This window comes from Pleurodeles waltl, chromosome 2_1 (genome assembly GCF_031143425.1).
Source record: "Pleurodeles waltl isolate 20211129_DDA chromosome 2_1, aPleWal1.hap1.20221129, whole genome shotgun sequence".
NCBI classification, from domain to species: domain Eukaryota; kingdom Metazoa; phylum Chordata; class Amphibia; order Caudata; family Salamandridae; genus Pleurodeles; species Pleurodeles waltl.
Window position 1 is genome coordinate 433,023,722 of NC_090438.1, and position 288,358 is coordinate 433,312,079.

The following is a 288,358-nucleotide window of genomic DNA, read 5'->3' on the forward strand; positions in this document are numbered from 1 at the left end:
TTTTATCGGGAGCCGTGGGGGAACGCTGGGTGGAAGGAAATTTGTGGCTCCTCTCTGATTCCAGAACTTTCTGCCACAGAAATGTTAGGAACATGTGTTTTTTTAGCCAAATTTTGAGGTTTGCAAAGGATTCTGGGTAACAGAACCTGGTCCCGATAAAAATAGTACCTCACTTATGTGGTAGGCCTAGTGCCCGTGACAGGAATGGATCGCACAATGGTCAATGACAGTCCTTACATGAGGGCAACTGTTGACTCTGGGGTCATCCATTCCTGACGCAGGCGCTAAGTACAGACACTCAGGTGGGGTAGTGTTTTTATCAGGACAGGTGTGGTAACACTGGGTAGTAGGAACTGTGTGGATCCCAGATTACTCCTGTATTCTGTTTGACAGAAATGCAAGAAAAAGAGTTTAATTTAACATTTCACATTTGCATGGTATTCTGGGTAAGAAAGCTTTGGGGAATCCACACAAGTCACACCTCCGTTAAATCCACCTGGTGTCGAGATATTAGAAATGTCTGGGTTTGGTAGGTTTCCCTGTATGGCCGCCGAGCCCAGGACCAAAAACTCAGGGTTCTTTCGTTGACAGTCTGGTTATCCCCTGTTCAAGCAAGGACACTCACTCTAGTCAGGGTAAAAGAGAATCACCATCAGCTAACCCCTGCTTACCGCCTTGGTAGCTTGGCAGAGCAGTAGGCTTAACTTCAGAGTGCTAGGTGTAAAGTGTTTGTACCAACACACACAGTAACTTAATGAAAACACTAAAAAATGACACAACGCAGGTTTAGAAAAATAGGAAATATTTATCTAAACAAAACAAGACCAAAACAACAAAAATCCACAATACACAAGTCAAGTTCTCAATTAAAAATCCAAAAGAGTCTTTAAGTAGTTTTAAACACAAGCAAGTGCTGCTAGCGTGAAAATGTACCTGGTGCGCAGAAATATAACCTGCATGGGTGGGTGTGCAAAAAAAGGGCTTGTGATGCGTCGATATCACTCACGAGCGAGACCTTGCATTGTTTCCCCCTTCTGTCGAGTCGTAGTGCATCGGTTCTTCTCTCCACAGGAGAGCGATGTGTCGATTCGGTCCGCACACGGGTCCAGGCAGGCCTTGTGTTGTATTTGCACGCACAACGATGGTTCGCGTCAGAAATCCAGTCGCACAATGATCCGAAAACCATGCAGCATGTGGTGTGATCTCCCAGCATCCATCAGCAATGCTGTGTATCGTTTATCCTGCTCCATGCGTCGATTCTTCGGTTGCGTTTCGTGTGAGTGTCGATTCTCAGTCGCGGAGCTGGCGGCCCGTTGTTTCTTCAGCCGCAGATCGGAGTTGCGATGATCTTTTCCCCGCACAGCGCTCTATGTGTGAATTTCTTCCACTTAGGCTGCCAGCTTCTCCTTTCAGGGTCCCAGGAACTGGATGGGCACCACAGGGCAGAGTAGGAGTCTCTCCAGAGACTTTAGGTGTTGGCAGAGAGAAGTCTTTGCTATCCCTGAGACTTCAAACAACAGGAGGCAAGCTCTAAATCAAGCCCTTGGAGATTTCTTCTCAGGATGGAAGACACACAAAGTCCAGTCTTTGCCCTCTTACTCTGGAAAAAGCAGCAACTACCTGATGGCTCCACAAAGCACAGTCACAGGCAGGGCAGCTCTTCTTCCTCAGCTCTTCAGCTCTTCTCCAGGCAGAGGTTCCTCTTGTTTCCAGAAGTGTTCTAAAGTCTGTGGTTTTGGGTGCCCTTCTTTTACCCAATTTCTCCTTTGAAGTAGGCCTACTTCAAAGGAAAGTCTCTTTTTAATGTGAAATCCTGCCTTGCAGAGGCCAGGCCCCAGACACTCACCAGGGGGTTGGAGACTGCATTGTGTGAGAATAGGAACAGACCTTTCAGGTGTGAGTGACCACTCCTCCCCTCCCTCCTAGCACAGATGGCTCATCAGGATATGACGACTACACCCCAGCTCCCTTTCTGTCACTGTCCAGTGTGAGGTGCAAACAGCCCAACTATCAAACTGACCCAGACAGGAAATCCACAAACAGACAGAGTCACAGAAATGGTATGAGCAAGAAAATGCGCACTTTCTAAAAGTGGCATTTTCAAACACACAATCTCAAAATCACCTTTACTAAAAGATGTATTTTTAAATTGTGAGCTCAGATACCCCAAACTCCACATGTCCATCCACTCCCAAAGGGAATCTATACTTTAATCAGATTTAAAGGTAGCCCCCATGTTAACCAACGAGAGGGACAGGCCTTGCAACAGTGAAAAATGAATTTAGCAATATTTCACTGTCAGGACATATAAAACACATTAGTATATGTCCTACCTTAACCATACACTGCCGCCTGCCCTTGGGGCTACCTAGGGCCTACCTTAGGGGTGTCTGACATGTAAGAAAAGGGAAGGTTTAGGCCTGGCAAGTGGGAACACTTGGCAAGTCAAATTTGCAGTTAAAACTGCACACACAGACACTGCAGTGGCAGGTCTGAGACATGATTACAGAGCTACTTATGTGGGTGGCACAACCAGTGCTGCAGGCCCACTAGCAGCATTTGATTTACAGGCCTTGGCACTTTCTAGTAAATCAAATATGCCTATCATGGATAAGCCAATTACATACACATTTGGTAAAGGAGCACTTGCACGTTAGCACTGGTTAGCGGTGGTAAAGTGCCAGGAGTAACAAAAACAGTAAAATCAGAGTCCAGCACACATCAACAACCTGGGGAACAGAGGCAAAAAGTTAAAGGAGACCACGCCATAGATGAAAACTCTAACACCAGCCTTACAAAACCAGGTTGTTTTGTGAAAGATCATTTTGATGTCTCTACAATAGGATTTGGGCTGGGGAATTTTTGTGACTGAACTAAATTGGGGAGCTCCCAATAGAGCACTCTCTCTGTGCTTACCGCTGCATGCACCTGCTCTCTGGGTTGCGCTAACCCGCTATTGTCCTGCTGCATAGACTGTGCTTGCGAAGGGACAGCAGGAATGTCCTCATCACCTCTCTCAGAATCACTATAAGAGGTGCTGTCAGATGGGACTCCTTAGACTCCTCAGACTGAAAAATCACTCCCAGAGTCTGCTCCCCTGTCCTATCCCTCAGAGGCTGCCCCAGTATCTGCTGTCTCAGTCTCTGAGCTATCCTCCATAACCCAAGTTAGGGCTTGAGCAACAGTCATCCAGCGAGACGCCATCTCTGCTATTGACTAAACTGTCCCTCTAAAATACTAGCCTACTTAGTTGGTCACAAAATTGCTGGACGGTGTGTGTGTGATGTGTGCAACAGTAAAGGTCAGTCACCTTACCTTCGCTTCTTCACTCAATCAGCACGTTCTCTCAAGTCTCAAAAACAAAAAAGATACTCTATTACTTCACCTTGTCACATACCCATTGTCACTACCACCCAGCAAAATTTCCCCCCTTGCAAATACATTTAATTTGTATTATAGTGCTGGTAACCGCTGGCTTTACTAATCCACTCGGCTAGTCACATAAAATACAGATTTGATCTTTGCAGCAGGCATATAAACCTTCTGTGCTACTTTATGGCATCAAAACTGCCACTAAACAAAAGTCAGACCATTCTCTAGCAGAAAAATAATCACAAGAGTTAGCTTTACTTTTTTATTGCTCCCTAAAAGCCATAGTTGAAACGCTTTGGTTGTAGGATTGACATTGCTTTGAAGATGCATGCTGCAAGAAAACTAGGGACTTATAGGTTTCTATATAAAAAGTGCTTTTTTACCTGCCTATATTTTTGACACTGCTCGATGAATCTTCACAGAGCTTTCCAAAAGAATTTGTCAGTTCCGTCAGCTGCTGCCTGGAAAGTTTTGGGGTGATGTGTCTGGGGGGTTGGTGGGGGGGGGGTGCTGGGGGAGAAAAAAAGGAGGTCCCGAAACACATTTTCCCCATTAATTTTTCCCTAGCGCAAAAACTACTGAACGGAAGTACACCAAATTTCGCAGGAAGGTAGGTCCTGGCACTGGAAAGAGTGCTTTTCTTGGTGTGATTCCGTTCAGTAGTTTTCGAGAAATTAAGGGGAAAACAAATTTGTATATCCAGGGTCATGAAGGATTTGCGACCCCCTAATGATCTCATGCTTAGATCTGATTGACTGATAACACTTCAACAACAGAAGCTGTTGTAGTGTCGTCAGCCATCTAGGAACTCGGTTTCAGCCGAGTCCCAAAAAAAAAAAACAAGAAGAGACAGGTCTGACCCCTTAGGTCTGGTGCTGGTGTCCCAAAGGGACCCCTGCAGGGCTAAAAAGCAGTTTTTTTTGTGTTGATTTTACAAGTGGAGATTGGTTAGATTGGCAAATTCAGTCATAAAATCACCAAAAAAATGAATTGTAGGCTCCTGCACTTTGTTAGTCTAATCCCCCCGGGTGGGCAAAGTCCTGCCACTTTTTCAAAACAATAGCAAAGGGGCACTCCTGGCCCCGTCCCACTGCCCCAGGGACCACCAACTCCCTGGGGCGATCTTGTAATTAAAGCGAGAGTCCCTGTGCCCCCCTGCTGCCCTGGGGACCACCACCTCCCTGGGGCGATCTTGTGATTAAAGCAGGGGGTCCTGTGGCCCCTGCTGCCCCGGGACCACTACCTGCCGGGGCAAATGTTTTTAAAAATAAAGAGGTCCCTATGGGACCCCCGCACCTGAGGGACCACCACTCCTGTGGCTAAGATCTAGTTGGAGGGGGGCCACGTAGCCCCCCTCGAGGATGCTCTGATGGTCTTGGGAACCGCTACCCCCTGGACTGCCTTCTGCTATGTCCCAGGGGTGCCAATCCCCCAGACATAGCTTTTTGCTGTGGCTAGACTGCAGCACTGCAGCCAAGCCATAACAAACACTTTGGGCTTTGACAGCAGGAACTTTAAATCGTGGCTGCGATCCACGGCCAGGACACCATTTCAGGAAGGCCTTGTTTGAAAGGGGAGAACCTCCCCTTTCAAACAAGGTCTTCCTGAAGGCTGGTGAGACCCTTTGGGGCCCGTTCTCCCCAGTATAGCAGACATCAGCCTTACCTCCACTTCCTGCTCCGGTGGGGAAAACAAATTATGATGTCAGCGATGATTGTGGTGCGCTGACGTCACAGAGGGCGGGTGGGGAGGCAGGGAGAGACATGGAAGCTCTTCTGTATCTCCTGAGGGACTTTTAAATGTAAAAACAAATCCTCTGGTGCAAGGTACTGAAGGATTTTTAAAAACCCTCTCTGGCGTCAGCCACTGGTCATGACCCGCACCAGGGAGGAGGTGCATGTGTTGGCCAATGGCTGACGCATGCACCAAAGAGAATAACTTGTACCTTTGATCTTGCTGACTTGATCATTTTGTTGCAGGTACCTGTGCTGCTTTAGGGAGTGTTAGCCGTAAAAAGAGAGTCGCTAGGTAAGTGTCTTTGTTCTTGGTTCTTTTCCACAGTTGTCAGCACGTCTCCATGAGGCTTTTTTAAATGCACATAAAACACCGTCTGCAATGTAGATCAGAAGAGCGTCTCCGGGAGTCTCACTGAGCCTTGGCTGGGGCGCGCTTTAAATAACCTAATGCTGACTCATTCTAGTAATACACGGCTCTCAGCTGGAGAGCTCCGCATATGTTTGGAGTGCAGCACACGGCTTAAACCTCTGTTTAGCTTGACTGCTGGAGCTATCAGAAAGCTGCATGAGAGAAGCACACGGTCAAATCATGTGTCTCATTCCTCGTGTTGACAACATCACAGAGTTTAAAACTGAAAACAGAGTTTTAAAATGAAAATAGCATTTAGTAAACTATGTAAATACATTCTTAATTCACAATTAAATCCCCAGTTCTTCAGATAAACTTACAAATTAACCAGAACTATTCAGACACATATACGCTCATGTATGCATAAAAGCGCACAAGATCCCAGGGTGGGAAATGACTGTGTGCAATTCTTTTCTTTTGAAGCCTAAATGTAAGGACATCTCTTGTGCAGTGGGTGCAGATGTGTTGTGATTGTTGTTGTTGTGTGTTGGGGGTAATAAGTGCAGGCCCCTTACACTTACATGTAGCTGTAATCTGTGGTATGTAGGCAGCATAGTGCTGCATGTCCATAAACGTACATTACAGCATATGCATGCAATTACCAATGTTGACCAGACAAACCCAGTGGCCAGGCACTGTGCTGAATTTCATTGCAGCAATGTGATGCAGATGAGATATTTTGTGATTGATTCTGTCCCCTCATTAAATGTGGGGGAGTTCATCATGTGTCAGCACTGAGGAGGCTTGAGACCAAATATATTCTCAATCTTAATTACGAGCTCCCAAATGGGCTCAATATGAGTGAGTGGCTTCATACTTGGTTGTAATATAGCAGCTCATTGGGAGTAGATTGCATATAATTAGCGTAATTTGATTGTTTCCTTTAGTTGGATCTGTATAGTTGTGTTGTGGTTTTCCATATTAGTTTATATGCATGTGGCAGAGATAATGGCTGCCATGAATACAAAATGGATTCCGCGAAATGTTCACAATAGTTGCTAAATACAAGATGTCTTCTGCTGATGCTTAATCTAATCGCTACTAAATTACAAAACAGGAGGAGGTCATCTCACCTTAAAGTTTGCATATTTTTGAATGCATGATGTGGTGTAGATCCTCTCATAAGCATGCTGTAGTTCATGATAGTGATACTGGTAAATTGTGAAAACGTTAAACATGTAAATTATGATAGTTGACCATGCATGCCCACTTGGGCCTAATTGTGTGGTTTAATTAGAAATGTATCATAATTAAGTATTTCATTCATGAGTGCATAATTGTGTTGAGTATACAGTGTACCATCTGTGACATAACCAGTTGATTATGCATGTGATACTTCACTTAGTGGCAAAGAATAGAACAGCAATGAATTTTTCCACTTGGATTCAATTGTGCAGTTATAATTGTGAATGCCATGGAAGGAATGATTGTACTCATGGATCTACATTTATGTTAAAGTACATGAAGTGTACAGTCTCAATGAGCTAGGTAACTGTCCAGTTGCAGTTAAGTGAGAAGGGTAATTTGGAGTATATCTCAAGCGCACTGAATACCGTCAAATTCATGATTAGGTTATTATTTTATAATGTCAAAATTAGTTCACAGATGAATTTTTATAAATGTTTGGTGAAATGGTGCACATTTTTTCTGTTTCCGTGATGATGTATTATGTTTAAATTGGCAAAATGCTGTTGCAAATGTTGTATAATCAAAACAGTCAATGGTGGCTGAAACACATTATGATGAACTTGTGTGGCAATACTCTGAGTCTGCATCAATCCTGTGGGAGGAATCATGACACAGTTAGGGATTATATATATATAAATACATATAGGTGTTTTGCACTACATCTCCCAGAATGTTGGATAATGGCAGAGGGTGGGAGTATATCTATACCGGCAAAACAAAAGATGCACTTACCGTGATCATGACTGTGATAGTCGAAACGTGCTGGCGGTGATGATGGGTTGTTTTGGAACACATTAAAGAATTAGACAAAGTCTTTTGGAGTGCTGCGTTTTGTTTTTGGAAGACAAAAAAAATATAGATAGATAGATAGATAGATAGATAGATAGATAGATAGATAGATAGATAGATAGATAGATAGATAGATAGATAGACAGATATGGTAAATTAATTCACAAGTTAAAAGATCTATCTATCTAGTAGTTGAGGTAGGCAAAAAAACACAATCCAGATAATATTTCATGATTTCACTGACCAAAAATGTAGATACCGGTGGAAACATCATTCTTTGGGTGAGTGATGAACATCTAGAACCATATACACATTTAAATAATTATTCATGCTATCAAGAATCTCCAGCAACATCATATCTACTATAAAGAGTGACTGTATCGCTCATACAAAGACACCGATTCTATATCTCATTTTAAAAATCCATAAAAACAAATTTAATTCACCACAGTACCCAATAATTTCAGCATGGAATGTATGTTTGAAAATTTAAATATGCAGATTACTTTGTTAGATCTTTGTTATAAATCTTGCTTCCCATATGCAGGACACAGAGATTTCCTTATTTAACTTGGGACAGTGACTACACTTTAATGGCTATAGCTGTTGTGATGTTATACACAGGCATAAAGAATGACAGTGGTTTGAAAGCTAGTTTTTTTAGTTCAGGAGGATTTGAATTGTAGTAGCATGCAAAAATGTTCTTAGGAATATTTTGGAAATGTTTGAGAACACTTATTTCTGTTTAACAATGATCTTTTCTGTTAGATTAGAGGTATAGCCAATGGCACCTGCTTGGGCTCAAGCTATGATACTTTGCATGTGGGCTACTGGGACGAGCAGGAACTCCAAAATAAATATCAGACAGAAAGGTCAGCATGTAGAATACTGTGCTATTGATACATCAATTATCTTTTTGTCATATGTAAGGGCTCAATTGAAAGTGCTGAAATGTATGTTGAACAAAATCAACACCAGCTGTTTGAGCTTACAATTGCATCGGGACTCGTAGGCTCTGAATCAAAATGCCCCATCTACACCCAAGCCACACTTGTTGTGATGCTCTGGTTGCGCAATGCACTCCAACATATACACGACGGTGACATAACCCACATACTATGGCTGTACACCACCATGTAAAAATGCAGCACATTGCCTGGAAGAGATGTACAATTAGTGTGGCTGTGACTGTGCCACAACAACGCCCACTGCATATTGTCATTGTCCCAGATCCAACACAATATGTTCATCAGAGACTGGGATTGAAATCAATACCACCTGAGGGGTGGTGTCAGGATGGTGTAACAAGGCAAAATCCTTTCCTTCCTTCTTGTGTCTTTACCTTTCTCATGTGTGCTGCATCCTGCAGCACATATTGAAATGCCACCTTGCCATAATAGTTTGTACATGTGCAAGAAGGGACCCCTCACTGCACATAAACAATCTATCCCCTCAGCACTGGTACCGCCTCAGGATGCAACAATGCCTGCGTTGGTGCAGGGAGTACAAATCTGCACAGGTACAGGAGGAACTGCAGGTTGTGCCATATTCCAGTAAACATGGTGCATCCCTGCATTTCAAAACTGGTGCAGCACTGTGGAACACATACTGCTGCCACACTGAGCTGTGCCACTTGATAAAAAATCAGGCATTAAGGGGGTCATTCCGACCCTGGCGGTCATAGACCGCCAGGGCCGGGGACCGCGGATGCACCGCCAACAGGCTGGCGGTGCATCCAGGCCAATTCTGACCGCAGCGGTAAAGCCGCGGTCAGAAAAGGGAAACCGGCGGTTTCCCGCCGGTTTTCCCCTGGCCTGAGGAATCCTCCATGGCGGCGCTGCAGGCAGCGCCGCCATGGGGATTCCGACCCCCTTCCGGCGGTTTTGACGGCCAGTACCTTGCTGGCGGGAACTGGTGTCGTGGGGCCCCTGGGGGGCCCTGCAGTGCCCATGCCAAAGGCATGGGCCCCCTAACAGGGCCCCACAAAGATTTTCAGTGTCTGCATAGCAGACACTGAAAATCGCGACGGGTGCAACTGCACCCGTCGCACCCTTTCCACTCCGCCGGCTCCATTCGGAGCCGGCATCCTTGTGGAAGGGGGTTTCCCGCTGGGCGGGCGGGCGGCCTTCTGGCGGTCGCCCGCCGGCCCAGCGGGAAACTCAGAATTACCGCGGCGGTCTTTTGACCGCGCTGCGGTATTCTGTCGGGGGAACTTTGGCGGGCGGCCTTCGCCGCCCGCCGAAGTCAGAATGACCCCCTAAGTGTGCAACCTGTCGAATGCAAACCGCACAGGATGGACCAACAACAACTCTTACACACCTCCATCTGCCATTTGGGAATAGCCATCAAAGTTAACTCATACAACACATGTAACATGTCTGTGAACATCATTTGTGCAGCTGTACAAATAGCTGTTATCTCGCCATCTCACAAGATTGAGGGCCTAATTATGAGCCCAACTTGTAAGGTCAGAAGACCAGCAGTTCTGTCTTCCATCTGCTGGCCCTATAATGAGTTTCCTGCTGGGCCAGTGGGTGTGAAACTACCTACAACATTGACCCCAGCACGTAAACGAGCCAGCGGAAATGTTGCAGTGCATCTGGTGAGACAGCACCCATTGCGCTTTTGACTGCCTTCAATTCAGGCAGTGAAAAGTGCAACAGAGCTGCCCATGGGGGACCAAGCACCCTGTAGCCACCAGCCTTTGCACGGCAGTGGAGCCACCATGCAAAAGCTGGTGGACACTGGAGTTGTAATCCCTGCCAGGTGGCTGGCCGGTGAAAAAGTGGCAGTGCCGACGGCCGGACCGTGGGGCTTTTGCCACGGTCACAATGTGGCTGTTGGAGTGCCACTGCGAGTCTGGCAGTCCTAGGACTGACATACTATTAATGAGGGCCTGAGTGTGTTGTGTGAATGGTTGGTGTGCTGCTTAATGGGATATTCAACATGCGTAAGAACTGGCACCAGTGGCATCAATGTCGCCCTACCGACACATGTCACTAGCCCGTACTGCAACTGTACCATCATAAAAAATAGTTGCCCATGTGGATCATAGCTGCGCATTTCCCTTGTACCACATCAAAAAGTCTCAACATGCATGCATTGATCCACATTCTGCATCCTCCCACCAACATATACCTGTAGCAGAAATGCTGTATGCAAAGAAATGGCTCAAATGTAGGGAGGTACAAACTAATGGAGCAGACAATCCAAAATGTTTGCACTGTCCCTTGCAATTAGCACATTTGTGGGGTCTTCTACATGCAGATGACAATGTAACAAATACATTGTATGAAATAGACCTACCTGTGATATGCTGCACTAGTGCCATCATGGTGCCAATGCATTATAGCACCAAATGAGTGACATCACACATTACTGTTGGAATGTCCATCATGGTAATTACAATGGCAAATTACATGCCACCATCACGTCAGTTGCAGGGAGAAGGTGCCTGCAAGGAAGTAGGTGGTAGGGGATCAAAGCACAAAATAATGTGTAGGTTCCCTCCAGACACCATCTCCAGTTGCAGGGAGGACCAACACATTGTAATGCATGTGATATCCAGGGCAAATCGTACTCTGGAGGTGCAGTGGACAACTCCTGAGTTGATTTCACATTACACCTGGCAAAGTGAGTGCATGTGTGTCCACTGGTGCTGTTAGGCTCAGGTTTCATGATGCTCTGCAGCATTTGTGACATATAGTTCACCATGCATCTATGATGTAGGAGATGGTCTACTCACATGTGTCAATGAAGGTTGGTATGTGCTTTATGGGTTGGAAGACATGTGTAGTGTCAAATGTACCACAGCGGTGTGTTCATGGGATATGAAACCTCACATATCTACCTGCATAGTCACATGTTGGACTTTGTTAAATGGCTGTGTAGTCAAATCAGTCTCACCTATGTTTCCATATGTTGGAACACATCTGATGGTCATTTAAGTATGTCAATGATCCTGCAATACAAACCGTTTTTCATTAGTGGAAAGTTGACTAATGTGCAGACTCCAACACAAAATACCAGGCCTGTGCCATTTAAGTGGTACATGTGCTGAGATATCATACATATGTGTGCGTGCCACAAACTAGGTACTTACAATAAACCACAACATGTTTGTTATGACTGTCTCATACAATGGCTTACAACTGTGTAGCAGTGTTGTAGTCAGGCACTGAAGGCACCCTAGTGATCTTTTGTACTGTGTGACTATTTTACGTCCACACAGACACATGGTTGCATGTTTTGGCATAGCTTTACAATGCTCCACTCAGCTCAGTCCTCTGGGCACATGCATCAGGCCCCTGATTGTGTCAAGTGTCATTGTAGCTTCAACAATTGGGTTAAGGGAAGTTGAGCGGGGATCTAGCCTCCTCATGATAGCTCTTCAGCAGAGCAATGAACGGTCCCATGCAGACTTACACATGTACATTTGTGATCAAATGCCTTAGTATTTTCAGTTTCTTTTGGGGTACTTGATGTCAGGCTTGCCCTATCATGTACAGAGGACTGGCTACTTGTTCATGTAGGACATCTCATCATTTGGCATTGTCTGACAGACATGGTAATACATGCTTAGTACGTTCCATTTGCAGCTTGGTTAGGGCTAGTATCTCTAGTGTAACTTGTAATTTTTGTATGACCCAGGGGATAGATGATGTCATCTGTCATTGCCTTCTTTCAGAATAGTATGCAATGGGCAACTACAACTTTGTTGTTGTAGCAAACATGAGTGGGTTATGAACTGACCTAGCCATCCTCTCTAAATTTATGTTGGGTGATCACATGGTGACATTGCTGTGTTGCAGTCAGTATTGGTCTATGTGTGTACCTTCCCCATTATTTATGCCATATCTTGTTTAGAATAGATTAGGCTTCTTCACTTTTTTCACATCTTCTACTTCAACATTGTCCAGTCATATATGGACAGGATGCAACATATGACTTCTGTGATCTGGATATCCACACATCTACTACTGGGCACATGATAATTTCCCTCCCATTACATGCTTTGCGAGATCACATGACTTCCACACACATATGACAGTACACCTGCCACAGCACTTGTGTAGTCCCCAAGTGACATCTCCAAGTGTCTGTGGCATTCTCTCAGCTGCCCTTTCACATTCCTTGGTGTATATGGGTTTTCACTAAATTCAGCATTCCATAACCTATGTCACTTTCACCATGAGTGTATTTTGTTAGAGAGTGAAATCATCTTAGCACTGAATTATTTTTGGGCACATGCAATATATCTGTCTCCTTCTGACATACATTTTAGTATGGGCCTGTGACATGTTTGGACATTGCTAGACATACCTGCACATCCCACACATAAATGCAATGTTGGAGACCTAGATATTTTAGGAAATTTGTCACTGTTGGTAACTCTCTCTTGGTCAGACATGTGAGTGTCAATGAGAGGTGTGTTTTCATATGTGGTGTGTGATGCAGAACATACTGGGTAACTTTGCTGACCCATGTCAACCTTTCCTACCTAGGCCATACACCGGTACAACGGTCTTCACATGTGTATCCAGATTGGCATGTGTGAAGACAGCATATTTGTGTGAGAAATGTGTTAGAATGTATATAGGGAGTGGGACAGACTCTGCCTACATTTCACCCAGACATTAATTTGGTGGTACATTCTCCCATTTTATAGTTAAACTCTGGCTATGGGCCATATGTATGGAGAGTGGATCTGTACCTATTGCTGCTTCACTTGACTAGCAACCCTTAGCGCACTGCACAGCCAACATGTGTGTGCTATATATGAGGGACAGCACACCATGTGGCAGGGTTGGGCCCAATGGCGGTGCCGTATCGTAACACCATTGATATATGGTGCAGGCTTATGCTCAATCTTTGGTTCCTAACCTTGAACAGTCAAGGAAGGTCCATTGATACCAATGGTCTCCCCCCTCATCACACGTGTTCAGTGCTGACATAGCAGCGATCCGCCTGTGTTTAATGTGACACAGTTCAGTACCTATTTTTCTAATGCACCATTTGGAACCAGCCCTTGCTGTGTCTATGCCCTCTGCTGCATACATCTTGCCAGGCGTGGGGATGATGTAGGGAAAGGGGTAGGAATTTGCACAATGGCCACTTAACGCCACATATTTTTTGTGGTGCGTGGATCTAGGTCTACGAGAGCCACATGGCCTTTTGATATGTGACACTGTTGTGTGTCATGGAGGCGCTATACCCTCTGACATCACAACCTATGTTCCTACCATCTTTGTTACTGTTGTGCTTCTTTCTTGCTCTTTGAGGTATGAGAAACATTCCAAAGGTGTATGTATTGGAGAATGAGTAGACCATGGACATTCTGGTGCAAAATGATTTATTGGTGATAACTACAAAGTGATCTTATTTGTACATTGTCTAGGTGTAGCAGTTCTGTACAATTTGTTGTCTCTTGTGAACTCCAGCAGCAGTGTTATATTGGTTCCCCTCCACCTGTGCTGCACCATTGTCCTCCTCCTCCTCATTGGGGCATCAACCAGTTCATCCCAGGGAACATTGGTTGGTATACATATGTTTGCACATAAAAGTATCATCTTGCATACTAGGGATGGTACATACAACAGGCTTCCTGCTTTCAGGGCCAGGTATCTGTACCTTGACTTCAGGAGGCCAAATGTTCTCTCTACCACATTTTGGGGGTGATTCTAACCCTGGCGGTCGGTGTTAAAGCGGCGGCCAACCCGCCAACAGGCTGGCGGTAAAAAATATGGGATTCTGACCCTGGCGGGAACCGCCAACACAGACAGCCACTTTAACACTCCGACCGCCACGGCGGTACAAACAAACAGCGCGGCGGTCACCGCCAACAGACAGGCGGCAGACAATGTACCGCCCACACTATTCCAACTCACCAATCCGCCACCTTTTCCGGGGCGGGAGCACCGCCGATAAAAACACGGCGGAAACAGACTACGGACAGGAAAACGCTCACCACTACGCACTCCAGGAGGAAGGAGGACAGCATGGAACCCGAATTAAACATCCTACCTGCTCTCGTCTACCTTCTCATCTACCACGAGTACGAAGTCCGGCGCAGACGACAACGGTGAGTACTGCACCTACGACACACGGGAGGGGGAGGACGAAAGGTTACGGGCACACACATATGCGACCCCCCCCCCCCAACTATGTACTCACCAATACAGCGCACCAAGTCACAGTGACACCACCCAAACACCCCTGAAAAATGCTAGGACATAATCATATTTTGAATAAATATTTATGTACCAAAAAGCTCCAGAAAATTAGCGTACAACCATGAAAGATATCCACAACAAAACTAATGACACACACATCAGTGTATAACTGAAGTACCAAGTCCTGCACAACCTACGATTTCAGCATGTCCGTGGGCCAAAGTCTTGAGAAACAAGGGCAAAGCCCACACAGGAGACCTGAGTCCTTTGGAGAGAACACTGCAGGGGCATCAGATGTAAAAACTACAGGCACCTCAGGGGGAAGGGAAGGGGGGGGCACCACAGCCACATGAGTCCACGACGCCAGATCCACGAGGAGCCACCATGCCCACTGGACCATCCTGGGGAGTGCAAAGCCACAGTCTCTCAATGTCTCTACAGTGGGTGGCCTGCCCACTGGGCCATCCTGGGGAGTGCAAAGCCACAGTCTCTCAAGTCTCTGCAGTGGGTGGATTGCCCACTGGACCATCCTGGGGAGTGCAAAGCCACAGTCTCTCAATGTCTCTACAGTGCGTGGGCTGCCCACTGGGCCATCCTGGGGAGTGCAAAGCCACAGTCTCTCAAGTCTCTGCAGTGGGTGGATTGCCCACTGGACCATCCTGGGGAGTGCAAAGCCACAGTCTCTCAATGTCTCTACAGTGGGTGGGCTGCCCACTGGGCCATCCTGGGGAGTGCAAAGCCACAGTCTCTCAAGTCTCTGCAGTGGGTGGATTGCCCACTGGACCATCCTGGGGAGTGCAAAGCCACAGTCTCTCAATGTCTCTACAGTGGGTGGGCTGCCCACTGGACCATCCTGGGGAGTGCAAAGCCACAGTCTCTCAATGTCTCTACAGTGGGTGGGCTGCCCACTGGACCATCCTGGGGAGTGCAAAGCCACAGTCCGTCAGGTGGATGACAGTCTCCACTGGTCAAGGAGGAGGCATGGTGGGCACAGTGAACCATAAACGGTGCTTGCGACGGCGGTGCCCAGCGGAGCGGTGCTTGAGAGGAAGGGCCCAGCGGAGCGGTGCTTGAGAAGAAGGGCCCAGCGGAGCGGTGCTTGAGAAGAAGGGCCCAGCGGAGCAGTGCTTGAGAAGAAGGGCCCAGCGGAGCGGTGCTTGAGACGGCGGGGCCCAGCGGAGCGGTGCTTGAGAAGAAGGGCCCAGCGGAGCGGTGCTTGAGAGGAAGGGCCCAGCGGAGCGGTGCTAGAGAGGAAGGGCCCAGCGGAGCGGTGCTTGAGAAGAAGGGCCCAGCGGAGCGGTGCTTGAGAAGAAGGGCCCAGCGGAGCGGTGCTTGAGACGGCGGGGCCCAGCGGAGCGGTGCTTGAGAAGAAGGGCCCAGCGGAGCGGTGCATGAGAAGAAGGGCCAAGCGGAGCGGTGCTTGAGAAGAAGGGCCCAGCGGAGCGGTGCTTGAGACGGCGGTGCCCAGCGGAGCGGTGCTTGAGACGGCGGGCCCAGCGGAGCGGTGCTTGAGAAGAAGGGCCCAGCGGAGCGGTGCTTGAGAAGACGGGCCCAGCGGAGCGGTGCTTGAGAAGAAGGGCCCAGCGGAGCGGTGCTTGAGAAGAAGGGCCCAGCGGAGCGGTGCTTGAGACGGCGGGGCCCTGTTCAGCAGTGCTCTTCTGCACCGCGGGCCCTGTTCAGCGGTGCCTATCTCCACGGCGGGGCCCTGTTCAGCGGTGCTCTTCTGCACCGCGGGCCCTGTTCAGCGGTGCTCTTCTCCACGGCGGGCCCTGTTCAGCGGTGCTCTTCTCCACGGCGGGGCCCTGTTCAGCGGTGCTCTTCTGCACCGCGGGCCCTGTTCAGCGGTGCTCTTCTCCACGGCGGGCCCTGTTCAGCGGTGCTCTTCTGCACCGCGGGCCCTGTTCAGCGGTGCTCTTCTCCACGACGGGGCCCTGTTCAGCGGTGCTCTTCTCCACGGCGGGGCCCTGTTCAGCGGTGCTCTTCTGCACCGCGGGCCCTGTTCAGCGGGTCTCTTCTCCACGGCGGGGCCCTGTTCAGCGGTGCTCTTCTCCACGGCGGGCCCTGTTCAGCGGTGCTCTTCTGCACCGCGGGCCCTGTTCAGCGGTGCTCTTCTCCACGGCGGGGCCCTGTTCAGCGGTGCTCTTCTCCACGGCGGGGCCCTGTTCAGCGGTGCTCTTCTGCACCGCGGGCCCTGTTCAGCGGTGCTCTTCTCCACGGCGGGGCCCTGTTCAGCAGTGCTCTTCTCCACGGCGGGGCCCTGTTCAGCGGTGCTCTTCTGCACCGCGGGCCCTGTTCAGCGGTGCCTATCTCCACGGCGGGGCCCTGTTCAGCGGTGCTCTTCTGCACCGCGGGCCCTGTTCAGCGGTGCTCATCCAGCAGGTCAAGGGAGCCAGACCTGGCCTCGACTCCCTGCTCAGTCGCCCTCGGACCGTGACGTTTCTGGACCCTTCGGGGACGGACTCCTGGCCTCCTTAGTGTCCTCCTTCCCAGCTGGGATGTGGCATGTGGGGTCCACCTTCTCCGCGCTCCTGCTGCCCTTCCGCTCCTTTGATGGGGCTCTCGGGCCCTTGCCTCCCCCAGATGGTGTGGGTGGTGAAGTGGCCGCACATTGCTCCTTGGGGGCAGCCCTGTCGGTCCTCGCACGGCGGTCCTTGGTTTTGCGGGTCCTCTTGCCGGGGGGGGGCTGGACGTGTCCTTGCTGCTGATCGATGTGTCACTGCTGGCAAAGGGTGGGCTCCAGAACCCAGGCACAACAGTGACACCCGAAGCTGGGCTGGTGGTGGCTGCGGTGCTCTTGGGACTCTTTGAAGATGGATGGGGGAGGTCATCGGGGGGAAAGAGGTTAAGGTTAGCCAGGAAAAGTTTTTTAGGGCCAAGGTAAAGGGTAGGAGAAGTGGAGATGGAAGTGGAGGTAGAGGAGGTGGTTGTAGGAGAGTCAGGTGTGCTGTCATTGGGTGAAGGTGCTGGTGCTGTAGGCTGTCGTGAGGTGGATGGCTGTTGGGTGGGTGGCTGCCTGCGTTTGTGTGTCTTGGAAGAGGGGGTGACAGACACAGTGGGAGAGGACACAGGGGACATGTACATGGCAGTGGGGGTGGTGACTGCACGAGTGTGGACTGTACTGGAGGGTGAGGTGGTGATGGAAGCACTGGCTGATGTTGGGGTGCATGCAGGTGTGAGTGTAGACGTCACAGGGAGGGAGGAGGGAGACGAGGAGGAGGGGGACACAGGGGTGGCAGTGGCTGTTGGCATGTCTGCATCTGGGTGTTGCTCGGGTGAGTGTTTGCGGGATCTGTGGTGCTTGTGTTTGGATGAGCTGCTCTTGGGTGTTGAGGTGTGTGCAGGCTGGTCTGATGGTGTGGATGGGATAGGCTGAGGAACAGGAGACAGAGACAGGCTGGAGGCAGTCAGAAGAGGGAGGCTGGAAACAGGGACAATGGCTGCCGTCAGTGCTGAGGCCAGAGCAGTGAACGCTCGTTGATGGGCAGCCTGACCCGAATGAATGCCCTCCAGGTACGCATTGCTCTGTTGCACCTCCCTTTGCACACCCTGGATGGCATTCAAAAGGGTCGTCTGCCCAACAATGAGCGTCCTTACCAGGTCAATGAGCTCCGCACTGAGGGCAGCAGGGGCAACAGGGGCAGGGGCTGAGGTTCCTGGGGCGAAGGGGACGCGCGCCTTCCTGGGCGAACCGGCACGGAGCGAAGACTGAGGGGCTGCTGGGAGGGCGGGGCTGGTGCGCTGGGTGGCGGCTGTACCTGTAGAGGCGGGGGGCACGGATGTTGCCGCCACCCCTAGGGAGCTCCCATCCGAGGACGTGTCGCTTTCGCTGCTCTCACCAGCGGTCCCCGTCGTGGTGCTCCCCTCGCCCTCCGGATCACTGGTGCCCTCGGTGTCTGTTCCTGGGCCCACCGGGGCCTTGTGTCCTGCAGCTCCCTCATGCTCCGATGCCATATCTCCTCCGCCTGATGATGCTAATGCACACATGCACAAGAAGATGAAGAGAAAGGGTGGGGGGAGAAAAAAGAAGACCAGGTTGAGTGCATGCAATGTCAACACCGTTGGCGGAGAGGACAGACACAGGTGCCTAATGCACTAAGCCGCGCATTCGGGGTACACTACTCAGTACTACTGACTAAGACAACAGGCCAAGAGACGTCCAACGCGCACATGGGAGATGCTGGACCTTCAATGGCTGTACTTGTCACCCTACCGAGGTGGGGGCCGGGGGCACAGGGCAATGCCTAAGGGAGAGGACTACACTACAGAAAGCGCCCTGGCCTAATGTCACCCACAGCCCTCCTCCCCCACCCAGACGCCTCCACTGCGCAGAAAGATAGGAGAATGTGCTGATACTCACCCCCTTGTGTCTGCTGTGATGTCTTAAAGCGCCCATCCAATTCACGGTAGGCCACCGCCAGGATCCGGGACATCAGGGGGGTCATGGTGCGATTGGCACCCCTCCTAGGTTGGGAGGCCATCCCCAGCAGTGTTTCTGCGGTCTTCCTTGTTCCGCGGCGGATGTCCTCCCACCTCTTGCGGCAGTGGGTGCCCCGTCTGTTGTGGACCCCCAAGGTCTGGACTTCCTTGGCGATGGCACGCCAAATGTCGATCTTCTGATGGGCGCTGACCTATTAGACATGTACAGGGTGGAAAGGAGGAAATCATCAATGACCTGCATGTTAGATGTAATTGGCCCCCCCCCACCCACTTTGCCATATGGCACATGCTCTCATCTGTCGGGCGTTGCACTCCTCATTCGCCCCCCACCCCACCAACTTACATCCACCCCAATCCACACAGGCATAGCCCATTCCATTAGCACCCGGTGTACTCACTTGTTGGTCTGGAGGACCGTACAGTAGCGCATACTGGGGGAGGACCCCATCCACGAGCTTCTCCAACTCTTCAGACGTGAAGGCAGGGGCCCTTTCCCCAGTCGCAGCAGCCATTGTATCTTCCAGACCGAGGTCACAGCAGCACTTGCAGTATAGGTCCTCTCCTGTGGATGATCAGGTCTCGAGTGATTAAGCAGATAGAAAATGGCGGTCACGTCCGCGGCGGTGCGTACCGCGGCGGTGCGTACCACGACCGCCGGCGCACTTCGTTATTGGCTCCTGAAACCCATAGGCTTCAATGTTAACCAATGCGGCTTTGCGCCGCGGTCTGCCACCGCCTACCGCCATGGTGTGCCCCGCCAGCGCATTGACCTCACTTCCCATTGTCCCACTTCACAGGTCAGGCAGCCGCCATTTCAAGGGCCCACATGGCTTAATTTTGACTGCGACACACAGGCCTAGGCCTTGCATTGCCACACATACACGCCTTTCAACCCATTGCCATTCTTTAATTGTGCAAGCTGTCTGTACGTACCTGTGGTTTGGCTGACTCTGTGCTCCATGTTGTCCTTCCTAGGCACCGTCCGCTGGGACTTGCGATGAGAAGGAGGAATCCTCGCGTGTACCAACCGCTGGTGGACCTGTCGACAATGGAAGAACGCCATATAATACTTCGATATAGACTTGACTGTGCCACTATCCATGAACTGTGTGCCCAGCTGGAGCCAGCCCTGATGTCCCCCATCCGCCAACCCACAGGGATTCCCCCTCTGGTGCAGGTTTTGTCAGTCCTCCATTTTTTGGCCAGTGGGTCATTCCAGACCACAGTGGCCATGTCATCTGGAATGTCTCAGCCTATGTTTTCTAAGATTTTGAGCAGAGTGTTGTCTGCCCTGATGAAACTCATGCGGAGCTACATCATTTTCTACGAGGAGGGTGACTTGCCTACAGTGAAGGGTGATTTCTATGCCCTTGGACATATCCCCAACATCATTGGTGCCATTGATGGGACCCATGTGGCTTTGGTACCCCCAAAAGACGATGAGCAGGTGTACCGAAACAGAAAAAATTATCATTCGATGAATGTCCAGGTGGTCTGTTTGGCTGACCAGTACATCTCCCATGTAAATGCCAAGTTCCCAGGGTCAGTGCATGACGCGTATGTGATGCGAAATAGCAGCATCCCCTATGTGATGGAGCAGCTACAGAGACAACGTGTGTGGCTAATAGGTGACTCTGGTTACCCCAACCTGCTGTGGCTACTGACCCCAGTAAGGAATCCCCGGACAAGGGCAGAGGAACGCTACAATGAGGCCCATGGGCATACTAGGAGGGTGATTGAGCGAACCTTTGGACTCCTGAAGGCCAGGTTTAGGTGCCTGCATATGACTGGTGGATCCCTAATGTACTCACCAAAGAAGGTGTGCCATATCATCGTGGCCTGCTGTATGCTTCACAACCTGGCTTTGCGACGCCAGGTGCCTTTCCTGCAGGAGGATGGTCCAGATGGTGGTGTTGTAGAAGCCGTGGAGCCTGTGGAGAGTGAAGAGGAGGAAGACTCAGAGGACGACACAGACAATAGGGATAGAGTGATACAACAGTATTTCCAGTGACACCCAGGTAAGAGTCACCCACGCCATTTCCCAATTGCTTCTAGCCTCCTGCATCTGTACTTTCTGTAGTTCCCCACAGATGTTTTTCAGTAATTTTTGCCTTTCCCTTCCCTTCTCAGTGCTGTCTGACTCAGTACCTGACTTCTGCTTGGTTCGCCCATGAAATACAGCGTATTGACATTGGTATGTTGTCATGACTAATTGACAGAACAGAAATTGAACAGTAATATGTAATACATTTGTTAATAAGACAGCATGACTCAAAACAGATTATTGTGCAAAATTTGATTTATTTACAGTGCTAGATATCGGTACATGTGATTCTAAGGGTGATGGGTGGGGGTGGAGGAATATCCATGGCAGAGTCCAGTTCTCAGTCTCACAGGTGCATTGTTCTTTTGCCTGTGGAAGGATGGAGCATAGGCAGTTCATGGTTGGACAGGGTGGCAATGTGGGACAGTGGGAAGAGTTCAGGGGGTATGTCCTGCTGGCGGGGGTCTTGACATCCTACTCTGTCTTTTTCTTTGGTCTCAGGCTCCTCTTACGGGGTGGTTGTTCTTCAGCAGGAGGTGGGGTTCTGGGGGGCTGTCGAGGTGTTGGGACCTCCTGTCCACTAGCGCCGGCGGAGGTGGTAGGCTGTTCCTGGTCCGGCCTAGTGACAGGGGCCCTGTGTGGTGCACCATGGTCCCGCAACGCGTCCTCTATCCTGTGGAGGGCCAGGACGATGGTCCCCATTGCGGTCCCGATGATTCTCAGCTCCTCCCTGAACCCCATGTAGCGTTCTTCCTGCTGTGCCTGGATCTCAGTGAACCTGGCCAGTACCGTCGCCATCGTTTCTTGGGAGTGGTGGTAGGCTGCCATGATGGTGGTGAGGGCCTCTTGGAGAGTGGGTTCCCTGGGCCTCTCCTCCCCCCCCTGTCGCACAGCAGCCCTCCGAGCTGCCCGGTTTCCCCCGGCCTCTGTCCCCTGGCCGGTGTGCCCGCTCCCACTGCCCCCAGGTCCCTGTTGTTGTTGGGGTGTTGGGTTAGCCTGGGTGCCCTGTAGTGGCGGACACACCGCTGATTGAGCTGTCCTAGAGACAGAGGCATGGGCCCGCTGGGTGGGAGCTGTGCTGGTGTCGGCAGAGGGGGTCGGGTCTGGTGTGGCCTGTGGCTGCCTGAGGGGAACCGACTGCCCAGAGGTCCCCGATGGTCCGGGCTGGTCATCAGGTTCACTGTCGACAGAGCTGCTATCCTCAGTGTGGGCCTGTTCCGGTGGTGGGATGGACACTTCTGGACCCTCCTGGCTGGTGTGTTGTCGTTCGGGTCCTGCATGGGGTAAGAGAGTTTGGTTATTGTTTCTGTGTGTGCAATAGCGTGCGTGTTATGGGTGCCCTTGTTCCCCAGTGCAGGCATTCCCTTGAGAGGGGTGTTGTGAGGGTATTTAGTGGGGGGGAGGGGTTAGTGCAGTGGTCATGCATAGGTGATGGGTGCCCATGATTTGTGTTGGCATGCAGGAGTTGGTGTTGGGATGGGTGGGTTGTGCTGGTGAGACATTGTCAGGGAGGATATGTGCTGGGGGGTTGGGGGTGAGGGTGGGGGTGTGGGTTGGCATGCTGGTGGGGTGGGGGGGATATAGTAGTTGACATGGGACTTACCAGAGTCCATTCCTCCGGCTACTCCTGCGAGGCCCTGAGGATGCAGGATGGTCAAGACCTCTTGCTCCCACGATGTAAATTCGGGAGGGGTGGGTGGGGGTCCGCCGCCAGTCTTCTGGACCGCGATGTTGTGCCTGGAGACCATCGATCGGACCTTCCCCCGTAGGTCGTTCCATCTTTTGCGGATGTCCTCCCTATTCCTGGGATGCTGTCCCACCGCGTTGACCCTGTCCACGATCCGCTGCCATAGCTCCGCCTTCCTGGCTATACTGGTGTGCTGCACCTGCGAGCCGAAGAGCTGGGGTTCCACTCTTAGGATTTCCTCCACCATGACCCGGAGTTCTTGGTCCGAAAAGCGTGGGTGCCTTTGGGGTGCCATGGGGTGGTGTGGGTGAGGTGTGGGGTGGTGTATGTGATGATGAGTATGTTGGTGTGTGGTCCTTTGTGCTACTATGTGGTGTGTGTGATGGTGTAGTGTGCCTCAGTGTGTCTTGCTATGGATTGTCTGCTGTGTCTCTCTCTCCTTCTCTCTGTAATTATGGTCGCAGGGGTTTGTGGGTGATGTGGGTGTGTGTTTTATAGTTGGTTGATTGTGTGGGAGTGGTGTGTGTATGTGTATCAGGTGTGTGTATTTCAAATTGTCCAATGTGGCTGTGTTTTGGTGATGTGTGTGTATTCTGACCGTGGCGGTGTGTACCGCCAATGGAATACCGCGTTTGAATGACCGCCGTGTGGATTCGTGGGTCGTAATGGCATGGGCGTATTTCTGTTGGCGTGACGGTGGAGGTTTGGTCATCTCCAGTTTATCGCTGCCCGCCGATGTGGCGGGCTGCAGTGGAGGACGGATTTTTGGAGGTTTGGCTGTTGTGGGTCAGAATGACCGTGGTGGTTGACCGCGGCCGCGGCGGTGTTATGGCGGTCTTATGACCGGCGGTAAGGGCATTTTACCGCCGAGGTCAGAATCACCCCCTTTATGTCCTTCTGTACCATTCATTGTATGCTCACTCTTACAACATGGTCAGGTTGCCAAAAGGAGTCATTATTTATGGTTGCATGCCGTAACTTTGGTCGGCGATGAGAGAACATGTGTTCGTCATACATGTTTGTGATTTTGTATGTTCCATGACAGGTGTTAGTTTTAGGTGGAGTGGTGATTCTAACTTGCTTCTGCTATTGTGTGTGTTCCTTTTTTATAGTATGGTTCCATTGGTTTGTGTTGATGGACATTACTATCATGGGTTGTGGCTCACGGACCTGGTGATTGTCAAATTAATCCAAACTGACAGGTCAACCATGCCAATCATGAGTTGTGTTGTCCAAATTTGAAGTTGTGTTCTATTGTTAGTGGGACCTACGACCTCATAGCACCACAATAGTGTCATTTGTATTGACTCCATGGTAGCCCTACAACGCCAGACTGAGCTGTGAGAGAACAGGGCTGATTGCAGAGGCCCCCTCACTTTTTACCCCCATTTTCACTTTTTGCTGGTGTTTTCCTGACTCTGATGGTGCCCTGGGTACTGCTAACCAATCCCAGGGCCTGTGCTCTGTGTAAAATCAGTATGCAAATTAGGCTAATTATAATTGGCTAAGTCAACCTACCTGTAAGTCCCTAGTATGTGGTAGGGCATGTAGGTTTAGGGACCCCAGCATAGGTAGTGCCCCCATAGGTGCACTGCTGAAGCGCCCAGTGTAATTTTAAAGGCAGGGTTGCCTTGCTGGCTGCTTTTAAATTAAAGTTATATGCAAATTCGACTTTGGTATTAAAAGTAGTTCCAAAGTCTTAAACTACCTTATTGTTACATATAAGTCACCCCTAAGGTGTACCCTATGAGCCCCTAGGGCTGGGTGCCATGTAACTATAAGCAGGGACCTTGTAAAAATAGTTTTATAAGCCCTGGTGAGGTAAAACAGCCACATTTGTTTTTTCGTCATAAAAGTGTAGTAAGTGGCCTCCATAGGCTAGAATGGGGAGACTTTATTTTAATTTTTAAAAAGTCCCCTTAAGTAACAGATACCAGAGGTTTGGTATCAAATTAATTGTTATAATAAATCCCACAACTTCCAGTTGTGGTATTTAATATAACTTGTTCAGGTAAAGAGTTTTAAACTTTACCTGAAAAGTTGCCAACTTCAGCCCTGCAGTATTTTTGCTGCTATGCTCTAATTCACCAGCCTCTGTTAGCCTGGCCTGGCTGTCTTGATGAGGTGTGAAGTTGTCTGGCTCCACACAAAGAGATGTGCCTGGGGGAGAAGATCTCCCCTCAGCAGATGGTGAAGCAGGAAAGGGGAGGGTTGCCAAACTAGTCTTCAAAGGCAGGGGAGGGCATTTGGAGCAAGCTAGCAACACCCTCACATCCTGCGAACCCAGACAATTAGGTGCCCCCTTGATTAGATTAGGAGAGGGCAGGAGAGGGTTGTGTTTAGGATTTTTAACCACACCAGTGGGTGGGCTCAGCCAGATGTAACCTCAAAAATCACTTCCGCCATGAACAGCCACTGATGGCTCTGTTCATGGGCCTGGGGGCCAGCTCATGCTGTGTTCTGGGGTGCAAAAACCCTGGAATATAGCAGTTTGCTGTGGCTTGGCTGCAGCTTTGCAGCTGTAGCCAAGGCACAGCAAGTGTACAGGAATATGTGCAGGGGACTGGGATGAAAGGTTTGCTTTAGCAAGCAGGGAGCTGCTGCTTAAAGCAGCTCTTTGCTTGCTGAAGCAGTGGGACTTCTGGGGAGGCCTTTTCTGGGCTTCAGATGAGTCCCAAGGTGGCTGCCAACACTTCAACAGCTTCGTTGTTGAAGTATTGTCAGCCAATCTGATGTGAGCAGGAGATCGGGAGGGGTCCATAATCGTTTGCATCACAATATATACAAATTCGGATATTCTTTAAATTCTCTAAGACTAAACAGATGTACACTAAAACAAAAGAAGTCACTTTCTGGACTAGGACCTACTTTTCTGCCAAAGTTGGTGTAGTACTTTCAAGTAGTTTCAGCACTATCGCTGTTCAAATTCCTTTGGAAAAATGCCCCCCGGATGGATCACCAAAAATCTTCTAGGCAGCAGCTGACATGACTATAATTTTTGGGGGAAAGTTTTGTGAATATTGTTTAAGTGGCACCAAAGGTAAACAAGAGAGAGAGAGAGAGAGAGGCAGAGAGAGAGCAAGAGAGAGAGAGACGGTCCCCTACACATTCAAGGCCCTAGGGATCCTATTCCTTAGGGTCAGGTATACATAAGGATAAGGGATGTGTGGCCTCCCTCCCCAACTGGATGGTGCCCCTGGGATCCTCTCCCCCAGGGCTAAGTCTGTAAAATTGGGAGATGCACAGCCCCCTCCCTGTGAAGGCCCTGGTGACCCCATTCCCTGGGACCACTCTTTCCCCCCCCGCCTCCCTGAGCCTACTGAGGCCTCTGGAACCTCATTCACAAGGGCATAAAGGTGAAAAATAGAGGAGGGTGGCTGTGTGGTCCCCTTCCTAAGCTCTAAGAAAACCCAGGCAACCCCATCCTTCAAGGCCATAATTAAACTGAAAGGGATGTGTTGCTCGTGCCTCCTCCCTGAGCCTTTAAAGGTCCTTGAGACAGGGGAATGTCTTCATTCTAGTACTTCACATAAGAACCATTCACATGGGGGCTTCCAATTGCATGAGACTTTTTAAAATAATTTGGACAGTTTCCTAATATGAATATATTATCTGATTCAAATATAGTAGCCAAAGTATTTGTGTCTTTGATCTACATAACCTGTGTGGCTGGCATTTTTACTAGAAGCTAGTTCATGTCTATTGTCTTTTTTTATTAGCTTTATCGAAACGGGTCACTTAATATTTGCAATCACAGTGCTTACACAACAATCACATTTTACGTCTATTACATATACTCTAGTACAGTATATCCAGTACTATTTAACTCAAAGCCAATATAAAGGCACAACACAGAGTGGTCAACTATACATGATTAGTCCTCAGTCACTGTCAACAGGTGATATGTTGTAAATGGTACCCAAATATTTTGAGGTCTCGATGCCATAGGCAATTCTTCTGCATATACCTTTAATTGGTCTTTGCAATATGCTACATCACTCAACCATTGGTCAAATTAAGGCAACACTTTTTTCGCTAAGGGCAGGGACACCCTCCTTTTTGCAGTAAAGTTACTGCTATCAGGTTACAATTAGTTGGTTGTATACATTTGACAAGTCCCTAAAGACAGATGTATGGGGGCAGTCTGTTTGAAAGTAGATTATTGGTAAGGGCAGGTAAGTACCTACACTTAGCAATAGGCCACTATCCCCCACTAGGTCTAATCAGGTCTCAATAAATTAATCCCTGCTCAACCCCGGATAGCTTGGCAACGAGCGACAAGGCCTAACTGTTTAAAGCATTTAAAAATCACAAAACAGTAAATAAGTAAAACACAACACACAATAAAAAAATAAAAATCCAACACCAATTTATAAAAGATTATGGTGGTCATTACAACCCGGGCGGACGGTGTTAAAGCGGTGGTAAAAAATTAGCAATTACAACCGTGGCGGAAACCGCCAACAAAGACAGCCACTATAACACTCCGACTGCCACAACGGTACAAACAAACAGCACGGCGGTCACCGCCAACAGACAGGCTTGAGACAATGTACCGCCTACACTATTACAACCCACCAATCCGCCACCTTTTCCGGGGCGGATTCACCGCGGATAAAAACACGGTGCAAACATGATTCCGGAAGGGAAAACGCTCACCTCTACACACCCCACAAGGAACGAGGACACCATGGACCCGGAACTCCAAATTCTCCCTGCAATAGTCTTCCTGCTCCTCTACCAGGAGCACGAACGCCGGTGGCGAAGACCACGTTGAGTACTGCACCTACGACACAGGGGAGGGGGGAGGGAAAAAATAGGGACACACACACGCAACACCCCCAACCCCACCCTCACCCACTACAACACGCACACTAATGCATATTGATACATCACAGTTACACCCCCCAACCCCCCGGAAGAATGCAAAGACAATAGAAAATGAGTGTAACCATTCTAATATATTAAAATCAAGTAGGCAAAAATATATATATACACCATGTACAAAATATATACCAAGCAGAGTAGTCCAGGTAGTGCTCCAATTAAGTGCGTGGAACACTGGGCCCACACGGTATGGGCGAGGCCCAAACAAGATCCCCGACCATGACGGAGAGAACACTGCAGGGGCATCGGAGAGCCCCTCAGCCCCCTCAGGGGGAGGGAAAGGGGGGCACCTCAGCCGGTTGAGTGCACAATGCCAAATCCACGAGGGGGCCACATGCCCACTGTTCAATCCTGGGGAGTGCAAAGCCACAGTCTCTCTAGTCTCTACAGTGGGTGCGTTGCCCACTGTTCAATCCTGGGGAGTGCAAAGCCACAGTCTCTCATGTCTCTACAGTTGGTAGGTTGCCCACTGTTCCATCCTGGGGAGTGCAAAGCCACAGTCTCTCAAGTGGATAACAGTCTCCACTGGTTCTGGAGGGGGCAGGGTGCCCATAGTGCTTCATCCTGCTAAGGACAGAGGTAGTGGATGGATCTCTCCACTGGTTCTGGAGGGGGCATGCTGCCCAGAGCGCTTCATCCTGCTAAGGACAAAGGTAGTGGATGGATCTCTCCACTTGTTCTGGAGGGGGCATGGTGCCCAGAGTGTTTCATTCTGCCCGTGATGGACTCAGTAGCGTCAGTGCCCTTGGCGCTCATGGGCCAGCGGTGCTTGAGGCGGTGGTGCCCTGTTCAGCGGTTCTTGAGGCGGCGGTGCCCTGTTCAGCGGTTCTTGATTCGGCGGAGCCCTGTTCAGAGGTTCTTGAGGCGGCGGTGCCCTGTTCAGCAGTGCATGAGATGGCGGTGCCTGTTCAGCGGTTCTTGAGGCGGCGGTGCCCTGTTCAGCGGTTCTTGAGGCGGCGGTGCCCTGTTCAGCGGTGCATGAGACAGCGGTGCCCTGTTCAGCGTGCATGAGACGGCGGTGCCCTCTTCAGCGGTTCTTGAGGTGGCGGTGCCCTGCTCAGCGGTGCTTGGAGCGGCGGTCTCCATTGCAGTGAATCAGCTGCTGGCGGTCTTCATGGCCCAGCAGGGCTTTTGCTGGCGGTGGCCTCCTGGGCAGCTGAGCCCGGGTCTTGGCGGTGACCTCCTGGGCAGCTGGGCTGGTGCTGGCGGTGGCCTCCTGGGCAGCTGGTGATGGCGGTGGCCTCCTGGGCAGCTGGGATGATTGTAGGAGGCTGGACTGGCTTGTAGTGAGTACCAAGGGGTACTTGCACCTTGCACCAGGCCCAGTTATCCCTTATTAGTGTATAGGGTGTCTAGCAGCTTAGGCTGATAGATAATGGTAGCTTAGCAGAGCAGCTTAGGCTGAACTAGGAGACGTGTGAAGCTACTACAGTACCACCTAGTGTCATATGCACAATATCATAAGAAAACACAATACACAGTTATACTAAAAATAAAGGTACTTTATTTTTATGACAATATGCCAAAGTATCTTAGAGTGTACCCTCAGTGAGAGGATAGGAAATATACACAAGATATATATACACAATAGCAAAAATATGCAGTATAGTCTTAGAAAACAGTGCAAACAATGTATAGTTACAATAGGATGCAATGGGGAAACATAGGGATAGGGGCAACACAAACCATATACTCCAAAAGTGGAATGCGAACCACGAATGGACCCCAAACCTAGGTGACCTTGTAGAGGGTCGCTGGGACTATTAGAAAATAGTGAGAGTTAGAAAAATAACCCTCCCCAAGACCCTGAAAAGTGAGTGCAAAGTGCACTAAAGTTCCCCTAAGGACAAAGAAGTCGTGTTAGAGGAATAATGCAGGAAAGACACAAACCAGCAATGCAACAACTGTGGATTTCCAATCTAGGGTACCTGTGGAACAAGAGGACCAAGTCCAAAAGTCACAAGCAAGTCGGAGATGGGCAGATGCCCAGGAAATGCCAGCTGCGGGTGCAAAGAAGCTTCTACTGGACAGAAGAAGCTGAGGTTTCTGCAGGAACAAAAAGGGCTAGAGACTTCCCCTTTGGTGGACGGATCCCTCTCGCCGTGGAGAGTCGTGCAGAAGTGTTTTCTCGCTGAAAGGATGCCAACAAGCCTTGCTAGTTGCAAATCGTGCGTTTGGCGTTTTTAGACGCTGCTGGGGACCAGGAGGTCGCAAATTGGACCTGAAGAGAGAAGGGACGTCGGGCAAGACAAAGAGCCCTCACTGAAGCAGGTAGCACCCGGAGAAGTGCCAGAAACAGGCACTACGAGGATGCGTGAAACGGTGCTCGCCGAAGTTGCACAAAGGAGTCCCACGTCGCCGGAGACCAACTTAGAAAGTCGTGCAATGCAGGTTAGAGTGCCGTGGACCCAGGCTTGGCTGTGCACAAAGGATTTCCGCCGGAAGTGCACAGGGGCCGGAGTAGCTGCAAAGTCGCGGTTCCCAGCAATGCAGCCCAGCGAGGTGAGGCAAGGACTTACCTCCACCAAACTTGGACTGAAGAGTCACTGGACTGTGGGGGTCACTTGGACAGAGTCGCTGGATTCGAGGGACCTCGCTCGTCGTGCTGAGAGGAGACCCAAGGGACCGGTAATGCAGCTTTTTGGTGCCTGCGGTTGCAGGGGGAAGATTCCGTCGACCCACGGGAGATTTCTTCGGAGCTTCTGGGGCAGAGAGGAGGCAGGCTACCCCCACAGCATGCACAAGCAGGAAAACAGTCGAGAAGGTGGCAGGATCAGCGTTACAGAGTTGCAGTAGTCGTCTTTGCTACTATGTTGCAGGTTTGCAGGCTTCCAGCGCGGTCAGCAGTCGATTCCTTATCAGAAGGTGAAGAGGGAGATGCAGAGGAACTCGGATGAGCTCTTGCATTCGTTATCTAAAGTTTCCCCAGAGACAGAGACTCTAAATAGCCAGAAAAGAGGGTTTGGCTACCTAGGAGAGAGGATAGGCTAGCAACACCTGAAGGAGCCTATCACAAGGAGTCTCTGACGTCACCTGGTGGCACTGGCCACTCAGAGCAGTCCAGTGTGCCAGCAGCACCTCTGTTTCCAAGATGGCAGAGGTCTGGAGCACACTGGAGGAGCTCTGGACACCTCCCAGGGGAGGTGCAGGTCAGGGGAGTGGTCACTCCCCTTTCCTTTGTCCAGTTTCACGCCAGAGCAGGGCTAAGGAGTCCCCTGAACCGGTGTAGACTGGCTTATGCAGAATTGGGCACCTCTGTGCCCAACAAAGCATTTCCAGAGGCTGGGGGAGGCTACTCCTCCCCTGCCTTCACACAATTTTCCAAAGGGAGAGGGTGTCACACCCTCTCTCAGAGGAAATTCTTTGTTCTGCCATCTTGGGCCAGGCCTGGCTGGACCCCAGGAGGGCAGATGCCTGTCTGAGGGGTTGGCAGCAGCAGCAGCTGCAGTGAAACCCCAGGAAGGGCAGTTTGGCAGTACCAGGGTCTGTGCTACAGACCACTGGGATCATGGGATTGTGCCAACTATGCCAGGATGGCATAGAGGGGGCAATTCCATGATCATAGACATGTTACATGGCCATATTCGGAGTTACCATTGTGAAGCTACATATAGGTAGTGACCTATATGTAGTGCACGCGTGTAATGGTGTCCCCGCACTCACAAAGTTCAGGGAATTGGCTCTGAACAATGTGGGGGCACCTTGGCTAGTGCCAGGGTGCCCTCACACTAAGTAACTTTGCACCTAACCTTTACCAGGTAAAGGTTAGACATATAGGTGACTTATAAGTTACTTAAGTGCAGTGTAAAATGGCTGTGAAATAACGTGGACGATATTTCACTCAGGCTGCAGTGGCAGGCCTGTGTAAGAATTGTCAGAGCTCCCTATGGGTGGCAAAAGAAATGCTGCAGCCCATAGGGATCTCCTGGAACCCCAATACCCTGGGTACCTCAGTACCATATACTAGGGAATTATAAGGGTGTTCCAGTAAGCCAATGTAAATTGGTAAAAATGGTCACTAGCCTGTTAGTGACAATTTGGAAAGAAATGAGAGAGCATAACCACTGAGGTTCTGGTTAGCAGAGCCTCAGTGAGACAGTTAGGCACTACACAGGGAACACATACATATAGGCCACAAACTTATGAGCACTGGGGTCCTGACTAGCAGGGTCCCAGTGAGACAGTGAAAACACCCTGACATACACTCACAAACAGGCCAAAAGTGGGGGTAACAAGGCTAGAAAGAGGCTACTTTCTCACAATGATGGTGGTCTTCTCTGCCGTGCTGCTCTTCCCAGACTTGCTGACTTTCTTGTGGCCTTTCCCCACCTTGGAAGGTGTTGCAGCTGACTCCACACTCCCACCTGTACCCCTGGGAGTGGCTTTGGTGGCTGGAGTCTTCCCCCTTTCTCGCCGGACACTGGCCAACTTCTGATGCTTCACAGGTGGGTGACTGTCTGTGCTAGGGGTCCGTGCCACACTGGCTACCCTGGTGGCCGGTGCACTCCAGATTCCGGTGACTACAGGCACCACTGGTCCCGGAGATGTTGTGGCTGAGGTGCTAGTTTGGGACCTAGGAGACGGACGGGGTGGGGGAGGTGTGGGAAAGCGGTCAAGGGTGGACAGGAAAAGTTTTTGGGACACACTGGGATGGGTAGCTGGAGGGGGTTTGGGAGTGGAGGAAGAGGTTGTGGTTGTAGGAGGTGTTCGTTTGCTGACTTTTGGTGAAGGTGCATGCGCTGGAGGCTGTCGTGAAGTGGATGGCTGTTGGGTGGGTGTGTGCCTGCGTTTGTGTATCTTCGGAGGGGCATCACAGACACACTGGGAGAGGACACATGGGACGTGTGAATGGTAGTGGGGGTGGTGACTGCACGTGAGCGGGGTGTGGTTGTGGGTGTGCTGGTGATGGTAGTAGTGGCTGTAGAGGTAGTGCATGCAGGTGTGAGTGTAGACAAGACAGGGAGGGAGGAGGGAGACGAGGAGGAGGGGGACACAGTGGAGGCAGTGGATGTTGGTGTGTCTGCATGTGTGTGATGCTTGCATGAGTGCCTGTGGGATGTGTGGTGCTTATGTTTGCCTGAGCTTCCCTTGTGTGTTGAAGTGTGTGCATGCTGGTCTGTAGGTGTGCTTGGGATAGGCTGAGGTACAGGGGATTGGGTCTGGGTGGAGGAAGTTGGAGGGGGGAGGCTAGAAACAGGGACAATGGCTGCCATCAGTGCTGAGGCCAGAGTCTGAAAACCTCGCTGAAGGGCCGTCTGACCAGAATGAATGCCCTCCTGGAATGCATTTGTTTGTTGCAACTGCCTTTCTACACGCTGGATGGCATTCAAAATGGTAGACTGCACAACAGTGAGGGACCTGAGGAGGTCAATGGCCTCCTCACTGAGGGCAGCAGGAGTGACTGGGTCAGGGCCTGAGGTGGCTGGGGCGAAGGTGATGCCCACCCTCCCGGGTGAGCGGGCATGGGGCGAAGGCTGAGGGGCTGCCTGGAGGGCGGTGCTGGAAGGGGGTGGCGGCTGTACCTGTAGATGGGGGGCACAGATGTTGCCGCCACCACAAGGGAGCTCCCATCAGAGGATGAGTCCGTGTCACTGGTCTCAGCTCCTGTCCCTGCCGTGGAGCTCCCCTCACCCTCCGTCCTACTGGTGAAGTCCGATTCCATAGTGTGGCCCTCCATGGCCATGTGGGATGCAGCCCCCTTCGTGCTCTGGTGCCACTGCTCCTCCGCCTGATGATTCTAATGCACACAAGAACAGGGAGACCACAAAAAGGGGGGGAGGGGGCGACAGAAGAAAGACATGTTGAGTGCATGCATTACCCCTACCATTGGTGGACATGACAGACACACAAGCCCCCTGCACTATGCTGCGCTCTTGGGCTCCACTGTTTCTATTCCTGGGAAATGGCCTACTAGGCTATGGACGACATCTGCACACATGGATGACACAGGGGCATGACTAGGTGTAGTTGGCACTCTACTGAGGTGCGGTGGGGTGCCACATGGCCTGCCTTAAGGAGGGACCTTGCCTACGGAACTCGCCATAGCCTAGGGAAACCCACAGCCCACCTCCCCCACCCAGACACCTCCACTGCGCGCAAAATCAGAAGAATGAGATTGTACTCACCCCCCTGTGGCTGCTGTGATGCCCTCAAGCGCCCATCCAACTCTGGGTACGCCACCGCTAGGATCCTAAACATCAGGGGGGTCATGGTGCAACGGGCATCCCTCCCACATTGGGAGGCCATCCCCAGCTGAGCCTCCGCCGTCTTCTTGCTCCAGCGGCAAATGTCCTCCCATCTTTTCCAGCAGTGGGTGCTCCGTCTGTGGTAGACCCCCAGGGTCCGGACATCCTTGGCGATGGCACGCCAAATATGTTTTTTCTGGTGTGCGCTGACCTACATGATTTGTACAAGGGGAAGAGAAAGTTATTAGCGAAAAGATAGAGAGGGGACCCTCCTATTACTGATATCCCGAGGGGGACAGGGCACTGTAACACAGTGAAATCATAAAATTCCCCCATGGGAAAACCACACCGATCACTTCACACTCACACAATCAATTAATCTCTCTATTGATCAGCCTAAAGACAAAGGAATCAAAGGTATATATTTAATATAATCCCAAACAAAAACCCAAGATCTCACAATAACAAGACAAACACATCAAATACTAAAACCATCAATGAAACCAGATAAAATTCAATAAAAGGGAGACAAGAAAAAGACATATACAATAGTCCATAAAATGAAACTGTCCCAATTTCTGGTAGGTATAGGCCTAACGATAATTGTCAGCAGTCCTTGTTCGATAGGACCCTCCTCCTCTGGGTCCAGTGAGAGTAAAGCGTCAACGCGTTTTGGTGGACTTCCAGACCTTTTTCACCACCTTCTTCAGGACTAAATATTATACTCCCCAAAGTTGTTCATTCAAACCTACATACAACAACACAAAAGACTGTATGTATATATATATATATATATATATATATATATATATATATGTATATATATATATATATATATATACCATGATATGTCATTACATATGCTTCCACATTTCTCAAAACCCCATGCTCGACATGCATCCACCCCATTGGGACCAATTCATTATCCAAGTTCCACCAAGATTCCTTTAATATTCATCATCACAAATAGAGATTTCATTGCCCACCTACAACACCTATCCAAAGATAAAAATGTATGATTAATTAATCCACGTACATATACATATATATATACATGCATATATAAATAACATATGTATACATCCAAGATTACTTTATTCATGGAGTATACCCCATATTCATTAATAGAAAGTCTTTTTTATAAACCTCTCTCTTTTTATTAAAATTAAGAAAACTAGCTATTAAATGAATCCACAGTCACTCACCTCCATAAATGCCAATTCAAAACATCCACACTGATCCTCATATAAATATAGATACTTTCCTCGACATCTGCAGTCTTTAGAAAGTATATTTCTACATAGGTGAGGTAAAGAACTATTAATCAATTATCCTTCATCTCGCAGAGGCCCAAACACCATGTAGTGATCCGTATGGTGATAGGAACTCATCCATGCTTTTTTTTTCCCATATGTGCATAAAAGTGTGAAGAAATATCGCAGTAGAAACAGGAAAGCAACCACGTTTATATATATTTATCTCATGCAATCCCAAGGTATCTTTAATTTCATGACATGCATTAATCATATTCCTGGGACTTACCATGGAATCCAAATATATTCGAATAAACTAAGCCAGAACCAACTATTGTTCATGTGGTTCAAGCCTTAATTCTACAATAATTCAAACATTTAAAATTACAAAATTGCACAATCCTCTAAAAATTGTTAAACAATAAATCAAGGGCCCCCCTACTGCCTCACTAAAACATACTCTGATTTAAAGGAGCCCCTTTTATCCCCCTAATCCCTTTTGTCACATTTTTCATAGATAAGGCTGACACTTTTCATAATTCCATAGTGCTACTACATACCTCAACTGCAACATAACAAAGTGCCCCCTGCAATCTAAATAGTTCCCTTGGCTTACCGCATAGTCGGCGTTGTTATCTTTAATCATACGCTTTGCATTCTGTCGGCAAAAGACCCGACTAACCTGCCATCAGTCTATTTATACTGAAAACACGCTCCGTCTGGCATAGACCAGGAAGTAAAGTCACTTCCTGTTCTCTCCAATACACTTTCTGTGTAGGTGGAGTGAGACACTAGACTGTAGCTATTGGCACAATGCGGCGCCATCCTGAAATCCCATGTTTGATAACCGATTGACCCGACCTCCAGGAAAACTAAAATAATTTCAGTGAAGTAAAATAGAACCCCCGATCTCCTCCCAATTAAGCTCTTTACCAAAAATTTCAAAAATTGCAAAGAATCTACTATCATCTATTTAAACCTATCACTATCACAAACAACCAACTAAATACTTCATTTCTATGGTCCAAAAAAGAATACTATGCACTGGGCTAATTACCATCTGATAAAGTTATCTAAAGTTCTAAAACCATAATCATTAACTATAAAAATTATAAAATTACCCATAGCATAATAGTGGGCAGCAGTCTCCTTATATGTTGACACGAGGAATTGAGGAATAAGTGACCATCCAGGTCAATCTTAAACAACCCATCCACGATCAGAACCCTTCCTCCTTACAGTTTAAACCATCCTCAATGGTGTCTAACCTAGTGATATACCACCACTCACGTTTTCTCCTCAGTAGCTCACAATTCCCGCCTCTCTTCCTCTGGAATATTTTCTCTAGAATGAACCACTTAAAGTCCGTTTCTGAATGTTCACTATTAATAAAATGTTCCACCAAGGGTACATTGACCTTTCTAGTTCGAATGGCTGATCTGTGTTCACATAAGCGAATACGCAATTCACGCCCCGTCTCCCCCACATATCCTAATCCACAGTGGCAAAGAATCAAGTACACCACATTCTTACTCCGGCAGTTGTTTAGCGTTTTAGAAGTAATGCTTACTCCCTTATATTTAATAGCTTTCATCTCTAAACATTGATCACAACACCTGCAATTTTCACATCTATAGTTACCTCTGATTATGTTACCAGTTAGCCCCAGCTGTCCCGCTGGACGAACCTCCCTATATGTATGAACCAGTCTGTTCCTCAGATTTTGGTTACTTCTGAATGCAAAAAGGGGCTTTTTCAACCTAGTCTCATCTGCAGCATTCAATAAGTGCCAATTCCTATTTATCACATTTTTTATTTTATTACTGATCCCACTAAACTGACTGACAAAAACAATCCGTTAATTTTCATTCCTTCTTCGATCCTGATTAAACATACTGTCCCTATCATAGAATCGAGCTCTCTTAAAGGAGTGACTAATAAGCTTTTTCGGATACCCCCTGTTCTTCAATTTTTGTTTCAGGGCACAGGGCATTTGAATGTTTATAAAAATCTTCCAGGGATGTACAGTTTCTCCTCAATCTCAAAAATTGTCCAAAAGGGATACAATCCCTCTGGGCTTTAGGGTGAAAACTCTTATAATGAAGCAGGGTATTTTCATCAGTAGGTTTTGTAAATAACTCTACCCCCAAACATCCATTATCATCCTTGAAAGAAATATCAAGGAAATCCACCACCCTCTTACTGATATGAGCTGTGAAACGTAACTTAATGTCTCCCAGATTCAGCCACTGGAGAAACTCTTGTAACGTCTCTTCTGGTCCTTCCCATATGAAGACTATGGGCCTCATTATGACCCTGGCGGGCGGCGGAGGCCGCCCGCCAGGATGCCGCCCTCCATAATACCGCTCCGCGGTCAGAAGACCGCGGAGGGTATTATGAGTTTTTCCCTGGGCTGGCGGGCGGTCTCCAAAAGACCGCCCGCCAGCCCAGGGAAAAACTCCCTTCCCACGAGGATGCCGGCTCGTAATCGAGCCGGCGGAGTGGGAAGGTGCGACGGGTGCTACTGCACCCGTCGCGTATTTCACTGTCTGCTACGCAGACAGTGAAATACTAGCGGGGCCCTCTTACGGGGGCCCCTGCAGTGCCCATGCCATTGGCATGGGCACTGCAGGGGCCCCCAGGGGCCCCACGACAATCCTTACCGCCATCCTGTTCCTGGCGGGCGAGCCGCCAGGAACAGGATGGCGGTAAGGATTGTCAGAATCCCCTCGGCGGCGCAGCGAGCTGCGCCGCCTTGGAGGATTCTTAGGGGCAGTGGAAAACCGGCGGGAGACCGCCGGTTTTCCCGTTCTGACCGCGGCCAAAGCGCCGCGTCAGAATGCCCAAGGGAGCACCGCCGGCCTGTCGGCGGTGCTCCCGCCCCCGTTGGCCCTGGCGGTTCTCTACCGCCAGGGTCATAATGAGGCCCTATATCGTCAATAAATCGGAACCAGGCGGTGACATTTTCAAAAAAAGGCGCAGTGACATAATAAATGTGCTTGTTCTCAAAGTCACCAACATAAAGGCAAGCCAAACTGGGGGCACAAGTTGCTCCCATGCTCGTCCCTTTAAGTTGGAGATACAGATCATTCTTAAACAAAAAAAGATTATTTTTAAGAACCAGAGAAACACTGCTAATGATGAACTCACTACTTGCACCTCTAAGATCCGTCACCTCTATACAATTTCTTATTACTTCGATGGTATGATCCTGTGGGATATTAGTATACAGGGCTTCTATGTCTAACGTCACTAAAATTTGTGTACCGCTATCGAAGGGTCTACCCTCTACCCTCGATATCATATCGGTAGAGTCCCTAATATATGACTTCTGTCGTAAAACTAAGGGTTTTAAAAAACTATCAACGTATTTACTAAGGGGTTCAAGCAAGGACCCAATACATGAAATAATAGGTCTCAAGGGAGGATCTGAGGCATTTTTATGGATCTTAGGCAATCCATAAAATGCCGGAGTAATTGGGCACTCATTCAGAAGAAAACGTCCCTCTTCTTCACAAATCCAACCCTCCATTAATCCCTTATCCACAGCTTTTCTCACTTCCTTCTTCAATATCTCTAGTTGATTCATTGGTACTTTTTGATAGTGGTCTTGAACTGACAAGAGGTCTACAGATCTCCTCTCATAGTCCCACGTATCAAGGATTACCACACCACCCCCTTTGTCTGCAGGTTTTATAGTAATACTAACATCCCCCTGTAAAGCACAGAGAGCGTTATATTGTTCCTTAGACAGATTGTTCTTTGGTTTAAGGGGATTACGCACGATTCTCTGAATCTCTTTATCCACCAGTATCTCAAACAATTCCACTTCTTTTCCCACTTGTGAGAGCGAGGGAGTAAAAGTAGCTTTGGGTTTCAAACCAGAGATATTATTGGTCTCCCTAGTATCTTGACATCCCATAAAATATTTTTGAAGCCTAACTTTTTGAAAAAAAGCCCTCAAGCCCTACTGTAAATCTACCCTATTAATATTAGTTGTAGGGGCAAAACTGAGGACCTTCTCTAACACCTCAACCTCGATGTTAGTGAGGGTCCTCAATGATAATTTAATTATAGGGGCCTTATCTACCTCCAGTACCGTTGGTTCCTTGTTCTGATCTATTCCTGTTGAGGTTGATTTCTTTGTGGCATAGACCTTTCTCCTATGCCCCTCCCTCTCCGATTCAATCTCAGACAAGATTCTGAAAAACCACTGCTACTCTGTTCTCCCAATTCCGCACTATTGTGTGTATATACCTCATCTTCACTGCCTGAACCTGATGACTCGGAAAAAGTAACATACTTTTTCCCTCCCATTTTGGGTGCCACCCATCTCCATCCTGGGTTCATATCCCGACCCTTATCTTTTTTGTTTTGATAAAAATCCTTTTGTAGGTACAGATAACCTAGTTCATAACTAAACCTATTAATATCTTTTCTCAATTTCACAGACTTCTTATTCATCAAATAATCTCTATATCCATCAACATCCTGATTTCTAAGTACTTTTTTGCATTTTCTAAGGCCATACTCTCTTTTAGGGCTTTTTCTAGCTCTTCGATCTCCTGTTTCTCTATTAATACCACACCCTGCGCTGTTTCGATAATAAGCAGCATCCAATCCCGACTGCACCGATTGGCAATAAGGGTCCAAGTCTCTAAAAAATATATATTATCTACAAATAGGCCAGGTTCATTTCTTACCTGTAATCCAATCGGAATAACTCCTGACTTTACATATTCTATAAGAAAGTCCGCATGTAATTCAGTCCTAATCATTTTTTTCTTTAAATTTAAAATCGTATTCTTTTTCTCATTACTGTCTGAGGTAACTATTGTTACTCTCCCACCATTGTTCCAAACTGTTCCAATGATCTTATTGAATTGATCATCACTAAAACCAAATGTTTTAAAGGAATCCATGGTAAGGTCCACAGGACCACAAACCTCTCCAACCAACTGGTTGTGCTGTAAATAGCGAAAAGATAGAGAGGGGACCCTCCTATTACCGATATCCAGAGGGGGACAGGGCACCGTAATACAGTGAAATCATAAAATTCCCCCACGGGAAAACCACACTGATCACTTCACACTCACACAATCAATGAATCTCTCTATTGATCAGCCTAAACACAAAGGAATCAAAGGTATATATTTAATAAAATCCGATATAAAAACCCAAGATCTCACAATAACAAGACAAACACATCAAATACTAATACCATCAATGAAACCAGATAAAATTCAATAAAAGGGAGAAAAGAAAAAGATATATATAATAGTCTATAAAATGAAACTGTCCCAATTTCTGGTAGGTATAGGCCTATCGAGAAAGTTATTACCAACTGCACCGTCAAAGTGATTGGCCCTCATCCCTACCCTTGCCATGTGGCACATGCGCTCACTGTTGTTTCATGCACACCGCACTCTCCCCCCTTCCTTCTTACATCCACCCCTCTCCACACAGGCATAGCCCATACAGCATGCTACCAGTGTACTTCCCTGTTTGTCTGGAGGACAGTAGAGTACGTGTACTGGAGGAGGACCCCGTCCACGAGTTTCTCCAACTCCTCCGATGTGAAGGCACGGGCCCTTTCCCCAGACACTCAAGCCATTGTCTCTTCCAGAACGAGGTCACAGCAGCACTTGCAGTGTAGGTCCTCTCCTGTCGAAGATCAGGTATTGAGTGATTGAACAGATAGAAAATGGCGGTCACGTCCGCGGCGGTGCATACCGTCACCGCCGGCGTACATCGTCATTGGCTCCTGGGACCCACAGGGTCCAATGTTAACCAATGCAGCATTGCGCCGCTGTCTTCGACCGCCTACCGTAACGGTGTACTACGCCATCGCAGTTACCTCACATCCCATTGTCCCAATTTACAGGTCAGGCAGCCGCCATTTCAGGGGCCCACATGCCTACAATTTCAACTGCTTCACACATACCTAGGCCTAGACTCAACACACATACAGGCCACTTTTTAAATTATGAATGGTGTTCTGTGTAAGCTGTGGGTACGTACCTCTGAGTTGTTTGACTCTGTGCTCGCTGTTGTCCTTCATAGGCACCGTCCGCTGGGACATGTGAGGAGATGGCGGCATCCTCCGGTGTACCGACCGTTGGTGGACCTGTCGACAATGGAGGAAAGACATGTGACAATCACATACACGCTTGACCGTGCCACAATCCAGGAAGTGTGTACACAGTTGGAGCCAGACCTGATGTCAGCTATCCACCATCCCACAGGAATCCCCACTCAAGTCCAGGTGCTGTCAGTGCTCCATTTCCTTGCAAGTGGGTCATTTCAAACAACAGTGGCCATAGCATCAGGGATGTCCCAGCCTATGTTTTCCAGCGTGTTGTTCAGAGTGTTGCCTGCCCTGCTGAAACACATGCGGAGCTACATCGTTTTCCCTCAGGTGGAGGATTTGCCTACAGTGAAAGGTGATTTCTATGCCCTGGGACATAGCCCCAACATCATAGGTGCCATTGATGGGACACATGTGGCTTTGGTATCCCCCCACAGGAGTGAACAGGTGTACAGAAATCAGAAGAGTTATCATTCGATGAATGTACAGATGGTATGTTTGGCAGACCAGTACATCTCCCATGTGAATGCCATGTTCCCTGGCTCAGTGCATGACGCCTACATCCTGCAGAATAGCAGCATCCCTTATGTGATGGGTCAACTCCAGAGGCACCGTGTGTGGCTATTAGGTGAGCACCTGGAAGCTAGTCAGTGGGAATGGTTGTGTGGGTCTGTGGATATCCCTCCAGGTTAGTGTGTGTCTAACAGTTGTCCCTCACCATTTGCAGGTGACTCTGGTTACCCCAACCTGTCATGGCTACTGACCCCAGTGGGGAATCCCAGGACAAGGGCAGAGGAACGCTACAATGAGGCCCATGGGCGAACTAGTAGGGTGATCGAGCGGACCTTCGGCCTCCTAGAGGCCAGGTTCAGGTGCCTCCATATGACAGGTGGATCCCTATTCTACTCACCAAAGAAGGTGTGCCAGATCATCGTGGCCTGCTGTATGCTTCACAACTTGGCTTTACGACAACAGGTGCCTTTTCTGCAGGAGGATGGTCCAGATGGCGGTGTAGTGGCAGCTGTGGAGCATGTGGACAGTGAAGACGAGGAAGCAGAGGAAGAATACATGGACAACAGGGACTCAGTGATCCAGCAATATTTCCAGTGAGACACAGGTAAGAATACAAAACTGCCTACTACATGTACTTAAACACTACTGCCTATCTACTGTCTGTCGTTTTCAGCCAGTGTATGGTCACTGAGTTGTCATTTTCCCTTACGATTTCACAGATGTGGGTCCCACTGTGTGACATCTTCTTTGATTACTCATGGACTAGAGCTGTGTGACATAGGTATGTTGACATTACCAATGAAAAAGCTTTTTGCCACAGTTATTGCTAATACAGTATTCCGAAATCACAGACAGACTCCAGATTGTTTTGTGCTTTAAGGGTGTATATTTAAGTGCTCAATATTGGAGGGGGTTGTAAAATGGTGAGGGGTGATGGTGGAGGAATGTCCATGGCAGAGTCCAGTCTATTAGTCTCACAGGTGCATTGCCCATATGGGCATGGGAAGTGGAGCTGGGCAGTTTAAAGATGGACAGGGTGACAAAGTGGGACAGTAGGATGACAATCAGGGTGGTCTCATTTCTTGGCGGGGGTCTTGGCATCGTGCTCTGTCTTTGTCCTGGATCTCAGGGACTGTTTGCGGGGTGGTTCTCCCTCTGCAAGGGGTGGGGAGCTGGTGTGGTGGTCCTGTGGCGGGGCGTCCTGTCCACTAGCACCGGCGGAGTTGGTGGGCAGTTCTTCGTCCATGCTAGTGTCAGGGGCCCCTGTAGTGCCACAGTGTCTCTCCTGGTGTTCACGAGTTCCTTCAGCACCCCTACAATGGTGCCCAGGGTGGAGCTGATGGTTCTGAGTTCCTCCCTGAAGCCCACATACTGTTCCTCCTGCAGGCGCTGGGTCTCCTGAAACTTGGCCAGTACCGTTGCCATTGTCTCCTGGGAGTGGTGGTAGGCTCCCATGATGGAGGAGAGGGCCTCGTGGAGAGTGGGTTCCTTGGCCCTGTTCGCCCCCTGTCGCACAGCAGCCATCCCAGTTCCCCTGTGTTCCTGGGCCTCCGTCCCCTGGACCGTGTGCCCACTGCCACTGCCCCCAGGTCCCCCAGTATCACACTGCCCCCCCCCTTGTGTGATAATGGTTTAGGGGGTTGTATGGGTATGTGCAGTGGGCATGCTTTGGTGATGGGTGTCTATGCTTTGTTTTTGCATGCAGGGCTTGGTGTTAGGATGTGTTGGTTTGTGATGTCTTATGGTCACACAAGTTTGTCTGAAAGTGAATTTAGACATCATATATAGCTACGGGTACATGTATGAATCATAAAACATTTTAGTTGTTGATCAGCATGAATGTCTGATTATGCCTGAAGTCTTTCACTCTAAAATCATTTTGGTAGTGAGGTTAAATGTATTCTGCATGTATGAGCATATTATGATACTAAACAACAAAAGTATATGTTTTATTTTAAAAACAATTTTTCCTGTATATTATTTCATGACATTACAATGTTGACTATTATTAATGCTGTCTGGTATATGTGTTACACCTCACTAGCACCTGCCTCATGCTCCATAGGCAGGCTTTCTCTGTCCAGAGAAGCACAACCTAGCTCATTCCCCTTTGCTGCAGCATTTGTTGAAACACAGTTTGTTATGTTTGTGCCATGGTAGGGTGTAAGACTATAGAACTATAGACTATCTGTAGATTTAGTGCCAGGTGATGGAACATGTGTGTTGTAGTTTAGCAGCAATTAGATTAAGCATTAGCAGAAGACATCTTGTATTTAGTAACTATTGTGAACATTTCGCGGAATCCATTTTGTATTCATGGCAGCCATTTTCTCTGCCACATGCTGCCATGTGCTCACCATGTGCCCTGTCCTACCTTTCTGTTAACTACTCTTGAAAATCTGCCTAGTGACAAGTTATATTTAGCATCTCCCACTTTCGCACATGCCCAGTAAGGTCTGCAGCTGTTAGTCCTTGAAAACTGTTAGCCCCTCCTACCTGTCGACTGTGTATTTCCACATGGCCTTACATGTATGCAAGTCTTGCTTCTATAATTGTACCACCTCTTTTTAGCCCCTGCGTGAGTATAAAAGGACCATGCTCTCTCAGTTCAGTGTGCTACTTCAAACATTACCGAAGGGTGCTGTTTGAACTGTAGTACCACCTCATGAGGTTTAATAAACTTTGGGGGTTATTCTAACTTTGGAGGAGTGTTAATCCGTCCCAAAAGTTACGGTAAAGTGACGGATATACAACCAGCCGTATTACGAGTTCCATAGGATATAATGGACTCGTAATACGGCTGGTGGTAAATCCGTCACTTTTCCGTCACTTTTGGGACGGATTAACACCTCCTCCAAAGTTAGAATAACCCCCTTTGTCTTTTATTTCAGTTTCTGTGCCAACTTCTTCCTATATGGTCTGAGGACTTTGTGCAGAGAAGGGTGAACCCCTTGCACTAGTAGGCCTTGCTGAGGCTTACTTCAACATGTGCCATAACCATCCAAATAGTAGGTGGGCTAACATAATTACAGTAGGTAAAGAAGCATGAATCCTGTGTGCCCATATAGATAACCCCTCCCTACACGTAGATTGACCTATGTCCTTATCCATTTAACATTTTACTGTGTGCAACATCAGTTGTGCTTTTACATGTACTGTTAATTGGTTACTGGTGAATGATGCTACCCCAGACACATCACAATGTTACGACTATCTTAGGTCACACACAATCCTTACAGAACTAAAACATTAATTATTTACACTCAATGGTAGCATTGGGATGCCTGAAGGTCTCTACCAGATGTATGGTGCAGGATCACCTACAAGACATGATCTGTGAAGGTATGTGGTAAAACATTGCCTAATGTAAAGTGCTGTCATTCAGCATGCTAACGCATTGGTCAGATGCACTACATAGAGTGGCTTGTCTCGGTTATGAAGATATTGTTTGTGATAGACCTGACAGCCTTAGAGTGGTACTTTTTGCCTGCGTCCCTCTACTTTTTAACACTGTTTTTGCTAGTTTTAGGACTATGTGCTCTTTACCACTGCTAAGAAGTGCTAAAGTGCATATGCCTTCCCCCTTAAATCATGCGAACCTTGGTTTATACTCAATTGGCATTTTTGGTCTCCTGGTAAGTCCCTAGAAAAGTGCACTCCATGCGTCCAGGGCCTGTAGATTTAATGCTATTAGTGGGCCTGCAGCACTGGCTGTGCCACCCACATAAGTAGCCCCTTAACCATGTCTCAGGCCTGCCATTGCAAGGCCTGTGTGTGCAGTTTCACTGCCACTTTGACATGGCATTTAAAAGTACTTGCAAAGCATTAAACCTCCCCTTTTTCTACATATAAGTTACCCCTAAAGTAGACCCTCAGTAACTCAGAGGGCAGGGTGCTGTGTGGGTAAAAGGCAGGACATATATCTGTTTGTTTTATATGTCCTGGTAGTGGAAAACTCCTAAATTCATTTTCCGTTACTGCGAGGCCCGCTCCTTTCAAATGCTAACATTAAGGCTACCCTCATAAACTGTTTGAGTTCTATGTTCTGATTAGAAAGGTTTAGTATGGCCAGAATGGTAATACAAAATTCTGCTGACTGGTGAAGTTAGATTATAAATTACTATTTCAGAAATGACACTTTTAGAAAGTGAGCATTTCTCTGTACTCAAATCCTTCTGTGCCTTACAATCCACGTCTTGGCTGGGTTGATTGACAGCTCCCTTGTGCATCTCACCTGGACAACCACAAACACAGGATACTCAGTCACACCTACACACATCTGCATACTGAATGGGGCTTCCTGGGCTGGAAGGGTGGAGGGCTTGACACTAACATTTCAAAGGACAGTGGCCTGCCCTCACACAATGGACTGCCAAACCCCCTACTGGGACCCTGGCAGACAGGAGTGTACTGAAAGGGGACCTTGTGCACTTCTAAGCCACTCTTTGAAGTAGCCTCCACTTCAAAGGCACAATTGAGTATGTAAACTGGGTCCCTGACCCTACCAACTCAGAAACTTGCTGGGAAAGAAACTCTGAACCAGAACCTGCAACCTGCCAAGAGAAGCTGCCTGGCTGCCCAAAGGACTCACTTGGACTGCTGTGTTATAAAGGACTGCTGCCTTGCTGTTGTCCTGCTGACTTGCTGGCCTCTGGCTGTGCTGAGAAGTGCTCTCCAAGGGCTTGGATTGAGTTTGCCTCCTGTTTCCTGAAGTCTCAGGTCTAAAAAGCCCTCATTATGACATTGGGGGTAAATCCCTCTTACCACTGCGGTGACGCCTGCCAACATACTGTTGCGCTGGCAAATATCCATTCGTCATATTATAACACACACACACACCAATCCGACAGAATACAGCGACATACGCAAATTCGCCAGCTCAAAGATCAGTGATAAAGTGGCGGTCCCAACACCCACGTATCACTGATGTTCTGTTGTCCACATTCTCATCCTCTCCCTCCTCACCCTCACTGTCCTCAGGGTCCACTGCTGCCACAGGGACATCTCCATTCTCCTCCTCCTGCAGAAAAAGTACATTCCATCTGAGACCTTAGGACAGAGGCATCTTGCTCCGACCCTGGATACGTAGCATTGACGTAGGAGATGTACTGGTCCGCCAAGCACACCATCTGCACATTCCTTGAGTGGAAAAGCTTACGATTTCTGAACACCTGTTCATTCTGGCTGGAGGGGACAAATGCAACGTGTTCTGTCAATTGCCCCAATTATACTGGGGAAATGTCCCATTGCATAAAACCCGGCCTTCACAATGGCCAAATCCTCAACCTGCGGGAAAGCAATGTAGCTGCACAAGCGTTTTATCGGAGTAGACAAGACTCTTGTTAGCACAACTGAGAATATTGGCTGTGACATTCCTGCTGCCAAGCTAACTGTCACTTGGAAAGAACCAGTTGTCAGGAGACGGAGCACTGATAGCACTTGCACATGAGGGGGCATCCCAGTGGGATGACGGATAGCAGATATCAGGTCAGGTTCCAAATGGGCACACAGCTCTGTGATTGTGGACCTGTAAGTCTATAGGTGAGTATTATTTGCCTCTCCTTCAGTGTAGCCAAGTCCACTAGGGGTCTGTACACGCGGATATGTCTCCATCTCCTATTCTGCTGCAGGTAGGTATCTAAGGCACACAAGAGGGAATAGGCTGTCACAAACTGAACAATGGAGACACAGCAGCAGTCCACAATGTGCAAACATGTTATGGGACAGTGTAATTTATGAAGTATGTGCCTATTTATTCTCGTGTAAGGAGCAATTATTGATAGGCCTGAAATGGCGACTGCCTGTCCTGTGTGGAGGGACAGGTGCAATTAAGGTAAATCCGCTGACGTTGTGTGCTGTGCAATTCCTCATTGTTTAATATTGGGCCCTATGGGGTACAGTGGCGAATGGGGATCTACACCAGTGGTGACGGTATGCACCGCCGCAGATGTGACCGCCATTTTCTATTTGATTCCTCACTTTTTCCTGACCTTCCATAGGAGAGAACCTACACTGCATGTCCTGCTGTGACCTTTGTCTGGAACATACCATGGCCTGTGTGACCGGGGAAAGGGCCCCAGCCTTCACTTCAGAGGAGTTGGAGCAACTGGTGGATGGGGTCCTACCCCAGTACGGACTGCTGTATGGGCCTCCAGACCAACAGGTGAGTACACTGTGGACACAATGCATGTGGCATGAAGGCATAGAGTTGTGTGTGAAGGCCACGTGTGAGGGGGGTGTGTGGATGTCCTCTTGGTGGTATACATGTTGTGGGCTTGGCTATGTGCGTGCCAATGGTGATGCAAATGGGTATGGTGGGCCATCTGTGTGACAGGCTGAACTGTTTGTCTAATGGTGTTCTCATGTCTGTATTGTATCTGCAGGTCAGCGTCTATCAAAAGAAGGCTATATGGCGTGCCATCGCCAAGGTGGTGTGCACTCTGGGGGTCTGTGGCAGGCGAAGCACCCACTGTCGCAAACATTGGGAGGGCCTGAGATACTGGGCATGGAAGACTGCGGAGGCCCAGCTGGGGATGGTCTCCCAACGAGGAAGGGGTGCTTATTGGACCCTGACCCCCCTGATGGCCCACATACTGGCGGTGGCCTACCCTGGGCTGGATGGGCGCTTGAGGGAATTACAGGAGCCACAGGGGGGTGAGTACAGTGACTATCATTACAACTTACGGCTGGTGGGGTGGTATCTGGGTGGTGTTTGTGTGTCTGTGGGTGCCCCTAGGCCAAGCCAGACATGGCAGCAAAGGTCATCTGGTGGCTAAGGGTTTGAATGTGAAATTCTGCTTGCCTAGCTTGTTAGTATTCACTTCTGGGCAGGGCTTCATGGGTTCCAGGTGTGCTGCAGTTGGCAGTGTGTGCCCCTCCTCATTCCTTGGTGAATAGCCATTTCACTGGTAGTGTCATGCATAGTGCGTAGGGCTGTTCCCTATGTGTGAGGGTGCTGTGTACTCCAACAGTGTTGTTGGTGAAGTCATTGACCCAGTGTATCATTTGTCTCTCTCCCCCCTTTCTTGTTTTGTCATCCTATCCTTAGGTACAGTAGCATCATCTGGCAAAGGAGCAGAGGGAGCTGCATCCCACAGGATCCAGGAGGCAGAGTCCACTGACGCTGAGGGAACCAGTGGGACAGAGGGTGAGGGGAGCACCACAGCAAAGACAGGAGGTAACAACACCTCCTCCTATGGGAGCTCCCTGGTGGTGGCAGACTCCTCTGTGACCAACCCACCTGCAGGTACAGCCACCACCCCATACCAGCACCTCCCTCCCGGTAGCCCCTCAGCGAGTTGCCCATGCCCACTCACCAAGGAGGGTGGGCATGTCCTTGGCCCAGGCACCAAAGGCTCTGCCCCAGTTAGCCCTGCTGCCCTCAGTGAGGAGGTTATTGACTTCCTGAGATCCGTCTCTTTAAGGCAGTCAACCATTGTGAATGCTATCCAGGGGCTGGCATCCCAGATGCAGCAATGCAATGCATTCCTAGAGGGCATGGTGAAATGGTGGCCCAACAGAGATCGATTCAGGCTCTGGCCTTCTCTTTGATAGAAGCTATTGTCCCAGTTTAAACTGCCCCCCCTCCAACTAACACTTCCCAGTCCTATTTTCTTCAACCCCAACCCATCCCACGCACACATACAGATGAGCATGCACATAAGGCAGCATCCTGGAGTGGCACAGGCAAACACAGGCACCCCACTTCACCCCACAAGCACTCATGCAAACACCAGACAGTTTCACAACCACATCCACTGCCTAATGGTCTCCCCCTCCTCATCTTCCTCCTCCACCTCCATCCTAGTCACGTCCACACTCACACCTACATGCACTGCATCAACATCTACCACCGTCATCACCACAGCAAGCAGCACACACAACTCACTAGCAGACACCTCCACAACATCCATGCATGCTTCCCCAGTGTCCTCTCCCACCCTGTCTGTCCCCCCTCCTAAAGGACACAAACACAAACACTCAAACACCCAACAGCCATCCACCGCACATCAGCATACTGCCCATGCACCTGCAACCAAATCCAGCAGACATACACCTCCTACAACCTCTCCTTCAACCTCCACTCCCATTCCTTCTCCTGCCCCACCGCCCCAAAAAAACTTTTCCCTGCCCAACTTGACCTCTTCCCTCCCACTCCCCCATCCTGTCCGTGGGAGCAGGGTCCCAATGACCCAGCCCAGCACCTTAGCCAAACAGTCCACGCGGACAGTGGTGGCACCACCTAGCTATGGTGGCAAGTCAGTGAAGGATCCTACTCCACCAGCCAAGAAGGGGAAGGATCCCACACCTCCTGCTTTGAAGGGGAAGAAGCCCTCGACTCCTGCCTGGAATGCTAAGTAATGCATACAAACTTCCATAAAGGGGAAGAAGCCCTCAACCCCTGCCAGGAAGGGTAAGGATTCTACACCTCATGCCAGGAAGAGGAAGAAGGCCTCGACTACAGAGGAGGCTGTCAGGGTGACACCTCCACCACTACCAGTGGTCACGGGCCCCCACTGCCAGCTGAGGAAGTTCATCACTCACCACCAGCAAAGGCAATCAAGGAGTCAGCTCCATCTGCCACCACAGTGCAGCCATCACCAGCAACAGAGGCTGCCCAGGAGGCACCTCCATCTGCTACCACAGTGTAGCCATCACCACCAGCAGAAGCTATGTAGGGCACCCTATTGGGGCTGCTGTACAAGGGGCCCCCTCCAGAACCAGTGGGAATGTAACCTACCTGAGAGACTGTGACTGTGCACTCCCCAGGACAGAGAAATGAGCATGGATCCCCCTCCAGAACCAGTGGGAAAGTCATCCACCTGAGAGACTGTGGCCTTGCACGCCCCAGAACAGAGAAACGGGCATGGAGTCCATTCCAGAACCAGTGGACTTTTTCACGTATTCAGCTGAGGTGCCCCCCAACCCTCATCCTCCTGAGGTGCTTGCCCACTTGCAAACTGATGCCCCTGCAGAGTTCTATCCGGATGAAGTCAGGATTCGAGTTGGGCCTTGGACTGTGCCCTGTGGCCATGTCGGCCCTTAGTACATTGGACTGGGCAGTGGCCCTCTGTGTACATTTGGACATATCTGTTTCACGTACATGTGGATTATTTATTAGCTGTTAATCCATTCTCCTTAGTGCATTCTTGTTGATCTTTGAATTATTCTGCCGTTTATCTTGTGCCATTGTTTTTCATGTGCAGCTGTTTGTGTGTATGGTGTGTGTGTGTCAGGTGAGGGTCGTGCGTGTGTGAGTCTTTTCTCATCTGTGATGCGTTTCCGCCAGGGTTTTGATGACGTTGGTACCACCCCGGAAATCATGGCAGAATGATGTGTCAAAATATGTTGGGAGGTACTTTGTCTTCCGCCGGGCTGAAGGTGGCTACCGCCATGGTGAGTGTTGTTTTCGCCCTGGCAGTTGATGTGGGAAATTGGCTGTCTATGGGAGTTAATACCACCATGGTATTACTGCCACTTTATCACTCACTGCCAGGGTCATAATGAGGACCATCTCCTCAGGAAACTCCTTGTGTGCTGAAAATTGTTGCACAGCTGCCAGAAACAAAGCACAGCCATTTTGCGACCAAGAAATTACAGTACATCAGAGCTGGAACAAAGCAGCCTGACTTCCCAAGTGAAAATTCAAGGCATCGCCTGTTATGCAACCAGAAATTTGAATAACAGCACTACAGGATCGACCCTCAGCTGAAGCGGAACAACACAGGCGAACATTGGAAGGGTGATTATAAGTCCCAGACTGCTCTAGGCCCCAGGAGGTGGCCACCTCACTGCACCAGCTGCCCCTAATCATCTTGCCAGCAATGCTATAAAGCTCCAGGGGGACAACACAGCGTGAGACATGCTGAACATTGGAAGGGGGACTAAGGGGGTGATTCTAACCCTGGCGGTCGGTGATAAAGCGGCGGCCAACCCGCCAACAGGCTGGCGGTCCAAAAAATGGAATTCTGACCCTGGCGGGAACCGCCAACACAGCCCGCCACATTAACACTCCGAACGCCACGGCGGGACAAACAAACAGCGCGGCGGTCACCGCCAACAGCCAGGCGGCAGACAATGTACCGCCCACACCATCACGACCCACCAATCCGCCACCTTTTCCGGGGCGGGAGCCCCGCCGATAAAAACACGGCGGAAATAGACTACGAATGTGAAAACGCTCACCTCTACGAATTCCACGAGTACGGAGGACAGCATGGAACCCGAATTGAACATCATACCTGCTCTCGTCTACCTGCTCATCTACCACGAGTACGAACTCCGGCGCAGACGTCAACGGTGAGTACAGCACCTATGACACATGGGAGGTGGGAGGACGAAAGGTTACGGGCACACACATATGCAACCCCCCCACCCCCCAATATGTACACACCAATGCAGAGCAACAAGTCACAGTGACACCAACCAAACCCCCGTAAAAAATGCAATGACATTTCAAAATGGACAATAAATATTTATGTCCAAAATAGCCTCCGATAAGTATTGGTCAACTAGCCAGAATATTTACATTTAAAAAGTCTATATACACAGCAGTGGACAACTGAAGAAATCAGTCCTGCACATTTTACGTATTAACGATTTGTCCGTGGGCCAAAGTGTAGCAACACAAGAGCAAAGCCCACACACGAGACCTGAGTCCTTTGGAGAGAACACTGCAGGGGCATCTGATGACAAAACTACAGGCACCTCAGGGGGAAGGGGGGGCACCACAGCCACATGAGTCCACGACGCCAGACCCACGAAGGGGCCACCATGCCCACTGCCATATCCTGGGGAGTGCAAAGCCACAGTCTCTCAATGTCTCTACAGTGGTTGGATTGCCCACTGCCATATCCTGGGGAGTGCAAAGCCACAGTCTCTCAATGTCTCTACAGTGGTTGGATTGCCCACTGCCATATCCTGGGGAGTGCAAAGCCACAGTCCATCAGGTGGAGGAATTGCTCCACTGGTCAAGGAGGATGCATGATGGCCACAGTGAACCGTGAACTGTGTTTGCAGGAAGGGCCCAGCGGAGCGGTACTTGAGACGGCGGGGCCCAGCGGAGCGGTGCTTGACAGGAAGGGCCCAGCGGAGCGGTGCTTGAGACGGCGGGGCCCAGCGGAGCGGTGCTTGACAGGAAGGGCCCAGCGCAGCGGTGCTTGACAGGAAGGCCCCAGCGGAGCGGTGCTTGACAAGAAGGGCCCAGCGGAGCGGTGCTTGACAGGAAGGGCCCAGCGGAGCGGTGCTTGAGACGGCGGGGCCCAGCGGAGCGGTGCTTGACAGGAAGGGCCCAGCGGAGCAGTGCTTGACAGGAAGGGCCCAGCGGAGCAGTACTTGAGACGGCGGGGCCCAGCGGAGCGGTGCTTGACAGGAAGGGCCCAGCGGAGCGGTGCTTGAGACGGCGGGGCCCAGCGGAGCGGTGCTTGACAGGAAGGGCCCAGCGGAGCGGTGCTTCACAGGAAGGGCCCAGCGGAGTGGTGCTTGAGACGGCGGGGCCCTGTTCAGCGGTGCCTGTCTTCACGGCGGGGCCCTGTTCAGCGGTGCCTGTCTTCACGGCGGGGCCCTCTTCAGCAGTGCTCTTCTGCACGGCGGGGCCCTGTTCAGCGGTGCTTTTCTGCACGGCGGGGCCCTGTTCAGCGGTGCCTGTCTTCACGGCGGGGCCCTCTTCAGCGGTGCTCTTCTGCACGGCGGGGCCCTGTTCAACGGTGCCTGTCTTCACGGCGGGGCCCTGTTCAGCGGTGCCTGTCTTCACGGCGGGGCCCTCTTCAGCGGTGCTCTTATGCACGGCGGGGCCCTGTTCAGTGGTGCTCTTCTGCACGGCGGGGCCCTGTTCAGCGGTGCCTGTCTTCACGGCGGGGCCCTCTTCAGCGGTGCTCTTCTGCACGGCGGGGCCCTGTTCAGCGGTGCTCTTCTGCACGGCGGGGCCCTCTTCAGCGGTGCCTGTCTTCACGTCGGGGCCCTCTTCAGCGGTGCTCTTCTGCACGGCGGGGCCCTGTTCAGCGGTTCCTGTCTTCATGGCGGGGCCCTCTTCAGCGGTGCTCTTCTGCACGGCGGGGTCCTGTTCAGCGGTGCCTGTCTTCACGGCGGGGCCCTCTTCAGCGGTGCTCTTCTGCACGGCGGGGCCCTGTTCAGCGGTGCCTGTCTTCACGGCGGGGCCCTCTTCAGCGGTGCCTGTCTTCACGGCGGGGCCCTCTTCAGCGGTGCTCTTCCAGGAAGTCTAGGGAGCCAGACCTGGGCTGGACACCCTGCTCACTCGCCCTCCGACTGTGCAGTGGCAGGCCCCTTCGGGGACGGAGTCCTGGGCCCTTTGCTGTCGTCCCTTGCAGGCGGGATGGGGCTTGCGGGGCCCTCCAGCTCCGCGCTCCTGATGGATGACCTCTCCGCCCTGCTGCCCTTTCGCTCCTTAGATGGGGCTCTCGGGCCCTTGCCTCCCCTGGCTGTTGTGGCAGGTGAAGTGGCCGTTGTTGGCTCCTTGGGGGCAGCCGTCTCAGTCCTCTCACGGCGGCCCTTCAGTTTACGTGTCCTCTTGCCTGGGGGTGGGCTGGATGTCCCCTTGCTGCTCAGTGAAGTGTCACTGCCGCCAAAGGGTGGACTCCAGAAGCCATGCACCACTTGGACACTCGAAGCTGGACTGGTGGTGGCTGAGGTGCTCTTGGGACTCTTAACCGATGGAGGGGGTGGGTCAGGGGAGGGAAAGAGGTTAAGATTAGAGAGGTAATATTTCTTAGGACCAAGGTAAAGGGTAGGAGTAGTGGTGATGGAAGTGGAGGAAGAGGATGTGGTTGTAGGAGAGTCAGGTGTGCTGTCTTTGGGTGCAGGTGACTGAGGCGTAGGCTGTCGTGAGGTGGTTGGCTGTTGTTTGGGTGTCTGCCTGCGTTTATGTGTCTTGGAAGAGGGGGTGACAGACACAGTGGGAGAGGACACAGGGGACGTGTAGATGGCAGTGGGGGTGGTGACTGCACGTGTGAGGACTGTAGTGGAGGGTGTGCTGGTGATGGAAGCACTGGCTGATGGTGGTGTGCATGCAGGTGTGAGTGTAGACGTCACAGGGAGGGAGGAGGGAGACGAGGAGGAGGGGGACACAGAGGTGGTAGTGACTGTTGGAATGTCTGCATCTGGGTGTTGCTGGGGTGAATACTTGTGTGTCCTGTGGTGCTTGTGTCTGGATGATCTGGCCTTGGGTGTTGAGGTGTGTGCAGGCTGGTCTGATGGTGTGGATGGGATAGGCTGAGGAACAGGAGACAGAGAAAGGGTGGAGGCAGTTAGAAGAGGGAGGCTGGAGACAGGGACAATGGCTGCCGTCAGTGCTGAGGCCAGAGCAGTGAACGATCGTTGATGGGCAGCCTGACCCGAATGAATGCCCTCCAGGTAGGCATTGCTCCGATGCACCTCCCTTTCCACCCCCTGGATGGCATTCAAAAGGGTAGTCTGCCCAACAATGAGCGTCCTCACGAGGTCAATGAGCTCCGCACTGAGGGCAGCAGGGGTAACTGGGGCAGGGGCTGAGGTGCCTGGGGCGAACGAGACGCCCGCCTTCCTGGGCGAGCAGGCACGGAGTGAAGGCTGAGGGGCTGCTGGGAGGGCGGAGCTGGAGCGCTGGGTGGCGGCTGTTCCTGTGGAGGCGGGGGGCCCGGATGTTGCCGCCACCGCTAGGGAGCTCCCAAACGAGGACGTGTCCGTGTCGCTGGTGTCTTCACCGGTCCCCGTTGTGGTGCTCCCCTCGCCCTCCGGATCACTGGTGCCCTCGGTGTCTGTTCCAGTGCCCACCGGGACCTTGTGACTTGCAGCTCCCTCGTGCTCCGACGCCAATTCTCCTCCGCCTGATGATGCTAATGCACAAGAAGACAAAGAATAAGGGTGGGGGGAGAAATAAAACAAAGTTGAGTGTATGCCTTGTCAATACCGTTGGCGGAGAGGACAGACACAGGTGCCTCATGCACTAAGCCGCGAAATTGGGGTACACTACTCAGTACTTCTGACTAGGCCAACAGGTCTAGGGACAACAGACGCGCACATGGGTGATGCAGGACCATGGATAGCTGTACTTGGCACCCTACGGAGGTGGGGGGCGGGGGCACAGGGCCATGTCTAAGGGAGGGGACTACACTACAGAAAGCGCCCTGGCCTAGTGTCACCCACGGCCCTCCTCCCCCACCCAGACGCCTCAACTGCGCTTAAGGATAGCAGAATGTGCAGGTACTCACCCCCTTGTGTCTGCTGTGATGTCCTCAAGCGCCCATCCAAATCAGGGTAGGCCACCGCCAGGATCCGGGACATCAGGGGTGTCAGGGTACGACTGGCACCCCTCCTAGGTCGGGAGGCCATCCCCAGCAGTGACTCGGCGGTCTTTCGGGTTCCGCGGCAGATGTCCTCCCACCTCTTGCGGCAGTGGGTGCCCCGTCTGGTGTAGACCCCCAGGGCCCGGACTTCCTTGGCGATGGCACGCCAAATGTCGATTTTCTGATGGGCGCTCACCTGTTAGACATGTACAGGGTGGGAAAGAGAAAACGTGAAATTTCGGCATGTTTGGAGTACATGCCCCCCCTCCCCAACCTTGCCATGTGGCCCATTCTCTCATCTGTCGTGCGTTGCACTCCTCATTTTCTCCCCACCCCAACAACTTACATCCACCCCACTCCACACAGGCATAACCCATTCAATGTGCACTCAGTGTACTCACCTGTTGGTCTGGAGGACCGTAGAGTAGCGCATACTGGGGGAAGACCCCATCCACTAGTTTCTCCAACTCTTCAGACGTGAAGGCAGGGGCCCTTTCCCCAGTCGCAGCAGCCATTGTCACTTCCAGACCGAGGTCACAGCAGCACTTGCAGTATAGGTCCTCTCCTGTGGATGATCAGGTCTCGAGTGATTAGGCAGATAGAAAATGTCGGTCACGGCCGCGGCGGGGCGTACCGCGGCGGTGCGTACCGCAACCGCCGGCGCACATCGTCATTGGCTCCTGAATCCCATAGGGTTCAATGTTAACCAATGCGGCTTCGTATAGCGGTCTTCGACCGCCTACCGCCACGGTGTGCCACGCCAGCGCATTGACCTCACATCCCATTGTCCCACTTCACCGGTCAGGCAGCCGCCATTTCAAGGGCCCACATAGCTTAATTTCAACTGCGTCACACAGGCCTAGGCCTTGCATTGCCACACATCCAAACATAGCCATCCATACCTTTTCGTGTACTGTGCATGCAGTGGTGAACGTACCTGTGACTTGCTTGACTCTGTGCTCCATGTTGTCCTTCCTAGGCACCGTCCGCTGGGACTTGCGAGGAGAAGGATGAATCCTCGCGTGTACCGCCCGCTGGTGGACCTGTCGACAATGGAAGAACGCCACATCATACTACGATACCGACTTGACCGAGCCACTATACATGAACTGTGTGCCCAGCTGGAGCCAGCCCTGATGTCCCCCATCCGCCAACCCACAGGAATTCCCCCTCTAGTGCAGGTTCTGTCAGTCCTCCATTTTCTGGCAAGTGGCTCATTCCAGACAACAGTGGCCATGTCATCTGGAATGTCTCAGCCTATGTTTTCAAAGATCTTGTCTAGAGTGTTGTCTGCCCTGGCGAAACACATGCGGCGCTACATTGTATTCCCTGAGGAGGTCGATTTGGCCACTGTGAAGGGTGATTTTTATGCCCTTGGACATATTCCCAACATAATTGGTGCAATTGATGGGACCCATGTGGCTTTAGTACCCCCAAAAGACGATGACCAGGTGTACAGAAACAGGAAAAGTTACCATTTGATGAACGTTCAGGTGGTCTGTTTGGCTGACCAGTACATCTCCCATGTGAATGCCATGTTCCCTGGGTCAGTGCATGACGAGTATGTGATGCGAAATAGCAGCATCCCTTATGTGATGGAACAGCTACAGAGACAACGTGTGTGGCTAATTGGTGACTCTGGTTACCCCAACCTGCCTTGGCTATTCACCCCAGTGAGGAATCCCCGGACCAGGGCAGAGGAACGGTACAAGGAGGGCCATGGGCGAACTAGGAGGGTCATTGAAAGAACCTTTGGCCTCCTGAAGGCCAGGTTTAGGTGCCTACATATGACAGGGGGATCCCTGATGTACTCACCAAAGAAGGTGTGCCAGATCATCGTGGCCTGCTGCATGCTTCACAATCTGGCATTGCGACGTCAGGTGCCCTTCCTGCAGGAGGATGGTCCAGATGGTGGTGTTGAAGCAGCTGTGGAGCCTGCGGAGAGTGAAGAGGAGGAAGACGAAGAGGACGACCCAGACAACAGGGACAGAGTTATCCATCAGTATTTTCAGTAGCACACAGGTAGGAATCACCCACGCCATTTACCATTTACTGAATGCCCCCTGCATCTTTACTTTGTGTATTTCCCCCCAGTTCTTTTAAACTGAAGTTTACTTTTCCCTTCCCTTTTCAGTGCTGTATGACCCACTGCGTGACTTCTGCTTGGTTAGCCCATGGACTAATGCTTATTGACTTCGGTATGTTGTCCACACATAAATAACAGAACATTATTGATAAGTAATGTGTTATACATTTGTAAATAATACAGGCTGACTCCAGAATGATTTATGTGCAATGAGTGATTTATTTTTAGTGCTATATTTTGGTACATGATATTAAAACGGTGAAGGGTGAGGGTGGAGTTATGTCCATGGCAGAGTCCAGTTCTCGGTCGCACAGGTGCATTGTTCATATGGCTGTGGAAGGATGGAGCAGGGGCAGTTCAAGGTTGGACAGGGTGACACTGTGGGAGAGTGGAATGACATCCGGGGGGATATTAGACTGGCGGGGGTCTTGGCATCCTACTCTGTCTTCCTTTGAGATCTCAGGTTCCTCTTGCGGGGTGGTTGTTCTTCAGCAGGAGGTGGGGTTCTGGTGGCCCGTCGTTCTGTGGGGGCCTCCTGACCACTATCGCCGGCGGAGGTTGTAGGCTGTTCCTGGCTAGTGACAGGGGCCCTTTGCGGTGGCGCATGGTCCCGCCATGTGGTTTCTATCCGGTTGAGGGCCTGGACTATGGTCCCAATTGCGGTAGCGATGTCCCGGAGTTCATTGCTGAACCCCATGTACCGTTCCTCCTGCTGTGCCTGGATCTCGGTGAACCTGGCCAGTACCGTCGCCATCGTCTCCTGGGAGTGATGGTATGCTCCCATGATGGTGGTGAGGGCCTCTTGGAGAGTGGGTTCCCTGGGCCTGTCCTCCCCCCCCCTGTCGCACAGCAGCCCTCCCAGTTGCCCTGTTTCCCCGGGCCTCTGTCCCCTGGACGGTGTGCCCACTACCACTGCCCCCAGGTCCCTGTTGTTGTTGGGGTGTTGGGTCAGCCTGGGTGCCCTGTAGTGGCAGACACACCGCTGATTGACGCGTCCGCGGGACAGAGGCATGGGCCCGCTGGGTGGGAGCTGTGCTGGTGTTCCCAGAGGGGTTTGGGTCTGCTGTGGCCTGTGTCTGTGTGTGGGGAACCGACTGTCCAGAGGTCCCCGATGGTCCGGGCTGGTCGTCAGGTTCTAGGTCGACAGAGCTGCTGTCCTCGCTGGGGGCCTGTTCTGGGGGTGGGATGGACATCTCTGGACCCTCCGTGGCGGTGTGTTGGCGTTCGGGCCCTGCAGGGGTGAAGGAGTATGGTTATTGTTTCTGTGTGTGCCATGGCGTGCATTTTGGGTGCCCTTGTCCCCCAGTGCTGGCATTCCCTTGTGGGAGGTGTTGTGAGGGTTTGTGGGGGGGTGTATGGGTATGTGCAATGGTCATGCTTTGGTGGTGGCTGTCTATGGTTTGTGTTGGCATTCAGGGGTTGGTGTTGTTTAGGGTGGGTTGTGCTGGTGAGACATTGGCAGGGAGGTTATGTGCTAGGGGGTGATATTCGGGGGGGGGTTGGCATGCTGGTGGTTGGGGGGGGTGAAGTAGCTGAGATTCGACTTACCAGAGTCCATTCCTCCGTGTACTCCAGCGAGGCCATCAGGATGCAGGATGTTTACCACCTCTTGCTCCCATGCTGTGAATTGGGGTGGGGTGGGTGGGGGTCCGCCGCCAGTCTTCTGCACAGCGATGTTGTGCCTGGAGATCATCGAGCGCACCTTCCCCCGTAGGTCGTTCCATCGCTTTCTGATATCTTCCCGATTTCTGGGATGCTGTCCCACAGCGTTGACCCTGTCTACGATCCTTTGCCATAGCTCAGCCTTCCTTGCTATGGTGGTGTGCTGCACCTGTGTGCCGAAGAGCTGGGGCTCAACCCTCATGATTTCCTCCACCATGACCCGGAGTTCTTGGTCCGAAAACCGTGGGTGTCTTTGGGGTGCCATGGGGTGGTGTGGATGAGGTGTGGGATGGTGTTTGTGGTGATGTGCGTGGTGATATGTGGTGATGTGTGCGTAGATGTGGTGTGGGTGATGAAGTTGGGTTCCTGTGTGTGTTGGGGTTTTCTAATGCTGTGCTCGCTATCTCTATCTCTCTCGCTCTCGCCTTCGCTCCGATTTCCAACTAGTGGGGGTTTGTCGGTGATATGGGTGTGTGTTTTATAGTTGATTGGATGTGTGGGAGCGTTGTTTGTATGTGTCTCAGGTGTGCGTATTTCAAAATGTCCAATGTGGCAGTGTTTTGGTGCTGTGTGTGTATTTTGACCGCGGCGGTGTGTACCGCCAATGGAATACCGCGGTTGAAAGACCGCCGCGTGGATTCGTGGGTCAGAATGGCATGGGCGTTTGTGTTGGCGTGACGGTGGAGGTTTGGTCATCTCCAGTTTTCCGCTGCCCGCTGATGTGGCGGCCTTCCTTGGATGTCGGATTTTTGGCGGTTTCACAGTTGGTGGTCAGAATGACCGTGGCGGTCTACCGCGGCCGCGGCGGTAGTATGGCGGACTTCTGACCGGCGGTAAGGGCCTTTTACCGCCGAGGTCAGAATGACCCCCAAAGAGTCCGAGGCTGCTCTAGGCCCCAGGAGGCAGCCATCTCACTGCACCAGATGCCCCTAATCACCTTGCCAGCAGTACTATAAAGCACCAGGGGGACAACGCAGCATGGGACGTGCGCAGCTGGCACCCGGGCCAAGCCTGGGCCAAGGGTGGGCCCGTCCACACCCATCAGAGCCAGAAGGAGGCTTGGCTGGACCACCCCTTTAAAATCCATCATTGAGAACTTGGTAAATCGATGGGGGGTCCACACTATATCCCACAGCAACAGCGGGGGAAGCTGCATGCTGCCTCCTGCAGTGACTGGAGGTGCACTGAATGATCTCTGCTTCTGGCAGCTGGGGGCCACAGAAGGGGCTAGGCTCACTTATTCGATTCTTATTTGCAATCTCATGAGCAGTGGGAAGTTTGCTAGGAGATACGTGCTTGACCTTCTGGTTGGTGCTTGCTGGGGCCCATCACTATATTCTCCCAGCATGCCTAGAGCTAAGACATCTTGTTGTAAGACAACTAGCAAGGCTGCCCCCGGACCTACAAACTCTATAGGTCAAGTAGGTCCCTGCAAGTCGTGTATGAACAAATTTATAGTAAGGGCTGTGGGGAAAATCGATAAGGAAATTGAGCTGGCAGAGCATCAGCTTTCTGTATCCTCCCTACGTTCCCCACCCCTGGGGTCCTGGGGGCCTCATTAATAGGAGCATCTAATGATGAAAAGGTGGTTAGGATGGGAGGTAATAGTTAGTTGATGCCCTGTGATGATCCTGTGGCAGTTGGGATTCAGAGGGATGTGGACGAGCCAGATCAGGCTCAGAGGCAGGAGTATGATCCCCTTGAGTTTGGAGCCCTGGATGTAGTTCCCACAAATAATACAGGTGATGAGCTGGTAACAAGAGAGAAGAGGACACAACCAGATCCTGAAAGGAATGATAATCGCTTAAGTTGCGGTAGTATCCAGTTGGCAACCCAATGCCCTATTCCTTCCAAAAAAGAGGGGGCAGCCCAACGCTCCATCCATTCTAAAAAAGCGGGGGCAGGTAATGGGAAAGGGGCAGGGATGAGGGCAGACTCAGGGGGTGATGTTTGCGCAGATGGAAGAAAAATTATGTAGCATCCTTGACTTAAAATTGCAGCCTCTAGTCAAGCGTCTCAACTCGATAGAGGCTATTATTAAATGATTTGAGTTTAGCCCTGACAACAGAGATCCTTTTACCAAGCCTAGGGAGGGAGGTTATGGCAGGACCCATAAGCCAAGTGGAATCCCTGACTACCAGAGAGCACACCTGAGAAGGAACGGAGAGGAATTGTTGATCCTCCAAACGTAAAGGAAGAGGTTCACCTGCATTTAATGAACCCCATAAGGGACTTTTCCAGCACCCAAGTATTGGACACCAAGTGGGTGATAAGGCAGGGGTAGGAGACCATGGCACTGGATCTGAGGAATCTGGTTCTGTGTATTTGCGTACTGACACCTTTGATATGCGACCTACCATTTCTCTGGAGTGTACCCCCACATTATTATCCTATAGAATGTTCCTCGGTTACCTAGAGAAACAATTGAGTCGCATAACTCATTACTAAATAAAGTTGCACACTGGTTACAGAAACAGTCGGCTGGTCACAGGTCCTCTGTGGGGAAATTCTGACTACCCAAAGGGTGGCGTGGGTGGGTCGTACACCAAGAGCTTCACATGGGGACTGTATAATTGTGAAATTCAAGTCCCCTAGCAGTGTGCAATCCCTGTTAAATATGATTGGTGCTAAAAATGGGGGTATTAGAGTGTTACCACTGCGGTTTTTTATCCCCCAGTAGCAAGGGTTTTTGTTGAATATACTGTCTGACTAACATCGATCACTACAAACCGGGTGTATACAACAAACTACCTTTAAGGTACTTATTTGGAAACTGTTACTACCCACTATCCACACTAGACCAGTTAGACTGACTAGGTCCTTTGTGGTCACGGAAGGACAGGGGAACTCTTAATCCCCAAGGACCAGCTGTCATGGAATCAACCCTAGAGGCTCCCGTAGGGGGGTATCTTGTATATCTATGGGTGATGGACAAAGGGGTGATCCTCCCGAAAAGGTGGTTGAATACAGGACAAACGTATCACTAATATCCTGGAATGTGGCAGGGGTGCACCCTAACGTAGCTGACAAAGCATGGAACTCCCTTGTAGGGAAATATGATGTCTGTGTGTTCCAAGAAACATGGGCTGTTAACAAGGTCTTTGTTAGAGGATTTATCACTTACAGCGTTGAAGCCTTTCTACCAAGGAAAAGGGGCCGGGCATGGGAAGGCTTGTGATCTTGGTCAAAAATGACATAGGGGGTCATTCCGACCCTGGCGGTCCAAGACCGCCAGGGCCGGGGACCACAGAAGCACCGCCAACAGGCTGGCGGTGCTTCCCAGCCCATTCTGACCGTGGCAGTAAAGCCGCGGTCAGAAAAGGGAATCCAGCAGTTTCCCGCCGGATTTCCCCTGCATGGGCTGAATCTCCATGGCGATTCCGACCCCCTTCCCGCCATCCTGTTCCTGGCGGTTTTTACTGCCAGGAACAGGATGGCGGGAACGGGTGTCTTGGGGCCCCTGGGGGCCCCTGCACTGCCCATGCCACTGGCATGGGCAGTGCAGGGGCCCCCTAACAGGGCCCCATAAAGATTTTTGCGATGGGTGCAACTGCACCCGTCGCACCCCTGCAATTCCGGAGCCGGCTTCATTGTTGCAGGGCCTTTCCCGCTGGACCGGCGGGCGCTCCTTTGGCGGGCGCCCGCCGGCCCAGCGCGAAAGCCAGAATGGCCTCCGCGGTCTTTTGACCGCGGAGCGGCCAAGTGGCGGTTTCCGCTTGGAGGGCGGTGCCCGCCGCCCGCCAAGCTCAGAATGAGGCCCATAGTCTGTAGGAATGAATTACTGAGGATAGACTCCCCCAACCTAATGGGCATTAGCTTACGATTCCCAAGGGGATTAACCTTGGTTATATTAAATGTGTACGCACATACTTTGCCAGTACACAAAGAGTCCTCAGTTTTGGCAATGCTTGAAACGCTAATGGAAACTTATAAAAGTTAGTCCAGCTGTAGGAGGCTGGCCTGGCTTATATTGGGTACCTAGTGGTACTTACACTTTGTGCCAGGTCCAGTTATCCCTTATTAGTAGATTAGAAGTGTTCTAGCAGCTTAGGCTGATAGAGGTAGCTATAGCAGAGCAGCTTAGGCTGAACTAGGAGACATGCAAAGCTCCTACTATACCATGTATATCACTTAGCACTATATCATAAGAAAACACAATACTCAGAGTTACTCAAAATAACTTATTTAAGTGACAATATGCCAAAAATATCTCAGAGGATATACTCCCTTAGGAGGTAAGTAATATACACAAAATATACACACACAAACCAACTCAGGTAAGTAAACAGTTAGAAAAGTAGTGCAAACACTGTAGAACACAATAGAATTTACGAGGGAGAAATAGGCCTAGGGGCAACACAAACTATATACTCCAAAAGTGGAATGCGAATCACAAATTGACCCCAGGCCTAGTGTAGTGTGTAGAGGGTCGTTGGGAGTGTGAGAACACACTAAGGGTGTCCAAGATACCCCACCCCAAGACCCTGAAAAGTAGGAGTTAAGTTACCTCACTACCCCAGAAAGACAGTAAAGTCGAGATAGGGGATTCTGCAAGGACAACAACTGACTGCAAAGCACTGAAGATGGATTCCTTGACCTGAGGATGTGTAAAGGAAGGGGACCAAGTCGAAGAGTCACGCAAGTGTCCGGGGGGCAGGAGCCTACTAAACCCCAGATGAAGGTGCAAAAGGGATGCCTCTGGGTGGAAGAAGTCGAAGATTCTGCAACAACGGAAGGAGCCAGGAACTTCTCCTTTGGTCAGAAGATGTCCCACGGCGTGCTGGAGGAAGCAGAGTTATTTCCATGCAGAAAGACTGCAAACAAGCCTTGCTAGCTGCAAGAGTCACGGTTGAGGATTTTGGGTGCTGCCAAGGCCCAGGAAGGACCAGGAGGTTGTCCCTTGGAGGAGGAGACAGAGGGGACACTCAGCAACACAGAGAGCCCATGCAGAAGCAGGCAGCACCCGCAGAGGCACCTGAACAGGCGTTCAGAAGATCTGAGCTCGACGGTCGACTCAGCACAACAAAGTAGGGTCCCACAAAGTCGGAGTCCAACTCAGCGAGTTGGGCAATGCAGGATGGAGTGCTGGGACCTGGGCTAGGCTGTGCATGAAGAAAGTCTTGCAAGAGTGCACAGATGCCCTAGCAGCTGCAGTTCACACAGTACACAGGATTACTGTCTGGCATGGGGAGACAAGGACTTACCTCCACCAAATTTGGACAGATGGGCCACTGGAATGTCGGGGACACCTGGATCCAGCTCCTGTGTTCTAGGGACCACGCTCGTCAAGATGAGAGGGGAACCAGAGGACTGGTGATGCAGAAGTTTGGTGCATGCGTTGGCAGGGGGTAGATTCCGTCAACCCACAGGAGATTTCTTCTTGGCTTCCAGTGCAGGGTGAAGGCATGCACCACCAGGAAACAATCAAGAAAGCCGGCAGGATGAGGCGCTACAATGTTGCTGGTAGTCTTCTTGCTACTTTGTTGTGGTTTTGCAGGCGTCCTGGAGAAGTCAGCAGTCAATCCTTGGCAGAGGTCGAAGAGGGAAGTGCAGAGGAACTCTGGTGAGCTCTTGCATTCGTTATCTGGTGAGATACCCACATGAGAGACCTTAAATAGCCCTCAGAGGAGGATTGGCTACAGAGAAAGATGTATCAGGAGGGGTCTCTTAAGTCACCTGCTGGCACTGGCCACTCAGAGCTGTCCATTGTGCCCTCACACCTCTGCATCCCAGATGGCAGAGGTCTGGGACACACTGGAGGAGCACTGGGCACCTCCCCTGGGAGGTGCTGGTCAGGGAAGGGGTCACTCCCCTTACCTTTGTCCAGTTTTGCGCCAGAGCAGGGCTGCAGGGATCCCTGAACCAGTGTAGACTGGCTTATGCAAGGAGGGCACCATCTGTGCCCTTCAAAGCATTTCCAGAGGCCAGGAGAGGCTACTCCTCCCAGGCCCTTCACAACTATTTCCAAAGGGAGAGGGTGTAACACCCTCTCTCAGAGAAAATCCTTTGTCCTGCTTTCCTGGGACTGGGCTGCCCAGGCCCCAGGGTTGCAGGAACCTGTCTGAGGGTTGGCAGCAGCAGTAGCTGCAGAGAAAACCCCGGAAAGTTAGTTTGGCAGTAACAGGGCTCTATGCTGGAGACCCAGGGATGCATTGAATTGTCCCCCCAATACCAGACTGGTATTGGGGTGACAATTCCATGATCCTAGACATGTTACATGGCCATGTTCGGAGTTACCATTGTGACGCTACACATAGGTGTTGACCTATATGTAGTGCATGCGTGTAATGGTGTCCCCGCACTCACAAAGTCCGGGGATGGGTGTTACACCCTCTCCCTTTGGAAAAAGGTGTTAAGGCAGGGGAGGAGTAGCCTCCCCCAGCCTCTGGAAATGCTTTCATGGGCACAGATGGCGCCCATGAAAGCATAAGCCAGTCTACACCGGTTCAGAGACCCCTCAGACCTGCTCTGGCGCGAAACTGGAAAAAAGGAAAGGGGAGTGACCACTCCCCTGACCTGCATCTCCCCTGGGAGGTGCCCAGAGCTCCTCCAGTGTGCTCCAGACCTCTGCCATCTTGGAAACAGAGGTGCTGCTGGCACACTGGACTGCTCTGAGTGGCCAGGGCCAGCAGGTGACGTCAGAAACTCCTTCTGATAGGCTCCTTCAGGTGTTGCTAGCCTATCTTCTCTCCTAAGTAGCCAAACCCTCTTTTCTGGCTATTTAGGGTCTTTGCTTTGGGGATTTCCTTAGATAACGAATGCAAGAGCTCATCCGAGTTCCTCTACATCTCTCTCTTCACCTTCTGCCAAGGAATCGACTGCTGACCGCGCTGGAAGCCTGCAAAACTGCAACAAAGTAGCGAAGACGACTACTGCAACTCTGTAACGCTGATCCTGCCACCTTCTCAACTGTTTTCCTGGTGGTGCATGCTGTGGGGGTAGTCTGCCTCCTCTCTGCACTAGAAGCTCTGAAGAAATCTCCTGTGGGTCGACGGAATCGTCCCCCTGCAACCGCAGGCACCAAAGAACTGCATCACCGGTCCCCTGGGTCTTTTCTCAGCACGACGAGCGAGGTCCCTTGAATCCAGCAACTCTGCCCAAGTGACTCCCACAGTCCAGTGACCCTTCAGTCCAAGTTTGGTGGAGGTAAGTCCTTGCCTCCCCACGCCAGACTGCATTGCTGGGAACCGCGTCTTTTGCAGCTACTCCGGCTCCTGTGCACTTTCCGAGGGAATCCTTTGTGCACAGCCAAGCCTGGGTCCACGGCACTCTAACCTGCATTGCACGACCTCCTGAGTTGTCCTCCGGCGGCAAGGGACTCCTTTGTGCAACTTCGGGTGAGCACTGTTTCACTCCTCTTCATAGTGCCTGTTCTAGAACTTCTGCAGGTGCTGCCTGCTTCTGAGGGGGCTACTTGTCTTGCTGGGCGCCCCCTCTGTCCCCTGACGCAATTGGCGACATCCTGGTCCCTCCTGGGCCACAGCAGCATCCAAAAACCTTAACTGCACGACTTGCAGCTAGCAAGACTTGTTTGCGGTCTTTCTTCAGTAAAACACTTCTGCACAACTCTCCACAGCGTGGGACATCCATCCTCCAAAGGGGAAGTTTCTAGCCCTGGTCCTTCCTGTAGAATCCTCAGCTTCTACTGTCCAGTAGCAGCTTCTTTGCACCCACAGCTGGCATTTCCTGGGCATCTGCCCACTCTCGACTTGGTCGTGACTTTTGGACTTGGTCCCCTTGTTCCACAGCTACCCTCGTCTGGAAATCCATCGTTATTGCATTGCTGGTTTTGGTCTTTCCTGCAGAATTCCCCTATCACGACTTCTGTGTTCTTTGGGGAACTTTAGTGCACTTTGCACTCACTTTTCAGGGTCTTGGGGTGGGCTATTTTTCTAACCCTCACTGTTTTCTTACAGTCCCAGCGACCCTCTACAAGGTCACATAGGTTTGGGGTCCATTCGTGGTTCGCATTCCTCTTTTGGAGTATATGGTTTGTGTTGCCCCTATCCCTATGTGTCCCCATTGCATCCTATTGTAACTATATATTGTTTGCACTGTTTTCGAATACTATACTGCATATTTTTGGTATTGTGTACATATATCTTGTGTATATTTGCTATCCTCATACTGAGGGTACTCACTGAAATACTTTTGGCATATTGTCATAAAAATAAAGTACCTTTATTTTTAGTATATCTGTGTATTGTGTTTTCTTATGATATTGTGCATATGACACTAGTGGTACTGTAGGAGCTTCACTCGTCTCCTAGTTCAGCCTAAGCTGCTCTGCTAAGCTACCATTATCTATCAGCCTAAGCTGCTAGACACCCTATACACTAATAAGGGATACCTGGGCCTGGTGCAAGGTGTAAGTACCCCTTGGTACTCACTACAAGCCAGTCCAGCCTCCTACACAGTGTGCCAATAAGAATTGGTAAAAATAGTCACTAGCCTGCAGTGACAATTTTATAAACAGAGAGAGCATACACACTGAGGTTCTGATTAGCAGAGCCTCAGTGATACAGTTAGGCACCACACGGGGAACACATACAGGGCATACTTTATGAGCACTGGGATCCTGGCTAGCAGGATCCCAGTGACACAGGCAAAAACAAACATACATACAGTTAAAATGGGGGTACCATGCCAGGCAAGATGGTACTTTCCTACACTAGCCTAATAGTGGCTGGAGTCTTCAATACCTCATTTGAACAGTGTCTTGTCCTCAACATGGTAATCAGGGAAGAGGATGAGCAATGGGGTGTTCCACAGCTGGTAGGTAGGCCAATAAGTCATTTTTCCCACATGGTCCTGCAAATAGTGGCAATGGTGGTGGCCCATGGGGTACGTGCCTGTAATGGGAGAACAAACTTGAATCAAGCCTGTGCACCCATTTTTAGAAGGGGGCAGCAGAAGAGTGTGATTGATTATATCTCTTTGGATGTGCAATTATGGCCGGATCTGGAAGATATGGGGGTACTTAGCACCACTGTGAGTGACCATCGCCCTCTAGCTGTATGGCTAAATGGAGGGAAATTGGTTAAGTCTCCCAACTGGGGAATTTTAGACCTGCCAGATCCCAGTATCTCTAATAATCAGCAACGAGTAACGTGGCCCAGAGTTCTGGCTGATCGGGAAGCGCATGCTGAGATCTATCAATGGTTCGTACAGTTTTTATATGAATTTGAGGATCTGCATATTGCTAAAATGGGGTCTTTGGTTGACAGTCAGGTGACCCCCTGTTCAAGCAAGGACCCTCACTCTAGTCAAGGTGAAAGAGAATCACTCTCAGCTAACCTCTACTTACCCCCTCAGTTGCTTGGCAGAGCAGTAGGCTTAACTTCAGAGTGCTAGGTGTAAAGTATTTGTACCAACACACACAGTAAAGTAATGAAAACAGTACAAAATGACACAACACCATTTTAGAAAAATAGGAAATATTTATCTAAACGAAACAAGACCAAAACGAAGAAAAAAAAGCACAATACAGAAGTCAAGTTATCACTTAAAAATCAAAAAGAGTCTTTAAGTAGTTTTAAACACACACTAACGTAGTCAGCATGACAAAGTACCCTGGGTGCGTCAAAAATAACCCCGCACAGGCGAGTGCGCGTCAAAAAGGGCTTGCGATGCGTTGATTCCACTCACAAGCGGGACCGTGCATCGTTTCTCCTTTCACCAAGTCAGGCGCGTTGTTTCTTCTCTCCGCAGGAGAGAGGTGCACCGATCCGGTCAGCACTCTCGGGTCTGAGAAGGCCTTGCGTTGTTTTTCCACACACACCGGTACTTGAGTCGGAAATCCAGCCACATGATGATCCAAAAACTCTGCAGCACGGGTTGTGATCTCCCAGCCTCCATCAGCAATGCTGCGCGTCATTTTTCCTGCTCCATGCGTCGATTCTTCGGTCATGTTTACTGCGAGCGTCGTTTCTCAGCTGCGGATCAGGCGGCACGTCATTTCTTCAGCCGCAGACCGGAGTCGCATCAATCTTTTTCCCGAACGGAGCTCTGTGCATGGATTTCCTTGTTTTTAGGCTGCCAGCTTCTCCTTTCAGGGTCCCAGGAACAGGATGGGCACCACAGGGCAGAGTAGGAGTCTCTCCAGAGACTCCAGGTGCTGACAGAGAGAAGTTTTTGCTGTCCCTGAGACTTCATACAACAGGAGGCAACCTCTAAATCAAGCCCTTGGAGATTTCTTCTCAAGATGGAAGGCACACAAAGTCCAGTCTTTGCCCTCTTACTCTGGCAGAAGCAGCAACTGCAGGATAGCTCCACAAAGCACAGTCACAGGCAGGGCAGCTCTTCTTCCTCAGCTCTTTAGCTCTTCTCCAGGCAGAGGTTCCTCTTGTTTCCAGAAGTGTTTCTAAAGTCTGTGGTTTTGGGTGCCCTTAGTATACCCAATTTTTCCTTTGACTGAAATCAGAAGTGAGTCCCAAACAAGTAGGGTCTTAGGCCTACTTCAAAGTAAAGTCTCTTTTGAATGTGAAATCCTGCCTTGCCCAGGCTAGGGCCCAGACACTCACCAGGGGGTTGGAGACTGCATTGTGTGAGGGCAGGCACAGCCCTTACAGGTGTGAGTGACCACTCCTACCCTCCCTCCTAGCACAGATGGGTCATCAGGATATGCAGACTGTACCCCAGCTCCCTGTGTGTCACTGTCTAGCGTGAGGCGCAACCAGCCCAACTGTCAAACTGACCCAGACAGGGAATCCTCAAACAGGCAGAGTCACAGAAATGGTACAACAAAGTGGCATTTTCAAACACAGAATCTCAAAATCAACTTTACTAAAAGATGTATTTTTGAAATGTGAGCTCAGAGACCCCAAACTCAACATGTCTATCCACTCCCAAAGGGAATCTACACTTTAAACATATTTAAAGGTAGCCACCATGTTGACCCATGAGAGGGACAGGCCTTGCAACAGTGAAAAATGAATTTAGCAATATTTCACTGCAAGGAACGATAAAACACATTACTGTATGTCCTACCTTAACCATACACTGCACCCTGCCCTTGGGGCTACCTAGGGCCTTCCTTAGGGGTGTCTGACATGTACGAAAAGGGAAGGTTTAGGCCTGGCAAGAAGGTACACTTGCCAAGTCGAATTTACAGTTACAACTGCACACACAGACACTGTAGTGGCAGGTCTGAGACATGATTACAGAGCTACTTATTTGGGTGACACAACCAGTGCTGCAAGCCCACTAGTAGCATTTGATTTACAGGCCCTGGCACCTCTAGTGCACTTTACTAGGGACTTACTCAGAAACCAAATATGCCAATCGTGGATAAGCCAATTACATACACATTTTAGAAAGGAGCACTTGCACTTTGGCACTGGCTAGCAGTGGTAAAGTGCCCAGAGTAACACAAACAGTAAACAGTAAAATCAGAGTCCAGCACACATCAACATCAACAACCTGGGGTATATAGGCAAAAGGTTAAGGGAGACCACGCCAAGGATGAACAGTCTAACACGTGTCCCCCCAGCTGGAAGTGGGGAGCAACTACCCAACCTCTTGGGAGCTCTCATCACTAAGGTGGAAGAACCTGGACAGACCATCAGCATTGGCGTGCTCTGTACCAGGACTGTGTTCCACCGTAAAGTCCATCCCCTGTAGGGAAATGGACCATCTCAACAGTTTTGGATTCTCACCCCTCATCTGCATTAACCATCTGAGGGGCCTGTGGTCGGTCTGAAATCGAAAGTGAGTCCCAAACAAGTAGGGTCTTAGCTTCTTCAGTGCCCAGACCACAGCAAATGCTTCACTTTCTATGGCACTCCACCTACGTTCCCTGGGTAGTAACCTCCTGCTAATGAAGGCTACGGGTTGATCTAGGCCCTCTTCATTAAGCTGTGAGAGTACTTCTCCAATACCATGCTCTGAGGCGTCTGTTTGGAATACAAACTCCTTGGAGTAGTCAGGTGCCTTCAGCACAGATGATGTGCACATGGCAGCCTTCAGGGCATCAAAAGCTTTCTGGCAAGCCTCTCTCCAGATCACTTTTCTAGGTTGCTTCTTAGAAGTCAACTCAGTTAAGGGGGTAACAATGGTACCATACCCCTTAACAAACCTCCTGTAATATCATGTGAAACCTAAAAAGGCTCTCACTTCAGTCTGGGTCTTGAGAGGTTCCTAAGCCAGAATGGTATTGATCTTAAGCTGTAGGGGTGCCACTTGCCCAATCCCCACCTGGTGTCCTAAATGAACCAGAGAACCCTGCCCTATTTGGCACCTTCTCACCTTAATAGTGAGGCCTGCCTTCTGCAGGGCCTCTAACACGCTCCATAGGTGTTGTAGGTGTTCCTCCCATGTGGAACTAAACACAGCAATGTCATACAGGTAGGCGGCACTGAACTCATCCAGTCCTGCCAACACCTGGTTGACCAACCTCTGAAAGGTGGCAGGGCATTCTTCATCCCAAATGCTGACCTCTCCTTGGCCCCCACAGTTAAGGCTATCTGCCAGTACCCAGATGTTATATCAAATGTACTGAGGTACTTGGCAGCTCCCAACCGGTCAATGAGCACATCAGCTCGGGGGATGGGGTGTACGTCAGTCTTGCTGACCGCATTGAGTCCCCGGTAGTCCACACAGAACCTGAGTTCTGGAGTGGCACCAGGTGCAGCAGCCTTTGGGACCAATACCACTGGGCTGGCCCAAGGACTGCTGGAGTGCTCAATAACTCCTTAGGGTAAGCATTTTGGATACCTCATCCTTAATGCATGCCCTGACCCTGTCAGTCACCCTGTAAACCTTCTGTTTAGTAGGTGTACTGTCCCCAGTGTCCACATCATGTGTTCACAAGTGTGTGACTCCTGGGATCAGGGGAAACAGTGAGAAAAACTGTCCCAACACGTGGCGACAGTCACCTTTCCGCTCCTAAGTCAGGGAGGGGGAGAGGATCATTCCCTCCACTGACCCATCTTTTTCTCCTGCAGACAGGAGGTCTCCTCCTCTACCCCATCATCTGTCGCAAGGAGCATTGACAGTTCAGTCCGCTCAAAGTACGGTTTGAGGTGGTTGACATGCAGGACCCTAAAGGGTTCCTTGAAGACCGCAAGTCCACCAGGTAAGTGACTTCACTCTTGCGCTCCACCACCTCAAATGGCCCAGTCCACTTATCCTGGAGCGCCCTAGGCTCCACTGGTGCCATCACCCACACTTTCTGTCCAGGTTGAAACTCGACCAGAGTGGCATTCTGGTCATAGCAGCGTTTCATGTCCTCCTGGCTTGCTTCCAGTTTCTCTTGAGCGAAACTCCTGAAGCAGGCAGTCTGGTTTCTCAAAGTCAGCATGTAACTGAATACATCCTGGGGGGGGTTTACTAGGAGCTTTCTCCAAAGCTTCCTTAACCAGATTCAAAGGTCCTTTCACAGGGTGGCCATAAATCAGCTCCAAGGGACTCAACCGAAGTCCCATTTGAGGCACCTCCCTGTAGGCGAACAAAAGGCATGGCAAGAGGACGTCCCACTTCTGCCTTAAGGGCTCTGACAGGCCCATGATCATGCCTTTTAAGGTGCGGTTGAATCTCTCAACCAGACCATTACTTTGGGGGTGGTAAGGGGTGGTAAACTTGTAGGTTACCCCACACTCCTTCCACAGAGACGTCATATACGTGGATATGAAGTTGGTACCCCTATCAGATACCACTTCCTTGGGGCACCCCATGAGGGTAAAAACTCCCATCAAAGCACAATCCACCACAGGGAAGTGATTGATCTCAACGGAATGGCTCCTGGGTACCTGGTGGCATGGTCCAGCAAGACGAGGATAAACCTGTTGCCCATGGCTGTCTTGGGATCCAGAGGCTCCACAATGTCAATGCCTACCCTCTCAAAGGGAGTACTGACAACAGGCAAAGGCTGGAGGGGAGCTTTACATTTCCTCCCACTCTTGCCACTTGCCTGACAAGTCTGACAAGACCTACAATGTGCATCTGAGTGCCTACGCATTAGGGGGCAGTAAAAGTGGGTGACAAGCCTCTCAAATGTCTTGTCCTGCCCCAAATGTCCAGCTAAAGGCACATCATGAGCCAACCCCAGTAGAAAGACCCTGAAGCACTGGGGTACCACCAACACACGGGCTGACCCAGGCTCAGGAACCTTAGGCTCGCTATACAGGAGGTCATCCTCCCAATATATCAAATGTGATCCTGGCTCCTTGCCAGCCGCCTGGTCTGCAGCCTGCTGCCTCAAACCCTCCAAAGTAGGGCATGACTTCTGTGCTGCACAGAATGCTTCCCTGGTGGGCCCCCCTTCCTGCTGCCACTGCAACAGCTCAGGGACCTCTCCCAGTTCATCCACCTGTTCCCCTGTAGGCTCCAGGGTGTCACCCTCAGGCTCCGCCTCCTCCTGGACCTCGGAAACTTCTGGGGGCAGTTTCCTGTGCCTTTTGCCCTTCCTCTTCTTGGCGGTCCCCTGAGCCACTGTTTCAGGCTCCAGGGGCTCTTGATTACCCTGACGGCTGCCATTGACCAGGTGGATACGCATGACCACCCAGGCAGACCCAACATCTCCAAGTGAGCTGTGTTCCACCTCCTTCCAAGGGGAATCCTCCAGGTCATTGCCTAGCAAACAATCAACAGGCACGGTTGGACTCACAGCTACCTTCAAGGAACCTGAGACCCCCCCATTCAGAGGGAACCTGCGCCACTCTGCACAGGCCCTCTGAGTTGTCCACTGTAACTACTTGGTGAAGTACCCGGGGATCAATCTTCTCTTCAGACACCAGGTAACTCCTCACTGTAGTAATGCTGGCTCCTTTGTCTCTCAGAGCCTCCACCCTCTGTCCATTAATTGTCACCCACTGCCTGTACTTCTTAGTGGTTTCAGGCACTAGACATCTCACTGTCCCCTAGTGAGACAATGGTCATCTCAGCTGGTTCCCACCCACCTGAAACCAACTCCTCCCCAAGCGCTACACTGGCCAAACCCTGGGACGGTGCACCAGTGGGTGCTGGTGTAATTTTGGGGCATTTGGGGTCCCCCCTCACATGACCCACCTGGTCACATGTATAACACTTACGTGGGGGACCATCTGCCACTGGCTTTAATTTGGAGAACCATGGCTTCTTCTCACTGGAGGGTGGGGAATCCTTATCCTGGGAATCTGTTTGGGCCCTTTAGAGAACTCCCCCTTTTTACCCTTACAACCCTTTCTTCTGAGAGGGACCCTGCCCACCCTTGGCGTGTTCTCCCCCATACCTCTTCTGTACCCTGGTGCTCTCCCAGCGGTCCGCTTCCTGCACAAGCTTCCTGGGGTCAGACAGCTTGCTGTCAATCAGGTGCTGGTGCAGCTCTGAAAAACATAAACTGTACAAGTGCTCCCAAGCAATCAGATTGTAAAGCCCCTCATACGTAGTTACCTTACTACCCTTCACCCAATAATCCAGTGACTTGCAATAAGAATCAACACATTCCAACCATGCTTGGGATTCCTTCTTCTTGTAAGATCTAAACGCATCCTTGTACTGCTCAGGGGTAAGACCATACCATGTAAGCAAGGCATTCTTCATGCTAGAGTAGGTGAGATTCTGAGCATTCCCTAAGGCTGTCAGTGTATCGCTCCCCTCTACCTCAAAGTGTTTCCACAGACCCGCCCCCCAATGAGCTTCAAGGACCAGATTCATATGGAGAGCAGACTCATACCCCTTGAACCACAAATATATGACATCCTCCCTTTTATAGTCCTTCACAAGATCTTTAGGAATGTGCACCCTTCTTTCAGTCTGCACTGTGATGTGGCTGCCACCATCCCTACTAGACTGCCTCCTCTGATCCAGCTCTCTCAAGCTACGCTCATGAGCCAACAAAATCTTTTTCTCTTCTAGTGCCATCCTCATTCTCTCCAACTCCCTCTGGTGCTCCCTCTCAGCCTGTCTGTCCTGCAACTCTTCAGGGGTCAGACCCTTAGATGAGCCACTGCTACCTGCACTGGAGACCTTCTCCCTGGACATAACAGGGCCATCCACAATACCATTGTTTATGGACTGTACTTCCTAATCCTCATCTTCCTCATCCTCAGTGTCCCATCCAGTGTTCTTGGCTGTCACCCAGGCCCTAAGCGCCTTTTGCAGCTCCTCCTCCTTGGATGAGCTCTTAATGGGACAGTTAAAGCTTTTACAGAACTATTATGACTGGGCCTTGGTATAGCTTTCCAATTTCTCCAGGTCAAAAGCAGCTCCAACTGATGCATCTCCGGATTGAGACATGAAGAAATGTCAACAAAAGTGCAAAGTTCCAAAAAGCAGAAAGTTCCCAAATGAAGTTCAGAGGTCAATCAAAGATTACCACAAAAATGGATGTAGGGAAAAATCCAAGAAAAAGAGAAAAATCAAAGATCACCAAACAAGTAGTATGTGGTCTCAAAGGTGTAGGCCTGGCAAGTGGGTACACTTGTCAAGTTGAATTTACAGTTAAAACTGCACACACAGACACTGCAGTGGCAGGTCTGAGACATAATTACAGAGCTACTTATGTGGGTGGCACAACCAGTGCTGCAGGCCCACTAGTAGCATTTGATTTACAGGCCCTGGCACCTCTAGTGCACTTTACTAGGGACTTACTAGGAAACCAAATATGCCAATCATGGACAAGTCAATTACATACACATTTTGTAAAGGAGCACTTGCACTTTGGCACTGGTTAGCAGTGGTAAAGTGACCAGAATAACAAAAACAGTAAAATCAGAGTCCAGCATACATCAACAACCTGGAGAACAGAGGTAAAAAGTTAAGGGAGACCACGCCAAGGATGAAAAGTCTAACACATATAGATCCCAATCTGTTTGATAAACGTAAATTGATTTTCTCTAGTGAATACCGAGGCAGCCATAGGTCGGGAGCAAAACATCCACATTTGAACAATCAGGATTGTGGGATGGCTAAGCGGGAGCTAGTAACTGCCATAAGGGAGTGTAATCGAGGAGATATTAAGTACGCACGAGCAATGTACAAAAGGGCTCAACGGGTGGCAAGGAAAGAAAGAGATGATAAAAGCTGGCAAAAGCTACTTAAGGCATTGAAGCTAAGAGATAATCATGCCTTCTGGGCCATAATATCTGATGGAACTAATTAAGTGGGTACTTTGAGGTGCTGTAACATTGCACCAGATAAGTGGGAGGAACACTTTGATACTTTATATTCAGTGAGTGTAAATGATAAGGGGGAGGTCTCTGGTGGTACCCCACATCAACACACAGGGAGCCCCTTAGTAGACCTTAATATAGCATTAGGGGTGGAGAACCCTTGAATAGCTTTGGGTGAGGCAGGTGAAGCAGATATTCCTCTAATATTTTTTTCAATGGAAGACACGCTGACAGCTATCGATGGTCTGAAACCTCTTAAAGCTCCAGGCTTGGATGCAATTCCCAGAGAACTATACAAGTCCGGACCACGGGTGTGGGAAGCGTATGTAAATCTTCTTTCTAATGCAATAGTAAGTTGGGGCAGAATTCCGGATACCTGGAAAGGGGCTGAAATTATTCCTGTGTTTAAAAAAGGAAATGCCAGCTGCCCTGCGAACTATCGCCCTATTAGCCTGTTGGATAATCTCTAAAAAATATTTGCTAGGCAGGTTCTTGACAAAATGTTGGTCTGGGTGGATAGCGTAGAGATATTCTTGCCCTTGCAGGCAGGATTTAAGCACAAGACAAGTACCATCGATCAGGTATTTAGGTTTTTATTATTGTACTGGAAACTGGTCCTCCTCCAACATCAGAGGTTATCTGTAGCCTTTGTTGATCTGCGAGCTGCTTTTGACTTAATCCCACATGAGAAACTGTGGCAAGTTCTAAGGAAGATGTGAGTCCCTAGTAGTCTAGTGGACATCTTGATTAAACTACATAGTAGAAACTACACCCAGGTCTACTGGGGTGGACAAGGAGAAGTGACATCTAGAATTCCAACAGGCCGCGGGGGGTTCAACAAGGTTGTGTGGTGGCCCCATACGTTTTTTTCTGTACACATGAATGACATCACTGAATATCTTGGACAGTTTATAAATGATACTCCCACCATTTGTGATGGGAAAATCCCATCCTTCTGTTTGCCGATGACTCAGTGCTAATTTCCAAGTCTCCAATGGGACTGCAAAATCTGGTGTTAAAATTGTAGTCCTTTTGTAGAGAAAGGGGGATGGAGATAAACTGCTCGAGGACCAAGTTTATGGTCTTTGAAAATTCTATAGTCAGAATGAGGGACATAAAAGTGGGTGATTCCAACCTTGAAAGGGTGTCAAAATTTGGTTATCTAGGTATCACCTTGTCCCCCAAATTAAAACGGGACCCCCAAGTAGTAAACAGTTCCCTAATTCTAGTACATAGATCTAACGCATTTCTTCGATTCTTCAGAGACACAAGCACTCGCTTTAGCTCAGCAGCTCTTGAGGCTTATCGAGCTAAGGCCCTCAATACAGCAAACTATGGAGCAGAAATATGGGGGTATGCTAACTCACATAGGATAGAGATATCTGAAAACAATTTTATTAGGGCGTTAGCGGGCGTACCACCTAGTACCCTGCTTATACCCTTGAGATATGATATGGGTTTTAATTGGGTTATTTATCAACTACAGCTAAAACCCCTACTCTATTGGGTACAGGTTTGGTCTACCCCTGAGTTGGCAAGGTATAGTGCATGTCTAAGACACTAGGTGAGGCTACACCTAGCTAGGAAAAGTCCCTTGGCTGGGCTTTGTCTTCGCATGGATTAAAAAGTTGAAACTTGAGGCACTTTGGGAACAGCCGCACCAAATCTGCTGTGAAGACTAAAAGGTAGTTAAGGTAGCTTACTGGCATTATATTAGGGAGCACCAACAGTATAGGGTTAACCTGGGGCATCTCACAGAAACATATCTGGAATTCAAAGTTGTGCCCAAATCTGAAGATTTCCTGGACTATGCTACGCCACCTAGGGCAAAAAGTGTGTATCTGCGATTTAGATATGGCTGCTTGCCCGTAAACACTTTCTGTAGTTTGTGGTGAGGAGCCTTCTGTCTTATGTCCCCTGAATAAATCTAAGCCTGGAATGGTCAATCATATTGTTATTGTCTGCCCTGGGCATCGAGCCGCAAGGCGGCGGTGGCTTAGGCCAGTTTGCTAATCCCTGGGGATTGGGGATTATCGAGGGGCGATGCGCCTGTTTAAGACAAGTACAGACAAGACTTTAGTCTATCCTCGAGCCGTTTTCTCATGGGTGTGTGGATCATAAGAGATAGGGCTCTGGCTCGGGAGGGGGATGTGGGAGTTATTCCACATGAACATTAAGGACCCTGGCAAAGTAAGGCCGTTGATAGGCTCATTGTTGCACTGCCACTTTACGAGGATCGATAGTGGGCTAGTTCTATAGTTAACATGGAAGCCATGCTCTGAATGAGCATTGGTGGTAGTGTAGGAGGGGCATAATTGTTTTAAACTGGTGTTTTTAATTGCCGAAAAGTTTTAAGGATTTATAAGCTGATTATGTGGAGCTAACAAAACCCTCACAGAGATGGACATAGTAATATATTGTGACAAGCAATATAGGGTATATAAGAATTGGAGCACCTTAGAAGACTAGAGATTGATTAGTCTTTACTGTCTTTCAAGAGAATTTCATTTTTACTGTATTTGTGTTAGTAATATATAATTCTATATTTATTAATGGAATGTTTTGTATAACATATTTTTTTATGCATGCTTTTAGGGCAAACCGCTGAAATAAAATATTTCAATCAATCATAAAAAAAACCACATCCGATTCCATTAGTGGAAAATCGATGCTGCCCCTGTTGTGTGACATACAGTTTCCCACACCAGATCGACGTAATGCCTGTGACTTCTTCTCTCACACTCAGGATTTACCAGCATTGTTCCTGGGCATCAAAAAGATCCCTGCATCACAGTGAGTTACCAAGACTGTGCGCCAAAGAACAACACAAAGCCCCTTGTAGCGTGGAAAGAAACAAAGCATTGTCTGTGCTGCACCAGAAATTCCCACGCACACCCTATTAATACACGCATCTCCTCCTCTGAGGTCTCCTTGCATGTTATTGTTTATGCAAACCAGGTACTTTGTGTAAACAAGTGACAACTGTTGATTTCTAAAAAATTAAAACACTGTTTTTTAAACGTCCAAAAGTGATATTCCAAATTGTGCTTATTGCATATTTGTCATTGTTACCTTAATTTAACCAGATAAATATCCTATTTTGTTCCAAACGTGTGTGGCGTATTCTTGTGGTATTTTCACTTTGTTACTGTATGATTTATTGCACAAATACTTTACACATTGCCTTCTAAGTTAAGCCTGACTGCTCAATGCCAAACTACCAGAGGAAGGGTACAGGATAATTTGGATTGTGTGTGACTTACCCTGATTAGGATTCTGTGCCCTATTTAGACAAGGGTGTAAACCTCTGCCAACTAGAGACCTCATTTCTAACAGTTAGTTTGCACTCTAAACAAGGACCCTCAACCTAGTCAGGGTAATGGAGATACACACTTTAGATACCCCTGCTCACTCCCTTGTTAGCTTGGCACAAGCAGTTAGGCTTATCTCAAAGGCAATGTGTATAGTATGTGTACCAACATACAAGTAATACAGTTAAAAAACGACAAAATGGACACCACACTAGTTTGGAAAAATAGGGAATATTTCTCTAAACCAAACAAGACTAAAGTGACAAAAATCCAACAAACTCAAGTCAAGATATGAATTTTCAAAAGAATAAGACATATAAAACAATGGAAAGGTTGATTTTACACAAAGTACCTGGTTTGTGTAAAATAAAAACCAGCACCGGCGAGTGTGCATCAGAAAAGTCAACAATGCGTCAATTCCTTATTCGCAAATGAGGCCATGCGTCGTCTCTTCTCCAGTCAGGAAGGTGATGCCTCATTTTTCTCCCCCCGCAAGCAAGATTGATGAGTCAATTTCCAGACAGGGGACCTCAGATCCGGGCAGTTTCACAATGTGTCAGGGAGACCAGATCCTCGGGCCTGCGCATGTTCCCAACATGTCCACCATCAGACAGCTCCAAAGCTCCGATAGAAATATTACAGAGCCTGAGAGAATCCAAGTGGGGGAAAAGGGGATTAGGAAGGGAACAGCTGGGAAGGAGACCTGTAGGAAGCAAATGGCTAAACCACACAATATCAAGATATAATCACATTGACTTTCAATAGATTATGGTTGTAAGAGTTCTCATACTTTAACCATGGATAGCCTGAGAAGTGACTATAACTAGACCTCAAGGAATACAGGTACCTGGAAAAAATCAAGAATGGGTTAATACAATGTTTCATCTGAGCTTTTCATGAAATATCACATACTGTCTAGAAATACAAGAACCTTCTAGAATAATGTTTCAGAACAAATGTTGCATTTTTACATGAGGACAAAAGGTTATCTGAAACATTCCCTGGAAAACAATAGGAATTGTACTAGGGACTTAATATGCACAAAGAATGTCACATTTTAAATTAAGCATCTTCACAGGAAATCCAAAAGCTTGGGATAAATGTGTGCACCTCAACAAACACAACACACCAAAGTTTTAATTGCCATGAAATGAATGTGCACACTGTTGCAGATCTAAACATCAAGTTTTACATGCTGGAAGTGAATCGCGCACAATGCCAATTTGAACAAGATTATGCAAATGCCATGAAATGATCGCGCACACCGTTGCCGATCAGAACATCAAGTTTTAAATGCGGGAAATGAATCGCGCACACTGCCGATTCGAACAAGGCTATGCAAATGCCATGAAATGATCGTGCACACTGTTGCCGATCTGAACATCAAGTTTTAAATGTGGGAAATGAATTGTGCACACTGCCGATTAGAACAAGATAATGCAAATAACATGAAATGATCGTGCAAGCTGTTGCCGATCTGAACATCACGTTTTAAATGCGGGAAATGAATTGCGCACACTGCCGATTCAAACAAGAATATGCAAATACCATGAAATGATTGCACAAGCTGTTGCCTACCTGAATGCCAGGGGTTGCATGAGAGCAATGAATTGCGCACTCTGAATGTTTCACCAGTAGGCCCAAAAACTCAAGAGTCTTTGAGAATGGGTTCGGGGGCCCATCCCGACCTCCTCCTTACCACCCTGCTCAAGGATCACCAATATAATGCGGGGCAGGCCTGGAACATCGAGGTAGGCCTCTGGAACAGGAGCTCAGGAAGTTACTGCTGCTCTGCACCGGGATCTCTGAATAGTGAGCACGTGGAGCTGGGCTGGCTCTATATAGAGTCTGGCCCAGCCTACAAACCACACCCAGTCATGCTGCAGGGAAACCTTCTAGAAGGTCCTAGAAAGGGACCGCACCCGAACACAATCAGTAAGCCTGCAGCAATACCTTGCAAATGAACAGTTATCAAAAAAAACACCATTAATAATGTTTTTCAAGATTAAACTCTGCAATGCAAAAGGTTAACATACTGCATATAAACACAATGCATGAATTATGCTCTTGTATAACGGCTGGGTTTTTGCATTTTTGTCGCCCGTAGAGCGCGTACTGTCCTGATGTTGACACAATGTATTTGAAGCCCATCGATGATGCTTGAGAAATCTGTCCACAAGGGGTTTGCGTTGTTATCAGCAACTGCAAGTGGGTGTTGCATTGTTTCTCCAATCGTGATGCGTTGATCTCCCAGCCGTGAGGCAGGTGGAGTGGTGATTTTAGCTGCAAAGCAGGTGGCGAGTCGTTTTTCAGCAACGTTGCAGGTGGTGCGTCAAAATTTCCCTTCACAGTGTTCTCTACATGGATTTGAGCCCTTGTTCTGCCAACTTCACGTCTCAAGGGTCAAGGTAGTGGATAGGGTACCACTTGGCACGGCAGAGAGTCCAGATGCCTGCAGAAGAAGTCTTTGATGGCTTTGAGACTTCAAAACAGGAGGGTAGTTCAGTTCAAGCCATTGGAGAGTCTTGATGTTGGAAAAATAATTATTGGTGAGGGCAGGTAAGTACCTACACTTAACAATAGGCCACTAACCTCCACTTAGATCCAGTTAGGTCTCAATAAATTAAACCCAGCTCAACCCTTGGTAGCTTGGCAATGAGTGACAAGGCTTAACTTAAGAGACTAGTGTGTAAAGCATTTAACAATCACAAAACAGTAAATAAGTAAAATATAAAACAGAATAAAAATCCAAAAACTATTTATACAAATAGATTATATTTTTATCTCTTATATGATATCAAAATGATTAAAATAAGATAAGGGGAACTGGAGATATGATTTTTTAGGGAATTCATGTTTTCTTATGCATAGAAGCAACCAGCGTTCAAAGGGTTAAAAAAAAAAAAAGCCACACTGGAAAGGGAAAAAGTCCAGAGTTCAGACCACCCACTAGGTAACACTGTGTCACACTTACTTTCAGAAGTGTTTCTTGATTCAAAAGTTGTCCACAGCACCAGCCAAGGGTTCAGAGGCTCTGGTTTGCCACTGGTTTGCCTCATGGGGTCTGGGACTACAACTCCCACAGTTGCTCCAAATGTCTCTAAACTTCTGGATCTTCATCCAGAGGTCCTTTTTGGGTCCTTGACGTGTCCACAACTTGATTCAAGATTCCAGAAGCTCTGAGTTGCTCCTTGGGAGTTGGGAATACAATTCAGAGAATGCACCTGGTCAGAATCCTCAAATGGCCACTGAGCGCTGACAAGCTGGGCTCTGCTTGCAGGAATTGATGCAGGGGACTCTGGGTAGCTCCTTTGTACCTGTAGTAAACAGGGAGTCCCTTCTTGAAGCAGTAGAAGACAGGCAAAGTCCTTTTAGTGGTGAAGCCCAAGAGTGCAGCTGGTGCAGTCCTTCAGAGTGAGGTGTCCAGGTGCAGGTCAGAGGTCCAGCAGGGCAGTCCTTCTTCTTCTGATGTTCTTCCTTGTTGGGATCTGGTAGGGAACTGAGGCATGGGTGCAGCTCTGCCATATGTATCCTTGCTCCTGGGTGAAAAACAGGGAGGTCCTGGTTATCCTATCAGGTGCAGGGTCCTTCCCCCTGTGATGACCACTTCCTGGAAAGTGTGGCAAATATAAATCCCAACGAGCAACATTCCTCAAAAATCCATCATGGCTGAAACTGATTTGTGGAAGTTACATCTGGCTAAGCCCACCCACTGGTGTGGCAAAAAATCTTAAACACACCCTTCTTCTGCCCTCTCCTCAACTAATCAGGGGGGAACCTAATTGTTTGAGTTTGCAGGATGTGAGGGATGTGCTGGGTTTCTCCAAATGTCCTTCTCTGCCTTTGAATACCAGTTTGGCATCCCTCCCACTTCCTAGTTCTCCATCTTCTGAGAGACAATCTCCCTCCCAGGCACATCTCTTTGTGTTGAATCCAGGCTATTTCACACCTGGCCAGGCTGTGAGAGGCTGGCCAATCAGAGCAAAGCACTTCATGGCTGAAGTTGGCAACTTGTTAGGTAAAGTTTAAAACTCTTTACCTGAAGAAGTTATATTAAATCCAACAATTGTAAGTTGTGGGATTTTTTTTTTTTTAAAGTGATACCAAACTTGAGGTATCTGAAACTTAAGGGGACTTTATAAATGAAAGTAAAGTCTCCCCATTCTACCCTATGGAGGCCATTCACTACAATGAGGTGAAAACTAATTTGGCTGTTTTACCTCACCAGGGCTTTTAAAACTATTGTTATAAGGTCCCTGCTTATAGTTACATGGCAAAAAGACCTAAGCCACATTGGACACACCTTAGGGGTGACGTATATGTAGAAATAAGGTAGTTTAAGACTTTGGAACTACATTTAATTCCAAAGTCAAATTTGCATATAACTTTAATTTAAAAGCAGCCAGCAAGACAGGTCTGCTTTTAAAATGAACCTGGACACCTCAGCAGTGCCTATGGGTGCACTACCTATGCTGAGGTCCCTAAACCTACATGCCCTATCATATACTAGGGACTTATAGGTAGGTTGACTTAGCCAATTATAATTAGCCTAATTTGCATGCTGATGTTACACACAGCACAGGCCCTGGGACTGGTAAGCAGTACCCAGGGGTCCATCAGAGTCAGGAAAACACCAGCAAAAAGTGAAAAATGGGAGCAAGAAGTCAGGTGGCCTCTGCAATCAGCCCTGTTTCCTCACACCTCACAGCAGGTATATACCCAAAAGTCCTGTCTTTGTGCTCTTTCAGGCAGAAGCAGCAACCTCAGGAGGACCCAGCACAGCACAGCCACGGGCAAAGGGGAGGTACTCCTCCTCCAGCTCTTCAGCTCTTCTCTTTGACAGTCAGAGACACCTATATGTTGTTGAGATCTAGCATATACTATGTATAGCATTGTTACGGTACGATATGGATGTCATCATTGGTAATGTGTACTGCTGATGTTGGGGAATGTGTGGTACATTGGATTGCACTGATAGTCCTAGCAGTGTTCCATTTCCTCCTCTGGCTGTGCAGGTGTATTTCTGTAACCAGTTACATGTGTTCTCCCCCTCAATTCTGTTGTCTGAGTAGTATGACATTTGGGATGTTGCATGGTGTCATTGTAGCTATTGGGAACCAGGCACAGGGTGGACCCTGACATATGCAGCATGGGTATGGCATTAGTGCTGTGTACCTCCTAATGTTTATGACGATGGCTGAGGTTTGTAGCAACTTTGGACAATCACATTTGACAGGATAGGAACATTTGTTTTTATTTCAGGGTTTCAGGGGATTGATAATGTTGTCATCCTGAACCCTCTAATTTGGGTGCATTTGATCCATGGGGACGTTACTGCCATTAGCTACTTGACCAGCACACACAGCAGAGGTGGTAGTGGCAACTGTTGTCAATGTTACATTCCACTTGCCTTGTGTGACAGGCTTCCAGTTATACATTGTACCCTGCCCTCCTGGCCTGACTTTACCGTTGCAACATCCTTGGCATGGCAGCATACCCCCATGCAAAGGTTGTTGGTGTTGTGTAGTACTGTGCCCCAGGTTTCCTCTGAATGGGCCATGCCCCCGTGCCGTGCCCCTTTACCCATTCCACTCCCTGAATATCATGACTTACATGCATTGTGTAGTAGGTATGTCCACCCCCCTGCTTACAGTTAAAATGTGTGCATTTTAATTCCCTATGCGACTTACTCGATGTGTGTTGTCTCCTGTTAGTCTGCGCTGTCCTGTCCTTGAATCCCTGTGACGATCGCCTCAGGGATGATGGCTGCCACTATCTCCTCCATGTGGTCCAGGGCCTCCTGCAGTGCTTGACTCCCACCACCAGTCTGCAGTGCTGCCTTCCTGTTCATGGCCATCTTTTCCTTGGTCCTGCGCTTGCAGTCATGCCAGTGTTTCTTGCACTCGATGACTGTTCTCCGTACTTCTGCCACACTGTTGATCTTGTCAACAATTTGGTACCATAAATCCTCTCTCCTACTGATTGGCAACTTGAGGCGACAAACAGTTGGTGCTGGTGTTCTGTCACCTCTTTAACCAGAATTTCCTGCTCCTCTGCACTGAAGAGCCACTTTCTTTTCTTCTTCTCCCTGTCCTGGGCCTTGTGTGGGTCCTCCTGGCTGATTCCTCGTCTATTGTCATCTTCCTGGGGTGTGTGCAAGCATCTGGGATCCATTTTGGATCTCCTTAGCACATTGTGCAGTGTTTGCGCCACTTTATGATGCAATTGCGTCAAAAACGGTGCATATCTGGTTTCCGACGTCGTAAACCAGCTCACAGTAATTTTCGCTGCATTAACGTCATTTTCCTTTATGGCGTGACGCATTGGTTTGAGTACCAAAAAAATGAATCACACATGTGGTTTGCACCGCTGTGCGTCAAAGTATAAATTTGACGCATGCACGGCACAAAGAAATGGCATTACCCGCCGGTAATATTTTTGTCGCAAAACTACGTTGGCGCAGTTTTGCATCAAAAAGTATAAATATGGGCCTAAATGCTTTATTTTTTGGCTGAATGTGTCAATATCTACATCAGTATGTGCCTGGGTGTGCTAGTGAATGCATCATTGTGATCCTGGTTGTGTTACTGGATGCATTAGTGCTTGGCTGGGTGTGTCACTGTCTGTGTTGGTATGTGTCTTGTTGTGTCAGTGTATGAATCAGTGTGTGCTTGGGTGTGTTATCGAATGCATTTTTGATTGGGTAAGTGTGTTAATGTTTGTATTGGTATATGCCTGAGTGTAAGCATTAGGGTGTGCCTGGGTGTGTTATTAGATACATTAGTGTGTAACTGGATTTGCCAGTATCTGCATCAGAGGGTTCCTGGGAATGTCAGTGTATATAGTGGTCACTGTATGGGTATGGTAGTTTCTGTATCAGTGTCTGCTGGTTGTATAATAGGTTTGCATGAACGGGTGTCATTGTGTATGCATGAGAGTGTGCCTGGGTGTGCCAGTGTCGTCAATAGCATTTGGCTCGGTGTGTCAGTGTGTGCATTGGTGTATGGCTGAATATATTAGTGTATGCATCAGTGTGTGCCTGGATGTGTGACGTCTGCATTTGTGTTTGGCTTGGTGTGACAGTGTCTGCACACTGCATGTGTCAGTGTGTGATTGTGCATATTTTTGTATGTTTGGCTTGGTGTGTCAGTGTCTGCACTAGTATATGCCTGGGTGTCTCAGTGTTTGCATGAGTATATGTCTTTGTGTCCCAGTGTATGCATGAGTGCATGCCTGGGTGTATTAGTAGCTTCAATAGTGGTTGCTTGGAAGTGTTAATTTGTTTATCAGTGTGTGCCTTGGTGTGTCAGTGGCTGCATTAGTGTTTGACTAGGTGTGTCAATGTCTGTATTGGTTTGTGCCTGGGTGTGCTAGTGTATGCATCAGTGCTTGCCTGGGTGTGTTATTGGAAGCATTTGTGTTTGGCTGGGTATATCAGTGGCTGCATTGGTATGTGTTTGAGTGTGTCAATGTATGCACCAGAGTGTGCCTGGGTGTGTAATGGATGCATTAGTGTTTGGCTGAGTGTGTCAGTGTATGTATTGGTATGTGCCTGGGTGTGTCAGTGTATGCATCAATGTGTGTCTGGGTGTATTATTAAATGCATTAGTGAGTGGGTGGGTGTGTCAGTGTCTGCACTGGAGAATGCCTGGGGCCTCATTGTATACACAATTGTGTCCCTGGGCGTGTTAATCAATAAATGAGTGTTTGGCCGGGTGTGTCATTGTCTACACTGGTGTATGCCTGGGTGTCTCAGTGTATGCATAATTGTGTGCCTGGGTATGCCAGTGCCAGCATGAGTGTCTGCATTGAAGTATTCCTGGGTGTGTCAGTGTCTACATCAATGTATGCCTGGGTGTGCCAGTTTATGCACCAGTGTTGCCTGGGTGTGTCATTGGATGCATTATTATTTGGCTGTGTCTATCAGTGTCTTCAATGGGATGTGCTTTGGTGTGTCAGTGTATGCATTGATGTGTGTCTCTGTGTTCTATTGAATGCATTAGTGATTGGGTGTGAGTGTCAGTGTCTGTATTGGTGTATGTCTGGGAGTCTCAGTATATGCATGAGTGTGTTCCTGGGTGCTTTGTAGAATGCATTACTGTTTAGCTAGGTGTGCCACTGTTTGTATTGAGGAATACCTGGCTGTCTCAGTGTATGTGTGAGAGTGTGTCTGGGTTATGCCAGTGCCTGTATCAATGTATGGCTGAGTGTGTCAGTGACTGCATCACTGTATTCCTGGATGTATCAGTGTCTACATTAGTGTAAGCATCAGTGTGTCAGGGTATACACCAGTGTCTTCCTGGATGAGTCATTCAATGCATTATTGTTTGGCTGGGTGTGTCACTGAGGACATCGGTGTGTGCCTGGGTTTATAAGTGTATGCATCAATGTGTGCAGGACCAGGATGTATTAGTGTTTGGCTGGGTGACTCTGTGTTTTCATCTCTGTGGGGGTCATTCCGACCTTGGCGGGCGGCTACCGCCGCCCGCCAGGCGGAAACCGCCATGCGGCCGCCTATGCGGCCGCACTCAGGCGGCCCCCATTCCGACATTCCCGCTGGGCCGGCGGGAATGAGGCCGCAACACAGGAGCCGGCTCCTAATGGAGCCGGCGGTGTTGCGGCCGTGCGACGGGTGCAGTTGCACCCGCCGCGCTTTTCACTGTCTGCTATGCAGACAGTGAAAAGCTGGCCGGGGCCCTGTTAGGGGGCCCCTGCACTGCCCATGCCAGTGGCCCCAGGACACCCCTTACCGCCAGCCTCTTCCTGGCGGTGCAAACCACCAGAAACAGGCTGGCGGTAAGGGGGTCATAATCCCCAGGGCAGCGCTGCTTGCAGCGCTGCCCTGGCGGATTATCACCGCCGGGGCATAAACGGCAGGAAACCGCCAGCCCCGGCGGTGTACCGCCGCGGTCAGAATAGGGAAGAAAGCACCTCCAGCCTGTTGGCGGTGCTTTCGTCATTTTTGCCCTGGCGGTCTCGGACCGCCAGGGTGAGAATGACCCCCTGTGTGTCTTGGTGTATCAGTGCATACATTAGGTTGTTCCTGGGTTTGTCAGTGGATGCATCAAGGTGTGCCTCAGTAGATTACTTGTTATATCAGTGTGTGCTGGGTGCATCAGTGTCTGTATTGGTGTATACATGGGTGTGTCACTGTCTGCCTCTGTGTGTACCTTGCAAATGTAACTTTGCTGAACAACAGTGAAAGAACTAATTAGTAAACTACATTACTCCAAGAGATGGTTCCATTGATCTGTATTAGAAGAAACAAAATGTAAGTATAACTTAATATCACATTTTAAAGAAATGCGCAATAAATGTTTAACCTCTGCAGTGTACAAGTCCATAGTATTAACAACACAGTACACATTTATTATGCTGTGATGCAACCTAACATCAAATGTAAGCACTTTGTTACCCTTCTTTTGCTGTTCTAGATTTATATACCATAAATGATGTTCTGTTTAAAAAAATCATCTTTGAACAGTGGGGAAAAACAATCATATGGATTGCAGAAAATAAAACAAGAACTGCACAGTATGTCACTGTAAATAAGCAAAACTACAACACTATGCATTGCATTCACAACAATTATTTAACTGATTGTTTGGCCTATACTTACTAAATGAATCTAAAGTAACTGCTTTTTTATTAAGAGTGCTACAAAACAACTAGTATATATAAAGGATTCTGGGATATGGAGAGCGTTACAAAGACATCATCCCATGCAGACTGTATGATGTCATAAAATGTGATAATACAAGAACTGAAACTATACTATTTCACTTTTCTAATTGTAATCCACCTCAGAACTTAGTAGGTTATTATGCAATATTTGTTTGATTCTGTTGTTGCTCTCATTACATTGTGTCCATCCAGGTTTAGTTTTTAAATACAGATTATAGTGTCCAGATGTAACACTAACTCTTTCATGGTATTTGTTTTTCCAGAAGTAATTGTTTGTCCAGCTCTATAGTTTGTAATGTCTGCTTTCAAATTACTGCCATGCATTAACTGAATACCAACATTTTATGCAGACATCGCCCCTGGCAGGCATATGATGTGTATGATATGATAAATACACATACTACAACTACTACAACTATACGATTTCACTTTTTGAGCTGTAATCCTCTTTAGAACTTCAGAGGTTCAAGGAATACAAGATAAGAATTTTGTAGCTTACAAGACAGTCTTTGCTTGAATTTGAGGTGGCTGTCCTTCCATTATGTCCATCCAATTTCACTTTTTATATAGGTAGTACTGTGTCCAGATGTAACACTACCTCCTTCATGAAATGTAATAGACATAATGGTATATGTTTTTTCCAGAAATAGATATTTGTCCTGCTTTAAAATTAGTAATCTTTGTTGTCAATTTCATGCCAACTGCTCTGCATCACTGCAGCATTCAAATAATATACTTGCCACTTCTTCACATACGTAAAGTTGACATAAGATCTGATCAACAATTTCTACAAGTACTGCTTTGTGTAGCTTGTTTAACATGTAAAAAAAACTCTGAGTTTTCCAGTCCAGTTCTATAAATAAATTGCTCTGAATCTATTTCTGTGTTTGATGTCAATCTTACCACTCATGGTTTCATAAGTAAATAGGTCCAAATAAGTCATCAAAAGGTACTTTATCTAAAGCACCAAACATCACGATCAGAAATTTCTGTGCATCTTCTCAGTGTATTGTGAAAACGGTAGTGATCAATTACATATATCTATAAAGTCTCAAATGTATGACGTGCAATGTGTTTTATTTCTATCACTGCAGAGAGATGTTGGAACAAAGTAAACAGTGCAGACCATAATATCTTTTGTTTTCTCTGTTCAATTGCATGAACAACATGAGGTAATGTAAACAGTACATTGAGAACCACATTGGCATAACATGTGACACCAGACGGAGTTGACAACTGATAACCAACAATATCTCTGTCATTGTCAATGTTTGTTCCTTAAAAACTTCCTTTTTCTCTTTCTTACTTTCCCTTCACTACAATGCTTTGAATGTTTTCACTTCCGACAGATGGTCCATTTTTCATAAACAGGATACTGTCTTAAATGAGGAGCATGATACTTCTTAATCTGTTGTACTCTTTCACACAACTTGGATCGGCATTTACTCTACTGTCATCAAACTCAACAAGATACAAATCAGACAATGCTCCAACTTGAGATAAGGCTTCATTTGACATACCTTCCTTAAACACAGTGCTACCACTAGTAATAAATGCTGCATTTACACTTAAAGCTTGAGATTTATGAATAGTTATGGCGTATGCTAGAGAAACTGGAAGCTGCTTCCGCTGAACATACACGCCTTTGCAAGCAAAACATGTGCAGTGGACCTTTCAATCTGCTTTACACCATTAACTTGACCAAATTTTATCGCTCGGTATTCTAACTCATTTCCATTAGTAAAGCAAATGTAATCAATCACTTTTCCCTTAGCACCATTAAATAATCCTTCCTGACCATTCAGATGCAAAATTACTCTACAGTTCTTAAAAAACAATAAAGATATGTTTCTAACCCCACAGTCCTGGAAACAGATTTTTTCAATGAATCCAATTTCACTTGTAGTTTTTCATTTAGGAGTAATGTCACACCCTGGTATTCCATTTTTTCTATTGCTTTAAGTTGCAAAATGTCCTGTTTGTCAAATTTTAGTAGTTCTTCATAGAAACAGGAGCATTCCTCAAGTATAGGCATTAGGCACACAATGGATTTTTCTTCTTGAATAACAGTGAGCATTAGCTTGGCTGCTCTCTTGATCATAGGAAATAGTTTCTTAACAAGTCTACTTTCTAAGTGATGTTTCCCCTCTTTTATGAAAACATCTGCTCTAATATCCTTGAAAGTGTTTATGCATTCAATGTCAGATGCTTATTGCATATTCCTATATTGTTCTTTGAATTGTAAGTTTAACCAAATACTTACATTTTCAATACTTCCCCCAAAATTCCAAGTTTCATCACAAAGAAGGTTTGTGAACACAGGCTGTCCTTTGACCGGTGTAAGTTGTAATAGATTGACAAATAAAATAAAGGGTTTTCCTCCATATAGCATATCATAGTCTGTACTCAGATTCTGTTGCATTCTTAAGTGTACAAAGGCAAGCATTACGTTTGAGACCATGCTTACCTCAATAATGATTAAAACTTTAAATTTCTTCAGTACTCTTGAGGGTTTATTACAATCTTCAAAGAATAACTTTTGGTACTCCAGTTTGTTGCCATGTTCCAGTGGCAGTCGATGTAAAGTAATTCCTCTAATTCATGTTGTGTGCAGTTAATCAAGTGGGTGCTCTTACTATACACAACAAATTGCACTATGTAGCCTTCTGTAGGAAAGCAGTGAGAACTTGAATTAAAAAAACATTTACCGCTGCCAGGTTGACAGCTGAAATGTAATAGTGTTGGTTTAAATTATGTGAATGTACACTGTTCGTCTCATGAAGGAATCAATGCTCAATTCTGTCTTTTGCCTCCATATATATAAATATATATATATATATATAAATATATTTTATATTTCTTTTTGTTCACCATTTAGTTATCAAACACTCAAAGGTATCTGGTGCAGCATAGAAAGAGTCTTCGCAGCAGTCAAAGTCTATGAGTAATTTCAATTTAGAATGCCAAGGCTTAAATAGTTGTAGAAGTGGCAAATAAAAAAAACTTTCTTTTTTGGGAGTTTGGCAACTAAGGCCCTCATTACAACCCTGGCGGACGGTGTTAAAGCGGCCGCCATTCAATTAATGTGCAGATGGTGTGTTTGGCAGACCAGAACATCTCTCATGTGAAAGCAATGTTTCCTAGCTCAGTGCATGACACTTACATTCTGAGGAATAAAAACATCCCTTATGTGATGGGGCAATTCCAGAAGCACTGTATGTGGCTAATAGGTGAGGACAAGGACCCTATGCCCTGTGAATAGTTGTCTGGGTCTGGGGTTGTCCCTATGGGTTAGTGTGTGTCTAACAGTTGTCCCTCGACATTTGCAGGTGACTCTGGTTACCCCAACCTGTCATGGCTACTGACCCCAGTGAGAAGTCCCAGGACAAGGGCAGAAGAATGAGGCACATGGGCGAACTAGGAGGATTTTAGAAATAACCTTCTGCCTCCTGAATGCCAGGTTCCAGTGCCTCCATATGACAGGTGGTTCTCTCTACTACTCACCAAAGAAGGTGTGCCAGATCATCGTGGCCTTCTGTATGCTGCACAACCTGGTTTTGCGATGACAGGTGCCTATTTTGCAGGAGGATGGTCCAGATGGAGGTCTTGTGGCAGCTGTGGAGCCTGTGGACAGTGAAGAAGAGGAGGCAGAAGAAGAGGATATCGACAACAGAAACAACGTTATCCAGCAATACTTCCAGTGAGACACAGGTAAGAAGATATCACTGCCTCACACATAAGTCTGTCATTTTCACTCAGTGTATGGGCCCTGACTTGTCACTTTGCCTTTCCATTTAACAGATGTGGGTCCCACTGTGTGACCTCTGCTATATTTCCTCATGGACTAGAGCTGTGTTACATTGGTATGTTGACAATAAATTTGACATTGTTATATTCCATAGTTACTGCAAATACACTTTTGTGAAAACACAGACTGACTACAGATTGTTTTGTGATTCAAGGGTGTTTATTTCTGCGCAAATAAGTGGAGGGGGTTGTAAAATGGTCAGGGGTGATGGTAGAGGAATGTCTGTGGCAGAGTCCAGTCTATTTGGTTCACAAGTGCATTGTCCAAAGGGGCATAGGAAGTGGAGCTAGGGCAGTTTAAGGATGGACAGGGTGACAAAGTGGGACACAAGGATGACATTCGGGGGGGTCTCATTTCCTGGCGGAGGGCTGTTCATCATCCAGGCTAGTGTCAGGGGCCCCTTGTTGTGCCACAGTGTCACTCCTGGTGTTGGCAAGGCCCTTCAGCACCCTTAGAATGGTGACCAGGGTGGTGTTGATGGACTTGAGTTCCTTCCTGATCCCCAGATAGTAATCCTCCTGCAGTCGCTCGGTCTCCTGAAACTTGGCCAGTACCGTTGCCATCGTCTCCTGGGAATGATGATATGCTCCCATGATGTTGGAGAGGGCCTCGTGGAGAGTGGGTTCCCTCTGCCTGTCCTCCCCCTGTCGCAAAGCTGTCCTCCCAGTTCCCCTGTTTTCCTGTGCCTCGGTCCCCTGAACTGTGTGCCCACTGCCACTGCCCCCAGGTCCCTGATGTTCTTGGGGTGGTGGGTTTGCCTGGGTTCCCTGTAGTGGTGGTCACACTGCTGCTTGAAGTGTCCTGGGTACAGAGGGATGGGCCCGCTGGGTGGGTGCTGTGCTAGTGTTTCCTGAGGGGGGAGGCTCTGTGGTGGCATGTGCCAGTGTCAGGGGAACCGATTGTCCTGAGGTCCCAGATGGGCCGGGCTGGTCATCTTGATCCAGTTGGACAGAGCTGCTGTCATCACTGTGGGCCTCTTCTGTGGTTTGGAGCGGACATGTCTGGCACCTCCTATCCGGTAAAGTTGGGTAGGGGTCCTGCAGGGGTGTAAAAGCATGATTATTGCACCTGTGTGTGCCATCGTGTGCAATGGGTGAGTGAACCTGTACTCCAGTGCTTGCATTCTTGTCTAGGACCTTGTATGATAATTGGTTTGGGGTATCTGTTGGTGACATGCTTTCATGATAGGTGTCCATGTTTTGATGTTGCATGCAGGGCTTGGTGTTGGGATGGGTGGGTTGTGATAGTTGGACATTTGTGAGGTGTTGGAGTGATGGGGGTGAGGGTGGGGGTATGTGATAGCATGCAGGTAGGGTGGGGGATGTAATAGTTACGAGTTGACTTACCAGAGTCCATTCCTCCTGCTACTCCTGCGAGGCCCTCAGGATGCAGTATATCAAAGACTTGCTCCTCCCATGTTGTTAGTTGTGGGGGAGGAGGTGGGGATCCACCTCCAGTCCTCTGTACTGCAATCTGGTGTCTTGAGACCACAGAATGCACCTTGCACTGTAGGTCGTTCCACCTCTTCTTGTTGTCATCCCGTGTTCTTGGATGCTGTCCCACTGTGTTGACCCTGTTGATGATTCTGCGCCATAGCTCCATCTTCCTAGCAATGGAGGTGTGCTACACCTGTAATCCGAATAGCTGTGGCTCTACCCAGATGATTTCCTCCACCATGACCCTGAGCTCCTCCTCAGAGAACCTGGGGTGTCATTGAGGTGCCATGATGTGGTGTGGGTGATGTGTGATGTGGTGTCGGTTGTGATGTGTGAGGGGATGTGTTTGTGTGTGTTGTCTGAGGTGCGTGGATGGTGTGTAAGTGATGGTGTTGTGTGCCTGTGGATGCTAGTGTTTTTTCTGGTGGTGTCTCTCTCTGGCCTTCTTTCTCAATTTTGGTAGTAAGGGTTTGTTGGTGATGTGGGTGTGTGTTTTATATTGAATTGGGTGTGTGGGAGTGGTGTGTGTATGTGTATCAGGTGTGTGTATTTCGATTTGTCCAATGTGGTAGTGTTTTGTAAATGTGTGTGTATTTTGAGCGCAGCAGTGTGTACCGCCAATGGAATACCGCGGTTAGAAGACCGCCGCGTGGATTTGTGGGTCATGATAGTGTGTGCGTATTCCTGTTGCCGTGACGGTGGAGGTTTTGTTATTGCCAGTTTATCACTGACCTTTGGTGTGGCGGACTTGTGTGGGTGTCTGGATTTTGGCAGAATCCGAGCTGTGGGTCGTAATAGCTGTAGCAGAATGCCGCCGCCGCAGCAGTGTGTTGGCGGTCTTCTGCATGGCGGTACGTGGGATTTACTGCCAATGTTGTAATGAGGGCCTAAGTTTTCTGAGATTAATTAGACTGCCTTCCAGATGTAACAAACAACTAAATCCTGCAAATTTATCTTCATCTATATTTTCTGTTACATTATTGCTATTTCTATAGTGTTGAAGTACTTCTTAAAGATGTAGACTTCTTTTCAGATGGTATGTGCCCACACATTTGTTTGGACAATATACGTACTTTAAGGGTCAAACTCTGCAAAGTACTGAATATCTGGAAAACCCTTCAACCCTCTATTTAATGTGCATGCCAGATCTAGACTTACCCAATCAATTTCTCTCCATTTTGAGTCCCGACTAGCAGAGCTTATCAGTCACAGCACTCCTAGGATCACATTTTTTGCTGTGAAAGCATCTTCAAACTGAAGCTGTACAATTTCTTGGTTAGACACTTTTAAACAGAAATGCCCAGCGACATCTCCTTCCTCTCTGTGTCCTCTGATTTTGTTATGTAGAAAGTCATGTAATGAGCAATAGCTGTAGAAATGTCTGCCACAAATTGACTATTCATATTGGCATGCCACACTTTAAGAATAATAGAATTATAGTAATTAATATATTTGGAGGCCTCTGTTCTCCTCAGGTTGTGTGTGTTTTTCAGTGATTGTTTAGCATGTTTATGTTTCAGAGCAGATAAAACAACTGTACACTCTTCCTTTGGAAATAACAGGTCTATGAAATCCAAAATGACATTTTGTGAACATTTTTTTTTTTAGCTCTGTATTTTTGCTTACAGTATTTACCTCATTTGTGCATTTGAAAGCATAGAGCCTTTCTCATCACTGTCTTTTGGCATGCCACATATCACATAATGTTCTGTGAAAGAGAGTACAAACTGATCAGTGTCTGTTCCAAATTTTGGTGCATCTTGTATCCATAACAACATATGAACATGAGGAGCACCTGATGCTTGGTACTATTTATTTTAAAGGAAATCAGTAACTTCTCAGAGAAGAGGATATTTTTTGTTGCAGATGAAGGACAGAATGGCTTGAAAAATGTGTTTGAAATATCTACACACATTAGCAGGAATAAAAGATCAAAGTTCTCCTGGTATATTCAAATTGTCCAAGATGTCCTTAATGTTTGCTTCTCTCAAAAAGTCATGTAAGTTCTCCCATGCATACTTTGCACAACTGAGGGTAAAAAGCCAAGTAGATGCACCTAAATGTTGCAACATACATTTCTGAGAACAATACCAATATTTGTTTGTCCCATGTTGATCACATTTATCAAAATATGTTTCAACTTTTCATCATTTCCTAAATTTTGTCAACAAATTCTTTCACAGAGTTTGGCAGCTGGACTGCTAGCCAGCTGCAGCTATGGTCCAAGTACACCATCAAAATTGTACTCTATTGCACACACTATTACAATTGATGCAGTCTGAACTGATGCCAGCAAAGCAGCGAACTGCAATGTTTGCAATATATAGTCCATCACCATCAGGGCAGTGTGTTTCCACCAAGCCAAATACTAAAAACACAGTGGCCCTGGTAGTGGTCGCTGACTGCGGTGGACTGCTGCGGTACGTGCTTAGCATAGCACCATAACAGTGGCCTATGGATGGAGACAAACACAATACACCTGATGTATATCTGCAAAGTGAATAAACCTGCAAATCACACTAGAAAACACAAATTCCAGACCATGATCTTTTGCCACTCCACTGCAGCAAAGCCGTTTGGACACAGCATTTTGGTGAGAGAAGGCAGGTATATTTTTATTACCCATCCCTATTACTACTTTCCACATAGCTTGCCAGCATTCTTTTTCCCATCTCTTTGTGTAGTTTTTTGTTACAATGTCACTGACTTTTAATTTGGGGATCTGTCACAGCCCAAAAACCCATGCTTTTCAGAAGAAAAAGATAGATGAAATCATAAGAGTAGAGCCACATTTTGTTTGGAACCTAAGTCCAAAATACCACTTTTAGTAAGAAAAGGGAAATGTGTACCAGAATATTAGTCAAGGTGAATGCAGTAGGCACCACCTTGCGCACACAGGAGGAAATTAGGAAGAGGTGGAATGACCTAAGGGGGAAGGACCTGGAGTTCAAAAGGACTGGTGTTTGTCCTCCCAGCAGCCCAATAAGATGATTCTCATGGGAGGAGGTCTTGGCCTGGAATACGTGGAGGAGTAGACTCTGGTAACATGCATCTCAATCTCCTATCTGCCCCCAATCCAGATTTTGCTATTGTGTTTCTGCCTAGTTTCCTATCATGCAATCCACAAAGTAGCAGAGAGGTTGCCTTATCATTGTTAGTGTGTGTTGCTGCAAATAGGATCAAATGTATCAATTACCATCACATGCCACTTGTTGCAATGGAGTCTGTAAGTATAGTCCCACTGAAAATCTCATTGTGGGACCACTTTTATGTGTAAATTGGTAACTAGATGGTTCATCCCTCATGCAGCTTGTGAACAGGTATGTTACACCAACCACTTTGTATGTGTTGGAAAGGATATATTGAATGAATACAACTACCATGAGGACTTGTTGTAGCAAATCAGAACATAACAAAAATGGGATTTTGACCATTCTCATTTGTCTGACTTATTACAGCTGATGTCCCTTTCATATGGAGTGAGCAATCAACACAATGCTCTGCTTGGAAACATTTCTGCATTTCTTGCTTTATGTTTTCCTTGCCTCCCCAACTGAAACAATTGATGAAATGAGTTACCTCATACCAAGTGTATGTGCCAAAGTTTTGCAAGGCATGAAATCAGCTCAGCTGCCTAGAAATTGCTGGTGAAGCATTGTCTTTACACCGGTCACATGATGACTAATGTGACATTTTCAACTAAGTTGTGTGATTGACTGCTTTGTACGCAGCTAGGCCTTTGGAATGGTCATATATACTTGTCAACTCTCCACTGTATTTGCCAGTAAAGATCACGGAAATATATATCACACTAATAACCTCCATCTATTTTTTCTTCTCATAGGTGTCTACTTACTGTATCACAAATGTTTAGGAGGTAGATAACACACTTACATGAATAACATTACTGTATTTTACAACAGGTCCATCTGAAAAACACCTGTCCTAAGCCTGCAGACAGAGGAGATGCCCACACCACCCTAGGACCATGCTTCAGGGATGATAACACTCCTGGTGATTTGAATGAGGAGTACCGTGCTGGTCTATCTGGTCAGCCTGGGCAGACACCAACTGTGAGTGTCAATGGCCCCACAACAACACCATCCACCCCAGCCACAACACATCAGCAAATGTTATCCATAACCCGTGCACCTAGCACAGTAACCACCATCTTGTATCCCTGAGTCCTGGATCTTGATCTGACAATCACCACCCCCATTTCAGAGGAGCAGTGGGAGTGAGGCCACTGGGGACACTCACATCCAGAACAACAGCAGTCAATTTTGGGGAGTCTACCAGGAGTCCTAAGGCATGATGGGCCAGGTACTCATCAAACTGAAGGAGACGAAGGAGCTGCATAGAGACATACACAATCAGTTGGAGGCCCATAACTCCAACATGGGTTCCCAAATAGTAGTGCGGATGAACATCCACGCAAATTACCAGGAGGTGAGGATTGTAAGATCTCCACCACCAAGAAACCTCAAACCTAATCTCCTCCAGTGTGTGTTACACATTTCACCCTTTGGACTATTTCTGGTCACATCTACCTTTCTGTCAGCAGCAGTATTTTGGACTTTGGACTCTGTAGCCGGTAGACTGCGGCAGGAGGAGACGTGCATGGCGCCAGAGAGGAAGGGTCACCTACACAGTTCCCCCCGGGTAGTGCAGAAAGAACAACACCCGGAAGTCTTTACAACTTCCATGTTAAAGACGGCAAGGATGAGGACATTGAGGAGAGCGAGAGGACAGATGAGAGAGCGTAGATAAGGGATGAGGATGGCAGGAGAGCAGAGATGAGGGACGAGGATGGCAGGAGAGTGGAGGAAAACAGAGAGGCCTGCAGGAGTGTGGAGGAGAGGAGCAAGGCCTGCCAGAAAGTAGAGACCTGAGTGAGAGGAACAAACAGCAGTGGGACAACAGGTACACAATCCCAGCCACGTTCCAGAAGGAACATGGCTGAACAAGGTACAGTCCCTCCTAGTTGGAGTAAAGGGGGAGAAAAAGGGTGGGGGAAAAGAGGGGAAGAGCCAGAACCACATAAGAGTGCATGAACATTTCACTTCCAAAAAAACACTGGAGATTGTGTCAAGCATGGGGATCACCAAGCAGTGTTTAAACACTATGAAGGTCCCTTCCTAAACTTCCCGCATTAGCACTACCCCTTATCCAGTAATAATCCCCAAGAGCACTTACCTGACTCCTTATGCCCTTTTCCTGTTCCACCGAGGTAACGTACTCCGCTGAAACCACCAAGGTTTAGATCAGGACAATAACCATTGCTCAACCCCACATACATACAAGTGCATACTCATATAGCAGCTTAAGTAAATTGCAGCACCAATAGCCAGACATCATAACACCTATAAACATACACATGGCAGTACTACATTGTCTGATCACAGGATCATTCCAAACCAGATGCCCAGTATAGGGTGGAATGTCAACAACAAATATCTATGTTGTGCTACAAGAACCTTTCCCTGTAATAATGAGACACATCAACAGATGCATATGCAATACACACAATAAAGAATTAGCCATTCTGGATGAAGAATAGCATTTTTTGCTTCCACCACAACATTTTGTTGTAGCACATATATTGTATTAGGATGACCACATGACAAGCAACAAGTCCAATGATTTTATGAAGACGTCTACCCTGTCACTATGCAAGCTTACCTGGTACATGATATGTACACCAAAAGTCGGTCTATGCTGTACCTTGGAACAACCATTGTCCCCATTGTACATCCAAAGAGCACATTATACTGACAAATGGCACAACTCTGAAATGTCCAAAAGATGATGCCATGGTGAAGGTAGCTGAAACAGACAAGAAATGAAAAAGAGTTGTGAACCCATACAGGTGAGGCAATTCAGATAGTCTACTACTGGTGTACACAGCCCATGACAAAATATTAGAGCACAACAAAGCAACACAAACATCATCACCATGCGTCATAACATTGTTCAACAAACACATTGCTCCTGGATTAACCAGTGCTTGTCCTCAACGATTTTTCTGTAACATACTCCTCATATCATCACAACAATAGTTGTTGTAAAAGTACAAGTCATGAGATTTTCCCAAAAATACTTATACTCATGAGGAGCTGCTGATGAGATCTTGCCGCAAGTCACCACTTCCTTACCACTATAATCATCATTCGGCATTTCAGCATCCTCACCCGATGGCACTTCATGGTCACCATCCTCTGCGACCTAAGGGATGTTCCGTTCCAGGGCTAGGTTGTGGAACATGTATCAGGCCACAGTGATCTGACACACCTTCCCGTGTGAGACGAGGAGACTCCTCCAGTTTTGTCCAGACAGTGGAATCTGGCCTTTAGGAGTCCAAAAGCCCACTCTTCTGGCCACCTTATCCTTCCATGGGCCTCATTGAAGCGGATTCCCCTGGCACTGCAGGATTCCTCACTGAGGCCAACAACCATGGATAGTTGGGATAGGCTGAGTCTCCTAAATGGAAGACAGAGGTGCAACAATAAGTTACATGGTTCCTGTTTATGCTATTCGACATCCCCCCCAAAGTTAGCTCAGATCATACTTCCCAAAAAGCCAGGCCCCTTCCAGATGGAGGTATGATATCAGTTGGGGTACTGTTCCACATGACAAAGGAATCATGAGCAGATCACCGTAATTGGGCACAGACTTGGGAAATGTGCAAATCTGCTAAGCGGACAACTTGGAAATTGATAGAATGAAAGTTTTTCCTGTTTCTGGAAACATGTTACCTGTTATGTGGTGGTACTAAGGCAATTTGCATGCCATCCATGGCTCCAACAATGCAGGTATCCTAGCAACTCCATAAAATTCCAGCCTTCATATTGGCTAAATCCTCTCATCACTACTTGACAGCACATCTCTTAGTACATGCCAGACCATTAGTTGAGACATACCACCACATATTGGCACTGTGTATTGAAATGAACCTGTTGCCATAAAATGCAATACTGTCATCACTTTCACTTTTGGTATTAAAAATGTGATATTGGTGTTTTGAGGTAGAAGGTCAGGCTCCAACTGATGACATAGATCCAGTATGGTTTGCACAATCAATTGAAACTTGTTGATGATGATGTCCCTTTTTTCCATTGTGTGTAGGTCTGGAAATGGGAGGTACACAGGAGTCTGTCATTTTCTCCCTCTCCCAAGGTACCTATGTGAGAACTGAAAACAGTGTATGACCGTTGATCACAATGTCCACAGTAACATATGTGAAAAGTAAGCCAAAACACATGGAACAGTACATAACGGTTTCACTTTTCAAAATAGACATTTCCATCTGAATTGTCTATTGTGAAATATCCATCAAAAATCTATGTTACCTTGACATGCCATTTGTCCACTGATGAGTAAATTACTCATCACCAATATATTATTTGAATCTTTTCATAATTATAACAATTCGCTCCCTCCCTCACTGTCAGCCACCACATATATCAGTCATCACTTACAAATTCGCAATCAATATATCACCACTAATTTGTGCAATAGTTACTTATTAGTTCCTTCTTCCAATGCAAGCACAGTGGTTGAACAAAATATCTCATCCTTGATGGTATTAACACATTGCAATTAGGTATTGGCACTAGTAGTCTTTTTATCTTCTAGGGAAACCCTGCTAGGTGATGTAAACAAATTAGGATAGGCAATGGCATGTGAGGGAGGTAGGAATCATCTCCAATATCCTGAAGGTTATGTAGGGGCTTCTTTACTGCACATGGTCCATCTCCAATCTGGGCTTATATGTGACTATAAAATCAGTGGTGAGGCAGCATAAATCTGACAAAAACATATGGTTGTACTAGCATATTTTTCTTCTTTTTGCAAAAAAAGAAAGAGAAAAAGATGCTGAATTAGTAATAATTAAAATGTTATATGGTGGTACTGGCATACTCAATCTGGTAAGTAGAGTTTTTCCTGAAACTCTGGTAGTTCTCCCAGAAGTTGGTCAGCTAACACACTTGACTCTGACCAATCATCGTCTTCCTCCTCCTGTTGTGTTTTGGGAGCGATGTAATCAGGTAAAATGCTGGTTCATTTTGATCATGGTCTATCTCTCCATGTTTTGAGGCAAGAGACTGCTCCTTCTCACTGTAGCAACTGCACCAGCTGCAGTGAACACACATTCAGCAAACACACTGGATACAGAACAAGCCAGAAACTTTATTGCCAGCCTGCTGAGCTCTGGCCATTGGCGCATCTTCCCATACCAATACTCCAATTCTATCTGATCCACATACACCTCTTTCGAGTCATTCTGATACTCCTGGAACATCCTCTGAATGGTCATTGGTGCTGCCACCTGCTAGACCACTTATCCTTTGCCTGTTCACTGGACTTAAGACCTGCCATTTGAAACCAAGCCAACGCAGAGGTTGGGTCAGATTTTTCTGTTGTTGTTGCCACCGGTTTTCTTGTTGGTGGGGCTGGCGGATGTAACACAAGACTACCTTCTATGAAAGTTGAAGGTACACCCCAGAGCTGCAGAATGAGACTCTAAGTTCATGCTATTCTTCTTTCAGTTCTCCTGTTTGCTCAACAATCAACCTCTTGTATTGTGAAACATCCTCTTCAGAAAAAGGAATGAAAGAGGAAAGATTTGTTTTGTAACATGGATCAAATAGGCTATCAAAAATGTACTCTTTGGAAGAAATAATGTCATTTTGCAGCCTTGCATTACAAGTCAAGCGATAGCTTAGTCTAATAACCAAGGCATGTGTTTTGGGGTTTTCGTTCGCACCCCCAAATGCAAACCTTTCAGACACCTTCTTTACCTGCTCCTGTAGCAGATGCAATAATGGGATAGCTTGGCCCATTATACTGTCCTCCTTGCTAGCTTCTAGCATGAAAACCTCAAAAGGGAACAGCACCTTTGTGAGGCATTTGACTAGGCCTCATTTGTCCACATCCATGGCCATTGCTTTCCCAATTCCATCAGGTCCTCTTTGAATGACATAGTCATTGATCTGTTCGTACTACTCAAACAGACATTGCAACATGTGATAGAGTTTCAATGTGTTGGCACCGCCTGTATCAGGACTTTAATGGGTACTCCATAACTGTTTCCAGGCTTTAAAAGAATGGCTGAAATGAGTGCAGATGCATCTGCAAGTGCTCAGTATGTTGTTGACTTTGTCTTCTTTTTTAAGAAATTCTTGCACAACCAGGTTGATGCAGTGCAACAAGCACAGGACTCTGAAATGCCCACCATCTGCTATGGCCTTGACTATGTTACTGCCAATGTCCATGGCAACAAATCCAACTCAAAGACCTCTGGGTCACAGCCATTCAGACACCTTGCTATTAAATTCCTTCAAGATTTTTTCAACTGTGTGTGATTTCTACATGGCAAACATGGCTACTGTTGTATCCCAAAAAATGCTCTTAAAACTTTCTTCAGGGTAAAGACCTGTAGATAGCTTTTGCATTACCCCCAGAAAAGAGATCCAGTGTACAGTGATGCACATGTAAACAGTTGCCTGACAACTAGTCCACATATCTGTTGTCAGGTGGCTAGTGTGGACAACACTTTGCTGAAACGTTTTTACAAGCAATTGCAGGACATCCTGATGCAGTGCTGGAGCAGCAAGTCTGGCAAAATAGGTCCTGCTTGGAACCTTCCATTTTGGGTAGAGGACTGCTACAAACTCTAAGAATCCCACTCATTCTACAAAAGAAAAAGGGAGGAGGTCCAGCGCTAACATTTTACCAGCTTCCCATTGTATGAACGTGTCATTGGGTGGTTGCGGTCATAGGGCCCCTCCTGCCTGAACATTCCCATAATTGCAGCTTGGATTTTCTTCATTTGTGGGGCCAATGACAGGACACTTTGAGATGTAGGTGGTGGTAGACTCAATGCGCATCGTGGTACAGTCACGGTATGCCGTGGTGTTTCCTTCTGACTCTGCATTTTCTTGTGCCATTGTGAGGTCCCTGAGGTGGGTGATTCTGGCACCCTGCTGGGTACAGGGCTCCAGTACCATAATGTGAACCTGGTTTACCTCGACGAACACTCACATGACAAATGGAACATTTGGCAATGTTCTCCTCCTGTTTGCTAATCCTTAAAAAGTCCTAAATGGGGGGGGAGTACTTTCGTACTGGGCCACTTTCAATGCCTGAGGAAGAATTATATGTAAGTGGGTATGTTGATTGCCTTTCTGCAGTGCAAACTTCTACTGAGGTACAGGTTGGTACAGATCTCTTCTGTGGCCTTACAAATATGGGAGCTAGCAGTGCTGCTTCTGCCACATTCCATGGAGCAGGTTGGATATTAATGTTGGGCTCTTCATTGCCAGCTTCCACAATGACTGGCTCATCATCATCCTCCTCATCATCATTATCCCATTCCATGATTCTAAGGCTTTCTGGAACTTTTCTTTTCCCTTGCCTCTACTGGTGTCTCCCAGACTCTGCCAGGGTACACTCTATGTCCCTATCATCATCATCATCATCATCATCATCATCATCATCATCATCATCATCATCATCATCATCACCCTCATCATCATCATCATCATCAGAAGTGGTGTTTGCAGAAGATGGTGGAGTAGTACCTTCCTTTTTCTTGCTGGAGATCTGGGAGCCATTGATTCTAAAACAAGAGGTTCTTGCTCTAGAGGAAGAGTGATCTCCTGTTCTGTTTCAACTTTGGGAAGATCTGTCTGTGGCTGCTGTCCACTTTGCTCTGTTTCCTGAAACAATTGGGTACTTCTTTGTTAAAGGGAAAATTCAATTTCATGTCACTGCTTGTCAGCGTTGTCATGATTGCAGCACTTGCCTCAAATACATCATGGTCTTAGGTTGGGGTGGTGCTGTTGATTCAGGAGTGCTGCTCCCAGGCTCCTCCCTGGAGGCCGGTGTGGCAGGCACACTTCTCCCAAAAAAGGTTGTAGTTGGTACACCACTGCCAGAAAACCTCTTCTTCTCACTGGCCACTTTCTTGGGGGTGACTTTCATTGGGGCCTTCCTAAGGTCTAGTTTGTCAGGGGCACTAAGATGCACAAGCGAAAGAGTTTGGTGCTGTGGACCAAATTAAATTTAAGGCCTTCTCTTTGGCAACACTGCAGGTGATGTGGAGTCTCTTCTCAGCCGAGCAAGAAAAACTTGTAGTTAGTAAACATGGCATTGTTGCAGGCTGAAAATAGTACAGAGAAATGCAATCTTAGTTTGGTTGGTTACTTATGTAATATACCTGTTTAATCAAATATTGTAAAGGCAAACCACACCAAAAAAATACATTTCAAACCAGACAGCACAACAGGAAGAAGCAGCCCTTTTCTTTATCTCCATTTGTTTTAAAGGAAAATCTGACGTAGTCAGAGATAGGAGCATGGGTAAATGGAATAATCCTTTAAATAACCAATGGCGGAAAGGTGGCCCAGGGGAAATGGAATAATCATTAACAAAATGAATAATGCTTTTGATTTGTCTGCCATGTTCCTCAGCCAATGTGTCCTGGAGGAAATGGAATTACACTTAAGAAACCGAATGCTGTATGGATGGATGGATCAGATGGATGTGGATGGATGGATCAAGCCAAAATGCAGAATTAAAAAACAAAAACAAAAAAAATAATTAAAAATAAAAAACAGAAAATGTAAGAATTAAAATTAAAATAAATTAAAATTAAAATTAATAATTAAAAAATAAAACCAAGAAATAAAAAAGTGAAAAAAATAAAACATTATAAAAAATGTAATCAAAATATAAAAATAAAATAATGAAATTAAAAATGGCATAAAAACAAAAAAATAAATGAAACTAGAGAAAAAAAATAGAAACTTAAAAAACAAATGATCAGTAATTAACAATGCGTGTAGGCCTTAATCAAAGACACACTGGCTGCATGCACAAAATGGGTGCCAACCAGCCAAATGATCAAACAACAACAAGGAACAAGGAGAAGGCATTCAGTACAAAGAACACATGCACGCCTATGGCAAGGGACACTGGCTGGATGGACAAAATGGCTGCCAGCCACGTAGTCAAACAACACCAACAAGGAGGCAAGACAAACAAAGACCACATGCACACCTATGCAAAGGAACACTGGCTGACTGGACAATCAAACAACAACAAGGAACAAGGAGGCATGGCTCACACATAACACATGCAAACCTAGGGCAAAGGAACACTGGCTTCATGCACAAAATGGTTGCCAGCCACATGGTCATAGTCAAACAGCAACTGGAAACAAGAAGGCATGGAGAACAAAGAACATAAGCAAGCCTATGACAAGGGACACTGGCTGGATGGACAAAATGACTGTCAGCTAGCCACATGGTCAAACAACATGGAGCAAGGAGGCATTGCAAACAAAGAGCACATGTAAGCCGATGCAAAGGCACACTGGCTACATGCACAGAACTGCAGCTAGCCACATGGTCAAACAACATGGAGCAAGGAGGCATTGCAAACAAAGAGCACATGTAAGCCAATGCAAAGGCACACTGGCTACATGCACAAAACTGCAGCAAGCCACAAGATCAAACAACAACAACAAGAAGCAAGGAGGCACGGCAAACAAAGAGCACATACAAACCTATAGCAAATTGACACTGGCTGCATGCACAAAATGGCTTCCAGCCACATGATCAGACAACAACAACCAGGAGCAAGGATAACAAAAATTAACACATTGAAGCCTAAGGCATATACAAAATGGTCAAACAGCATCCTGAAATGCCTTCAAATATTACTACCCCATAATATATACACTTTTTTACATAAAACATATACAACTAAAACATTTATTTCATGCACTGATGAATACTAGTACAGGGCCTACTGGCTAAATGGCCCTTTGGAAGTCTAGGCCACATACTAACATAATATTGCAAAAGTTACAAACCTATAAAAAAGGTACTGAGCTGTACAACAATTTTTCTTCACAAAAGGTGAAAAATCAATGATATGCTAAATAAATAACAACCAGGTCCATGCTTAACCTCCAGCCCGCCCAACACTGTACAATGTTAAAATCAAACATCAAATTAAAGTACAAAGAAATACTGGTGTCTGCCCAAGCAAAAAGCACAACACTTTTATATAGTAGTTTTTTAACTTACTTGTATGGTTTAACAAAAACAAAGTCCTTATCCAAAGGTATATCCTGGAGACAAAGAGAATAATAATTCCTCCTTGAAATCCAAGTGAAAAGTGAACAGGAGATGAACAAAGCACTGGGTGGAGCCTGCTGGACAGGAACAGGAAGTTGGAGTATCTGACATGTCTTGCTCCTGTTTGGAAAAAAAGGTTTCTCAATCTGAAAAACAAATTGCAGGTTCCATTGGAGAAGAAAATCTAGTCCAAAAAATACATTATTTAATTACTGGCTCTGGAAGAAAACATCCACTTCAGAAGTGAGTTCACGCTCACAAGCGGCCCACTTTTGACTTCCAGGGTCAGCTCAAAGCAAAGCGAGCAAACACAAAGTCTCAAGTGCTTGCTAGTGGCCAGGAGTATCATTGCACCTGTAAGAGAGTGCCAAAACCCAATTTTGTGAGTGCAAACAAACAATGCTCTAGGTCAGAGTGTGTAATTCAGGAACTCCATGCCACTCTGCATAGTGCGAAGTGCCCGAATCACACAAACTTTACCAGCGGAGCAGAGTTCTACACCCAGGCCTAATTTATTCATACCTGGAGGGTCATTGATTGACCTGGCTTTTTGTCTCCTTTTTGTGACACTTGTCCATTGTTTTCTGTGTAGCTTACATCCACTTTAGTTGAATGTGAGGAATGCAGTTACTGGTAGCGATGCTACTGGTTGTCAATGCTATACTTTAAGCTAGGGGGCCTGTGCACAGATATATTATGGGGCATTAGCAAAGTGCTCTGTGGCCCAGGGACCCAAACTTTCAGAGTGCCCCCTTTTTGAGACAACCCTGTTCTGCAGAGGGTGTTTCCATGGTGGGCTTGCATTACTTCTTAGGTGTATTATTTAGGATTGCTTTTTACAAAAGGGATTTTTTAATGTACCTTATGTGTCAAAGACTATTGCAGTAATGTAGCATAGAAGGTGTTTTTCGGTTTCATGCAACATCCCTACTTAAGTTTCTTGTCTATCAATACTGGAGCTAGCCTGTGAGAAGTTGGAGGGTTTCACAGTGATTATTTGCTGTGACGTTAGTGTGGGCCTGCTGTTGTGTTACTGTATTGTGGAGATACATTACTATCACCGTAATTTTGGGGGGCACGCATTTAAATTTTGAAGGAGTTTCCCTGTGCAGTGTCAGTGAGCTGGCTAAACAGAGCATCAGAGAAGTGACTTGGGAGCATTCATTATTGTCTGTTCGGGACAGGGACACACAAAATAGGCCCCCTGAACCTTATTTTGTACCTGTCTGTGCAACTGTTAACTGGAAATTAAATGGAAACGGGTGAGATGAGTCCGTACAGTCAGTTGCATCAAAAATTAAATGGGTTTTGGCCGTCATCAGTCAGCAACAGCAGCGGCAGGATGTGTACAATTGACTCCATGATGGCAGAGGACATGTGCAGGTGAGTGAAAGTGAGTGTCTGCCTTTTATCCCTCCTATTCTGCCAGCTGAGTTGTGGAGGTTTGGCCACCAAAGTCACAGGTGGTCCACCCTCAGACATATGCACTAACCTTGACTGCTGCAGTGGCATCTGAATTTCATGGTAGTGACAACAGTCCTGCAAGTGTATTTCGTATTTTCATCCTTTTAACTCATAATTGGGTGGGTGGACCGCCAAATTGGTGGTCAGGGAAAACCATGCCATTTCCACTGCAATTACCTTACTGACAAACTCGTAATCAGGCCCTAAGTCCTGCCTTGAGTAGGTGGTTAACAGCAATGAAAGTCCAGAAAAATCACTCTCAAGTAACATATGTATATCTATGGAATACATTGATGCAATTACCACATTTTGCCCACCTACTCCAGTTGGAAGTAGTTGTGGAAAACAACAAGCTTCTAAACGTTTCTCCCACACACTCATGTGAGCCCCTTTTGCTTGTCTCATCTGATGCATCACCCATAACTTATTTTAAATGTAGTGGATGGACACTGCAGTGCTCATATATGTTTTCTGATTTAGCTTTATCCACTTTTTCTGTCTACTTAATGGCAACATTTCCTCCTCCATACTAGTTTCATCTGCAACAAAATCTACATCTTTGCAATAAACATTATTTTGCTTCAGGTACAATTAAGCTTTTTTTAACTTTATTAACATTCACTAGCTCTTGCCACATTTTTTGTTTTTAATCAGCACACCATTTACTAGAATAGATGGTTCATCTATATCTCTCTCTACACCTGCAGTATCAATATTTAGATTAAAATCTAAAGGTAAGTAGATAACTCTACCTCTAAGGCCTCTTTGTAGATCTGTCAGTGGTAGTTTTCCATTTTATTTCTTCCATACAAACTATTGCTTGAAAAGGGTGTACAGAGTGGCTATATTAGTGTTTTGCTGGGTGTGTCAGTGTCTGCACTGGCTTGTTCCTGGTGTGCCAACAGCTGTATTAGTGTTTTACAAGGTGTGTCTGCAGCTGTATCAGTGTGTACCTGGGTGTGTCAGTGTCTGTAGCAATGTTTTCCTGGGTGTGTAGATGTCTACATCGGTGTATAGCTGGGTGAGTCAGTGACTGCATCAGTGTGTGCCTGCATGTGTCAGTATCTGCATTAGTGTAAATGAGCATGTTAGTGGATGTATAAGTGATTAAATGAGTGTGTGAATAGTTTTAATAGTTTCTTTCTCAGTATGTCATTTACTGTCTAGCTGTACCACTTTTGTGTTCATAAGCACTTTTCTGAGACAATACCTTGGTGTATAGGTGCCTCTGCTATGCAGTGTGTAACTGTAAGTCTATCACTTTGTATTTATAGAGGCATTTATGAGTAACTCTATGTATTAGTGACTAGGTGTATCAGTACTTGAGCACATATCTGCGTGACTATCTAAGTGACTCTGTGGCTATGTCACTGGATTTGTAAGTATCTATGTTAGTGTAGAACTGCTTGTCTTAGTAACTCTATGGGTCTCTAGATAGGTGTATAAATGTCTTTATGCATTGTTTACTGTACTATGTTAGTGAGTGTTGGTGTATGTAAATGTGTGCAAAAATGGCTCTGTTTACTTTGGGTACATAACTATTTTTTAGATGTATGAGTAAATGAGCGAATACCTCTGTCACAGTCTGACTGTTTGTGTAAGGGGCCCTATGGTTTTGAAAATAGGTATATTAGTAGCTAAATCAGTCAGTGACTAGTTTTATACCTGGATGTATAGTTGTCTACATCTGTCTGTAACAGAGTTTCTTTCTGGATTCGGAAATGGCTCAATATCTCTGTGAGTGAATCACACAATATCTGCATGTGAGTATAAAACACTAAGGGCCTGAGTTATACTTTTTTAGCGCCACATTTGCGTAATTTTTTGACACAAAAGTGGTGCAGACTTACAAAATATGTTAGAATTTTGTAAGTTTGCGCCGCTTTTGCGTCAAAAAATGATGAAAATGCAGCACTAAAAAAGTTGAAATCAGGCCCTAATTTACTTGAGTGTGTCAGTTACTCGCTGGCTATGCTGGTATGGTGACTATAGTGACTTATTAAGATCTGAAACTTTTGTGTATAAGTACCTGCTTGTGGTTCTGAATGGGTACAAAATGTACTACTCATTTATTTGGTGCAATCAATCATCTGCACCTACTTCTAAACTTAATTTTTAGCAGCTTGATAAAATAAGTGTTGTTACTCCTTACAGATATTTCTTCCTCCTTAGCTGTGCACTGTACTTTTCCTTACTATCATAACATATCCTACCTTTAGAAGTCCCTTTTACTCTTGTGTACATCCCGCACAATTTCTTCCACCTTATACGGGCACATGTTTTTTCAATTACATTTTCTTTTTAAAAGTAAACTCTAATTTGCATACCTGTTAAATGTCTTTTTTGGTCTATACATTTTTTGTCAGTATCATTTAGAATCTCTTCTCATTGAAAATGTGAACTCACAAGCACAAGAATGGAATACCGCTCTTAGTACAAAGGAACTATTCATGACAACCTTTTCAACTTTGCTTTTAGTGATATTCAAGTAGAAACCAAATCACAACTTTCCTTTCATATTTGACTTTTGTTATGCAACATCGGAATGGTCAGTCTTTTTAGCCCTTTCTAAGATTGCTGTAAAGAAGCTAATAGGGTAGGAGTTTTAGATGGATCCACAGCTGCACTCAACATAGCCCACCATGTAAATTCAAGGCAGAACAACGGATCCACATGGGAGGCAGTAAATCTATTTGATAATAAGCTGCTAAACAATGTCATTTATACTCCACTTGGTATAAATGACTCTATTTGAACCCAAGCACACCTTATGCAGCATTTCTTTTAATACCACTCTCTTTCCACATTACGTGTCTAATATTTTTGTTCCCTTTCCCCCGTGCTCCTGTGGCACCATTTCTAAAGTGACTAAGGCCCTAATTTCAACCTCGTTGGTCTTTTTTCAAGACCGCCGAGGTACCGGCGTGCTGAAGACCGCCAGTGCAGGCGGTTTTCCGTGTGGCGTATTATGACTGCTGGCAGCCCTCTGCCCTTTTTCGGACAGAGAGCCGCCAGCAGCCATACTGGCGGTCGGCGGGTAAGTGGAGAATGCTCCACCTCCTCCGCCCTGTCATCAGAACACCGCCCACCGAATCACGTCCCATGATTTGGTGTGGTGGTGTTCTGGTGACGGGGTGCTGGCGGCAGAGCAGCCCCCATGGATCCCGTCCCCTCCCGGAGGATCAACGGACAAGGTAAGTTGATCGTCCACTAGGGGAGGGGGTGGGGGCTGTTGTGTGCGTGCATGGGTGTGTGCGTGTGAGTATGTAGAGGAGGTGTGTGAGTGCGTGTATGCATGCGGGGAGTGAATTGTGTGTATGGGAAATGTGTGCGGGTTGGTCTGTGTGTATGTCTGTATGTGTGCGGATATGTGTTGTTGCTGTGTATGTGTGCGTGTAGGGGTGTGTGTATGTACATGTTGGGGGGTGGGGAGGGGGTGTGTGTATGTGCATGTTGGGGTGGGGAGGGGGTGGGGGATTTAGGGGGAGGACTCAGGGTGGGGGAGGAGGGTGCCCGAGACCCCTATCAGTGGCAGGGAAGGGATTCCCTGGCACTGATAGTGCCTACCGCCATGGTTTTCATGGCGGTTCCAAACCACCCGAAATCCATGGCGGTATGCAGGGTCCTAATACTGCCGGTGGTCTGGTGACAGCCGCAGGGCTGGAGACCAAAGTCTCCAGCCGAGCGGTGGTCACCGCCCTGGCGGTCGGAGTGGAGAAGTGGCAGAACCGCCATGGTCATGATTCAATTTTTTTCCGCCGGCCTGTTGGCGGTATTACCGCCACTTCTCCCCCATCCGCCAGTGTTGTAATGAGGGCCTAAGTTTGAAACATTCTCTGCGAGCACTCAGTCAAAAGTTCAGAACACTTTCTCAGAGCAGGATACTAGCTTCAAAATCAACTGTAGCAGGTGAGGTTGAGTGTTTGGAATTATAAGCAAATCCCAAACACCATTACGTTTTTATAATTTCTGCAAAGCCAATCACATGTATACTTACTTTGGTTTTATTATCATTGCCTAGTTCTAGCCACCAGCATATTTACACCATCCAAATAAAAAATGATCTTGTAAATTCTAGGTGCTATCCTCCATTTTAACAGCCTTTCATCTTAAATCTGTCTCATTCAACAGCAGCCTCTTCCTCTCTGCTACTCCAGCTTCCATCCAAAGTGCTCAGAGTGTGGAGTGTGAGTCCTAGTTTTGTGTTTTGGGCCAGATGGAGTGCTAGAAAGAGTGGCAGTGACAGGAGCATGGGATTACCTAATGTGGATATTACCTGAGTTGGCCAGAAAAGGTAACAGTGGCATCAACTGCAATCCAGGAAACATGAAAAAAAATGTTTCTACATTCCTCAGAGATCTCACCATGGACTCTATAAAGTACGACATTTTACTCTTTGATATGGACAGCATATACAAAAAAGATGGAGCTCAATTGACAACGAAGGGCAAGAGGGTGTTCCTCAACAACCTAAAAGACTGTATCCTGTTTTATGTGTAGTTATAATCTACACATCATAGACACAGAGCTCCTTTCAGAGGCAATCCTTTTACCAAGGACATATTTCTTTATTTTTCAATTTCCTATTTTGTAAAACTCATCCTGATCTGTGGATCCATTGTAGGTTCACAGACTAAAAAGACTCAATCAATGCACACCGTCAACACTTGAGGATGTGTCAGTATGTGTGAGTGGTTTCATCAGTGTGTGAGTGGGAGTGTCAGTGGATTTGTGGGTCTGTCAATGTGTGTGTGAGTATCTGTGTGGGTCTGTGAGTCAGTGTATGAGTGTCTCTGAGGGGGCATGTAGGTGACTGTAGGTCTGTGAGTGGGTGTATGAGTGTCTAAGTAGGGCAGGTCTGTGAGTAGATGTAGGAGTTTCTATATGGGTCTGTGAGTGTCTGTGTAGGACTCTGCTGGGATATGTGAATGTCTGAGTGGGTCTGTGTCTGAGTGGGTCATGAACAGGGTGTGTGAGTGTCTGGGTGGGTCTGTCAGTAGGTGTGTGAGTGTATGAGTAGGTCTGTGAGTGGGCATGCAAGTTTCTGAGTGGCTCTGCAAGTGGGTATGTGAGTGTCTGAGTGGGTATATGGGTGTCTGAGTAGGTATGTTAGTGGGTGTGTGAGTGTCTGTGTGTGTGTGTATGTGGCTGTGGGTCTGTGTGTATCTGAGACCTCATGTCTGAGTGTCTGAGTGGGTCTGTGAGGAGATGTGTTTATATCTGTCTGGGTCTATGAGTGGGTGTGTTAGTGTCTGCATGAGTCTATAAGAGATGTGAGAGTGTCTGAGTGGGTCTGTGAGAGGATGTGTGATTGTGTGAGTGTGTGAGTTGGTCTGTGAGTAGGGTGTGAGTGTCTGAGTGGGTCTATTACTGGGGGTGTGAGTTTTTGAGTAGGTCTGTGAGTGGTGTGTGAGTATCTGAGTAGGTCTGTGAGTGGATGTGTAAGTGTCTAAGTGGGTGTGTGAGTGCCTGAGTGGGTCAGGGAGTGGGTATGTAAGTTTCTAGGCCATTTCTGTGAATGAATGAGTTAATGTCTGCATGGGTCTGTGAGGGTGTGTGTGAGTGATTAAGTGGGCCTGTTGAGTGTCTGGGTGGGTCTGTGAATAGGTGTGTGAGTGCCTTTATGGGTCTGTGGGTAGATGTGTGAGTGAATGTGTGGGTCTGTGAAGGGTGTGTGTGTGTCTGAGTAGGTCTGTGAGTGGTGTGTGAGTGGCTGAGTGATTCTGTGAGTGGAGAGTCTGAGTGAGTGTGTGAATGGGTAGTGTCTGAGTCTCTGAGTGAGTGCGTGAGTACCTGAGTGGGTCTGTAAATGGATGTGTGTATATCTGCATGGGACTCTGAGGGGATGTGTGAGTGATTAAGTGAGTCTGTGAGTGGGTGTGTGAGTGTCTGAGTGAGTATGTGAGTGTCTATGTGTCTCCCTGGCCCCTGCAATAGAAAACCAGCTGGTATCTAGGGGTCCCTAACCCACTTTGACCGCTAAACTCCAAAGGGACCCAGCAGGATTAACATTACATGCATCTGTTCAGTGTGTTTCCAAGTGGTCATCTTCTCTGTTCTGAACCAGCTCCACCTGGCGGAAAAACCTGTTCCACCTGGAAAAGGTCCTTCAGGACCTGCAAAAGGCAAACCTTATTATCAAGGCCAGTAATTGCCAGATAGGGCAGACAAATGTTGTATACGTAGGCCACCTGTTAGGTGGAGGCCAGGTTCAGCCGCTAGAGCCCAAAATCCAAACAATTTTGGCTTGGGAAGCTCCAACCATCCACACTTAAATCAGGGCATTCCTTGGCTTGACTGGGTAATATAGGAGTTTTGTGAAGGATTATGGCACCGCAGTGCCCCCCTCCAAGAACATACCTCCAAGAAAATGCCCAAAAATATCAACTGTATAGTGAGGTGTCAAAATGCTTTTGGCACTCTGAAGGATGCAATGTACTCTGCCCCGTTCCAGATAGCTCCAACCTACTCCAGGTGGTTTGTAGTCCAAACATACACCTCAGAATTTGGGATGGGGCAGTCCTAGGACAGAGCAATGATGAGGGAGATGACCATCCAGTTGCTTTAACAAGCAGACACCTACTCCCTAGGGGACACAAATTGAGTACCATAGAGAGGGAAGCCCTTGCTGTTGTCTGGGCCTTGAATAAGCTGAGGCCATAGTTATTTGGCTCTCACTTCAAACTTCAGACAGAGCATAGGTCTCTCAGGTGGCTTCGAAAGATAAAATGTGAAAACCACAAACTACTTAGGTGGTTCATATCCCTACAGGGAATGGACTTTAAAGTGGAGCACAGACCTGGGACTGCCCAGGCCAATGCAGGTGGCCTTTTCAGGTTCTTCCACTGAGAGGATGAAGACTCCTCAGAGGAAGGGTAGTTTCATCCCCCGTCATTTGGGGGGAGTAGTGCGAGAAACGGTCTCTTTTGACATGGTAGCCCCCACATTTTGACCAGAAAATGAAGTAGCTTCAAACTATAAGTGCCCTTGGCCCCTGATAAAAAGGTTCCCAGGACCAGATCTCTTTCTCCAAAACTACTATGTTTGGCACATCAGTCACCATTATGAGTCACTAGAGAATAGTAGCTCTGGTACCTATGACATGGGTACTGAAGATGGACACCCAGAGTTGCAGCACCAATTGTGCCACTCTGAGAGTCCCCACACGAGTCTGACTGCCATTGCAAGTGTATGACAAGATGTTTTTGAAAGCTACAAACTCAACATGGCACTCACTAAGAGTGTCATGTCCACTAACACTGCATGCACTATAGGTAAGTCACTTTTGTGGCAGGCCTGACACCCCTAAGGCAGGGTGTACTAAAGTACATGTGAGGGCATATGTGTGCATGAACAAATATGCCCTTACTGAGTCTTTACAAAACATTAAAGCATAGTAAGTGTACAGTGAATCCAAAGAAAATACATGTGCTGGACACTGGTCATTTTGAATTCCCTAGCTACATGATGGCCTCTCTGCATACTGAATTGTTTGGTATCAAACAACTCAGGAAAATAAACCCACACTGATGCCAGTGTTGCATTTATTATAAAATGCAAAACCTAACAGTCCTGGAGGTTCTTACCAGCCTGTCACTACCAGACAGAAGCCTGTACTCCTGGGGTGAGAGCTCTGGTCCAAGGAGCCAGAACAAAACACCTTTTCTGGGGAAGGTATTGCACCTCCTCCCCCAGGAAGGCACCATGCACCAGCAGTCAGCTTCAAAGGTTTATCACCTTTGAAATCTAACCTCTGACTGTGCTGCTAGCAGCAGATGACCACCCACTGGTCCCCCCACTTTGAGTGGAAAAACAGCAGAAAAACATAGCCAGAGTAGCAGGAGTGGTCACCCCCAGCCTGCACCACCACTCAGGTGTTGCAAGCAAGGTGGCCCAGAAAGAAAGTCACTCTGCACTCCTCGAAGACCATAAGCAAGCACCAGTCGATGGACTTCAGGACACCTAAGAACCAACCCAAGTGGCCCTGCTGACCTGCCCTCCATGTGACCTGCACCTGGCTTCAAGGACTCCCTGATGGGTGATCCTTGGCTGACCTATGTGCACTGCGCCGGGCCTTCCTGGACCCTGCATCAGAAAACCAGCTGTGCTCTAGGGGTCCCTAAGCCATTGTGACCTCTATACTCCAAGGGGAGCCACCGGACATACCGTTAAGTCCATCTGCACAGTGTGTTTCCTAGTGGCCCCCTTTTTCATTCTGCACCAGCTCCAAGACACTCAGCCACAGCCCATTCATTTCAATGGTGCGTAATTATGCGCAAAAAGACTATGGCCCTCATTCTGACCCTGGCGGTCGGTGATAAAGCGGCGGCCAAGCCGCCAACAGGCCAGCGGTCTAAAATATGCAATTCTGACCCTGGCGGGAACCGCCAACACAGCCCGCCGTATTAACACTCGGCCCGCCACGGCGGTACAAACAAACAGCGCGGCGGTTCCCGCCAACAGCCAGGCGGCAGACAATGTACCGCCCACCCTATTACGACCCACCAATCCGCCACCTTTTCCGGGGCGGGAGCACCGCCGATAAGAACACGGCGGAAACAGGCTACGAACGGGAAAACGCTCACCTCTACGCACTCCACGCGAGATTCCGGCAGTATGGAACCAGAGTTGCAGGTCATCCCCGCACTCCTATACCTGCTCATATACCAGGAGCATGCCCGGCGGCGCGGAAGACATCGGTGAGTACTGCACCTATGACACAGGGGAGGGAAAAGATTACCGGCACACACCCACCCACCCACACCCACTACAACACACACATCAATGCATTCCCACAGATCACTGTCACAACCCACAAACCACCCCCCTCCGAAATAATGCAAAGACCAAAAGAAGAGATCATAAACGGGCAGATATATTGAAATATGTACACCAGTAATCCCAATAAATAAATAAACTATGTACAAAATATATACAGCTACTAAATGTAGTCCAACCACTGTCCGTGGATCACAGGGGTCCTGTGCAAAGGGGCAAGGCCCAGTCCCACGACAAGAACTCCACGGAGAGAACACTGCAGGGGCATCAGAAAGAAAATAGGACAGGCACCTCAGGGGGAAGGGAAGGGGGGGCACCTCAGCCACTTGAGTACACGACGCCAGATCCACGAGGGGACTCCATGACCACTGGCCCATCCTGGGGAGAGCAAAGCCACAGTCCAAACAGTCCATACAGTGGGTGGCCTGCCCACTGGGCCATCCTGGGGAGAGCAAAGCCACAGTCCAAACAGTCCATACAGTGGGTGGCCTGCCCACTGGGCCATCCTGGGGAGAGCAAAGCCACAGTCCAAACAGTCCATACAGTGGGTGGCCTGCCCACTGGCCCATCCTGGGGAGAGCAAAGCCACAGTCCAAACAGTCCATACAGTGGGTGGCCTGCCCACTGGCCCATCCTGGGGAGAGCAAAGCCACAGTCCAAACAGTCCATACAGTGGGTGGCCTGCCCACTGGGCCATCCTTGGGAGAGCAAAGCCACAGTCCAAACAGTCCATACAGTGGGTGGCCTGCCCACTGGCCCATCCTGGGGAGAGCAAAGCCACAGTCCATACAGTCCATACAGTGGGTGGCCTGCCCACTGGGCCATCCTGGGGAGAGCAAAGCCACAGTCCAAACAGTCCATACAGTGGGTGGCCTGCCCACTGGGCCATCCTGGGGAGAGCAAAGCCACAGTCCAAACAGTCCATACAGTGGGTGGCCTGCCCACTGGGCCATCCTGGGGAGAGCAAAGCCACAGTCCAAACAGTCCATACAGTGGGTGGCCTGCCCACTGGCCCATCCTGGGGAGAGCAAAGTCACAGTCCATACAGTCCATACAGTGGGTGGCCTGCCCACTGGGCCATCCTGGGGAGAGCAAAGCCACAGTCCATACAGTCCATAACAGACCCCACTGCCACTGGAGGAGGCAAGTTGGCCAGAGGACATCCTGCAGCCCTGCCCCAGATAGATCCTGCCCTGCCACGTCTGCCAAATGGCCAGCGGTTCTTGCCTTGAAGGGCCCAGTTCAGCGCTCCTTGCCTTGAAGGGCCCAGTTCAGCGGTTCTTGAGACGGCGGGGCCCAACGGAGCGGTTCTTGAGACGGCGGGGCCCAGTTCTGCGGTTCTTGAGACGGCGGGGCCCAGTTCAGCGGTTCTGGAGACGGCGGGGCCCAGTTCAGCGCTCCTTGCCTTGAAGGGCCCAGTTCAGCGGTTCTTGAGACGGCGGGGCCCAGCGGAGCGGTTCTTGAGACGGCGGGGCCCAGTTCAGCGGTTCTTGAGACGGCGGGGCCCAGTTCAGCGGTTCTTGAGACGGCGGGGCCCAGCGGAGCGGTTCTTGAGACGGCGGGGCCCAGTTCAGCGGTTCTTGAGACGGCGGGGCCCAGTTCAGTGGTTCTTGAGACGGCGGGGCCCAGCGGAGCGGTTCTTGAGACGGCGGGGCCCAATTCAGCGGTTCTTGAGACGGCGGGGCCCAGCGGAGCGGTTCTTGAGACGGCGGGGCCCAGTTCAGCGGTTCTTGAGACGGCGGGGCCCAGTTCAGCGGTTCTTGAGACGGCGGGGCCCAGCGGAGCGGTTCTTGAGACGGCGGGGCCCAGTTCAGCGGTTCTTGAGACGGCGGGGCCCAGTTCAGCGGTTCTTGAGACGGCGGGGCCCAGCGGAGCGGTTCTTGAGACGGCGGGGCCCAGTTCAGCGGTTCTTGAGACGGCGGGGCCCAGTTCAGCGGTTCTTGAGACGGCGGGGCCCAGCGGAGCGGTTCTTGAGACGGCGGGGCCCAGTTCAGCGGTTCTGGAGACGGCGGCCGGTCTATGGCCAACTGCTAATTGCCTGGTGGTGCCCTCCTGGGCAGCGGGGATGGTGCTCCCTGGGCAGCGGCTATGGGGGTGGTGGGCTCTCCCGGGGCAGCTGTGCCGGTTCCTCCCGGGGCAGCGGCTATGGGGGTTGTGGGCTCCTCCTGGACAGCAGGCCTGCTGCCTGACCTCTCCGACTTGCTGCCCTTGCCCTCCTTAGTCGTGGGCCTGTGGCCCTTTCCTCCCTTTGGAGCTGTGGCTGGTGACTGTCTCTGGGTGGTGTCCGGGGGGGATGTAGAAGGCGGGCTCCTGCGGCGCCCCTTCCGCCTTCTGCTCCTCTTCCCAGGGGGTGGGCTGGCTGTCCCCTTGCTGCTGGGCGAAGATCCAGACATGCGGGCTGGCGGGCTCCAATACCCCTGCACCCTTGTCAAGGGGGCTGCAGGGCTGGTGGTGGCTGAGGTGCTCTTCTTACCCCGACGAGAAGGAGGGGGGGGCTCAGGGTCAGGAAAGAAGTTAGTAGTGGCGAGAAGAGCTTCTTGGGACAATGGAGAGTGGTAGGTACAGTGGGAATGGGAGTGGAGGGAGAGGATGTGGTTGTAGGTGAGTCACGTTTGCTGTCTTTGGGTGCAGGTGCAGGAGGGATAGGCTGTCGTGAGGTGGATGGCTGTTGGGTGGGTGGGTGGCTGCGTTTGTGTGGTGTGGAAGAGGGGGTGACAGACACAGTGGGAGAGGACACAGGGGACGTGTAAATGGCAGTGGGGGTGGTGACTGCACGTGTGCGGACTGGAGTGGAGGGTGTGCTGGTGATGGAAACACTGGCTGATGGTGAGGTGAATGGAGGTGTGAGTGTAGACGTCACAGGGAGGGAGGAGGGAGACGAGGAGGTGGGGGTCACAGAGGTGGTAGTGACTGTTGGCATGTCTGCATCGGAATGTTGCGTGTGTGAATGTCTGCGTGATCTGTGGTGCTTATGTTTGGATGAGCTTCTCTTGGGTGTTGAGGTGTGTGCAGGCTGGTCTGATGGTGTGGGTGGGACAGGCAGAGGAACAGGAGACTGGGAGGAGGGAGTTAGTAGAGGCAGGCAGGAGACAGGGACAATGGCTGCCGTCAGTGCTGAGGCCAGAGCCTGGAACGATCGCTGATGGGCAGCCTGACCCGAATGAATGCCCTCCAGGTACGCATTGCTGCGATGAACCTCCCTCTCCACCCCCTGGATGGCATTCAAAAGGGTAGTCTGCCCAACAATGAGCGTTCGGAGGAGGTCAATGACCTCCTCACTGAGGGCAGCGGGGGTAACAGGGGCAGGGCCTGAGGTGCCTGGGGCGAAGGAGATGCCCGGCTTCCTGGCAGAGCGGGCACGGGGCGAACGCTGAGGGGCTGCTGGGAGGGCGGAGATGGTGCGCTGGGTGGCGGCTGTACCTGTAATGGCGGGGGGCACGGATGGTGCCACCCCCGCAAGGGAGCCCCCTTCCGAGGACGTGTCCGTGTCGCTGCAGGGTCCAGTCGTCCCCGTCGTGGAGCTCCCCTCGCCCTCCGTCTCACTGGTCCAGTCTGACTCTGTGGCATGGCCCTCCTGGGCCATGTGAGATGCAGCTCCCTCCTGCCCCGATGCCACTTCTCCTCCGCCTGATGATGCTGATGCACACAAGCACAGAAAGACAAACAAAAAGGGGGGGGGAGAGAGAAATAAAGGGATATTGAGTACATGGATCTCCGGTACAGTTAGCGGACATGACAGACACAGATGCCCCCTGCACTAAGTTGCGCACTAGGGGTCCGCTACGCATTCCGTGGAACATGCCCTACACGCCTAGAGTTGACAACTGCACCCATGGATGACACGGCCCAGGGATGGCTGTACTGACAAACTACTGAGGGTGGTGGCTGGGGACACAGGGGCTTACGGGGGTGCCCAGCCTACAGATATCGCCCTGGCCTAGGGGGACCCACAGCCCTCCTCCCCCACCCAGACACCTCCACTGCGCGACAACAGAGTAGATAATGCTTGGACTCACCCCCTTGTGTCTGCTGTGCTGCCCTCACGCGCCCATCCAAATCAGGGTAGGCCACCGCCAGGATCCGGAACATCAGGGGGCTCAGTTGACGGCAGGCACCCCGCCTACGTTGGGAGGCCATCCCCAGCAGAGACTCGGCGGTCTTCTTGGTCCCGCGGCGGATGTCCTCCCACCTCTTGCGGCAGTGGGTGCCCCGTCGATGGTGGACCCCCAGGGTCCGGACTTCCTTGGCGATGGCACGCCAAATCCCGATCTTCTCATGGGCGCGGACCTATGTGACACGTACAGGGAGGGAGAAATACCACGTTCAAGTTTGTCAGCATTTTCCTTGCCAGAGGCCCAACGCCCCCCATCCCCGCCAGGCCCCCCGCCATGCCTCCCGCCAGGCCCAACATGCCCCCCATCCCCGCCAGGCCCCCCGCCATGCCCCCCGCCAGGCCCAACATGCCCCCCATCCCCGCCATGCCCCCCGCCATGCCCAACATGCCCCCCATCCCCGCCAGGACCCCCGCCATGCCCCCCGCCAGGCCCAACATGCCCCCCATCCCCGCCATGCCCCCCGCCATGTCCAACATGCCCCCCATCCCCATCATGCCCCCCGCCAGGCCCAACATGCCCCCCATCCCCGCCAGGCCCCCCGCCAGGCCCCCAAGCCAGCCAGTGACCCCAAATCCAGATTGAATTAAACTCACTTGTTGGTCTGGAGGACCGTAGAGTAGCGCATACTGGGGGAGGACCCCATCCACAAGTTTCTCCAACTCCTCTCCAGTGAAGGCAGGGGCCCTTTCCCCAGGTGCAGCAGCCATTGTCCCTTCCAGACCGAGGTCACAGCAACACTTGCAGTATAGGTCCTCTCCTGTGAAAGTTCAAGTCGCAAGTGGATAAGTAGATAGAAAATGGCGGTCACGTCCGCGGCGGTGCGTACCGCGGCGGTGCGTCCCGCCACCGCCGGCGCCCTTCGCCATTGGCTCCTGAAACCCATAGGCTTCAATGTTAACCAATGCGGCTTGGCGCCGCGGTCTTCGCCCGCCACCCGCCGCGGTGTGCCACGCCAGCGCATTGACCTCACATCCCATTGTCACACTTCACAGGTCAGGCAGCTGCCATTTCCAGGGCCCACATGGCTCAATTTCAACTGCGTCACACAGGCCTAGGCCTTGCATAGCCACTCAGACACGCCATTCACTGCATAGAGAATCGTTTACTGTGCTAGCTGTGAGTACGTACCTGTGGGTTGCTTGACTGTGTGCTCCATGTTGTCCTTCCTAGGCACCGTCCGCTGGGTTGGGCGAGGAGACGGATGAATCCTCCCGTGTACCGACCGCTGGTGGACCTGTCGACAATGGAAGAACGCCACATTATCCTGACCTACCGTCTTAACCGTGCCACTATCCATGAACTGTGTGCCCAGCTGGAGCCCGACCTGATGTCCCCCATCCGCCAACCCACAGGGATTCCCCCTCTGGTGCAGGTCATGTCAGTACTCCATTTCTTGGCAAGTGGGTCATTTCAGACAACTGTGGGAATTGCTTCTGGGATGTCTCAGCCCATGTTTTCGAAGGTGTTATCCAGAGTGTTGTCTGCCCTGATGAAATCCGTGAGGAGCTACATCATTTTCCCTGAGGTGGGCGAATTGGCTACAGTGAAGGGTGATTTCTACGCCCTTGGACATATTCCCAACGTAATTGGTGCCATTGATGGGACCCATGTGGCTTTGGTTCCCCCAAGAGACAGGGAGCAGGTGTACAGGAACAGAAAAAATTACCATTCAATGAACATCCAGGTGGTGTGTTTGGCTGACCAGTACATCTCGCATGTAAATGCCAAATTCCCAGGGTCAGTGCATGACGCCTACATCCTCAGGAATAGCAGCATCCCTTACGTGATGGAACAGCTACAGAGACACCGTGTATGGCTAGTGGGGGACTCTGGGTACCCCAACCTGTCGTGGCTACTGACCCCAGTAAGGAATCCCCGGACCAGGGCAGAGGAACGGTACAATGAGGCCCATGGGCGTACTAGGAGGGTGATCAAACGCACCTTTGGCCTCCTAAAGGCCAGGTTTAGGTGCCTGCATATGACAGGTGGATCCCTAATGTACTCACCTAAGAAGGTGTGTCACATCATCGTGGCCTGCTGCATGCTTCACAACCTGGCTTTGCGCCGCCAGGTGCCTTTCCTGCAGGAGGATGGTCGAGACGGTGGTGTTGTGGCAGCGGTGGAACCTGAGGAGAGTGACGAGGAGGAAGACGACGGGGCTGAAACAGACAACAGGGACAGAATCATTGAACAGTACTTCCAATAGGACACAGGTAACATTTCAAAGATAATTTAGTAAATGTTAACTACTCTCCTGCATCTCTGCTGCCTGTCTATTTGCCCCAGTGTATGATGACTGAGTTTTGGCTTTTCCCTCCCTATTTCAGATCTGGGGTCCCCACTACGAGTCCTGTGCTTCGTTTCCCCATGGACTACAGCTTTGTGGCAGCTGTTTGTTGACTTCACCATGTACAAGGACATATTTGCACTGTCATGTCAATTACAATATATTGAAATCACAGCCAGACTCCAGATATTTTGGTGCAAAATAGGTGTTTATTTAAGTGCTCAAAATGGGATGGGTGGTTTCAAGTGGGTGGGGGCTATGGTGAAGGAATGTCCATGGCAGAGTCCAGAGTAACAGTCACACAGGTGCATTGTCCAGAGGCCTGTGGAGAGATGGAGCATGGGCAGTTCAAGGATGGACAGGGTGACAATGTGGGACAGTGGGATGACATCAGGTGGTATCCATTGCTGGCGGGGGTCTTGACATCCTACTCTGTCTTCTTGCGAGATCTCAGGGCCCTCTTGCGGGGTGGTTCTTCTCCTGCAGGAGGTGGGGGTCTGGTGGGCTGCTGCTGTGCGGGGGCCTCCTGTCCACTAGCGCCGGCGGAGGTGGTTGGCTGTTCTTGGTCCAGGCTAGTGGCAGGGGCCCTTGGGTGTTGTTGAGTGTCCGCCCTGGTGTTGACGAGGTCCTGCAGCAGCCCTACCATGGTAACCAGGGTGGTGTTGATGGCTCTGATGTCCTCCCTGTACCCCCGATAGTGTTCCTCCTGCAGTACCTATATCTCCTGGAACCGGGCCAGTACCGTCGCCATCGTCTCCTGGGAGCGGTTGTATGCTCCCATGATGGTGGTGAGGACCTCGTGGAGAGTGGGTTCCCTGGGCCTCTCCTCCCCCCCCTGTCGCACAGCTGCCCTCCGAGTTGCCCTGTTTCCCTGGGCCTCTGCCCCCTGGCCGGTGTGCCCACTACCACTGCCCCCAGGTCCCTGTTGTTGTTGGGGTGGTGGGTTATCCTGGGTGCCCTGTAGTGGTAGACACACCGCAGATTGACGTGCCCTGGAGACAGAGGCATGGGCCCGCTGGGTGGGAGCTGTGCTGGTGTTCCCAGAGGGGTTTGGGTCTGTAGTGGCCTGGGCCTGTGTGAGGGGAACCGACTGTCCAGAGGTCCCCGATGGTCCGGGCTGGTCATCGGTGTCCAGGTCGACAGAGCTGCTGTCATCGCTGACGGCCTCTTGGGTGGGGGGTGTGGAGAATTCTGGCCCCTCCGCCGCGGTGTGTTGACGGTCGGGTCCTGCAGGGGTATAGAGGTATGGTTATAGTTTCAATGTGTGGCATATGGGTGTATCTATGGGTTCTCGTGTCCCCAAGTGCTGGCATTCGTGTGTGGGGGCTTTGGTGAGGGTGGCTTGTGGGGGGGATGTGTATATGCATTGGGCATGCTTTGGTGATGGGTGTCCATGCTTAGTGGACGCATGCAGGCCTAGGTTTTGGGATGTGTGGGTTGTGATGGTGAGACATTGGCGGAGAATAGGTGTGCTGGGGGTGGGGGTGAGGATGGTGGTGGGGGTGAGGATGGTGATGGGGGTGAGGGTGGGGGTGAGGATGGGGGTGGGGGTGAGGGTGGGGTTCGAGGATGGGGGTGAGGGTTGGGGTATGATTTGGCATGCAGGTGGGGGGGAAGCAGTATTGAAGCTTCAACTTACCAGTATCCATTCCTCCGCCGACTCCTGCGAGGCCGTCAGGATGCAGGATGTTCAAGACTTCCTCCTCCCATGATGTGAATTGTGGGGGTTGAGGTGGGGGTCCTCCGCCAGTCTTCTGCACGGCGATGTTGTGCCTGGATACCATGGAACGCACCTTCCCCCGTAGGTCGTTCCATCGCTTCCTGATGTCTTCCCGATTTCTGGGGTGCTGTCCCACTGCGTTGACCCTGTCGACAATCCTCTGCCATAGCTCCGTCCTCCGGGCAATGCTGGTGTATTGTATCTGTGTGCCGAACAGCTGGGGCTCTACCCGAACGATTTCCTCCACCATGACCCTGAGTTCTTCGTCTGTGAAGCGGGGTTGTCTTTGGGGTGCCATGGGGTGGTGTGTATGATGTGTGGGGTGGAGTATGTGTATTTAAGTGAGTTGAGTGTGGTGGTGTGTGTTGTTTTGTGTGTGGATAGTGTGTGGGTGATGGTGTTGAGTGGCTGTGGCTGTTAGTTTGTGGATGCTGGTGTCTCGCTCTGGCCTTCTTTCAGAATTTTTTAGCGTAGGGGTTTGTGGGTGATGTGGGTGGGTGTTTTATATTGTATTGTGTGTGTGGGAGTGGTGTGTGTATGTGTATCAGGTGTGTGGGATTCAAATCGTCCAATGTGGCTGAGTTTTGTTCGTTTGTGTGTATTCTGACCGCGGCGGTGTGTCCCGCCAATGGAATACCGCGTTTGAATGACCGCCGCGTGGATTCGTGGGTCGTAATGGCATGGGCGTATTTCTGTTGGCGTGACGGTGGAGGTTTTGTCACCTCCACTTTTCCGCCGACCGCTGGTCTGGCGGTCTGTTGTGGCGGTCGGATTTTCGGAGGTTTGCCTTCTGCGGTTCAGAATGACCGTGGCGGGTTTCCGCGACCGCGGCGGGATTATGGAGGATTTCTGACCGGCGGTAGGCGCCTTTTACCGCCGAGGTCAGAATGACCACCTATTTCTGCTAAATTGTGAAAAATCATAACTTAAAAAGTACTTACCTGATTTTGATGAACTTGGTCTGAAAAATTGTAATAGAATCTGAAGTACTTTTGTAAATTATTCTTTTGAGTGTGTGTCAACATTTACAGATTCTGGCCCTCATTACGACCCTGGCGGTTTGTAACCGCCAGGGCCGCGGCACGCGGGAGCACCGCCGACAGGCCGGCGGTGCCCCGCGGGACATTCTGACCGCGGCGGCTTAGCCGCGGTCAGAGAAGGGAAACCAGCGGTCTCCCGCCGGTTTCCCGATGCCCCCAAGGAATCCTCCAAGCAAGCTGCGCCGGCTTGGGGATTCCGACTCCCCCTCCCACCATCCAGTTCCTGGCGGTTCTCCCGCCGGGAACCGGATGGCGGGAGGGGGAGTCGCGGGCCCCCGTAAGAGGGCCCCAAAATGTATTTCACTGTCTGCCTTGCAGACAGTGAAATACGCGACGGGTGCAGTAGCACCCGTCGCACCTTCCCACTCCGCCGGCTCGATTACGAGCCGGCATCCTCGTGGGAAGGGAGTTTTTCCCTGGGCTAGCGGGCGGTCTTTTGGAGACCGCCCGCCAGCCCAGGGAAAAACTCATAATACCCTCCGCGGTCTTCTGACCGCGGAGCGGTATTATGGAGGGCGGCATCCTGGCGGGCGGCCTCCGCCGCCCGCCAGGGTCGTAATGAGGCCCTCTGTGAGTACAACACATGCTTAGCACATATCGAAGATAAGCCTAACTGGTTGCCCACACTACCACAAAAACAGAGCATTAGGTGGTTTTCTTTTTACCTCTAGATGCCAAAGTGGGGTTGCATGGACTCTCTGTACAGTGCATGTCTTTTTCATGCAGTATATACAGAGATAGGGCCTGATTCTAACTTTGGAGGACGGTGTTAAACCGTCCCAAAAGTGGCGGATATACCACCTACCGTATTACGAGTTCCATGGGATATAATGGACTCGTAATACGGTAGGTGGTATATCCGCCACTTTTGGGACGGTTTAACACCATCCTCCAAAGTTAGAATCAGGCCCATAGGCCCTCATTCTGACCTTGGCGGGCGGCGGAGGCCGCCCGCCAAAGTCCCGCCGTCAGGTTACCGTTCCGCGGTCGAAAGACCGCGGCGGTAATTCTGACTTTCCCGCTGGGCTGGCGGGCGGTCGCCTTCAGACCGCCAGCCAGCCCAGCGGGAAAGAGGCTTCCACGATGAAGCCGGCTCGGAATCGAGCCGGCGGAGTGGAAGCTGTGCGACGGGTGCAGTTGCACCCGTCGCGTATTTCACTGTCTGCGCAGCAGACAGTGAAATACATGTAGGGGCCCTCTTACGGGGGCCCCTGCAATGCCCATGCCAGTGGCATGGGCACTGCAGGGGCCCCCAGGGGCCCCGCGACCCCCCCTACCGCCATCCGGATCCCGGCGGTCCGACCGCCGGGATCTGGATGGCGGTAGGGGGGGTCGGAATCCCCGCGGCGGTGCAGCAAGCTGTGCCGCCGCAGAGGATTCAATGGGGCGGCGGTACACTGGCGGGACCCCGCCAGTGGTGCCGGTCCAACCGCGGCTTTACCGCCGCGGTCGGAATCCCCATTGGAGCACCGCCGGCCTGTCGGCGGTGCTCCCGCGGTCCTCCGCCCTGGCGGTCAAAGACCGCCAGGGTCAGAATGACCACCATAGTGTCCTACATGAATGGGTCTGTGAGTGGTTGTGAAAGTATCTCAGTAGTTCTGTGAGTGGGTGTGGGAGTAGCTTGGAGGGTCTGTGAGTGGGTGCATGACTGTGTGAGTGGCTCTGTTAGTGGGTGTTTGAGTGTCTGAGTTGGTCTGTGAGTAGGTGTGTGAGTGTCTGGGTGGGTCTTTGGGTGTGTGAGTGTCTGAGAGGGTCTGTCAGTGGGTGAGTGAGTCAATGCGTCAGTGTCTCAGTGAGTCTGTGAGTAGGTGCATGAGTGTCTGAGTGGGTCTGTGATTGGGTGTTTGAGTGTCTGAGAAGGTGTGAGTAGGTGTGTGAATGTCTGAGTGGGTCTGTGAGTGGATATATGAATACCTGTATGGGAGTGTGACTGGTTGTGGAGTATATGAGTGGGTCTGTGAGTGTCTGTGTGTATGTCTCCATGGGTGTATGAGTGGCTGTGTAAGTGTCTAAATGGGTGTATGAGTGACTGTGTGACTGTCTGAGTGGATCTGTGAGTGGGTCTCAGTGTCTCAGTGGATGTGAAAGTGTATGAGTGGGTCTTTGAGTTGGTGTGTGAGTGTCTGAAGCGTTGGGGTATCATGAGCCTTAGACTCACTATACAGGAGACCATTTACCCAATCAATTAGCTGCTTGTTCTGTTTTTGAGCATAATTATGCACCATAGAAATCAACTGGAATATCTCCAGAAATGCATATAAAATCAGGCAGCGCTCTCACAAGTGTCACCTTCTGGTTGTTTGGTCGAGGTTGTTGAGAAGCCCTATGGACCACACTGGGAAGTTCAGGCAGCTCCCAGTTCAAGTGGGAGCAACGGCTGAAGGTATTGGATCTGACAGAGAAAAAAGGGGCCCCTTGGAAGCACAGTGGAACTTAAATATATATACGTTTGGTGTGTCCCCTTAGAGGGTGTAGATCACAAGAGGTTTGCGAACCCTTGAGCGCAGTTGGTTCATCAGTGCAGGGATCAGGGAGGCCGGGTGCAGTGTAGGTATGTCAGCCAGGCATTGTGCACCTTGGAGTCCTTACAGTCAGAAGCAGGCAACTTGGAGGGTAAGATGTAAGTCAGCAGGGACACTCTGTGGGGTAGTTCCTGGGTGTCCCAAAGTCCCTCGACTGGTGCTTGCTTCTGGGCTTTTGGGAGTCTAGATTGGACTTTGCTGCTGGGGTTCCTGATGTTGGGGGTCTGGTACCCTGGGTAGTGGTATGCCACAGCCTTAGAAAGTACTAGAATAACCAATCTTGGCATAGTTGTAGGTCTTGTCCCCAAGGGATGTTGTTTGCATTTTGCCTGGGCTGCTGGGTCCATGTATTTGGTCAGCAGCTGGTCACTTAACCAGACTTTGCAGGTTCCTGGCCTGCAGGGTACCGGAGAGTGATACCTTCACTCAAAGGAAGTTTCATTGCAATTTTTAAAAGGCTGGAGGTGCTCTGGGGCTTTGTAGAGACCTTCAGGTTTGCAGGTGACAGCTCAGCGGCGATTGCCAAGTCCTTGGAGCAGCAGGTAGTGTTTGACACCTTTTTCTTTCTGCAGCAGGGTTTCTGTTCTTGTGACTTGGGTCTTCTTTTTTCAGTTTTGTTTTGTGTCTGTTGAATCTAAGGTCTTGGCCTAGGGATGCTCTCTAAATCCTGCATTTAGGTGGCATTAGGGGGAGTACAGGGAAGTGGCTGATGGGCCACCTACCTTAGGGTGGCTACACCCACTAAGTGACCACTCCTTGTCAAAGGGGGCGCATCCCTGAACCAGATTGTCTATTTTCCTATCATCCAAAATTGAGGAAAATCAAATGGAGGGGTCATCTTGCCTGCCACACCTGAGGGATGGTGCAGGCTAACTGTGGCCACTTCACCTATTCTTTGTAGGTTTCCTGACATTTTTTCTGCCTAAAGTGGGGATAAAACCATTGGGCAGCAATCTGCTGCTAAAAACAGAGGTGAGGGTCAGATTTCAAAGGTGGCAAAGCCATTGAAGCTGACCGCTGGTGCAGGATGTCTTCTTGGGAGAGGAGGTGTGAGACCTCTGTCCAGGAAAGGCTTTGTATTTTGGATCCTGAGAGCAAAAGAATTTCAACCCAGGAGTCCGGAACAATGTTTGTTGGTGGTAGGCTGGTAAGAACCAGTCAGCAACCATGCCAGTGATTTTAGGTTTTGCAGGGGACACCTTTAAGGTGCCCTCTTGGTACATTTTGTAATAAATCCCACACAAGCTCAGTGTGGATGTGTTATTCTGAGTTGTTTGATACCAAACAACCCAGGATTCAGAGAGGACATCATGTTGCTAGGGAACTTGTAGTAACCATTGTCCAGCACATGCATTTTCTAAGGCTTGTACACTTGCTATGTCTAAGAATTAGCAAATACACAGTAGGGGCATATTTGTTCATGCACACATATGCCATCATATGCATTATAGTGCACCCTGCCTGAGGGCTGCCAGGCCTGCCAGAGGGGTGACTGACCTATATTGCATGGAGTGTTAGTGGACATTACACCCAGGGTGAGTGCCATGTTTGAGGTTGCAATTTAGGGGACACCTTGTCATGCAACCTACAATGGCAGTTTGCATGAGGCTGGTGTGAGGCCTCTCAGAATGCCACAATTGGTGCGGCAGCTCTGGGGCACACGCTTCAGTACCCAAGCCTTACGTATCAGGGGTACCATTACCAGGGACTTACAAGGGTGGCTGCAGTGCCAATCATAGTACAGTTTTTTGGGAAAGAGATATGACCATTGTAACCTTTTCAGCAGTGGCCCAGTTCTAAACCACATTATGTTCCAGGCAAAAAGTGAGGGGATTACAATGTCAAAAGAGGCACTTTCTCACACCCATTATCATGCCTTACAGGGTACGGGCAAATCTCTCAAGCAACCCATTGGTCTGAGGGTGGTAAGGCTGGGGGAACTTGTAAGTTACCCTGCAAGCCTTCTAGATGGCCTTCAGGTACAAGGACATGAATTGGTACTGCACCCAGTACTGCACCAAGAAACCACCTCCTTGGGGAAATCATCACGGGAACCACTGTTCTCAGAGGGATAGCCTCCATGTAACTTGTGTCATGGTCCACCAAGCCCAGGATAAACCTGTTGCCCATGGCTATCTTGGTATCCAGATGCCCCACAATTTCAATGCTCACCCGCTCAAAACGGTTGCTCATGACAGGAAAAGGTTGAATGGGAGACTTTCATTTCCCTCCTTCTTGCCACTCATTAGGGAGGTAAGACAAGACCTGCTGAACACATCTGAGGTCTTTCTCATTTGAGGCTAGTAAAAGCAGGTGATAAACCTGTCAGAGGTCTTGTCCTATCCCAAATGACCTGCCTGTGGCACATCTTGAACCCAAGCAAGCAGGAAGGCTCTGAAGCTCTGGGGTACCACAAGGACAAGGGATGCCGCAAGTTCAAGGGCCTTAGGCTCACTATACAGGAGACCATTCTCCCAATAAATCAGGTACTCCTTGGAGTAGAACTGCTTCCAAAGGCCGACAAGAATATGGCACTCCCTCTGTGCTGCACAGAACTCTTTCCTAGAGTGATCTCCTCCCTGCTGCCCATTGGTCTGCTCAGTTAGGTTCCCCAGTTCAGCCATGTCTTCCACTTGTAGGTCCTGGGGAATCACCCTCACGGCCAGCCTCCTACCAAATCATGGGAATTTCAGGAGTGGGTTTCAGATGCCCCTTGCCCTTCCTTTTCTTGGCTGACACCTGGGCCACTCTTTTAGGCTCCATGTCCTTCCAACCACCCACACGTGCTGCCATGGATTATGTGTTCAGGCACACCCAATCAGGCAATCCCAACATCTCCAAGTGTGACCTAAGCTCCACCTCCTGCCAGGTTGAATGCTCCAGGTCATTGACAAGCAGACAATCCACAGGCTTGGATGAACTCACCGCTACCCTCAAGGAACCTGAGACCTCCCCAATTAAAGGGAACCTGAGCCACCAAACATTGGCTCTCACAGTTGTTTACAAAAACAACTTGCTGAACCATATTAAGGAATACCTGCTTTGAAAACACCAGATGACACCAAGTAGTCGTCATACTGGTTTCTATGCCTCTCAGAGCTTCCACTATATACCCATCAATGGTAACTCACTGCCTATAGGTCAATACTTCTTAGTATTGTCAGACATGAGGGCTCTCTATACCATTTCACTGCGACCCATGAACAGTAGGGTAATCTCAGCTGTCTCCCTACCACTAGCTGGAGCCAACTCCTCCTCAAGCACCTCACTCGCCAACCCCTTGTGACTGCCCACCATTGAGGGGCTCTGTCCACTTAGGATACGCAGGAGCCCCTCTGAAGCACCCTTTCTGACCACAGTCACAGCTCTCCTGGGGTCCCATCCCTACAGTTTTACCTGACGGGAACCATTTCTTCTTCTAAGCAGGGGATTGGGAATCCCAATTCTGGGAACTAGTTTGGGGCCTCTTTGAGAACACCTTACTCTTGTTTTTGTCCTTCTCCGTTTTTTTGTTCAGAACCCTACTACCCTTTCTGGATCTCCCCCAATCATTCTTGTGGACCCTTGTGCTGACCCAACGGTCTGCCTCCTTGCAATCTCACTGGGGTTAGAAAACATACTTTCAATCAACTGCTAGAGCAGCTCTGTAAAACAAGGACTAAACATGTGCTCTTGTGTAATCACATTGTACAGCCCTGATAGCATGTCACACTACTGCCCTTCACCCAACTATCCAGTGCCTTCACAGAAAGAATCTACACAATCTACCTAGGTAAGAGGAAGAAGCTCAACATTTCCCCCATACTTCTGCCTTTACATTTCTGGGGTCAATTCATATTTCCAGATAAGGGGCTCCTTCAGGGCAAAATACTTCATCTTATGTTTCCCCTACATAGTTAATAAGGTGTGCCTCTCCTCCATGGGAAACTAGTTCCTCAAACTGGCCCGCCAATCCTCCTTAGGGATCCTGTACAATTGTAAAGCAACCTCGTAGGCTTCAAACCAGTGATCTATGTCGTCCCCCACCCTGTAGTCAGCTATCAGACTCTTGGGTATATTCCTGTCAGAGGACACTGAAGATATGCTGCCACCATCTGCACTGAACTCAGCCTTCTGGGCTTTCAGGTCACCTCCTCCATGCTTAGCTCATGGGCCAAAAGAATGTTCCTTTCCTCAATGGCAAATCTCTTCCTCCATAGCTTTCAGATGGCCATTCTCCATTTTGAGCTTTGCCAGCCTCAACTTGAGCCTCCTCCCTTCCCTCTAGCTCCTCTGGGGACAGTCTTCTGGAGCGAACACTGCTTCCTGCTTTAGAGGAGACTGTTTTTCCATTTATGGTGGCCCCTCCCCCACAGGCAGGTCTGGGCTGTCCAACAACTCTAGATTCATATCCTCTTCACCATTCACAAGACTATCCTCCTCTGATCATGCGGCTGTTTACTCTGACTGACAGCCAGGCCCTCAGCACCTATTCCAACTCCTCCTTTTTCATAAGGTGTTTAAAAGAACACTTAAAAAAGCTTCATAAACCTTTGAGTTAAGACACTCAAGCAGCTGCACCTGGTAGCTCTCCAGATTGAGGTATGGAAGTAATATAAGTAGTATACACCAATAACTGTATGAAATGCACAAATACAAGTCCTAACCCACCACTGCTACCAATGTTAGAAGTTGGGTCTCTAGTTGGCAGAGGTTTGCTCTCTGTTCAAGTAGGGAACACAATCCTAATCAGGGCAAGTAATACCCTTAAAATTTTTACTTGTGCCCACAGTCTGGTAGCTATGCACAGAGCAGTCAGGCTACACTGAAGAGGCAATGTATAAAGTATATATGCACACACCTAATAACACAGTGAAAACACCACAAAGGGATTTCCAACCAGTTTAGAAGAATATCCAATATGTATCTGAGTCAAACAAGGCAAAAACAACAAAAATCCAATATACCCAAGTAAAGTTATGAATTTTCAAAGATTAAATGAAAATGCAGTGCTTAGAAAACAATGGCTCCGACTGGATCTTTGTGCTTGTGCTGGACTGGGGCAAATTCAAAAGTGCAGTCTGACCGCGATGGAGCGTGGGCCGAGTACAGGAGTCATGAAGAACGACTGACGGAGCCTTTGTTGCATCGATGCCCGGTGATGATGCATTGATCCAGAGGATGGAATGCATTGTGCTTGCAGACAATGAGTTGTTTCCTGATTGGGCAACGTTGTGGATGTGTCGAGGCCCAGAAGTGGTGAGTACTGGGTCTGGTGCATCAGTGATGTTTCTACCAAGCCAAGACTGCATTGTTAGTCGAGATCATTGCGTCACACAGTTGGTAAGTGCTGTTAGTGGCTTCAGTGCAGACAGTATCTAATCAGCATTTCTACTGTGAGGTGCATTGGTTCCAAGTTATGTTCTGGTGTTTTTCCATCAGTTCTTGTGTTGCAGCACCGCACTCATCTCCAAAGTCCCAGTACTGTATTTGGCACCACTTGGCAGAGCAGGACTCACATCAGAGGATCCAAAGTGCTGGTAGCAAGATGCAGGTGATGTTTTTGATATCCATGACACTTCAGGAACAGGAGGCAACCTCATTAAGGCTCTTGGAGAAACTTTCTATTTCAGGATGTAGAGGGTTAGATCCAGTCTTCTCACTCTCACGCAACAAGTAGCAGGCAGCAGGCAGCTTGTCCATGCTCGATCAGCTATTTCTGACATCAAAAGACACCCTTGCACCCAGACCCCTGGGCCTTTGGGAGCCAGACCACTGGTGTCCTTATAACCCCCTGTATCTCTAATTACCTGTGCAACTGTGTTTGTCCTTGCCTGGCTTCCTGGCCAGAGCATGCAGCCTGTTTCTGAAACTGATCTCCTCCATTAAATAACTTTGGCCACTGGGAACTGTGTTGGTGCTCTGCAATTGGCCCGCCTGCGTAGCTGAGGGTGTAAGTTTGGTGCTGCCTTGTGCCCCCGTGCTTATCTCAACCACAGGAGACCAACTTCTGACACCACCATTACTCATCTGTGAACAGTGCAAATCTGTGCACCCCCAGTCTCCAATGGTTAACATTGAGCACCAGACTCTGACATCTACCTCTGCAACTGGCCGCCACTGTGCCATTTCAGGTGCATTCTGGGTGCTGATTTGAACCTTGGCCAGTGTTGACCTAAAACTCTAAATACTGAATCTGCAAGTCACGTACTTACCTGCCAAGCTGAATTCCTTTTGAGCAATAACCATAATTTCTATGGGAGTAAGATGCTCTCATTTTTATAATTTCTAAAGAAATTTCTTTAGGTATTACAGGTTTGATTACATCAAGATGATGTCAGGTGTGCCACACTTTTGAAATGAATATAGTTGTTCTTTAGAATACTGTAGGGAGGCAGATGTCAGGGGCATGGACAGATAATTGAGGGCAGGGAGGATGGTGCAGAGGAAACAAGTTGACCACGCTGGGCAGGCACAAGGGGCAGTGACAGCACAACAGACCATGGCGGGCGGGTGAAAGGGTGCAGGGGCAACAAACTAACCATGCAGAAAAGGCAAGAAAGGCTGTGGCACTATAAAGGATAATTGAGAGCAGAAGGAAGAGGCAGTAGCAGTGCAACCACACATGCCAAAAAACCTGATTCAGGCAGGAGACTCCTGATGTTTTTAAGCCCAAGAGATCTTTATTTTATCTGCCTCCCGACTAAAATATGTTATTGTTCAATATAAGTCAACGGAAAATCAATTCCCCAGGTTTTTTAAAAAATGTCCCTCTTACCAAGTTCAGAATGTTGTGCAAGTACGGTACATTGGATCACTGAGGGCAGGAGGAATGGGGTAGGGACACGTTCTGAGACAACAGAATGTAGGATGAAGATGGGCAGGGAAACCAAATTGACCTTATAGGACAGGTAGCAGGGGTTGCAGCAGCACAATACACCACACAGTCCAAAACAACAGGCCATGGAAAGTAATAGGGAGAGGACAGGGCCATGCACATGGACAACAGAGAGCAGAGGGGAAAGAGGCAAGGGCAGAAAGCTTGCCATACTGGACAGACAGGAGGAACAGTTGTAGTATAATGGACCATGAATGGCAGAAGGGATAGGGCAGAAGCACAACAACAGACCAGACAAGGCTGGAGGTAATGGATAGGGGCCTGCACGTGGAAAACAGAGGGCAGGGGACAAGGGAGCAGTGCTGGAGGAACACACTGACTATGGAGGGCAGGTACGATGGGCACTGGAAGCACAACACACAATGGAGGGCAACCATGAGACTATAATGGCATACACACAAACAACAGAGGTTAGGTGGGAGTGGCTATGGCAGCACAGAAGGCCATGCATGGCAAGGAGGATACTTAGTGGCAGCACAACTGCAATGGTGGGCAAAAAGGAGGGAGCAGGGGCAAACACACAGACACTGGAGGGCAGGGTGACAAAGGGTAGGCACAGCAAACTAAGTTTAACGGCTAAGCAGGAGGTCAATGATGTGACACAGAGGGCCTGATTATGACCCTGGCGGACGGCGGAGGCCGTTCCCCAAGGTACCGCCGCTGAATGACCGCACCGCGGTCAAAAGACCGCGGCGGCCATTTAGACATTTCCTCTGGGCCGGCGGGCGCTCTCCAAAAGAGCGCCCGCCGGCCCAGAGGAAATGCCCCTGCAACGAGGACGCCGGCTCAGAATTGAGCCGGCGGAGTTGCAGGGGTGCGACGGGTGCAGTTTGCACCCGTTGCGTATTTCAGTGTCTGCTTAGCAGACACTGAAATACTTTGCGGGGCCCTCTTACGGGGGCCCCTGCCGTGCCCATGCCATTGGCATGGGCACGGCAGGGGCCCCCAGGGGCCCCGCGGCACCCCCTACCACCATCCTGTTCCTGGCGAGCGAACCGCCAGGAACAGGATGGCGGTAGGGGGTGTCAGAATCCCCCATGGCGGCGCAGCAAGCTGCGCCGCCATGGGGGATTCTAAGGGCAGCGGTAAACCGCCGGGGTCAGAATGAGGCCCATAATTGGGACACAGATGACAAGGACATCAAGCACTTTCTTTGAGACCACACAGTGCTCCCCTGGACTGCTGCCTGCTACCCAAGATTGTTTTTTTCCAAATTCTCAAAGGGTAAGTGACTTCAAGGGGATCCATTAATTTATGTGATCATATTTCAGTTGCAAAACACTGATACATACCATAACAAATCGGTATTTAGAAGAGTGCCCTAAACAGATCCCTTCAAAATAGCCATTTGTTATGCCTTTTAAACCTATGTTTTGAATTGGTTATCTATTACTAAATTGTAAAACTGGTTTTGTGCATCGCAAAAACGCTTTGTGGTCGAAAACTCTGATTAGAAGCATTTGCGACCTCCAAAATTGGGTTCTGCATCTTGCCCTACTTTTTACTAATTATGAAGTATTTACAACTTTTCTGTGTACAGTATGTGCAAACTGTTCTGTTATCAGGTATTGAGCTGGCAAATCACAATACAAATAGCCTAAAGAAACCTAATGATCTCTTTCAGATTCGGCTTCTGTTAAAGAACTTGCCAATTTACACCTGCCCTGGGAAATCACACTCACATCGCAGATTTAAATGTACATTCACAGTTCCAATGCAACAGCTGGCTGCATGCATATGATAATGACGTTGTCTTTTTTATGCACAGAATGAAGCACTAGCTGGTGTCTGGAATACAGATTGAATGTATTTTTGGTGGTCTATGATTTCTGCTTGAAATACACTACTGTTATATATTGGCTTTGTTTTCTATTAAACTAAAACACATGTTTTTACTTAGCAAGGGAATGGAAGCATTATATTACTCTGTCCTGAGCATTACAAATGAAGGCCACTGAATCCGAAAACCACAGTGAGACAATTAATCATTCGAAATGGAGCAGAATGGGACACCTGCCCTCTTAAGGTTCCTCCATCTCAATTTGAGTTAGTACAAAAGCTAAAATGCCCCAGATGTGTAGTGAGAAAAAATGTGGGGTTTGTTTCTGAATAAAAATTTTGAGCAAACACTGATTACTAAGAAGTCCTCTCTATTACACGTATTTGAAAGCACTCATGCTGTGTTAGGGGAAGCACTTCAGACAAAAACACAAATTGCAGATCTCCTAATCTTTTGGACCGGCGACTAATGACTCTCTTTGGAGTAGAGCCGATTTCAACTTTTTACAAGATATTGATTTGTCTCTCGTAATCACAAAACATTAACAACTAAGGGCCACATGTACAAGATTTAGGAATTGCAAGATCCTAACTGAGCGTCTTAGTGAATCACAAATAGGAAATCACGAATCCTGATGGAAGAAAACGTATGTCTTTTAAATAACGACTCCTGGTGGGTCGTACATTGACCAGACTCATGAATATTAATGAGTCAGGCCACAAGTTGCGACCCATAAGGAATCACAGCCATTAGAGTGGTGGTGACCTCCTTAAAGGAAAATGGGTTACATTTAAAAATTAAAACTTTAACTTTGAAGTTTCATTTTTTTTAAAGTAGACAGTGATCCTATTGACCACTTACTGCTTGTGAAAAATACATTTTTTACCATCATCAAAGGAAAAGGAGTCACTTTGGGCCCTCCTCCTATTTGTAAATGAGTTACCACCTCCTTTGAGGAGCAGTAAAAAATGGTCACGCAACATCCATACATAACACTGCAAGTTGGTAATTCGAAGGGATGTCTTAAACACACCCCTTTCAAATACTCAATCAATCTCTCTGTGTTCTTGTATAGTGTGGCTAATCACCCTTTAGGGTCTAAAGGCACTTAGGCACTCATTATGACATTGGTGGTAAATGCCGCCTACCACCACGCTGACGGCCGTCAACATACTGCCACAGTGGTGAATATCAGTTCGCCATATTATGACACACACACCAATCCGACAGAATACAGCCACATACACAAATCCGACAGCCCAAAGGTCAGTGCAAAAGTGGTGGTCCCAAAAGCCATACCGTTACACCAAAAAAACAACGTCCATCACATTATGACCCACGAATCACCACGGTGGACATTTAACATTGGTAAACCATTGGTGGTACATACTGCCGCTCTCAGAATGGACACCCACATACAAAACAACACTACATTGGCCAATACTAAAAACATACCTGACACTCATACACACATCACACACACCCACCCACAGCACTATAAAATATGCACCTCCATCACCCACAACCCTTTATGGTTACAAATCATTACCACCAGACATACACCAAGACCACTTAGACAACTAGGCACCCGTACATCCTTCATGCACCCCACATTACATACCCCAACACATCACTCAACGCACTCTCACCAGCACACACCACACAACACCCATGTCTCCACAAAGGCACCCCTGTTTCACTGAGGAGGAGTTAAGGGTCATGGCGGAGGAAATGGGATAGCGGCACAGCTGTTTGGAGCACAGATGCAGGAAATATCCTTCGCATGGAAGATGGAGCTATGGCAGACAATCGTGGACAGGGTGAACGCCGTGGGACAGCATCCAAGAACAAGGGACGACATTAGGAAGAGGTAGAATGACCTACAGGAGAAGGTAAATTCCATAGCTCACAGCATGGGAGGAGCAAGTCTTGGCAATACTGCATCCTGAGGGACTCGCTAGAGTAGTCGGAAGACTGGACACTAGTAAGTCAAAATTTACTACTTATCACCCCCCATACCTGTGTGCCATCTCACCCCTCACTACCATCACTCCACTCCATCCCACACACTGCACCTACAAATATGAGTAACCCCAATGCCAAGCCCTGCATGCCGTACCAATTCATAGACAGCCCTCCCAGCCCTGCAAGGACACCATCACCAAAGAATGCACAGCATAGGGAAACTAACAATCACACAATACATCAACATACACAATCAAAGGTGGCAGGGCAACAGCAACCATCGATATCAACAGCAACCATCGATATCAATATGTCACAGGCATGAAGCATAATACATCTCTTACATACCCACAGGTGGCCTGGCCAATCTCAGTGGAGAGGAGGTGCCACAAATATCCAGTCCCCAACAAAAGATTCCCCCAGTGTTGACAGTAACTCTGGACTTCAGGATCTAAACCAACAACCTGGTCCATCAGGGACCACTGGACAGTCGGTCACCCTAGCCCACTCACAGACCACCACAGAGCCTCCTTCATCAGTATGCAACACCACAGCACCCACCCAGCGTACCAACACCTCTGTCCCCAGGACACGTCATTCAGCAGTGTACCCACCTGTACAGGGACGCCAGGCCACACCTCAGACCCAAGACAATCAGGGACCACGGTTCAGTGGCAGTGGGCACACTATTCAGGGGAGAGATGCACAGGCCAACAGGGACACTGGGCGGACCGCTGTGCACCAGGGGGAAGACAGGACCAGGGAACTGACTCTCTAGGAGGCCCTCTACGAGATCCTGGAAGCCAACCAATATTCCCCAGGACATGATGGGCTAGATCTTTGACAACATGCAGGAGAACAGGCTGGTGCAGGAGGAACAGTATCAGGGGATCAGGGAGGACTTGCAGGCCATTAACACCACCTTGATCTAAATATCAGGGGTGCTGGCAGACATGGCCAACATCATGAGGTAGGCAACAGCACACCAGCGGGCCCCTACCACTAGCTAGTCCATTAAAGAGCCCTCCACGTCCGCTGTCAATAGTGGGCAGGAGGCCCTGCCACAGGACCCACAGGCCACCAGCAGCCCTCCCCTGCAGAAGGTGAACCACCCCGCAAACGTTCCAAGTGACCCAGACAGAAGCCAGAGACACTTGCCAAGACCCCGACAGGAAATGAGACTCTCCTGATTGTCCCCCTTGTGTTCCACTCAGTCACCTTGTCCACTTTGAACTGCCATTGCTCCCCTTCCTATGGCCCCTTGGACACTGGACCTGTGCTACAAACAGATAGGAACAATACCCTGTACCTTCCCCCATCATCACCCCATTCTATTGCACTTTACCCTCAATTTCATAGCACTTCAATAATCACACTTGAACACAACATGACTTCTAGTATTTTATGTGTTGAAAATGTGTATTTATGGAAACAGTTACATCCATGGCAAATACATTGTACATTGTGAGAGCATAGAAATAATGACCTGTAGCTGGCTGTAGTCAGCACATCAGTACAAAGTTGTCATATCACCAACATCTGTAAACTGACAAACCATAGGTGACTGTAAGTAGAGGTAAAATTAAGTTAATGCCATCATGCCAAAGCCACACAGAATACACCAATAGTAATAGAACCTGTTCATTCTGGCAGAGGGGGACAAACAAAATATATGTACCATCAATCACCCAAGTAATATTGGGTATTTGTCCCATTGCATAGAATCCAACTTTCACGGTGGCCAAATCTTCCACCTCAGGGAAAGCAATGTAGCTGCACATGTGTTTTATCAGGGCAGACATCACTCTTGCCAGCCCGATTGAGAACATTGGCGTTGACATTCCTGTTGCCCACTGTCACTTGGAAAGAACCTGCTGCAAGGAAATGGAGCACTGATAGCACTTGCACAAGATGGGGAATCCCAGTGTGATGATGGATGAGATCAGGTCGGGCTCCAACTGGGCACACAGCTCTGTGATTGTGGCCCTGTCCAGTCTATATGTGAGTATAATGTGCATGTCCTCCAGTGTAGCTAAGTCCACCAGGGGTCTGTACATGGGGGTATGTCTCCACTTCCTATTCATCCACAGTGAGTAGGCTGTCACAATTGGAACAACAAAACCACTACTGCAGTCCACATGGTGCACTTATGTATTAGGACAGCTATAATGGCAAAGTATGTGCCAATCTAATCTGTGACGTGATAATTGTCGATATGCCTGTTCCCCCCCTGAAATGGCGACTGGCTGTCCTGTATGTAGGGACGGGTAGAAGTGAGGTAATTCCGCTGACATTGGACATCATGGTGGAAGGCGGTCTTGCTCCACCATGCAATTCTTCATTGGATAATATGGGGCTCTATGAAGTACAGTGGCCAATGGGGATCTGCACCAGTGGCGAAAGTGTACACCATTGTGGACGTGACTGCCTCACTTGTTTCCTGACCCTCAACAGGAGAACACCTTCACTACGTGTGCTGCTTTGACCTGTGTCTGGAACCTACCATGGCCTGTGTAACCAGGGAAAGGGCCCCTTTCTTCACTTCGGAGTTGTTGGAGTGGCTGGTGGATGGGGTCCTACCCCAGTAGAGACAGCTGTATGGGCCTCCAGACCAACAGGTGTGTATAATTTGGGCACAATGCATGTGGGAAGGATGCATGGAGATGTGTGTGCAAGCATCATGTAAGGGGGGTGGGATAGTGGGGGGAATGTCTTGTGGCAGTGTACATGGTGTGCGCTGGGCTATGTGTCTGCCAATGGTGATGGAAACGGGTATGGTGAGCCATTTGTGTGACAGGCTGGATTGTTTGGTTAATGGTGTTCTTCTGCCTGTACTGCCTCTGCAGGTCAGTGCCCATCAAAAGAAGGGAATATGGCGTGCCATCGCCAAGGACTTGCGGACCCTGGTGGTCTATGGCAGGCAGAGCACACACTGTCGGAAACAGTAGGAGGACCTGAGACGCTGGGAAAAAAGGACAGCGGAGGCCCACCTGGGGATGGCCTCCAAAGGAGGAAGGTTTCCCATTGGACACTGACCCCTCTGATGGCCCGCATACTGATGGTGGCCTACCCTGAGCTGGATGGGCAATTAAGGGAATCACAGCAGCCACAAGGGGGTGAGTACAGTGGCTATCATTACACATTTTGGCTGATGGGGAGGTATTCAGTTGGTGGATGTGTGTTAGTGGGTGCCCCTAAGGTCAGAGCAGACATTGAAGCATTGGTCGTATGAAAGGTAAGGGGTGTATGGCAAATACAGGTAACCTAGCTTGTTGGCAGTCCATTTCAGCCAGAGCATAATGGGTCCCAGGAGTGCTGCAGTTGGTGGTGTGTGCTTCTCATCTTGCCTTAGTGACTAGCCATATCACTGGTAGTGCAATGCATAGTGCTAGACCTGTTCCCTGTGTATGACAGTGATGTGTATGCCAATAGTGTTGTTGGTGCAGTCATTGACCCAGTGTATCCTTTGTCTCTCTCCCCCACTTTCTTGTTTTGTCATCATGTCCTTGTGTGCATTAGCATCATCTGGTGAAGGAGCAGGGGCACCGGAGACAGAGGAAGCTACATCCCACAGGACCCAGGAGGCAGAGTCCATCAACGCCAAGGGAACCGTGAGATGGAGGGCGGTGAGAGGACCATTATGGAGACTGGAGGAGGCAACACAGACTCAGATACCTCCTCTGATAGGAGCTCCCTGGTCGGACACCTCTATGACCACCCCAGTTGTAGGTACAGCCACGACCCCCATATCAGCACCACCCTCCCAGCAGCCCCTAAGCGAGTTGCCCGTACCCGCTCACCCAGAAGGTGGGCATCTCCTTCACCCCAGGCACTTCAGGCTCTGCCCCAGTGAGCCCTGCTGCACTGAGTGAGGAGACTATTGACCTCCTGAGATCCATCTCTGTAGGGCAACCAACCATTGTGAATGCCATCCAGGGGCTGGCATCCCAGATGCAGCAATGCAATGCATTCCTCTAGGGCATTCACAGTGGATTGGCAGAACAATAGAGATCGATTCAGGCCCTGGCCTCCTCGCTGATGGTGTTGCATCAGCTCTCATTATTCTCATGAAACTACTGGATTTGAGTGGCAGAATCACCTGCGGTGTGGGAGACTGAGTCTAACCCACAACATGTGACACATGTCGCTCTAATCCGGGTTTTGATCCAGCTAACTAGCAGTGCCTCATCTCTACCCAAGAGCAAGGATGATTGGGCAACCAAGAGCATGACACAATTGACTTCTCAGGGAAATCGTGGTCACTCAGATCTCATCCGTTTCTCTCAGTTACATTGGTCTCACACATACAAGGACAAGCAGAGGCAGTATATGTTTCATAAAGGTTTTAATGAAGCAACTGCATCTTAGACAATAAAGCATGTATTGCACTAACCAGGATGAAACCATAGAAATAATGCTACCATGTTGTCACTAGAATCAGTAGACTAATTCCTACCTAGGCTATACTAGAGGACTGCCCTTCAGGATCCCCTGCGAAGACATCATCCCCACTACCTGAGCAAAGGTCTGAAGTCTGCATGAGCAGCTGTAGTGAAGCGTTCAGCAATCAGCATATAGTCGTGGTCATCTGGCTGGAATCTCCCTCTAATGTGTATGGGACTGGGAAGTGTCTTTTATAATAAAACAGATGATGTTTTGCGAAAATGTCCCTACGTAAGGATGGCCATGTTTCTATGAATACCAGAGACAAAATGTTACCACGTTTACCGGCAACCTATCTTACTGCTGCCTTGAGAGAAGCACAGAGTGAACGAAATGTCTTGTTTAAGAATGCAGTGCTGGCCTAGGCAAAGAACAGCTAGATAGAGACAAATAAAACAAGACTGCAAATGTGGCTATTGTTAAAATAATAAATGTAGCTGAATAAAATATATCTAGGGTAAAGTGCACAGCGGCAGGACTAGTGTGCTAAAATAATGTGCATGGAGCTATGACTAAAATGGCTACACAATAATGGCAGCCATTGTCCTGGTTTCTACCGTCCCACCTCCACCTTCCACTTCCTAGTCCCATTCTCCTCAACCCCAACCCATCCCAGGCACACATACAGACGAGCATGCACACAAGAAAACACACAAGAGTGACACAGGCAAACACAAGCACCACACTCCATCACACAAGCACTCACAAAAACACCATACAGTTCCAGGCACAACATCCACTGCCTCCACTGTCTCCCCGTCCTCCTCCTCCCCCTCCTCCACCTACTTCCCAGCCATGTCCACACTCACACCTGCATGCACTACATCAACATTCACCACCAACATCACCACACCAAGCAGAACACACACCTCACTGGCAGAAACCTGCACAACAGCCATGCACGTGTCCCCTCTGTCCTCTCCCACCCAGTCTGTTCCCACCTCCTAAAGGACATAAATGCAGGCACTCACACACCCAACAGCTATCCACCTAACATCAGCATACAGCCCATGCACCTAAATCCAGTAGACATACACCTCCTGCAACCACTCCCTCAACCTCCACTCCCATCACTCCTTCAGCCAAAACGTCTCTAAAAAGCTTTTCCATTCCCAACTTGACCTCTTCCCTCTCCTTGCCCCCCCACCCTGCCCGTATGAGCAGGGTACTGAAGACCCAGCCCAGCACCTTAGCCAAACAGTCCACGGGGACAGTTGTAGCGCCACCTACTTGTGGTGGAAAGGATACCACACCTCCATCAAAGAAGGGGAGGAGGCTGCACCTCAATGCAAGAAGTGGAAGGAGCCTGCACCTCCATGCAAAAAAAGGAAAGGATCCAGCACCAACATGCAAGAGGGTGACACCTCCATAGCCACAAGCTATCACGGGCCTTCACCGCCATCTGATGAATTGCAGCCATCAGCTACTGTAGAGGCTGCCCAGGAGTCACCTATTTCCACCACGATACTGCAGCTATCACCATCTGCAGAGGCTGCCCAGGAGCCACCTCCATCCACCACAACACTGCAGCCATCACCAGCTGGAGAGGCTGCCCAGGAGGCACCTCCATCTACCGCAACACTGCAGCCATTACCACCTGCAGAGGCTGCCCAGGAGTCACATCCATCCGCCAACACACTGCAGCCATCACCGCCAGCGGACACCATGTAGGCCACCCTCCAGGGGATTCTGTAAGAGTGGCCCCCTCCAGAGCCAGTGGGAGAGTCACCTACTCCAGGGACTGTGGCCTTGCACTCCCCAGGACAGAGCAATGGGCATGTTGCCCCCTCCAGAACCAATGGGAAAAGTCACCCACTCCAGAGACTGTGGCCTTGCACTCCCAGGACAGAGCAATGGGGAAGTTTCCCCCTCCAGAACCAGGGGGCTTGTTCTTGCATCTGGCTGAAGTGTCCCCTCTCCCCCTGAAGTGCCTGCCCATTTGCGAACTGATGCCCCTGCAGTGTACTATCCGGATGAAGTTAGGATTCGAGTAGGGCCTTAGACTGTGCCCTGTGGCCATGTCGGCCCTTTGAACATTGGACTGGGCAGTGTCCCTTTGTGTACATGTGTGCATACCTGTTTCATTGACAAATCGATTAAGTTATTTACATGTTGATTTAATTACAATCACTTTCATCCATTCTTATTGTACCTGCATTATTCTGACGTGTTTCGGAGACAAATTGTTTTTCATGTGCAGCTGGTTGTGTGTATGGTGTGTGTGTGTCTGGTGTGTGTCATGCGTGTGTGTGTTACTCTCATTTTTTTTCCCTCCCTCCCTTGTGTGCTAGGTGGCTGTACTCACCGTCGTAGTCTTCGTCGGTGCTGGTGTTCCAGGTAGAGCATAACATAGAAGATCATCGGGAAAACTTGCAGTTCAGGTTCCATGGCGGCATTGTTCTTCCCTGTGTCTCCGATGGCGAGTCCTTTCTCTTCTGAGATATGTTCAGAGGTGGCAGATTACAGGGTCAAAATATAGTGGGCAGTACTTTGTTTTCTGCCTTGCTGTTGGCGGCTACTGCCGTGGTGAGTGTTGTTTCCGTCCTGGCGGTTGGTCTTGTACATTGCCTGTCTATGGGAGTTATCACCGCCATGGTCATAATTTGGCTGTACTTACCGCCAGCCTGTTGCTGGTATTACTGCCACTTTATCACTCACCACCAATGTCATAATGAGGGCCTAAATACTTAATTGCGAAACCAAATTGTGATTAGTTACAAGTTACAGAATCACAATTTGGTATATGTGCATTAGAAATGTGGTTGTGGTAGAAAGTGAGCAGATTCTGGAAATTGCCCAATATCTGCCCTTATAAAGATTTTCCACATATGCCCTTCAATAGTCAATTGTAATGTATACAACACCACTACATGGTGCATAGCTGGTTTCCTAGCAGTGTGTAATATAGAAATGGGGCACACAATGGATTTGACCTTCCTTATAAATCACAAGGAAATGTGTCTAACTGAATCAGTTTCTTCACATTAGCACATTAAAGTCATAAAAGATCCCTTTCTCAAGTGGAGTCCCCCCGGATTCCATTCTGTCTCCTGTCACTTTTTTAATTTAACCAGTTGTTACTCTAATCACAGATAACAGCATCAAAGTTCACCAATATTCTATTGATATGCAACTCTACTTGAAAGTTTCTTCTAATTCAGAAATACAACTTCTTAAACAATGTTTGCTCATCATCCAGATCGGGATGTTCCGAAGCTGAACCCATCCAACAAATAAGTCTTATTATTTGTGACGAACAACAAACAAGCTACAGTAGAAACCTACCTCAATGACATGAACCTTGATGGCTTTGAACCCCAACTCTAACTAAATGACAAATCACTTGAAGTTACTGTGGTTACCAACCTCATCCTCAAGGCACACAACACAACCTAAATAATGTTAAATAGTTTCTTCCAGTATGCAACTGCTGCTTGAGGCTTGTACTCTCACATCTGGATGGTAGTGATGCTCTGCTGCTCCATGGCCTTCTACACTCCACACTAGCACCCATTGGCGGGATACTACACACTGTAGCACCTCTCATCCATGGCCTGAAAAAATATGAACACATCACACCAACCCTAGTGGAACTCCATTGGCTCCACTTGCCAGCCTGCTCCATCCTCAAAATCAATGGCATCATTTATAGTCAAAACCAATCCTCACGCCCGCTTATCTTGAAGACAACCTCTCCGTCTCTGGTGGCTCTCAGCACACCCTCAGCATGGACACCATCTTCTGGCAAACTGAGACGTATCAAATAGAAATGCAAGACAACACACCTTTTCTATCTGTGCACCCATGATCTGGAACAATATCCCCATATCCATCAGAACTGACTCAATGCTGTGCTAATTAAGGAAAGAGTGTAAGACTCACCTATCTGAGGAACACCACATTTACTGTTCATGACCCCGCTTTCTCTGATATTACTCACTGACTTTAACTTTTCTTTAATCATATACAACATGCTGTTGCCTTTTAGCTACATTTGTACCACTGAACACCTGAAACGTGGTGGTATCTATGCACAAAGTGAGAGCTGTCCATGACAAACAGCTCACGCTTTTTGAACATTACGTTCCTGCATTTCCTTTTGCATTTGGTAAATTTTTAAGCTTTTTAGCACTTGACCATTTAAGAAACTTGTGGTTCAAAGAATGAGATGCTAGAGTTCTATGGTTTCCCTAGGTTCCACTCCTGGATTAGCAAGACGGTCAATAATTCTCAGATAGAATCCTTTCCTCATTAACATTAATGAATCTGGGATTTTTTTATGGATTAGTAGATCTTTTAAATCACAAACACATCCTCTGATTGCATCATGATTTCTGAACAAAAAGCAGCACTGTAATGCAACCTAAGAACAGCAAATAATCTCTCAAACTGCTTTCCCAGAGACAAAGAAAGGGCAATCTTAATGAGCACATTTGATGCCAGGTTTTTAAGGAACCTACATTTCTGCTTACCAAACTCCTTATTGATCAAAAATGTATTTCGGCTCTGACTCACAAAATCAGTTCTAAACTACAGAATGCTTACCTCCTGCCTATACATGTGCATACATCATAATTGTTTCAAAACTCACTGATTTTTCAGACACAAATTGTGGCTATCATGGCATACATGACATTTTGATACTGAATACCACAGGACTGATTCACAAATGTAACTTACACTTTTGAGCATGTTACACTTTTGAGTATTTTGGTGACTCTAGCAGCTGTCACCGGGATTGAACCATGTAATTAGAATCCTAACTTTCCTGGGTTCTAGAATGGACTGATGCAAGTGGCCTCCATTGGTACAGTGACAATTACCAGAGCTGTGGCTAAGGTTTTAACATTAAACTCTACTTTATCTTATCAACATGTGTGGATCATGATTTTGCAGCCTTCTAACTTTACACTGGCAACGAGTAAAGCATGCGCCTGGATAAGACCTCAACACGCTATGGTTGGAGGATAGATGAAGAAATAAACAGCACCAGGAACAAAAACGGGGTATGTTATTTTACTGATGTCAAGGCAAGCAGAGGATGCCCCCTATTGATTTATGAAATTGACTGAGAGCTGTTTTTAGTCTTATGGTTATCTAGTGTGAGTATTATTTCAGTAATGTTAATGCGACCGTTAAGCTGTGATGGCAGATGTTCATCACTGAGTGAAGAGTGTGAAGGAAGATTTTCTAATATGTTTTCCAGCTAAGAGACCATTTAAAAAAAAGGAAAATCCTCATGTCCAAGGATCAGGTGTCATAAATTTAAATTGTGGAGAAGGGGTCACCTCCTAGAATTGCAGAGTAAGCATAGATACTGGTGTGCGCCTGAGTATCTTCAGCAACTCTCTCTGGCAGCGCATGAAGAGGTGCTGTGTGGCTGAATAAAATAATGAATTATTGCACCAAAGTAGTCATCATTACTGATTTGTTTGAGATGGTTAGGGTCAGCATGATAATAAGAACCGTAGAAATTGAAAATTCAGGCATATGTGCACATGTAACACTGCTAAACAGCTTTAAAACAAAGATATGACAAGAGTAACATTCAATTTGTCCGTGTGCAGAAGGCTGGTTTGGCTATATCTGTGTGATTTTTCTAGCTCTACATGCTGACAGGAACGTCTAAGTTTACTTGATAGTTCAGTATACCAGACAATTCAACAGTTGATATTTGTAGGAGGCTGGCCTGGCTTATAGTGGGTATCTGAGGTACTTACACCTTGTACCAGGTCCAGTTAGCCCTTATTAGTAGATTAGTAGTGTTCTAGCAGCTTAGGCTGATAGAGGTAGCTATAGCAGAGCAGCTTAGGTTGAACTAAGAGACATGCAAAGCTCCTACTATACCACTTATATCATATTGCACTATATCATAAGAATCACAATACTCCGAGTTACTAAAAACAAAGGTACTTTATTTTAGTGACAATGGGCCAAAAATATCTCAGAGGATATACTCCCTTAGGACGTAAGGAAAATACACAAAATATGCACACAAACCAAAATCAGGTAAGTAAAAAGTTAGAAAAGTAGTGCAACCACTGTAGAATACAATAGGATGCAATAGGCGTAGGGGAAACACAAACCATATACTAATAAAGTGGAATGCAAACCACTTACGGACCCCAGGCCTAGTGTAGTAGGTAGAGGGTCACTGGGACTGTAAGAAAACACAAACGGTGTCCAAGATACCCCGCCCCAAGACCCTGAAAAGTAGGATTAAAGTGACCCTACGTCCCCAGAAAAACACTAAAGTTGCGATAGGAGGTTCTGCAAAGATAACAAATGACTGCAAAGCACTGAAGACGGATTCCTGGACCTGAGGGCCTGCAAAGGAAGGGGACCAAGTCCAAGAGTCACGCAAGTGTCCAGGAGGGGCAGGAGCCCACTAAACCCCAGATGAAGCTGCAAAATGGCTGCTTCTGGGTGGAAGAAGCTGAAGATTCAGTAACAACTGACAATGCCAGGAACTTCTCCTTTGCATAGAAGATGCCCCACAGAGAGCTGGAGGATGCAGAGTTGTTTCCATGCAGAAAGGCCACAAACAAGCCTTGCTAGCTGCAAAGGTCACGGTTGAAGAAAATGGGTGCTGCCTGGGCCCAGGAAGGACCAGCAGGTTGTCCCTTGGAGAAGGAGACAGAGGAGGCGCTCAGCAGCACAGAGAGCACATGCAGAAGCAGGCAGCACCCGCAGAAGCAGTTGAACAGGCATTCAAGAAATCCGAGGGCAGCTGTCGTCTCAACACAACAAAAAGGAAGGTCCCTCGAAGCCGGTGGTCAACTCAGCGAGTTGAGCAATGCAGGAAGGAGTGCTGGGGACCTGGGCTATGCTGTGCACAAAGGATTGCTTGCAAAAGTGCACAGAAGCCCTAAAAGCTGCAGTTGACGCAGTAAACAGGTTTGCTGTCTGGCGTGGGACTTACCTCCACCAAATTTGGACAGATGGACCACTGGACTGTCGGGGTCACTTGGATCCAGCTCCTGTGTTCCAGAGGACCATTGATGCAGATGTTTGGTGCCTGCGTTAGCAGGGGAAAGATTGTGTCGACCCACAGGAGATTTCTTCTTGGCTTCCAGTGCAGGGTGAAGGCAGACAGCCCTCAGAGCATGCACCACCAGGAAACAGTTGAGAAAGCCAGCAGGATTAGGCGCTACAATGTTGCTGGCAGTCTTCTTGCTACTTTGTTGCAGTTTTGCAGGCGTCCTGGAGCAGTCAGCGGTCAATCCTTGGCAGAAGGCAAAGAGGGAGATGCAGAGGAACTCTGGTGAGCTCTTGCATTTGTTATCTGACGAGAAACACACAGGAGAGACCCTAAATAGCCCTCAGAGGAGGATTGGCCACCTAACCAAGTAAGAGCCTATCAGGAGGGATCTCTGACGTCACCTGCTGGCACTGGCCACTCAGAGGTCTCCATTGTGCCCTCATACCTCTGCATTCAAGATGGCAGAGGTCTGTGACACACTGGAGGAGCTCTGGGCACCACCCCTTGGGTAGGATGGACAGGGGAGTGGTCACTCCCCTTTCCTTTGTTCAGTTTCGTGACAGAGCAAGAGCTGGGGATCCCTGAACCGGTGTAGACTAGTTTAAGCAAGGTGGGCACCATCTGTGCCCTTCAAAACATTCCCAGAGGCCAGAAGAGGGTACTCCTCTCAGGCCCCTAACACCTATTTCCAAAGGGAAAGGGTGTAACACCCTCTCTCAGCAGAGGAAATCCTTTGTTCTGCCTTCCTGGGACTGGGCTGCCCAGATCCCAGGGTGGCAGGAACGTGTCTGAGGCTTGGCAGCAGCAGGGATTTTATTTTTGGTGTGTATTTTGGGGGCGACCCCTTGGGCAATTTTTTTTTGTATTTCGCCCCCCCCCCACCCCGGGGGCAGATCTGCTGATTTTTCGGCGGATCTGCCCCCAGGGGGGGGGCGAAAACCACTAGACACCAGGGATTTGACTTTGGGTGTGTATTTTGGGGGCGACCCCCTGGGCAAGGGTCGCCACCCCGGGTCAATTTTTTTTGTGTTTCGCCCCCCCCGGGGGGCAGATCGCCTTTTTTTCAGCCGATCTGCCCCCGGAGGGGGGGCGAAATCCACTAGACACCAGGGATTTATTTTTATTGTAAAGTTTCTTCTGGGGATGACCCCATTTTTTTTGTATTTCGCCCCCCCCTGGGGGCAGATTGCCAATTTTTGGGCTGATCTGCCGCCAAGGGGGGGGGGGCGAAATCCACTAGACACCAGGGATTTTGTTTTTATTGTTTATTTTGGGGGCAACCCCTTGGGCAAGGGTCGCTCCCCTAGGGGGCTATTTTTTTTTTCTGTTTCGGCCCCCTGATGGCAGACCAGCCATTTTTTGGACGATCAGGCCCCCGGGGGGGTGGAAGCATACTAGGCGCCAGGGATTGTTTGGTGTGTGTGTGTGTGTGGTGTGTATTTGGGGGCACCCCTTGGGCAACGGTCGTCCCCCTAAAGTGGGGAAAGTTCGTATTGGCCATCTCTGCCCCTATTTTTGTAGGCCCATCTGCCCCCAAGGAGGGCAGAAACCACCAATACGGCAGGGATTTTTTTGTTTTGTTTTGTGTTGTGCTGGGGGTGCCCCCTTTGGGAAGGGTCGCCCCCTAAAGGGGGCACAGAGGTGTTGCCCATTTCTGCCCCCCTTGGGGGCAGATTGGTCAATTTATTTACGCCCATCTACCCCCGAGGGGGGCAGGATCCACTTAGGTACCAGGGACAACTTCTAAGTTCTTGGTGGTGGGGTGTTTGTCAACTTGCAAAGTATTTGTATTTGTGATTATAACAATTTATTTCTTCTTTTTCTTCTAGTTCAACGCTTTTGCTTCCTTTGCTGTGGATCTTTGCGGTTTTGGCAGTAGTTGTCCTGCGGTTTGCATAGTTGCATGTTTTAGGTAAGTGAAAGCAATTTACTCCAAAGGAGTATTGTTGACATGCATGAATGACATGTTTGTAGGTGGTGTACTAAATGCAGTATTGTGTGTTTGACATTGTCCTTAGATTTGATCATAGTGATGTTTGTGTTGTCATATGTTTAATTTTCTTTTTTCTTTTTTCTTTTTAGTGGGATATCATTGGTGATTGCTGTGTCTGTGCAGAGTAGTTGCTTGGTGAGTAGCTTTTTCAGGCAAGTGAGTGGTATAGTTTTTTGTAGTACATAACTCTTTGTGATAAAGCTAAACTTTGGGGCATATTTATACTCCGTTTGCGCCGAATTTGCGTCGTTTTTTTAGACGCAAATTCGACGCAAAATTAACTCCATATTTATACTTTGGCGTTAGACGCGTCTAGCGCCAAAGTTCATGGAGTCAGCGTCATTTTTTGGTGTGAACACCTTCCTTGCGTTAATGAGATGCAAGGTAGGCGTTCCCGTCTTAAAAAATGACTCCCAGGCATGTGCGTGGTATTTATACTCCCGGGCAAAAATGACGCCTGGGAGTGGGCGGGGCAAAAAACCCCGCATTTGCGCTTTTTTTTAACGCCTGGGTCAGGGCAGGCGTTAAGGGACCTGTGGGCTCAGAATGAGCCCAGAGGTGCCCTCCCCTGCCCCCAGGGACACCCCCTGGCACCCTTGCCCACCCCAGGAGGACACCCAAGGATAGAGGGACCCATCCCAGGGAAGAAAAGGTAAGTTGTGGTAAGTATTATTATTTTTTTTAATTGTGGCATAAGGGGGCCTGATTTGTGCCCCCCTACATGCCACTATGCCCAATGACCATGCCCAGGGGACATAAGTCACCTGGGCATGGCCATTGGGCAAGGGGGCATGACTCCTGTCTTTGCTAAGACAGGAGTCATGTTAATGGCGTCTGGGCGCCCAAAAAAAATGGCGCAAATCGGGTTAAGACGATTTTTTGGCCTCAGCCTGACTTGCCCCATTTTGGGACGCCCAAATGCCATTTTTCCCTGCGCCGGCGCTGCCTGGTGTACGTCGTTTTTTTTCACGCACACCTGGCAGCGCCGGTCGGCTAACGCCATTCAATAACTACGGCACCCGCATGGTGCTTCAGAATGGCGTTAGCCGGCGCTAATTTTTTGGGCGCAAAACTGCGTTAGCGCAGTTTTGCGTCAAAAAGTATAAATGTGGCCCTTTGTTTATTACTTATTTTAGTGCTAGTTGTTGTTGGCAATCTATTTGTTGTTAGGATCATGGCTAGCTGCAAATTGACCGCTCAGCAGGTTGTTCGCATGCTCTTTGAGTCGTCTTCAGACCATGATTACGACACTGACTCTGCATCTGAGGCAGAGGAGAAAGCAGGAGATTCTGGAAGTGAGTTTTCTGTCCGAGAGTATTCTTCTGATGAGGAAGCTACTCTCAGTGCAGATGAAGGGCCTGTGTTAGAGGAGGACATTGATGTGCCAAGAGTGCAGCAGCCTGGGGCTGAAGGGTTTCCCATTAGAAGACCTGACACCTGGATTGCCCCAAACATGGAGCAGCCACAGTTACCTGCATTTACTGGTCTCCCAGGGTGTAGAGTTAATACAGAAAACTTTTTGCTTGTCCATTTCTTTCACTTGTTTATGGACGATGTATTTTTGGAAGAGATTGTGGAGCAGACAAATGTGTATGCAGAGCAATATTTGCGGGACAACGCTGCCAGACTTAAGCCTCAGTCTAGAGCTACTCATTGGGTTCCCACATATCTGGAAGAGATGAAAAGGTTTTTAGGTTTGTCTTTTTTGATGGGGTTGATCAGGAAGCCGTCACTGGCTTCTTATTGGTCTATTAGTCCCTTGATGGCAACTGCTATATTTCCTGCAACTATGACACGTAATCGGTATTTGCTTCTTCTTCATATGATGCATTTTGTAGACAATGCTTTAGCCTTGCCACGAGATCACCCTGATTGTGTCCACCTTTTTAAGATTAGGCCTGTCCTTGATCATTTTGTGGATCGGTTTTCAGAGGTCTATGTTCCAGGCAAAGAGATAAGTGTGGACGAGTCTTTGGTCCTTTTCAAGGGGCGTTTAGTTTTTAAGCAGTACATTCCTAGTAAGAGGGCACGGTATGAGATTAAATTGTATCTGCTGTCAGAAAGCAGTACAGGATATGTGTATAATTTCCGGGTCTACACTGGTAGGGATTCCAGTATTGACCCTCCTGGTTGTCCGGCCACTTTTGTAGTTAGCGAAAAAATTGTGTGGGAACTTGCTAGACGGCTGTTTAACAAAGGTCACCATTTGTACGTAGATAATTTCTACACTGGAGTGCAGTTGTTCAAGGAGTTGTTTAGGGTGGACACTGTTGCTTGTGGCACAATCCGTTCTAACCGGAAAGGCTATCCAAGGGAGCTTGTCTGTAAAAAACTTGAGAGGGGACAGTGCTGTGCCTTGCGGAATAATGAGCTGCTAGCTCTGAAATTTTCAGACAGGAGGGATGTGTACATGCTATCGACCATCCATGATGAGAGTACTTCCCCTGTGGCTGTTTGGGGTCAGGTTGCGGAAGTGCGCAAACCTGCGTGCATTTTGGACTACAATAGGCACATGGGTGGTGTTGATAGAGTAGATCAGAGGTTGGAACTTTACACTGCTCTTCGTAAGTCTTATGTGTGGTATAAAAAGTTGGCCCTACATTTATTTCATTTGGCAACTTTTAATGCCTTTATTGTATACAAGGATTGTTCACCTGAGTCAAGGGTGACATTTGTTAAATTTCAGGAGTCGGTGATAGAAAGCCTTATTGTGGTGGAACCGGCAAGAGTTCCTAGAGTAGAAGTGGTGGAGGATGTGGCTAGATTGAAAGATCGGCACTTTCCAGATCACATTCCTCCCACTCCCAAAAAAGACATGCCCACAAAGAAATGTAGAGTATGTGCCCGGTGATCAATCCGGAGAGAGAGCCGGCTGTACTGCCCCGAATGCCCTTCAAAGCCTGGGCTGTATGTGCCCAGCTGTTTTAGAAGTTACCACACAAGGAAAAACTTTTGGGAAATACCGTGATCGTAAGCTGTCTGTTTTATATTTTCATATGTTTCACGGTTGGCATCTCTGTCGTGTATTTAGTTAGAGCTTTTGTGTTTGTAGTTTTGTGCTTATTTTATAATTAGTGGTTTCTTTGTTGTTTATAAACAAAAAAAGTGTTGGCGGTGTGCGTGGGGTGGCGCTTGGCTGGCGGTGTGCGTGGGGTGGCGCTTGGCTGGTGGTGTGCGTGGGGTGGCGCTTGGCTGGCGGTGTGCTTGGGGTGGCGCTTGGCTGGTGGTGTGCGTGGGGTGGTGATTGGCTGGCGGTATGCGTGGGGTGGCGCTTGGCTGGCGGTGTGCTTGGGGTGGTGCTTGGCTGGCGGTGTGCGTGGGGTGGTGCTTGGCTGGTGGTGCCATCCAAACGGCAGTCCACACTCCCATCAGCTGGTGTGATTCTTTTATCAGGCATGTGGGCGTATGTAAGTGATGGGCCCTTGAGTGGCGCGGTCTGTCGATGTGAGTGTTGTAATGTGCTGGGCCCGTGGCTGGCGGTGTGAATGGTCTTGTGCGTGTCAAGTATGAAAGGTGTGTGAATGGACTGTAAAGCGGTTGGTGCCTTGTCGCAGCTTTACAGCTCACGAGCTGTGAGTCATTGGTTCACTTTTTTGCCTTTCAGTTATAAGCAGTGCATTTCATTTTTGTGAAATCTCTTGTTAATAAAATTTTATCCACTGAACCATCACTCACCCTCGTGCCAAATCCAACCAGTATGTGTGCTAAAAAATGACAAAACCTGCTCCGCTGTAATCAGGCGTCGCAGCACACCTGTGAAACGCTAGGTGCCTTGGATGGGACCCCGATGATGAAGCATGCCACCAACTTGGTTGTAGGGTGAGGGGTCTTCTTCACATAACCTAAGTGTGTTTATTTTCACAATTTTTGGTTTGGCACATCACGGTGGTATGTGCACACATCAAAATGATATATTACAAAAATACCTGTGTTCGGGGGGGAGGGCCCACCTATGTTTTTGGTCCTGGGTGCGGCCTTCATCTAGGGAAACTTACAAAACCCAGAATTGTTTTAAAACTAGACACCCCAAGGAGTCCAGGGAGGTGTGGCTTGTGTGGCTCCCCCAACATTTTCTTACCCAGACTCCTCTGTAAACCTCAAAATTTGCATAAAAAAGCATATTTTCCTGACTTTTCTTAGTAGGATTACCACTCCAGCACAAAATTCCTACTCCCCAGTTTTCCCCTCAGTCTCCCCAGTAAAATGACACCTCACTTATGTGGGTCCCCAAAGCAGAGTCCGTCTAAAGATGTATAAAAGAATATGGCCTTATAAACTCGCTGTGCTATCCCTTCTATGTCTTCAAGTTTTGGGCCTTATTCTGTTGCAGGCACCTGGCCCACCCACACAAGTGAGGTATCATTTTTATCAGGAGACTTGGAGGAATGCTGGGTGGAAGGAAATTTGTGGCTCCTCTCAGATTCCAGAACTTTATGTCACCGAAATGAGAGGAAAGGGTGTTTTTTTAGCCAAATTTTGAGGTTTGCAAAGGGTTCTAGGTAACAGAACCTGGTCCGAGCCCCACAAGTCACCCCATCATGGATTCCCCTAGGTTCCTAGATTTAAAAAATGCACAGGGTTGGTAGGTTTCCTTAGGTGCCGGCTGAGCTACAGGCCAAAATCCACAGGTAGGCACTGTTTTCTTTAAAAAAATGGGATGTGTCCACGCTGCGCTTTGGGGCGTTTCCTGTCACGGGCGCTAGGCCTACCCACACAAGTGAGGTATCATTTTTATCGGGAGACTTCGGGGAACGCTAGGTGGAAGGAAATTTGTGGCTCCTCTCAGATTCCAGAACTTTCTGACACAGAAATGTGAGGAACATGTGTTTTTTTAGCAAAATTTTGAGGTTTGCAAAGGATTCTGGGTAACAGAACCTGGTCCGAGCCCCGCAAGCCACCCCTCCTTGGATTCCCCTAGGTCTCTAGATTTCAGAAATTCACAGGTTTGGTAGGTTTCCCTAGGTGCCGACTGAGCTAAAGGCCAAAATCTACAGGTAGGCACTTCGCAAAAAACACCTCTGTTTTCTTTCAAAAATTTGGATGTGTCCACGTTGCGCTTTGGGGCGTTTCCTGTCGCGGGCGCTAGGCCTACCCACACAAGTGACGTATCATTTTTATCGGGAGACATGGGGGAACGCTGGGTGGAAGGAATTTTGTGGCTCCTCTCAGATTCCAGAACTTTATGTCACCGAAATGAGAGGAAAGGGTGTTTTTTTTGCCAGATTTTGAGGTTTGCAAAGGATTCTGGGTAACAGAACCTGGTCCGAGCCCCGCAAGTCACCCCTCCTTGGATTCCCCTAGGTCTCTAGATTTCAGAAATTCACAGGTTTGGTAGGTTTCCCTAGGTACCGGCTGAGCTAGAGGCCAAAATCTACAGGTAGGCACTTCGCAAAAAACACCTCTGTTTTCTTTCAAAAATTTGGATGTGTCCACATTGCGCTTTGGGGTGTTTCCTGTCGCGGGCGCTAGGCCTACCCACACAAGTGAGGTATCATTTTTATCGGGAGACTTGGGGGAACGCTGGGTGGAATTAAATTTGTGGCTCCTCTCAGATTCCAGAACTTTCTGCCACAGAAATGTGAGGAACATGTGTTTTTTTAGCCAAATTTTGAGGTTTGCAAAGGATTCTGGGTAACAGAACCTGGTCCGAGCCCCGCAAGTCACCCCTCCTTGGATTCCCCTAGGTCTATATTTTTTTCAGGAATGCACAGGTTTGGTAGGTTTACTTGGTGCCGGCTGAGCTATAGGCCAAAATCTACAGGTAGGCACTTCGCAAAAAACACCATTTGAGAAATGCCCTGTAATTCACATGCTAGTATGGTCACCCCGGAATTCAGAGATGTGCAAATAACCACTGCTCCTCAACACCTTATCTTGTGCCCTTTTTGGAAATACAAAGGTTTTCTTGATAGCAATTTTTTACTCTTTATATTTCAGCAAATGAATTGCTGTATACCCGGTATAGAATGAAAACGCACTGCAGGGTGCAGCTCATTTATTGGCTCTGGGTTCCTCGGGTTCTTGATGAACCTACAAGCCCTATATATCCCCGCAACCAGAGGAGTCCATTAGACGAAACAGTATATTGCTTTTGATAATCTGACATTGCAGGGAAAAGTTACAGAGTAAAACGTAGAGAAAAATTGATGTTTTTTTCACCTCAATTTCAATATTTTTCTTTTTCAGTTGTTATTTTCTGTAGGAAACCCTTGTAGGATCTACACAAATGACCCCTTGCTGAATTCAGAAGTTTGTCTACTTTTCAGAAATGTTTAGGGTTCTGGGATCCAGCATTGGATTCATGCCCATTTCTGTCACTGACTGGAAGGAGGCTGAAAGCACAAAAAATTGCAAAAATGGGGTATGTCCCAGTAAAATGCCAAAATTGTGTTGAAAAATTGGGTTTTCTGATTCAAGTCTGCCTGTTCCTGAAATCTGGGAAGCTGATGAGTTTAGAACCGCAAACCCTTTGTTGATGCCATTTTCAGGGGAAAAACCACAAGCCTTCTTCTGCAGCCACTTTTTCCAATTTTTTTGAAAAAAACGAAATTTTCACTGTATTTTGGCTAATTTCTTGGCCTCCTTCAGGGGAACCCACAACATCTGGGTACCTCTAGAATCCCTAGGATGTTGGAAAGAAAGGACGCAAATTTGGCTTGGTTAGCTTATTTGGACAAAAAGTTATGAGGGCCTAAGCGCGAACTGCCCCAAATAGGCAAAAAAAGGCCTGGCACAGGAGGGGGAAAAGGCCTGGCAGCGAAGGGGTTAAGGTCTAATTACTTATCATCGTGTGACTGGTGATGACCCACTGAAGTAAGTTAAGTTTATTGTCAATGTCCAAAGGGTCAACCTGTCAGAGGAGTAGAAAGCACCTCCCCACACCCAGACCTTTGTCTCTGCTCAGGGAGGCCGTTTTCACATCTTGTTCAGGGCTTCAGCACTCAGAGGCCTGTAGTCCATTAGTTAGATTTAGCTTATGTGCTGTGTGCACACTATGTTCCATATACTTGGACTTATTGAGAAGTCATAGATACCAATTAGGGTTATGTTCATTCATTCATCTTTGTCTTTAATTTATTTTTTTACGGGGAGTGTGATGGAGTTCTACTGCAGCAAAATCAGACAGGCTGGAAATATGAGGATATCTCCAAAAAAAGATGGTCATTACCTACAGAACACTTCACAATGTTTAGTCTCTTGACACATGGCTCAACAGGTAAGGTGAACAGGAAACCCAAGTTTTACATTTTTCCTTTGTTGTAGTACTCTGCCACTCAATTGACTTCTTCACCACTGTAGGAGGCTGGACTGGCTTGTAGTGAGTACCAAGGGGTACTTGCACCTTGCACCAGGCCCAGTTATCCCTTATTAGTGTATAGGGTGTCTAGCAGCTTAGGCTGATAGATAATGGTAGCTTAGCAGAGCAGCTTAGGCTGAACTAGGAGACGTGTGAAGCTACTACAGTACCACCTAGTGTCATATGCACAATATCATAAGAAAACACAATACACAGTTATACTAAAAATAAAGGTACTTTATTTTTATGACAATATGCCAAAGTATCTTAGAGTGTACCCTCAGTGAGAGGATAGGAAATATACACAAGATATATATACACGATAGCAAAAATATGCAGTATAGTCTTAGAAAACAGTGCAAACAATGTATAGTTACAATAGGATGCAATGGGGAAACATAGGGATAGGGGCAACACAAACCATATACTCCAAAAGTGGAATGCGAACCACGAATGGACCCCAAACCTATGTGACCTTGTAGAGGGTCGCTGGGACTATTAGAAAATAGTGAGAGTTAGAAAAATAACCCTCCCCAAGACCCTGAAAAGTGAGTGCAAAGTGCACTAAAGTTCCCCTAAGGACAAAGAAGTCGTGTTAGAGGAATAATGCAGGAAAGACACAAACCAACAATGCAACAACTGTGGATTTCCAATCTAGGGTACCTGTGGAACAAGGGGACCAAGTCCAAAAGTCACAAAAAGCAAGTCGGAGATGGGCATATGCCCAGGAAATGCCAGCTGCGGGTGCAAAGAAGCTTCTACTGGACAGAAGAAGCTGAGGTTTCTGCAGGAACGAAAAGGGCTAGAGACTTCCCCTTTGGTGGACGGATCCCTCTCGCCGTGGAGAGTCGTGCAGAAGTGTTTTCCCGCCGAATGAACGCCAACAAGCCTTGCTAGCTGCAAATCGTGCGGTTAGCGTTTTTGGACAGTGCTGTGGCCCTGGAGGGACCAGGAGGTCGAAAATTGGACCAGGAGAGAGAGGGGACGTCGAGCAAGACAAAGAGCCCTCTCAGCAGCAGGTAGCACCCGGAAAAGTGCCAGAAACAGGCACTACGAGGATGCGTGAAACGGTGCTCACCCGAAGTCGCACAAAGGAGTCCCACGTCGCCGGAGACCAACTTAGAAAGTCGTGCAATGCAGGTTAGAGTGCCGTGGACCCAGGCTTGGCTGTGCACGAAGGATTTCCGCCGGAAGTGCACAGGGGCCGGAGTAGCTGCAAAAGTCGCAGTTCCCAGGAATGCAGCCCAGCGAGGTGAGGCAAGGACTTACCTCCACCAAACTTGGACTGAAGAGTCACTGGACTGTGGGGGTCACTTGGACAGAGTCGCTGGATTCGAGGGACCTCGCTCGTCGTGCTGAGAGGAGACCCAAGGGACCGGTAATGCAGCTTTTTGGTGCCTGCGGTTGCAGGGGGAAGAGTCCGTCGACCCACGGGAGATTTCTTCGGAACTTCTGGTGCAGAGAGGAGGCAGACTACCCCCACAGCATGCACAAGCAGGAAAACAGTCGAGAAGGCGGCAGGATCAGCGTTACAGAGTTGCAGTAGTCGTCTTTGCTACTATGTTGCAGGTTTGCAGGCTTCCAGTCAGCAGTCGATTCCTTGGCAGAAGGTGAAGAGAGAGATGCAGAGGAACTCTGATGAGCTCTTGCATTCGTTATCTAAAGTTTCCCCAGAGACAGAGACCCTAAATAGCCAGAAAAGAGGGTTTGGCTACCTAGGAGAGAGGATAGGCTACTAACACCTGAAGGAGCCTATCAGAAGGAGTCTCTGACATCACCTGGTGGCACTGGCCACTCAGAGCAGTCCAGTGTGCCAGCAGCACCTCTGTTTCCAAGATGGCAGAGGTCTGGAGCACACTGGAGGAGCTCTGGACACCTCCCAGGGGAGGTGCAGGTCAGGGGAGTGGTCACTCCCCTTTCCTTTGTCCAGTTTCGCGCCAGAGCAGGGCTAAGGGGTCCCCTGAACCGGTGTAGACTGGCTTATGCAGAATTGGGCACCTCTGTGCCCAACAAAGCATTTCCAGAGGCTGGGGGAGGCTACTCCTCCCCTGCCTTCACACCATTTTCCAAAGGGAGAGGGTGTAACACCCTCTCTCAGAGGAAGTCCTTTGTTCTGCCATCCTGGGCCAGGCCTGGCTGGACCCCAGGAGGGCAGATGCCTGTCTGAGGGGTTGGCAGCAGCAGCAGCTGCAGTGAAACCCCAGGAAGGGCAGTTTGGCAGTACCAGGGTCTGTGCTACAGACCACTGGGATCATGGGATTGTGCCAACTATGCCAGGATGGCATAGAGGGGGCAATTCCATGATCATAGACATGTTACATGGCCATATTCGGAGTTACCATTGTGAAGCTACATATAGGTAGTGACCTATATGTAGTGCACGCGTGTAATGGTGTCCCCGCACTCACAAAGTTCAGGGAATTGGCACTGAACAATGTGGGGGCACCTTGGCTAGTGCCAGGGTGCCCTCACACTAAGTAACTTTGCACATAACCTTTACCAGGTAAAGGTTAAACATATAGGTGACTTATAAGTTACTTAAGTGCAGTGTAAAATGGCTGTGAAATAACGTGGACGTTATTTCACTCAGGCTGCTGTGGCAGGCCTGTGTAAGAATTGTCAGAGCTCCCTATGGGTGGCAAAAGAAATGCTGCAGCCCATAGGGATCTCCTGGAACCCCAATACCCTGGGTACCTCAGTACCATATACTAGGGAATTATAAGGGTGTTCCAGTAAGCCAATGTAAATTGGTAAAAATGGTCACTAGCCTGTTAGTGACAATTTGGAAAGAAATGAGAGAGCATAACCACTGAGGTTCTGATTAGCAGAGCCTCAGTGAGACAGTTAGTCACTACACAGGTAACACATTCAGGCACACTTATGAGCACTGGGGCCCTGGGTTACCAGGGTCCCAGTGACACATACAACTAAAACAACATATATACAGTGAAAAATGGGGGTAACATGCCAGGCAAGATGGTACTTCCCTACAACCACTGACTCACGAAGCAGGTCACAGAGTACCCCTCTCTGTGCAGCAACCACAGTAACACTGGCATGGCTTAGGCTGCTAGATCACACAGACTGGTTTGGTTTCCTGCCTTGTCCGCATAGACACTTCATTATACACTTACGGGGACATCTTACTTAGTCATACTGATGTACAGTGTAACCTGTGTAAAAATAAAACTTTTGTAAAGTTCAAATACATGTCTATACAGCTTGTGGGTCCTCCAAGAATGTTATATTTCTCTGGTTTAGTTCAGGATCAGAGCCCAGTCCTTTTGTCACCATGCTGGGCTGGGTTAATTACTTTTCTCTCCACCTGCAGGAAGAAAGGCCTGACTCCACAACAGGAGCAATTAACAGTGCTTAAGACAGCACCCAAGAAGGAAAGGTGTGTGGCAGATAGCTCTGCAGCAGTAATCCTGCTCTCACCATGTGCAGGGAAGAGGGCCAGCTCAAGCCCACTAAAAAAGAGAGAGAGACCAGACCTCTGTGGCCAACATAGGGAGGGGTCTCATTGCACATTTTCTGGGGAAGGCCCTGGCAGTGTTGTCAGCAAGGGGTGAAGCTGACACCCACAGAGCTGAAGTGTCAAGTGACACCTTGGTGATGCTGTTTTGAGATATCCCAGAAGACTTTGCTGGGAGGTTAAGACGGGGCAAAGAGGTGATGTGGCACCTCAAGTTAGGCCAGAAGGGCATCTCTGCTGAACACCCCTCCTCCCACTTAAAAGGTCCTGCACAGGGGGGAGAGTTTTCTTTTGGGTGTGGTTTTCTGCTGTACAATAGAACTGGAGGCAACCGTCATGGATAATTGGAAGGAGGAACCCCGACTGCCATTCGGCCTAAGGACTATAACTCTAATTAACCCCAGGAGTCACTCCCCAGGACCAGGGAAGCTGGTCCCTTTGCACCCAGTGAGGACTAGTTGGGGGAAATACTGGCCATCTGTGTAATAAAGGAGAAAAGCCCAGAGGAAAAGGAAAAAGAAAGGCTGGTGCAGGTAGACAGTGAAACTAGCTCCCTCCAAAGTTAGTCATCCTTGGGGCCAGGAGGCCCGAGAAAAGTGAAACAGCTCGCTAGGGCTTGCAGCCAGCAACAGACCAAAATCTTCCAAATTGTCCTAATGGGGACCACAATATCCCCTTGTGAAGATGCGTGACTTTGAACTTTGTTTTTGGCAAGAACACATGGAGTTCTGCTGTACAGAAGGACTGTGAATAATTTTCTGCTGGGAGGGGGCATGTGTGGGGCCCATGTACTTAGTGTCCTAGGGGCCTAAAGACCCCAATCCCTAGGTCTTTTTTGGTTGGAGGCCCACACCCCCACTTAGGGCCCCCAAGTGATGCGAGGTAGTGCTGTCACTCTTCCCCAAAGACTGAAGATTTCCCTATGGTGAGGGTGCATTTGTGCACTCCACCTCAAAGGCAAGCAGGGGCCCAGGATCCCATCCCTGGGCCCTGGTGAGACGGGTAAAAGGGAGGAGAGCCAACAACAACAGCTGAGGATGAGTTCCCCAAGCTGTCCTCCAATGAGAAAAGTCCTCCGCAGGGTTCCTGGGTGCAACTGGACACCCCAAGCAAAAGGCTGCTTAAAAAACAAAACAAAAAGAGATAAAGAACAAAAGGGAAATGCATCTCTCCCCAGCAGTGTTCATATAATAGGCAAAGGGGAACAGAGATGCTCCCCGTAATGCCTTGCGTGGCTTACCTGTACTTTACTAAAAAGCACTCATTTTTTTTTACATTTCAGGGATCTCTAGAGGATAGGTTCACCACCATTGGGCCACTCAGTTGTGGAGAGAGCTGCAGGAGGAGTGCATTCTCCCCCCCAAAAATGTACCAGGGTCCCCATCCGAAGTTGGGTGAGACTTTGAATATATAACCACTCAAGGGTTTTTAAAGAATTTTAAGCACTCCCCTCGCTTGAACATGTACAGCTGGGAGTGTTGTGCCCTCTAGCAGCAAAGTCTATGATGGCGGTATACGTGGCCTAAAGCTGGTCGGTATCATGCCTGTTTCAAGGTATCATGCTGTACACACACGGTCCAGGGAAGAAATGTTGCCATTTTACATGTGTTGTGATTATAAATGTGATGCCTCTCTGGGATATGTTAAATTGCAGTATTTTATACTGAAGATTATTGAAAGTGTATTTTACAAACACCCCCTAGGGGTGAAGTGATGTAATGGCACATTTTGTGAATATCATGAATATATGTGTGATGCCCTGTAGGAGCCATGTATTAGAAATTAAAAACATGATACTTTTTTGGTGCTATGGATAATTTATGGTATTCATGCTGAGTACACAAAACATCCAGAAATGCAGAGACATTCCCTCTTGTGAATGCTTTAATGAAATAATAATGCTGACAACTACTTATTACCAACATTAAGGGGGTCATTCGGACCCTGGCGGCCGGGGGCCGCCAGGGCCACCGACCACGGGAGCACCGCCAACAGGCTGGCGGTGCTCCCACGAGCATTCTGACCGCGGCGGTTCAGCCGCGGTCAGAAGCGGCAAGTCGGCGGGCTCCCGCCGACTTACCGCTGCTCGGGGGAATCCTTCATGGCGGCGGAGCGCGCTCCGCCGCCATGAGGATTCTGACAGCCCCTACCGCCATCCTGTTCATGGCGGGAAACCCGCCATGAACAGGATGGCGGTAGGGGGTGCCGCGGGGCCCCCGTAAGAGGGCCCCTACAAGTATTTCACTGTCTGCTTGGCAGACAGTGAAATACGCGACAGGTGCAAATGCACCCGTCGCACCTTCCCACTCCGCCGGCTCGATTACGAGCCGGCATCCTCGTGGGAAGGTCGTTTTCCCCTGGGCTGGCGGGCGGCCTTTTGCCGGCCGCCCGCCAGCCCAGGGGAAAACTTGAAATACCCGCCGCGGTCTTTTGACCGCGGCGCGGTATTTTGGAGGGCGGAATTCTGGCGGGCGGCCTCCGCCGCCCGCCATAATCAGAATCAGGCCCTTAGGGCGGAGGCCGCCCCCCAGAATTCCGCCCTCCAAAATACCGCGCCGCGGTCAAAAGACCGCGGCGGGTATTTCAAGTTTTCCCCTGGGCTGGCGGGCGGCCGCCAAAAGGCCGCCCGGCAGCCCAGGGGAAAACGACCTTCCCACGAGGATGCCGGCTCGTAATCGAGCCGGCGGAGTGGGAAGGTGCGACGGGTGCATTTGCACCCGTCGCGTATTTCACTGTCTGCCAAGCAGACAGTGAAATACTTGTAGGGGCCCTCTTACGGGGGCCCCTGCCGTGCCCATGCCATTGGCATGGGCACGGCAGGGGCCCCCAGGGGCCCCGCGGCACCCCCTACCGCCATCCTGTTCATGGCGGGTTTCCCGCCATGAACAGGATGGCGGTAGGGGCTGTCAGAATCCTCATGGCGGCGGAGCGCGCTCCGCCGCCATGAAGGATTCCCCCGAGCAGCGGTAAGTCGTCGGGAGCCCGCCGACTTGCCGCTTCTGACCGCGGCTGAACCGCCGCGGTCAGAATGCTCGTGGGAGCACCGCCAGCCTGTTGGCGGTGCTTCCGTGGTCGGTGGCCCTGGCGGCCCCCGGCCGCCAGGGTCAGAATGACCCCCTTAGTGTGTTCATTCAAGATTGTATTCATTTATTGAATTTAAATGCAAGTGAATCGTTTTGACATGTGGTTTTTCAATCTAGACCTCCATTTGGGAGGAGTAAGACTAATTATGCAATGTCATCAAAAAGTATTTCCATCCACATATGTATACATGTAAATTGCTGTGGAGTATTGAGAAGTGTGTTTGTAATAATTATTTGTTTTCCTTTTTCAAAAGAAGAGCACAGACTGGACAATCATTTATGAAGTCTTATTGTGACTGGTGAATGGTTATTACTAGCCCACACCACCTGTCTTGAGTAGGCCTCTGACTGTTCCACTTGGACTGCTTTAATTCAATACCCTGAGAAAGTCAAGCGCTACAATGGGATGTTTGGTTCCCAGTGGAGGAGAAATGTGGCCCCTTTACTTGTGCAGGTCACACAACTAATTGCCCATTTTCTTACAGTAGCCCATCAAACATGTCTCAGGGTTGGCATTTCAGAACCTGGCTGTGCATGTTGACCTGGATAGTTAGCCCTCTTGCCTTGCTGAAACCTTCATTTTTAATATATGTCACCCCTAAGGTAGACCCTGGGCATCCTAAGGCTAGGATACAGTGTATTAAAAAAGTAGGACATGTGCTTTTAAATTGTATTTGTCCTAGTGGTGAAAAGGCCTACTCTTCCATAGAATAACATTGAGGTGTATTTATTTCATTTTATAAATGTAATTTGCAATTGGGATGAGATGGGACACCCAAGTTTGGTGCCTCTGGAATCACAATTTAAAATCACAACTTATGGTGAAGTTGGAATTCAAATTGTAATTCTGAAAATGTCACTTTTCAAAAGTTTATATTTTATTACTTTAGCCATTTGGTGCCTACTTTCTCTCTCCGATTACACATGTGGGGTGGGTGACAGTTTAGCTTTGTGCATTCCCTCTAGACAGCCACACACAAAGGGAGCTTAGGTGTGACAGACTGACCGCACATACTGATGTGCTATGATGGGCATGGTGGGAGGGAGGAACTGACACTTGCACCTCAATAGGCTGTGTCCTGTCCCCACACAAAGGGCTGCATGCCCCCCGTAGTAAATCTGGTGACATTGCAGGAAGGGCAGAGACTCTGTGCACTGCAAAGGTTTGTCTTTGAAGTCTCCCCCACTTTAAAGGCCAAACTGGGCATAAGTACTTGACCACTGATACCACCATTTCAATACACTTCTGGACCAGTGGATATTTTGCCAGGAGGAAGGACTGCTGTGCTGCTGAAAGAACTGCCACACAGCTGGACTCTTGCTCTGCTGACCTGCTGTCCTCCTTTGCCCAGGGTTGAGAGGGAATGGACTTGCATTTCTTTAAACCAGAAGCAAAGTGACTCCAAGGGTTTGCTGGCTTGCCTCCTGATAGAAGTCTCAGGGACATAAAAGACTTCCAACTCATCTGCTACACCACCTGGACTCTGCCAACTGTGAGTCTTGCCTTGCCAAGTGGTGCCAATCCAGTCCTGGGCCCTTGTAAGTGGGTAGAAAGTGCTGCTTCTGTGAAAATCAATGCATCTCCATCAATGCTGACACATTTCCACTGCTGTGATAATCGAGGACATTGCATCGCCGATGGTGTGGTGCATCTCCTCCATTTCCAACACATTTTTGACTTCGCCCAGCTCCAAACTGATGTATTGTAGGAAAGTACCAAATTGCCTGGCATGTTACCCCCATTTTTACTTGTATTTCTGTTTGTTTTGCCTGTGTCACTGGGATCCTGCTACCCAGGACCACAGTGCTCATAAAGTGTGCCCTGTATGTGTTCCCTGGGTGGTGCCTAACTGTATCACTGAGGCTCTGCTAACCAGAACCTCAGTGTTTATACTCTCTCTGCTTTTAAAATTGTCACTGCAGGCTAGTGACTAATTTTACCAATTCTCATTGGCACACTGGGACACCCTTATAATTCCCTAGTATATGGTACCTAGGTACCTAGGGTATTGGGTTCCAGGAGATCCCAATGGGCTGCAGCATTTATTTTGCCACCTATAGGGAGCTCAGACAATTCTTACACAGGACTGCCACAGCAGCCTGAGTGAAATAACGTCCACGTTATTTCACAGCCGTTTTACACTGCACTTAAGTAACGTATAAGTCACCTATATGTCTAACCCTCACTTAGGGAAGGTTAGGTGCAAAGTTACTTAGTGTGAATGCACCCTGGCACTAGCCAAGAAGCCCCCACATTATTCAGGGCAAATTCCCCGGACTTTGTGAGTGCGGGGACACCATTACACGCATGAACCACATATAGGTCAATACTTAGGTGTAGCTTCATGGCCATGTAACATATCTAGAATCATGGACTTGTCACCCCAATACCATTCTGGTATTGGGGGGACAATTCCATGCATCCCCAGGGCTCCAGCATGGACCCCGGGTACTGCCAAACTATCTCTATGGGGTTTTCTCTGCAGCTACTGCTGCTGCCAACCCTCAGACAGGTTTCTGCCCTCCTGGGGTCTGGGAAGCCCAGTCCCAGGAAGACAGAAGAAAGGATTTACTCTGCGAGAGGGTGTTACACCCTCTCCCTTTGGAAATAGGTGTTAAGGGCAGGGGAGGAGTAGCCTCCCCCAGCCTCTGGAAATGCTTTGAAGGGTACAGATGGTGCCCTCCTTGCATAAGCCAGTCTACACCGGTTCAGGGAGCCCTCAGCCCCTGCTCTGGTGCGAAACTGGACAAAGGAAAGGGGACTGACCACTCCCCTGTCCATCACCACCCCAGGGGTGATGCCCAGAGCTCCTACAGTGTGTCACAGACCTCTGCCATCTTGAATGCAGAGTTGTGAGGGCTCAATGGAGACCTCTGAGTGGCCAGTGCCAGCAGGTGACGTCAGAGACCCCTCCTGATAGGCTCTTGCCTGATTATATAGCCAATCCTCCTCTGAGGGCTATTCAGGGTCTCTCCTGTGGGTTTCTCGTCACATAACAAAGGCAAAAATGCACCAGAGTTCCTCTGCACTTCTCTCTTTGACTTCTGCCAAGGAACGACCGCTGACTGATCCAGGACGCCTGCAAAACCGCAACAAAGTAGCACGAAGACTGCCAGCAACATTGTAGCGCCTAGTCCTGCTTGCTTTCTGGACTGTTTCCTGGTGGTGCATGCTCTGAGGGCTGTCTGCCTTCACCCTGCACTGGAAGCCAAGAAGAAATCTCCTGTGGGTCGACGTAATCTTCCCCCTGCTAACTCAGGCACCAAACTTCTGCATCACTGGTCTTCTGGGTCCCCTCTCATCTTGACGAGCGTGGTCATTTTCAGGGTCTTGGGGTGGGGTACCTTGGACACCCTTAGTGTTTTCTTAAACTCCCCACGACCCTCCACACACTACACTAGGTCTGGGGTCCATTCATGGTTCGCATTCCACTTTTGGAGTATATGGTTTGTGTTGCCCCTAGGCCTATTGTCTCCTATTGCATTCCATTGTGTTCTTCAGTATTTGTACTACCTTTCTAACTGTTTACTTACCTGATTTTGGTTTGTGTATATATATTGTGTATATTACTTACCTCCTAAGGGAGTATATCCTCTGAGATACTTTTTGCATATTGTCGCTAAAATAAAGTACCTTTATTTTTAGTAACTCTAAGTATTGTGTTTTCTTATGATATAGTGCTATATGATTTAAGTGGTTTAGTAGGAGCTTTGCATGTCTCCTAGTTCAGCCTAAGCTGCTCTGCTATAGCTACCTCTATCAACCTAAGCTTCTAGACCACTTCTAATTTACTAATAAGGGATAACTGGACCTGGCACAAGGTGTAAGTTCCACAAGGTACCCACTATAAGCCAGGCCAGTCTCCTACATGCATCACCTACATCCTAGGGATTGACAATGAAACATTTCCTCTTCTGCACCTCACATCTTCCTCAACATTGATGCAAACAAAGTACTTTTGCAGTCGGGCAACAATGGTCCCTGTATCGGACCCTCGCACCACTGCTGTTGGCCTAAACTTTCAGATTTGACCCAGTGTAGTGAAACCAGATAGCCTTGGTTGGAGCTTTACAAATTCAAATCTCAAGTTGTACTTATTGGATAGTTTGTGTTTTGGTCATGATTTATTCTTCAAATTAAGCCCTATTGTTCTAACCCGGCGTGGTATCTGTTTGTGCGTTCTTTGCTCTGTGTTACTGTTTGAAGTGTTGCACAAATGCTTTACTCATTGCCTCTTAAGTTAAGCCTGGCTGCTCTGTCCCTAACTACCAGGGGATAACTACAGGTTAATTTAGGGTGTGTGGTGACTTACCATGACTGGGATAGGGGTTCCTGCTTGGACAAAATGCATACCTCTGTCAACCCGAAACCCATCTACTAACAATATTCAATAACAATAGAATTTTTATATAAACAGGTGAAAATGTACCTTTGCACTTAGGTTTAAGTCTACACTTTGTTAGTATTCAGAACTTTCAAGCACAGATTTAAATCTATGTGCAGACTTGCATGTCTTCACCCCCTCAGTTCATGGTATGGGAGCATTTTAGACAGAATTTCAAGTGCAAAATTACTGCAAGTAATTTTTCATACATCAGCAGAGCTCACTTCCACTGGTTTGGCAGGGGGAGATCTGTCTAAAGGATAACAAAAAATAATAATGCTTATACATTCTTAAACAAATATCAAAAATGAAAATTCATTTTAAATTACTGACCTATAACAAAAAAGGAATATTTTATAGTCACCAAAAATTAAGGTTAAATGAATAATTAAAAGTTGCATATTTCAAATAAGTATTACTAACCAAAATGTGAAAAAAATAACATTTATTGTTTAATTAATTTTTCAATCTACATAATAGTTATTTGATTTTGCATTAATTTAAAATAATGTTATTTCTTGAAATCCAACAGTTTAAATTATTTTTTAAAAATGAATTAATTTTAACATTTAATTTATGATTTCGGAGCTCATTATGAGTGTGCTGGTCCCAACGGACCGCCAAACTTGAGGGGAGGATGCCAATCCCATGGTTGTGGCCTCCCACCACCCTATTACAAGGTTTCTGCTGGCCTGAACTGGCTGACTGGTGGAGCCCTTGAAATAGAGTATTCAGGCTGGTCTGACCCGCAGGAACAGTGCTACGAGATTGGAGCCGAGGGCTATCTTGTAGCACAGAGGGGGCAGTCCAGCACCCTCGGAATGTGCACTATCTGCAAAGCAGACAAGGCACTCTCTGATGGTGTTGGGTAGGGGGTCCACTGCAGTGCAGTGCAGGTGCACCCTGTGGCCCCCTGCACTTGTAGTCTGCCAGCTTTTTCATGGCAGGAAAACTGCCATGACAAGGCTGGAAGAGAACAAGGTTGTGATCAGCTGGGAGGTGCTGAGTTCGGTGCAGCCCTGGAGGATTGCAGCCAACTCCACCGTGAACCCGTTCGATGGCGGTCCAATCACCAAACATGATGTGGCAGTCAGACCGCCACAGCTGCAGCAGTTTGACCTCCACCACGAGGCTGATGGTCTTGTGGTTGGTAGCCTTATGATGAGGCCCTTATTCTAACTTTTACATTAAAAATCTATTTTCAATATATTTAACTTAAAAGTGTATTTAATTTAATTTTACTGAATATTTATTTTCCTGTGAGGTGTTACATTAAATCCCTAAAACCATATTTTATATGGGAGTGGATTTCACCACATCTGAATGGCCATGTGTGGGTCTAGACATACTCCAAGAGTGATCTGGAGTACATTAGAAACATTCTTGGGTACAGTAAGTTTAGAAGTGCAGTTTGTGAATACCAATGTGCCTTTTTCGTTTGTGGCTGTATGTTTTCATACCACTGCCTAAACATCTCTTTACCCCTCCCTAAACCCCACCTAATTAAGTGTAAGTATTTATCATTTTTCTTCCACTCCCCCAGCCCCTCATAAAGTTACTACTGAAGTATATCACTGTCAGAGATCTCTGCCAATGTGGCACTACACAGTGCTACTACTACAGTGCTATATTAAATACTAGAAAAGATGGAATGTATAAGTGCAAAAGTCCGATTGTACGGCCACCCTAGTCATGTTTACAAAGGAATGCAGTGTGTAGCAAACGATTTGGGTCGTTTGATCCGCCGACCTTTAGATTAGTGTATCACAGAAGGTACGTTAGAGAGGTGAAATAAAAATGCTTGGACAGCGAGTTTTAGTTTGTTTATCGTCCCTCCTTGAATCAAGAGTCAACAGGCCAGATTGAGCTTCTGTGGTGCAAACTGTGCAGTAGAGTGCTGGCATGTTCATCTGAAAACTTCCCTAGGGATTGGTGGGGATCGTGGAGTTTGGTACCAAGCAGACCCATGATCGCATTCTCTTTTCTACTTGTGTAAAATATTTTACTAGCCAACAATTCACCTGCTACAGGTCAACAGGCATGGAGCAGGTCAGCACAGCTTGCTTTGGTGTGAAAATTCCTCCTACTAGAAAATGCAGTTTTTTAATATACCCCAAGAGCCTTGTACTGCCAGCAATTTGGTGATGTGACAAGTTTATGTCATTCACTTTAATTAAATGTCCTTTAAGTAGTAAACAAATGTTTCAGCACAGCAATTGTTTCATTATAAACCAAATTATTGGATCCAAATCACAAAAGTTGCAGGTTAAATTCATGCTTATTTTTAAATTACTCATGAATGTCAATTAGTACCACTCTGTAAATTTGAAATAGTTCACTGAAAATTCTTGCTTAAGTCACACATAAGCATGGTGTAACACAGAACGGCTCACAGCAAAGACTTTGAGAGTCATGACAGAACATGCAGGAATAATTTACATCCAAAGAAGGTATGAGATACAACAATAAGAAAGGAAAAAGACGCTTTTCAAAATACAAAATACTTAGCAAATGCAGGTCTACCTCGTTTGTGTGCAGATTTATGGATTTTAGGAAATTTCTAAATGCCTGGAAAGCAATGCCTGTTCATATTTCGAATCCCACTTATGGAAATGTTCTTGAATACCTTATGATTATGAAAAAATGCACAGACACACTTTCTAATGGGAGAAAAGGAGCGTAAGCCAACTTGCTGTTTTTTTCACCTACCTTTTGGGAAAAAAAGAATTTCTGAATTGCAGAAGTCAGTTTGGCACATAAATGACGATATTAATACATCTAAGTCAAAGGTACAAATGAGAATCGCTTTAGGAATGAGGCCGAATGACTTTGTTTATATTTTGTCCAGGTAAGGTACTGAATGGAAGAATATTGTGGAGTAGCACAATTTAGACTCAATCTTTTATTGCTTTTCAGTGTGCAACTTCACATTTATTTTTGACATTATATTTACTTTGTGTGTTCAATAATGTGAAATTGTGTTAAATATTTAAACTCATTAATAAAATGTAATCACACAGAAACTGAAGCTTTATAAATGTGCACACTAATGCTTATTTAAATTGCTTTCATTCATTCATTATTCATGTTTATATTTACATTTTAAGTAGTATTTGCAGAGGTAAGGTGCATTTCTTTTTTTCATGTTCCGCATTCAATATGAAATGTATGTGTGCATGTAAAATCATCTATTCGAAATGCACATTAAATGCAAGTTAGCCTAACTAAAGGCCATCATTTTGAAATTTATTTTGCTTGGATAGTGTGTTCTTACTTTTTCAGGTGTGTTGTTAACGTTTCATTAACTAGAGAAAGGACTATTGTTGTACGTACTAGTTTATTAATACCGAGACCTGAGAAGAGAAATCTTGGGAAGAAATGTGAAGTCCTAATGTGTAGATGAAGCCTCCTATTCATAACATATAAGGAACAGGGGATGCTCAAGGCTGCAGTAACTATCCAACTTCTGTGGAATGGGAAATTCAGGTGTGCTGAAAAGTGGGTTATTGGTAAGGGCAGGTAAGTACTTACACTTAGCAATGGGCCAAAAAAAAACACTAGGTCCGGTCAGGGTCTCAATAAGTGAATCCCAGCTCAACCCTTGGTACCTTGGCAATGAGCAGTTAGGCTTAACTTAGGAGACAGGCGTGTATAGCATTTAATAATGACAAACCAGGTAATAAGTAAACACAGAACACAATAAAAACCCTACATCAAGTTATAAAAATAGATTATATTTTTATCTTTAAAATGACACTGAAATAACAAAAATTCATTAAAGGGAACCAGAGACATGATTTTCGAAATATTAAGGGCCTCATTACAGCCCTGGCCGTCTTAGGAGCACCAGGACTGTGGTGGCAGTCAGACCGCCACCAATGTGGCAGTCCGACAGACACATTACGACCGTGGTGCAACTGCCACGTTCAGACTGCCAGCACCACCACTTCTCCTTCAGTGGAGGGGCTGGTGGTCCTAATCTGCCAAAGCAGCGTTGCCCTAGGATTACGAGCCCCTCCCCACCAGTTTTACATGGCGGAGACGGAATGCAGGGGGCCCCATGGCCCACAGTTTCTTTGCCACATCAACTTGGCATTTAAAACTACTCATCAAGCCTTAAACTCCCCTTTTACTACATATAAATCAGTCCTAAGGTAGGCCCTAGGTAGCCCATAGGGAAGGGTGCTATGTAAGTAAAAGGCAGGACTTGAACTTATGTGTTTTACATGTCCTGGCAATGAAAAACGCACAAATATGATTCTCACTACTCTGAGGCCTGCTCTTCTCATATATCAGCATTGTAACTGCCCTTATATACTTTTAAGTGGTAGATTATTTTCTGAAAGGAGTTACCCTGTCATGTTTAGAATGACAGAATGGTAATAGAACATCCTGCTTACTGGTGAAGTTGCCTTTTAACATTACTATTTTAGAAATGCCACATTTAGAAAGTGGGCATTCCTCTGCACGTACTGCCATCTATGCTGTACAGCATGTCTCCAATCCACATCTGGTCTGCGCTGATTGACAGCCCCCCTTGTGTGTTCCTCCCATGCAGACATGAACACAGGACACTCAGTCACATCTGCATTCATCTGCATACTCAATGGGTCTCACTAGGCAGGAAAGGTGGAGGGGCTCTCACTTAAACTTCAAAGGCCAGTTGCCTGAGCCCACACATATGACTGATAACCCCCCACATGGATCCTGGCAGACAGGGCTGGGATGAAATGGGAAGGTGTGCATTTCAAAACCACTCTTTGAAGTTTCCCCTACTTCAAAAGCACTTTTAGGTACATATACTAGGTATGTGACCCTCTAAAATCAGAAACTTTTGGATCTACAACTAGACTTTTTAGAGGGACTGTCTGGCTGCCTAAGGGATTCATCTGTACTGATTTGCGAGAAGGACTGCTAGCCTCCTTGTTGCCATGCTGCCTCTTGGCCACTGACTCTGCTGGAATGTCTCTGCCTTGCTCATAAGTGCTCTACAAGGGTTTGGACTGTGCTTGCCTTCAGTTCAGAAGTTTCTATGCCACAAAGAAGTCACCAAAGAGAACACTTGCAGAAATCAACACAGTATCTGTCTTGCAGCTGAAGAATCATTGCAATGCCTACCAGATCAATTAAGCGCCTGCTCCTTCTTACCAGAGCATCAAAGATCATTGTCTCTAGGCATCAAAATATCCCCTCATCACAGTGAGGAATCAATGCTGCACTCCTGTAAATTTAAGCATTAACTTGCAGCGTTGAAAGAACCAAAGCATCGTCTGTGCCAAGCTGAAAAATCTGACACAATGCCTTATTTTCCATTGCATCTCCTCTGCCACCCCTGTGCGTCATTATTTTTGACCTATCCAAGGTACTGTGCGTTAAAAGGATACAACCACAGATTCTTAAGGATTAAGACTCATTAAAACTTTTAAAAAGTGATTTCTTGACTTGTGCATATTGGATTTTTGTTTTTGTTGTTCTGGGCTTATTTTCTACAGATAAAAACTATCTATTTTCCTAAACTGGTTTGGAGTACTTTTTGTGATGTTTTCACTCTGTTACTGTATAGGTGTTTTACGACTCGGTCGTCCCATCTCTAGGGGGCGCTGTATGGGGACTGCCAGAAGCCTGGGAATCACCTTGAACAGTTATCTAAAGTCCCTTGCTGACTCCGGTTTGTTTCTCTTTTGGCCATGTATACTTTTGTAGTACTACATTTGCTTCCTGGGACTGCAAATCCCATAATGCACAGTCTGGTAGTCAGGAAAACCTGGATTCTGTTTCCCATTGTTTTCTATGGGAGAAGTCCAGTTGCTCCTTTTCACTGGATCCTCTCCTCCAAGACTTGCAAGTGTCTGAAACTACACACATCTGAGACGTCTCCTGTGCAGCCCAGCTTGGAACTGCTTATAAGCAGCCATTTCCTCAAGATCCCCGTCGTGTATTGGAGTTCGATTCCTTTGTGTTACAGACCCCTTGTCGGATGGTGTTCCAGTTTTGTTCCTGTGCTGTTCCAGCTTGATCCGGTTTCCTGTTTCTTTGCCCTGCTCCTGATTGTTCCAGCCAGAGTCTACCCCCTATCTCTTAGCCTTGTACCTGTTTGTTTCTTCCAGAGCTTGCTCCCTGTTTCTCTGCCCTGCTCCTGCCTTGTTTCAGCCTGAACCTGCTCTCTGTTTCCCAGTCCTGTTCACTACTCATTCCTACTCCCTGTAATCCAGTCCTGTCCTTGCCTGTTCCAGCCAGAGCCTGCTCTCAGTTTCCTAGTCCTATCTCTGTTTGTTCCAGCCAGAAGTTTGCACCCTGTTTTCAAGTCCTAGCCCTGCCTTTACTTCAGCCTGAGCCTGTTCCCAGTTCTTGCCTCTGCCTCTTTGTTTGTTCCCTTCTGTTTCTTTTTCTTCCTGGTTCTTTGTGTCTGGTAAGTGTTCTATCAGTCTTCACCAGTGTATAAGTGTCCTCCTTTGTACTGGGGTTGGCTCCTGGTTTCCAGGAGGCAATTCCAGCCCCCATCCTTGTCTAGTGTTATAGGTTGTCTTTCGTGCCTAACAGTGACAGTGTGCTATTGCTGTTTTCTCAGGAATCGCCACTGTGTTTCCAGCTGGACCCACAAGAGCGTGTCCTGTGTATGTAAGTACTATCCTTGTTTGTGCTCTAGGGTCCAGAGACAGAATCACTTCTGCTGCCTCCTTTCTATGGGGCTGGCAGGGTGACTATCTGTAAGAGCAAACTGCACAGAGGCATTGAGATTCCCTGTCACTGTGGGAGGTTCTGCGCCTTACTCTGTGTACAACACCAGCGTGTTTGTCCAATAGTAATCCGTTTCCTATTTGTTCACACAAGGGTTGCTCTGCTTTCACTTTCCTGTTTCCTGTGTCTGTCCATAGCTGTCCTTTCCGTGTATGCCTTTAGCTGCTCTTCTGCCCCAGTACACTACCTCTTAAGGATATTCGGTGACCTCAAGGGGTGTCTTAACCAGAGTCCTGATCAGACCCGCCCGGAACCGTGACAATAGGTTATTGCACAAATACTTTACACATTGCCTTCTAAGTTAAGCCTGCCTGCTTTGTGCAAAGCTACCCGAGGATGAGCACAGGATAATTTAGACTGTGTTTTGACTTACCTTGACTAAGATTGTGGTACCTACTTGGACAAGGGTGTATACTTCTGCCAATTAGAGACCCAATTTCTAACAGTGTGTTGTCTAAGCCAAGTTTGCTGGTGACTAGGGCTTGAGTGACGGTATGTTTGGTGCTCTTAGGAATCTATATGAAGATGTTTGTGAGGATGCGTAGCTTGTAGAAGTGGGAGGAGATTGCAGAGTTCCCACAGGTGACCATGTTGAGTTTATCATCTGGGATGATCCCTAGGTTACATGTGTGGTTAGAGGATAATGGTATTAGACTGAGCTCTGATGGCCACCAGGGGAAGTCCCATTGGGAGTTCTTGTTCTCGAAGACCAGTCTTGTGGTTGTTGCATTTCAGGCAGTTGGTTCTCATCCATTCTGCTACACATATCATACATTTGGTGAAGATGGAATTGGTCATGGGGAACTTGTCAGACATTGAGAGGATGAGCTGGGTGTCATCGTTTTAGGAGATGATAGAGATTCTGTGAGAACTGATGATGTCTGTGAGTGGTGTCAAGTAAATGTTGAACTAGGGACTGAGGGATGATTCTTGAGGGACTCTGCAGATCAGTTCATTGGGCTCTGATGTGAACGTGGGGAGTCTGACTCACTGTATTCTCCTTGTGAGGAAGGAGCATATCCATTCAAGGGCTGGACCTTGGATTCTTGTAGCATGAACACTTACAACAAGACTGGAGTGTGACACAGTGTTGAATGCTGCAGAGGTGTCTAGCCATATGTGGGCAGCCATTTCTACTCAGTAGAAGGGTGCGGTTCTCATCTGTGGCAGCAACGAATGTAGTCTCTGTACTGTGATTTCTACAAAAACTGGTTTGAGAGTGGTTGAGGAGATTGTGGAGTTCCACGTGATTGGAGAGTTTCTGGTTGTTTGCTTTGTTTATCACCTCTGATAAGCATGGTAATATGGAGAATGGCTGGAAGATGCTTAGTTCATTGCTGTCAGGTGATTGTTTTCTAAGGAGGGCTATGACAGCAGCATGCTTATACTCCTCAGGGAAAGTTGCAGACTCGATGGAGGAGTTGATGATATGAGTCAGGAGTTGGCTCATCACGGATTGACCTAGATTGTAGATATTTTGTGGACATAGACCAAAATGGACATTCTTCATAATTGAGGTGTTGTCTTCCTTGGTGAGTGTTCTACAGTTGGTTAGGTGTCTGCCTGAGTTGTAGGTGTGCAGTTTGCTGATGATGTCCTCAAGGTTAAGTAGTTTTTTGAAGTTATTGTAGATCTCCTCAATTTTGCTGTTAAAGTAGTCTGAAAGGTCTTCAATGGTGGTAAATTTCTTCATGATGACAAATATTTATTTGATGTTGTTAGAACTGGGTTTGATACAATTCGTGAGGGATTTTCTCCTAATAGCTCTCAGGAGGTAGTGGAAGTGCCTGAGGGTGGCCTTGTGGGTTGATCTGCAGTCAGTGTTGTATCTTGTTCTGCACTTCCTTTCAAGCTGTTTGCCACATCTTTTGGAATTCAGAAGTTTTTCTGTGTACCTGGAGGCCTTGAAGGGTGGTGCAGTTAGAGATCAATTGGTGGAAGATGACAATGTCCTCAGCTAGGTTGTTGGTGGTGTTGGGTTGGTTTGTTTCAAGAGTGTTGCAGAAGTCAGTTTTCATTATTCTGCTCCAGTTCTGGTTGAGTTGGTTGAAGGTGATAGGGCCTTTGGCTATTGGTTATTAGTGGAAGAGATATTGACCCAACCCACTGTTTTCTGACATAGAAAGAAAGCAGCAGGTAACACTTTGAAAAAAGCAATGAAGTAACTTAGTAGCATTCCTCCCAGGAGTAGGTGAACTGCAACAGTAAGTGAAGTGATGAGGAGGACCTGGGCCTGGAGTAAAGAAGATTACCGGTAAATTAACGACACTTAGCGAAGACGAGTATGGAACGGGAACAAGGGAAGGAAAGATTATTTGATATTGTAATTCTCAAAACTAATAATGTGAGCATACTCGATTATGATGAAGCTTAAAATTAAGAGAAAACAGACACATGGAACCTGAGAATGTGGGTATTATGAGACAATATTGAAAGGAGTGACATGAGCATGCTGTAATATATTTTTTAAACGCTCATTGTTAGATAAAAAGATAATTTACCATGTATGGCCATAGTGAGAGAAAAAAAGGATTGAAAATGTCAACATAAACAACATTATGGAAAATATTTTGGTGAGCATAGTACAAAATGTCAATAGCTGATTATGGGGGTGATTATGAATGCCTTGGATAACTGAACTCTCCATGCAGGACCGTTTGCGGAGGGACTGAATTGAAAATTGTGTGGAGTATACACACCCAATAATTCCACACAATTCCCTAGATATATTTTAGCCAGTTAAACCTGCTGATGTACATAAACCAGTGGAAATGCCTAGAAAATACTGTGATATGTCTTTAGGATTTTTTTCTCCATCTAATAGTGTCCCCATCAGAAACCATCCCTTCATTGTATGACATCATTCTCACCATTCTAAGAGGGGATTCTTGCTCATTTATTTTACATATATGTGTCTGTATAGATGCCCATGACCCCCTCCATTCACTCCTATAACTATTCCTGGCATTGAGGAATTCACTTTCACTTTTCCAATTAATTCATCGACTTCAGTGGTCTTTTTCACATTGTACATCTCGTTTTTCCACATTACTTTTAACATTGCAGGAAATCTCAGTTGCACTTTAGTTCCTAGTTTTTGTAACTCTTCCATTGAATTCCTCATTCACATTGGTGTTGTGCTGCCATTTTGCCAATGTCTGATCTTACTTGTTAAAATAAGTTTTCATGTGTTAAGGCTTTTATTTTTAGGGAGCAGCCAGAAATTTGCTCTTTCATTGAATAAGTCAGAAAGTTTACTAATATTTTATTAGGAGATTTCTGGTTTGGGTTCCATTTGAAGGGATTCCTGCGACTTCTCTGAATTTCCGAGCCAAGATTAATGTCATGTCTACCACGCAAAACTCCCTTCTTTAAGATTTAATTACAAACCCTTTAAGGTCATTAATCTCCGCTCTTTCAGGAAAATGTTAAAATCTGAGGTTATTGCTTTTAACCTTTCAATGTCTTCCATTAACTGCCTATTTTGCTGTTTGGATTCCCAATCTCCTCAGTATTCAGCTGCAATCCTAGGTAAGCTTTTTCCATAATCTTTTCTAGAATACAAGTTCACTCTGCAAGATCACCAGATTTACCCTCTAGGCCATGACATGATCCCTAAGTTTCCTTCTGGCTTTATTCTAAATGCCAATCATTCAATCAATCAGAGTACTTGGGGAGTGCACTACTCAACCATGAGGGTCTCAAGGTGCTGAGTGGAGGGGTGCACTGCTACTGCTCGAACAGTCATGTCTTGTTGAAATTGCCCCTCTCTACAGGGTCACCCCCTAACCTTTTACCTTCCTTCGCCTACTTTTTGCTGGATTTTTGCTTGTTGGCTTTAGGTCTTTCTGCATTTTGCCACTGCCTGCCAGTGCAAAATTGTTTGTGCTGTCTCCATAAAGCATGGTTTGATTGTCATATACCTGATTGCCATATTTAATTTACAGGTAGGTCCCTTGTAGAGTGCCATACCATATACCCCGGGCTTGTAAATTAAATGTTACCAGTGGGCCTGCAACATTTATTGTGCAACCCACTTAAGTAGCATCTTTAAACGTGTCCCAGGCCTGCCATTACAGTCACACTGCCATGATGACTTGGCATTTAAAACCTCTTGCCAAGCCTTGAACTCCCTTTTCATTGCACTCGTCACCCCAAAGGTAGCCTCTAAGTAGCCCATAGGAAAAGGTACTGTGTATTTAAAGAGTAGGACATGTATGTTTACGTTTTACATGTCCTCGTCGCGAAAAACTCCAAAATCTTTTTTTTTTCTACTGGAGATTCATTACTAGATTTAATAAATTGTAATTCCTAAACCAGAGGTGGTAGCTATTTCATGTTTGGTATCTTTGAACTTGAATGATAAACCCTCTTTAATGGTAAAGTCAAATTTATTATTGCAAGTGAGAAAATGTCACTTTTAGAAAGCTGGCATTTTCCTCCGCTTAGCACTCTTTGTGAATGTCTACCAGTCAGTCACACAATAGGGGGATTAACAGAGTATGAATGGGCCATTAACTGACTTGATGGAGCGGTAGTCAGAGCTAAGCACAACACCGCTTACACCAGATAAGTGAAAGGAAAGCTGTCCATTGATAGACCAGAAATAATATCTAGCTTAAAGGTCTTTAAGAGTGCTTCAAATCCATTTACTGGAGATATGCCCTCAATCAGATTTTCTCAACAAGAAATTAAGCTATCCAATGCTTCTCTTCTATCAACAGTGCCCCCATGATGTTGTTCGGACATCAATATCCTGACTTCTGTTGCCCCAGAGTGTTGTATTTTTCTTTAATTTTGTTCCATTATTGTAGAGAGAATTAAGTGAGGGGTTTATTTTGTCTATCAGTTTGGGCTGATTTCCTACTGGGCGGCTTGGAATGTGTCTTGTTAGACTGGGGTGCATTTTTTTATGGATGAGACTTTTCTTAGTATGGTGCCTCTTTCTTTCTCTCTCATTAAACCTTCTTCTTTGTATAAATTATTTTCTAAGTCTGCTTATCATAGCAAATATCTATGTTGCCTGAAACCTTACTAGAAATGGTGGACATTGTGGTAGGACTATTATAGGAGGATAGCAAGGAGGTTGAAGCTGAAGCTGACACTAACATTAGAGAGCCTCTGTACTCTCCTACCTCCTTCCTCTCACCAGCCTCCGCTGTGCCTATTTTCATCTACCCCACAGAATTAGACTATTTCCCTCTTGTCCATGGAATGAACTTCGAAAAGTACCTGGGGCCTGACAGCTGCCTCCGCTCCTAGGTCGTCCTTAAAAATTCTCATGTGACGCTCCTCTCCATCCTTTGTTCACTCCCGAGAACATCAGAGTGTGTGAGTAAACATGTGAACTCCTCCTCCTCCAGTGCTGACTTTGCCCACTGCTGCCCTCTCCACCCCCACTGGTTGATCCGTAGGCTGAGACCTCTACCAAGATGGCGAAGGGATTCCTATGGGACAGTATAGGGAAAATGTAACATTTTCATTAAAACATTTTAATGTAAATATTAATGCAGAAAATGTAAAGCTTTATTGTAAACCTTTAATTTGTTACAGTGCATTTTCTTATTAAAGGCTAACTAAATAAGTACTTAAAGAAAATATGCTTAATTACTTTATAGATATCAAAATAACTAATTGAAAAACCACCTACAGTAAAGCACTTTCTTTTACCTTAATATGTATTAAAACTCCCTGAATGTTACGCATAACATTATATTAAATTATTTAATGTATTTGATCTTTTACCCAATTATAGATTAATTTAATTTTCAATGGAAAATAAGTGCATTATTCATTTTAATTTTAATATTATATTTTTGTATAAAAATGTATTTTTTCACAGTGTATACATCTTTTCAACAATTCTTATTCAGTTTACAATATTTTCTAAGAAATTTGAGAATTTGAAAGAGCTTTGATAAATCTAGACATACTACCTTCTACCTCTCAATTAAGAGGTCACAGAACTGAAGAACTTGATACACTGAAGTAACTGTCCTAGAAGGAATGGAGACAGACTTCTACCTATCCTCCCTTCTGCATCAACACTCACTTTTGCATTCAAACAGACCTCACATCTTTAATGTGGGTCAGGAATACGAGATGAGGAAATACGAAATGTTTTATATTTTCTCTGCAACTGCTGAACTTTATATTGGAATAAAGCATGTAAAGTATTCAGTCCCTCAAATATTCCTCCTGGAAAGAATGAAGCCAGAATTCTACCTGTCCTCCCTTCTGGATCATCACTCACTTTAGCATTCAAACAAGGCACGCATCCTTAATGTGGGTCAACAATAAGAGATGAGAAAATCCAAAACTGTTGACATTTTCTCTACAACGCCTGGACTTTATATAGGAATACAGCAGGTGAAGTAAATTCCAGTGTGTTTCCTGCTAATTTAATTTCATTCTCAACATAAAACCTTCGTTGTGTGGTAGGTGGTTTTCACCCTGACCTGCCTAATATATTTATCTTGTTCTTTCAGTTTTGGCTAGAGAAATGCAGCAAAAGCCAGCTGGTCTGTCACTGACTGACAATGGACAATAATAAAAGGGGAAAACTAGTCTATTTTAAAGCCGCAGTAAAGCTGAACGGCATCCTCCCACAATTCCATTAAAACTGAGCCATATATGGAATTGGGGAGCAGGATACTTTACCCACATTTGAAAAAGTGTCATGAAACTTGAAAACCTGCAGAGACAAGTGAAATCTATGTTGTGGCAGCAAAGTTCATGGACAGTGTCAAAGATTAATATTTAAATCATACTGTAGTTGTAATTTTGTCTGAGTTGAGAAGTCTGTCTTCAGGGTCGCTTGTGACTGAGCGCCTGCAGGTGGTTTTGGCTTTGAGGCCAGTTGAGGATTGAGGCCTATGGCAAAGTCCTGGCTCCGAGGTCTTGGGGCCAAATGTGCAATGCTTTTTCCTGGTCACAAACACTTGATTCTCAGAATCAGGTTGTTTGCGACCAGATAAAAGCATTTCTGGATGTACAGACCTCATTTTGCCATTCGGTGATCTGTTACCGATTTGCAAAATGTCTTTGCGAGTTTCTATTACAATGGGCCATGCCAAGGGCATCCCCTCCTAATAGGGAGTTGCAGAGCCATTTAAGATTGTTTTACGACCGTGATTGAGGTTACAAAACAATTGCAGTTACTACCAATTTCAGGATGATGGTAGTCCATTCGCAAATGGCAAGGAGTCCCCACGGAACCCCTTCCCGTTTGTGAATAAAAAGCAAACATATGTTTTCAGGGCAGGTAGTGGTCCTATAGACCACTGCCTACTCTGAAAAAATGAAAAGAAAACTTTTCATTTTTTGGTTAAAATGCATCCCATTTTCCTTTAATGAAAACAGGCTGCATTTAAAAAAGAAAACTACTTTATTTAAATAACAGTCACAGACATGACTGTCTGCTGTCCCTAGCAGGCCACCAACCCTGTGAGTGCTGCCATGCCCAATGGAGTCGCAAACTGTAAACTACCTCATGAATATTAATGAGGTAGTTCATTTGCAATCCTACTGGGAATCGCTAAATGTGTCTAAGGCACATTTGTACATTTCATTTTGTGAGTCTATCTTTGCGATTCACAATGAATTGCAATTAGAGACTCACAAAAAGAAATGGTCACACATCCGGCCTATACTTCACTGTCTGCCACTGCAGGAGGACAGGGGGGTACCTGAAGGTGGTAGCACTTTGTGCAGTCAGCTTGATGCTCGACCCTGAGATGGGTGGTGCTTGGATCCGACATTTGGCTGCTTATGAAAAGTAATTGACACTATTCATGCATGCTGTTGTTCTGACAAGTCACATGGGCTCAACGAGGTGGGTGCAGCACCCTTAGGGCCATCATGATCTTTGTTCTGGAGGAGCACCCTGTCTGAGTCAGAGGCATCAGAGTGGAGGTACTCTGGGCTGGGCTATGAAGCTGGGAGCTTGAGTGACTCACTGAACTCCTCGTACTGTTGGCTGCCCTGAAGATTTCAGGTGTCCCTGAAGTACACTATGCTACCCTGATGTGAGCCCACCGATGAGCTTGGTGCTGACAAAGAATCCCTTCACTTCAGAATGCCGAACAGCAGTCCTAACAGCCTGTGGTTTGGTCTGACATCAGACATGAGTTGCAAACTGAGGGCATCATTCATAGGATTTTGGTGCATGGCAGTGCAGCAAGGAATCTTGCTATGCTGCCCTGTGTCAAAAGGAAAGGGCAGGAATGCACTGTATCTATGTGATACGTTGCATCCCTCTCCTTTCCCCCTGCGCTGGCACACAATGGGACAACATGTGGCATAGCAGGCACCCTTGCATCATGCTTCAAGGCTGTCTGTGTTGGACGGATGATTTGTTTCTGTGAAAGGGACACCTTCCTGCAAGAAAACAATCAATGGAGGCTTTTTTTCTCTTTCCATGTCTGCTTCTGAATGCAGCACACATAAAAAGAGGAAACAACGAGAAAAATAATGTTATTTCTCCTCATTGCACCTCCCTAACGCCTCTTCTAGGCAGGCATAGGCTTTGGATGCATTCCCAGGTTTACAAAATCTTGTAATTTTGGGAATGTCTCAAATGTCACTGGATAACACTCAAAGCAACACCCATGGCATGCATCCTTTTCACAGTTTGAGGCAACGCAGCGACTCGCGCTGTGTTGTCTCACTCCATATATACATGGGGTGGCTTTACATGTCCTTATAGATATGGATCTGCACTGTGGGCCACCTGACTGTCATAAAAGTGATGTTCTGGCTGTGCACAGGAGCTTGTAAATAAGTCCCTGAGGGAAGAAAGATCTGTCCAGGGATACTTAAAATTTTCAGTTCCATATGACTTTCTTATTTTTTCACTATACTTATGCAAGCTGGAACATTATATAATATTGTGGTCCTGGCCCAGCTTACAAGAATTAACATGGCTCGGAGTGCTGACTAGAGGAACTTAAAATTGTTCACTCTTTTTACCAGCATTTTATCAGTCCTACCTAAGATAACTGCCAGCTTTAAAAGGAAAACAAATAATTTAAGAAGATAATGAGAAGGGGTGACTTTTATATTCTGAATCTCATAAATGCCTGTTTGTGCTGGGGTTTCAACATTTGCTACTGCAGGTCCCTTTCATGTATCTTTGCCAATTCTCCTCGGGTGCTCTTGTTTTCTCAGTCACCAAATTCATACTCGTTCCTGTGCACTCGCCCATCTGTACCCATGACTACCCATGGTGTCTTGAGCAGACAGCGAGCACTGTCCTTAAGCGCCTGCTAGCTCATCACAAGTTTATTCAGTTGTGCTCCCAACACCAAGATTTAGAAGATTTCGGGGGTGATTCTGACCGCGGCGGACGGCGGTCGCCGCCCGCCACGCGGTTCCCGCCGAAAGACCGCTCCGCGGTCAAAAGACTGCGGCGGTCATTCTGGCATTCCCACTGGACTGGCGGGCGACCGCCGAAAGTCCGCCCGCCAGCCCAGCGGGAAACACCCTTCCCACGAAGACGCCGGCTCAGAATTGAGCCGGCGGTGTGGGAAGGTGCGACGGGTGCAGTTGCACCCGTCACGAATTTCAGTGTCTGCTAGGCAGACACTGAAATTCTTTTTGGGGCCCTCTTACAGGGGCCCCTGCAGTGCCCATGCCATTGGCATGGGCACTGCAGGGGCCCCCAGGGGCCCCGCGACACCCCCTACCGCCATCCTGTTCCCGGCGGGAGAACCGCCAGGAACTGGATGGCGGTAGGGGGTGTCAGAATCCCCATGGCGGCGGAGCACACTCCGCCGCCATGGAGGATTCTCAAGGGCACGGGAAAGTCGGCGGGACACCGCCGACTTTCCGTTTCTGGCCGCGGCTGAACCGCCGCGGTCAGAATGCCCAGCGGTGCACCGCCAGCCTGTTGGCGGTGCTACCGCCGACCTCCGCCATGGCGGTAATTACCGCCAGGGTCAGAATGACCCCCTTCATGTCTTAGGAAATGTCTAACTCTTATGAGACTGATGCCACAATCCTGTCAGTTAATGTAGGAATTTGCAACAATTATTTCATGATTATTGTATGTAGAACTTGACAAGGATCGCTTGACATTAGGGTTTTAGACTGTGCCCCTTCCGTAATGTTGACAAAAACATATTTGGGAGCAGGCAGTGGTCCAAGTGAAAAATAATTGTAAAATAATTCATTTTTTCTTAGTTTCCTAACATGAAATTACAAATTGATATTTGATGCAATTCACAATTTCTTATTAGGAATCTTTGTACATTAGCCCCAGTTTCTATTTGTTAATAATTTTGGGTCTGATCCTTAAATATGTCATCACTCGTAAGTATTTCCTATCATTCCTGGACTAAAGAAAATAGTTTTATGGAGAAATAGAACATCAAAATATGTATGTGCTGCATTTTAATGCGCTGGGAAGGCAGGTCCCTGGTGGGTTTTCTTATTCTTCTACAGAGCAATACATACTTGAACCTATCAAACTTCTCTCCATTCTTTTTAAAAGTTAGCCCTGGAAAATCAGAATAAAAGCATCATAAAGGAATGCACGAATTCCTCTGGGGGAACCTTCTCCATATATGACAGAAAACAGTTTTTGTCAGTTCTAGGTGAGAAATGTACTGTAAATCCCTGGAGGAAAAATGTGAAAAGCCATTAAACCTCTCTTTTGTATTCTCCCTCTCTCTCTTTTAGATGCGTTCACTCTCCCAACCGCATTTTTCAATGTAAACTTGTTCTTCCTTCGTATCAACAACATTTATCTTTAATAAGTATTTGCTATAAGACAGTAAATCTGCAATATTGCGGTTTGTTTCTCATTATTTGCATGAATATAGCCGTTCGGATTAACTGTAAAGGCATATTCTTTAAAACTCTCCCGGTAAAACAGAGCAATGCGGAAATACATGAACTGTGCAAGTCAGAGAGTTGTGGCTAGCAAAGACAAATTTATAGTTTTTGAGTTTGGAACTCGCAGTTGAACATTATACAGTAGGTAGACTGCATTTAAACTTTCCAGATTCAGACTACGACGACCACGACTATTTTCCCCGATTCTTGCACTTTACCTCATTTAAATAAAATGCTTCTTTTTAAATGCATTGTTGCGTGACATATTTTTGGTTTTTATTACAGCCATCTACTTTTTGTCTGTCACCCAATGTACATTGCAAGTCGCCAAATGTTAAGAACAATTTTTTGTGAAAATACATGTGAATGTATCCCTCAATTTGTGTATGTGAAGTCCTCTATTCGCATAAATTATAGATGGCACTTTAAGAGTCTACAATTGGATGTAAACTTCACTATAAATAATATCACTATATAATGAGACTGACGTTTTTTGGCGGTAGGTTGCTGTTATGGTTTGGCAAAATCAGCACTGTTTTTGACAGGTAGTACCCTTGGTAGAAGTGACAGATAGCAGCTATCCCTTATTATTCATGACTAAGGTTGGGCAATCGGGCCTCTATGCCACTAACCCCTTGCTCACTAAATCGGTTGCCTTTTTACTAACAAACTTGGATTGAAACTCAGCTTTGGATTTGTGTTGCTTCTTTAAGGCCACCCCAATCTAAAGCATTGTGGTGGGACTTACAATCCAATGCAAACTGTGATTTACATTGCATTGTAACCTAAAGTAACAAAAAAACTGTACAATAAGGTTCCTTGCATTACTATGGATCAAGGGGGCATTCCATCAGTGGAGCATGGGCATTTCCATGCAACCACCCAGGGGTTTTGAGGCAATTACAATCTGCAAAGAATTGTAGAAAGGGATTTCCAACAACATCTTGTACCTCCTCAAGGCAGGAGTGACAAGGAGAAATTCTCTCCTTTATCCATGTTTTCCCACATTGTGTGCTGCATTGTACAGCACACATCAAAAGTGGGAAACACCTAAAAGCAGCACTCTTTTACTGGATGAGACTCATTCCAGCACAAAACCTATGCTTCCCACAACGCTGACACCCTCGCACTATGGCAGTATGTCTGTGCTGGCTCATGGTCGCCAAAAGTGCATCAGGGTAGGAAACGTACACATATCTTAGCAGATATGGCACTGTTCTGTTTCCTCCCTATCACACAACACAGATCAGCATCTATACTCGCTACCCTGCTTTGGATGCATTCTGTGCAAATCTGGCCCTCATTATATTGTAGAGGAAGCTCTTAGTGGTCATGGCACTCTATTCTTCTATTGAATATTCTTCCTCTGGTCATGCTATCATACACATTCTGGTCAACATTCCCTCAACATGCCTCCTCATCACCAAGAAGAAACAATCTACTCATTTTCTTACAGCTTTCCAGAACAAAACACACATAAACGCACAGAAAACTTTTCCCGGTTCACAGTGTTCCACCATTTAAACTTTTCAACAGCCATTCAAAGTGACCCTATGCATCACACTATCCTTTGCTCACTTTACCCCAAATTAATTAAGGGCTTGTGTTGTCCTTATGTCACACAAGGTTAAGACGCTAAGTCAGATTTACTAAGCCACACTGAGCCACCTCTGCATGGCATTGTAAATAGAGAATGACACAAGGCAGCACAAATCTCTTTTTGTTGGGAAGACATTCAATAGGTGGACTTTGTGTAATCTCATGCATCTGCCCAAGGGTTTTGGCACATTCCAAGATTTACTAAAAAGAGAATACCTTGGAATGTATCTCAACAGAGGTATTTCAGGAGAAATATGTTTATTTCTCCTTATTATTTCCTCTTTCTATATGTGTTGCATTCACCACAGGGAACATTTACACCATTGGTTAGGGACTAGCCAGGAGGAATGTAATTCACCCAGATGCTAGGATTGGAAAACATTTGCCGTCCCCAGTACCCTCCTCAGATTACTGGATCTGTAGAAGAACATAAGAGAACTGGACCTGCTGTCTCTGAAGAGTGGATCTGCTCTCTCTCTTGTACCCTGGACAAAGATGTGGTCTCCAAGGGTCATAAAGCTGACTTCTTGTGTGGGCTACAGGTTACACAACAACTCTAAGTTGCCTTTTCCTACAGCTCCAGCTGACCAGGTTCAATTGGAGCTCCCCAGGACCCTGCTTATATCATCTGCTGAAGTGAGTCTTGATCCTCCAATGCTACTCCCAGTGTCTTGGACCATTATCTGTTGTTAAAGTGTATAGCTCCTAAAGATTCCTGATACTTAGAAACAATTTGACAAATTTTGCTCTGTGAACCAACAAGGACCAGGGCCAGTCTGCAAAGACTATCTGACAAAGATGAACCACCACTGGGCTAAAGTTTTAGATTGTTCCAGGCGTCCATTATTTTGAAGACCTCTTCAGCTACAGCCTCTAGCCATCCGCTACTGGAATTGAAGTTCCAAAAAAGTGACAAAGTCTGAAGGTAGAAATCTGTAATGAACAAGGGTACTAAAAGTATCTGGCCAGCTAAGGGCCTTCCCTGAAGGTGAAATTAACATTTCATCCAGTCTGAGCTTTCTTGACAAAAGTCACTTTTTTCACCAAGACCTCATTGGTTAATTATCTGACAAAGTGGAGCCCACTTCGGCCACAGCCTGCTGTCTTTCCCTGCTGAGGTATGTTGGTTCCCATTCTAGAGACTATGGGCCTGATTTAGAGTTTGGTGGATGGGTTACTCCATCGCAAATGTGATGGATATCTCACCCACCATATTACGATCGCCATAGGTTATTATGGGATCATAATACGGTGGACAGTATACACTTCACTTTCGTGACGGAGTAACCCCCTCCATCAAACTCTAAATCAAGCCCTTAGTCTGAAGGTAAACATTTGCACTGGGATGTACCTGGTCACAATGACCGAACCCTGCTCCATAGCTGTAAGCCTTATACCTTACCCTGGTCCCAGTCATGCAAAGATATGACCATGGTTGGCAATTAATGATTTTTGTCTTTATTTTGATTCTTGAACTTTAAAAATCCTTATTTGGTGTCTGTCATTTTATGTCATTTTATTCCTCAAAAGTTTACTGTGCTTTGGGATTTTGCTTGTGTTGTGTTTTCACTTTATTAGTGTTTGAGCATTGCTTATCTCCTTCACACATTGCCTCTAAATTAAGACTGATTGCTTTGTGACAATTTATCAGATAGTTAATCACAGATGTATTTAATGACATAGGCTAATCTCTTACAGTCAGGGTTTAAGGCTGAACACCAAACCATGGACCAAAAAAATGTTCTGGCATCTATCATTCTCAACTCGCTCTATAGATTAAGTACTGATCCTATACATAGTCACTTTTTTACGATATATGTTTTTTAACTTCTGAATGTGTTTAGCATCATTTAAATCATTCTCAACATATAACGTCTCCACCCCTTCTTGTTACTCTAACATCCAAATAAATAGAAACATTTCTTAGTGAATGTGCACAGGCCAGTGATCATAGATATAATTATAAATAAATACGATAATCATATACAATATATTGATTGGCAGACACTTTTTTTTAAGGAAGAAAGTTTCAGTTTTGATCTAAACTGTAATTTGTTACAGTTCCCTGAGTATGGTTTGTGTGTGTATATGAGAGAGAGTAATAGAGAAAGAGGAAGAGACAGAGAGAGAGAGACAGAGAGCAAGAGATGGGGAAAGAGATAGAGAGTGAGAAGAGTGATTGAACATCAGAATATTGGATAGAACATATTAGGTATAGATAAATAATTTGATTTAGATCTGCGAGCCTTCGGGTGTTCTTATCCCCTACTTTTTGCTTACAGCCCTCACTTATCTGATCTAAATTTTTCTGACACTGGGACTCTATGCTAACAAGTGCTAAAGTACTCTCTCCCCTAACCATGGCAATATTGGATAATCCCCCATTGGCAAATGTAATTTATTTATCAGTCCCTAGTATGGTGCACTATATATGCCCCAGGACCTGTAAATTTAACGCTACTTGTGGGTCTGCAGCACTGATTGTGCCACACACTTACATAGCCCTTTAACTATGATACAGGCCTGCGATTGCAGAGCCTGTATGTGCAGTTTTATACTGCCAGGTTAACCCAGTTGCAAGCTCCAAACCTTCCCTTTTTATATATCAGTCCCCCCTAAGGTAGGCCCTGGACAACCCAGAGGGCAGGGAGCAATGTATTTAAGAAGCAGGACATGTACTTTCAAATGTTACATGTCCTTGTAGTGAGAAACTCTCAAAGTCGTTTTCCACATTAGAATGGCCTCGGGATAACATTGGGATTACTTTATTACATCTTTATAAGTGTAATTCACAATCTGGAAAAGATAAAGAATTTGAGTTTCATGTCGCTGGAATCACTATTTATAATCACAACTTTTAGTGAAGTTAGATTTCAAAATGTAATTCTGAAAATTACACTTTTAGAATGTTGACATTTCCTTACTTTAGCCATTCGGTGCCTGCTGCCTGTCTCCGATCACATGTAAGTGTTGGGGAGACAGCTGGAATTTGTGTATTCCTCCTAGAAAGCCACACACAGTGGGAGCTTAGGTGTGACCTGATGGGCCATCAACATCCTGATGGGCTATTCTGTGCAGGATACGAGGGAGGAGTTGGGCACAGCCTCACACTTACATTTAAATAGGCTGTGTCCTGTCTCAACACAAAGGGCTGCATAACACCCTGTAGCCTGGAGCCAGGACAGGAAGGGCAGGACCTCTGTGCACTTCAAAGGCCTGTCTTTGAAGTCTCTCCTGCTTCAAAGGCCAAACTGGGTATAAGTACTGGACTTCTGACATTACCAACTCAGTACACTTCTTGACCTGTGGATACTCTGCAAGAAAGAAGGACTGCTGTACTGCTATGAGGACTGCCACTTTGCTGGACTGCTGCTCTACAAGGAACTGCTGACCTGCGGTGCTGACCTGCTGCCTGCTGCCCCCTTGGCCATCTTGAAACCAGGACTCCAGAGTGCCTACGAGGGCTAGTCTGCTGGCCTCCAGATGTGAGCTCCTGACCCCCAAGAGGCACCTCACAGGTCCTGGCCCCTTGGAAGTGTTTTCTGTCTCCTGAAATCAAACTGTTGGGCTCTTCACGTCCATGAATGGTCTTGCTTGCACTTGAACCATGCTACTCACCCAAAGATTCAGCACTCAACACGGCAAGCTTGTGTCTTTGAGAGGCAAGTGTCGCCGCTTGAGAACACAAGCCCTGAGCCCACCTGTCCGCAATGCCTGGCTGATTCTTGGTGCCTGCGGACCCCCACCAGCGATGTCCTCCTTGCTCCCAGAGAACTTCTTCCCCTCGAATGGGACTCTTGGGCCAATTTTTGAGAATGTAAAACTTCAGCAGGACTTATCTGGGACTGTATCCAACCCACGCTTCATTGCGGTCGACCTGAACTTTTGGATTTAACCAGTGTAGTGCAACCCGATATCCCACAATGGCTCATTATGGTTTTACGCACTCTATTGAATTTTAATCTTTAAAAACTCATATCTCCAGTTCTACTTATTTGACTTTTGTCATTTTGGTTTTGTTGTGTTCAGTAAAGTATGCTCTATTTTTCAATCCAGGTATTGCATCTTTTTGTGTGGTGTCTTCACTATTTTACTTGTTGAAGTGTTTAACAAATACTTTCCACATTGCCTCTTAATCACTTCTGTGCCGCGGACGTAATGGTTACGTCCTGTGGCACAGTGCTCGTGTGCCCAGGATGTAACCATTACATTTTGGGCACAGAGTCCAGAGGGAGCGCTAACGCTCCATCTGTGTTCTTCCCTCCCAACCCCCAAAGGCAGGGATGGAAGGGGAAGCCCTTCCCTTCCACCCCCGACAGCCCCCCTGACCCCCCCACCCCCCTGTGACATCACAGAGGCCTCCTCCCATCGCGCTGGAAGCTCATCTTCCAGCACGATCGGAAGAGAAATGCTCAGCATTTCTCTTCCGATCATGTGGAGGAGGCCTGAGAGGCTTCAAAGGGGAGGAAATGAATTTTCTTCCCTTTGAAGTCTCTGTTAGCATTTTAGCAGCCGGATTGCATAGCGATCCGGCTGCTAAAATGCCCACTAGACACCAGAGATTTATTTTTTATGAGAAATTGTCATAAGGGGAGCAACCCCTTGGGCAAGGGTTGCTCCAAGGGAGGGGGGGGTTTAAGGCCTTTTCTGCCCCCCTGGGGGCAGCTCAGCCTATTATTATGAGACCAATCCTTGACGTGAATTTCACACAAGGGAAGCGACCCCTTAGGCAAGGGTCGTTCCCCTGGGGGGGGGCAAAAATATTTTAGGCCATTTCTGCCCCCCTTGGGGGTAGATCAGCCTATTTTTATTAGGCCGATCAAACCACTAGGCACCAGGGATTGGTGTGTGTGTATGTGTGTGTTTTGTTTGGTGGGGAAGCCCCTTGGGCAAGGGTCGCTCCCCATGGGGGTACATTACTGTTGGCAATATCTGCCCCCCAAGGGGGGCAGAAAGTCCACCAGAGACCAGGGAAGATTTTTTTTTCAAAATAAGAGGGTGGGGGTATGGGCATACCCCCACCCCAAATAAATGGGGACAAAGTTGTTCTGCCCACCAGTGGGCAGATGGGGTAATTACCCCCGATCCACACCCTGGGGGAGGGGGGGGTAGAAAGTCTTCTAGATGCCAGGGAATAAAAATAAAAAAATAGTGGTGTGGTGGCTACCAACCAGTATGGGCCTGGTTATGCCCCCACCCCAACTGAAGGGGGTAACAGTCTTTCAGCTCTGCCCCGCACACTGAAACATCTTATCCCGTGGCAAGCAAGAGGACATTTGATTATTTGGGGTTTTCGTTTTACATTTGGGCCACGAGAGCTTGGCTAACTCTCAAAATCGTCCCACTTGGAATGGTGAGGGCTGCACTTTGTGGACTTTGGGACGGTGCCATGTAGAAAACTCCACAAGACCTAGACACATCTGAAAACTAAACATCTGGGTGATTCCAGGGTGGTTTGCTTCACAGGCACCCACACCATTTGTTTACCCACAATGCCCTGCAAACCTCTAACTTTGCTGGAAATCACACATTTTTGTGATGGAGCCTTCCAGAATCTGCAGGAATCCACAACATTCCTACCACCCAGCATTGTCTCATCTATACTGATAAACATTCTGCTGCACTTGTCAGCCTAAAAATATTTTTTTCTCAAACTGCCCTTTTAAACCCACTTTGGTTCCCCCTCAATTTTAACATGTTTTTGGCTCTTCCCTGTCACAAGCACTTGGCCCACCTACACAAGTGAGGTACCATTTTTATCAGGAGACTTGGAGGATCGTTGGGAGGAAGGACATTTGTGGGTCCTTTATATTCCAGAACTTTCTGTCGCCGAAATGTGAGGAAAAAGTGCTTTTTTGGCCAAATTGTGAGGTTTGCAAAGGATTCTGGGTAACAGAACCTGGTGAGAGCTCCACAAGTCACCCCATCGTGGATTCCCCTAGGTGGCTAGTTTTAAAAAATGCACAGGTTTGGTAGGTTTTCCTAGGTGCAGGCTGAGCTAGAGGTCAAAATCCACAGCTAGGCACTTTACAAAAAACAGGTCTGTTTTCTTTGGGAAAATGTGATGTGTCCACATTGTGTTTTGGGGCATATCCTGTCGCGGGCGCTAGGCCTACCCACACAAGTGAGGTACCATTTTTATAGGGAGACTTGGGGGAACGCTGGGAGGAAGGAAATTTACGGCTCCTCTCAGATTCCAGAACTTTCTGTCACTGAAATGTGAGGAAAAAGTGTTTTTTTGGCCAAATTTTGAGGTTTGCTAAGGATTCTAGGTAACAGAACCTGGCCAGAGCCCCACAAGTCACCCCATCTTGGATTCGCCTAGGTGTCTAGTTTTAAAAAACTGCACTGGTTTGCTAGGTTTCCCCAGCTGCCGGCTGAGCTAGAGGCCAAAATCCACAGCTAGGCACTTTGTAAAAAACAGCTCTGTTTTCTTTCTGAAAATGTGATGTGTCCACGTTGTGTTTTGGGGCATTTCCTGTCGCGGGCGCTAGGCCTACCCACACAAGTGAGGTACAATTTTTATCGGGAGACTTGGGGGAACGCTGGGTGGAAGGAAATGTGTGGCTCCTCTCAGATTACAGAACTTTCGTTCACCGAAATGACAGGAAAAATGTTTTTTGGGCCACATTTTGAGCTTTTCAAAGGATTCTGGGTAACAGAACCTGGTCAGAGCCCCACAAGTCACCCCATCTTGGATTCCCCTAGGTGGCTAGTTTTACAAAATGCACAGGTTTTCTAGGTGTTCCCAGGTGGCAGCTGAGCTAGAGGCCAAAATCCACAGCTAGGCACTTTCTAAAAAACATCTCTGTTTTCTTTCTGAAAATGTGATGTGTCCATTTTGTGTTTCCTGTTGCAGGCGCTAGGCCTACCCACGCAAGTGAGGTACCATTTTTATCGGGAGACTTAGGGGAATACAGAATAGCAAAACAAGAGTTATTGCCCCTTGTCTTTCTCTACATTTTTTCCTTCCAAATGTGAGACAGTGTGTAAAAAAGACGTCTATTTGAGAAATGCCATGTAATTCGCATGCTAGTATGGGGACCCCAGAATTCAGAGATGTGCAAATAACCACTGCTTCTCAACACCTTATCTTGTGGCCATTCTGGAAATACAAAGGTTTTCTTGATACCTATTTTTCACTTTTTATATCTCAGCAAATGAATTGCTGTATACCCGGTATAGAATGAAAACCCATTGCAAGGTGCAGCTCATTTATTGGCTCTGGGTACCTAGGGTTCTTGCTGAACCTACAAGCCCTATATATCCCCACAACCAGAAGAGTCCAACTGACGTAACGGTATATTGCTTTCAAAAATCTGACATCGCAGGAAAAAGTTACAGAGTAAAACTTGGAGAAAAATTGCAGTTTTTTTCACCTCAATTTCAGTATTTTTTTATTTCTGTAGGAAACTCTTGTACAATCTACACAAATTACCCCTTGCTGAACTCAGAATGTTGTCTACTTTTCAGAAATGTTTAGCTTTCTGGGATCCAGCATTGGCTTCACACCCATTTTGGTCACTAACTGGAAGGAGGCTGAAAGCACAAAAAATAGTAAAAATGGGGTGTGTCCCAGTAAAATGCCAAAATTGTGTTGAAAAATGGGGTTTTGTGATTGAAGTCTGCCTGTTCCTAAAAGCTGGGATGATGGTGATTTTAGCACCGCAAACCATTTGTTGATGCCATTCTCAGGGAAAAAACCACAAGCCTTCTTCTGCAGCCCTTTTTTCCCATTTTTTTTAAAAAAACGAAATTTTCGCTGTATTTTGGCTAATTTCTTGGTCTCCTTCAGGGGAACCCACAAAGTCTGGGTACCTCTAGAATCCCTAGGATGTTGGACAAAAAGGACGCAAAGTTGGCATGGGTAGCTTATGTGGAGAAAAAGTTATGAGGGCCTAAGCGCGAACTGCCCCAAATAGCCAAAAAAAGGCTCAGCACAGGAGGGGAAATGGCCTGGTAGCGAAGGGGTTTATTTAAGCCTGATTGCTGTGTGACAAGCTAATAGAGGGTGTGTTTGTGACTTACCCTGACTAAGATTAAGGTCCCTACTTTACCAGGGTGCACACTCCTGACAACCAGAAACCCAAATTCTAACACTTTGCAGTGGACATCATACGAAAGGTGGTGGTCTTCTGTGTGTGCTGAAGTGGACAATTCTAGGTAAGGATGAGGTAGGAATTCTGAAGTAAAAGAAGGTTTTTTTTGTATGTCTCTCTGTGAAAATATTGCTAACGTATAATGGTTATGTGAATGTCTGTGTGCATTTTTATTGAATTCGATTGCGTTGTATCTGTTTAAGAATGCCATTGACTGGTTGGTGTAACAGCGTAAACATGCAGTGTTTGTACAATTTTATGTGATTTGAAGTTTCAGGTCGTAATGGTCGGAGTCTCTAATGTTTGTGTGGTTTCGATGTGTAAAAGATAAATGGTATAGAGGAATGTTGATGAGTATGTGACTTTGAGTGTCTTTAATAAAACAATGCAATATTTTAAAAAGGTCTTAAAAAGTGACCACATATTTATTCCTGTGTTTGTGCCCGTGTGTTTTAGTGACCCTGTGCAGTGTTTTTGAGAACTACGTATTCGGTGTCTTTGTGAGTTATGAGCGTGAGTGTCTTTATTCCTTTCAATGTTTGAGTACATATCAGAGAGTGTGAGTGTATATTTGCCTATGAGGGTGCTTGTTTTTTTTTTTTATACGTCTGTGCATGTGTGTGACTGTTCATTGTTAATAATGTATGCAGAGTCTGTGTTACAGTCATACGTAATATGTTAACATTGTGAGTAAAAAAATAAACAAAACCACACTATAGATCCTCCGTTTTTGAGAGAAAAGAAAGGCAGAAGGACGAAGCTTTGAGCCTCCCTTCAACCTATTTTAGTCACCGGCAAAACACATTTTAGGTGGAGTTGTTCTCTGCGCTTCGCTTGCAAAAGGGTTTGTTCACAGGACAGGGTGACCTATGCGAGACACAAGTTTATAATGATGATGCACAAGCAGTGAAAGCATCAAGAAGAACCAAGGAAGTGAAGCGCTCCATTTCCCAGATGTTCTGTGATTTTAAATCAGAGTAGCATCACTTTTGAAGCACAGCACTGCCCCAAAATCATTTTTTGAATTGACTTGGTCACAAAAAATGCCACTTTATGTGGCTTTGCATGGTTTAGTAAATCCAAAATAAGGCAAAGCACTGATCTGCATTTCTTTGAGTTGAGAAGGCATTGCATGGGTACAGCATTTTTACTTTTTATTCTTTACAAAGCCATGAAAATCGTGTTTTTCATAGGTTTGTGAATCTCAAAATATACTTACTGTTGTAAATGAGCCAAAACAGTCTGCACAGACAACACAAAATGCTAGCAAATGTGGACCCATATATTTGTAAATAAAGAACCATTTTTGCTCTTTTATCTTGCTGCACTGTGTTGTGTGAAATAATAGTAAATGTGCCCGAGCTGTTCATCTGAATTAATGATTGAGAACCCTCTTAGTTTCACTTAACATCTCAGCTATCTTGAAATATCAGCAATTTCCTGCTTAAAGAAATCAGTTTAATATGTGAGGCCCACATTTATGGGCTTTGTGGCTTAGGCCAGCTCAGCAAGTCACTTTTCTGAGCTGATCTGAATCACAGGGAAAGGGCATAAATGCACCATATATTTACAATATAAAACATTCCTGTCCTTTCCTCTGCACTTGTGCCCTTTTGCCAGCCCAGTGCCAACACAGGCACCCCTGCCCCATGGTGCAAGGGCACCTGCGTTCCATGCAGGATTGTTTTTGTGCAGGAAGGTACAACTTCCTCCATAAAATCAGTCCTGAGAGGGTTTTTCTTCTTTCTATTTGTGCTGTGTTCTGCACACCTAGAAAGAGGAAAAAGGAAAAAAATGAGAAGAAATAAACATATCCCTCCTTGTTCCGCCTCCTGAGGAGACGTATCTTTTTGGCGCATTCCCAGGTTTGCAATTTGTAAATCTGAGAATGCGTCAAAATCCATTGATGTTGCATGGTAACACTCATGGAACATCCATGGAAACGCCTCCCCTGTGCAGAGTAATATAATACAGCAATTCGGGCTGTGTTACATCACATGAGATTTATGAAGCTGGGCAGGGCCGTATAAGGTGGTCTTACGTGTGTTCAGAAATCTCAGTTAAGGTTTGCGTTGCTCTTGCACCATGTTGTGTAGCACAACAGCGAGGCAAACCAAGCCATAAATACTTAAATTATATTACAGAGGCAAGAAATTAATATGAATTTTAATAATAAATCATTAATACATTCATATGGCACTACAGTGATGAATTAAAAGGTGACTTATTTTAAATATGTTTGTAACTCACATAACCTTGCAATTGGTCTAGTGATGGATTATGAAAGAGCATTGCCCTGAACTGCATGTGAACACACCAATTCTAGCTACTTTGAAGCAGAGGCCATGGGTTCAACTGATATCAAAGTCGGGTCTGACGTGCACAACTGACAACAATATCACTTGGGCAAGGGTGTGTGAGTACAAACACATAGAGCAGCAATTTACCAGTTTCAGTATGTTTGTGCTTACAAAAGGTTGCATACCCTTGCTCTGAACGGGTGAATGAGAGTTGGTGCAGTCCCATGCTGCCTTTAGAGAGTTCAATATGTCTTGGCACAGACATTGACTGTATCATCTTTACTTCACTTCCAGTGCCTGCTCAGTTTTACACCTGGTATACAGAAAGAATAGAAGTTAAAAGCTGTTATGTGGCCTGTAGAGGGATCCTCTTTCACTAACCAAAAGGACATCTGTAAGAAGTGCTCAATTGGGGCCCACCTTTCAGAAAGATTATCTTGTTTTAATACCCCTGACTTTGATGCATTTTATGTGTTTCAAGAAAAATTGACAAATTGTGCATAGACAAATTGATTTCTTTATTGGCATTGGGCACTGCCCAAATGCACATGTAGTAACATACTCTTTTTATTACATGGCTGATGAATGCATGGGCATATGTTCAGTACTGTGAAGGAGGCTTGTCACCCTGCCAGCAATACCAATGTGTGCTTCTGCAATGGAAATCTGCTTAAATTACACTTTGTGATGGGGAAAATGATTCCATTATCTGACTGAAGGGTGACCACATTACCCCAGATTATTATGGACACAGGGGAATATTTATGAACCCCTTGTGCTGCTATTGTGTCACCTTTTGTGATGCAACAGCAGAGCAAACCTCGTACTCATATCTATGAGGCCACTCAAAGCCACTTTGCCTGACTTTGAATGGCCTCATTGATATGAAGTAAGGCAAGGAACCACAAATAGCTGTGTTTGTTGTGTTACTCTGTGCAAGGAAGGCATTTCATGGGCCACCCACAGATTTTGACGCATCACCAGATTTGCAAGACCTTGTAAAAATGGGGGTGAACCAAAACCTTACAGCTCTCCAGGAGAGGCACAACAAGGAAACATATCTTTATCTCCCTGCATTTTTTCTTATAGAAAGAGAAAAAAACACGTACAGATAAAGATATTTCTCCTCATTGCGCCTCCCCTGTAGAGATTATTTTTGTGCAGGAAGGTGCCCCTTCCTGTAGAAAAACAAGCCTGCATGCAACACAGAGACCCTTGCACTACAGTGCCTGCTCTGGCTCTAGGCAGCTCATTGTGCACCAGTGCAGGGAGAAAGGACAGGAATTAGCTGTATGCTGTAGATATAGTACATTTCTGTCATTTCACTTTGATTCAGGGCAGCACAGCAAGGTGATTGGCTGTGCTGCCCTGTACCAAATCCACATATATATGCCCCACTTTCTCCAGGACTGATTGGTATCTTCAGTGCTGAATATTTAACCTACATGCCAGTTTTTTCAGGTGTGTTAGTTTAATTATTAAATATAAGCAAATCAAGACTACAACACTCAGAATACATTAGGGTATTACACTGAATTCCATGGCTGGAATCAGGAAGGAAGTGGTCAGCCTATTTGTGGTCCTAAAGATATTTTCAACTTGACTCTATCCTACGATCTATCTAGCAATCAGCTTTTTCCTTTGTAATGAAGTCAGGCAAATGTTATAGTATTTGTTGAATGTGTTGTTTACTTCACCCAGTCCTGCTTTCTAGCAATCTACTGCTGTTTTAGTCCAGTCACATTCATACAAGAATACCGAGCAAACACTAATTCAGAATCGCCTGATGAAAACACCACTCCTAAAAGAAACATTAAGGCCCTCATTACAACCCTGGTGGTCGGTGATAAAGTGGCGGTAACTACCGCCAAAATATGCCCATGGCGGTGAGAACTCAGATAGACAGCCACTTTACCACACCGACTGCCAGGGCAGAAACAGCAGCCACCAGGCCGGTAGCCGCCAACAGCCAGGCGGAAGCAAATGCTCCGTCCACCGTATTATGAGACAGGAAACTGCCACCTTTTCCGGGGCGGTACCAACGACATCAAAAGCCTGGCGGAAACACAGCACAGAAAGGAAAGGACTCACCTTTGGAGACACAGGAAAGAACTACACCACCAGGGAGCATGAACTGCAAATATTCCCAATGATTTTCTACGTCCTGCTCCACCACGAACACCAACGACGGCGAAGACGACCACAGTAAGTACAGCCGCCTAGCACACAGTGGAGGGGGTGAGGAAAAAGAGAGTGACACACACACGCAACACACAGCCCCCCACCCCCAACATCATACACACAATCAGCTGCAGTAATAAAACATGTTTACCCCGTACCCCTGAAGAATAATGCAAAGACAACAGGAATGTGCAAAAGTGAGTGTAATAATAACAACACAGTAGAAATATGAAAATGCAAAGTAATGGTATATACATATGTACAGTTCAAGGGACACTGCCCAGTCCTCATTGTGCGTGGGCCCACTTGTCACCTTCACCAACACGGAGAGTAGACTGCAGGGGCATCATTTGGAAAACAGGCAGGCACCTCAGTGGGACGGGGAACGGGGGGGCACTCAGCCGTCAGATGGAACAAGACCACTGGTTCTAGAGGGGGCAACATGCCCCGTGCTTGGTCCTGGGGAGTGCAAGACCACAGTCTCTCAAGTGGGTGACTTGCCCACATGCTCTGGAGGGGGCAACATGCCCCATGCTTGGTCCTGGGGAGGGCAAGGCCACAGTCTCTCAAGTGGGTTACTTGCCCACATGCTCTGGATGGGGCAACATGCCCCGTGCTTGGTCCTGGGGAGTGCAAGGCCACAGTCTCTCAAGTGGGTGACTTGCCCACTTGCTCTGGAGGGGGCAACATGCCCTGTGCTTAGTCCTGGGGATTGCAAGGCTACAGTCTCTCAGGTGGGTGTCTTCCCCACTGGTTCTGGAGGGGGCATCGTGCCCTGTGCTTCTGATCCTGGGGAGGCTGATGTTGGTGGGTGTCTTCCCCACTGGTTCTGGAGGGGGCATTGTGCTCTGTGCTCTTGATCCTGGGGAGTGCAAGGTCACAGTCTCTCAGGTGGGTCTCATGCCAACTGGATTAGTGGGGGGTGCAGAGCAGCCCATGGAGGCAGGACTACATACCGTCTGCCGGTGGTGACGGCTGCTCAGTGGTGGTGGTGCTGCTGCTGGTGGGGGGAGGCTCCAGCCTATCCCCTGCAGCCTTGGATGGCAGCCCACTGGTGGTGTTGGTGCTGCTGCTGCTGGTGGGGGGAGGCTCAAGCCCAGCCCTGCAGTCTTGGATGCCTGCCCACTGGTGGTGTGCTGCTGCTGCTGCTGGTGGTGGGGGGAAGCTCCTGCCCATCCCCTACAGCCTTGGATGGCTGCCCACTGGTTGTGGTGGTGCTGCTGGTGGGGGGAGGCTCCAGCCCATCCCTGGAGCCTCGGATGGCTGCCCACTGGTGGTTTTGCTGCTGCTGCAGGTGGTGGGTTTACGCTCCTCCCCATCCCCTACAGCCTCAGACGGCTGCCACTGGTGGTGGTGCTGCTGCTGCAGCCCTTGGTGGTAGGGGGCTCCAGCCCATCTCCTGCATCCTCGGACGGCTGCACAACCATGGCTGGTGGTGGGGGCTTCTTCTGAGTCCCTGCACCAGGCACTCCTTCCTTCCTGTGTCCTTCCTGCCTGCTGGTGCTAGCTCCTTGCCCTTCCTGGCAGCAGCTGGGGCAGGCTCCTTGGTCTTCTTGGCAGCAGCTGGTGCAGTCTCCTTGCCCTTCCTGGCAGCAGCTGGGGCAGGCTCCTTGCCCTTCCTGGCTGCAGCTGGGCCAGGCTCCTTGGTCTTCCAGCCCGCTGCTGGGGCACGCACTGTTTCATTGAGTCTTCCTGCTGCCCTGGATCCTTTCCCACCACGAGTGGGTGTGGAGACTACTGCGCCCGTGGACTGGGTGGCTGAGCTGCTTGCCTGGGTTTTTTCCACCCTGGCCAGACGTGAAAGACATGGGGGATGGGTAGGGAAGAGGTCAATGGTGGAGAGGAATAACTTCTGAGGGATATTGGGGCGGGAAGAGGGAGAAGAGGGAGAAGATTTGGGAGTGGTTGTAGGAGGTGTCTGCCTGCTGTGTTTGGGTGCAGGTGCATGGGCTATATGTTGTTGTGAGGTGGATGGCTGTTGGGTGTCTGAGTGCTTTCATTTGTCTACCTTGGGAGAGGGGTTGACAGACTCAGTGGGAGAGGACACTAATTTCCTGACAGGGTCTTGGTAATAGTCTCTGGCTTCTGCCTAGATCACGGGGAACGTTTGCGGGGTGGTTCACCTTCTGCAGGGGAGGGGTGCTGGTGGCCTGTTGGTCCTGTGACGGGGACTCCTGTCAATTAACGGCAGTGGAGGTTGAAGGAAGTTCAGATGTCTGGCTAGTGGCAGGGGCCCGCTGTTGTAAGACTGCCTCCCTCATAACGTTGGCCTTGTCTGCCAGCACCCCTGCTATAGAGACCAGGGTGGTGTTGATGGCCTGCAAGTCCTCCCTGATCCCCAGGTACTGTCCCTCCTGCAGCCGCCTGTTCTCTTGCACGTTGTCCAGGATCTGTCCCAGTGTATCCTGGGGATGTTGGTAGGCTCCCAGGATCTCTGCAAGTGCCTCCTGGAGAGTTGGTTCCCTGGGCCTGTCCTCCCTCTGGCGCACATCACTCCTCCCAGTTTCCCTGTGTCCTGTGCCTCTGTCCCCTGAACCGTGTGCCCACTGCCACTGACCCCAGGTCCCTGATGGTCTTGGGTATAAGTGTGCCCTGGGGTCCCTGTAGTGGTGGACACCCTGCTGATTGATGTGTCCTGGGGACAGAGGTATGGGTACACTGGGTGGGTGCTCTGGTGGTGTTTCCAGATGGGGGAGGCTCTATGGTGGTGTGTGATTGTGGATGGGTTACCGACTGTCCAGAGGTCCCAGATGGGCCAGGTTGGTCATCCAGATCCAGGCTACCAAAGTTGCTGTCATCACTGTGGGCCTCTTCAGTTGGGGGACTGGATAGTGCTGGAACCTCTACTCCGCTGACATTGGCTGGGATACCTGTGGGGCTGTAAATGGTGTGTTATTGTTTCTGTGTGTGACATATTGTGCATCAGTGGATTGCCCTCTTTGTTTGTATTTGCCCAGGCAGATTTCACTTGCATACGTTGGTGTATGGTGGGATGATTAGTTCTCTCTAGTGTGCATGCTTTAGTGAAAGATGTTCATGCAGGTCTGTGAGTGGTGTCCATGCATTGGTATGGCATGTAGGTCTTGGCATTGGGATGAGTCTGATGTGATGGTGTGGGGTGTGGGAGGTGGTGGAGTGATGGGAGTGAGGGTGAGGGTGGGATTATGTGATGGAATGCAGGTAGGGGGGTGATAGTAGTATAGAGTTGACTTACCATAGTGCAGTCCTCCTGCTACTCCAGCCAGGCCCTCAGGATGCATGATTGCTAAGACTTGCTCCTCCCATGTTGTTAGTTGTGGGGGAGGTGGTGGGGGTCCATTGCCAAGTCTGTAAAGCGAGTTGGTGTCTTGCTGCAATGGCATGCACCTTCCCCCGTAGGTCGTTCCATCTCTTCCTGATGTTGTCCCTTGTTCTGAGGTGCTGTCCCACGGCGTTGACCCTGTCCACGATCCTCCGTCATAGCTCCATCTTCCTAGCAATAGATATCTGCTGCACCTGTGCTCCAAATAGCTGTGGCTCTACCCGGATGATTTCCTTCACCATGACCCTTAGCTCCTCCTCTGAGAATCTGGGATGTCTTTGTGGTGCCATGGGTGTTGTGTGAGTTGTGTAGGTGAGGGTGTGTAGGGTGATGTGTTGGCGTGTGTGATGTGGGGTGCCTGGGTGGTGTATAGGTGTAGGTGGTGTGTGGCTTTGGTTTTGTCTGTAGTCGTGGTGTCTGTCTCGTACCAATGGTTTGTAGTCGTAAAGGGTTGTGGGTAATGTGGGGATGTGTTTTATAGTGGTGTGGGTGTGAGGGTGTGTGGGTGTGTGGGTGTGGTGTGTTTATGGGTGTCAGGTGTGTGTTATTTAAATTGACCAATGTATTGTTGTTTTGTATGTGTGTGTGTATTTTGACTGCAGTGGTATGTACCACCAATGGTTTACCACCATTGAATGTCTACCGTGGTGATTCGTGGGTCATAATGTGGTGGGCGTTGTTCTGTTGACGTAACGGTGTTGGATTTGATACCGCCAGTTTATCACTGACCTTTGGTGTGGCAGACTTGTGTCTGGAGCTGAATAGTGACGGATTGGTGTGTGTGTGTCATAATATGGTGAACGGATAACCGCCTCTGCCGCGGTATGTTGGCGGCAGTCAGCATGGCGGTAAGTGAGATTTACCGCAAATGTCATAATGAGAGCCTAAGTATTTTGCTATGACTTGCATTAGTCCTTTTCCCAATAGAATTCAAGTTCACATTTGAATGAATCTTCCCATTTTTATATATTTTATTGGACTGACAATTATATTCTAAGATCAAGCAATTCAACCATTTCTGAAGTGACATCGACTACTTCATAATCCACACAGTCACAGATTAATTTACCGCCAGGTGTGTAATGAGGGCCATAGTCTTTAGAAAATGCCTTTTAGCAAGATTTTCCAGCTGGGCTAAATATAAATCATCTCCTCCCAATTGCTCAACAGTGGATTATATCTTTGTCTTAACAATGATTGCTGAATACTACGTGAAGAAAAGGAAGCTAAAACTATATGTGGCATTTGCTGATTTCAGTAATACTTTTGATGAAGTCATTTGTCCTTTATTATGGAGAAAAAAAATTGGGGTATACCAAGTTTTTTATTGTGACCACTAATTAAGTTGTACTACAACAATTGTCAAAGAGTGTTTATAAGCTAGGGTGTAAATATATCTTCATTATTATGCTTTGAATTAGTTTAAAAAATGAATGAACTGTATGTTTTCTGTTATTTTCCTTGTATTTGGCTGATTTTCCTGAATTGATCGATAAAGTTAATGGCTATCCTTCAAAGTAGGGCTGCAAGCCAATCTCACTGTTAATGTATGTATGTTAATGTATGTTGATGATTTAATCCTGATATCCCTCAGCCGGATTGCCCCTCAAAAGCAGCTGTAGGCTTCAGGGAGCTATTCAGAAATCCATAATTGAACAGTCAACAAACGAAAGAGAAAACTTATGATTAAGAAGGTGCAATGCTTGAATTATTGAAATCATGGTTGTTCAATGGTTCCAAATTAGAAGTTGTGAAGGCTTAGAACTAACTAAGGATAAATATCTCTAATAATCTAACTTGGACGAATCATGTTAAGGGGCAAATTACTAGAGCAACTTCAAGAAGGCTCGGCTTTTAGACATTTTTCAATTGTGTGGGGTGTAGAGATATTCCCTCTTTTCTTCAGGCATCTGTGGTGAAAATTCAGTGGCATGATACGCTATGAAATCTCAATCGATTGCTACCCCAAAGAGGTATGTTAGTATTGAATCTGTATTATAATCTATGGTCCAGATTTATACTTTTTGCCGCCAAACTGCACAAACGCAGTTTTGTGGCAAAAAGTATAGCACCGGCTTGCGCCATTCCATAGCGTAAGCCGGGCACCATATTAAAGGAATGGTGTAAGCAGGCACTAAACTTGGGCTAGCGTCTTAACAAAAGACGTTAGCAGGGTGGGGGTGGTGGTAGGGATGGAGGGGTTTGTGAGTCAAAAAACTACGCTAGCCTGGTTAGAGGCAAAAAAAATGCCTCTGACCAGAGTAGTGCCATTTCCTGGTGCACAACCACTAAAATAATGACTCCTGTCTTAAGAAAGACTGGAGACATTCACACCACCCCAATGGTCAGAACAGGGGACAAGTGTCCCCTGGGCATGGGTATTGCACCCTGTGCCACTTTCCCTACTCACCGGGGATGTGGTCCCCCATCCTCTGGTGTCCCTCTGGTGTGGCTGGGGGTGTTCCTGGGGCCGGGGGAGGGCACCTGTGGACCTTTTACATGGTGTTTAACCGTGGAAATGAGTCAACAGGTCCCCTAACACCTCATCTGGCCCAGGTGTTAAAAAATGGTGCAAAGCAAGCTTTACACCATTATTTAGCCCCTCCTTCAACCCAGGCATCATTTTAGCACAGGGGATAAATATGGGGCTATGGGGACAGCACAATGTTTTAGATGGGAACGCCTGCCTTGCATCCAAAAAATGGGGCAAACGCCTATATTTTGACACTAGACGTGTCTAACGTCAAAGTGTAAATATGGAGTTAGGTTTGCACCAAATTTGTGTAAAAAAAAAAATGACGCAAATGTGGCGCAATTAAAGTATAAATATGGGCCTATATATATTAAGTTTGAGGCAGTTATCTTCAAAAGGCATCATTAATTTAAGAGCATATGGCCCATTCTCCAAAGGTTTATACTTTTACAAAATTGTTCTTTTATTTGGCTTAAACCCATTCAAAAGAAGATTTTTTTGCAAACAACTCTATCAAACATCTGGCTGTGAAGTTGGAAAAACTGATGAAATTAAAAGTTATCAATGTGAATTTGAGCTGTCGTAGTTTGGACTCTTGCTCTAGGTAAGACTGCTGGTTATAGGATGACAGTACTTTTGTTTGTAGGTGACTGTGCCTATCCTACAACAAGTCGCAACTGTTGTCCCAACCTTACCAGCTCACTAGCAGTACCTCACCAGAAAACATAATAGTAAAAAGGTGATTTGTGGCAACCTTTATGCATGGACTCGAGAATAAGACATCTCAGGGAGTGTCGTGGTTAAACAGAGATTACCCCTTTCTCACAGATATATCATGTCTCATACAAACACAGGCAATGACAAAGATGCAGTAAAGTTTCAATATTTTTTATTTAACACAACTGCAGTTTGCGATATGTTGCGTGGACTGCAATGATTAGGATAATGAATAATGCAAGAAACAGAATTGTGAAGACGAGAGTCATTATTACAAAGACTCCCACCATCTTGCAATGCATAGAAAAGACATATGAGATGTAATATGCCCTAATACCCTAATGTGAGAGGCCTAACCTCCTACCTAAAGGAGAGCTGGGTTTGCTAAAACATCATCTGCCAATGCCATGTCCATGAGAGGAGCCTCCAACCCTTGTTACCTTGGAATGAGATCTCTATCTCAGACTCTGCAGGGACACGAAAACTGGGTCAGCGTCAAGACGACGTGCATCATCGATATCAGCGATGGTGACGATCCCCTCTGGTTGGAATCCCTCTGATTATCTGTCTAAAAGTGCGATGTATTTATACAGATCTACCAGAACAGCTGACATAGGTGTGTTCCCAAACAATAGATAACAGACATGCTTGGGACGGCAATTAATATAAACAATCCCTTTGAAAGTATAGAGAGGGAAAATCCCTAAGTGTGAACACCTACTGTTTGTTTGTCTTTGTTGCTTGATTTTGACGCCTTACCGCGGTGGCACTGATAATGCAAAGCAAAACAAGTGGCCTAACTATAAACAAGGCAGACATCTTAGAAGAGTTAAATATTTAAATGGGCTAAGACAGAGCAAGCTAAGTAGGTTAAAAGTCACTAGATGACGGGGACACGAGTCTGCAAGCCAGAGGCTAAGCTAACTCCTGTTATCCCAGCAAAACAAACTAGGATTAACTACAGAGCAGTGCTGGTTTATTTCAAGATTGCAAGTGGATTGTTTATTCGTTAGACAGCATGCAATACAATTTTATTTAAGAGTGAATCTAGAATCCCATTCTTGGATTGTTCATATGATTTTATATAAATTTGGTTTACTTCCGTTAGTTGTTGATTCATGGAAAAAAGATGTAGGACTACAAGGTCCTTTAGGGTTGTCACTTTTATAATTCTATGGTACAGGACCTAGGGCCAGATGTAGCAAGCCGTTTGCATGGCGCAAACTGCGAAAAACGCAAATGCGATGCTCATTCCCAAATTGTGAGTCGGTACCGACTCGCAATTTGGAAATGCGACTAGCAAATAGGAAGGGGTGTTCCCTTCCTATTTGCGACTCACATCGCAATTCAGAGTTGCCAACTCGCAGTTACCACCAGTGTCACACTGGTGGTAACTCATTCGCAAAAGGGAAGGGGGCCCCATGGGACCCCTTCCCCTTTGTGAATGTCGACAAAAATATTTTTTCAGAGCAGGCAGTGGTCCTATGGACCACTCCCTACTCTGAAAAAACAAAAACAAATGGTTTCGGTATTTTTTTCATTTTGCAACTCGTTTTCCTTTAAGGAAAATGGGCTGCAAAATGAAAAAAAACAGCTTTATTTAAAAAGCAGTCACAGACATGGAGGTCTGCTGACTACAGCAGGCCACCATCCCTGCGAGTGCATGGACTCGCTGTGGGGAACAAAATGCGACCCACCTCATGAATATTGATGAGGTGGGTCTTTGTACCCCATAGCGAGTCGCAGAAGGTGTCTGAGACACCATTCTGCATCTGATTTTGCGACTTGCAAATTGCGAGCCGCTCAGACTCGCAATTTGCAAGTCGCAAAATTGGATTTTTCTACATCTGGCCCCTAGTCCACATCCTGTTTTTTTGTCCTGTTTGGCAAGTGTAAGAAACAAATATATTGTTCCAAAATTGATAAAATATACCTGTGTAACACATGAGGATGCTTTACTGCTTATGATGAATTCTCCATCTGCACGTCTTCTGCAAGTTAATGTTTTTTTTCACATCATTTTAAAGCTGTAAAAAGGGTAGTATGGAATTATTTAAATAACAAATCAGGATTGCATACTGACACTTTTAAAAATCACAATTGTTTGATGTGAGGCGATATGAGGTTATCGTATACTCTGGTAGGTTTTTAGTACGTTTTATCCTGATATGTATTGTATATCTAAATAAATGCAATTTGACACTTTCCAAAATATTATCTGTTTGAAGAGAGGAGATATGAGAGCTATATTTTGGTTTGTAGTATTTTCATAACCTATTTATGAGTTAATAATGGTTATATTGTTTTTATACTAATGTTTATAGGATAAATACTTTTACATGTAATATATGAATGAATGGGCTTTTTATGCAAAATTCATAAATAGATCTGGCATTTTGTGATGAATTTTTGTATTTTGCAATTGTAGTTTGGAACATATTTTTGTACTATTATTGGGTACCATTACAATGATGGATTTTTATAGATAAAGGGCCTGATATATGAAAACTTAGCACCGCCTTTACATATTTTTTTGACGCAAAAGAGGTGCAAACGTACATAATATATTTTGTAAGTTTACGCCGCTTTTGCATCAAAAAATTAATTGAAGGCAGCTCTAACTTCTCATAGATCAAGCCCAAAGTGTTTCTGTAGATACATTACTATGTGTATTGAATAAATAATAAATAAATAGATAAATAAATAAATAAATGAGTAAATTGAAACTTACAAAAATATTAAAGTAGTTGGAAGGAGACAATTGGAAGAGCATAATTAGAAATATCTACCTACTAAAGTATAGCAAACTGTTTTGCCAAATCGTGGTTAATGAGTTCTGCAGTAACCTGAGTAATATAGATTGCCATATCTAGCACTGTGAATGGATGAAACACTTTTCTGCCCTATGTATACACACTATTGATGACAATAGTGGGAAAAGTATTACAGTAACATACTCTCTCTTGCTGAATAACGAACCACTGAAGAATGAGCTTACGGATACCTTTCACACATTATCTCAAGCACATGGTTCAGGCCTGAAACATAGAAAAAGGAGAAAGAAATAACCTGTCTAGCTACAGACTCATACATGTACTAGATAGCCTGCAAAATTAGTTTTGTCACCAAGTCCTTGACAAGCTTCTGTTGTGGACTGAGGAGAAAAACATACTTTTCACATGGCTAGCTGGCTTTATAAACAACTTTAGAACCAACAACTATGCTTTCAGATTTCTAAGAATTTACTGGAGAATAAAGGTGGTGATGCTGCTTTCGTGTTTCATTCAATGTTGCATTCATTTTTGCAGATCACACACTTCTGACCTTGAAGACTCCTGTACATTTAAACTGATTTTTTAATCAGTTAGGGGAGTTTTGCAAAAAGTGTGGCCCAGAAGTAAATCTAGAAGAAAACAAAATAAAAGAGCATAAACCCTTATAAAACCTTTAGGAGCTCTATGACAATGTCCCTGGTCCATCTTTCCCGGTGCTACTGCATCGCTTTTGCTCCTGTCTCCTCCTTGTTTCCCCCCCTGTTTTTTAAATGCCTTCCACTTGCTTTTTTCTTATTTTGGCTGCTTTCTCCTTTTTCCCCTCATTCTTTTGTGTGCCTTCTCTTTGCTTTTCCCTCACATTCATGCTTTCTCCTTGCATTTTCCCCCATTTGTTGTGTGCCTTCTCCTCGTTTTTCCCTCAGTTTTACAGCTTTCTCCTTGCTTTTTTCCCTCATTGCCGCTCCCTTCCATTATTTCCTGCCTAGCCCCACATGAGCCCCCCAGGGTTCCTCTCTCCTCTCAGGAACTACCTAATGGAGGCTGCGCCAAGCCTGCCCACACCCCTGAGTGGTTAGACCATGTGCAGTGCCTGAACCACTGACTCACGGTCCACCCACAGTTACAATGCTGCCACCCTTGATGTCAAAAACAAGAGACAACCTAGCGAACAGTGCTACTGCTCCGCACTGCACTCAACGGTGGGACTGTTCTCCTTCACCACAAGTACCTTCTACTGGACAACCACCATCACAATGCACAGCTGCGCACCAAACTCTCACCACAGCATGACAGAAGCAACTCACCATCTTCACTGCCTGCTCCTCAACACACATGTGACGTGCAAGCACTCCACAAACTATGGGACGTCATCATAGCCCTCACACTCAACATCCTCTTTCTCACCGAAATCTGACTCAAACCCATGTATGCCCCAGATATTGCCATAGCAACTCCTCTGGGATATAAAGAAAACTCAAAAAGACCACACCAGCAAGCCAGAAGGAGGAAAGGCCATAGTCCATAAAGAAACCATACTGTGTGCCACCCTAACTGACAACAATAGCACCTTCATTGAGGACTTCACCTTCACTCTCCTGCCCGATGTTAAGATGACCATCAGAGGTACCCCAGCATACTGACTCAAGGCCCACACACTAGTTCCTGCAACACCACCACAGACTTCATTCTACCCCTAGGCTTTGACTTCAAGGGCTACATCTTCCTCAGTGACCTTACCTTCCACATTGACGACCTCAAGGACAACAACACAGCGCACCTCCTCGACAGTATGAGCTGCCTTGAATTAACCAAGATTGTCCACAACCCTATTCACAGCACAGAACTCACTGGATCTCATCTTCACCTCCAGCAGCATCACATAATGCCACATCAGAAAACTGACATGGCCTGACCACTCTATCATCCACTTCAACATCTGCAGTCCTTGCAACAACACCCCAAGACATCCAGAGCCCAACACTGGGCTTGGAGCAATGTTTCACTCTCAACACTTCCAGCTTGCAACATCCAACAACCTCGTACAAGGAGTATAGAACTTTAACTGCTGGATCACCAACTGCGCTGACTGCATCGTCCCCATCAAAAGAATAGTCCAGAGACCAGTTGGTACACCCCTAAACTCAGAACAGCTAAAGACAACTGCAAACAGCTGGAGAGGAAGTGGTGTGCCAACAAAGAAACAGGGCAGCTTTCAACACCTCCCTCAACCTCTACCGCCACCTGCTGACAACAACAAAGAAGTCAACACTAGCCAAACATATCGAAACCAGTAGCAACAACACCAAGGAACTCTTTAACATCATTAAGGAATTCTACAACTAGTGAAAACAATATCACACCCTCACAAGAGCTGTGTGACAACCTTGTGGATTTCTTTCACAACAAGAATTCAACCATATGTAGTAACTTTGAACCCAACCTACACCTATGGACGTCATTCATAGAGTTGCACCAACCACAGACTTACCAACTGGATAGTTCTCCCCACCAAGCACACCACCTCCACCATTAAATGCATCCACTTGAGAGCCCCCATAGAACCCTGCTAGCACCACATCTTCGGTCTCAGAAACCAAAGGATTAGCCAGTAACTCACCACCCTACTCAACATCTCCATCACCACTGCAACAGTTCCCGATGCTTCAAAAACACATCAAAGTCAAACCACTACTCAAAAACCCATTGCAGTCCCTAGCGTACTAATAAACTACCAGTCAATCTCATTGCTCCCTTTTCCATCTAAGGTATTGGAAAAAATTATAAACAAGCAACTCATGACCAACTGGCAACTTGACACCTCCCAAAATGGCTTCTGTAGTAATCACAGCACTGAGACCACTCTGATTGCTGCCACAGGCAACATCCTTACCCTCCTCAACCGAGAAGACACAGTGGCCCTAAACCTCTTCGACCTCTCGTCAGCCTTTCATACCATATCCCACTACACACTAATCAAAAGGCTCTACCATATTGTTGTCCAAGGAGATGTATGCAGATGGATCATCTCCTTCCTCATTTAAGAACCCAGAGGATTCACTTACCTCCTTTCACCTCCAAACCAAAAGATGTCACCTGTGGGGTGCCTCAAAGATCATCCTTCAGCCTCATGCTTTTTAATGCATATATGACCCCTCTAGTCAACATTGTCAGATTCCATGACCTCAACATAATGTCCTACGCAGATGAAAGCCAAGTCATCCTCTCGCTCACTGATGACCCCACTTCCACCAAAATCAACTTCTACTGACGCATGACAAGCATCATGGACTGGATGAAAGAAAAATGCCTGCAGATAAACACAGACACAACTGAAATTCTGGTCTCCGGTAAGAATGGAATGACTCCTGGTGGTCTTCAGATCTAGGACTCACACCCACCCCCTGCAAGCATCCAAGAAACCTTGGAATCATCATTTACAACAGGTTCAACATGGAATAACAGATTAACACCATCTCCTCCACCTGCTTCGTCACTCAGGCTGTGCTGTGTAAGTTCTTCAAATGGGTACCCCGCACACGAGATGTATCATGACACAGGCCCTCATCACCAGTGGACTAGACTAGAGCAATGCCCTCTACATATGAATTGCCTCACAACTTCTACAAAGACTTCAGACCAATGAGAAATCTGCAGCCAGACTCATGCTCAACTTTGCCCAATGATCCCACATCGCACCACGCTCAGGCAACTCCACTGGCTCCCCGTGCAGAAGAGATACATATTCAAGCTGCTGACCAATGCACAGAAGCTCTACACAACCAAGGACCCACCTACATTAATGACCGCCTGCGTTTCCACCAACTGTCAACAAGACTACGCTTTGGGTCCCTATTGCTTGCCCACACTCAACGCATCCACTATATCCGAAATTGAGGACTTGCTTTCTCCCACATAGCAGCAAAAACCTGAAACATCCTCCACAAGCTTCTCTAGAATATCACCTCTCATCTTGAATTCTGTAGCACTCTCAAGACCTGGCTATTCGAATGAGCTGCTGAGACTTGTTAGCTCCTTGATCCTTTTAAAGGTGATTGGTTGTGCTTTACAAATCCTGTTTGATTGATTGATCACTCCCAAAAGAATAATCATGCCACTATGGAAAGAACATTTCTGAGTTCTCAGTTTTACCCAGAATGCCCCAATGCTGCAGGTTTTGGTCATGGATTTAGAATCGATCTCCCAAATGGCCATGCTTAGACCGCTTTAATTTTTGTGGAGATTTTGTAGCATTGAGGAATTGGCACATTACTGATATGCCCTTTAAGAAACTGCAACTTCTGATAGACATCACAAAATCCAGTGGACCAGCAATGAGAGTTCTATGTGGATCGTATCTGGAAGATCTGCGGTCGAGTCATCCTGTAGTGACAAAAAATAAGCTGAAATAGATGTACCGAAAACAGTCACTCAGAATAGAACATGTTAATTCGAGGAATGAGTCGCGCACTACAGATGATCTGGACCTTGCATCTATAACCCTTGTTTGAATCATTTTTGGATATGATTATGTCCACAGCAGTCAAATTTAGATGTGGTATTCTCCTCTTCTGTACTTTTACCTTTGTGTGGCATAAATCCCCACACACCACTGGTAATCGCCCTGCTTGTAATAAAACAGAGTCGTCCGTGGCCCACCTAAAGTTTTCTGCGAGGCCTATGTAACTCTAAGGAGGATGGGTATAATACCAATTTGTCTCTCCGCAGGCACAGCACACTATGCAGTTGCTCTTAGGATATTCAGATTTAATACCACTATAGGAACGCCACATAGTATTGCTAAGGACGTATACTTTGTCTTATGCATGAGGAAGAAACGATTATTTCACAGGCACTATACACACATGTAGTTCTCTAGTTGATATAATCTATATAGCTTTACACTGCTTTTAGTTTACCTTTGTTTCAATACCACTTGTAACGTTAGTCTGACTTGGAGCAATTATGGAACTGAAGATATGGGACCTAACATTGTAAATAGTCGCCAGAACGCTATAATTTCTTGTTGCATGTTGTCTCTATTTCACTTTTTAAATATATTGCTACTATGTCTTTTGTGCTTTTAATTAACCAAAATAAAGAATTCTTGAAGGTATTTTATAATGTTGTCAGTGCTCACAAATATGGCTCCCAGTTTATAGCTCTAGGGAACCGTGATGAGAAGTTTGAATAATTTAACACTTCGTAACGTTTATCAATATAAACATGTTCAGACTTGAAGTCCAGGGGACACCTGATACTTTTCTAATGTTAAGGGCATTTTGTATTCATCTTTGAACAGTTGTGATCACATAAAGTTCTTCTTAAGTGTCGCAGGCTATTTCAAAGCATCCAGACGACTTGTCTTATAATATAAATGGTACCGCATACACCTTTCCAAACCTGAAAAGGCATCGACATTTCACAGCAGTATCATCATGCAAATGATTCTACCCTTGAAATTGATCAGCTATCCCTGTCACTACTGACATGAATATGAATTATGCATTGTTTTTTTTTCCACTCCACCTTTTCCCTTGCCTCTATTTGTTTAAACGTAGGGTAATGTTGACATGTTTTATTTGTAGGTTGTTCTATTTTCATACATATCAATGTAAGTCATTTTATTTCTTGCGAGATATAGATTCATATTCTATGAACGGCATTTTGCATTTAGATGGTTCTTTATCAGACAAAATCAGCTTCACTTTTGAGTGAAAATTATTTTCAGTAGTAAACCCAATTTACTATTCAGTACTTGACGATGGCTGTAATTCACATTGAATGGTTGAAGCAATCCTACACGTATTAAAGAACAAAACAACAAATGTTGCCAGAAAGAAAAGTGTGAAGCTCTATAGGAAATTAGAGAGAAAGTGAGGAATGATGTGTTGAGTGGAAGGGAGTGACAACATAAAGAAGAAAACTAGGAAGGAAGAAAGTCAAGGAGAGTGAGGAACAATGGAAGGTGGACACTATGGGAGGAAGGAAAGGAATACTGGAAAATGGATAGTACAAAGAAGCCAGAGGAAGGGTGGCACAAAGAAAGAAACAGAAGAAAGAAGATATGATGGAAAAAGAAACAGATGCCAGGTTGGATGATGTGAAATTAAAAAGGAAAGAATCAAGGAGGGGAAGAAGAAAGGACAGAAGAAAAGTAGGAAAGACAGGTAAGAAGGCCAGGACTGAAGGGAGGAAAGAAAAAGAAGTAAATTGTACAGGAAACAACACAGGGAGGGAGACATTCGGTGGATGAAGTAAGAGAGGATGGAAAATGTCAAGTTAGGAAATCTGGAGTAAGTCAAAAAGTTGGGCCTATTAACAGACTGCATTTTGTACTACAAGTACTACAATAGATTTACAAATGTACAATGCTACTCATTAACCTACATGTGGAGGTCAATGTCTCTGCCTCTTCTATCCTCTATGTGCGGATATGTCTACCCCAACTGCCGTGATCTCTGCACATGAAGGTATACGTTTGAGCACTAAATCTGAGAGGTACAAGGGCGAGGCTGAAATATTCATTGTGTTTAAGACTAAATGTAGGGGGTTTAGAGAGGAGAGGACTCAGGAGGGCTTAAGAGAGGGATAAGGAGGGGTTTGGGAAGGAAATGCATCCACCCACAAAAGAGTAATCCTATTCTTATTCCCAAACTACACTTCTATCATTACTACAGCCAAAAAAGACACACATTATTATAAATGCATACTAGCGCAGAGATGGAGTAACTCAAGCATCACACACACATGGAAACCATTAGCATTGTAATGCCTACCTATTGAAAATAATGGAGGTAGAAGCTTGAAATAAACCCCTATAGAAAATAATGTTAAAATAAATACGTTTTACTTTAACAAATTGATGTAGAAATTTAGTTTGATGTTTAATGTGAAAACCAAACTTAAATATGATCTTATTTGGTAAATATATTAATTGTCTTTTTTCGTTTAAAAATATTAAAGTAAATACAATTAATTCTCTTCATGATGTCTAGTAACTTTTAATACCTGAAAAATAAATATGAAAAGTTTACTTCTAGTCTTTTTCGAATACATCTTACAATTGTTTTGGACTTAGAGCCTGATTGAGATCTTGGTGGAATGGGCCCTGCCATTGTTTTTCCATTGGACAATCCATCCTCTGACTAGATGATGCATCCACTCTATTTGGATGCTGGCGCGCCCACATATGAAAGTCTGTTGGCGAAACACCGCCACAGCCAGAATTTCTCAAGCTCACTGATGGCGCCATATGCCAAAGCAGCTGGCAGTGAGACTACAGTCACCTTTATGGCCAGGCCAATCAAGATATGCCTTTCCGACGACATAATTGTAGTGGCTGAACCTCCATACCTGCGTTGATGGAATCAAAGCCATATAAGCTCGAAGTTTACCTTTTTGTTACTTTTCATGTTTCTTGTCATCATGAACCAGATCGTACAAGCCCTATCTATGCTGCTGCTCCTGGACCATTATAAAAATCAACCCTGTCATCTCCGGAACCAAAGGTAAGTGACCATCTGAATTGTCTATGTACTTTAGCTCTGAACTTGTGCATGTTTAAAAAATACTTGCAAGAAATAGTGCTGCATTGTACAATGAATGTGTTTGTGTAATGTAATAGTTTAAGAAACTTAAAGAAGAACACCTCTATAATTTATTTACATCTACCTCTAAACCTAATGCATGTCATGGATGTATTAATGTAATATTCCCCCTTGTCAGGGGCCTTTGTTGACATCAGTAGGTTTATTAACTCAAAAGTGTTTTTTCATGTGCAAAGCATGGGTGTTTAATTATTAACACATATCAATCTTAAATAAACACACCTGCATTCAAACGTTGCAAACACATAAACATGTTCAAGTTTGGTGTAATCATTATGAATTGTTCCACCAAAATCAACATGTCCGTAACAGATGTTCATCACTAATGTATGCAATACACAAATTTCAAAATTTAACCTGTGTTTGTTACTGGCATAAATGAAATGAAGTTCATGTAAATCATATATCCATTAATAACATTGTCATCAATCAATTACTGGTATTTTTAATAAAAAATTAAAGATTAGTCCAGCTAAATGTTGGTACACAATTTGGGTTTCTGGCCAGAACATACCTTCTAATGTCACTGCCACAGACAACTTCTTCAGTAAGGGATATCTAGTGGACAGAGAAGGCACCTCAATGATTTTTCTTTAGAGGGGTGGGTTTTGTTTTTTTCAGGATCTGGGAAAGGAAATCAGTAAAGTCAGGTGGATGGAGGTTTGGGAGATATAGGGAGCTGGAGTGGGTGTTGTATGTGTGTCTGTCTGCATTGTAGGTGCATGTAGGTATGGAATATGTGGTCCATGTTTGGGTGTGTGTGTCTTGGAAGGTGTGTGGTCTTTGGGTGTGTGTGTTTGCATTTGGTGAGTCTAGTGTATATGTGCTTTTCTGTGAATGTGTATGTTTGGATAAGTGTGTTGTTAAGGTGACTGGTGTGGTTGTTTGTGTGTCTGTATGTGTTGTAGATGCATGTGTGTCTGGTGTTTGGATGTGTGTGGTTTTGTAGGTGTGTATTGAGGTGATTCTGAGTTGTTTTTTTTCATATAGGTGTGTGTGTGACTGTGTGTTTGAATGAGCATGATGCAGAGATAGATGTGGTTGTGGTGCTTGTGGTTGCGCTGGTGGCTGTGTGTGTAGTGGTGGTTAAGGTGGTGGTAAGTGTGTGTGTGTGTGTGACTGTGTGTTTGGATGACTATGATGCAGAGGTAGAAATTGTGATTGTAGTGCATGTGGGTGTGCTGGTGAATATGGGTGTAGTGGTGGTTTAGGTGGAGGTAAACAATGTATCTGTGGTGGTGGGCGTTGTGGTTGTTGGTGTGGTGTTTGTGGATGTGGTGGTTGTAGGTTGTTATTGTGGGTTTGGTTGTGTTGCTTGTGGTTGTGGGTGTGGTGGTTGTGGTAGTAGGTATGGTAGAGGATATTGTCGTATCTGTGGGTGTAGTGTCAGTAGTTTATGTCTGTTGGAGAGTATATGTTTCTGTTTCTTCGCATGTTTGTGTTTATGCATGGGTGTGCTGCATTTGTCTGGTAAAGTGGATGTGTGCGAGGAAGTGAGAGTACTTTGGATTGGGGTGGGAGGTGAGATTTGGGTTGAGGAATGGACAGGAGTAGGGACACAACTTTGGGCTGGATGGTGCGCTGCGCTCAGTGCAGAGGCTTTTTTCACAATCTATGTTTGTATGCCAGACATTGAACTAGCAAAGCAACCATCAATAACATTTGACAACTAAGCACCTAGATGCCATTCACAATCGCTGTCTGGGTTACAGAGATGCGGCATAAGAGGTCAATAGCCTCTTCAATGAATGCAGCTGGAGCAACAGGGACATAGGTGATGTTCTTGCAGCAAAGGATGCCCCAGCCCTTTCAGAGAGGTGGATTTGGCAAACTTGGGGGGAAGCAAGAGAGACGGTGGGGATGGGAATCTGAGTGACAGACAAGGATGCAGATGGGCAGGTCCTGTCTGGTCCACCACTACTAGGGACTAGTCTTCTCTGGAGGCCTCTGAGGAAGATGTAAAACTGATGGCCTCCATGCCAGGCCTCTCATTCTCCATGTCACTGTGTCCATCAGTGTCTGATGTTACTCCACCAGATACACAGGTGCCAGCTGGTTCCCTGCCTTCAAGGCCAATGCTGAAAAGACACATATAACACATATAAGACACATATAACGTTTTTATCATACCTGTGCAAATCAAAATGATCACAAGGCTACCTAACAAAACATTTCCTAATGTCGATTTTTCACATGCTTAAAGGCTATAAAACAGAGGTATATTTGACTAGTACACGATGCATGTGGGGAACCTATTTTGAACAGATTTGTCCCATTTCATTTTGGTTTATTTCAAGTAAATACTTCAAATTCTTCATGGAGCTATTTAACACCTCTGAACTGTACAGATTGGTTGTTTTGAATAGTGAGCTCATGTCACAAAAATGAATGGCAAAACACTTATACGTTGCCCATCTGCAAATTTCCCTTTCAATAACTTCTGTGCTTCAACAATGATTCTTCATTTAGACATAACAAAGGACATAAAAATATTGTTTGGGGTAAGTGTAACTCTGTCACAAATGTATTCATATTTCTGTCTCTTTCAATAAATAGAGTTTGCATACTAAATTCATATTTGTTGAAATATACTAGCTTGCATGCACATTTGTGAAAGTGTAGGGCCTCATGCCAATCTGCTAATGTCAACACAAACTGACTTGAATCTTGCAGTGGAAACATATTTTTCAAATGTATTTGCTAATAAATGTTGCCATTGTACTCATGTTCCTAGTCATTATAGGCCAGATGCGCAATATTATTTGGTCATCATACCAACTCACTAATATGAAATCAGACACATCCACTGTCTCATAAGTGCATTGTTTACCATGTCACCTCCATTAGGACCAACATTACCTCTTCATATTTGTGGTGGAACATCACACATGACAGAATTCTTAATGGTGGTCTGTTTGGTACAACTGCCCCTCATAACACAGACAAAATCCAGGTACCTCTTTTTTCTTAAGCAGTTGTGCGTCTACTCTAAACAGTCCTTGGGTTGTGATAAGTATTCTAGTGGCAACCTTGAGCACAAATCAATACACAAAACACATCAACATGCATCTTGTGCAAAACGTACACCTTCCAGAACTCTTCCTGTGCATTGGATGTGTGTCAACCTCTCTGTTGATGTCATACATCATTGCTGTAGCAAAAAAAGTTAAGTAACAATAAGACCTCGAAAAATAACATATCCCCTCAATGTTACTGTTGGGCTTTCAACTGTCCATCAAGGCCTGGATAGGCCACCACAAGAAGGAAGGTTATGGGGGCTTAGTCTGTGGTGCACACGCTTCCCACACTGGGAAGACTGGTCAAGCAGGTCTTCAGATGCCTTTTTTAGTCCAGCATCGTAAGTCATTCAAATGAATGCTGCCCTGCTTGCAGACTCCCAGCGTCTGCACCTTCTTGACGGAGGCCTTCATATCACTTTTTTCTGATGGGCATTGACCTGTATCGACACAAAAAAAGGAAAAAATGTTTTGTGTGTTTGCATTTGTCTATATTGCTGTAACAAACTTTTGTTAAATCTATCACAAGCATTTCCAAAAAGTTAGTACAGATTGTTTCCTAAAATTATGATTTCCTAGGACATGCTAATTTGCAGTGACCTGTTGAGTATCCTCATCCGTTTTATTGTCTTCATTTCACAAATTCAGGCCACAAACATCATCTAGGCCAGGGGTCTGAAACATTTCCTGCAGTGAGAGCTACGTCTGATCGGGACAAATCATTGCGAACTACTGAAGGCTAAACTACTTGTACAATATTAGCACATATTTTACAACTAAAGCCAGTATGGCTGCCGTATGTGTCAGTGAGCTCACGGTTTTGGTGATGTATGAGCAAATGCATGTATAAATGGGTCATATTTGTATGGGTGTGCATGCCACACAGCATATACCTTCCCTATATGTTGCACCATTGCATGGTTAATACATTACATACAGATACATACAGATACTCATTTATCAGAAAATGGGAAAATTTAAAGTGAAAAGAAAACCCAGATAAGTCCATAACTTGAACATTTTTTCTTACACTTTATATTTCTCTCATTTCAATATATAACTGTATTTTTCACTTATACTTAGGATACAGAGCCAAGTGACCACTAGAAGTAAGAGGCATGCAGATTGTAAATGAAATATGTTTATATTTCTCTCATTTCAACATATGACTGTATTTTTCACTTATACTTAGGATACAGAGTCAAGTGACCACAAGAAGCAAGGGACATGCAGATTGTAAATGAAAAATGTTGAAATATCAGAACATTTAAATGAAAAGTCACATTATTCATTCAGATTTTTTTTCAATTTACAGACCTTTAAAAACATTGTTAAGCAACATTTTACCCACCAAATCATTGAACTGACTGCACTCCAATCTGAACAATTCACTCATGAACTAAAAGGGACAATTTAGCCTCTGTAATGAAGAAAGCAAGTTAGTTAGAAATGCATTTTCCATTCAAACATGTACCTGTTCCTTTGGGTTTCCAAACAGCTGGTTGTCCAGGGACAGGACCTCTGTGGTCCGCAGTTCCTACTCCTCAGTTGGGAATTTAGGGCTCCTGTCACCTGCTTTACTCAGCATTGTGGCTTCCAGAGGTTTTTAACAGAAGCAAAGTAGAGGATGTATTGTTGGCTGCACTGTTTGAGGCAAGTAAGCTTTTTTAATAATTCTGTGTACATATGCACAACTTACGTGATTGTCAATGGAGATGGTCACAGCAATTGGCTTTTGTACTTTACTGTCATATATATTAGCCTATGGCTGCCTGTAGTAAAGTACCCTCTTTTTGGCATGTTACCTCCATTTTCTGCCTGATGTCAGTGTGAATGACTGTGTCACTGGGATCCTGCTAACCAGTGCTTATGCTCTCTCTCCTCTGAATTTTGTCACTGCATACTGATACCCCAGTACTTCATCCCAAATTGGCATACTGGCCACCCCTTATAAGTCCCTAGTATATGGTACTTAGGTACCCAGGTCATTGGGGATCCAGGGGCTCCCTATTGGCTTCAGAATTACTTTTGCCACCCATAGGGAGCCCATGCAAAGGCTCCTACAGGACTCCCATTACAGCCTGTGTGAAATGGTGCATGCACCCTTTCACAACCATTTACACTGCACTAGGTCACTTATAAGTCACCCATATGCCAGGCCTTCCAACCCTGACAGCTGGGTGCAGAGTACCTCTGTGTGTGAGGGCACCCCTGCACTAGTAGAGGTGCCCCCAGATCATCCTGGACCATTTCCCCAGACTTTGTGAGTGCAGGGACACCATTTTACGAGTGCACTATACATAGGTCACTACCTATGTACAGCTTCACAACGGTAACTCCGAATATGGCCATGTTTGGTATTAAACATGTTGGAATCATACCCCAAGGCTTTTTCAAGTATTGGTTGTATGATTACACACACTCTGGGTGCTCCTTAGAGGAACCACAGTACTGCCATTCTAGCCTTCTGAGGCTTTCCAGGCAGCCCCAGTTGCTGCCACCTCACAGACAGGTTTCTGCCTTCCTGTTGCTTGAGCAGCTCAAGCCCAGGAAGGGATAACAAAGGATTTCCTTTGGGAGAGGGATGTTACACCCTCTCCCTTTGGAAATAGGTATTACAGGCATAGGAAGGGTAGCCTCTCAGAGCCTCTGGAAATGCTTTGAGATGGTGCCCTCCTTGCATAATCTAGTCTACACCAATTCAGGGACCCCCAGTCTCTGCTCTGGTGTGAAAATGGACACAGGAAAGGGGAGTGACTATTCCCCGCTCCATCACCACCTCAGGAGTGGTACTCAGTGTCCTTTGGTTTTGCCATCTTGGATTCCAAGTTGGCAGGGCACTCTGGGAGCATCTGAGTGGCCAGTGCCAGCAGGTGATGTCAGAGCCCTCCCCAATGGGTGCTTACCTGGTAGCTGACCAATCCCCTTTTCAGGGCTATTTAGGGTCTCTCTCCTGGGTGGTCCTTCAGATTCAGATTGCAAGACTCCAGCAGGAATACTCTGCATCCTTTACTTCCCCTTCTTACTGAAGAAATTGCATCTGGACCCTCCAGGAACTCTACAACAGCAACAAAGAAGCAAAGACCACTTCTGCAACATTGTATCTTCAGCTCCTGCCAGCAACTGCAACTGTTTCCTGGTCATGCATCCACAGAGGACAGCCAGTCTTCAGCCTGCACTAGAAGAACGAAGGAATCTCCCTTGAAGTGAAGGAGTCACTTCCGTGATATAACAGGCACTCCTCTTGCAGTGCTGACTGGTGGATTGGGTCCCCTCTCCTGAAGAACTGCATGAATTCAGCAACATGGGCAGTGGACTGAAGTGGTTTCAACAGTTCTGAAGTCCAGTTGTCCAACTCTGGTGAAGGTAAGAACTTACCTCCCCACGCAAGACAGTACCAACACGCATCACGTCTTTTGTAGTTGCCAAGGCTTGTTGTTATCCTTCCACAAAGTTTTTCATGTACCATGCAGCTTCAGCTCTCACCACTCCTTTCTACGATACACAGCCTCCTGTGTGGGTTCTCAGGAGGCGTGGCATCCCTTCGTGTAGTGCTGCCTCCTATTGCACCTTCTTTGCCACAGTGCTGTGGGACTCCTGTGCACACTGCCTGGTCTTCTAAGGGCTCTCAGAGTTGCTGAGAGCTCACTCTGTCTCCCCCTCTGGAGTAGAGGAAACCAGGTCCCTCCTGGTCCCGGGCAGCACCATTTTCAGCTAACCGCGAGCTTTGCGTGTGCCAAGGCTTGTTGGCGGAATACAGCAACGCAAACCAGAGTGCAATAATCCATCCAGCATGGGACACCATCTGCACCAACCAGGAGCCACATCCATCTTCTTGGATGCAGTACTGACTGTTCTTCTTCACCAATGGTTCTTCTTTTGCACCTTCATCAGGGTTAGCAGGGGCTCCTGTTCTCCCTGGACTCTTCCATTCTTCTTGGATTTGGTCTTTTGGTTCTTGCCAAATCTTCTAGCACATGTTCTTGTGTCTTCTAGGAAAGTTACTGTGATTTACTCCTGCTTCCCTGGGCTCTGGAGTGGGTTCCCTTGCTTACCTTTGGTGTTTTCTAACACTCCCAGCACCTCTCTACACACACTTGCCCAGGTGGGAAATTGACTTGCACATTTCACTATTTTAGTATATGGTTTGTGTTCCACCAGGCCAATTTCTAACTATTGTGACTTTCAGTATTTGCACTGTTCTCTGTTTTTACAGCTATTTCTGCATTCTAGTGTATATACTGTGTATATTACTTACCTCCTAAGGGAGCATAGTCTCTAAGGCATTTGTTTCACCAAAATAAAGTACCATTATTTTTGTAACTGAGTATTTTTCTTTCATGTGTGTGAGAAGTGTGTGTCTACAGTGGTATTGCATGAGCTTTGCATGTCTCCTAATTAGGCCTTGGCTGCTCATCCACACTACCCCAAGAGAGTCTGGCTTCGAGACTGACTACTTTTCACTAATAAGGGATACCTGGACCTGGCATAAGGTGTAAGTACCTTAGGTACCCACTACAAACCAGACCAGCCTCCTACACTGCCTATGTGGAGGTTTGCACCTATTATGCAGTCAATTTCCACTGAGGGCCTTCATATTGTAAATGCCCTGGTAGCATGGTCAGGTGGACACCATTTTAGAATGTGAAACAGCATATTTTTAAATGTTACGTTTGTTACCATCACTCAAAATGGTGGTTAGTTTGTTGACATAGACAAAGATGTGTACATTACTGTTTTTTGATAAAATGCAAAACGTATAATGTAATGTGTGCACTGTCCTTAAATGGGATAGTAATGTGGTTTATTTCATACTTCCATTGATGGACTTAAAAAAATACATTAAAAAAAGTAATGTGTAAATAAAATGTACTATTTACACATTATTATGTAAAAATTGTTTATCAAAGTTACAACATCACTAAAATATATACATATACATATATGTCACAAAACATACGGAAGACCTGAGATGTGTGTTGATTATCAAAGTTTTGTTTGCCCAATTAAATTGATATTTTTCTTTTGTCTTAAATGCAGGTATATGAACCCAGGAAGAGGTAGAAGCCGACAGCCTCAAGTGTAACATTGCCACCAAGGAAGAAAGGGATATTATAAAAAATCTCAGATTGAATGGGACACTGTTCTTGATTTATATCATCAGGTGGAGCCAGACCTTCTGTCTCAAAATAAGAATCCAACATCAATAATACCATAAGTGAAAATGAAGGCAGTACTCTTTTTTGTGGCCTTCTAATACACTGAGGCAATATCTGGAGGCATGTCACAACTGTGATGGATTAGTTTGTATAAGAAGGGTTAACAGACTGGTTTAGGATTGTGATCAATCTCTTTTTCTTGTCTTTTACTCGTGTCACTTTACTGTCTGTGAGACGTTTGTTTTTCTTCTCTTGGAATTCCTCTGTACTAATTTATTTTCTTCTGCTACTTATCTTCCCCACAGATTCGCCGTCTCCTCGCTTGACTGCGCTGTCCCGCCGTCAGCCCACCTCGAACAAAAGGGGGAAAATACTCATAATAAGGGAGGTGTTTATTCCAGGGAATCTCAGGGTGGGAAAAAAGGTGTGCTCGTGAGGGAAAGAGGGGTCTACCATATGAGGTGTTTGGTCATTGAATATTGCCAGCATTGCATTACTATTGTATTACCGGCATATGTCCAGTCTTCACCACTGTGATTCAAAATGGGCCATTAGTCTTCCCACTTCTCCTTCTCTACCCCTCACTCACTACCCTCGCCTGGTCTCTGTGCATGTGCCCTTCTTTAGGTATGATCATACCATGTCTAGCCACTCTCCTCCAGGAACGTGGCTGGATCTGAGGGCAGTTTCACCTTCTCCTCTCTCTTTCCTTACCATTCCAAGCTCTTCCTCTCTGGCGTCTCGCTCCAACGTGGTCCCCTCTGCTCTAGGGTCTCCCTCACAGGGTTTCTCTGCCTTCCACCTTTGAGCGCCTGTGTCTTCCTGGCTGTTTCTATCACTCTCCAGTGCCTGGAGTCCCAAATTTTCTTCTTCTTTGTTTCTTTTTCTTTCGACCTTGGCTCCGTGTCTTCTTCTTCTCTGCTTGCCATCCTCCTCTTTTCTGCCTCTCGCATCCCGGAAGCACTCCTCCTCGCTTCTGTCATGAATACTCTTTGCAGTGCACCCGGGGAACCTTGAGGAGTTGCAATGCACTTGGCTGACTTGCTCCACTCTGACGGCAAGTGCCCCATTACATCAACTTTTAGTGGTGTGCTACAAGAAGCCCTTTCTTTAATGATAAGACATATCAACAGCTTCATCCAGTTACCACAAAATGCAGATTTTGTAAATGTGAAGGGAGATTTTTATGCTTTTGGTGGTAGACTACCAAATTGGTGCAATTGATGGCATACATCTTGCTTTAGTGCCACCATACACCAGAGAACAGCTCTACCACAGTCGGAATGACTTACATTAATTCAATGTGCAAGTTGTCTGCTTACCTAATTTGTATGTCTCAAGTTTTTGTGCCTATTTCCCAGGTTCAAAAAATGATTACTTTTTACTATAGAACAGCAGCATACCCCTGCAAATGTCACAAATTGGAACTCAGAGGTCTTACTTGTTGGTAAGTACAATATGATAAAATGATTATTTGCTTAATTTCTAGTTTAAGGATGTACAATGGGATGAGAAATATTTGATCAATATAATTTTTTATTTCAGGTAGGAGACTCAGAATCCAACAAACCCAGGGGAAGTCAACTACAATAAGGCTCTTGGAAGAATACGGAGGCCAGTGAAGCAGGCTTTTGGTCTCCTAAAGGCCACATTTGACTGTCTGGATAAAACTAGTGTAGCCCTCCTCTACTCACCCTATAAGGGGTCTAATTTACAAAGGTAAACTTAGACCAAAAGTCTAAGTTTAGTCCTAAAGTCTAACTTTACTCATAGTGAGGTTAGAATGTTGGTCTAGGTTTAGACTAAAAGTCTAAAGTTAGATCAAATGTCAAACTTTACTCATTGTAAAGTTAGACTTTTGGTCTTAGTTTAGACTTTTGGTCTAAAGTTAGACTTTTGGTCTCAGTTTAACTTTGTGAATTGGGCCCAAGGTATGAAAAATGACCATGGCCTGCTGCATGTTTCACAACATCGCTCTGTGATGGAACATCCCATACATTGTAGATGATGGAGAACTGGATGAACCACCAGTTGAGGATGTTGAAATGCCAAATGAAGATGATAGTAGTGAAGAGGAAGGAATTGACATATGTCAAGATGTCAATGACAACTTTTTCACATGTGTGTAAGTATATATTTACCTAACATTACATTTCAATGTCCAAAGAACTTCTGATATAAAGAATATATCATTTGGCACAGGACATTTTTCAGGAAAGGTTGGTTTTCGTAAATTCAAGGGAAAAAGTATTGTTGTTGGAATTTCTGACACATTGACTACTGTGTTCATTTGCAGTGTTTATCTTTAATTGTTCTCAGTAGATGTGTCCTCCTTATTTATAATTTGTAATGTGTCAATTTTGTCGTTTTAATAAATTAAATTTTTCCTGTTATTCTGATTGAGGATCCTTCACCATGTCATCTTCATTTGGGCATTATAAAATGGTGACATTTGCTGTCATATGCTGCTTTTGCAAAGTGCAAGTGGACCATGGGTTGATCCTGTGAAAAACACATACATTCTAGGTCTACATATCTTGTACAAAGACAATTTGCACAGTGATTGACTAGACGTTTATGAGATTGTATTAGACTTGTTTTCTGTTGACTGATGTCACCAAGGCAATATGTGCTGCACAACTTGCTCTGGCCACATGTGTAGGATGAACCATAGAATACTAATTTCCCTTCATATAAAATCTTCATTTTGTGTTAGGTGTCTGAATCTGTTGATGTGTCCCATTATTTTAGAAATAAGTTTTTGTAGCACACCACTTAAAGTTGGTTGTGACATGCTACCAGATACTGCTACAATGTATTTGAAGGACGTTGTGATCACATCTTTGTGCACCGCTATGATTTTTACTAATGGTGCTATTGACGTGGGATTCCTAATGTGAGGAAGGAGGTCTGGCTCCAGCTGATGACATGAATCAACAATAGTTTACCTACCAAATTTGATTTATCTGATTACATCCCACTCTTCCATGGTGTTAATGTCTGGAACTGTAAAATCAAAAAAGATATAGACTGTTTGGTTTATGCATGTGTTCTATCCAATAAATTATACTTACTTACTAGTGTATGAAATTAATATATTAAGATTTGTGGTGTTTGTTTTACTTTGAGCATGGGAGAAACATTACCTTAATATATATTTCTTTTGGTGAAAGCTTGTTTAGATAATTTGCATTTTATAAATAATGATGAAAGGAAGACATAAAAAAGTAAATACCACAAGAAAAACACCACCAGTCCTTTGTGTTTTTAATATTTCTTTTCTTTTCCAAACACAAATAAACTGATACAGGATAAAAACAAATACAAAATCTAAATAAAGAGTTTTTCATGGTGAATGAAACTATTATTTTATCGGAAAAATTGTTTGAAGTCCAATGTACAAAATGCAACTGGTATTTAAAAGGTAAACATGTCCAGAATCTAGTCCACAGAGTGAATAGTAGCCACACACCGGAGGAAATTAGATTTTTGATCTCTTGCTGGTGGTGGTGGAGGTCTTGTCATCCTCTCCTAGTGGTCCAGATGCACATACCCTTCTAAAGGGGGACAGTCCACAGTTGCACAGACTAAGGTGGTTGTTGGTGTTTCTGCTTGTGGCAGGGCCTTTCTTTCTGTGGCTGAAGCAGATGTAGTGTGGCCACAGAAAGTAGTAGATGTTGCTGGGAACAGCCTGCACATATGGTCGTAAATGTCAAATAGTATCCCAGTCAGGGAGCTCAAATTTGAGTTTAGTGTTTGCATCACTACATTATGCTCCCTCTGTGACTGCTTTATGTTCCAGAGCTCTTTTAGCACCTGTCCTAACATGTCTTGGGACTGAGGTGTGGATCCCAAGACTTGATCAATGATGGTCTGGGTTACAGTGTACCCAGTGGCCTGACTTTGCTGGCCTACAGATTCCCTCCCAATCGCACTACTCCAACTACCCTGTGCCCTTGAGCCAGTGTGGCCCATTCCACTGGGTCTTTGCTGAACTGGAGGTGGTGGTGTTGACTGAACAGCATCCAGGACTGGAGGGCTCAAGATTGGGGTGATATTCCTTTGGACACAAGAGGTGGAGGTGTCCATTGGCTGAGGTACTATAACAGCTAGGGTGGAAGGTATAGGTGTGGGCTGAGTGAGACTCACTGAAGCTGTCTGCCCAGACCAAGCAGATGGAACAGGCTCTTCCACATCATCTGGACTTGCAAGAGTGGACTCCTCTTTGAAGGCTTGATCCTGGTCTAGAGTGGAGCAATCCTCAGTGGCAGATGGTTGCCCATGTACTTTGGGTGTAGAACCTAATAGGAATTCAAGAAAACAATGTTTGCAAGTCTGGATTATAATTCAATTGTTTTGTGAGCTACAAATAAAGCAAAACAAAATCATAAATTGGTGTTTATAGTATGTTTTGACTTTTCAGTAATGTTTTGCAAATTACATAAACATTATACATTTTGCACATGTAAACTTCTAGAAAAATGCATGTGAAGAGATGTCCTGAAAAGAACAAAATTGCTTAGGAAGTGTACATAAATGATGCCACATATTCAACCCAACACATTTTCGAGGAGAATTGAGAATTTAACTATTCCAAGGCCTAGGAAGCTAAAGTTTAGATGATTACACTTAGTAGGATGAATGGCATTGGTCATCATATGGACTTTGCCAAGTAAAGATATTGGGGGTCATTACGACCTCGGCGGTCTTTTCAAAAGACCGCCGAGGCCGCGGTGGACAGAATACCACCATTGCCGGCGGTATTTCTGTCTCCCTATTATGACATTTCCGCTGGGCCAGCGGAAATGTCACATCAACATTGCAGCCGGCTCGTAATTGAGCCGGCGGCAATGCTGATGTGCATCGGGTGCAGTAGCACCCGTCGCACATTTCACTGCCCGAAATTCGGGCAGTGAAATGCGCGACGGGGCTATGCCTGGAGGCCCCTGCACGGGCAGTGCAGGGGCCCCCAGGGGCACCCCAAGTACTCTTACCGCCGGCCTTTCCATGGCGGTGTGTACTGCCATGGACAGGCCGGCGGTCAGGGATTCTAATCCCCAGGGCAGCGGTGCATGCACTGCTGCCCTGGGGATTATGACCGCCAGACGGAATCCCGGCGGCAAAGTGGAGGGGCCGGCGGTATGGCCGTGGCTTTTCCGCCACGGTCATAATTGCTGGCGGAACACCGCCAGCCTGTTGGCAGTGTTACGGCCAACATACCGCCTGCCGCCAGGGTCGTAATGACCCCATTACCATTGTTACTTGCATCATACATACAACGTAACATAATATATAATCGTTAAGTTAACATACTTTGGGTTGTGAAACAAATTATATCACTTCAATGAAATTACAAGAATGTGACAACATACAAAAAATACATGACCTAATCCACTTTTTACTCATTGCATAAATATGGTTTGAGGAATGCCTGGCATTTTGCAATAAGTACATACATGGAAGAAAAGAGAGAACGACCAACATCACATTGCAAATATAATTTGATAATGCCCCAACACTTGGAAAATTATAAATAGATTATTCCTAGTAAAATACATGCAGTGAAGATGTACACACATTTACTAAATCATAACATATGTGAAATGCGTGAACCTTAAAAAAATAATTACATACAACACATCTTTCTTGTATAATGAGGTTTTTAACCTGTTAATTTTGCTACAACAAACAATCAAATACAATAAATTATCAATGAAGAAGAACACACATATTGACCACGCATATTGCCCGGTAGTAAAAGGAGCGATAGCACCATAATGCTAATAATTTGATGGTGACAATAGATTTGTGATTTTTGAAAATTGTACTTTAATGTTTTAGAAAGGTGGAAAAACAGCTAACTTAATAGCAAAAACAACATTCATGTTTAATGAGACATACACAAATGTAACTTATCAGTCTCCACTCCACCAGGAATTCCTGTCAAGCCTTCAGGATGTAAAATCTGCAAGACCTTCTCAACCCAAGGATGAATTTCTAATGGGGGGCTGGGGGAACCATATCCAGTCCTCTTGGCCTCTAGGTGACACTTTGAGGCCAGGGAACACACTCTCCCGCGCAGGTCATTTCACCTCTTCCTAATTTCATCCTGTGTGTGCAGGTTGTTTGTTACAGCAGTCACTCTGTCAACTACTCTGGACCACATTTGTCTTTTCTGAGATATGGTTGTATTTTGTACTTGTGTTCCAAACAACCCTACTCTAATGATTTAATCCAACATAACTGGCAATGCTCCCTCTGGAAAACATAGGTTTCTCCTCTCTGTCATTATGAGTAACTAAAAATAAATGAAATAGTGGCCCACAAGTTAATGAACAAATTTAAAAACAAAAAATGAAAAAATAACAGAGGTAGTTAAAAAAAGTTACCTGACTTCTGAGTGGCAAAATCAGCAGCAAAATGGTGTTCTGTAGTGGAAAGGCAAAGTATCCTGGCCTGAAATGGAATCTGTGTTTTGTAGTGTGGTACGTGGGTGCCCACAATTGACTAATACACATCAGATGTGGCCTGCTGGCACCCACCAGTCACCATACATCTATTCATTGGTGATCGCATTATATCAGCCTGACAGAGCACTTGGAACCGCCATTATGGCAGGACAACGGAACTCTGTAAAGATCTAAATGGGGCCCTAAGTCTGAAGGTAAAATTTGGACCAAAGCCTAATGCTCAGTTTATTAAACTTGTGCTCCATCACAGTCAGCCTCAAACTTTGACTTTGTTCCGGTGAGGCTCAACCAGATATGCGCGGTTGGTGCTTTTTGCTGTCAATCACTGGAATGCTATTTTTTTTTTAATTTAATCTTTAAAAATTCAAATCTCTTGTTCCCTACATTGGATTTTTGTTGCTTTGGTGGCATTTTAAAAAAGCAAATATTTCCTATTTTTACACAATTTTTCTTAGATTTTTATTGTGTGGTGTATCCTTCTTATTTATTGTTTTCTTTTTTTTTTACATTAAGGGCCATGTTTGCTAGGAATTGGTGTAGGGCAGTGTCCCAAGCTTTTCTACTGTGCTGCCCTGCACCAATTTTAAAGGGTAGGAATGCACTGTGTTTACTAGATATAGTGGGGCATATTTATACTCCGTTTGCACCGAATTAGTGTCATTTTTTTTTACTCTAATTCGGTGCAAAACTAACTCCATATTTATACTTTGGTGCTAGACCCCTCTAGCACCAAATTTATGGAGTTAAAGTCATTTTTTGAAAGTGGAGACCTACTTTGCCTTAATGAGATGCAAGGTAGGCGTTCCCGTGCAAAAAATGACTCTATGGCCTTAACGCCATATTTAGGGGCACATTTATACTCTGCGGCATATTTATACTCTGTTTGCACCGAATTAGTGTCATTTTTTTTTACTCTAATTCGGTGCAAAACTAACTCCATATTGTGCTCGAAATATAATTTAGAAAGGGAATAATCCAACTATACTAACAGCACTATGATAGCCTTATTCTTGTGCTTCATCCTCATCGTCACTATTTTAATATTACTGTGTTGTGTAGTTCTGGTTATTGCAGTTCACGCTTTGCTATCCAAAATGCAGTTGTTTTATTAAACCAATCTTTAAAACTTATACTGTCTTTATTGTCATTTATATATGAGACCGAACTGTGTATAAGAGAACTGGTTGCGACCTGAGTGACCACTATTTCCCTGAGATGTATCGATATGTCATGCGCTCGGCTGCCCAATTGTCTCTACCATTTGGGAGAGATGAGGCACTGCTAGTTAGCCGGAGCAAAACCTGGATTTGGAGTGACAAGCGTCATCCACCGTGAGTCAGACTCAGTCCCCCACACTGTGGACGATCTTGCTGCTCAAAATCCAGTAGTCTCATTAGGATAATGAGAGCCTACGCGACAGGCTCCTTGCTCTTCCTGAAAGCAGCTGGGACAGGCTCCTTAGTCTTCGCAGGCTCCTTGCTCTTCCTGGCAGCAGCTGTGGCAGGCTCCTTGCTCTTCCTTGCAGCAGCTGTGGCAGGTTCCTTTCCCTTGAGGGTGTTTGGTGCAGGCTCCTTCACCATCAGGACATGTGCTCTGGCTCCTTTGCCACCGCAAGTGGGTGTGGTGACAACTAGACCCATGGACTGGGTGGCTGAGGTGCTTGGCTGGGTTCTTCCCACCCTGGCCAGATGTACAGGATGGGGGAGGGATAGGGAAGAGGTCAATGGTTGATAGGAAAGGTTTTTTAGGGACACTGGGGCGGGAAGAGTGAGAAGGTTTGGGAGTGGAGGAAAAGGGAGTGGTTGTACGAGATGTCTGTCTGCTGATTTTGGGTGCAGGTGCATGGGCTGGATGCTGTTGTGAGGTGGATGGCTGTTGGGTGTCTGAGTGCTTGCGTTTGTGTACCTTGGGAGGGTGGGACACAGACACAGTGGGAGAGGACACATGGGACGTGTGCATGACTGTTGTGGAGGTGTGTGCCAGTAAGGTGTGTGTTCTGCTAGGTGTGGTGGTGATGCTGGTAGTGGTGGATGGTCTAGTGCATCCAGTTGTGAGTAAAGACCAAACTGGGGGGAGTGAAAGAGGAGGGGGCACAGTAGATACTGTGGATGTTGGTATGTCTTCATCTGGATGGTGTTTGTGTGAGTGCCTGTGGGATGAAGTGTGGTGCTTGTGTTTGGCTGAACCACTCTTGTGTGTTGTCTTGTGTGCCTGCTCGTCTGCCTGTGTGCTTGGGATAGGTTGGGGTTGAGAAGATTGGGTTTGGGAAGAGGAAGTTGGAGGGGGAGGGTGGAAACAGGGACAATGGCTGCATTCAGAGAGGAGGCCAGAGCCTGGATTGATCTCTGTTGGGCTGCCAAGCCAGTGTGAATGCCCTCCGGCCCTTAGTCTGTTGCATCTGGGCTGCCAGCCCTTGGAGGGCATTCACAATGGCAGACTTCCCTACAGAGATGGATCTCAGGAGGTCAATAGCCTCCTCCTCAGGGCAGCAGGGGTGGTCACAGAGGTGTCCTCCACCACCAGGGAGCTTCCATCGGAGGAGGTATCTGTGTCAGAACTGTTCCCTCCAGTCTCTGCTATGGTGCTTCCCTCTCCCTCCGTCCAATGGTGCCCTCAGGGTCGGTTGACTCTGCCTCCTGGGTCCTGTAGGATGCAGCTCCCTCCATTGCCGGTGCCTCTGCTCCTCTGCCAGATGATGCTAATTCACATAAGGACAGGATGACAAAACAAAAAGGGGGGGAGAGACAAAGGATACACTTGGTTAATGGATGTACCAACACCACCGGTGGCGCACACAGCACCCTCACACACAGGGAACAGGCCTACGCGCTATGCATTGCACTACCATTGATAATGCTAGCCACCAAGGTATGGGAGGGGACACACACAGCCAAATCCAGCACACCTGGGACCCACGTAGCTCTGACCAGTAGTGGATTGCTAAGAGCTAATTAGCAGGACTAGCCCTTCAAAACCCTGGCCACCAGGGGACCTAAGCTGCAATGTCAAGCCTGGCCTAGGGGCACCCACTGACACACATCCCCCACCCGGATGCCACCCCACCAAGCGTTAGTAGTAATGGTGGGCTCTGTACTCACCCCCTTGTGGCTGCTGTGATACCCTCAAGAACCCATACAGCTCAGGATAGGCCACTGCCAGTATGCTGGCCATCAGGAGGGTCAGGGTTCGACGGGCACCCCTTCCTCATTGGGAGGCCATCCCCAGCTGTGCCTCCACGGTCTTCCATGCCCAGTGTCTCAGGTCCTCCCACTGTTTCCAACAGTGGGTGCTCTGCCTGTCGTAGACACCCAGGGTCCGCACCTCCTTGGCGATGGCACGCCATATACCCTTCTTTTGATGGGCACTGATCTGCAGAGGCAATACAGACAGGAATATAATATTAGTCAGACACTCCTGCCTGTTACACTTATGGCCCACCATACCCCTTCACATCACCATTTGCACACACATGGCCCAGCACACAACTAAAACACCGTTCAGAGGACATCCACCCATCCCCCTTATACGAGGCCTTCACCCACACCACTCCATGTATTCATGCCACATGCATCATGCCCACAGTGTACTCTCCTGTTGGTCTGGAGGCCCATACAGCATTCCGTACTGTGGTAGGACGCCATTTCATGATTGGGGGGCAAACCCTGGATAATTGGTGTGTCACTGTTTAAATGTGGACATACTGGACAATTCACACTGACCCATTACAAATTAACATTATGCAATGTTCTGTTGTAGCCCGATTGTTCAGTTTGTGACCAGCTCTTCACTTTGTTGCCCATTAATTGCACCCGCTGCAGATGAATAGGAGATGGAGACATACCCCCATGTACAGACCCCTGGGGGACTTGGCAACACTGGAGGACAGGCACATTCTCCTCACCTATAGACTGGGCAGGGCCACAATCACAGAGGTGTGTGCCCAATTGGAGCCTGACCTGATATCTGTCATCCGTCACCCCACTAGGATCCCCCCTCTTGTGCAAGTTCTATCAGTGCTCCATTTCCTGGCAACTGGTTCTTTCCAAATGACAGTGGGCTTGGCAGCAGGAATGTCACAGCCAATGTTCTCAATAGTGCTGACAGATTGTTGTCTGCCCTGATTAAACACATTTGCAGCTACATTGTTTTCCCCCAGGTTGAAGATTTGGCCACAGTGAAGGCCAAGTTCTGTGCAATGGGACATATTCCCAACATAATCGGAGAGATTAATGGAACACTTATTGCATTAGTCCTCCACCTGTCAGAATGAGCAGGTGTACATAATTCCTAAGAGTTTCCACTGGTGTAGGTCATATGGGATAGTGTGTGGATAAATGTTGTCCCTCAAAATTTGCAGGTGACTCTGGTCACCCCTACCTATCTTGGCTACCTGCCCCTGTGAGGAATGCCAGGACAAGGGCAGAAGAATGTTACAGTGAGGCACATGGGTGAAACAGAAGGATTATAGAAGGGACCTTTGGCCTCTAGAAGGCCAGGTTCAGATCCCTGTGCTACTCCCCCAAGAAAGTATGCCAGGTAATTGTGGCATGCTGCATGTTGCACAACCTTGTCCTGAGATGCCATGTGCCTTTTCTGCAGGAGGAGGAGGCTGGAGATGCCCGTGTGGCAGCAGAGGACCCTGTGGACAGTGAGGATGAGGAGGCAGAGGATGAGGATGAGGACAACAGAACAGCAGTCAACAGACAGTACTTCAAATGAAACATAGACAGTGTTCCTTCACATTTCATTACAATTATATTTATTTTCTATGCCACTGCCATGGTGTTATTTCCCAATTCTATGCCCACTTACTGTACCCTTTGGCAATTCATTTAACGGATTTTGGTTCCTCACAATAGTTCCGGGTTTAATCACTGCAGCCAGCTACAGGTCATTAACATAAACTCATTTACTGTAAATTTGAATTGCATAGTTTGAACCTGTTTAAATGAATACACATTTGAAAAATATGACATACTCCATAAGTCTATTTTTTCCAAGAGTGTTTATTGAAGTGCTAGGTAAAAGAGGGGCAAGTGCAATGGGATGGGGTGATGATGGAGGAAAGTCCAGGGTATTGTACCACTCTATTCGTAGCACAGATGCATTGTTCAAGGGGACATAGGAAGGGGAGCAATGGCAGTTCAAGGTGGACAGGGTGACTCTGTGGGACACAAGGGTGACAATCAGGAGAGTCTCATTTTCTGGCGGGGTCTTGGCAATAGTCTCTGGATTCAGTCTGGATCGCAGGGAACATTTGCGGGTGGTTCTCCTTCTGCAGGGGGAAGGGTGCTTGTGGCCTGTTGGTCCTGTGGCGGGCCTCCTATCCACTAGCAGCAACGGAGGTGGAAGGCAGTTCAGATGTCTGTCTACTGGCCTGCTGTTATGAGACAGCCTCAATCATAATATTGTCCATGTCTGCCACCACCCCTGCTATGGAGACCAGGGTGGTGTTGATGGCCTGCAAGTCCTCCCTGATCCCCTCGTACTGTCCCTCCTGCAGCCGCCTGTTCTCCAGCATATTGTCCAGGATCTGGCCCATCATGTCCTGGGAATGTTGGTAGGCTCCCAGGATCTCTGCAAGTGCCTCCTGGAGAGTTGGTTCCTTGGGTCTGTCCTCCCCCTGGCGCACAGTGTTCCTCCCAGTTTCCCTGTTGTCCTGTGCCTCTGTCTCCTGAACCGTATGCCCACTGCCCCAGGTCCCTGATTGTCTTGGGTGGGAGGTGTGCCCTGGAGTCCCTGTAGAGGTGGACTCACTGCTGATTGACGTGTCCCGGGGACAGAGGTATGGGTAGGCTGGGTAGCTGCTATGGTGGTGTTTTCTGATGGGAGAGGCTCTGTGGTGGTGTGTGACTGGGCCTGTCCAGAGGTCCCTGATGGGCCAGGTTGGTCATCCAGATCCTGATGTACAGAGTTGCTGTCATCACTGTGGGCCTCTTATGTGGGGGGACTAGATATTGCTGGCACCTCCTCTCCACTGTCATTGGCTGTGGTACCTGTGGGGATGTAAATGTTGTGTTATTGTTTCTGTGTCTGACATATTGTGCATCCGTGGCTTGACTTCTTTGGTTGTATTTGCCCTGGCAGTTTTCACTTGTGTATGTTGGTATGTGGTGGGATAGCTGATTCTCTCTAGTGTGAATGCTTTAGTGATAGGTGTCCTTGCAGGTCTGTGAGTGGTGTGCATGCATTGGTATGGCATGCAGGGCTTGGTATTGGGATGTGTGAGATGTGATGGTGGGGTGTGTGTGAAGTGGTGGAGTGGTGGGAGAGATTGAGAGGGAGGGGTTGTGTGATGGCATGCAGGTAGGGGGGTGATAGTAGTATAGAGTTGACATACCAGATTCCAGTCCTCCTTCTACTCCGGCCAGGCCCTCAGGATGCATGATTGCCAAGACTTGCTCCTCCCGTGTTGTTAGTTGTGGGGGAGGAAGTGGGGATCCCTGTAGGTCACTCCACCTCTTCCTGATGTCATCCCTAGTTCTTGGGTGCTGTCTTAGGGCGTTGACCCTGTCCACGATTCTCCACCACAGCTTCATCTTCCTAGTTATATATATCTGCTGCAACTGTGCTCCAAATAGCTGTGGCTCTACCCTGATGATTTCCTCCACCATGACCCTTAGATCCTCCTCTGAGAATCTTGGGTGTCTTTGTGGTACCACAGGTGTTGTATGAGTTGTGTAGGTGGGGGGGTGTAGGGTGATGTGTTGGAGTGTGTGATGTGGGGTGCGTGGGTGGTGTATCAGTGTTGTCTGTGGTCGTGGTGTCTGTCTCGTGCCAATGGTATGTAGTCGTAAAGGGTTGTGGGTACTGTGGGTGTGTGTTTTATAGTGGTGTGGGTGTGATGTGTGTATGGGTGTCAGGTGTGTGTTGTTTGAATTGTCCAATGTGGTGTTGTTTTTTTGAGTGTGTGTATTTTGAGAGCGGCGGTATGTACAGACAATAGTTTTATGCCATTGAATGTTCGCCATGGTGATTAGTGGGTCATAATGTGATGGGTACAGTTCTCTTGGCGTAAGGGTGTGGGTTTTGATACTGCCAGTTTATCACTAACCTTTGGTGTGGCAGATTTGTGTATGTGGCTGAATAGTGACGGATTGGTGTATGTGTGTCATAATGTGGTGAACGGATATCAGTTGGGGTGGCAGTATATTGGTGGCAATCAGCGTAGCGGTAAGTGGGATTTACTGCCAATGTTAAAATGAGGGCCTTTGATTTTATTGTGGTTCTCATCTTTCCCTTGGGGGGGGGTCTTTTTGGTCCCTTTCCTTTGGTCTCTCCCACCAGGGGTTACTTTGGCCACCCTTGTCTTGACCCAGTGGTCTGCCTTCTTCCCCTAATGTAGAAGAGAATGTGGACCTAGGCCCACCAGGAACCAATGTAGTTTCTCATTGTAGCAATTACTCAAAAGATGTTCTTTCATAATTAAATTATAAAGCTCATCAAAATCTTTGCTTCTAACCAGCTACACAGCATTTTTACTGAATAGTCCACAAATTCTACCCATGAATGACTATGGGTTTTTCAAGTCTCCCTGCATTTAATTCTGTATTCTTCAATTGTTAGCCTATAGCCCTCAATCAGGGTAGCGTTTATGAGGTCAAAGGACCTGGCATCTGCCTCACTCAAGTTCAGAATTCTATTACTGCACTTGCCTGAGAACAGTTTCCACATCAGAGACCCCCAATGTCTTCTATCTATATCACTGGCTATGCAGGCTCTCTCATAGGCAGAAAACCACTTGGTGATATCATCACCCTCTAGATATGGTGGGACAGCTCCTTTTAGTTTGAAAGACATATCTTTCTCCCTAGTTACTTAAATAGTGCCACCAGAGATAGGTCCTAGGCCCAACTCCCTTCTTTTAACTGCTACCTCTAAAAGCTGGATTTCTAAAGCCAGCCTTCTAGATAACCCCTCTGGGGGGCCTCCTACTGTTGAGATGAAGGATCTTAACTCATCATCTACTGCTTCATCCAAGTTTTCTTGATTCTCTGTTGCTGAGAGTTTTCCATCAGCCACTCCACGTGCAGTCTCATGCTCTGCCACAAGTCTCCTAAGAGCATGAGTACCAATGTAAATCTGGTATCCTTTGGTAGTGACCCCTCAGCCTGGTATATTTCCACTTCAACCTTGGGGTCAGGTTGAGCTCCTGAGACTGGTTCTCTGCATCAAACATTTTTTTCTTACTAAAGTTGGGACCTTTTGCAAACATTTGGAAATGTTTTCTAAGGCCTAAATATATTAGAGACTTTTATCTGCCAATCACTGTTGTAGGGATCTAACCCTTGCTCTAGCAATGAATTTTAAAATTTAGAAAAATAGTCCAATTGCAAAATACAACTAGGCTACAGAAGTTATTCTTGTGATCACTTACTGAAAATAGTGGTATCAGAAAATGCAAAGTCTTGTATCCCACCACTGATCCATCAAATGTAGGAGGCTGGCTCTCTAAATAGTGTACAAAAAACATCTGTTGTGCAGAGAGTTCAAGCAACCCCACTTTGGTATGCAGAGGTAAAAAGCAGACCACCTATTGTTCTGTTTTTGTGGTAGTGTGGAGAGCAGTCAGGCTTATCTTGGAGATGTGCTAAGCAGTTTTTGTACTCACAGTATCAATAAATGTGGACACAGACTTGGAAGAATACATCTAGACCAATTTACAAAAATACTTCAGGCAGTAAAGCCTTTAAAGCTGACTGCTGATGTGGGGTACCTGCCTGAGAAAGGAGGTGTAACTCTTCCACCCAGGCAAGGTTTTGTGTTCTGGCTCCTGAGAGGAAAGACTCTCACCCCAGGAGTCCAAACTTCTGTCTGGTGGTGGCAGGCTGGCTGGCTAAGACCTGTCAGCAACCATGCCATGGCCGTTAGGTTTTGCAGGGTGTACCTCTAAGGTGCCCACTGGGTACATATTATGATAAATTCAACACTGACGTCAAACAACTCAGTATTCAGAGAGGCCATCATTTAGCTAGGAATTAGTATTGACCAGTGCCCAGCTCATGTATTTGCTATGGCTTCCCTTATGTCATAATGTTTTGCAAGGACACAGCATATTTACTGCTCATGTACACATATTCCCTCCCGTGCTTTATAGTGCACCTTTCCTTAGGACTGTAAGGCCTGCCAAAGGGGTGACTTACCTAGATGGTAAGCAGTGTTATTGGACATGGCACTCTTGTTGAGTTCCATGTTGAGTTTGCAACTTTTAAATACACCTTGTCATGCACTTGCATTAGCAGTCTGCATGAGCCTGCTGTCGGGTCTCTCAGAGTCACACAATGGGTGGTACAGCTCTGGGGGGCCCTCCTCAGTACCCATGGCCTAGGTACCAGGGGTACCATTTACTAGGAACTTACAAAGGTGGATGTAGTGCCAACAATAGTATAGTTTTGGGGTAAGAGCCCAGGCCCTAGGGTCCTGTTTAGCAGGGACCCAGGGCCCTTGCAGTTTGAAACCACATATTTTTCCAGACACTGAGGGGGCTACCATATCAAAGGAGGCCATTTCTCAAAGCTCCAGTGTATCCATGGTCTTTTTTGTTAGAGGGGAGGGGACCGCAAGGCCTTCCGTCCCCAACTATTATTATTATAATCATTATTATTATTATTATTATTATTATTATTATTATTATTAATAATAATAATAATAATAATAATAATAATAATAATAATATTAATATTATGTGAGGTTAGAAGCCGTGCATGACAGGGTGCAAGTTATAATTATTTTGAAAAAATGGGGCAACCCAGTACCCTGGGACCTGAGTAAGTGAATAATATATCAAAAAATGTTTTGGTCCCTCTGGGGGAAGGATATGAATTAACCTCCACGGCAGTGGTAGTACCATACAGTCAAAGCTCTTCTCACAAGCCAAGATGATGAAGTCCATGATCCTGTTATGTAGCAGATGCTTGTCTCCAATCCTCCAATGTGTTTAATCCTCCTGAAATTGTTTTGCACCTGTCCATCCAATACAGCTCTCTCCTCTCTCTTGGATAGAAGAATGTCAATGTTGCCTCCTCTTGGTCCCATCCTCACATGTTCAATCACTTGCCACTTTATGTCATCATTGTTATGCAGTAGGCTCAGATAATGTTCCACACGAGGTGCTCCAATGGTCCTGCATTTGATCCTACTTCTATGTTGGAGAATTCTACATTTCACTTTTTGTGTGGTTTTTCCTACATGCAGAAGTTGGCATGGACACCATATATCATAAACAACATCTTTCTTATTACAATTAGTGAACATATTTAAATTATTCACAGTGTTATTTTGGATGAAATCATTAGTATTGAAACTAAACTTACAGGCCAGACACTTCCAACATTTAAAGTGTCAAACCACTGCCGGGAAGCCCCACAAAGCATTTAGAGTTGTTTTAGGTGGTTCAGGTAATTTAGCTCTCACTAAGGAATCCCTCAAGTTCCTCCCTCTCTTGAATGAAAATAGCGGTAGTTCTTTATTGTTTATATGGTCTTCTAGCAAACCCCAAGTCGACATGTTGCACTGCTAATGTTAATTAATAGTGCTAGGTACTCTCTCCACATTCCTAAATTTTCTAATCAAGGGGCATATTTCATTCCCAGAACAGTCATGAACCCCCATGACCACCTGTATTGGGGAAATTTCACAAGTTGCCTCATACGTGAAAAAACTCCACTACATAGCACTTAGAGGAATTTTGCTGGAACTCCACTTTAAAAGTCTAACGCAGAGTGGCCAAAATTCAACCAACTCCACATTTATATAAAACATAAATTACCATAAATTACCATTCATTCACAACCCCATAAGGAGAAAAAATCCTCCTATGCACAACCTCTGCACTATACAGAAATTTATCGGACAAGCAACCTCATTTGTCCTGTCAACCGCACAAGGATGATTAAGCCCCTGCTACTGACAATGTTCACAGTGTGCATAACTCGTAATGGAAAAAAAAAAACTTCCAAGCACTCTAGAACCGTTATATGATGACGCCCTTACTACACACAGCCTTTGCCCTGTACCAAGCTCTGCACAGGCAGCCAACCTCTTATTATGCAATGGACCACAGCAGAGTCAAAAAGTAGCTACTACAAACACTGTTAATGATGTGTGAACTCCTTTTGTAGAGACCTCTCTCACTCTAAAAACCAAAGGCCTCTTAGATGGTGAAGGCCTTACTGTCCGTAGCCTTCAACCTATGCTGCACACTTTTCAGATAGCCAATATTCTGTACCCAGTCAAACATACAAGGGTGAACTCATTAACTAGTGTTTCAGTATTTACTCCTATACAGGAATTCTCATGCAAAGACCACTCCTTCAAGATACTCAAAGCCCTATAGGAGATTAAGGGGGTCATTCTGACCCCAGCAGGAAAATGCACTTACCGCCGGTCAGAAGACCGCCATAACACCGCCGCGGCCGCGGAAACCCGCCACGGTCATTCTGACCCGCAGAAGGCAAACCTCCGAAAATCCGACAGCCACAACCGACCGCCAGACCAGCGGTCGGCGGAAAGGTGGAGGTGACCAAACCTCCACCGCCACGCCAACAGAAATACGCCCATCCCATTACGACCCACGAATCCACGCGGCGGTCATTCAAACGCGGTATTCCATTGGCGGGACACACCGCCGCGGTCAGAATACACACAAACGAACAAAACTCAGCCACATTGGACGATTTGAATCCCACACACCTGATACACATACACACACCACTCCCACACACACAATACAATATAAAACACCCACCCACATCACCCACAAACCCCTACGCAAAAAAATTCTGAAAGAAGGCCAGAGCGAGACACCAGCATCCACAAACTAACAGCCACAGCCACTCAACACCATCACCCACACACTATCCACACACAAAACAACACACCACACAACCACCACACTCAACTCACTTAAATACACATACTCCACCCCACACATCATACACACCACCCCATGGCACCCCAAAGACAACCCCGCTTCACAGACGAAGAACTCAGGGTCATGGTGGAGGAAATCGTTCGGGTAGAGCCCCAGCTGTTCGGCACACAGATACAATACACCAGCATTGCCCGGAGGACGGAGCTATGGCAGAGGATTGTCGACAGGGTCAACGCAGTGGGACAGCACCCCAGAAATCGGGAAGACATCAGGAAGCGATGGAACGACCTACGGGGGAAGGTGCGTTCCATGGTATCCAGGCACAACATCGCCGTGCAGAAGACTGGCGGAGGACCCCCACCTCAACCCCCACAATTCACATCATGGGAGGAGGAAGTCTTGAACATCCTGCATCCTGACGGCCTCGCAGGAGTCGGCGGAGGAATGGATACTGGTAAGTTGAAGCTTCAATACTGCTTCCCCCCCACCTGCATGCCAAATCATACCCCAACCCTCACCCCCATCCTCGAACCCCACCCTCACCCCCACCCCCATCCTCACCCCCACCCTCACCCCCACCACCATCCTCACCCCCACCACCATCCTCACCCCTACCCCCAGCACACCTATTCCGCCAATGTCTCACCATCACAACCCACACATCCCAAAACCTAGGCCTGCATGCGTCCATTAAGCATGGACACCCATCACCAAAGCATGCCCAATGCATATACACATCCCCCCCACAAGCCACCCACACCAAAAGCCCCCACACACGAATGCCAGCACTTGGGGACACGAGAACCCATAGATACACCCATATGCCACACATTGAAACTATAACCATACCTCTATACCCCTGCAGGACCCGACCGTCAACACACCGCGGCGGAGGGGCCAGAATTCTCCACACCCCCCACCCAAGAGGCCGTCAGCGATGACAGCAGCTCTGTCGACCTTGACACCGATGACCAGCCCGGACCATCGGGGACCTCTGGACAGTCGGTTCCCCTCACACAGGCCCAGGCCACTACAGACCCAAACCCCTCTGGGAACACCAGCACAGCTCCCACCCAGCGGGCCCATGCCTCTGTCTCCAGGGCGCGTCAATCTGCGGTGTGTCTACCACTACACGGCACCCAGGATAACCCACCACCCCAACAACAACAGGGACCTGGGGGCAGTGGTAGTGGGCACACCGGCCAGGGGGCAGAGGCCCAGGGAAACAGGGCAACTCGGAGGGCAGCTGTGCGACAGGGGGGGGAGGAGAGGCCCAGGGAACCCACTCTCCTCGAGGTCCTCACCACCATCATGGGAGCATACAACCGCTCCCAGGAGACGATGGCGACGGTACTGGCCCGGTTCCAGGAGATCCAAGTACTGCAGGAGGAACACTATCGGGGGTACAGGGAGGACATCAGAGCCATCAACACCACCCTGGTTACCATGGTAGGGCTGCTGCAGGACCTCGTCAACACCAGGGCGGACACTCAACAACACCCAAGGGCCCCTGCCACTAGCCTGGACCAAGAACAGCCAACCACCTCCGCCGGCGCTAGTGGACAGGAGGCCCCCGCACAGCAGCAGCCCACCAGACCCCCACCTCCTGCAGGAGAAGAACCACCCCGCAAGAGGGCCCTGAGATCTCGCAAGAAGACAGAGTAGGATGTCAAGACCCCCGCCAGCAATGGATACCACCTGATGTCATCCCACTGTCCCACATTGTCACCCTGTCCATCCTTGAACTGCCCATGCTCCATCTCTCCACAGGCCTCTGGACAATGCACCTGTGTGACTGTTACTCTGGACTCTGCCATGGACATTCCTTCACCATAGCCCCCACCCACTTGAAACCACCCATCCCATTTTGAGCACTTAAATAAACACCTATTTTGCACCAAAATATCTGGAGTCTGGCTGTGATTTCAATATATTGTAATTGACATGACAGTGCAAATATGTCCTTGTACATGGTGAAGTCAACAAACAGCTGCCACAAAGCTGTAGTCCATTGGGAAACGAAGCACAGGACTCGTAGTGGGGACCCCAGATCTGAAATAGGGAGGGAAAAGCCAAAACTCAGTCATCATACACTGGGGCAAATAGACAGGCAGCAGAGATGCAGGAGAGTAGTTAACATTTACTAAATTATCTTTGAAATGTTACCTGTGTCCTATTGGAAGTACTGTTCAATGATTCTGTCCCTGTTGTCTGTTTCAGCCCCGTCGTCTTCCTCCTCGTCACTCTCCTCAGGTTCCACCGCTGCCACATCACCACCGTCTCGACCATCCTCCTGCAGGAAAGGCACCTGGCGGCGCAAAGCCAGGTTGTGAAGCATGCAGCAGGCCACGATGATGTGACACACCTTCTTAGGTGAGTACATTAGGGATCCACCTGTCATATGCAGGCACCTAAACCTGGCCTTTAGGAGGCCAAAGGTGCGTTCGATCACCCTCCTAGTACGCCCATGGGCCTCATTGTACCGTTCCTCTGCCCTGGTCCGGGGATTCCTTACTGGGGTAAGTAGCCACGACAGGTTGGGGTACCCAGAGTCCCCCACTAGCCATACACGGTGTCTCTGTAGCTGTTCCATCACGTAAGGGATGCTGCTATTCCTGAGGATGTAGGCGTCATGCACTGACCCTGGGAATTTGGCATTTACATGCGAGATGTACTGGTCAGCCAAACACACCACCTGGATGTTCATTGAATGGTAATTTTTTCTGTTCCTGTACACCTGCTCCCTGTCTCTTGGGGGAACCAAAGCCACATGGGTCCCATCAATGGCACCAATGACGTTGGGAATATGTCCAAGGGCGTAGAAATCACCCTTCACTGTAGCCAATTCGCCCACCTCAGGGAAAATGATGTAGCTCCTCACGGATTTCATCAGGGCAGACAACACTCTGGATAACACCTTCGAAAACATGGGCTGAGACATCCCAGAAGCAATTCCCACTGTTGTCTGAAATGACCCACTGAGGGAGGATTCATCCGTCTCCTCGCCCAACCCAGCGGACGGTGCCTAGGAAGGACAACATGGAGCACACAGTCAAGCAACCCACAGGTACGTACTCACAGCTAGCACAGTAAACGATTCTCTATGCAGTGAATGGCGTGTCTGAGTGGCTATGCAAGGCCTAGGCCTGTGTGACGCAGTTGAAATTGAGCCATGTGGGCCCTGGAAATGGCGGCTGCCTGACCTGTGAAGTGTGACAATGGGATGTGAGGTCAATGCGCTGGCGTGGCACACCGTGGCGGGCGGCGGGCGAAGACCGCGGCGCGAAGCCGCATTGGTTAACATTGAAGCCTATGGGTTTCAGGAGCCAATGGCGAAGGGCGCCGGCGGTGGCGGGACGCACCGCCACGGTACGCACTGCCGCGGACGTGACCGCCATTTTCTATCTACTTATCCACTTGCGACTTGAACTTTCACAGGAGAGGACCTATACTGCAAGTGTTGCTGTGACCTCGGTCTGGAAGGGACAATGGCTGCTACGCCTGGGGAAAGGGCCCCTGCCTTCACTGGAGAGGAGTTGGAGAAACTTGTGGATGGGGTCCTCCCCCAGTATGCGCTACTCTACGGTCCTCCAGACCAACAAGTGAGTTTAATTCAATCTGGATTTGGGGCCACTGGCTGGCTTGGGGGCCTGGCGGGGGGCCTGGCGGGGATGGGGGGCATGTTGGGCCTGGCGGGGGGCCTGGCGGGGGGCCTGGCGGGGATGGGGGGCATGTTGGGCCTGGCGGGGGGCATGGCGGGGGGCCTGGCGTGGATGGGGGGCATGTTGGGCATGGCGGGGGGGCCTGGCGGGATGGGGGGCATGTTGGGCCTGGCGGGGGGCATGGCGGGGGGCCTGGCGGGGATGGGGGGCATGTTGGGTCTGGCGGGGGGCATGGCGGGGGGCCTGGCGGGGATGGGGGGCATGTTGGGCATGGCGGGGGGCATGGCGGGGGGCCTGGCGGGGATGGGGGGCATGTTGGGCCTGGCGGGGGCATGGCGGGGGGCCTGGCGGGGATGGGGGGCATGTTGGGCCTGGCGGGGGGCATGGCGGGGGGCCTGGCGGGGATGGGGGGGCATGTTGGGCCTGGCGGGGGGCATGGCGGGGGCCTGGCGGGGATGGGGGGCATGTTGGGCCTGGCGGGGGCATGGCGGGGGGCCTGGCGGGGATGGGGGGCATGTTGGGCCTGGCAGGGGCATGGCGGGGGGCCTGGCGATGATGGGGGGCATGTTGGGCATGGCGGGGGGCCTGGCGGGGATGGGGGGCATGTTGGGCCTGGCGGGGGGCATGGCGGGGGGCCTGGCGGGGATGGGGGGCATGTTGGGTCTTGCGTGGGGCATGGCGGGGGGCCTGGCGGGGATGGGGGGCATGTTGGGCATGGCGGGGGGCATGGCGGGGGGCCTGGCGGGGATGGGGGGCATGTTGGGCCTGGCGGGGGGCATGGCGGGGGGCCTGGCGGGGATGGGGGGCATGTTAGGCCTGGCGGGGGGCATGGCGGGGGGCCTGGCGGGGATGGGGGGCGTTGGGCCACTGGCAAGGAAAATGCTGACAAACTTGAACGTGGTATTTCTCCCTCCCTGTACGTGTCACATAGGCCGCGCCCATGAGAAGATCGGGATTTGGCGTGCCATCGCCAAGGAAGTCCGGACCCTGGGGGTCCACCATCGACGGGGCACCCACTGCCGCAAGAGGTGGGAGGACATCCGCCGCGGGACCAAGAAGACCGCCGAGTCTCTGCTGGGGATGGCCTCCCAACGTAGGCGGGGTGCCTGCCGTCAACTGAGCCCCCTGATGTTCCGGATCCTGGCGGTGGCCTACCCTGATTTGAATGGGCGCGTGAGGGCAGCACAGCAGACACAAGGGGGTGAGTCCAAGCATTATCTACTCTGTTGTCGCGCAGTGGAGGTGTCTGGGTGGGGGAGGAGGTCTGTGGGTCCCCCTAGGCCAGGGCGATATCTGTAGGCTGGGCACCCCCGTAAGCCCCTGTGTCCCCAGCCACCACCCTCAGTAGTTTGTCAGTACAGCCATCCCTGGGCCGTGTCATCCATGGGTGCAGTTGTCAACTCTAGGCGTGTAGGGCATGTTCCACGGAATGCGTAGCGGACCCCAAGTGCGCAACTTAGTGCAGGGGGCATCTGTGTCTGTCATGTCCGCTAACTGTACCGGAGATCCATGTAATCAATATCCCTTTATTTCTCTCTCCCCCCCCCCTTTTTGTTTGTCTTTCTGTGCTTGTGTGCATCAGCATCATCAGGCGGAGGAGAAGTGGCATCGGGGCAGGAGGGAGCTGCATCTCACATGGCCCAGGAGGGCCATGCCACAGAGTCAGACTGGACCAGTGAGACGGAGGGCGAGGGGAGCTCCACGACGGGGACGACTGGACCCTGCAGCGACACGGACACGTCCTCGGAAGGGGGCTCCCTTGCGGGGGTGGCACCATCCGTGCCCCCCGCCATTACAGGTACAGCCGCCACCCAGCGCACCATCTCCGCCCTCCCAGCAGCCCCTCAGCGTTCGCCCCGTGCCCGCTCTGCCAGGAAGCCGGGCATCTCCTTCGCCCCAGGCACCTCAGGCCCTGCCCCTGTTACCCCCGCTGCCCTCAGTGAGGAGGTCATTGACCTCCTCCGAACGCTCATTGTTGGGCAGACTACCCTTTTGAATGCCATCCAGGGGGTGGAGAGGGAGGTTCATCGCAGCAATGCGTACCTGGAGGGCATTCATTCGGGTCAGGCTGCCCATCAGCGATCGTTCCAGGCTCTGGCCTCAGCACTGACGGCAGCCATTGTCCCTGTCTCCTGCCTGCCTCTACTAACTCCCTCCTCCCAGTCTCCTGTTCCTCTGCCTGTCCCACCCACACCATCAGACCAGCCTGCACACACCTCAACACCCAAGAGAAGCTCATCCAAACATAAGCACCACAGATCACGCAGACATTCACACACGCAACATTCCGATGCAGACATGCCAACAGTCACTACCACCTCTGTGACCCCCACCTCCTCGTCTCCCTCCTCCCTCCCTGTGACGTCTACACTCACACCTCCATTCACCTCACCATCAGCCAGTGTTTCCATCACCAGCACACCCTCCACTCCAGTCCGCACACGTGCAGTCACCACCCCCACTGCCATTTACACGTCCCCTGTGTCCTCTCCCACTGTGTCTGTCACCCCCTCTTCCACACCACACAAACGCAGCCACCCACCCACACAACAGCCATCCACCTCACGACAGCCTATCCCTCCTGCACCTGCACCCAAAGACAGCAAACGTGACTCACCTACAACCACATCCTCTCCCTCCACTCCCATTCCCACTGTACCTACCACTCTCCATTGTCCCAAGAAGCTCTTCCTCGCCACTACTAACTTCTTTCCTGACCCTGAGCCCCCCCCTCCTTCTCGTCGGGGTAAGAAGAGCACCTCAGCCACCACCAGCCCTGCAGCCCCCTTGACAAGGGTGCAGGGGTATTGGAGCCCGCCAGCCCGCATGTCTGGATCTTCGCCCAGCAGCAAGGGGACAGCCAGCCCACCCCTGGGAAGAGGAGCAGAAGGCGGAAGGGGCGCCGCAGGAGCCCGCCTTCTACATCCCCCCCGGACACCACCCAGAGACAGTCACCAGCCACAGCTCCAAAGGGAGGAAAGGGCCACAGGCCCACGACTAAGGAGGGCAAGGGCAGCAAGTCGGAGAGGTCAGGCAGCAGGCCTGCTGCCCAGGAGGAGCCCACAACCCCCATAGCCGCTGCCCCGGGAGGAACCGGCACAGCTGCCCCGGGAGAGCCCACCATCCCCCTAGCCGCTGCCCAGGGAGGACCCAGCCCAGCTGGCCAGGAGGGCCCCACCACCCACAGCCCAGGTGGGCATTGAAGGAGCACCATCCCCGCTGCCCAGGAGGGCACCACCAGGCAATGAGCAGTTGGCCATAGACCGGCCGCCGTCTCCAGAACCGCTGAACTGGGCCCCGCCGTCTCCAGAACCGCTCCGCTGGGCCCCGCCGTCTCAAGAACCGCCCTGCTGGGCCCCGCCGTCTCAAGAACCGCTGAACTGGGCCCTTCAAGGCAAGGAGCGCTGAACTGGGCCCCGCCGTCTCCAGAACCGCTGAACTGGGCCCCGCCGTCTCAAGAACCGCTCCGCTGGGCCCCGCCGTCTCAAGAACCGCTGAACTGGGCCCCGCCGTCTCAAGAACCGCTCCGCTGGGCCCCGCCGTCTCAAGAACCGCTCCGCTGGGGCCCGCAGTCTCAAGAACCGCTCCGCTGGGCCCCGCCGACTCAAGAACCGCTCCGCTGGGCCCCGCCGTCTCAAGAACCGCTCCGCTGGGCCCCGCCGTCTCAAGAACCGCTGAACTGGGCCCTTCAAGGCAAGGAGCGCTGAACTGGGCCCCGCCGTCTCAAGAACCGCTGAACTGGGCCCCGCCGTCTCAAGAACCGCTCCGCTGGGCCCCGCCGTCTCAAGAACCGCTGAACTGGGCCCTTCAAGGCAAGGAGCGCTGAACTGGGCCCTTCAAGGCAAGAACCGCTGGCCCTTTGGCAGACGTGGCAGGGCAGGATCTATCTCGGGCAGGGCTGCAGGATGTCCTCTGGCCAACTTGCCTCCTCCAGTGGCAGTGGGGTCTGTTATGGACTGTATGGACTGTGGCTTTGCTCTCCCCAGGATGGCCCAGTGGGCAGGCCACCCACTGTATGGACTGTATGGACTGTGGCTTTGCTCTCCCCAGGATGGCCCAGTGGGCAGGCCACCCACTGTATGGACTGTTTGGACTGTGGCTTTGCTCTCCCCAGGATGGCCCAGTGGGCAGGCCACCCACTGTATGGACTGTATGGACTGTGGCTTTGCTCTCCCCAGGATGGCCCAGTGGGCAGGCCACCCACTGTATGGACTGTTTGGACTGTGGCTTTGCTCTCCCCAGGATGGCCCAGTGGGCAGGCCACCCACTGTATGGACTGTTTGGACTGTGGCTTTGCTCTCCCCAGGATGGCCCAGTGGGCAGGCCACCCACTGTATGGACTGTATGGACTGTGGCTTTGCTCTCCCCAGGATGGCCCAGTGGGCAGGCCACCCACTGTATGGACTGTTTGGACTGTGGCTTTGCTCTCCCCAGGATGGCCCAGTGGGCAGGCCACCCACTGTATGGACTGTATGGACTGTGGCTTTGCTCTCCCCAGGATGGCCCAGTGGGCAGGCCACCCACTGTATGGACTGTTTGGACTGTGGCTTTGCTCTCCCCAGGATGGCCCAGTGGGCATGCCACCCACTGTATGGACTGTTTGGACTGTGGCTTTGCTCTCCCCAGGATGGCCCAGTGGGCAGGCCACCCACTGTATGGACTGTATGGACTGTGGCTTTGCTCTCCCCAGGATGGGCCAGTGGGCAGGCCACCCACTGTATGGACTGTATGGACTGTGGCTTAGCACTCCCCAGGATGGCCCAGTGGTCATGGAGTCCCCTCGTGGATCTGTCGTCGTGTACTCAAGTGGCTGAGGTGCCCCCCCTTCCCTTCCCCCTGAGGTGCCTGTCCTATTTTCTTTCTGATGCCCCTGCAGTGTTCTCTCCGTGGAGTTCTTGTCGTGGGACTGGGCCTTGCCCCTTTGCACAGGACCCCTGTGATCCACGGACAGTGGTTGGACTACATTTAGTAGCTGTATATATTTTGTACATAGTTTATTTATTTATTGGGATTACTGGTGTCCATATTTCAATATATCTGCCCGTTTATGATCTCTTCTTTTGGTCTTTGCATTATTTCGGAGGGGGGTGGTTTGTGGGTTGTGACAGTGATCTGTGGGAATGCATTGATGTGTGTGTTGTAGTGGGTGTGGGTGGGTGGGTGTGTGCCGGTAATCTTTTCTCTCCCCTGTGTCGTAGGTGCAGTACTCACCGATGTCTTCCGCGCCGCCGGGCGTGCTCCTGGTATATGAGCAGGTATAGGAGAGCGGGGATGACCTGCAACTCTGGTTCCATACTGCCGGAATCTCGCGTGGAGTGCGTAGAGGTGAGCGTTTTCCCGTTCGTAGTCTGTTTCCGCCGTGTTCTTATCGGCGGTGCTCCCGCCCCGGAAAAGGTGGCGGATTGGTGGGTCGTAATAGGGTGGGCGGTACATTGTCTGCCGCCTGGCTGTTGGCGGGAACCGCCGCGCTGTTTGTTTGTACCGCCATGGCGGCCGGAGTGTGAAGTTGGCGGGCTGTGTTGGCGGTTCCCGCCAGGGTCAGAATTGCATATTTTAGACCGCCAGCCTGTTGGCGGCTTGGCCGCCGCTTTATCACCGACCGCCAGGGTCAGAATGAGGGCCTAAGCATCTACCACATACAATCTTTGCCATGTTGGAAACCTTTTATGAACACCAAACATCTTGAGGGCAATATACTTGAATTAAGACATCAAGGCCATCATTCTGACCTTGGCGGGCGGCGGAGGCCGCCCGCCAAAGTCCCGCCGTCAGGTTACCGTTCCGCGGTCGAAAGACCGCGGCGGTAATTCTGACATTCCCGCTGGGCTGGCGGGCGGCCGCCTTCAGGCCGCCCGCCAGCCCAGCGGGAAAGAGGCTTCCACGATGAAGCCGGCTCGGAATCGAGCCGGCGGAGTGAAAGCTGTGCGACGGGTGCAGTTGCACCTGTCGCGTATTTCACTGTCTGCGCAGCCAGTGGCATGGGCACTGCAGGGGCCCCCAGGGGCCCCGCGACCCCCCCTACCGCCATCCGGTTCCCGGCGGTCGGACCGCCGGGATCTGGATGGCGGTAGGGGGGGTCGGAATCCCCTCGGCGGCGCAGCAAGCTGCGCCGCCTTGGAGGATTCAATGGGGCGGCGGGACACTGGCGGGAGACCGCCAGTGTTGCCGGTCCGACCGCGTCTTTACCGCCGCGGTCGGAATCCCCATTGGAGCACCGCCGGCCTGTCGGCGGTGCTCCCGCGGTCCTCCGCCCTGGCGGTCTTTGACCGCCAGGGTCAGAATGACCGCCCAAGTGTCACCTTCACAAGATATTAGTCCTGTACACAACAGTTAATTCCCTCCAGACACCTAAGACCATTAGGAGACAAGCATGTGGAAAAATGTTACACTCATTACCAGTAAGGAGGCTATATAACTTAGGTGTAAAAGTGTCATCAATGGTGTAATTTGGAGTATTGCAGTGATATTATCAATGATGTCATAGAACATGTCATGAGTGATATAATATGGGAATTAGTTAGCAGGGCATGGTGAGTGCAGGAGCTATAGTTAATATAGGACATCAGTGACAGTTACTTGAGTTAAACCTAACTGGTGATTTTCAGTGTTATTTTTCATTTAAAAAGTAATTTTTAACTGACATTTTCACTTAACTATAATGTCCCTTTAACATTTGTTTTTTTTGTCTGAATTTCTGTTTTTATTTAACGTAAAGTAACATGTCCATTGTTACACACCCAATCCCCAATGGTTATCCAACTCCATGGAACATACAGTCTTAAGCCTTGCACCCAGGCCTCCTCCACTGTAAATGACTGGCTATGTCATATAAACAACATAAATGAGGTAATTTTCAGTATGGCAGGTCTATTGGCTTTATAAAAGGGTGAAAAAGCTAAAAATAATAGTGGCTGTGCCAATTGAATTTATTAATAAATAAATCAGACCTGCTGACTTTGTCATAAGGTCACCATTAACGATAAGCAAATGTATTTTTCATTAATTCATACGTTGTATTTTTTAATATTAGCGATTGTGATAATATGTTTTTAATAAAGACCTTTTAAAAAACATTAACATGTTTTTGAGTTTCAGATCACAAGTTACAGCCACACTTTCAAACTCTAGATATACCTGCACTCCACCTGAAGAGCATGCAGCTCCAGCTGCAAAATATGATACGCTTTCCTGGGTTCATGGATTTAATGACCCAGGTGAGCTATATTCACAAGGACCTGGCGCAGTGTAGTTCTGCACCAAAATTGGCAGCGCCGCACTGCGTCCGTTCTGAAACACAGGAATGCACCATATTTACTAAAACACAGTTCACCCCTGTGTTTCCCCTAGAGCTGGTGCTAAATTTAGGTGCCAGCGCCAACGCACGCATCCTTGCTTCAAAGTGGAAGGGTTTCTGCATTGAAATAAATGACTTTTTATGTGCAGGAAGGTGCCCCAGAATGCAGTACACATAAAAGTTGCATATTGTCATTATTAAATGTTAATTTATGTGCAGAAAGGGACACCTTCCTGCACATATACAATCAATAGTTGCATTTTGCTCTTTTTGTGTGTGCTGCAAAATGCAGCACACATGGAAAAAGCAAAAACGAGGATAAATAAAAGTGTTTCTCCTCTTTGGGTCATGCTAACACCACACCTAGGGTGGGGTTTGTTTTTTGAACTGCCTCAGATGTACAATTCGTTGTAAATCTGAGATAACGTCAAAAGCAGTGGGTGTTGCGGTGAAACGCCTACAATAACACCCATTGCAGCCCCTCTGCCTCAGAAAACTGTGGAGGAGGGGCCCATATTTGCAAGGCAGCGTTAACCCAATAAAAGTGGCTTAACACCACCTTACAGATATGGCGCTAGGGGCTTGTAAGTATGACCCATACTGTTTCATTAATTCCCCATGGTATAATCGGGCCTCCTTGCCTGAGCAATGAATAGTAAAAGACGAGCTTCCTATTATTTATTTTTTTGAATTTTTTCAAACCTGTGGCACCCACACTATTTTGTTTTATGTTGGGGGTCAGCATTTTTTAACATTGGATGGCCTTGTTCACCTAGCTGGATAAAGCACTTACAATGCTGGTGGGTTCCTCGGTTCCCACCCCTGTCTGTCATGAAGATTTGAGGAATAGTGTTGCATGAACCATCATCAAACAATAAAAATACAACTGCACCTTGTGGCCGTGGACCAACTCAGTGTCATTTTTTATCCAGCTGCAATATGCTCTGTGGATAAAAAATAAATTGCTGTTTTTGCCCTGGGGGATCTCTACCCTGTTCTCTGTCTGTTTTTTTAAACTTCCTTTCCAGGGCAGGGGACTTAGGCGGTCATTCTGACCCTGGCGGTCAAAGACCGCCAGGGCGGAGGACCGCGGGAGCACCGCCGACAGGCCGGCGGTGCTCCAATGGGGATTCCGACCGCGGCGGTAAAGCCGCGGTCGGACCGGCAACACTGGCGGGCTCCCGCCAGTGTACCGCCGCCCCATTGAATCCTCCAAGGCGGCGCAGATTGCTGCGCCGCCGAGGGGATTCCGACCCCCCCTACCGCCATCCAGATCCCGGCGGTCCGACCGACGGGATCCGGATGGCGGTAGGGGGGGTCGCGGGGCCCCTGGGGGCCCCTGCAGTGCCCATGCCACTGGCATGGGCATTGCAGGCGCCCCCGTAAGAGGGCCCCTAAATGTATTTCACTGTCTGCTGTGCAGACAGTGAAATACGCGACGGGTGCAACTGCACCCGTCGCACAGCTTCCACTCCGCCGGCTCGATTCCGAGCCGGCTTCATCGTGGAAGCCTCTTTCCCACTGGGCTGGCGGGCGGCCTGAAGGCGACCGCCCGCCAGCCCAGCGGGAAAGTCAGAATTACCGCCGCGGTCTTTCGACCGCGGAACGGTAACCTGACGGCGGGACTTTGGCGGGCGGCCTCCGCCGCCCGCCAAGGTCAGAATGAGGGCCTTAGTCCTCAAGTGTTGAGGTAGCTGCCTCTACATCTTTCTTGATGTGGTGGCATCCAATCAGATCTTATCTAGAGACCCATGAGGTCCATGGATCCTCAGCATCATGAAACCTAACAGCCTTAATTTCTGAATTCTGAAAAATTACTAATAGGATTTTCAACAAATCACAAAAAGTGCATTTTCTGGACCAAGATCTAGCTTTCTGATGAATGTCTTTTAATTCAGTACAGTCATTATGGCTGTAGCTGTGTATAAATTTACAATGAAAAATCAAATAGGAAAATGTGTTTTGGGTGCCCCTTTTTTTTGTTCCCCAATTGACAAACACCGTGAAATGTTTCAAGAAGGCTCTGAAGTAGATGAGACTTTAAAAAAAATGTTTGTAGTGTATTTCTTCTGTATCTGTCACTGTATTGTGGGGTGTTTGTCTAGGGGTACGATGGTATTTGGGGTTGTCAGTGTAGTTTTATCTTTATTTTTTTCCTGCAAATACATTTGCAGTATACAAACACTGTATGATGTCTTGGAAAGGGAGGGTGTCAAAGATGACGGCTGATGAACTTGGGGGCTTTATATGGCTTGTCCAGCATTACCTGCCAATGATGCTGGTACTGGGTGGCCACATCCAGGGATACCCACAGAGGCCAGGAAGATGCAGCGGTGCAAGGTGCTCCACCACCTAACAAGAATATCCCTTGCCGGAAGCAATGACAACTAACTTAATCACTGTTAGGCTGAACTGATCTCAAGGGAACCAGACCTAATGGATCACCTGGGGACTAGGATTGGTGGAGATGTTGGTAAGTATCCCATTTACATAGTGTTGGAAAATGGGTTATTGGTAGGGCAGGTAGGTACCTACACCTAGCAACAAACCACTAACCTCCACATAGGTACAGTTAGGTCTCAGTAAATTAATCCCAGCTCAACCCTTGGTAGCTTGGCAACGAGCGTCAAGGCTTAACTTAGGAGACAAAGGGCCTCATTATGACCCTGGCGGGCGGCGGAGGCCGCCTGCCAGGATCCCGCCCTCCAAATTACCGCGCCGCGGTCAAAAGACCGCGGCGGGTATTACGAGTTTTCCCCTGGGCTGGCGGGCGGTTCCAGTTAAACCGCCAGCCAGCCCAGGGGAAAACGACCTTCCCACGAGGATGCCGGCTCGTAATCGAGCCGGCGGAGTGGGAAGGTGCGACGGGTGCTACTGCACCCGTCGCGTATTTCACTGTCTGCAAGGCAGACAGTGAAATACATTTTGGGGCCCTCTTACGGGGGCCCCTGCCGTGCCCATGCCATTGGCATGGGCACGGCAGGGGCCCCCAGGGGCCCAGCGACCCCCCCTACCGCCATCCTGTTCATGGCGGCTTTCCCGCCATGAACTGGATGGCGGTAGGGGGGGTCAGAATCCTCATGGCTGCGGAGCGCGCTCCGCAGCCATGGAGGATTCCAATGAGCAGCGGAAAGTCAGCGGGAGACCGCTGACTTTCCGCTTCTGACCGCGGCTGAACCGCCGCGGTCAGAATGCTCATTGGAGCACCGCCAGCCTGTTGGCGGTGCTCCCGTGGTCGGTGGCCCTGGCGGCCACCGGCCGCCAGGGTCAGAATGACCCTCAAAGTGTAAAGCATTCAAATATCACAAAACAGTAATTAAATAAAACACAGGAAACAGTTTAAAAATCCAAAACCAATTTATAAAAATAGTTTATATTTTTATCTTTAAAATGACACAAAAACGATTAAAATCGGTTCAGGGTAACCGGAGATATGAATTTTTAAAGAATTATTACTTTTCTAACGCTTAGAAACAAAAAGCGCCAATCGGGTCATCTGGTTGCACCTCGACCGGGGCAAAGTCAAACTTTCAGGCCGACCGCGATGGAGCCCTGCTCGGCTGCAGGTCGCGGGAGGCCTCGGTTAAAAAGTTACCTTCTGACTTAGGGCCTGATTCTAACTTTGGAGGACGGTGTTAAACCGTCCCAAAAGTGGCGGATATACCTCCTACCGTATTACGAGTCCATTATATCCTATGGAACTCGTAATACGGTAGGTGGTATATCCGCCACTTTTGGGACGGTTTAACACCGTCCTCCAAAGTTAGAATCAGGCCCTTAGGCCCTCATTCTGACCTTGGCGGGCGGCGGAGGCCGCCCGCCAAAGTCCCGCCGTCAGATTACCGTTCCGCGGTCGAAAGACCGCGGCGGTAATTCTGACTTTCCCGCTGGGATGGCGGGCGGTCGCCTTCAGACCGCCCGCCAGCCCAGCGGGAAAGAGGCTTCCACGATGAAGCCGGCTCGGAATCGAGCCGGCGGAGTGGAAGCTGTGCGACGGGTGCAGTTGCACCCGTCGCGTATTTCACTGTCTGCGCAGCAGACAGTGAAATACATGTAGGGGCCCTCTTACGGGGGCCCCTGCAATGCCCATGCCAGTGGCATGGGCACTGCAGGGGCCCCCAGGGGCCCCGCGACCCCCCCTACCGCCATCCGGATCCCGGCGGTCCGACCGCCGGGATCTGGATGGCGGTAGGGGGGGTCGGAATCCCCGCGGCGGTGCAGCAAGCTGCGCCGCCGCGGAGGATTCAATGGGGCGGCGGTACACTGGCGGGACCCCGCCAGTGGTGCCGGTCCGACCACGGCTTTACCGCCGCGGTCGGAATACCCATTGGAGCACCGCCGGCCTGTCGGCGGTGCTCCCGCGGTCCTCCGCCCTGGCGGTCAAAGACCGCCAGGGTCAGAATGACCACCTTAGTCTTTATTTTGAAGCTTTTCTTCACAGGGACGAACCTGCCAGTTGAATCCGACCTCCTGGAGCCCTTGTCCGGATACGCGATGTGGGTTTCCTCGGTGGAGACTTTTACCTTCGGACTTAGTCGTTTTTTCGAGATGAAAATCCTTCGACCGGGGTAAACCTGGATCTTGATCCGACGTCCATGGAGCCCTTCTCGGATACGATGGCTGGGAGGTCCCGGTCAACTTTTTACGTTCGGACTTAGGCCCTCATTCTGACCTTGGCGGGCGGCGGAGGCCGCCCGCCAAAGTCCCGCCGTCAGGTTACCGTTCCGCGGTCGAAAGACCGCGGCGGTAATTCTGACTTTCCCGCTGGGCTGGCGGGCGGTCGCCTTCAGACCGCCCGCCAGCCCAGTGGGAAAGAGGCTTCCACGATGAAGCCGGCTCGGAATCGAGCCGGCGGAGTGGAAGCTGTGCGACGGGTGCAGTTGCACCCGTCGCGTATTTCACTGTCTGCGCAGCAGACAGTGAAATACATGTAGGGGCCCTCTTACGGGGGCCCCTGCAATGCCCATGCCAGTGGCATGGGCACTGCAGGGGCCCCCAGAGGCCCCGCGACCCCCCCCTACCGCCATCCGGATCCCGTCGGTCGGACCGCCGGGATCTGGATGGCGGTAGGGGGGGTCGGAATCCCCTCGGCGGCGCAGCAAGCTGCGCCGCCTTGGAGGATTCAATGGGGCGGCGGTACACTGGCGGGAGCCCGCCAGTGGTGCCGGTCCGACCGCGGCTTTACCGCCGCGGTCGGAATCCCCATTGGAGCACCGCCGGCCTGTCGGCGGTGCTCCCGCGGTCCTCCGCCCTGGCGGTCTTTGACCGCCAGGGTCAGAATGACCGCCTGATTATTCACATGTATGTGAGTACTGTGTGACTACAGTGGTATTGCATGAGCTTTGCATGTCTTCTGGGCAAGCCTTGGCTGGTCAGCTACAGCTACCTCTAGAGAGCCTGGCTTCTAGACACTGCCTACATTTCACTAATAATGGATAACTGGACCTAGTATAAGGTGTAAGTACCTTAGGTACCCACTATAAACCAGGCCATTCTCCTACAGATGGCCACTGAACCACCATTGCATGCCCATTCGATGCAGAATACTGTGTCATGCAGCCCCATCTGGTCATGGAGGTGTAAAGCAACAAAACACCTGTATGCAAATTCCATGTACATATGGTGCAGTTAAATGCAACACAGGAGTGTCAGGGAAAGTGATGGTTTGTAGATGCCAGGGTCTCCATTACTTGACACTAAGGCCCTCATTATAATCCTGGCGGAGAGTCGTGGACAGGGTCAACGCTGTAGAACAGCACCCGAGAACAAGGGATGACATCAGGAAGAGGTGGAATGACCTACAGAGGAAGGTACATTCCGTGGTAGCAAGACACCAGATAGCTGTACAGAGGACTGGTGGTGGACCCCCACCAACTTCCCCACAACTAACAACATGGGAGGAGCAAGTCTTCGCGATCATGCATCCTGAGGACCTCACAGGAGTAGCAGGAGGACTGGACTCTGGGAAGTCAAATCTTTACTACTATATCCCCCACCCTCCCTGCATGCCATCACAAACTCCTACCCCTACCCGCACCCCCATCACTCCACTACCTCACATATACCCCATTATCATAACCCACCCATCCCAATACCAAGCCCTGCATGCAACACCAATGCATGGACACCCATCACAGACCTGCATGGACACCCATCACCACAGCATGCACACTAGTGACAATCACAACCAATAACATATCACACAATCCAAAGTGCCTTGCTAATAACAACCATAGAGGGAAACATATCCATGCACAAGATGGCACATGCCGATACAATAACACTGCATTTACATCCCCACAGGATCCCCACTCAACGTCACCGGGTAGGAGGTGCCACCAACATCCAGTACCCCCCCCCTAGAAGAGGCACACAGTGATGACAACAGCTCTGCACGCCTGGATCACGATTACCAACCTGGCCCATCAAGGACCTCTGGACAGTCGGTTACCCTGCCACAGTCCCAACCCACCACAGAGCCTCCTCTCTCAGGAAACACCGGCACAGAACCCACCCAGCGGGCCCATACCTCTGTCCCCAGGACACGTCAATCAGCAGTGTGTCCACCACTACAGGGACCCCAGGCAACCCCAAAAACCCAAGACAATCAGAGACCTGGGGGCAGTGGGCACATGGTTCAGGGAACAGAGGTACAGGACAACAGGGAATCTGGGAAGACTGCTGTGCAACGGGGGGGACAGGTCCAGGGAACCCACTCTACACGAGGCACTTGCAGGGATCCTGGGAGCATACCACCATTCCCAGGAGACCATGGGCCAGTTACTGTACAAGTTGCAGGAGACTCAGCGGCTGCAGGAGGGACAGTAACTGGGGATCAGGGAGGACCTCAAAGACATCCACACCACCCTGGTCACCATTGCAGCGGTGCTGGCAGACATGGCCACCACCATGAGGGAGGCAGTGGCACACCAATGTGCTCCTGACACTAGCCTCACCGATGAATAGCCCTCTACCTCTGCCGGCGCTAGTTGGACAGGAGGCCCCGCCACAGGACCAACAGGCCACCAGCACCCCACCCCCTGCAGAAGGAGGACCACCACACAACCGGTCCCTGCAATCCAGGCAGAAGCCGGAGAACATTGCCAAGACCCCCACCAGGAAATAAGACTCTCCTGATTGTCACCCCTGTGTCCCACTCTGTCACCATGTCCACCTTCAACTGACATTGCTCCTCTTCCTCTGTCCCCTTGGACCATGCACCTGTGATACAGATAGACTGGACTCTACCCTGGACTTTCCTCCATCAGCAACCCAGCCCATTGCAATACCACCTCCACTTATTAGCACATAAATACACTCTTAGAACAAATACAAGTATGGATTCTGTCAATTGATTGAAATATGTATTAGTTTAACAAGCTGTAAACATTGCAATTCAAATGTACAGTTATATATACATAGGTATGACTTGTAGTTGGCAGCAGTAAACACACCAGGAGCCAGAGTGGGGCACAGAGATCTGAAAGGGTACAGTAAGTGGCCATAGACATAGGGAAATCAGGCTGCCATGTTCAATGTCTAACACAAAACTTCAATGGAAAGTGAAGTTACAGTGTCTTACCTGTGTGTGACTGGAAATACTGTTGAATGAGTGAACTTCTGTTGTCCACATCTTCTTCCTCTGCCTCCTCTTCCTCACTGTTCACAGGCTCCACCGCTGCCACAAGACCATCTCCAGGCTCATCTTCCTGCAGAAAAGGCACCTGCTGTCTCAAGGCCAGGTTGTGCACACCTTCTTGGGAGAGTGGTACAGGGATCCACCTGTCAGATGGAGGCACCAGAATCTGGCCTTCAGGATGCCAAAGGTTCTCTCAATTATCCTCCTTGTTCGCCCATGTACCTCATTGTAAAGTTCCTCTGCCCTTGTCCTGGCATTTCGCACTGGAGTCAGTAGCCATGAGAGGTTGGGGTAACCAGAGTCACCTGCAAATATCAAGGGATACCTATTAGCCACACACTCACCTTTAGAGCCAAACCCATACCCATACACCTATATCAACTGGGTGGGAACCATGGGCTCATCTATTAGCCACACCCGGTGCCTCTGGAGTTGAGACATCACATATGGAATGCTGCTATTCCTCAAGATAAAGGCATCATGCACAGAGCCAGGATACTTGGCATTTACATGGGGAGATGTACTGGTCCGCCAAACACACCATCTGCACATTCAGAGAGTGAAAGCTTTTTCTATTCCTGAACACTTGTTCATTTCTCCGGGGGAGGACAAACACTATGGGGGTCATTCTAACTTCGGCCGGCGGCGGAGGCCGCCCGCCAAAGTTCCCCCGCCAGAATACCGCTGCACGGTCAAATGACCGCCGCGGTAATTCTGGCTTTCCCGTTGGGCGGGCGGGCGACCGCCAAAAGGTCACCCGCCCGCCCAGCGGGAAAGCACCAGCAACAAGGATGCCGGCTCCGAATGGAGACGGCGGAGTTGCTGGTGTGCGACGGGTGCAGTTGCACCCGTCGCGATTTTCAGTGTCTGCCACACAGACACTGAAAATCAATGTGGGGCCCTGTTAGGGGGCCCCTGCAGTACCCATGCCAGTGGCATCGGCACTGCAGGGGCCCCCAGGGGCCCCACAACACCCATTCCCGCCAGCCAGGTTCTGGCGGTGAAAACCGGCAGAACCAGGCTGGCGGGAAGGGGGTCGGAATCCCCATGGCGGCGCTGCTTGCAGCGCCACCGTGGAGGATTCCCTGGGGCAGCGGGAAGCCGGCGGGAAACCGCCGGCTTCCCTTTTCTGACCACGGCTTTACCGCCGCGGTCAGAATGCCCCTGGAAGCACCGCCAGCCTGTTGGCGGTGCTTCCGTTGCCCTCCACCCTGGCGGTCATAGACCGCCAGGGTTGGAATGAAGGCCTATATGTGTACCATCAATGGCACCAATTATGCTGGGGATGTGTCCCAGGGCATAAAAGTCAGCCTTCACCGTGGCCAAATCCTCCACCTGGGGGAATACTATGTAGCTGCGCATGTGTTTTGGAAGGGCAGACAACACTCTGGTCAACACGTTGGAGAACATTGGCTGAGACATCCCTGATGCCATGGCCGCTGTTGCTTGGAAGGAACCACATGCCAGAAAATAGAACACTGAGAGGACCTGCAGGTGGTGGATAGCTGAAATCAGGTCTGACTCCAATTGGGCACACAGTTCTTGGATTGTGGCCCTTTCAAGTCTGTAGGTAAGGATAATGTGTCTGTCCTCCATTGTCGCCAGGTCCACCAGGGGTCTGTACACGGGGATGTCTCCATCTCCTATTCATACTCAGCGGTTGAACTCTAGGGTGGAAAATGGTGAGCAGAGGGTCATATTCACACATATGTGAAATTTAAAATGCATTTTTTCCTTTACAGAAACAGTATGTGAATTTGAGAGTCAGTTGATGTGCCAATGTCTGCTGTGATGCAGTTAGGTGCCATAGCCTGTGCCCCCCTGAAATGACGGCTGCCTTACCTGTGAGGAGAGACAAGTGGAAATTAGGTAATTCCGCTGGCGTTGTGTGCCGTTGTGATCGGTGGTCGACAACCGCTGCACAACTTCGATTGGTTATCATTGGGCCCTGTGGGTTCCAGGAGCGGACGTGACCGCCATTTTCTATCTGTTCACTCACTTGCTACCTGATCTTCAACAGGAGAGGACCTACACTGCAAGTGCTGCTGTGACCTGTGTCTGGAACCGACAATGGCTCGAGTGTCTGGGGAAATGGCCCCCACCTTCACTTCAAAGGAGTTGGAGAGACTGGTGGATGGGGTCCTATCCCAGTACACTTTACTCTATGGTCCTCCAGACAAACAGGTGAGTACACTGTGAGCATGATGCGTGGGCCATGAATGTATGGATTGCTGTGTGTGTAAGCCTCGTGTAAGGAGAGGCTGAGGGGTCCTGGACAGAGTGCTGCATGTCTGGTGGTCAAAGTCTGTGTGTAAGGGGATAAGAGGGATCTTGTGGGCCATGAGTGTAACAGTCCCATCAGTCCCGACGGTATGACTGATCCCTTTTTTCTATGCATATTTTCCTGCAGGTCAGCACCCATCAGAAAAAGGGTATTTGGCATGCCATCGCCAAGGAGGTGAGGACCCTTGTGGTCTTTGACAGGCGGAGCACCTACTGCCACAAATGGTGGGAGGACCTGCGCCGCTGGGCAAGGAAGATGCCGGAGGCCCAGCTGGGGCTGGCCGCCCATTGAGGAAGGGGTGCCCATCATACCCCGACCCATCTGATGTTCCTCATCCTGGCCGTAGTTTATCTGAGTTGGATGGGCACTTGAAGGCATCACAGCAGCCACAAGGGGGTGAGGGCAGATTCAGAATCATGACTATGCACACGTTAAGGTTTTACCTGGGTGGGGGATGTGGCCTGTGGGTGTCCGTAGTCCAGGGCAAACTGGCAGGGTAGGTCCCTTGTTGGGCAGGCTCTGAAGCACTCCCACCCCAGTAGTGTTAGTGGGCATCTACTACTGGGAAGGGTCCTGTTGGTTTAAGGTGTGCCGCTAATGGCGTTAGGCAATGTACCCCATGGGTTAATAGCTTTGTAACTAGTAGTGCATAGCCTAGTGAATAGGGCTGATCCCTGTGTGTTGTGTACACCAAACGAAGTGTTGTTGCTGGCATTAACCAAGTGTATCCTCTGTCTCTCTCTCCCTTCTTCTTTTGTCAGCCTGTCCTTGTGTGCATTAGCATCATCTAGCGAAGGAGCAGAGGCACCGGCGACGGAGGGAGCTGCATCCCACATGGGCCTGGAGGCCGAATCCACCGACAGTGAGGGCACCAGTGGGACAGAGGGTGAGGGGAGCACCACGACGGTGACAGGAGGGGACACTACCAACAGCGACTCCTCCTCCGATGGAAGCTCCATGGTGGTGGCAGACACCTCTGTGCCCACCCCAACAACAGGTACAGCTGCCACCCCAACAACAGGTATAGCTGGCATCCCCGTACCAGCACCACCCTCCCAGCAGCCCCTCAGCATGTTTCCTGTGCCTACTCACCCAGGAGGGTGGGCATTCCCTTCGCCCCAGGCACCTCAGGCCCTGCCCCAGTCAGCCCTGCTGCCCTCAGTGAGGAGGCTATTGACCTCCTGAGATCCCTCACTGTTGGCCAGTCAACCATACTGAATGCCATCCAGGGTGTCGAAAGGCATTTGCAACAAACAAATGCATACCTGGAGGGCATTCACTCTGGCGAGGTGGCCCAACAGAGAGCACTTCAGGCTCTGGACTCCGCTGATGGCAGCTATTGTCCCTGTCTCCAGCCCCCCCTCCAACTTCCTCTACCCAGTCCCAATCCCCTCAACCCCAACCTATCCCATGCACACTTTCAGCCCTGCAATCACCCAAATCAACACCCAGAAGTGGCTCAGGCAAACACAAGCACAACACTTGATCTCACAGGCACTCACATAAGTACCATCCCCATGCAGACACACCAACATCCACCTCCTCCACTGTGTCCCCCTCCCCCTCGTCATCAACCCCCTTCCCAGTAGTGTCTCCACTCACACCTGCATGCACTACATCCTCGCCCACTACCTCTATCACCAGCACACCTATCACTACACACCCCTCACTGGCAGTCACCCCCCCATCCATGGACACGTCCCCTGTGTCCTATCCCAGTGTGTCTGTGACCCCTCCTCTTGAAGTAAACAAACACAAGCACACACCCACCCAACAGCCATCCACTTCACAACAGCATCCAGCTCATGCACCTGCACCCAAACACAGCAGACTGACACCTCCTACAAGCACTCCCTCTTCCTCCACTCCCAAACCTTCACCCTCTGCCCGCCCCAATGTCCCTAAGAAGCTTTTTGTCACCACCATTGACCTCTTCCCTACCCCCCTGTCCTTCACCTTGAGCCAGGGTGGCCAGAACCCAGCCCAGCACCTCAGCCACCAAGTCCATATCAGTTGTGTTTTCTGCAGCTGTGAGAGGCTCCAAGGAGGTACCCGTCGGCCCAGCCAGTGTGCCACCAACACCTGCCAAGGCCAAGAATGTTCCGCAACTTCGCAAGGGCAAGAAGGGGACAGCATCCAGCAAGGAGAAGGAGGCACAACCAGCCAGCAAGGCCAAGTCAAAGACTACACCTAGCAGAAGCAAGGAGGCACCACCATCTGCCAAGGGCAGGAAGGGGCACAGAACACCAGCCAGGGCACGTCAGCCATCCAAGGCTGCAGGTGAAGGCCTAGAGGCTACCACCACAACCTCCAGCACCGCCACCTGCACCACGGCCAGCACCGCCACCTGCACTGCCACTTGCACCGCCGCAAGCAGCACCACTGCCAGCAGCAGCAGCCCCAGTGGGCAGCCGTCCGAGGCTGCAGATGAAGGCCTGGAGGCTAACACCACTGCCAGCACCGCCACCTGCAGCTCAACTGCGATTCAATGAGCAGCTGTCACCACTGAAGAGCAGTGTGTAGTAGTGACTACATGGGCTGCAGTGCATACTAGCCCCTGCAAAAGCCGTTGTTGTGACACCCAAGTGAGAGACTGTGACCTTGCACTCCAAAACATCTGCATCTGAGGGCACAAAGCCTCCTCCAGAACCAGTGGAAGAAGGCATCCACTCAGCCCCTCCTTGCTAGGATGAAGCACACTGGACACTAAGCCCCCTCCAGAACCAGTGGAAGAAGGTATCCATCAGCCCCCCTTACCAGGATGAAGCACACTGGGCACTAAGCCCCCTCCAGAACCAGTGGAAGAGGGTATCCACTCACCCACGCCTTGCCAGTATGAAGCACACTGGGCACAAAGCCCCCTCCAGAACCAGTGGAAGAAGGTATCCACTAGAGAGACTGTAGTCATGCACGCCCCAAGACCAAGCAGTGGGCAAACCACCCACTTGAGAGACTGTGAACTTGCACTCCCCAGGACCAAGCAGTGGGCATGGAGCCCCCTCCTGGAGCAGTGGCGTTGTACCATCTTCCAGCTGAGGTGCCCCCCATTCCCTGTCCCCCTGAGGTGGCTGTGTGTTTTCGACCTGATGCCCCTGCAGTGTTCCCTCCGTATTGAGGCAGGAGTCAAAGGTGCCCTTGACCTATGTGACTTGGCCCAGTGGGCCAAGGACATTTATGAATGGGCATTGTCCTGCAGTTTGTATATATTGTATACGTTGTAAATACTGTTTTTGATATACGAACGTATTTCTAAGTATTTCTAATATAACACGCTTTTGAATTAATTCCTTTTGTCCTTGCGTTATTCCAGAGGGTTACAGGGTGTATATGTAATGTTGTTGCATGTGTTTGTGTGCATGGTGTTGGGGGTGAGGGTGGGGGTGAGGGTGTGTGTGTCACTCTCTTTTTCCTCCCCCCTCCCTTGTGCGCTAGGCGCAGTACTCCCTGTGGTTGTCATCGCCGGCGTTGGTGCTCCTGGTACACCAGCATGGGGAACACCTGCAGCTCGGGCTCCATGGCGTCCTGGTTCTTCCTTGAGTGTCAAAAGGTGAGTCGTTTCCCTTCAGAACATTGTTTCCGCACTGCTTTTGATGGCATTGGTACCACCCCTGAAAAAGCTGGCAGATGGGCGTGTTGTAATGCTGTTGGTGATACAATGTCTTCTGCCTGACTGTTGGCGGTTACCGCCACAGTGTTGGTTGCTACCGCCGTGGCGGTCGGGGTGTTAAAGTGGCTGTATGTGTTGGCGGTTTCCGCTGTGGTCATGATTCAATTTTTATTTTTACCGCCGGCCTGTTGGCTGTGTTACTGCCACTTTAACACTGACCGCCACAGTTGTAATGAGGGTCTAAGTGTGACTGACAGATTATTAATGTTTGACAGTTAATCTGATCTCCCACTAGGTTGACTTGCTCACTCAGCTTAACAAGTTGATTTTAAAACTGTCGTCCATGCACAAAAATGTCCGTATATGACAAAGCTATGTTTTCCTCTCATGTATTGCAGGTAGGCCTCCATCCTACACCTGTTGAGAGGTGTCCAGGCTTGAAGACCCCATTGCTGCCAGTAAGTGTCACCTTGTGTGTCATGTGTGGCAATCCAGGATTTTGTGTGAGATAGTCTGATGTGTGCAATGCAGTGAATAAAAGATTTGTGTGACCAATGCTATGATATCATCGGAGTTAGGATGGTGACATCATGTCCGATGCAGTGTTGAGCATTGTGAATGGCTTGATTGTTGCACAAGTGGCAACGTGTGCTGCTATGGAATTTGTGGGTGTTAGGAAATGGAAAGCATAGCTACATATATATTGATGTCAATCATCATAGGTGTCTAAGCTGATGTTTAAGTGATAAGCATGCCTGTTGATAACAAATTTGTCACAACACTTTTGACAGCACTGTGTACCACATGTAGCTTACAGTTATTCAGGAAATGCATGGAGGTCTCTAGGAGGCTTATCTAGTAGACACTTGCACCACTGGTGCCTCAGTAACCATCAGATATAAATTGAGGCTGCAGTCGTGGATGGAGCCATATTGTACTGGGCAACAGTCAGTAGAGTACACATTTCTATACATCTCAGCTCCAGATGGTTGTGAGAAATGTCTATGAATCGTCGCAAGCTAGATTTCAGCAGATTTATCAACATGGTCTAGCCATCATGTTTGTTATTTATCTTTTTTTTTTAAGTCCTCATATTAAGTCCATTTAAGCTAGAGAGATGTGAGGTTTGAAGTATAGAGGATGAAACCTCTACTAGGAAGGCATATCTCCTATGCTCCCCAATTCATTGATCAGCCATACCAGCTAAAGCAAACTCCACCGGCTCACATCCCGAGGAGGTTTATAAGGACGCATAATCATTGGACTACTTCTAAGCAGTAATCATGTCACATCTAGTCCAAGCTTATTAGTTTTCCTCTCAGAGTGACCAGAACGTATTCCTTTTGCTCTGAATTCAGCACTTTTCTAAGTGATACAGGTTATCCACTGATCCAATCCACTCATGTATAGTTGGTGTCTGGGGAAGAACCCACATTAAACAAATCTCCCAGAATTAACATAAAAAACATATGTTTTTGGTGTTGTTTCTAATTCTGATCTTGTTCTCCCCCCCTATATTACCAACAAGAGGCTTACCTTAACTTCTGGATTAATCACACCCATGAGCACCTTACTCACATTCATCCAAAACTGCCCCAACCTAGGGCACTTTCAGAACATATGAACATCATCTGCCCTTTCTTCGTTACAGCGAGGACCACGTTTCTTCACCTTCCCAAAAGCTGTAATCTTCACCAGCGACCAGTATGCCCTATTCACTGTAAACAAATGTTTTTTTATTTAGAGGGGCGGATTTTACTGTAACTAAGAGCGTAGCCACAGATACCTGCCAGAGTTTTACGATATCAAGTGACACCAAATCCTTATCCTTATTTCTTTACTGGCAAAATGAAAGGTTCTTCTTTTGCTTCCATTAGCATCTAATACCATAAGGCAACCTATTTGCAGTAAGTATAACTCTGACGTATCTTCTTCTCCAATATATTTTTCTCTTGCTGTACCTCCGGAAGCGTGTTTGCCCAGCTCGCCAGCTGGTAATATTTAAATTTGGAAGCATTTGCCTTTCACTAGCTCTGTAAACATGGACCAAGTTATTAAAGAATAACCTTCTATAATTTGACCCATTTCACCACCTCTCTTTCTCTTAATGGAATGGATAGCTTATCTTGCAAACACTCTGGGTTTTCTGATGAATCCCATCTAGGCACCAATGAGCTGTAATATGATTTCCCTAGAACTTGTCATATTTGATACCACATCTTACAGGCTGCTCCGAGAATTTTTAGTTTGACCTTCTTAAAATATTTTGGATGACCAAATTTAAACTAGAAGTGATCCCCTGCCTTTGGGGGATGCTTAGTCATAGCCCTGAAATGAGGAGTAAAATTAATATTGCTGTTTAGTAATCTTCTTATATTTTTTGGTTGGAATGCCCGATAATATTTATAGACGTCTAGTGCTACTATTCCACCTTGCTATTTTTTTTAAATAATTTCCTCCAAGCCATACAAACTACCTTAGATGCCCAAAACAAAAGAGGTCAAATCTCCCCAGAGCCTTTTGAACCACGTCAATTTGAATTCTAACGGGATTGTGTTGAAAACAAAGGTACATTTCAGCAGTATGATCATTTTCAAAACATTCAACCTTCCTATAAGTGAGAGTGGAAGTGCAGCCCATGTTTTTAACAGTTTCTGTGTCACTACCCAAACTCTGTTAAAATTAACCCAGGTTACTTCACTGATGCTAGCTACAATTTGTACCACCAGGTGTTTTATCTCCTCTTTGACAAACAGGATATCAAAGGAAGTATTCCACTGCATAATCTCAGTCTTCTGTTGATTAATCGAGTAGCCCGACACCTGCCAAACTCCTCCAGGGATTGCATGATACTAGGAAGAGACCCCACCAGGTCGCTAGTATATAACATAAGATTGTCTGCATGTAATGCATTTTTTTCTCCTAAACTCTTAATACAAAGGAAACTACTTTTAGGTTAGCTCTGATTTGTTTTTGCCAAGGGCTCAATATATAGATCAAATAGAAGGGGAGAAAGTGGACAAGTGGACAGCTTTGGCGAGTCCCTCACCCAATTTAAAATTTCATGGACAAGCTACTGTTGACTAATATCCTAGCCTCTTGGTTCTCATATAGGACCTTAATCTCTCTAGAAAAAACATTCCCAAAATTATAACCCTCCATAACCCTCTGTAGAAAACACCAGCTGACCCAATCAAATGTTTTAGCAGCATCAATGGTAATAATCACTAAGGGGGAATCATCCTGTAAGGCCAGGTCTATTGCACCCAACAACTTATGCTTTAATTCTGAGAGTTGCTTACCCATAATAAAACCTTTTTGGTCCTCATGAACCAATTTGCCAATCACCCCTCCAATCCTTTTAGATAAAATATGAGTATAGATTTTATAATGTGAATTAAGTAACAGCAGAGCTCTGTGGGACTCGCATTGTGATGGATTTTTATTTGTTTTTAAAATCAAACTAATAGTAGCTTCACTCCAAGACCTTAGTATCGGTTGACCTTCACAGAATATCTTGTTTAATAATTCTAACATGACTGGGGCTAACTCACTCATTAAAGAATTATATAATTAATTAGGTAAGCCATCCGGGTCAGGCAATTTCCCCCCTTTAAGGACTTTATAGATTCTTGAAGCTCCTCCATACTTATCCTTGCTTCCAGTTTTTGTCTTAATAAATGTTTCCTCTAACCTATTGAGAGGTATTTCATATTGGCACCCCCTAATCTGTTCCTCTATAGACTCTGACTCCTTTATATAGAGTTTCCTGAAAAAGTAGACAAAAGCCTCTTATATCTCTACTTTCTCAGTTACAAAACAACCTGTGTCTTTATTCCTAATTAATGTGATATTATTTCTTGGCTGTTCTACTTTTGTTTTCCAGGCCAAAAGCTTACTGCACCCTTCCCTGTATTCAGTGTTCCAACCTACTACTTTACCATCTTTGTCTACTTTGAACTTCTAAAAAGTCCTCTCATTCTTAGCCCTCTTCATCTGACTATCCAGTATGGACCCTGAGACTCATCCCCCGGTGTGACAGTTTTGAGCTGTAATTTCAATAGAACAGACTCCAGCTCCTTTACTTGTTTTCTTTCTTCTTTATAGCTATAGGTGGCTGCACTATTTAGCGTTGCTCTTATGTAAGCCTTGTAGGTATTCCAAACTACCTGTTGCATAGCAGTTCCTTGGCTCGTAATAAAAAAGTCTATAGTATTGTGTTTCAGCCCCTCCACAATCTGTTTATCAGCAGGCAGGGCCCTATTTATAGTCCACCTGGGGCAGGTAACTGATTCTCCAGGATAAAAATATAATTTCACAGCTGAGTGGTTGGATAAATGACTTGGAGCATGCCCAACATATCTAACCTTCCCTCACAAACTTCTGTGTATCAAAAATAAATCAATCCTGGATCGGTGGCCATATTTCTTGTTGTAAAAGGTAAATCTTGAGCCTCAACTAGCCTTCTAACACCAAGAGCCTGATTTATACTTTTTTAAGTGCCGTGTGTGCGTCAGTTTTTGACGCAAAAGCGGCACAAACCTACAAAATTCAATTATATTTTGTAAACTTGTGCCCCTTTTTCGTCAAAAATTGATGCAAATGCGGCACTAAAAAGGTATAAATCAGGCCCCAAATGTCTACCAAACCCAGATCTTCCATTGTTTGTTTCACCCAGGATCTAGTTTTGGGTGACTTCACGGTTCGTCTAAGAGTGGATTTGTCTGAGACTGGATCCAACAAGATATTAAAGTCACCTCCCAACAACACTGGATAGTTGGCAGTTAGTAATTGATTATATATGTTTTGGAAGGGTACCGGATCATCGGTGTGAGGACCACAATAGCATGCTATTGTTAGCCAGATTCTACACACTTTAACCTCTGCATTCAGCCATCACGCTTTGGGGTCAACCATGACCTCACCCAGTATTGCTTTTACAGATTTTTTAACTAGAATAGCAATATCCTACACCACTTCACTTTGGGTGATACTCACACAATGTTCCACCCATCTGGCTTGCCTCAGGATAACCCCATTCCTCCTTTAGTAAATGTCTGCTGCTCTGAAAATTTCCAGAATCTTTCACCTTCTTCCTTTTTCCCTGAGGCCATTAGTGTTCCAGGATAAGACCTCCAGATGGACACCATTGCTTCTAGACGTTTGTAGGAAAGTCCTCCTTTTTGACCCGGCCACCCCCACACTTTTTGGACAGATACTGGTGGTTACTGACTCTTGGCTGTGCCCTGAGTACTGCTTACCAGTCCCAGGGCCAGTGTTCTGTGTAAAGTGGATATTCAAATTAGGCTAATTATAATTGGCTAAGTCAACCTACCTATAAGTCCCTAGTATATGGTAGGGCATGTAGGGTTAGGAACCACAGCATAGGTAGTACACCCGTAGGTGCACTGCTGAGGTACCCAGTGTCATTTTAAAGGCAGGCCTGCCTTGCTGGCTGCTTTTAAATTAAAGTTATGTGCAAATTCGACTTTGGAATTAAAAGTAGTTCCCAAGTCTCAAACTACCTTATTTCTACATATAAGTCACCCCTAAGGTGTGCCCTATGTGCTCCTAGGGCTGGGTGCCATGTAACTATAAGCAGGGACCTTATAAAAATAGTTTTATAAGCCCTGGTGAGGTAAAAACAGCCACATTAGTTTTTCCCTCATTGTAGTGAATGGCCTTCATAGGATAGAATGGGGAGACTTTATTTTAATTTTAAAAGTCCCCTTAAGTGACAAATACAAAGTGTTTGGTATCAAATTAATTGTTGTAATAAATCCCACAACTTCCAGTTGTAGATTTAACATAACTTGTTCAGGTAAAGAGTTTTAAACTTTACCTGAAAAGTTGCCAACTTCAGCCTTGCATTGTTTTTGCTGCTGTGCTCTGATTGGCCAGCCTCTGGCAGCCTGGCCAGGCTGCCTTAAGAGGTGTGAAGTTGCCTGGCTTCACACAAAGAGATGTGCCTGTGGGAGGAGATCTCCCCTCAGCAGATGGTGAGGCAGGAAGGGGGAGGGCTACCAAACTGGTCGTCTTCAAAGGCAGAGAAGGACATTTGGAGCAACCCAGCAACACCCCCACATCCTGCAAATCCAGACAACTAGGTGCCCCCTTGATTAGATTAGGAGAGGGCAGGAGAGGGGTGTGTTTAGGATTTTTAGCCACACCAGTGGGTGGGCTCAGCCAGATTTAACCTCCAAAAATCACTTTCAGCCATGATGGATTTTTGAGGAATGTTGCCTCCTGGGATTGATTTTTGCCACATTTCCCAGGAAGTGGTCATCAAAGGGGGAAGGATCCTGCACCTCAGATCCCCATCAGATTCCAACAAGGAAAAACCACAGAAGAAGAAGGACTGCCCTGCTCGACCCCTGGCCTGCACCTGGACCCTGCACGCTAAAGGACTGCACCAGCTGCAAACTTGGGCTTCACCACAAGAAGGACTTTTCCTGGCTTCAACTGTTTCAAGGAGGGACTCCCTCTTTGCTACAGATGAAAACTTGCTAACCAGAGTCCCCTGCACCAACTCCTGAAGAAATCAACCAGCTGACCACTGTCCAGTGGGCAAAAAGGAGTTTGCGCCAGGTGCATTCTGGGAGTTGTATTCCACACCCCCAAGGATCATCTCAGGGCTTCTGGAACCTTGGGGTGAGCTGTGGACCCCAAAAGATCCTCAAAGGAACATCTGGGAAAAGATCCAGAAGTTTGGAGGAGTTTGGAGAACTTTTGAAAAAAAAGCTGCTTAGAGGGACTGACCCGCAGTGGCAACTCTAGCCGGCTTGCCTCAACCGCGACCCTGCCTGATTTGCAGGTTCGTCCCGGTGAAGAAAATCTCCAAAAAAGAGACTAAGTCAGAACATAGAAAGTTGACCCTGACCTCCCAGCCAGCGTATCCGAGGAGGGTTCCAAGGACGTCGGATCAAGATCCAGGTTTACCCCGTTCGAAGGATTTTCACCTCGAAAAAATGAATAAGCCCAAAGGTAAAAATCTCCACTGAGGACTCCCGCAATGCGTATTCGGAGAAGAGTTCCAGGAGGTTGGATTGGATGGGCAGGTTCGTCCCACTGAAGAAAATCTTCAGAAAAACGACTAAGTGCGAAGGTAAACTTTTGACCAAGGCCTCCCGCAGGCTGTAGCCAAGCTGGGCTCCATCGCGGTCGGCCTTCAACTTTGACTTTGCCCCGGTCGAGGTGCGACCAGATGACCAGATTGGCGCTTTTTGTTTCTAGGCGCTAGAAAACAATGATTGTTTAAAAAAATCATATCTCCGGTTCCCCTTCTCGGATTTTATTAGTTTTTGTGTCATTTTAAAGATACAACTATAATCTATTGTTATTAATTGGTTTTGGATTTTTAATCTGTTTCCTGTGTTTTATTTAGTTACTGTTTTGTGATATTTGAATGCTTTACACTCTGGCCCTCATTCTGACCCTGGCGGTCAAAGACCGCCAGGGCGGAGGACCGCGGGAGCACCGCCGACAGGCCGGCGGTGCTCCAATGGGGATTCCGACCGCGGCGGTAAAGCCGCGGTCGGACCGGCACCACTGGCGGGCTCCCGCCAGTGTCCCGCCGCCCCATTGAATCCTCCACGGCGGCGCAGCTTGCTGCACCGCCGCGGGGATTCCGACCCCCCCTACCGCCATCCAGATCCCGGCGGTCCGACCGCCGGGATCCGGATGGCGGTAGGGGGGGTCGCGGGGCCCCTGGGGGCCCCTGCAGTGCCCATGCCACTGGCATGGGCATTGCAGGGGCCCCCGTAAGAGGGCCCCTACATGTATTTCACTGTCTGCTGCGCAGACAGTGAAATACGCGACGGGTGCAACTGCACCCGCCGCACAGCTTCCACTCCGCCGGCTCGATTCCGAGCCGGCTTCATCGTGGAAGCCTCTTTCCCGCTGGGCTGGCGGGCGGTCTGAAGGCGACCGCCCGCCAGCCCAGCGGGAAAGTCGGAATTACCGCCGCGGTCTTTCGACCGCGGAACGGTAACCTGACGGCGGGACTTTGGCGGGCGGCCTCCGCCGCCCGCCAAGGTCAGAATGAGGGCCTCTGTCTCCTAAGTTAAGCCTTGTCGCTCGTTGTCAAGCTAACATGGGTTGAGCTGAGTTTAATTTACTGAGACCTAACTGGACCTAAGTGTAGGTTAGTGGCCTATTGCTAAGTGTAGGTACCTACCTTCCCTTACCAATAACCCATTTTCCAATAACATTATAGGACGAAATACCTTATCATCTAAGCTTTCCCCTGAATGTGATCTGTGCTTCCATATTGGACTCCGTAAGGACTGCATTTTTTATATCTTTCCCAAATGCTCCCACACCTTGTGTTCTAAACATTGATTAGCTGAGTTTAATTTACTGAGACCTAACTGGACCTAAGTGTAGGTTAGTGGCCTATTGCTAAGTGTAGGTACCTACCTTCCCTTACCAATAACCCATTTTCCAATAACATTATAGGACGAAATACCTTATCATCTAAGCTTTCCCCTGAATGTGATCTGTGCTTCCATATTGGACTCCGTAAGGACTGCATTTTTTATATCTTTCCCAAATGCTCCCACACCTTGTGTTCTAAACATTGATCTAAACTTTAGGATCTCCCCTTTACCCCCCCCCCCCAGAGGAACCCTCCCTACTTTCATTTAGGGGAAGGTACAATATCCCCAATTAAGCTCTCCTCATCCTGGACGGTTAGTTAATTTGCTAAACTTAGCCTGACATCTTCATCTGCTCCAGAAAAGTCCTGACTTCTTTTGGGTCTCTTATATTATACATTTTGTTTTTCAACATGATTCTAAGAACTACTGGGAATCACATCTGAATGGTTGCTCCTAGGGGCCTGAGTTCTTGAATGTACTTCTCCAGCTCCCATTGCCTGTCCTGTGTTGCCCTGGATATATCTGATCTAATACTGAGGGACCAATTCCTCCTACAAAACCTCTTAACTTAAAGAGCTTCTGTCAGAATCTGTTCTTTAATGGTATAAGATCTAAAGTTAATCAGTATTTTCCTGGGATTTTTCTAGCTGGGTTTGTTGCTTTACTTTTGACTGAGCCAAGATGTACACACTGAAAGGAGTCAAAAAGATTATCTGGAATGCACTTCTTAATCTGAAGAAGAAATTTATTATAGCTTTTTCCAAGGTTCATGAAGGAAGGTTTGAATAGTAAAAAGTGTACTTTCAAAATGTGCAACAACAACGTAAGACCATGTGTAAAGAATCTTCAATCTATAAACAGCAAATATATACATGCAAGGATGCAAACACTTATATTGATATTTAGATATATTCATACGCAATGCAAAGCAAATAATTCATAGAAATTCATCACCGTAGGGCCTGTCAGATGCTTCATTTTTCTCATGCCAGCAAGAAGATGACCCCGTTCAACTACGAGAAAGAGATCTCCACCCTCACGGGACAAGTGTCAGGCATTTGACGTCCAATGAGGTCTCGGAATTCACCGCTACTGAGCAGGGCCATCGTTTTATATCTTAAAGAACCATAGAAGGGCTTTCTGGAAAAAACCCTCCCATCAGAAGGAAATATAAAAAAATGCTGGCGAATTTAGGTCAGAGTTGAAAGAAACAGGTTGGAACTGGACAGTTTCCCAAATTGTCTCTCTCCAGGCCAAACTGTTCCCTGCTTGCACTAAAGAACATCAATCTGGGACATTCTTATCATGCTGATTGCTTACCCTCTACATATTATGTACCAGTCCTATGTGATAATACGTCCTAGCTCTTCAGTGACAAAGAAAACACACAGACATAGAAAACACGTTGCATAAAATGATTGTATGGAAAAATACTCACATCTTTAACATGGCGGTGAAGCTAAGCTGAACACAAAATGGAGTCTGGTCTGAATACAAAATGGAGTCTATAACCAGTGACCACTAAAGTGACAGTGGGCATCTAAGCCAGGTGCAAAGTGGTGTGACACGACATCAGTGGTCAACACACAAATATCACTACACTGGGGTTCTCTTCTAGAGATCTTGGTGTACTCTCTGAATGTCTTCCTCCAAGTTAAAATGCCCTATTGTAGGGATGCAATCTCTGATTAACAAAATCACATAGGCTTTTATATCACCCCCTTCCATTTCTTCTGGGGCATTCAATAGCCTTAAGTTATTCCTTCTCATGTTATTTTCCAGAGATTCTAGTTTATCCTGCATCATCCTCTCCCCGACTTTAGTTGCTTGATCTCTTGTCTGTTCAGAGATACCTGCCTATCCAACTCCTCAACCGCAGCTTTAATCTGGCCCATTTTTTCCATCAACACATTTATTTTACTTTCCATGGCTTCACACATCTCTTTGATTTTCCCTTGATTGTGCTCAGAGATCGAAAATGTTCCTCCAATTTCATCTATCAATGTAATTAAGAGCTGTGACACATCTATCTGAGCTCCTGGGCTCAGGGATTGTGACATCATAGTCCTCATTGTTTTATTCAGAGAAGGGATTTGAGGAATACCCTTATGCTCATTAGGGACTGCTATTTCCAGACTATCCGCCTCAAATAATTCAGAATTTTCCTGGCATTTTCCCAACATTTGTGTCTTACTGCCTGTGTCCCTTATATATATTCCTGTGCTCAGGAATTTGTGATTGAGCTTGGTCTGCATAACGTAAATGCTGAGTGTGTACCTTGTACTTAGGTGATATCTGACATGCATGTGCACAAGTTGTTCAATAGATATGAATACTGTAGCAGCACCCAGTGCAGTGCCAATCTTACTATGGCCACCTGTACAGCCACCATGTGTTTGCCACATTGCACAATTTGCACAACATAGCACAGGCTAGGGGGCATTAGTCACATAGGTGGTCATTCTGACCCTGGCGGTCTTTGACCGCCAGGGCGGATGACCGCGGGAGCACCGCCGACAGGCCGGCGGTGCTCCAATGGGGATTCCGACCGCGGCGGTAAAGCCGCGGTCGGACCGGCACCACTGGCGGGGTCCCGCCAGTGTACCGCGGCCCCATTGAATCCTCCGCGGCGGCGCAGCTTGCTGCACCGCCGCGGGGATTCTGACCCCCCCTACCGCCATCCAGATCCCGGCGGTCGGACCGCCGAGATCCGGATGGCGGTAGGGGGGGGTCGCGGGGCCCCTGGGGGCCCCTGCAGTGCCCATGCCACTGGCATGGGCATTGCAGGGGCCCCCGTAAGAGGGCCCCTACATGTATTTCACTGTCTGCTGCGCAGACAGTGAAATACGCGACGGGTGCAACTGCACCCGTCGCACAGCTTCCACTCCGCCGGCTCGATTCCGAGCCGGCTTCATTGTGGAAGCCTCTTTCCCGCTGGGCTGGCTGGCGGTCTGAAGGTGACCGCCCGCCAGCCCAGCGGGAAAGTCAGAATTACCGCCGCGGTCTTTCGACCGCGGAACGGTAACCTGACGGCGGGACTTTGGCGGGCGGCCTCCGCCGCCCGCCAAGGTCAGAATGAGGGCCATAATCTGTAGTCAACTTTGATGTGCTGTTCAGGCTTTGGCCAAAATTTATGTGGACTTAACATTATTTGTACATGTGGGCACATCATGAGCAATGTTGTCCCCACTTGTAACATATGCTCACACCAGGTCTTAAACCAGGACACACGAAGGAAGCTTTAACAAACCTTAGAATAGCCAGTGGGAAGTTTCTAGCCCCCAAATCATTTGACCCGCACCTTGTATCCATGATAATGGGCAGGGCTTGATGTAGCACCTTGAATGTCAAAGTGGTGGATTGCATACAAAGTGCCCCATGTTGACAATGGCACAGGGAGTGTAAACTTGTTGGGACACATTATCCTCGCTAGTTTGTTAACAAAAATGTTGAGCAAGAGCGCATTAGTTCACTCACCTCTGGTCCCTGATGGTCAACAATGGATAGCCGTTATCCCAGTGACATGTAGATGATAATGTTATTGGCTGGCAGGAAATAGTCATAGCTTTGGAGTAAGTAATTGTTGTGGAATGTATGGTGAGCTGCACGTGTCAACAGCTAGTGAGAGCCTCATGCAGCTACACTGGCTGCCCATAGGGAAGTGTATTTCCCTTAAAGCTCTCTGTATCACCTATAAGGCTTTACACTCCTATGGCCTCAAATATCTCTGTTCCACTTTAAAGTAGTAGATGCCTAGCCACCGATTAAGATTAGCCATCCTTTACCTGGCCGTGGTCCCTGGCTGCAGGAAATCTATATCGGGTGACAGGGCTTTTTCTATTGCGGCTGCCAAGTTGTGGAATTCTCTTCCGCTAAACAACAGGAAATTGGAAGCCTTCCTGCCATTCGTGAAACTGCTTAAAACCTGGCTTTTTGCCCTATAATCCTGCCCCTGTTTTTTTATTTCTTCTTTGCTATCTTACTGCTATTGTCTGCTTCTCTCTCTGGCAGCACTTCGATGCTACAGACGGAAATCGCTTTATAAATACAAATTACAAATAGAAAATAAAAATTAAGAGATTATTGAAAATAATGTGAAGTGGCAGCACCATAACTCCCAGTTCCTTCCCTCTCCCTTTTACAGATTATAGATATTTATAGTAGGCATAGGTTAGAGTATGTATAGTTGGGGGGTGGGTTGTAGTACTCTTTTATTTGGGGGGTTAAGTGGGGGTTTATGTTAGGGTATATAGGTATAGAAAATTATTTTAAAACATTTAAAAAAAAAGTACAAAAATGTATATTTGTTTAGGACATAGGTTAAGTAAGTACATGTGTAGCCTTACTTTATATTGTCCTACTTATATCTTGTCTCTTAAGAGGGTTGGGGGACAAGGTTTAGAGTGTGTTGTTCCGTGTGTCAGATTAGTTTAGAATAGGTTAGATAGGTGTAGTTGTCAGTTAAGTTAGTTTAGGTTAGTTTAGTGCAGGGTAGATTTTAAAAGAGGTTTAGGTACGAAGTTTTAAATAATTTTAAATAAATCCTGTTTGTAGTAGACTATGTTCCATGTTGATTGAGTGACTGCGTGTTCTCATGTGTGCACTGGCCAAGTAGGTGGAATGGCTTAGGGGATGCTTACTGTATTCATTTCCATGAATTACCATGTGAATCCCCTATGACCAAGGAACTGTCCGATTGGCTGCTAAATGACATCAACTAGTCCATACATTTGCTACTCACTGTTCCAGCCATTCATATTGTATAGGTATACGTTATCTTAGACAGGTAAGTATGGAACTTCAAGTGTCACTGGTGGGGTCTTGCAGTTTCATTTTTGGCAAGTGTGGCAGATATGACAACATTTGGGTTTGTATCCTGCAACACTGGCAGGTGCCCGTCACTGATTAAGTTAGCCTCGTCTGTACGACACATATTAGTTGTTCTGGTACTCCCATCTGGGTAAATTACCATTGACTTGGTTCTGCGCTATACATGCCGTATGTCAACTTCCAAGGATTTCTGTTCAACACATATATTAAATGCTCTGTAAATTGGTTGTAGCCTACAACACCATCATTCACCTTTCTCATGTTAGGATCCTAGTGTGTGGCTTTGTGTCTGACAGCATTGCACTCATGTAATTATGTTCTGAACTCATTGACATGGATTCACTCAAGGCAATAATTTTGCTGAGTTGATGGATCACAGTAAACGTAGAAATGTTACATGTGAAAAAGGTGCTTTATTTACAGGTGCAACTGTAATTTCAAATTCTATACAATGTCCAGTTTACAGACCTCATGAGAGAACCTTAGCCATATGTAGTACAATTAGAGTCCATGGGAGAGGGACATGTAATGAGACATCGTTAAGAGAAGTATGCATTAGTGAGGAGGTGTCAAAGTTGCCGATCGGTAAGATTTGAGACAATGACAGTACATAGCAGACAAGTCAACAGTGGTTGAGTGAAGAAGGCACATTTCCTGCTGTCACAACACTGGCATGATCTTAAGCACATGACTAAGGAGATACTGTGCAAGTGGCAGAGGTTGGGACTCCTGGGTGTTTTTTCTTGTGAATCTTGTTCCTTCCACTTTTTCATCCTCTGATGGTGCTTCCTGTGCCATTGGTGGCGCTGGTGTTGAGTTTGAGGGGACCACACAAAAATCAGGGGATACAAATATGGAGTCAAAGGACCTGGCTGCTACCATTTGTGGGAAAACATATGGCATGATTGCAGCAAGGAGGAACTGTTGATTTCTCAACACAGCAGCAATATCATGGTGGAAGACAGCTATGTTTTCCCCAAGGGAGGCCCCTTCCCACTGTACGGACTCCAGGGTATTCTGTATAGCACCCAGCCTGTTGTCTATCATGTCACTTTGTGAGGGCAATTGTTGAATCCTCTGCCTCATGAGACCAACTATGTCGGCCAGGGACTGCTGGAGTCCATGTAGCTAGAAGTGGGTGTCTCTGATGGCAGCTGAGTTGTCATTCATTGGACTGACGCACTTCTGCAGTCCCTTTTGGCTGCCTGCCATGGTCTCCATCCCTACCTGCACTTGTTTGGCCAGCTCCCCCCGGACTCCTACCATTGTCCTCTGTAAGGTGATGTCTGGGTCCTCGGAGTCCAGGGCTCTGTCAATACTGGCTGATGCTCAGTGTTGGTACTTGGGTGGTTCATGCAGAAACTCTGCACTGCTATGTATCTTGCCTGTGACTAGAGGTGGTGCCTGGAGGGAACCCAGGACACCCTGGTGAGTCTCATCATTGATGTTCACCAGCTGGTCATCCATGTCATCTGTAAAATCCAGGACAGGCAGGTCAGTAGAAGGTAAGACGTCATCTTCTGCAATGAGATAGTGAAATATCAATCTTGGATTGTGGTGGCTGTTGACATGGCACATCATTACTTTCTACTGGAGGCTCAGTGACATGTTACAGACCTAGGGCAGTAGTTGTACATTATGGCCCTCATTCTGACCTTGGCGGGCGGCGGAGGCCGCCCGCCAAAGTCCCGCCGTCAGGTTACCGTTCCGCGGTCAAAAGACCGCGGCGGTAATTCTGACTTTCCCGCTGGGCTGGCGGGCGGTCGCCTTCAGACCGCCAGCCAGCCCAGCGGGAAAGAGGCTTCCACGATGAAGCCGGCTCGGAATCGAGCCGGCGGAGTGGAAGCTGTGCGACGGGTGCAGTTGCACCCGTCGCGTATTTCACTGTCTGCACAGCAGACAGTGAAATACATGTAGGGGCCCTCTTACGGGGGCCCCTGCAATGCCCATGCCAGTGGCATGGGCACAGCAGGGGCCCCCAGGGGCCCCGCGACCCCCCCTACCGCCATCCGGATCTCGGCGGTCCGACCGCCGGGATCTGGATTGCGGTAGGGGGGGTCGGAATCCCCGCGGCGGTGCAGCAAGCTGCGCCGCCGCGGAGGATTCAATGGGGCCGCGGTACACTGGCGGGACCCCGCCAGTGGTGCCGGTCCGACCGCGGCTTTACCGCCGCGGTCGGAATCCCCATTGGAGCACCGCCGGCCTGTCGGCGGTGCTCCCGCGGTCCTCCGCCCTGGCGGTCAAAGACCGCCAGGGTCAGAATGACCACCTATGTGTAGCATTGTGCTTCACACATGAGTCGAGCTCACAAGGTATTTTTTTAGGCATATTTAGTTGCCCATAGTGCCACCTGAGCGTTACTTTTCATGACGCTCCGGTGGCGCAATGCCCTGTGACGGGCTTTGTAGCTTAACGCCATCTTGTAAAAAGTACCCCTTCACACGCAGCACTTTGTGTGGTAGGGGCATGAAATGGGTATTGCTGTGGATGTGCCAGAGGACCACCCATTGTATTTTGACAGTGCCTTAGATTTACGAGTTTTTGCCAAAATATAACTCAGCCAAATGGGTGGCATTGGCATACCGCAATGAAGTTATATGCCATCTCTTCTCCTCATTTTAAACTTGTTCAATATGTGCTGCATTTTGCAACACACATAGACAGAGCTCATGGCCTTTTAAGACAGTTTTTGTGCAGAAGGTGTTCCTTCCTGCACATAAATAATGCCCCCCTCAACACAGCAACCCTTGCACTATGGTGCAAGGGTTGCTGCATTGGCTGACATCAGCTAATTTAGCCTGGGCACGGGGAGTGACACAGGGTTGCCCGTATTCTAGTAAATACCAAATAAGTGAGTTTTTAAAATGACGGTGCTCAACACTGCCAAATTTGGAAAAGCATGGCACACCATAATTTCCTATTACATCTTGCCCGTTGTGCTTTGATCCCACACTACCTACTTGTTTGCAGGCTCTTGTCCCTGCCACTAACACCATGGTGGCATCTAATTAGCCTTCCCATTCACCATGGTGGACATTGCCACAGTAGTGT